This window comes from Oncorhynchus keta, chromosome 29 (assembly GCF_023373465.1).
Source record: "Oncorhynchus keta strain PuntledgeMale-10-30-2019 chromosome 29, Oket_V2, whole genome shotgun sequence".
In the NCBI taxonomy this organism is placed as follows: Eukaryota; Metazoa; Chordata; class Actinopteri; order Salmoniformes; family Salmonidae; genus Oncorhynchus; species Oncorhynchus keta.
In genome coordinates, this window is record NC_068449.1 from 41,139,814 (window position 1) to 41,421,393 (window position 281,580).

At 42.4% G+C, this 281,580-nt stretch overlaps 5 protein-coding genes, 1 long non-coding RNA gene and 1 pseudogene across 18 annotated transcripts; 4 read left to right on the top strand and 3 right to left on the bottom strand.

Annotated features, from left to right (window-relative positions):
• The first annotated feature begins 10,862 nt into the window (after window positions 1–10,862).
• LOC118362908 (40S ribosomal protein S6) lies at window positions 10,863–14,394 on the top strand. The gene is made up of 6 exons (XM_035743628.1): window positions 10,863–10,992; window positions 11,736–11,867; window positions 12,335–12,545; window positions 13,082–13,228; window positions 13,837–13,994; window positions 14,264–14,394. Exons 1-6 carry the CDS (start codon window positions 10,987–10,989, stop codon window positions 14,357–14,359), a joined length of 750 nt encoding a protein of 249 aa, XP_035599521.1. The 5' UTR covers window positions 10,863–10,986; the 3' UTR covers window positions 14,360–14,394.
• Window positions 14,395–21,494: 7,100 nt separating this feature from the next.
• On the bottom strand, window positions 21,495–39,629 carry LOC118362909 (dnaJ homolog subfamily A member 1-like). Of its 5 annotated transcripts, none has more exons than XM_035743630.2 (9): window positions 39,502–39,629; window positions 36,699–36,846; window positions 35,981–36,158; window positions 35,740–35,844; window positions 35,092–35,313; window positions 31,425–31,539; window positions 30,496–30,611; window positions 24,161–24,261; window positions 21,495–22,470 (listed from the first exon to the last, which is right to left on the bottom strand). In XM_035743630.2, the coding sequence occupies exons 2-9, from the start codon at window positions 36,828–36,830 to the stop codon at window positions 22,243–22,245; spliced, it is 1,197 nt and encodes a 398-aa protein (XP_035599523.1). In that variant the 5' UTR covers window positions 36,831–36,846; window positions 39,502–39,629; the 3' UTR covers window positions 21,495–22,242. The 5 variants fall into 5 exon arrangements, with proteins under 5 accessions (XP_035599523.1, XP_035599522.1, XP_035599525.1 ...); XM_035743629.1 differs by having other exon boundaries at window positions 39,460–39,616; XM_035743632.2 differs by having other exon boundaries at window positions 39,315–39,534.
• Window positions 39,630–43,960: 4,331 nt separating this feature from the next.
• LOC118361844 (tripartite motif-containing protein 2-like) lies at window positions 43,961–59,798 on the top strand (annotated as a pseudogene).
• Window positions 59,799–68,007: 8,209 nt separating this feature from the next.
• On the top strand, window positions 68,008–96,462 carry LOC118362910 (meiotic nuclear division protein 1 homolog). Its single transcript, XM_035743633.2, has 6 exons — window positions 68,008–68,060; window positions 73,633–73,781; window positions 76,035–76,109; window positions 78,095–78,209; window positions 94,166–94,212; window positions 95,305–96,462. Exons 2-6 carry the CDS (start codon window positions 73,638–73,640, stop codon window positions 95,395–95,397), a joined length of 474 nt encoding a protein of 157 aa, XP_035599526.1. The 5' UTR covers window positions 68,008–68,060; window positions 73,633–73,637; the 3' UTR covers window positions 95,398–96,462.
• A 2,015-nt stretch (window positions 96,463–98,477) lies between these two features.
• On the top strand, window positions 98,478–198,023 carry LOC118362911 (transmembrane protein 131-like). 9 transcript variants are annotated; one of them, XM_052486581.1, is made up of 35 exons: window positions 98,478–98,783; window positions 99,683–99,753; window positions 119,193–119,233; window positions 140,774–140,845; window positions 145,611–145,734; window positions 146,554–146,670; window positions 147,406–147,510; window positions 162,878–162,955; window positions 164,457–164,637; window positions 166,385–166,443; window positions 166,564–166,669; window positions 174,691–174,796; window positions 175,029–175,173; window positions 175,534–175,707; window positions 177,723–177,792; window positions 177,889–178,030; window positions 178,238–178,307; window positions 178,574–178,683; window positions 179,236–179,305; window positions 181,111–181,161; window positions 182,082–182,191; window positions 182,689–182,831; window positions 184,547–184,733; window positions 185,372–185,557; window positions 185,798–185,947; window positions 186,239–186,860; window positions 187,028–187,143; window positions 187,595–187,767; window positions 189,028–189,234; window positions 191,755–191,824; window positions 192,324–192,439; window positions 192,776–192,845; window positions 195,997–196,073; window positions 196,218–196,357; window positions 197,467–198,023. In XM_052486581.1, the coding sequence occupies exons 1-35, from the start codon at window positions 98,660–98,662 to the stop codon at window positions 197,782–197,784; spliced, it is 4,701 nt and encodes a 1,566-aa protein (XP_052342541.1). In that variant the 5' UTR covers window positions 98,478–98,659; the 3' UTR covers window positions 197,785–198,023. The 9 variants fall into 9 exon arrangements, with proteins under 9 accessions (XP_052342541.1, XP_052342539.1, XP_052342538.1 ...); XM_052486579.1 differs by having other exon boundaries at window positions 98,479–98,783; window positions 186,239–186,848; window positions 192,776–192,902; XM_052486578.1 differs by having other exon boundaries at window positions 98,479–98,783; window positions 177,726–177,792; window positions 192,776–192,902.
• On the bottom strand, window positions 124,849–128,483 carry LOC118362913 (uncharacterized). Its single transcript, XR_004821281.1, has 4 exons — window positions 128,410–128,483; window positions 127,005–127,161; window positions 125,465–125,543; window positions 124,849–125,352 (listed from the first exon to the last, which is right to left on the bottom strand). It is a non-coding gene; the product is annotated as an uncharacterized LOC118362913 (long non-coding RNA).
• Window positions 198,024–214,203: 16,180 nt separating the features above from the next.
• LOC118362914 (secreted frizzled-related protein 2-like) lies at window positions 214,204–217,302 on the bottom strand. The gene is made up of 3 exons (XM_035743642.2): window positions 216,658–217,302; window positions 215,945–216,025; window positions 214,204–215,778 (listed from the first exon to the last, which is right to left on the bottom strand). The coding sequence occupies exons 1-3, from the start codon at window positions 217,151–217,153 to the stop codon at window positions 215,474–215,476; spliced, it is 882 nt and encodes a 293-aa protein (XP_035599535.1). The 5' UTR covers window positions 217,154–217,302; the 3' UTR covers window positions 214,204–215,473.
• Between the last annotated feature and the right edge of the window lie 64,278 nt (window positions 217,303–281,580).

Genomic DNA, 281,580 nt, shown 5'->3' on the forward strand with positions numbered 1-281,580 from the left:
ATTGCACCTCAGATGTCAGCCACACCGTTGTCAGTTGTGATTAGAATTACAATTTAGCATTAATACTGGAGTGAAATATGTGCAGATGGTGATGTGCAAGCAGAGATACTAAGTAATAATATGGGGATGAGGTAGTCAGGTGTGCTATTAACAGATTGGCTGTGTACAGGTACAGTGATCGGAAAGCCAACTTCGGCGGAAGTCGTGACAACCTGACTTGCCATCGAAGACCATTGTCACATCTGCTCTGACTACGCCCTCTGGTGTTCGTCCGGTGTCTTCTTAAGCTGCAGTTCTCCCCCTGTACACTCTCTCTCTCCCTCTCTGTTTAATTGTGTGATTGGAGACAGGTGTGCTGGAGTCAGAGCAGATCCCTATCAGCTGCAACTCGTTCCATAAATCAAGAACTCTACAAATACTCATTCCTGCCACTTCCACTCTGCCAGATAGTAATCTCTGCTCAGTCAGTTATTATCCTAGCCTTTTGGTCATTACCAAGCTCCTGTTGCTCTGCTGTGCTTGTTTACCTGCCTCACACCATTTTGTCCTCTCATTGCAGTTACTGCTTTGTCTCTGGCTCCTGGCTCCTGTACCACCCTACCACCTTGCTCTGGATTTCACTCACCACCACCTTGGATTCCCCTCAGGACAGATTTACCCTGTTCAACTCAGTCAACTCCAACCTCACTCTACACTTTGAGTTTTTCTGCAACTCATCTGAGCTACCCCTGTTCTGCACTCCATATTTCTCTGTGTACAATAAACATTTTGATTCATTCATCCCTGCTTCCCGGAGTTCACTCCGGGTAACAACCATGGCCCTGCTTGAGCTGCTGATATTTATACACCAAAGGGAGCTCTCAGAAATGTATCCACATTTTGTGGACTGCTCTCAGAATTGGTCTTAGTCTTCCAGTGACTTTAGCCGAAGTAGAGAGAAGGTTTTCAAAGCTGAAGCTCATCAAATCCTACCTGAGGTCCACCATGTCACAGGAAAGCTTTGGTGGCCTTGCAGTCATCAGTATTAACCATGCAATTGCTGGGCAGATTTCTTATGAGGATGTAATTGATGGCTTTGCATCAAAGACGGAAAGAAATGTCAGGGTTTAGATGGCAGTTGTACAATTTAGTGTTTCTTGTGTGCAATGGTGTAATAATCAAGTTCTCTTAAGTGTGTTCTATTTGTGTGATATAGGATTTGTGCAATTTTGTTGTGTTTTTTGTTCGTAATAGTGTATAATCTTTTTTGTATTTCTATACTATTTGTTTCTATTTGTCTTTGTTAGTTTTGATATTTATGAGTCTTATTTTATATATATATTTAGATTTATATAGTTTTAAATGTTATGATTATTTATTTGTGTTCCAAATGTCTGAATAAAAATTAGTTCGTGCAGAATGGTGCGTTTGGGGAGCCAAACAAGCTAGAACCGCCACTGCAAGTTCTTAAGGACTACAGCACAGAAGAGAGAAACAAGAAACAGAAACAGATTAAAAAATATAGCCTGTGCAGTTGGTTCGATAAACATTGAATTAAGGTTTTGTTATAGGCTAAGAGCAGTGAATATGTGATTAATATATTGACAAAAAAAAAATTTGAGCCCAATGACTCAGTCAACAATAGATTGTTTAATGTAGTTATTAAATGTAGGTCTCGAAATTATAGGCATCCATCCCGCGATGATAAAAAAAATGTAATGGGCTCTTCAAAACAGACTGGGTCAGTTCTGGGACGATATATACAAAATTCATAGAAACCCTGTAATTAAAAGGCCACTCCCACGAGGCAGATACAACAGATCAAAACTTTTAGTTAAAATATTGACTATTATTTATTCACATAAGTGCAGCAATCGCACACCGCAGTTGGCTGTACACGCGGATGTTCAAAAAAAATGCAACAGGCGGGAAAACACGTTCTGTTCTCCCAAAGCACACGGTCGCCTCAAATGCAAGTGGTTTCATGTGACCGGGATACAAATATTCGTGAGAGATAAGATCTAACAACTAGCATGGGTTGATAATATGATTAGGATTGTGTGTCTGTCTGGCTTCTGGGCATCGAAAATAAAGTTGATTTGAAAACCAACAGAACAAGAGAAAATGCTGGTTTCAATGGCATAATGTTAATGAGGAAACGTTTAGCCGCGGATTTTGGTTAGGCTACTTTAAAACAAGGTGAGACATGCCTCATAAAATTACATAAAACATCCAGGTACTGTATTCCCTCCGCTCAGATTGCAAGGTGGGTGATGTGCTATGTGCAATTGGCCTCTTCGGCCTCACTCCCCCCTATCTGAGAGATCTACTGCAGCGCTCACCCTCCACCGTTCTGCAAGTCACATTCTGTTAAAGGTTCCCAAAGCACACACATCCCTGGGTCGCTTCACTTTTCAGTTCGCTGCAAATAACGACTGGAACGAGCTGCAACAAACACTCCAACTTGACAGTTTTATCTCAATCTCTTCATCCAAAGACTCAATCACGGACAGTCTTACTGACAGTTGTTGCTGCTTTGCGTGATGTCTTGTTGTCTCTACCTTCTTGACTTTGTGCTGTTGTCTGTGCTCAACAATGTTTGTACCATGTTGTGTTTCTACCATATTGTTGTCATGTTGTGTTGCTGCCCTGCTATGTTGTTCCTTCTCCCCCCAACAAGATTTAGATGCAAGTGGCTGTTCCACTGGTTGTCATAAGGTGTATGCACCAATTTGTAAGTCGCTCTGGATAAGAGCGTCTGCTAAATGACTTAAATGTAAATGTAAATGTTGTCATCTTAGGCCTCTATTTAGTGTTGTCTCTCTTGTTGTGATGTGTGTTTTGTCCTATATTTTTATTTAATTTATTTGTATTTTTAATCCCAGCACCCATCACCGCAGAAGGCCTTTTGCCTTTTGGTAGGCCATCAATGTACATACAAATGTGTTTTTAACTGACTTACCTTGTTAAATAACGGTTAAATTAAATAAATGTAAAAAATACAATTGGCACTGCCCTTTCTCTCTGTTCTTGTGAACATTTGATCTTAATGGGGTGGCAGTTAGCCTAGTGGTTAGAGCAGTGGGCCCGTAACCAAAAGGTTGCATGATCAAATCCCCGAGGCAGTTAACCCACTGCTCCTAAATAATAGTAATTGTAAATAAGAATTTGTTCTTTAACTGGCTTGCCTAGTTAAATAAAGTTTTTTTTTTTATTAATAAATGAACAAACTGTGCCTTGCCTATGTTGACAGAATCAAGACGATGGTGTTGACGACATTATATTTGTCAAACATGACTGGTGTTTAGCATAGACTATATTTTTGTAATTAATTAAGGTTTAGCTACATTTCTGGCGCCTCCCTCATGTCAGCATTGCAGTCTCATCACAGTGGAGCTACATTTATACTTGTTCAAGTCACAAGTGTGTTCCGAAGTTGAAGGGTTTATTAATCCTCTTGCCACTTTCAGGAAGTCACTCTCAGTTTTGTCAGCAACATGTGAAAACGGAGGGCCCTCCAAGCAAGTTGGTAGGGCCAAGGGGTTCGTTTGGGATTCAACAAGAGTCCGCTGGCAGACTTGAAATGACAGCCTGTTTGAGAGAGGGAGACTAACAAGAACTTATTGTAGATGGGTATATAAGAAGCTACATCTCTGCTGTAGCTTGATCAGTAGGCCTACCTTTAATCACTTTCTTGTTCTGCTCTCTCTTCCACTAGTCCACTGGGCCTTATTCGTTTCATTTTTTGCTCTGTCTTGGCTCAGCATGAGCCAATTTTGAATGGGTTTCTCTACATCAGCCTCTGTCATTTCTAACAGAGCTGCATTTCTAAGAACTGACACTAGAAGGGAAAATATTAAGCAAAAAAGTATCAGTGCATTTCTATTTAACAAGAGTGGCGATGGGCTGCATGCCAATTCTCCACACTTTTCCAAAAGTATGCACTTGTACACTCCTTCTCATGGGTTTAAAGGCATTGATTTGATGTGGGTATTGGCTGGAGAGATTGATTGATTTAATTTATTTGACAATTAAAAAAGTACAAGGCTGCTCCAGCCGGAGACAAGTTATACCTTAAGAAGGTAGCTTATTCAGAAGTGCTTTATAGGCAAACACGAGAGCATGTTGTTCTTGTCTCACGGACAGCGAAGTCCAACCCACATTTTGATATAAAACACAGTGGTGAGTTCTGTAGCTAACACCCGTAATAAACCTAAGTGCGCAATGATAAGCAGCATCCAGCCATTTAAGTGTTGATGCCGTATCATGCATCTAAATAATATCCCCATAATCTATAACAGACATAAAAGTAGCTTGCACAACTTGTCTTCTATTTGTTTCTATAGAGGAATTCTAGTTAGATTTTTAGCCGTTTACAAAGTTAATTAATATGCATTTTAAAAGACAGTTTATCATCCAACCATATCCCTAAGTATTTATATGCAGAGACCTGATTAATTCGAGAACCATCTAAACTCGTAAGTGCAAGTGTATTTTCAGCCAACTTTTTGAACCTATTAAAAATCCTAAAATGTGTTTTATTTGCATTTAAAACAAGTTTCAGCTGTATAAAAGACCCTTGTAAAATCTTAAAATCTGTCTCCAATAGTGATAATGCTTGGTCAGCCGTTGAAGCGATAGAGTACATGACAGTGTCATCAGCATATAAATGAATTTGACACTTTCTTATCTCATCACTAATATTGTTTATGTAGAGAGTGAACAGTAATGGACCAAGTATAGAACCTTGTGGGACCCCTTTAACCAACTCCAATGGCTCAAACTGGATGCTGTCGACTCTAACAGCCTGACTCGTATCCTTTAGATAGTCATGAAAACAACGACAGGCATCCAATCCCAGTCCTATTGACGACAGCTTACCCAAAAGTATTGCATGGTCTACAGTGTCAAAAGCTTTAGATAAATGTATGAACAAGGCGGCACAGTACTTTCTATTATCTAGGACATTAGTAATATAATTTACAACACGTGCAGTGGCCGTAATAGTACTGTGTTTAGGTCTGAAGCCAGATTGATTACTAGAAAGAGTATTGTTAACAGTTAAAAAAGATTGTAGTTGCCTATTCACCAATGACTCTAGAATTTTAGCCAAACAGGAGAGCTTAGAGATGGGCCGATAATTATCTAATTGACTTGAGCTGAAAGGTACAGAATGTTTAGACTCCACCAGACCAGTATATGTGCAGCACGAGCTGAATACAGTACGTCACAAATGGCCAGGAACTCTCAATGAGTGAAGAAGATAAAGAAGATAAATAGTCTAGTAAGATGAAATAACAATTTCCTCTCACCACTCTGTTATTCCCCAGATGGACAGGCGATTTCAACAGAGAGACAACAAAGACATACACACGGAAATATGTGTTGCATTTCTAAATCAGAATGAACGGTTGTTAGGGTGCTAAATATCCATATTTACGATGGGCGTATTTTCCACATTGTACACTACCGTTCAAAAGTTTGGGGTCACTTAGAAATGTCCTTGTTCTTGAAAGAAAAGCACTTTTTTTTGTCCATTAAAATAACATCAAACTTATCAGAAATACAGTGTAGACATGGTTAATGTTGTAAATGACTATTGTAGCTTGAAACGTGTGATTTTTAATGGAATATCTACATAGGCGTACAGAGGCCCATTATCAGCAACCATCACACTCCTGTGTTCCATTGGCACATTGTGTTAGCTAATCTAAGTTTATAATTTTAAAAGGCTAATTGATCATTAGAAAACCCTTTTGCAATTATGATACAGGCTCAAAAAGAAAACCAGCCCCGTTGCGGACATCGATGTCTTGCTCCCAGACTAATTAAACAACTTTGCTCGCTTTGAGGACAATACTGTGCCACTGACATGGCCCGCTACCAAAGCCTGTGGGCTCTCTCTCTCCATGGCCAATGTGAGTAAAACATTCAAACGTGTTAACCCTCGCAAGGCTGCCGGCCCAGACGGCATCCCTAGCCGTGTCCCCAGAGTATGCGCAGACCAGCTGGCTGGTGTGTTTACAGATATATTCAACCAATCCCTATCCCAGTCTGTTGTCCCCACATGCTCCAAGATGACCACCATTGTTCCTGTTCCCAAGAAAGCTAAGGTAACTGAACCAAATGACTATCGCCCCATTGCACTCACTTCTGTCATCATGAAGTGCTTTGAGAGGCTAGTCAAGGATCATATCACCTCCACCCTACCTGATACCCTAGATCCACTCCAATTTGCTTACTGCCCCAATAGGTCCACTGCCAATGCAATCCCATCTGGACAAGAGGAATACCTATGTAAAAATGCTGTTCATTGACAATAGCTCAGCATTTAACACCATAGTACCCTCCAAACTCATCATTAAGCTCGAGGCCCTGGGTCTCGACCCCGCCCTCTGCAACTGGGTCCTGAACATTCTGATGGGCCGCCCCCAGGTGGTAAAGGAAGGAAACAACATCTCCACCCCGCTGATCCTCAACACTGGGGCCCCACAAGGGTCCATTCTCAGCCCTCTCCTGTACTCCCTGTTCACCCATGACTGCGTGGCCATGCACGTTTCCAACTCAATCATCAAGTTCGCAGACAACACTACTGTGATAGGCCTGATTACCAACAATGATGAGACGGCCTACAGGGAGGAGGTGAGGGCCCTCAGACTGTGGGGTCAGGAAAATAACCTCTCACTCACACTCAATGTCAACAAAACAAAGCAGACGATCGTGGACTACCACCGCTCTCAACCACAAGGCTCTCCAGGGTGTACTGCGGTCTGCACAACGCATTACCTACCGGGGGCAAACTACCTGCCCTCCAGGACACCTATAGCACCCGATGTCACAGGAAGGCCAAAAAGATCATCTAGGACAACAACCACCCGAGCTACTGACTGTTCACCCCGCTATCATCCAGAAGGCGAGGTCGGTACAGGTGCATCAAAGCTGGGACAGAGAAACTGTCAAACAGATTCAATCTCAGAATGTTAAACAGCCATCACTAACATGCTGTCAACATACAGACTCAATCTCTGGCCACTTAAATAAATTGACGTAATAAAGGTATCACTAGTCACTTTAAATAACGCCACTTTAATAATGTTTACCTATCTTACATTACTCATCTCATGTATTGTATTCTATACTATCTACTGCATCTTGCCTATGCCGCACGACATCACTCATCCATCTATTTATATGTACATAATCTATTCATCCTTTTACATATGTGTGTATTTGTGTGTATAAGGTAGTTGTTGTGAATTTGTTAGGTTACTTGTTAGATTTTACTACATAGTCGGAACTAGAAGCACAAGCATTTCGCTAAACTCGCATTAACATCTGCTAACCATGTTAGCAGATGTTTACTGGTTACTCCATGTGTAACTCTGTGTTGTCTGTTCACACTGCTATGCTTTATCTTGGCAAGGTCGCAGTTGCAAATGAGAACTTGTTCTCAACTAGCCTACCTGGTTAAATAAAGGTGAAACAAAATTTTTAAAAAATGTAAAAAATTTGTATGTGACCAATATAATTAGATTTGATTTAATTTTGATTTGATCTATAAATTATGTCTCCGTAATCTAACATGGGTAGGATGGTCATTTCAATCCGGGTTAGTTTGGCAGCTTGGGTGAATGAGGAGCGATTACGATAGAGGAAACCAAGTCTAGATTTAACTTTAGTCTGCAGCTTTGATGTGTACTGAGAGAAGGACAGTATACCACCTAGCCATACTCCCAAGTACTTGTATGAGGTGACTACCTCAAGCTCTAAACCCTCAGAGGTAGTAATCACACCTGTGGGGAGAGGGACATTCTTCTTACCAAACCACATGGCCTTTGTTTTGGAGGTGTTCAGAACAAGGTTAAGGGTAGAGAAAGCTTGTAGGACACTAAGAAAGCTTTGTTGTAGAGCATTCAACACAAAATCCGGCTAGGGGCCAGCTTAGTATAAGACTGTATCATCTGCATATAAATGGATGAAAGAGCTTCCTACTGCCTGAGCTATGTTATTGATGTAAATTGAGAAGAGCGTGGGTCTAGGATTGAGCCTTGGGGTACTCCCTTGGTGACAGGCAATGGCTGAGCCAGCATATTTTCTGACTTTATACACTGCAAAGGTAGTTAGCAAACCAGGCCAAAGACCCCTCAGAGACACCAATACTCCTTTGCCGGCCCACAAGAATAGAATGGTCTACCGTATCAAAAGCTTTGGCCAAGTCAATAGAAATAGCAGCACAACATTGCTTAGAATCAAGGGCAATGGTGGCATCATTGAGGACCTTTAAGGTTGCAGTGACACATCCATAACCTGAGCGGAAACCAGATTGCATACCAGAGAGAATACTATAGACATCAAGAAAGCCAGTCAGTTGATTATTGACAAGTTTTTCCAACACTTTTGATTAACAGGGTAAAATAGAAATAGGCCTATAACAGTTAGGATCAGCTTGATCTTCCCCTTTAAATAAAGGACGGACCGTGGCTGCCTTCCAAGCAATGGGAACCTCCCCAGAAAGGAGAAACAGATTAAAAAGGTTGGAGATAGGTGTGGCGATGATAGGGGCTGCAACCTTAAAGAAGAAAGGATCTAAAACATCTGACCTCGATGGTTTTTTGGGGTAAAGTTTCAGGAGCTCCTTTAGCACAGACTCAGTGACTGCCTTTGTAGTGGGCAAGGGAAAAAGAGGGAGAAGGGTTGGGAGATGAGGAAATGTTGGACGGGCAAGGAGGCATGGCTGAGTCAAATAGGAATCCTGACTTGATGAAGTGGTGATTAAAGAGCTCAGCCATGTGCTTCTTGTCAGTACCAACCACATCATCAACATTAAGTGACATGGGCAGCTGTGAGAATGGTTTATTCTCCAGGTCTTTAACTGTTTTCCAGAACTTATTGGGGTTAGACCCACAGAGAGAGAGAACTGCTCCTTAAAGTAATTAACTAGACCCTCCCCAATCCCCAAATCACATTAAAATCCCCCCCACCCCAGTCCAACCTCAATGACACTACACTTCGATCTTTCTCTCTCTTCAACATACTTACAACAATATAACAACTAATAACAACATGCTCCACCGTTTCATGGACCATACAGTCCAGATACAAACCATTCACATGCTTTCCAACCAAATGTAATGACGAGTTCAATGTGCAATGTCCTAAGTACAATTGAGCAAACACCACCTCTTCCTTCCTAATCTGACCTTTGAATCTCGGTCCACAACCTTTCTTTGGAGGGCATATAAATGCTGGTGCTTGGGCTCCGAGTCCCATCTTTTCTGCCACACATCTATCAAAATGGCTCTGATCTAACATTTGGCCTCACCTCTACCCAGTGGAACATTAATATCAATTATATCTTGTTTCAAAGCTCTTTTGCTAACTGGTCTACAATTGAATTTGCTGTAATTCTTCTTCTTCTTCTTCTGTGGATTTTGGCAATCAACTTCGAGGTGCATTACCGCCACCAACTGGACTGGAGTGTTGACCAGAGACAGGGAATGTCTAAATTCTACCCATTATTCTCGTCTTCCGAAGGAAATGGAATACATAATTAAATACTAAATCCCTTGAAGATTTCCTTAGCATTTCACTTAATCTTGGCTCTTCCACCCCATTACTCCATAAATCTACCTTTCCCTCCATGTTTCTGGCACTGAAGTGTGGTGTAATCTCTGGTAGGCCTACTCTTGAATACAGCAACAAATTGTAACACATGCACGATGATGCAGGAGTATACTATTCCAGACAGACAAAAAAAGTGAATTTCAGTATATTGAAAAGCCTATAGTTGACAATAAAGAAAGATGAAGACCTTGTTTCTGATGTGCTCCTGAGTGGTGCATTGGTCTAAGGCACTACATCTCAATGCAAGAGGCATCACTACAGTCCCTGGTTCAAATCCAGGCTGAATCACATCTGGCCACGATTGGGAGTCCCATAGGGTGGTGCACAATTTTGGCTGGGGAAGGCTGTCATTAAATAAGAATTTGTTCTTAACTGACTTGCCTGGTTAAAAAGTGTTATTATTAGAGACCAGGTTCATGGAGGATTTGGTTTTATATTTACATGTTTCATTTAGGGGTATTAAACTCCTCATTACATTTATGCATGCAGTTTAAAATGCTGATGAATCATCTTTTAGTCTTTGCAAGGTAAAGCTCTGTCTTATCTCAGCTCACTGGTCTCGATAACAACACCCACACGAAGCACCTGCTCTCGCAGGTATATCTCACTGGTTATCCCCAAAACCAACACCTCTTTGGATGCCTTTCCTTCCAGTTCTCTGCTGCCAATGACTGGAACGAATTGCAAAAATCACTGAAGCTGGAGACTTATTTTCCCTCACTAACTTTAAACATCATCTATCTGAGCAGCTAACTGATCGCTGCTGCTGTACATAGCCCATCTGTAAAATAGCCCATCCAATCCACTTACTTCATCCCCATATACAGGGTAGCCTAGTGGTTAGAGTGTTGGACTAGTAACCGGAAGGTTGCAAGTTCAAACCCCCGAGCTGACAAGGTACAAATCTGTCGTTCTGCCCCTGAACAGGCAGTTAACCCACTGTTCCCAGGCTGTCATTGAAAATAAGAATTTATTCTTAACTGACTTGCCTGGTTAAATAAAGGTCAAAAAAATAATAATAATAATTTGCACATCTACCACTCCAGTGTTAATTTGCTCAATTGTAATTTATTCGCTACTAAGGCCTAGTTATTGCCTGCACACACTGTATATAGACTTTATTTGTTTATTTTTGTATTATTGTAGGCTTGTTTATTCCACAGGCCAGGTCGCAGTTGTAATTGAGAACTTATTCTCAACTAGCCTACCTGGTTAAATAAAGGTGAGATAAAAGTAATAATAAAAAATGATTCGTATGAGAAAAACGCAACGTTGTAACTTCATCACGTGTTATCGCGATAGCCTATGTTGCCTATGTGAGACTGCGAAGCGAACATCCGGTCTCTTTTCGGTGGCAGGCTGTCGTCGAGTCAGTTTTAGAAAATGAAGGTAAGAGAAGTCAACTAATGTTCGAAATAACAAATCTCTCCCTGTTAATGTCCAGGCCGAATTGAAGTAGTCCATTCAAATATTATAAATCCGTATCTCGTTTAGTCAGATATTGCATCGTCTTTTAGGATTCATATGGATTTTGTTAGCTAGCTAGCTAGCTATGGCTGACAACGTTAGTACATGATCCTGAAAATATGTCCGTGTGCATGCATGTTTGCCTGGCGTCATTCATATAACGGCAACAAAGTATCTTCTGTTCATGGGTGGGGGGGATACGAATATTATCCTTGATGTGGGTTTGTTCACGTCCATATTTCGCGAATCCGTTGCTAGTTTGTTAGTTGCAACAGTCACCCTCAAGGCCACTTCCAGCCAGCTAGCTTCCAACATCACTTAAGTACGTGTCATTTGATCGTTCCAAATAGTGTAGCTGCAGAATCAATTTCTCTGTATAACTAATCTTGTTTCTAGGAAACTAGCTAACAAGAGTTAAACCAATTGCATTAACTAGCCAACATGCTAGTATCTGCCAATTGCCCGCATCCCGTTTACAGCTGCATCATGTTGAACTCAATTCTCGCCATACAGGCATGTGGTTAGGTAGTAGTTAATTATTCGACTCGTCTAAATTTGTTATGGATGGGTAGCTTAGGTGCAAGGTGATCGTCTAGGTCCTCAACTAGGAAAGCTTGCTACATCTGGTCAATCTACAAGCACTGATCTGTATGTCTGTCTCTCAGCTGAATATCTCGTTTCCTGCCACTGGCTGTCAGAAGCTCATTGAAGTTGATGATGAGCGCAAGCTGCGAACCTTCTATGAGAAGCGTATGGCAACAGAGGTGGCTGCTGATCCCCTGGGAGATGAGTGGAAGGTAAGCTGTGGACCCTAAGAAAGCTACTCAGTTTTCAGATCCTTCTGGTTATTTAAAAAAAATATATATAGTTCAATTAATTAGTCCCAAGCTAGTGATTGTGATCTTCACTTTGTCAAGTTAATTGACTAACTGGGTAATTTTGGAATAGTCAACTTAATGCCTTGGATCCTAGTGTCTTGAAACAGAATGTTGATACTGCTCATGTTCAACTCAACATGATCTTGCACACCTTAGTAGACCCTTTCTGGCTGGTCTAGCCTCAAAGGGGGGACAGTGTTGTGCCACAGAAACTGCAGAGCTGCTTTACCAGATGCAACCTGACCCTCTGACCATGGCTGGTTGAACTGCATTGCTCTCCCAAGCCTTTGCCTATTAAATTTCACTAAACAAATGTCTAACTGTTGTGCGATAAACAGGTCCTTGTACAGAACACGGTTTTCTTAATTTTGGCACATCTCTCCCAGGGCTACATGGTGCGCATCAGCGGAGGTAATGACAAGCAGGGCTTCCCCATGAAGCAGGGTGTGCTGACCCACGGCCGTGTGCGCTTGTTGCTTGCCAAGGGCCATTCCTGTTACCGCCCCCGTAGGACAGGAGAGCGCAAACGCAAGTCTGTCCGTGGCTGCATCGTTGATGCCAACCTCAGTGTGCTGAACTTGGTTATCATCAAGAAAGGTATGGAGTTATAATGATGGTAACCACTTGCTCTGGCACACCTTAGTAGACCCTTTCTGGCTGGTCTAGCCTCAAAGGTGGGACAGTGTTGTGCTACAGAAACTGCAGAGCTGCTTTACCAGATGCAACCTGACCCTCTGACCATGGCTGGTTGAACTGCAATGCTCTCCCAAGCCTTTCCCTGTTTAATATTTGGTTGTTTTGAAGATTATATATTTTTTATTAAACCTTTATTTTGACAGGGAAGTCCTACCGAGACCAGGGCCTGTATTTTTATTGATAAAAAAAACAAACATTTTTTTTTACAGATGAGTCCTGCATCACACATAAAATATACCTTATACAAAAAGACAAAACATATTAAGAAAACGACATGTGCATGTTTCACGACTATTTATCATTGAAACTTACTTGAACATCATCAGTGCTGGTCTGCTTCCACTGCCAGCGCTTTGATGTGGTTAACCATTGGGGTGGTGACTCTGTGTAGACTGTTTTGAATCTCGTGGCTATACATTTTTTCCTCCATCTCCCAGGCGAGAAGGACATCCCCGGCCTGACCGACAGCACCGTGCCCCGCCGCTTGGGACCCAAGAGGGCCAGCAAGATCCGCAAGCTCTTCAACCTGGCCAAGGAGGACGATGTCAGGCAGTACGTTGTGAGGAGACCACTGACTAAAGAAGGTGAGGCCAGCACTGCTTCTAAGTGGTTCTGTTAATGAATGGATCGGTAAACTCATTGGTGCTCATAAACTCTTGACTGTGATTTTTATTTTTAACTCCTATTATTTCTCCTTGCCAAATTGTGCGAAAGTTGTCTGGCACACCAGTAGACCCTTTCTGGCTGGTCTGTAGTCTCTAAGGGGGGACAGTGTTGTGCCACAGAAACTGCAGAGTTGCTTTGCTAGATGCAACCTTACCCTCTGACCATGGCTGGTTGTACTGCAATGCTCTCCCAATAAGTCGCTATTCAATAAGTGTATTGTCTAAAATCTGATTTTGAGTTAACTTGTAATTTTGTGTGGAACATATTAGCAATGAATGGGACGTTTTGTTTTGTCTGTCATATGTGAACGTTGGTTGGCCAAATGAGTTGACACGCACAAAATGGTCAAACATTCCCAAACTATTCAACATTTGAGAATACTGGCTAGACTGAATAACAGCTACAACTCTCAATCGCTAATCTGGACAGACATTTCATAAACATTGAAACCCATAACTATTTTTCCCTTGTTCATGCTTTGTAGTAAATTCCACTGGTAACACCTCTCCTCCCACACCTTTTGAAGGTAAGAAGCCCAGGACCAAGGCTCCCAGGATTCAGAGGTTGGTGACACCCCGTGTGCTCCAGCACAAGCGTCGCCGCATTGCCCTGAAGAAACAGCGCACCCAGAAGAACAAGGAGGAGGCTTCCGAATACGCCAAGCTGCTGGCCAAGAGGATGAAGGTATGGAAAGGGAGACCACTAAGGCATTTAGCTGTAATATTAGTCATGATCTGTTCTAATGTGTAATGAATTGCCCTGAATGTTGTGAATCCATTCATTTTGTTCCTACAATTGCAAGCGAGTTGATATGGTTGCAAGTTGATTCATAAAATGGTTAAAATATTACAATTGAAATGTCCATAAGTATAATATCACCCATGAAGTCAGCAACATTGCCATTGAATAACTTTTAGTCCGTAGGAAGACTAACACATCTCGTTTCTTTGTAGGAGGCTAAGGAGAAGCGCCAGGAACAAATCGCCAAAAGGCGCCGTCTCTCCTCCCTTAGGGCCTCCACATCTAAATCGGAGTCCAGCCAGAAGTGAAATGTGGAATTGAATTAAAAAATGTTTTGCTGAAATTCTGCTTCTGGCGTCTTTACTCAGTGTTTCATAGATCAAAAAGAATGTCCAATTCTGAAACGCATCCTGATTGTATTTCTAGTGGTCAGTCACATCCCTAAGAGGCTCCATGGCTCTCAAAACTGCTAAATAATTGGTGAACGCTAAAATCTAATCTGTAAAGGCCTGTCGAGAACAAGACTTGTGATGGTATGTTTTAATGACTGCCGCAAACCAAAAGGCAATCGTAAATAAATGTAGGTATCCACTGCTATGATCTGGAGTGGATTCTCATTCAACTGTGGCCATCTTTTGGGTGCTGTGGTAATGAACAAAGATTGCATTACTCTGTCATGTTGATTGATGTGCCTGAAGCTGGGGCCAGACTAAAAAAAAATTGGTTTGTGCATTGACATGGAACTTTTGCATATACATAACTACATTTCAGATTCTCTTGTTAAATTAAATTGTTCCCTTAGTGTGTCAATATTAGTCCTGCACTTCCACTGTGCTGAACCGGAGGATCTGAAAATGGTGATGTTTGTGGACAAGCAGTCTAATTCTGATCATTTTCAATTGGTATTTTGACCAATCTGAGCTTGGGTTGCCTGTGTAAATGCAGACAAAGTGACCCAGATATACTGACTAGGGAGGAACTACATAGTGGCTCTGGTAGAAAATTTGAGGATGTCCTGAGGCATGGATAACATCCACAAAGAAACAGGATGAATTTATTCTGTCAAATTAGGAATTGAACAGGTTGGCAACTCTGGATCATTCGTGCTGTGGGTGTCAGGTTGATGGCTGCATGCTGGTGTTGTATACCAATAGTATTTCATTTGAATGAGGTAAAGGTCAAGTAGTACACAGTGTTGTAGGAAGGATCCCATGGCTGCATTTAGTCTTTTCACGTTAGAAACAGGAATTCCTGGTTGTTTTGGAATTTCAGGAATTAGCCCTATCATTCGTTTGATCTCAATCTCATGGACAGACGCGTAACTGGTGTTGAAGCATCAGTCAAGACTGGGATGTGACTGTTAGCGTGGAGCTTTGCTCCTGTACGCAGATTTTTCGGCACGGATCATTTTGCCTGGCTTGGTTAACAGGCTTGACCTTTTGACGTAACCTCATTCCACTCCTTATCATGCAAAACAGTTTTGCATGACAGTGTATTTGCACCACTGGTGTAAAGTACATCATTCAAAATACTTTATTAAAGTACTACATAAGTAGTTTGCGGTATCTGTACCTTACTATTTATATTTTTTACAACTTCTACTTCGCTACATTCTTAAAGACTTATGAACTTTCTACTCTGATTTTCATGACACCCAAAAGTTGTTTATGCTTTCCACCGTTGAATCCAGTGCTTATCAGTCGTTCATACACCTCTGATGAGTGCATGCTCAGAGCTGTCTGTGACTGTTCAGCTGAATTCCAGGCCTGCAGTTGATAGATTGTTACATCAATGTGATTTAACTGGGAGTTACAGGTTAGTTACTGTTTGGTATAGGTCAGCGAATTTGACCAACCTTAACTTGGCAATACTATCTTCGTTCTCGATTCGGTCAAAAATGTGTCCAGTTGCAGGTGGAGCATTTGAATTTAGAAAATGCTGAGTTTATTTAAAATGGGAAATTCAACAATTGTACGCTGCCATCTTGTCTATAAAATCTTCTCTCATTGAGACGGGTGGGTCGATTTGAAATAGACAAGATGGCTGCGTACACCAGGATTTAATATTTTCTTGGTATTTTACATATGTCCCATCCTGAGGATCAATCACTTTTCTTCTGGGTAACCCGGTATGTCATTCAAAGGCATAACGCATATAAATATGTCTGGAGGGCCTCCCGAGTGGCGCAAGGCAGTGCTAGCTGTGCCACTAGAGATTCTGGTTTCGAATCCAGGCTCTGTCACAGCTGGCCATGACCGGGAGACCATGGGGTGGCGCACAATTGGCCCAGCGTCTTCCAGGTTAGGGGAGGGTTTGGCCGGCAGGGATGTCCTTGTCCCATCGCGCACTAGCGACTCCTGTGGTGGGCCGGGCGCAGTGCACGCTGACGCGGTTGCCAGGTGTACGGTGTTTCAGCCGTCACATTGGTGTAGCTGGCTCCCGGGTTAAGTGGAAAGGTGGGGCTTGGTTGAGTTGTGTTTCGGAGAACGCACGGCTCTCGACCTTTGCCTCTCCCGAGTCAGCGGTGTGAGATGCAGCGATGAGCCAAAAAAAAAGTCTGGATTTGATTAGAGCTTTGATCAACATGAAAACCTGATGCTACCTGAGCCATATATAAAATACATTAATAACATGTAACAAGCCCAAGTCCAAAAAAAGATTACATGATTGTGCATTTGGGAAGTTTTCTTGACTTTTTACACATTTAGTTACGTTGCAGCCTAATTCTAAAATAGATTAAATAAATAAAAATCCTCAAATGACAAAGCAAACAGTTAATTTCTTTATTTTTGCAAATGTATAAAAAAAACATATTTACAGAAGTATTCAGATCCTTTGCTGCGAGACTCAATTGAGCTCAGGTGCATCCTATTTCAATTGACCATCCTTGATGTTTCTACAACTTTCTTGGAGTCTACCTGTGGTAAATTCAATTGATTAGACATGATTTGGAAAGGCACACACCTGTCTATAGAAAGGTACCACAGTTGACAATGCATGTCAGAGCAAAAACCAAGCCGTGCAGTAGAAGGAATTTTCCATAGAGCCCCCGAGGCAGGATTGTGTCTAGGCACAGATCTGGGCATGGGTACCCAAAACTTTCTGCAGTACTGAAGGTCCCCAAGAACACAGTGGCCTCCATTATTCTTAAATGGAAGGCGTTTGGAACCACCAAGACTCTTCATAGAGCTGGCCCCCCGGCCAAACTGAGCAATCAGGGAGAAGGGCCTTTTTCAGTGTGGTGACCAAGAACTCGATTGGAGCTCTGTCAGAGCTCCAGAGTTCCTCTGTGGAGATGGGAGAACCTTCCAGAAGGGACAACCATCTCTGCAACTCTCCACCAATCAAGCCTTTATGGTAGTGGCCAGGCGGAAGCGACTCCTCAGTAAAAGGCACATGACAGCCCGCTTGGAGTTTGCCAAAAGGCAACTAGATTCTCTGGTCTGATGAAACCAAGATTGAACTCTTTGGCCTGATTGCCAAGCGTCACATCTAGAGGAAACCTGGCACCATCCTTACTGTGAAGCATGGTGTTGACAGAAACATGATGTGGGGATGTTTTTCAAAGGACCTCAGACTGGGGCTAAGTTTCACCTTCCAACAGGACAACCCTAAGCACACAGCCAAGACAAAGCAGGAGTGGCTTCGGGACAAGTGTCTGAATGTCCTTGAGTTGCCCCGATCAAACTCCTCTGGAGAGACCTGAAAATAGCTGTTCAGCGACGCTCCCCATCCAAACTGACTGAGCTTGAGAGGAATGGGAGAAACTCCCCAAATACAGGTGTGCCAAGGTGGTAGTGTCATACCCAACAAGACTCGAGGCTGTAATCACTGCCAAAGGTGCTTCAACAAAGTACTGAGTAAAGGGTCTGAATTAGGCCTGGGCGATGTGGACAAAATATATCATATGGTATTTTTCAAATGTTTATGTTTTTATTTGACGTATTTTATGTTTTTGATTAAAATTTCTGAATTTGCTTTATGAGTGGTGCACAACCCTTGGGTGGCAACACATATATATTCTAAATTATTTCAATGGGTCTTTCTCCATTTGGATTGGTTTATACTGTTCAATTCAACTTCAAACTAAAATAATTTCCTGCATTTCCATCTATTTCTGCATTTCCTTCACTCATTTGAGATAACTTACACTGCCACAATATGGCCAAAAATACTAGGCCTTATTTTTAACCAAGTTGCAATTGCAATTAAAATAAACACTTGGGTGAACTTTTGGAATCATGGAAATAGGATGTTTATTATAACTCTATAGTTAGAATATAAATAATAGTGGGCACTTTGAATACAGTGTTGTTTGACATGACGAATGAAAATGTCATGGATGAGTTATTAGCTTAACTTGCTAAGAAAATACAAACTAGCTGTTTGCAGATGTAAGAAACACAAAACTAACATTGTAATTATAGAATGCTTGTTGATTTATATTAAATGGAAACAACATCGTTGCATGTGCTGCATTGACCATGCAGACTGAACGAAAGTGTCACGTGGTCAATCAACAACATATGCGTTCCTTGAGTGACAGGGGATGTGACTAGGTCTTTGTGGAAAGCGGCGGAGTGAGAGAGGGAGCGGTCTATAAAAATGGACGTTACATACGGTGTATCACATTTAACCAACCAAACACTAAAATACCGTTGTAGAAGGTAAAGTAAAAACCGGTCCGTGCATAAATACAGGTATATAGTAAAATACGGTAATACCACCCAGCCCGAGTCTGAATACTTATGTAAATGTTGTTTTTAATACATTTGTAAAAAAAAAACGGTTTTTGCTTTGTCATTATGGGGTATTGTGTCTAGATTGAGAAAAAATACAATTTAATCCATTTTAGAATAAGGCTGTGGAAAAAGTCAAGGGGTCTGAATACTTTCCAAATGGGCTGTATGCAGCATTTACTGTGAATTCGATTTCCGACAATGCAGGAACATTGCCTTTGAACATTGTGCATAGGAGACAAAACGCGATCGGATTGAATCTGGCCCCAAGGCTTCACAACAAGCACACCATTTACCAGAGGTGTGGACTCGAGCCACATGACTTTAGGATTTTAGACTCGATTTGACAAAATCCAAAAAGACTTGCAACTCGACTTTGACACCAATGACTCGACTTAACTTGGACTTGAGCCTTTTGACTCGAACTGACTTGATACCCTCCCCAAGCCCAAATATTAAAAACGATGCAATTTAAAAAAGTGTGCAGCGCATCAACTCTTCATTTAACGATTACAGTTTGAATCGGACAGCAGCCAATAAAATTGTGCCAGCGGAGAAAAAGTTGTGGCAGTGCACCGAAACGTCGGTGGGTGAATTCAGACGGAGCCCTTGGAAAGATGATACCCAAAATTATTATTCTCGGATATAAAGACAACGCTGTAGTCAACAAAACACGGATTGCAACTTGCAAAACATGCGGGATGAAAATTATAGATGGAGGTGCAACAACTTCCAACTTTGTTCGACATTTGAAGCTGCGCAAAGAACTTTAAGTCGTGGCTAATATAGCCGACAGCTATATATAACTTTGCTAGTGTAGCATGTAGTCTAACGTAACGTTAAATCAATGAGCCTCCACACAGTCAGTCTGTGCGGGAACATGATCATTGCACCCAAGATTGAGCTACAACTGGCTAGGCAGTTGGTAGGCTAAATCCTGCCTGATGTTATTATTGCTGTTCCTAAAACCTACTGTAACCACACACTGAGAGGGTGCGTGTGTGTGTTAAGGTTGGGTGATTGTGTAAAAGCCTACAGCTCTTTGCCCACACTCTCTAGCTGTTGGTGGGAGATGGCTTGAAAGAAACAAAAGTGATGACGACTCTTTCAAAGTTATCAAAAATCAGCTCACTGCTGCATACAAGCACATCATTCAAAGAGGTGTTTGAGGCACCCCTGCTGCTGTCAACACAAGATGGAACTCAACACTGAGACAAGTGAAGGCAGTTATCCAATGTGACCATCTAAAGCTCAGTCATGTTCTAGAAAAGTCTGAGCACAAGGAGTTGTTGTTCACAGTACGGGAGTGGAATACGTTGAAAGAGTTGGGCATCCTGAAGCCATTTGGAGAAGCAACAGATTTGACACAGGGGGAGAAGATAGTCACAATCAGTTCCGTTGTTCCCCCTGTCCTGTCCCTGAATCACTGCCTGGAGCAGCGGAAGCCTCAAGTAAATTTCATGAGCGGCCTGCTCAGAGGTCTCCAGAACAAAACATTTAAAAACAAAACAGAACAAGACATTTCTTGGAATCTTCATCAATGTGAAAATAGCCAGGACACAAGATGGAATCACTGCTTCTTTTCAGATCCAGTCTACCTCAAAGCAGCTGCCTTGGCTTTTTCTCTGAGTGGAGCACCATGTGCTGGTCAAGGAGGTGGTGGCACAAAGAGTGAAAGGTAACTTTTTATCATAATTTAATCCAATTGACTGAAACAATAATACTTTTTCAGTTTAACCCACTGCATCACCCACTGGCCTTTTTGTTTCTGCTTTTACATGTTTTTCCAGAACTGATTCTGCAAGATGCTGCAGGGACTGAGCAAGCTGTGCCTCTTGTTGATGAGGAAGAGCGAGAGGACCATAGTCTTGGACAAGAAGGACTGTTTGCAGCATACTGTAAGAGGCAGAAGAAAGCTGTTGGGACCACCCCAGCACTACAGCTAAGTCACTACCTTGACATGTGCGAAGGACAGAATGCCCTCTTGTTCTGGGCAATGAACATGAAGGCTCTTTCTTCACTGTCCCGAGTGGCCATCAGGGTCTTGGTAGTGCTTGCCTCCAGTGAAGCGTGTCTGCAGCGATGGTGTCATTGTGCACAAATGACTGACAGACTTTTATCGATTTGGTCTTTTGCAAATGCAATGCATCATAGGGCGCGGAGATAAGAGGAAAAAATGAAACGTAGTCTCCATGTTCAGGTTTTATCTCCCATCTTTGGGATCTGTATTTCTCTCAGACATTCAGGCCAGTGTTCAAATTGTAGGCCTACTAAGTTCAGTAGCAGTTGTTTTGATGTACCTTTTAATAAATGTATGGCAGGATTGTTTTAGGTGCCTAGATGATATCTGGAGAGGGAAAGCACTACAATATTTTGTTATATTGATGTCTTTCTCATGGCTACCCATGTATTTCCATGGCAAAGCATTCATGATTTGTACATACTAACTTACTCGTTACACATCGACTTCTTTAGGACTCGAAACTTTACTTCAGACTTGACTTGGGACTTGAGTGCTAAGAATTGAGACTTACTTGACTTGTAAAACAGTCCCACATCTGCCATTTACTGAGGTAAAAGGTATGAGACTTCAAGAATGGAATACTTTCAACTTGGCAGTAGAAGACTAGCCATTAAGTTTACACCTAAGACACTTAAAATAATTGTGACAGTCACAGCACATAGATACCAATAGCAGAACGTCTTGAGGCCTATTGAAAGTTTATTTACAGTTTGACTAATTCCCATGAAGAGTGGTAGAATTAAACAGATTAGACAGCTGTAGATCGTACAAATGGGGTAAATAACTTTTTCCATCGTCAGTTGAACATAAAGAAGTATGACATACTACAGAAGATAGGATGATTCAGATGAAGAACCACAAGGCCAATGTGCATTTTATGAAATGGAGATGAACATGCATCATTACATCATTATTAAAAATGAATAAAAACAAAAGTGTAATATTTGGCAAGTATCTTTCAACTATGCTAATGTAGAATACAAAAACATTTCATTATTCTAAAATGGACCAATATGCACAAAGGCCTATATGGTTCTTCACTGCGAGGATTCAATTAGACAACATGAATTATAGCTTCCAACTATCTTATTTCGTGACCTTTGGAAGCAAAAAAAAGCCAAGACAGCGGGTATTCAAAACCTGCTAATATACAAACACTTTAAAAAAAAAGTCAGTGACAGCATCCATAGCGCTTCCAAAATCTCAATCTAAGGGATTGAACCAGAAATGTATTTCATCCACTCAGGCACACGATCCAACTAAAAGGCAGCCAAGTCGCATTGGAACGTAGATCCAGGTATCGGGCCCAAAGGACCGCTTCAGCACCACAGTTAGCATTGTAAGTTAAGAGAATAAAAAATTAAAGATGCAGATTGTGCATGTTTCCGGAGGGGCCTGGGGTTAGAGGTTGGAGTGAGGTGAGGGGGTCTTATGAGGTCTGGCACTGGACCCCACCAGCAGACGGGTAGTCATCCTCCACCATGTAGTGGTATTGACTGCGTCTTACTCTGGCCGGGTCACAGTCTTCCAGGTCGGCGTAGATGTAGAGGTCGTCGTCCATACTCTCAGGCTGCTCCGCCTCACTCTTGGAAGGAAGGTAGTGCTCTAGCTCCTTCAGCTTGTGCTTGGGGAGGAAGTTGGCTGTGGGGAATACCACCTTTGGAAAAAACAAAACAAAAAGGAAAATGGTTTTAATTTCTACACCATAACTTTTTCTTTAAATGTCATGAAATTAAGAACCAACTGAAACATTCACAAAGCAACGCAAAACACGGCCCGAGTTACACAGGTTACAAAGTGCAGACTTTATAGTGTCAATTACATGATCAAAATAAAAGTGCTATGGCAAAATGGCCACTGGCCAGTAGTTTTCCAGTGGTTTAATAAAACAACAATACTGTCTGTGGCAGATTAAAACTGAGGGAGTGAATTCATATATATAAAAACCACCATCTGGGTCTCCAATCCCAGTATTGTCCAGACCCTGTGTTCTCCCCGAATTTGGTCCCTTGGCTCATCTCTGCAAGTTCTCAATGGGCTCGGGAGATGCGAAGGTCGAGTCATGCGTCCTCCGAAACATGTCCCGCCTGGCCGCCTACTTCTTATCACACTGCTCGCTTGATCCGAATGTCATCCACACCAATGTGTTAGAGGAAACACCATTCGACTGCGACCGAGCGGAGTCAGATCGCAGGCGCCCGTCACAAGGAGTGGCTAGAGCACGATGAGCCAAGGAAAGCCCACCGGCCAAACCCTCCCCAACCCTGGACGGCGCTGGGCCAATTGTGCGCCATCCTGTGGGTGTCACAGCTTAATTAGGACACCATTTCAATAAGATAACCCAATATAAACTCAGCAAAAAAAGATACGTCCAAAGAACGTCAAAGATAACTCGTAAAAATCCAAATATCTTCACAGATTTAAACACTGTTTCCCATGCTTGTTCAATGAACCACCAGATACTGACTGTTACTGTTACTTTTGATTTTGACCGCCCGTTTGTTCAGGGACACATTATTCTATTTCTGTTAGTCACATATCTGTGGAAATTGTTCAGTTTATGTCTCAGTTGTTGAAACTTGTTATGTTCATACAAATATTTACACATGTTAAGTTTGCTGAAAATAAACGCAGTTGACAGTGAGAGGACGTTTCTTTTTTTGCTGAGTTTATATACACACACTGGTGAGGATGATGAGCATGCGGATGAGCTTCCCTGAGACAGTTTCTGACAGTTTGTGCAGAAATTCTTCAGTTGTGCAAACCCAGTTTCATCAGCTGTCTGGATGGCTGGTCTCAGACAATCCCGCATGTGAAGGTCCTGGGCTGGAGTGGTTACACCTGCGGTTGTGAAGGCCAGTTGGAAGTACTGCCACATTCTCTAATATGACTTTGGAGGTGGCTTATGGTAGAGAAATTAACATTCAATTCTCTGGCAACAGCTTTGGTGGACATTCCTGCAGTCACCATGCCAATTGCACGCTCCCTCAAAACTTGAGACATCTGTGGCATTGTGTGGTAACAACTGCATATTTTAGTGGGCTTATAATGTCCCCAGCACATGGTGCACCTGTGTAAAGATCATGCTTCTTGATATGCCACACTTGTCAGGTGGATAGATTATCATGGCAAAGGAGAAATGTTCACTAACAGGAATATAAACAAATTTGTGCACAAAATTTGTGAGAAACAAGCTGTGTGTGTATGGAACATTTCTGGGAACTTTTATTTCAGCTCATGAAACATGGGACCAACACTTTACATGTTATGTTTATATTTTGTTCAGAATAAATACTAAATAGTTCAGCATCTACAGTATCAAGTCCTGAATGGTGTGTGTGTTTTACCGAAAAGAGGATAATGAGGCGTCCCTTTTCAAACGGCCGGCGGTGTATGGGCATCCCCTCATTCAGGACACACTTCTTGTCGCCAGGTTTGATCAATTCCCCTGCAAAGGTAAAAATGAGATAGTTTCTAAATAGAAACTATCAACTGGTGCAGTCACAATACCAACATTTTACTAAACCGAGTAGTATAGCGATATCTTTGGGAAAAATGTTGAGTGGCCTAGCATCCTGTTCGCCCCCCGGACACTTGTTCCCATTTTCTAAACATTATGCACTACCCAAAAACCCTGTCACTGATATTCACACTTCTAATCAATACAACACATAAGGAATTAACTTCACACTGTTCACTGCATAATAGAATGCTGCGTAGAATGTCTGATTATCTCATATTTACAAAGGCTTACATCTAATCTTTCTGGAGCAATGGGAGGAAGGAATATACTGTACATGCATAATGATGTGCATGTCAAATAAAATCTAATATTATGCAGTAATATTATGCTGTTCAAGAAATAGTAAAAAAAAAAAAGACTAAATAAAACAGAAAATAAATAAACAATAAAATTACATATCAATAATGTGCAGAGGTACAGGTTAGTCGCGGTAGTTTGTACATGTGGGTAGAGGTAAAGTGCCTATGCATAGATAATAAACAGCGAGTAGCAGTAGTGTAAAACAAGGGGTGGCCAATGTAAATGATCAAGGTTAATTGTTTAATTGTTCAGCAATCTTATAGATTGGGGGTATAAGCTGTTAAGCCTTTTGGACCTAGACTTGGTGCTCCGGTACAACTTGCCATGCGGTAGCAGAGAGAACAGTCCGACTTGGGTAACTGGAGTCTTTGATAATTCTTTGGGCATTACTCTGACCCTGCCTCGTATATAGGTCCTGGATGGCAAGAACCTTGACCCCAGTGATGTATTGGTCTGAACGCACTACCCTCTGTAGCGCCTTACGGACGCCGAGCAGTTGCCATACCAGGCGGGGATGAAACTATTTGACTTTCATACTCTAGAACATTTGTATCTCTTGACTTCTGATTTATGAACGAGACATACTGAGACAACTACTCTCCACACTCCCCATGCTGAATAAATCCACCTCCTAATTAATCGAAGTGGATGAATAGCAACAGTGGTGTTATAATTTTTTTGTTGTCTCGAACCGTTCTCTTCACTAATCAGTAAATCATAGTACAAACTTCTAGTAGGAGAAACAGATACTAAGTGATTGGATGAGCCTCTGGAGAAATTGTGAGTGGAAGAACATACTCTTTGGGGACCAACCAGGTCAACCTGCGCTAAGGTAATTAACCGCTTGTTGTAATACATATATAAAGGCATTAATAGTAGTAAGTGTTTTGATGATTGTTGATGTTATATAAATTAAGGACAAAGAATAAACTGTAATAACGTGTAGAACTGTGTGACTTGCAAACATTGAATAAAAAGTAGAAACTAGACCCAAAACCCTAGGGGAGAGAACGCCGCTGACACTGCCGTTCTAGGGGAACAAGTCTAGTTTCTACACAAAAGACAATTTAAAGGATTGGACAGCCAACTCATTTATATTGTAAAAAGCAAAGTTACTCTATATTAATATTCAAGCAGTATTAACCGACCGGTGTAGGAATTAAATCGTAAATTGTTTGTCTAGATACTAGAGTGATTGGGATTCCTATAGAGCAATGGCGAGTTGAAGAGTCTACTCTTTGAGAACTAAAGATGCCTGGTAAAGGTACCACAGGGAAGAGGTATTCTAAGTCTGATTGATATCATCTAAGATCCCGAAACACGCCTAACGGCACCACATAAGGCTAATCTCAGAATAAAAGTGCAGGATACATAAGGAGGCCAGTCCGGCGGGCCTGTGAGTCACCTGTTAGCCGGGTGACATAAGAACTTGAGTGAGACGACTTGTATCAGTATTTATGCTGCAGTAGTTTGTGTCGGGGGGCTAGGGTCAGTTTGTTATATCTGGAGTACTTCTCCTGTCCTATTCGGTGTCCTGTGTGAATCTAAGTGTGCGTTCTCTAATTCTTTCTTTCTTTCTCTCTCTCTCTCTCAGAGGACCTGAGCCCTAGGACCATGCCCCAGGACTACCTGACATGATGACTCCTTGCTGTCCCCAGTCCACCTGGCCGTGCTGCTGCTCCAGTTTCAACTGTTCTGCCTTATTATTATTGACCATGCTGGTCATTTATGAACATTTGAACATTTTGGCCATGTTCTGTTATAATCTCCACCCGGTACAGCCAGAAGGGGACTGGCCACCCCACATAGCCTGGTTCCTCTCTAGGTTTCTTCCTAGGTTTTGGCCTTTCTAGGGAGTTTTTCCTAGCCACCGTGCTTCTACACCTGCATTGCTTGCTGTTTGGGGTTTTAGGCTGGGTTTCTGTACAGCACTTTAAGATATCAGCTGCTGTACGAAGGGCTATATAAATACATTTGATTTGAAGTTCTCAATGATATTAAGGTCTGGGGAGTTTCCTGGCCATGGACCCAAAATAGCGATGTTTTGTTCCCCAAGCCACTTAGTTCTCACTTTTGCCTTAGGGCAAGGTGCGCCATCATGCTGGAAAAGGCATTGTTCATCACCAAACTGTTCCTGAATGGTTGGGAATAGTTGCTCTCGGAGGATGTGTTGGTACCATTCTTTATTCATGGCTGTGTTCTTAGGCAAAATTGTGAGTGAGCCCACTCCCTTGGCTGAGAAGCAACCCCACACATGAATGGTCTCAGGATGCTTTACTGTTGGCATGGCACAGGACTGATGGTAGCGCTCACCTGGTCTTCTCCGGACAAACTTTTTTCCGGATGCCCCAAACCATCGGAAAGGGGATTCATCAGAGAAAATGACTTTACCCCAGTCCTCAGTAGTCCAAACCCTGTACCTTTTGCAGAATATCAGTCTGTCCCTGAAGTTTTTCCTGGAGAGAAGTGGCTTCTTTGCTGCACTCACACCTGCCTGCTGCCATCACTGAGCAAGCTCTGTACTGGTAGTGCCCCGATCCCGCAGCTGAATCAACTTTAGGAGACGGTCCTGGCACTTGCTGGAACTTCCATGGGCGCCCTGAAGCCTTCTTCACAACAATTGAACGTCTCTCCTTGAAGTTCTTGATGATCTGATAAATGGTTGATTTAGGTGCAATCTTACTGGCAGCAATATCCTTGCCTGTGAAGCCCTTTTTGTGCAAAGCAATGATGACGGCACGTGTTTCCGTGCAGGTAACCATGATTGACAGAGGAAGAACAATGATTCCAAGCACCAACCTCCTTTTGAAGCTTCCAGTCTGTTATTCGAACTCAATTAGCATGACAGTGTGATCTCTAGCCTTGTCCTCGTCAACACTCACACCTGTGTTAACGAGAGAATCACTGACATGATGTCAGCTGGTCCTTTTGTGGCAGGGCTGAAATGCAGTGGAAATGTTTTTTTTTTGGATTCAGTTCATTTTCATGGCAATTAACTGCAATTCATCTGATCACTCTTCATAACATTCTGGAGTATATGCAAATTGCCATCATACAAACTGAGGTAGCAGACTTTGTGAAAATGTATATTTGTGTCATTCTCAAAACTTTTGCCCACGACTGTACATATGGTCACTGTGGGGACGACATCATCAATGCACTTATTGATGAAGCCGGTGACGGAGGTGGTATACTCCTCAATGCCATTGGATGAATCACGGAACTGTACTGCAGTCTGTGCAAGCAAAACAGTCCTATAGAGTAGCATCCACATCATCGGACCACTTCCGTATTGAGCGAGTCACTGGCAGTTCCTGCTTTAGTTTTTGCTTGTAAGCAGGAATCAGGAGGATCGAATTATGGTCAGATTTGCCATATGGAGGCCAAAGGAGAGCTTTGTATGCATCTCTGTGTGTGGAGTAAAGGTGCACGTTTCCTTCTGGTTGCACGTGAAATGCAGGTAGAAATGAGGTAAAACGGATTTAAGTTTGCCTGCAATAAAGTTCCCGGCCACTAGGAGGGCAGCTTCTGGATGAACATTTTCCTGTTTTCTTATGGCCTTATATACAGCATTGGTTTGTGGCTACGGATAATATAGATGAGAACTCTTGGTAGATAGTGTGGTCTACAGCTTATCATGAGGTACTCTACCTAAGGCGAGCAATACCTTGAGACTTCTTTAATATGAGACATTGCGCACCTGCTGTTGTTGACAAATAGACACACACCCCACCACTCGTCTTACCAGATGCCGATGCACGGAAAATCCAGCCAGCTCTATATTACCGTGTCGTCGTCCAACCTCGATATTGCAGTTAATGTCCCACTGGTAGGACAGTCTCAACCGTAGATCCTCAAGTTTTTTTTCTCCAATGATGTTGCACGTCAGCCAATAGAACCGATGGTAATAGGGATTTACTCACTCGCCTACGAATCCTAACAGGGCATCCCAACCTTCTCCCTCTGTATCTACACCTTTTCTTCATGCAAATGACTGGGATTTGGGCCTGGACTCCGGAGAGCAGTATATCCTTCACGTCAGCATCATTAAATAAAAACAACTTTGTCAGGTACAAGGTGAGTAATCGCCGTTCTGATGTCCAAAAGCTCTTTTCGGTCATGAGAGACAGTAGCAGAAACTTTGTGAAAAATAAGTTAAACAATGCGGGGGGGGGAAATAACACAGTTGTTTAGAGGCCCGTAAAACGTCAGCCATCCCCTCCGGTGCCATTATAATGTCATTGTGGCAGTAAGGGGAAAACACTGCATGAAACCTTTACTCTTCAGTTAATACTCTCCCTCCCTCCATTTCCCCTTCTCCCCCAAACACTTACGCACAGCTCTCCCTACTTTAAAAACATTAGGCACCAAACATAATTTAAGATGTAAAGTCCCCAGTTTAGGGGACCTGTGTGGTTCTGGTACCGGTTCCGACCAACATTTTCATTTAAATCGATCTGTGGACACCATAGATCGGAATGGCTTGCATTGAGCGTTCTTAAGGACACAGGAAGGAGTATGTCTCTTGCCTGTGTGAAGCAGGATGTGAAATCTGACATCACTTGAAGCTGGGATGTCCCTCCTACCATTTCATTCGCTCTTCAGACTGTCCATCAACTCCTGGCTGAACTCTATGTCACAGCCACTAACAACATTAAACACTAACACCATATGCCTGAAATCCTTACATCATAACACAGGAGAGAGTGGTTTCATCGCTGTAGCACATTCAGAGAGATTTATAGTCAGTAATCAAAAATACTTCAGATTTGAAACAAAAAACACTCAGACAAGATTAATATGAGATGAAAGGCGAGTTCAGGAAGCTAGAGCTCTGAGAGATGTTCACAGCGATGGGGGCAGACATTTTGATCAAGAGAGACCTTTAGAAAATATGCACACTAACACTAAATATACAAATACGTATTTTACAGTTGTAAGGAAGGAGAAATTTTATAGTTGGTCGTTTTATGAATTGAATATACTATATTTAGAAAAAATGTAAGTGATTCCAAGCCTTATTCATAGAGTTGTCGAAATATTTCATATTTTCATACTTTTATCATTTGTACTGTACTTGTGTTCTCAAGTGACTACACCTAAGCAATTTATAGCAATTTTCTACCTGAAAGGTTCGATTTTAATATTTTTTTGGAGTATGCAGCATTACAAGTTATTGTTTACGGCCCTTTCATGATAAATAATTACTTTTGGGGATTTACATTTACATTTGAGGTTAATGAGCACCAGAAATATATATATTTTTATGTATAGTTTAGGCTTACATTAGGCCTATATGAATCCTACCTTTGAAGCACATCTCATGAGTAGGAGAGTCTTTTCCTTTTTTCCTACACCTAGGGAATTTGCCTAGACTTACTGTAAAGTGAGCAGGTTGTTAGCTAGGTAGGTAACTTGACAGAACTTTGTTTGTTATCAAACCAATAATTAACGACCCAGGATTAGTTTGAAACATCCCGCAACACGGTTGTGAAATTCTACCCAAATGCATGACCGCAAACTTGCTATTGCATAGTATACTTAGACTGGCCTGTGCTCTTGATTATACCAGGCAATAAAATGCTCCAATGTATCAACTTTGCTCGCTCTGCTCCAATGTAACAGAAGAGTCATCAGGGTCTGCGTCCCCGCTCGCCATTAAATTATATATATTTTTAAACTGATGGAGGAATAGAGATGCGCAGGAAGAGTGGACAGATAAGTATCATGACGTTTTGGTACCGTTATATTACGATGGTACCGGTATAACGTGCAATACGATCAACCAAAAAATAAAATGCATATTTATAAAAAATAATTGCCCAGTTTCTGTTAAGTGAAATAATCTAGGAAGTGTACCTGGGTGGCAGGTGATGAGGAGGCTTCGGTTGTCCAGAGTTTGAACAGGCTTCTGGAAACCACACAGGGCCTCCACCAGCTGCAGCTCCATAGTCATGGTCAGATTTTCCCCTTGCCTAGGAGAATAGAGCACAGTCAATAGGGCTGCGATCGATTGCATTTCAATTCAGGAAGTGAAATTCAAGAACCTATTGGCTCTCAATGGGGATTTTTTTGTTGTTGAATTGGCCAAATTTTCATTTTGCTACATGCCTGGATGCATAGACCTTTTTTCCAGTACACGACACACTGACGTCACACAGATGCGTGCGACTCTTGGAGCATTAAGAAAGCCATCGCCATCTGTGCCCATTCAACAGCCTAGATTTATGTTTTTATTACTGCAAAACAAAATATATTTTTGGGGTTCAAATGCGCTTACAATGATGTTTGGATCCTTGCTTGAACAGTTGCTAAGATTATATTTGGTTGTGATTTTTGCTAAATAACTTTGATCCACAGTTGTTAGCTAGAATGCCAACCCTCATTGATATAGGCTGAAGCAAAAGCTAGCCAGAGAGCCATTTTACTGGTTGACGTGTTTAAGTAAATCCTATTATAATCCAAGAGTAGTGTGAAATGCACTCATAAGCAACATGTAAATAGAGGCTTTTTTGCTGGCATTCTATAAGAACTCCCCCTTGTTCTGCCACCAACTTCCGCGAATCGCCCTCATGCAGCAATGTTTGCAAACACAGAAAGAGTTCTATAGGCTAGTACAGAATACAGACCAATACAACACTGAAGAATATAAAAAGTATTGAGTAGAACAATGGAACTGCCAAATTTGTGCACAAACACATTTGTTGGTCCAATTAGACAATGTGATATAGACATAGGGTTGAGGCTGGTAGTGAGTAAGGACGAGCATGAGAAGTTTCATCTTTTACCTGGTGAAGACAGGATGGACTCTCTGATCCAGGACAATGATGATGTCACCAGGCTCTAGTTCTGGCTCCTGATCTCCCTCCCCATGGAAAACTAGCTTCTGTCCATCCTTCATACCTGCAACAAAAATGTATGATTTATTTAACTCAACTGGCCCATATTTAACTGCATTAAGAGAAGACGGATCAGAATTATCTGGTAAACGCCGTTGACACGCAACCATGCCTTGAAACATTTAGGGCACTTCCACATATCCCTAGATGATTTGGATCCTGGAGCGTTTGGTAACCAGATCCACGCTATAAAGCAGATGTGGAAGTGCTAACCAAACCTGGCCATGTAATGCAGTAGTGCTTGTCGCATGAAACTTAGTTTACAGAAATTATATCCGGAATCTGTAAATTTCCATTATTGTCAAAGCAAACCTTTAGTTGAATTCTCAAAAATGCTCCAGGGTACCAAATTCATATGTGAAAAAGTCCTGACTGTTGCCTTGGACAACCAGCGCCATAGAGCCAAAGAGTAGGGGGACAACCAACCACAACAGAATTCACAGTACACACTACAGTTTGCTTCAGTATAGGGATGTCACTATGGCTATCCATTGGATAAATTCACAAAAGGTTTTAGTATCACAACTCAAGGATACACTAAGTGAACTTGCTGAATGAGCTTTCTTAAAAGGGCAATTCCACCCCTTTTGATTATTTCCAGCACAATACCAGTGTCTACATGTGAAAACGGCACATTTCTACATTTTGTAGGAAAAAAAAGTTAGTTCTACCGATGACATCAAAAGTTAACATTGATTTTCAAACAGGTTCGTGGGGAGCAAGAAAATACCCTCCTTCTGGCTAGAAACTTGTTGCAGGTTTTGAAAATTAACATTTGAATTACTTTTAATCAAACCCTGCAATGTTATAGAAACATGTATTTTTACTTTTTAACTACAGATCATAGAAACACCATTTTCACATACAGGTAACTACCAAAATAAAAGAAAACGCAAACATAGTGTCTTAATAGGACGTTGGGCCACCCGAGCCGCCAGAACAGCTTCAATGTACCTTGGCCTAGCTTCTACAAGTGACTGGAACTCTATTGGAGGGACAGAGTTCCAGACCATTCTTTCATAAGATATTCCATACTTTGTTGATGGTGGTGGCAACGCCGTCTCAAGCACCGCTCCAGAATCTCCAATAGGTGTTCAATTGGATTGAGATCTGGTGACTGACACACTTTAAACCCCCTATGCTCCTTTGAGAACCGTCTTTTAAAATCACAGTTCTTTGCTAGCCATGGTAGGCAAAATAATGTGCAACCGGGCATTTTTATACATGACCCTAAGCATGATGGGATGCTTTAATTGTCTAACTCAGGAACCACACCCTGTGGAAGCACCTGCTTACACTTTCAATCCCTCATTTACTCAAGTGTTTCCTTTATTTTGGCAGTTACCTGTATGTAGACACTGATATGGTGCTGGAGAAAAATGAAAAGGGAGGTTAAAAAGTGACCCTTTAAGCTGTGTGTGAACGTACAGTGCATTCGGAAAGTATTCAGAACCCTTGACCTTTTCCACATTTTGTTACATTAGTCTTTTTCTAAAATGAATTAAATAGTTTTTTCCCCAAACACACAATTCCCCAAAGCAAAAACAGTTTACATTTTTGGGAATAGTAGAAATATCACATTTACATAAGTATTCAGACCCTTTACACAGTACTTTGTTGAAGCACCTTTAGCAGCGATTACAGACAAGTCTTTTTGGGTATGACGCTACAAGCTTGGCACATCTGCATTTGGAGAGTTTCTCCCATTCTTCTATGCAGATCCTCAAGCTCTGTCATGTTGGATGGGGAACATTGCATTACCGAGGAGCGGCTTCCGTCTGGCCTCTCTACCATAAAGGCCTGATTGGCAGTGCTGCAGAAAGGGTTGTCCTTCCAGGAAGGTTCTCCCATCTCCACAGAGAAACTCTGGAGCTTTGTCAGAGTGGGGTTCTTGGCCTGGCGGCCAGCTCTAGGAAGAGTCTTGGTGGTTCCAAACTTCTTCCATTTAAGATATGATGGAGGCCTCTGTGTTGTTGGGGACCGTCAATGCTGCAGACATTTTTTGGCACCCTTCCCCAGATCTGTGCCTCGACACAATCCTGTCTCGGAGCTCTACAGACAATTCCTTCGACCACATGGTTTGGTTTTGTCTGACATGCACTGTCAACTGTGGGACCTTATATAGACAGGTGTGTGCCTTTCCAAATCATGTCTAATCAATTGAATTTACCACAGATGGACTCCAATCAAGTTGCAGAAACATCAAGGATGATCAATGAAAACAGGATGCACCTGAGCTCAATTGAGTCACATAGAAAGGGTCTGAATACTTGTGTAAATAAAGGTTTTGTTTATTTTTTAAATACATTTACAAACCTTTCTAAAAACATGTTTTCGCTTTGTCATTATGGGGTATTATTTGTAGATTGAGGAAACATTTTAATTTAATACATTTTAGAATAAGGCTGTAATGTAACAAAATGTGAAAAAAAGTCAAGGGGTCTGAATACTTTCCAAATGTCGTCACCTGTTAAATCCACTTCAAATCAGTGTAGATGAAAGGGATGAGACAGGTTTAAGAAGGATTTTTTAAGCATTGAGACAATCGAGACATGTATTGTGTGTGTGTTTGCCATTCAAAAGGTGAATAGGCAAAACAAAAGATTTAAGTGGTTTTGGACGGGATACCCCAGGTGCACCAGTTTAAGTGCGTCAATAACTGCAATACTGCTGGGTTTTTCGTGTGTGTTTTCGTGTGTATCAATAATGATCCACCACCCCAAGGACATCCACCCAAACTGTCAACTGTGGGAAGTCAACATGGACCAGCATCCCCTTTCGACACCTCAAGGCTGTTCTGAGAGCAAAAGGGGTACAACTCAATATTAGGAAGGTGTTCCTAATGTTTTGTACCCAAGTTGATATGTAGCCAGCATTTTGTCAATTGACTGCCATTCTACACTATAGGGCTGAGCTGTACGGGGCTGGCCTGGTTAAGGATCCGCCACAGATCCTGGAAACGTTTTGGAAAGGACAATGTGAAAAGGAAATATGTGAGCCAACACACAGTATGTTTTCGTTGGCCCTGTATGCTGTAAATCAGGCACTGATATGTCACTCCCTATGTCATCTTATCACAATGCCCTTCATTCCTGGTCCTAGAAGACTGCAGTGTGTTGCATGCCTTTGTCTCTGCCCAGGGCTAGAAATACTGATCCAACTAATAATCAAGATTTTGACTTCATGAATCAGGTGTATTAGCCATGTAGCTCTCCAGGACCAGAAATGAAGAAATGTAGGTTGTATCACATAACAGACATCAAAAACTCTGGTTAAATGGACAAACATCTAAAATCTCCTACATCCTCAAAATGGAGTAAGAAAATCTTCACAATTTTACCTGGAAAATTGGCAGTCGCTCTGCTAACATTCCCATCCACAGGTAGCTTGGTCTGTCAACTAACGATGTCAACAGGGCCCAGGGCCATGGTGCATCCAGTGTCAACATGCTTAACCCCCCCATTGCTAAACAGAAAATACATTGAAATAAGTATATGTAAATTGTAAGCTGTGGAAAAGCTTCTCTTGATGGACAACAACCAATCAACCGCCTCACCTTTATCAATGTGGACCTCCAGGATCTTCTTCTGCCGCAGGATCTTGCGTCCACTGCAGGCCTTGCAGCGGTCCTTGTGGCTGATGCGCTGGCCCTGGCAGCCCCCACACACAGTGGACACCTGCTGCACCATGCCCGGGCCCAGCTGGTGGAGGCGCACCTGAATGCCCGTGCCCCGACAGGACATGCACATCTCCACCGCGCCCTTCCTTCCCCCGCGACCTACCCCAAAACACAGCCATGTCAGTCCATATCACCCTGGTTGTTTGCAGCAATGACTCTATTATTACATCACATTTTACTATGCATGCGTGTATGCGTTTTAAATGTATGCATTTTATATCAGAGCAACAAAAACAATGGAACCAAACAATACAGTTTGGGCATCGTATGACGATGATCTTGGAAATGTTTTATCCTAGCAGAGGCATTTACCTCCCTCTAACAGTCAATTGTTTATAATGTGAGCTTGTAAAAACCTTAAATCACTACAACAAAGTAGAATGACATCCAATCCATGCACGATCACACAGGGCTATTGAACCCGATGACTCTAGGGTCACTACACTGGTCATTGTCATCCTTTTAATAAGGGACTGATCAAGACCTAGGTTAACCAACAATGTAACATGTGTAGTATTGTAGCACCTTCACATCGCTCGCAAATAACATTCTTCTGGACAGCAAGTTTCCTCGTGACGCCATTGAAGAGGTCTTCCAAAGAGACAGTGAGCTGATGAACAACATTCTTTCCTAGGTTTGGAGAGCACATTGGGGCAAAGTATTAGCTTTAGAGATGTTAAGAAGAACCACAGAAAACCAAAGGCCAGAATTTGGTCTGTGGAAGCTAATATTTGTCTCTGTACTATTCTGTACTATTTTGTTTTACCTCTCCTCTCCCGGTGCATTCGGCCACCTCCTCCAAAGAACATGTCAAAGATGTCCATGGGGGATCCAAAACCCCCGCCACTGCCCCCTCCTTTTATGGCTTTCTCCCCACCCCGGTCGTACACCTCTCTCTTCTGGGAGTCCGATAGCACTTCATATGCCTGAGAGATCTGCTTAAACTGGGAAGAAAAAAATGAATTATCAATTCTCAGAGCACAAACTACTAACAGAAATCAACTAGTACTCAAAAATATTAATGTCTCACAGAACTGTAGAAACAATGTATGTATTTTCCATATTCATCTCTTAAATTAACCTTGCACAACTGGTATCAGTGTGCTGGATTAGCATATAGCGGCCTCCCTGAACTTGCCTCTGACTGGGCTTGAACCAGGGTCCTTTACCTTGCCAACACACGTGACCACCCGCTCGATAATGTGCAAACCGTTTGAGCTATACAACATTTACCAATTGGATAGCTCCGTCTGCGACATTTCAAGCTAGCTGTGGAGTGAGTTTACTGTAAGTTCTTAATACCACTACACTGGCATGCATAACGTTTCTCCACTCAACCACTGGTAATAAATCAGAACCTATTCACAGAAGCAGTCTCACATTGTTTATAACATACACAGCTCAGAAAAGTTAAAGATGGTATGGAAAAATGTATTCTGTGACTATGGTGGATGCAAAGTGGTTTTCTGAATACATCCACTCACTTTCTCCCCTTCCGTAGGGTTCTTGTCAGGGTGGTACTTCAAGGCCAGCTTACGATAAGCCTTTTTCAGCTCATCTGGAGTGGCATTGGGCTTAACACCCAACATTTCATAAAAGCCGGTTTCCTTCACCATTGTTGTTTGTTGCAGACTGCAGAGGGGGGAAAATGCTGTTCACACAAATGTCCGTTTCTCTTCCTGTATGACAAATAGTGCCGAGCCATCTACTTTTTAAGGTCGGTTCAGTTATGGCTCGATTACAAAGAAATAACGTTTTCGATAGAAGAAAAAAAATGTGTGTGGGGGGTCTTACGCAGTCTTATGAAATCACTATTTAGTAGTTCAAAGTAAATAGTAACTTTTACGACTGCTGAATACCAACTATCAATCTCTATCCCTTTCGATCGTGCATTCTTGTCTCTTCTCTCCGTCTCTTACCGGACAAGTAGGCGAGCAATTGGTTAAGTTCATTGCAGTTAATTACCACCTGTTCTGTTCTAAACTATGTAGAATATTGGCCTGTTGGAAACATTGCACAGTTTGGGCTTGATCTGATCAAGAAAAACTGCAGATTGCACTCTCACAGAAAAACAAAACAAAATGGAAATCAAATAATTGAACCGAACTTAGACAATTAGTTGCTTAAAAAAAAAAGTTGGTTAATCGCTCAGAACTAATGACATTATTTGCATTTGAAACCACTTCTTGGTATGACAACTTCCTCCCCCACCACAGCAATTTGACAATAGAAATCTTCAATCAGATAGCATTAGAAACCAAAGTTGGTGAATAGCAACATGTATTTCAACATGAGGGGTTAGCTCTTAACATCTGATCTAACCAATACCACAAGAGTTTCTGAACCCAGAAGCGCAACATGGTGAGACTTCTGAGAACCGTTGTGAAACAGGTCAGAGGGGTGTCCTACAAAGCAAACTAGATCTACTCAGGGTTTTCTAAAGCTAATCAGCTTCGGTTAGCTTCACATTCCACCTTCATCCGTCCTACAAAAGTGTTTATTGCTCGTCCACCTGCCACTACCTCTAGCAGGCTTGTATGTAAGTGCACATGGCTAGTCAAAACACTGACCTCGCCATTGAGACTATGCTGAAAAAAAACATGGGCAAGACCATGCCACATTCATTTGTGCCGAAATCAAAATGGGACAAATTATCTTGCAAATTTGGCAGGCTATGGTGTAAAATAGAAGTGCCGTCTTTATTTTTCTCCCTTACCATTAATGCTGTCTTGCGCGTTTCAAAGCACAACAAGTATATTCCCCCCTCTCCTATCAATCAAATAATTGTATTGTCAAACAAAAATATTACTGTGTGTGAAGTTTAAAATGCATTCTGTCTTTGCTAAATGTGCAATGTGATTTTAACATGACTCTTTTTTTTAACACAAACATTTGATTTTTTCCCTAGTTTTCAGTCGTCAGCTTCGCCCAGGACTTGTTCATGTGAACTACAATCCTGACGCTGTGTTTGAACATCCATAATCATCCCTTGGGAAACGGCTTTCAAAACATATGGCTTTCATCAGCAAGAAAGAACCTTTAAATAAAGAGATACACTTACTGTATCAGTTATGCACAGATCCATACAGCTATGGTAGCCCAATATTGGACTAAAGGTGCCGAGCACTACTCCTTAAATAAAGGATCTTAAATGTTCTGTTTAAAAGGGCGAATTGGCTCTTTCAGCCAAAAATGCCATTTAAACGTGAATCGATTCTCAATTGCGGTATGGTTCTAGAAATATAAATGGCCTTACTTTCATATTAACAAAATAATTTCACAAATGCTAAAAACAATTACTGTGCACCTTTAACACAATTGTAGAGGACAGTATTTTCAGTGACACATTTGGGGCCCCGAGAGGCACATCGGTCTAAGGCACTGCATCTCAGTGCAAGAGGCGTCACTACAGTCCTTGGTTCGAATCCAGGCCGTATCACACCCAGCCGTGATTGGGAGTCGCACAATTGGCCGTCATTGTAAATAAGATGTTGTTCTTAACTGACTTGCCTAGTTAAATTAAAGGTTAAATAAAGTTTTTTTTAAATGTGGCGTTTGTCTTCAGTTTACTCACAGGTAACACGTTAGGTGTTCAGAGACGAAGATAGCTAAGAAATTAGAACAGGTAGTCCACTGACTTGTGTCCGTAAACAAAAGCGCTATTATTTCTCTCGGATATCAAATACAAAATCCTCATGCTTCCAAAACCGTACCGCAAGCGATGCGTGTTAACGTTCAGAAAGGGCTTTGGGGCTTAATAAAACATCCCTGTACAGAAGACTCATTCTTCCAATTACTCTTGTATGTTTATTGGAACTATGTCATAATCAAGGGCTAGTAGTAATGTAATGGAACTGTATCGTGATCAAGGGCTAGGAGGTATTGGAGAAGCAGTTTCTGCCAATCTTCATACTGTAACGTACTGTCTTACTGTACTGTCTTTGCCAATACTCTAGAAGCGTTAACTAGCGTCAGCTACATTAACGTTAGCCAACGCTGGCAAGCTACATTATTTCACAAAACGCTTAAAGGACAAGAGACCGAGCTAGCTAGTTTCCAGTATCCAATATAACATTAAGTTAGCTAGCTAGGTAATTTACCTAGGTTTGATAGCTAGCCTAACGTTAGCTGGCTAGCAATCCCCGACCTAGCTGAGAGTGATAGTAGTAGCTTAGCTAGTAGTTTGTTACCAATTAGGAACACTACTTTTTTTGCAGAAAGAAAACACCATTATATTGCGATTACCTGTTACAATAGACGTCTGTAGAGAGAAATTATTATTTTTACTTAGATCCCCCCCTCTCGTCCTGGCGATGAACTTCCAGAACCTTCGACTTGCACCGCCTACTTTGATGCTGCTTTCAAGACAACTCGGGAAAAAACGAGGTCAAACCATGATGTCGGTAATCTTCAGGGTGGAAAGTCGGAGGTATAGAAAGATGCCCTAGTATCCGCTTGGGATTCCGAAGTTGATGGCCGTTCAAAACGATTTTTTCCAGTCGGAGCTCGTTTTTTTTCTCTCCAGAGTTCCCAGTTGCCTGTAACTCACTAAAGTCGGAGATTTCCCAGTTGTTTTGATTTTCAGGGGAAGCCAGGCCTCACAAAAAAATTGACCAAGGATTTTTAATTAAAAAAATGTAAAAAGGTGTTTCAGAATTTTCCTTAAATTCACAAGAGGCTGAATGTATATCACCAGAAAAAGCATCCGAGCGGGTGAAACAGAGCCCCGCTGTCTCTATGTGTAGGCCATCTATCTGATGCTGGCTGGACCAAAAGAGTAATAGGCTGACCACACCGGTGCAAAATTGATTTAGAAATCAATGTTATTCAATTATTGCAACCACACTGCCCGCACGCGCCAACAAGCATCTTCGTTACCAAGGGCTAAAGTAGAAATCTGGCAGTCTTTATGGGGGTGCCACAGGGTTCAGTTCTCAGGCCGACACTTTTCTCTGTATACATCAAGGATGTCGGTCATGCTGCTGGTGATTCTCTGATCAACCTCTACACAGACAACACCATTCTGTATACTCCTGGCCCTTCTTTGGACACGGTGTTAACAAACCTCCAGACAAGCTTCAATGCCATAAAACACTCCTTCCGTGGCCTCCAACTGCTCTTAAATGCAAGTAAAACTAAATGCATGGTCTTCAACCCATCGTTGCCCGCACCTGCCCCCTCGTCTAGCATCACTACTCTGGACGGTTCTGATTTAGAATATGTGGACTACAAATACCTAGATGTCTAGTTAGAATGTAAACTCTCCTTCCACACTCACATTAAGCATCTCCGAACCAAAATGAAATCTAGAATCGGCTTCCTGTTTTGCAACAAAGCATCCTTCACTCATGCTGCCAAACATACCCTCAAAAAATTGACTATCCTACCGATCTTTGACTTCGGCGATGTAATTTACAAAATAGCCTCCAACACTCTACTCAGCAAATTGGATGTAGTCTATCACAGTGCCATCCGTTTTGTCACCAAAGCCCCATATACTACCCACTACTGCGACCTGTAGGCTCTCGTTGGCTGGCCCTCGCTTCATATTTGTCGACAAACCCACTGGCTCCAGGTCATCTATAAGTATTTGCTAGGTAAAGCCCTGCCTTATGTCAGCTCACTGGTCACCATAGCAGCACCAACCCGTAGCATGCACTCCAGCAGGTATATTTCACTGGTCACCCCAAAGTCAACTCCTCCTTTGGACATCTTTCCTTCCAGTTGTCTGCTGCCAATGACTGGAACAATTTCCCTCACTAACTTTAAGCATCAGCTGTCAGAGCAGCTTACCGATCATTACACCTGTACATAGCCCATTTGTAACTAGCTCACCCAACTACCTCATCCCCATATTGTTATTTTTTTTGCTCCTTTGCACCCCAGTATCTCAACTCACATTCATCTTCTGCACATCTATCACTCCAGTGTTTAATTGCTAAATTGTAATTATTTCACCACTATGGCCTATTTATTGCTTTACCCCCCTAATCTTAAATTTGCACACACTGTATATAGACTTTGTGTTATTGACTGTACATTTGTATATCCCATGTGTAACTGTGTTGGTGTCACACTGCTTTGCTCTATCTTGGCCAGGTCGCAGTTTTAAATAAAGGTTAAATAAAAAAATATTATACAATCTCAATCGTACTCCACACTGCCCTTTCCCACGATGAGACAGCCTATAGGGAGGTGAGATACCTGGCTGTGTGGTGCCAGGACAACAACCTCTCCCTCAATGTGAGCTGATCGTGGACAACAGGAAAAGGAGGGCCGAACAGGCCTCCATTAACATTGACGGGGCTGTAGTGGAGTGGGTTGAGAGTTACGTTCCTTGTTTGACAGTTCTGCAAACAATTTTACTTAGAGTGCATCAACCATGATTTAGACCTTGTTTATGGAAAGTGTTTATGTCTGTTTTTCATGGTTTCAACTTGCTGAATGTTGTCCACAGTGTTCCTATCATCTAATATAAACAGCACTATAAAAATAATTACTTACAGTGCATCAAACATGATTTAGACCTTGTTTATGGAAAAGTGTTTATATCTGTATTTCAATGTTGCAACTTGCTGAATATTGTTCATAGTGTTCCTATCATCTAGTTTCAACAGTTTTGCAAAGAAAAATTACATCCAGAGTGCATCAAACATGATTTAGACCTTGTTTATTGAAAAGTGTTTATATCTGTATTTCAATGTTGCAACTTGCTGAATATTGTTCATAGTGTTCCTATCATCTAGTTTCAACAGTTTTGCAAAGAAAAATTACATCCAGAGTGCATCAAACATGATTTAGACCTTGTTTATGGAAAAGTGGTTATTTCTGTATTTCAATGTTGCAACATGCTGAAAATTGTCCAGTGTTCCTATCATCTAGATTCAACAGTTCTGCAAGACTGTTGTCATTTACATTGTCCATTTAATTATAGACCAATGCTATAATTTAGCGTTGTTGCCTTCCATTGAACAAGACTTGTATTCCCCAGTTAACAAAGACTAATCTCAAATCAAATGAATACTCACAGAAATGGCTGTTATTTAACCCAACACTATATCTGTGTCACAAATGACACCCAACTTCCTATGGTTGCACTCCTTTTGACCCTATGGGCCCTGGTTAAAGGTATTACACTATGTAGGGAATAGGGTGCCATTTGGGATGCACAATATCGTGGGAGGACTTTATTGTCAGTCATTAAGTCCATAATGTCCTTTGACATTATGGATCATCCAAATGCTCTCTAGCAAACTTCAGACGGGCCTGGACATGTACTGGCATAAGCAGGGGGACACGTCTGGCACTGCAGGATTTGAGTCACTGGCGGCGTAGTGTGTTACTGATGGTAGGCTTTGTTACTTTGGTCCCAGCTCTCTGCAGGTCATTCACTAGGTCCCCCCGTGTGGTTCTGGGATTTTTGCTTACCGTTCTTGTGATCATTTTGACCCCACGGGGTGAGATCTTGCGTGGAGCCCCAGATCGAGGGAGATTATCAGTGGTCTTGTATGTCTTCCATTTCCTAATAATTGCTCCCACAGTTGATTTCTTCAAACCAAGCTGCTTACCTATTGCAGATTAAGTCTTCCCAGCCTGGTGCAGGTCTACAATTTTGTTTCTGGTGTCCTTTGACAGCTCTTTGGTCTTGGCCATAGTGGAGTTTGGAGTGTGACTGTTTGAGGTTGTGGACAGGTGTCTTTTATACCGATAACAAGTTCAAACAGGTGCCATTAATACAGGTAACGAGTGGAGGACAGAGGAGCCTCTTAAAGAAGAAGTTACAGGTCTGTGAGAGCCAGAAATCTTGCTTGTTTGTAGGTGACCAAATACTTATTTTCCACCATAATTTGCAAATAAATTCATTAAAAATCCTACAATGTGATTTTCTGGATTATTTTTCCTCATTTTGTCTGTCATAGTTGAAGTGTACCTATGATGAAAATTACAGTCTGCGAGTCACAGTCTGTGTGCGTGTTTATCTATGCATGTGTGTCTATTTGTGTGTGCATGCATTGTGCCATTGAGGCTGCCTTTTTGATCTAGGCCGAATGGCAGCACACTTCTTCTCCATCTCTCTCTCTCGTCCAGTATTTCCCAAACTCGGTCCTCAGGACCCCAAGGGGTGACAGTTTTGGTTTTTGCCCTAGCATTACTCTCATTAGTCAGCAATATGTGTATACACACACACACTGCTGCCCCCTTTGATCATGTTAGTTTCTGCCTCATTGGTTGCCGAGCTGACCCACGCCGGCTACTCCCTGTCTCATTGGTCGCTCTTCAAGATGCCAGCCAATCCGCACCCTGCGGCTTACTGACGCTGCTGCATCCCTTTCCCAGGATCCCTTACTTGCTCTTCTGCAGTGAGCCAGCATTAACTTGAGAGAGAGAGAGAGGAGGGATGAGGAGAGGGGGAGTGTGAGGGGGAAAAAGAGGGGTAGAGGGTGAGTGGGAAACAGGGGAGGGATACAGAAAGAGGGTGAGGGGAAAAAGGAAAAGCGACAGTAAGAGGGAGGAAGAGGGGAAGAGATGTAAGAAATTGATTGGCTACGAGTCCAGACATAGGTCCACACTGTTGGCTCTTGCAATTAATCCTGCTCTCTCACTCTCTCTCCTCTTGATATGTGCCGTCATCTCTTTTCAAGTTTAGCAGCTCTTTAAGCAGCTCATAATGTCTCTGCTTCCTGGACAGGAGCGTCTTTAGGGGGCAGAAGCATGCGCTGTGTTTTACTCAGAGGATGACTCAGCGATGGTAGGGCTCCTACAGAACGTGGTGGGTAAATGGCATGGTGGCACAGGTAGCACTGGGTGGGTGACAGTGTCACTGACTATATCAGCTTGGTGGTGACGCCTGTTGATCGTTTCACAGATGCTGTGACCGTGTTTGGGATAGGGATTTTAGAGTGATTCATATAGTGTCTTTGCAATGTCGTCATATAGTCGGGGGATGCACTGTATATGCTTGAGTAATGGATTTGTGGTTTTGTTTATTGACTTGATTGATTAATATTGGGCATTTTCAAATAGGGTCATTGTTAATGCTGATATCTACAGAACTTAAGAACATTTAACAAATATGTTTGTTCATGTAAGTTGCACTCGGCGTCTCTGATTGGTCAAGATAATTTGACATCTTCAACAGAAATGTACCTTTGTCATCTGTCATCAGTCATCTTTTGCCCATGAGACGCTGCTCGTGGTATGTTGATGGATTAATCAAGCAAGATTTATTTAGTTGCATTTCAAGCTGCCTTACATAAAGATTATGTAACAGCGAGACCTCCCTTTTCTGAGACGACGGGAGTTTTGTACGTGTTCTGTATGTTGTTTGGTGTTGTTTTCGTTGTGTCCTTTGTCTGTTGTGTCTGACTTATTGTGCCCTTGTTGTGTCTGTGTGTCTCTGTTATGGCTGTGCTGTATCTGTGTCTGAGAGAAGGATTTGTGGAATAGTTTCATAGACACATTCATGCGCTGCAAATCCACCTAGATATGCAGCTACATTTCATGGGAATTGATAAATCAGGGAAGGAGCTGGATTTTGATGAATCAAATCATCTTTTTGATTGACGAGGTAATTGATGATAAAAAGCATGAGCTGACGCACACCCAAACATATTCCATATTCCTACATAACCTGGTTCAAGCATTCATTATGCAACCCTGAAGAAGGCACTGCGTTGCCAAAACATTGGTTATTAGGTTTACCCATTCAATTGTTGGGAGCATATAAGAGTGTGCAACTTTCTTTCTTTATGTTTGAGTGTTATGGTGTCATAAATATTCGGTGGTATCTCAATACACCATGAACCAGATTGTCATTCTCTGAAAGGACCCCAGTCCCCACATGTGGAGCGTTAACCCTTAGTTGACTCAGGAAGTGAAAAGGATTGTGTAATGATGTCTTTCCAGATAAAGCTTTCCAGATAAATATAGCTTGATGTGACCGCAAATCACTTAAAAAATATATATTTTATTTTTATTTTTACATCAATCCACCAATTTGGCTGAAACCCACAAAGCTTCAAGGGCCGCACAACCAAAGTTATGTAAATATTGTAGGTTAGATAAACTAGCGACAAACACTATGAATGACTTGACTTCTGCTGTGTACTGTCGAGTAGTCAGCATTTAAGATTTAAACAAACTATACGTAAAGGGTTAAACCAAGGGTCTCCATCCTGGTAGCTATGGCAATGGTATTTTTCCTGTCAAGCTATTTTCTGGCCAAGTGGTTAGAGCATTGGGTCAGTAACCAAAAGGTTAATGGATCAAATCCCCGAACTAGCAAGGTAAAAGTCTGTCGTTCTGCCCCTGAGCAAGGCAGTTAACCCACTGTTCCCTGGGCACTGTGGATGTTGATTATGGCAGCCCCCCGCACCTCTCTGATTCAGAGGGGTTGGATTAAATGTGGAAGTCACATTTCAGTTGAATATATTTCCTATGACCTAACTGAACGTGTCTTTCCTTTTGTCATGGAACTCAGCTGAATATAGAAAGTAAATACTGTATCTTCACAAAATGTCTGTCTTTTCTGTGACTACGTTTGGTCTGTCCGTGTCACCCACCTAGACTAGCTGTCTTTGTTCCTGAGAGAAGGGAGAGCTCAGTGCCTGTCTCATTGTTCTGTATAGCATCTAGAGCGTGACAATACTCATTTAGATTGGATGACTCTGTTGTACCAAGATGTTCTCGCTCTTTCTCTATCTTTCGCTTGTTCTCTCTCTCTCGTTCTCTCCCTATTGTTCGGTTTCTTTCTCCTTCTCTTTGTCTCTTATTGTCTCTCTCCCTTCTCTCCATCTTCTCTGTCTCTCAACTACCCTTCCTCTGTTTGTCTTCTCTCTCCCATCCTCAGTCTAGTCTCTCTCTGTTCATGTCTGACTCAGTGTGGTGCAGGCAACTGTGTGCTGAATATAAAAATTCAGTTTGTTTTTGATGGGCGGAAAACTTGAACTTGATTGACATGTCAGGTTTTTCTTCCATTTTAATTCTGTGTTGACTTTGATAACCATCGGACAACTTAATTAATCAGTGAATTAAACAGGGATTTAATTCATCAGCGTCTCTGAGTAAATTGTGTATGACTAAATGATATCAAACTAGCAATTCAGTAGACCATTTAAAGTGTTTATATATATATATATATTTATATTTTGTGGGACCTTTTTCTGGGCTTTTGTTCTTTTGCCATGTATCAAGTACCCAAAAGTATTGCAGGATGCTATCTAAGACTGTGAATCCCACCCCTTCATAAAATGTGTTAAAGAGTCAATCACTGGTATTATAAGTCAGTGTTGTTGCTGTATGGTGGAAATGACCCCATGTCTGCAGCATTTTAGGATTTGATCTTGTAAAGCCATTGAATCTAATGAAAGCTAGTTTTTTCCTGACTCAAGTAGGATATACTAGACGAGAGTCATAATAACATATGTATGATACAATGTCTGTTGTTTGCATCCCAAATGTCAACCTCTTCCTTAGTTAGGGCACTACTTTTGACCAGTTCCCATTGGTGCCAGTTGGGATGCAGGCATGTAGCCTGTATTTTCTGTCATGACAGGTATTAGGGCTGTGGCGGTAGAAAAAAAGTCGAGAAACACTAGTAAGTATATCCACATCTCAGACATTTGAGTCCACCCCACCCTTCTACCCTCCCTCTCCCCTATCCAGGTGCCTGCAGAACTACATCCCCGCACACAGCCTGACGCTGTCGTGCCCCGTGTGCCGTCAGACATATATCCTGCCGGAGGAAGGCGTGGCTGCGCTGCAGAGCAACTTCTTCACAACCAACCTAATGGATGTGCTGCTCCGGCCCCCCAGCGACAGCTGCAGCCAGGAGAGCGCAGTGTTGGAGACCATCAACTCTATGGCCACGGGACAACCACTCTCTTGCCCCAACCACGTAGGATATAATGACAGACAGACTCTGTCTCTCTCACACACACACACACACACACACACACACACACACACACACACACACACACACACACACACACACACACACACACCTAATAATTTCCATCCATCAGTGTCCATATAACGTTATTGCAGGAGTAAATTATTCTACCGATCGGTCACCTTGTTGAGATTACATGATGGTGTATTGATGGCAGGAGGTTCCATGACATTCAACTTTCTTGCTTATCGCTCTAGCTCATCACCATAGCAACGGGTTTATTTTTATGGGATACTGGCACGGGGCAATACCACATTGGCACTGAACTCCTAAGTGGTGATAATGACTTGCTTCAAAGCTTGACACAGAGTTTTAGTACAGGGAGTGATGTTTTGGGGAAAAATTTATTTGAGATTAATTGTGGTGTTTTTTTCGTATATTTAATAGGAAATACATTTTAGGGTTAGTAGATATCTACAGTATTTTGTACCCTCATATATTCTGGGAATATTTGGGTAGTGCTTTCGCACACCAGCACAGTACGCATTTGTTAATCATGTCAGAGGAAAGGAAAAGGAGAGGAGAAAATGGATTCTCATACCGTTTCTTCACCTTGACCTTTAAACTCTTGCTTTGCTCTTGCCTAGGTGGTGGAGTTCTACTGTCCACCGTGTGAGACAGCCATGTGCCAGGAGTGTACGAGTGCCGAGCTCTCCACTGTGCCCCTCAAAGATGTGGTCGAGCAGCACAAGGCCTTGCTGCAGGACCAGCTTGATGCCGTCAAATACCGGTAGGGGCCAATACATACCCCTGGGGGACACCAAGACGTTATAAAACATATTTACAACAATAAAAACAAATTCCAACCCCAAAAAATAAACATGTAATAATAATTATGACATCCAATTGCATTGGACAAAGTAAAAAAAAAGGTAATGGCCCAACACACACCCCTGGGAAAAGTGGGTTAATAGACTCAAAGTTCTTCATCTACCCAAGTATTCAGACCCCTTGACTTTTTACACATGTTCTTACGTTACAGCCTTATTCTCAAATGGATTAAATAAAACAAATTCCTCAGCAATCTACACACAATACCCCATAATGACAAAGCGAAAACCGTTTTGGGGAAATCTTTGCAAATGTATTAAAAATAAGTAAACCTTATTTACATAAGTATTCAGACCCTTTGCTATGAGCCCAAAATTGAGATCAGATGCATCCTGTTTCCATTGATCCTCCTTGAGATTTTTCCAGAACTTGGAGTCCACCTGTGGTAAATTAAATTGATTGGACATGATTTGGAAAGGCACACACCTGTCTATATAAGGTCCCACAGTTGACAATGCATGTCAGAGAAAAAAACAAGCCATGAGATTGAAGGAATTATCCGGAGAGTGCCGAGACAGGATTGTGTCGAGGCAAAGATCTGGGGAAGAGTACCAAAACATTTCTGCAGCATTGAAGGTCCCCAAGAACACAATGACCTCCATCATTCTTAAATGGAAGAAGCTTGGAACCACCAAGATTCTTCCTAAAGCTGGCTGCCTGGCCAAACTAAGCAATCGGGGGAGAAGGGCCTTGGTCAGGGAGGTGAGTTCCTCTGTGGAGATGGGAGAACCTTCCAGAAAGACAATCATCTCTGCAGCACTCCACCAGACGGAAGCCACTCCCCAGTAAAAGACATGAAATCCCATTTGGAGTTTGCCAAAAGGCACCTAAAGACTCTCAGACCATGATAAATATAATCTCTGGTCTGATGAAACCAATATTTAAGTATTTGACCTGAATGCCAAGTGTCACATCTGGAGGAAACCTGGATTGAGGTAAAGATGAACAGATCAAAGTACAGAGAGATCCTTAATGAAAACCTGATTCAGAGCACTCAGGACAATGACCCTAAGCACACAGCCAAGACAACTTAGGAGTGGCTTCGGGACAAGTCTCCGAATGTCCTTGAATGGTCCAGCTAGAGCCCGGATTTGAAACTGATCGAACATCTCTGGAGAGACCTGAAAATAGCTGTGTAGTGACGCTCCCCCATCCAACCTGACAGAGCTTGAGAAGATCTGCAGAGAAGAATGGGAGAATCTCCCCAAATAGAGGTGTGCCAAGCTTGAAGTGTCATACCAAGAAGACTCAAGGCTGTAATTGCTGCCAAAGGTGCTTCAACAAAGTACTGAGTAAAGGGTCTGAATACTTATGTAAATGTGATATGTTTTTTATTTTTAATAAATTTAGCAAACATTTCTAAAAAAAAATGTATTAGATGCTTTTCTTGTGGGTTTCTGTTTCGTCAATCTGTTTGGTGCACACAGACAATATGATACGAAATTAGAGGCAGGTGGTCCATGAAAATAAATAGATATATGATTAGGAGATAAAGGAAATGCATTTCTAAACATGGGCATAGTTTTTAAACCAAGAATGAACGGCATTATAATCATCATGTGAACAAGAAAAATACTGAAAATAGATGCTTCCCAATTTGAAAATGTAGTATATATTGAAAGTAATAGGTGGTCATTTTACAACAACTGAAACATTTTCTGATTCCAATGTGCCTTCCTAAAAGAGATTGTTTAATCTCAATTAAATTAAACCTGTACTAATAAAGGATAAATAACATAGAAATAAAGTTCTCAGTTAGTTCTACTATCCCACACAGCTGCAAAGGCTCTGTTTACACTGTTTCTACTTTGCATTCCCGTGGTTCAGCTGTCGATCAGGCAGTTCTCTGATAAATTATTAAATAAAACATGGATTGGGGAGGGCTGGAGAAACGGACTGCCAGGGCAGAAAAGCTGATGCCTCGCCCAGCCCAGAGAACCAATCATCATCAAGCCTAGCGCCCTCTCCCTTAGGGAGGAGAGCACCATCACATAAGAATGATTCACAAGTAGGACCGGCTGGCTAGAGCAGGCAGTGCTGCATAAAGGAAGGGAGGACTTTATCTGTCTGCCCTTTCCTATAGGGTGTAGACACTTTCTACTTTTCTTTGGTGTTGTCATTATGTCTATGTAGTTGGTAATTTAGGCTTTGAAAGTGCTGTATCTTCGATCTAGCTAGCTGAGCTGTTCTTGTTTAAAGAGAGGGTGAGTCTTGGAAGCAGAGAGGGGTTATTCTGCCCTTGAGTTGCGTTCCCATGCAAAACTAGACAGATAGCTAACAACTAAGTCTTCAATAAAACTCCCAAGGCGTGACTTTTCTTGAATGGATATATTGAAAACTGCAAAATACAGAAAATAATGTACTTTAGACATATTGTAGCTGTACATTATACATTTGAAGTTGCATAAATACAAAGCACGTGCTAAGGTACCAAAGCATCTGGCATGATGCCAAACCATATAGCTAATTGTTACTCATATGGTAATTGGCTAACTCCTTTCATTACTCTAATGTACAACCATCTATGTAGAATAACAAAGCATGTTACACTAGAAACAGTAACAAAACTACAGTATTGTATATTTCACAATTCGTTTGCATGACGCACGAGCAAAGTAATACAGCTAACGACATACATGAAAGGCATTGCAATTTGTGTGAGTAAATGCAACCAACCAACATTGATATGTAAGCAACTCTATCAATAACAAGATTATCATCATCAGCTAAATGCTTGAATCGAATTTACAAACAAATATTTTCCAAGGCTGAAGTGTGACAAGAAATAACTACACTGAAAGACCTGCACCGTAGCGTTGTTCTTAGCTGCTTCTATGCGTGCAGAACAAATTCTCTACTTCCTGTTTGCGTAGTCTTTCTAAGTACCAGAAAGCTCCACTAGGGGGGCGAATAACACCATGGAACACAATGGAAATACATTTGAACCATTGTGATAAAATAATCTGTTACCTTCTAACAGGATGGCAGCATAGGGGTTGTTAAAGTGAGTAGGTACAGTGGTGTAGGTTTCCACAGTCCACTGCATTAAGTAAGTGTGCACTGTATCTCCCTGCCTTTATGGCGTCCTCTTTCTCTATCTGGAATATATTTGTGTTAGTCTTTCAGAGTGTGAGTCTTATACAGTATGAAGCTAGGGTTGATATAGATAGTGGTGGAGAAAGTAGTTTTGGCTGGGGGCTTTATTAGCTCAATGGCTGCTCGTGTTGTCGAAGAGGATGAGTGTGGTAGCCAGATGCAGGTGAGTGTGTGTGTGAGGGAGACAGTGAGACTGTGTGCATGTGTGCGATGCTCAGTGTTTTGACCCAACCCTGTAGCATTTTTGTGCTGTGGTGTTATGTTAACAAGTGATAACTATGATAGTTAGGCAACACTCTACCATATGCCTATACCAGTGGATGTGTCAAAAGTCCACTTAGCATATTCTGCACTTCTATGTTTATTCTTGTTAATGGAAAACGTAGCTTTATTCTCAATACAGCAAATATGGTATTCATGTGGCATGTGGACAGCTGTCTAAAAGAAGATGTGTGTTTTAATTTGTTGTGTATGTTTCCAGTGCCCTGCTTACAGTATATATTTGCATGTCTGTGTCCGCACATTTGTTAGGTGAATGTGTTTGTTGAGCAGATGTTTGTGTGTTTACATTGACAGATTGTGTGTGTACATTGACAGATTGTATACAATGTTTGCGTGTGTGTGTGTGTGTGTGTGTGTGTGTGTGTGTGTGTGTGTGTTGTCAGCCCCTCACACTGACAGATGTTTGCATGTCCACATGTGCATCTCCATTCACATCCACCTGACACCCTTCTACGCCCTCATCCTCTCAACTATCCCACCCCCTCACTCTTTTTTCCTCTACATCGTGTTTCTCTCAGGTGCTCCAAGCCCAGCTGGACTCGTTATTCCAGGGCCAGGATGGCATTAACAGCAGCTGCAACTTCACCGAGCAGGCCCTGAGCCACGGCACCGAGGCCGAGCTCCTGCTCGTCAAGAAGCAGATGAGCGAGCGGCTCAGTGAGCTGGCCAGCCAAGGGCTCCCCCTCCAGCCAAGGGCTCCCCCTCCAGCCCGGTGAGAATGACCAGCTGGACTTCCCTGGTGGAGACAGAGGGCCTCAAGAAGTCCATCCACAACCTGGGTACTATAGTTACCACAAATGCCGTGGCGTCCGAGACGGTGAATCTGTCGTAGATAATTGTTTCAGAAATATAATACTGTCTATAGAAATATAATACTCTCAGAAGAACTTTTGAATTCAATGTAGACTTTAATACAAGTTATTAAAAGCCGTGCTGGTCCGCGGAATAGCCGCCGCTTCTTAGCACTGGCTCTGCTTTTATACATACATAGTATTTGTGTACATCACATATGTAAATAAAGTTACTCCCCCTTAGTATCTGCTTTTGGTTACAACGATGGCAGAACTCTTTCCATGTTCTAAAAATATTGTATGTACTGCATGCCTATGTTTTACGTGTTAGTCATCAGTTATCTTGCCTACATCTTTCTTCCTGTATCCTGCTGACCACAGCACGTTCAGCTGTCATGAATGCACGTATGGTCTTGGTTAATGTTTTCTTTCAAAAATAGAGTATGGTCTGGGTGTAATATGGCCTGGATATCATCTTCTCTTAATGTGCATGTCCTTGCTACTTCAGCCTAGCAGCCAAACCTACCTACATGCAATGCTGAGCTTTTCTCAATGGTTCGCTCCAACAGCCACAGGCGAGGGCCTGAGGCAGTGTGTGCCTGCCCACCTCTGTCACCATCATGACCAGGGACAAGGACCACATTTTCAGGATCGGTAATGGTTGCCTTATCATTGGTGTTTAACACATTTAAAAGGAACAGTTCACCTAAAACATTTAAAAGGATAGTTCACCTATGGTCTGGCAGACTCACTAAACACAAATGCATCTTTTGTAAATAATGTGTGAGTGATGGAGTGTGCCCCTGGCTATCCGTACATTTTTAAAACAAGAAAATGGTGCCGTCTGCTTTGCTTATTATAAGGAATTCTAAGTTATTTATACTTTTACTTCTACTTTCAACACTTAAGAATATTTTAGCAACTTTTAATACTTTTAAACTTTTACTCAAGTAGTATTTCTCTGGTTGACTAACACTTTGACTTGAGTAACTTTCTATGAAGATATCGTCACTTTTACTCAAGTATGACTATTGGGTACTTTTTACACCACTGCGATATACCAAAACATCAGTACTTTTTCGATACTAGAACATGAGAATTGGTTTGGTACTTGAATTTTCTTTATGTTCAGTACTTCTGTCAAAATGTATCTCACGGATCAACTCTATCAGCTCAGCGATGTCCCGTTATAGTGTGAGGCGCGCACCGTGCCCTCATTGCTAGCCTGCACTGGGAGTCTGGACTGCATCATGTTAGCTCCCCACTGTGCACAGAAGTTAACACACTTGAATAATGCGAAACGGCATGTTGAAATGTTGAAACTGTTAATTACTGTTCTCAAAACAATGTCCATACAGGCTGAACACTTTAAAATGCAAGAAGATACGGGTAGCATCAAGCTTTGTAGGCTAACTATGCTAGTTTACAATTACATTTACATTTAAGTCATTTAGCAGACGCTCTTATCCAGAGCGACTTACAAATTGGTGCATACACCTTACAATGGAAGCAAACATCAATTTACTACCGTAGGACTTTGTTTGTGATTTAATATGGAAACTATATAATGCAAAATGTACTGATTTTAAAGCGGATTGCCACCAAAACTATATTCATTCACTTTATTGGTCTCCTATTTATTATGCATTCACCTGTATTGTGAATAGGCCTAGGCTACATTTACATTTGAGTAATTTAGCAGATGCTCTTGTCCAGAGCGACTTACAGAATGAGTACATACATTTTGGAACCAAACCCACAACCCTGGCATTGTAAGCTCCATGCTCTACCAACTGAGCTACACGGGGCCTAATTTTATCAATAGAGATTTACCATTTAAATGAATTATTAACATTTGTGTTATGTAGTTTAGATTGGTAAAAACAAAGTCAAATTGATTTTATGATTGTATAATTGATTCAAACATTTTGATGTAAAAAAAGCTCAAAAGATGCCAAATGATTGAACAGAGCAGTAGCTGAGTTTCTCTGTCTGGATCAAGTGCCATTCAGTGGCTTCGGCTAATATACCTTTTTTTGTTGCTGTGGTATAATTTTGGTGTCGATTATTGTGATAGTATTGGATATCATGATACTAAACCTGGTATTGGTATCGAAGTCACAATTCTAGTATCATGACAACACGAATATGTTATGAGTTACTTGTCAAAGTTATACATGGGTGGAATTGGAAAAAAGTTTCTCCGGGAACTGACCAATGTAAGAAAAATACAGTTCACCTTAAAAAAAATCATATGTCAAAATGTTTTCACTTTGGAAACTTAATCTACACTCATATGATGAATAAGCATTACGGGGGAATTTGACACTTGTTTATTTCATACCTTCCAGATACAAAGGGGAATTTACCAATCTACAGGGTGTGGCTGCCTCCTGGGTAGGCAAGGAGTTGATAGCAGACAGCAATAACCAGTGTGTTCAGGTAAGGGAACTGGCTGGAGAATGCCAACTCTAGCTCCATTTCATAGATCATTTATTAAACCCATGGTATTGACCCGACTCAAGACCATGACTGAATCCCAAATAGCACCCTATTCCTTAGTGCACTGCTTTTGACCAAGGCCTGTTAAGCTAATGCTTTACTGTTAGAGCTAACAGAGGTCTCAAGGCAAGGTTACTTGTCACACAAATGTTGTTCAGCCAACTACCTCACTAAAATAATTTGGCTTCAAAAGATAACTAGCAGTCATATAATGGATTGCAATAATAGATTGAGTTTACATCTCAAAGTGGTTAACAATGTACAGTAGAATGTCTTATATTCGGATGATACCAGTTGTTCAGGGTAGGATCAACAAACACATTATGCTTATTCTCTTGGCCTGAGGGAAATATCTGAAGGAATTGTGGGATGCTGGTAGGCTGAGCACAATGACTCATCATCGCAAGGGGAACTACTACTTCAAGGTCTCAGAGCAAGTGACGTCACTGATTGAAACGCTATTTAGCGCGCACCGCTAACTAAGCTAGCCGTTTCACATCTGTTACATGAACATACAGGCACTTTTGTCTTGAGTTTTTTGTTGTTGTAGATTTGCGATGTTGATCTATGGATTAGCATGGCTTGAATACCAGATGAATAATAGAAAATGACAAAGGTTTTAATTTATTTATTTACTACAGCACACATTCATTTTGAGTGAGCACAATTTCTTATTTCATGTAATACAAGTTAGACATGGTAAAATACTTTTCTACTGTAGTTACTCTTTCATTCTAATATTTTATCCCATTTACAGTACCAATCAAAAGTTGGGACACACCTTCTCATTGCAGGGTTTTTCTTTATTTTTGACTATTTTTAACATTGTAGAATAATAGTGAAGACATCAAAACTATGAAATAACACATGGAATTATGTAGTAAGCAAAACAAATGTTAAACAAATTCTTCAAAGTAGCCACCCTTTGCCTTAATGACAGCTTTGCACACACTTGGCATTCTCTCAACCAGCTTCTTGAGGTAGTCACCTGGAAATCATTTCAATTAACAGGTGTGCCTTGTTAAAGTTAATTTGTGAAATTTCTTTCCTTCTTAATGCGTTTGAGCCAATCAGTTTTGTTGTACGGATGGTATACAGAAGATAGCCCTATTCAGCAGGAATCGAGAGGATAGAATTATGGGCAAATTTGCCAAATGGAGGGTGAGGGAGAGCTTTGTACGCATCTCTGTGTGTGGAGTAATGGTAGTCTCGAGTTTTTTCTCCTCTGGTTGCACATTTAAAATGCTGATAGAAATTAGGTAAATGGATTTAAGTTTCTCTGCATTAAAGTCTCCGGCTACTAGGAGCGCCACCTCTGGATGAGCATTTTCCTTTTTGCTTATGGCGGTATACAGCTCATTGAGTGCAGTTTTAGTGCCAGCATCGGTCTGTGGTGGTATGTAGACAGCTATGAAAAATGCAGATAAAAACTCATGGTAGATAGTGTGGTCTACAACTTATCATGAGATACTCTACCTCAGGCGAGCAAACCTAGAGACTTCCTTAGCACCGGCTGTTGTTTACAAATATGCATAGGCCCCTGCCCCTGGTCTTAACAGAGGCTGCTGTTCTATCCTGTCGATACAGTGTATAACCCACCAGCTGTATTTTATTAATGTCGTCATTCAGCCACGACTCGGTGAAACCTAAGATATTCATTTTTAATGTCCCGTTGGTAGGATATACGTGCTTTCAGTTTGTACCGTTTATTTTCCAGCGATTGAACGTTAGCTAACAGTACGGATGGCAAAGGCAGATTAGCCAATCGTCGTCTGATCCTATTTCCCAGAAATCTCAGTTTCTTTCTCCAGCGAATGACGGGGATGAGGGCCTGTACGGGTGTTGAGTATATCCTTCCCGTCCGACTTATTAAAGAAAAATGATTTGTTCAATTCGAAGTGAGTAATCGCTGTTCTGATGTCCAGAAGCTCTTTTTGGGCATAAGAGATCAACATTATGTACAAAATAGGTTACAAACAATGTGAAAAAACAAACACAATAGCTTGGTTGGTTAAGAGCCAATAAAATAGCAGCCATCCCCTTCGGCGCCATCACAACCTATGAGTGGTAGTTAGAATCTAGCTCAGGGCTGTTCAATTCCAGACCTGGAGGGCCAAAACATTTTTTTTATATACCTGGTAGTTAATTGCACTCATCTGGTGTCCCAGGTTTGAATTAGTCCCAAATGAGAGGCTGAAAAACATAAGTGTTTTGGCCCTCCAGGAACGGAATTGAACAGCCCTGCATCTAGCTCATCTCTTTGAAGTCGTTCTGCCTTGACTTAGTCACAGTGGTATCTTTTGACTGTGAGTTCTCACCAGAGCTCTTTGAGGTGTGTCTGAAGAATAGTCTTCTGATATAGACTGGATGATAACAAGACTTGGTTAGGAGCTCTGACTGCTCAGATGGTTTGTATTGATTTGCTGTATATCATGGTACTTTTGCAAATTTGCAAGTATGGCAAATATACCAACTCTAAATTGGTATTAGGGCAATAACAATTCCAGTTCATAATAATTGAAAAGTGTCATTTATCATATCAAATAGGATTTTTGAATTATTTCCTTAAAGGACCATTCAGCATGATGGCACTGACAGAGACGGTCGCCTCGCTTCGAGTTCTAAGGAAACTATGCAGTATTTTGTTTTTCTATGTATTGTTTATTTCATTGTTACCCCAGGACATCTTAAGTCTTATTACATACAGCTGGGAAGAACTATTGGATTTAAGAGCAACGTCAACTTACCAACATTATGACCAGGAATACGACTTTCCCGAAGCGGACCCTCTGTTCGGACCACCACCCAGGACAATGGATCTAATTCCAGTAGTCGACCCAAAACAGCGGAAGGGGCAGACGAAGCGACCACCTGGTCAGGCTCCGTAGACGTGCACATCGCCCAACTGTCCTGAGTATACTACTAGCCAATGTCCAGTCTTGACAACAAGTTAGACGAAATTCGAGCAAGGGTTGCCTTCCAGAGAGACATCTGAGATTGTAACATTCTCTGTTTCACGGAAAGTGATGACAAACATCCAAAGCTGGTCCAACCAATCGGAAGCCACGCTTCAAGATTGTTTTGATCACACGGACTGGAATATGTTCCGGACAGCCTCAGAGAACAACATCGACCTGTATGCTGACTCTGTGTGTTTATAAAGAAGTGCATTGGAGATGTTGTACCCACTGTGACTATTAAAACCTACTCTAACCAGAAACCGTGGATGGATGGCGGCATTTGCCAAAACTGAAAGCGCGATCCACCGCATTTAACCATGGAAAAAGGTCTGTGAATATGACTGAATATAAACAGTGTAGTTATTCCCTACGCAAAGCAATCAAACAAGGGAAATGCTACTATAGGGACAAGGTGGAGCCGCAATTCAACGGCTCAGACACGAGACGTATGTGGCAGGGTCTACAGGAAATCACGGACTACAAAAAGAAATCCAGCCACATCACGGACACCAACATCACGCTTCCAGACAAACTAAACACCTTCTTTGCCCGTTTTAAGGATAACACCGTTGCAGCCCGCTAACAAGGACTGCGGAAGGCCAAAAATATCATCAAGGACATCAACCACCCAAGCCACTGCCTGTTCACAATGCTACCATCCAGAAGGCGAGGTCAGTACAGGTGCATCAAAGCTGGGACTGAGAGGCTGAAAAACAGCTTCTATCTCAAGGCCATCAGACTGCTAAACAGCAACCACTAACTCAGAGAGTCCGCTGCCTACATTGGGTCTCAATCACTGCCGCTTGAATAAATGGATCACTAGTCACTTTATACAATGCACTCTAAATAATGCCACTTTCATAATGTTTACATATCTTACATTATTCATATCACATGTATATACTGTATTTTATATCATCTATTGCACCTTGCCTATGCCGCTCGGCCATCGCTCATCCATATACTTACATGTACATATTCTCATTCACCCTTTTATATTTGTGTGTATTAGGTAGTTGTTGAGGAATTGCGAGATTACTTGTTAGATATTACTGCACTGTCGGAAACAAGAAGCACAAGCATTTCACTACACTCGCATTAACATTTGCTAACCATGTGTATGTGACAAATGAAATTTGATTTGAATAAAAAAGAGCCATGACTATCCATTGATTTAAGTTTTATATTTCAAAGCATTTTGACAATCAGATCATCTTCAGTCATGTGATTCGGCCCCGTGTTTCATTCGCAGATTTTCTCTAACGACGGTCTGTTCAAGAGCCGCTTTGGGGTGCGTGGACGGTCTCCAGGGCAACTGCAGCGGCCCACAGGAGTGGCGGTCCACCCCAGCCGACTACAACAACAAGTGGGTTAGCATCTTCTCCAGTGATGGGAAGTTCAAGGTGAGTTCAAAGTTTATACAATGCTGTCATTTATCCTGGAATCCACACTAGATATCACTCTGTTCCACCGTACTGATTCAGTCTGGACCTGCCTTCATTGAAATCCGTTATGCTGCTTTCTAGCTGCCCCAATTGTCGGTCCGAGTGCCTCTCTGTTGGAGCAGGTCCAGACTTCATCATTGACGTGAAAATATATTGAAATGGAGGGCTATTCAGTTTGGATTCCAGTCTTTTCTGTCATATCAACTAATAGCTGCTGTCAGAATTGCTTTATCCTAAGTGATGCTTTGGATGGCTGATGCTTACTGATAATGGATAGTTCAATGTGGGTATGCTTTCTGACTTGATTAGTCTTTTTCTACCCAGCAGCACCTGAAAAAGATGTTCCCATGCCACTATGAGACTTTGACGTTAGCCTGAAACATTAACTTGCGAGAACCTGTTTGTTATTTCTTCATATAAAATAACCAACAGCAATACTGGGGTATTATCCACTGTCCCTCTATCTCAGAATAAGATTGGCTCGGGCAAGCTGATGGGCCCCAAAGGCGTGTCGGTGGACAGCAACGGCCACGTCATCATCGTGGACAACAAGGCGTGTTGCGTCTTCATCTTCCAGCCCAATGGAAAGCTGGTCACCAAGTTTGGTAAGCGTGGAAATGGCGATTGGCAGTTGGCAGGTATACTCAGTGGTAATGGTGTTGCACTTCCCTCTCTTATGCTCTCACCAACTGCATGCGGAATGAGGACTCCCCCAGGCGAGTGACTTTTAGAACGTGACCGTGACCTTTTATTTGATCAAGGGGATCAAGGGGATCAAAATATAGCTTGTTTAACTCCAATGTTTGTAACTACAGTAAATGTTATCAAATCAAATGTATTTATATAGCCCTTCGTACAGCAGCTTATATCTCAAAGTGCTGTACAGAAACCCAGCCTAAAACCCCAAACAGCAAGCAATGCAGGTGTAGAAGCACGGTGGCTAGGAAAAACTCCCTAGAAAGGCCAAAACCTAGGAAAAAACCTAGAGAGGAACCAGGCTATGTGGGGTGGCCAGTCCTCTTCTGGCTGTGTCGGGTGGAGATTATAACAGAACATGGCCAAGATGTTCAAATGTTCATAAATGACCAGCATGGTCGAATAATAATAAGGCAAAACAGTTGAAACTGGAGCAGCAGCACGGCCAGGTGGACTGGGGACAGCAAGGAGTCATCATGTCAGGTTGTCCTGGGGCATGGTCCTAGGGCTCAGGTCCTCCGAGAGAGAGAGAAAGAAAAGGAGAAGGAGAGAATTAGAGAACGCACACTTAGATTCACACAGGACACCGAATAGGACAGGAGAAGTACTCCAGATATAACAAACTGACCCTAGCCCCCCGACACAAACTACTGGAGGCTGAGACAGGAGGGGTCAGGTGACACTGTGGCCCCATCCGAGGACACCCAGGGCCAAACAGGAAGGATAAACCCCACCCACTTTGCCAAAGCACAGCCCCCACACCACTAGAGGGATATCTTCAACCACCAACTTACCATCCTGAGACAAGGCTGAGTATAGCCCACAAAGATCTCCGCCATGGCACAACCCAAGGGGGGGGGGGCTCCAACCCAGACAGGATGACCACATCAGTGAATCAACCCACTCAGGTGACGCACCCCTTCCAGGGACAGCATGAGAGAGCCCCAGTAAGCCAGTGACTCAGCCCCTGTAATAGGGTTAGAGGCAGAGAATCCCAGTGGAAAGAGGGGAACCGGCCAGGCAGAGACAGCAAGGGCGGTTCGTTGCTCCAGAGCCTTTCCGTTCACCCTCCCACTCCTGGGCCAGAATACACTCAATCATATGACCCACTGAAGAGATGAGTCTTCAGTAAAGACTTAAAGGTTGAGACCGAGTTTGCGTCTCTGACATGGGTAGGCAGACCGTTCCATAAAAATGGAGCTCTATAGGAGAAAGCCCTGCCTCCAGCTGTTTGCTTAGAAATTTTAGGGACAATTAGTAGGCCTGCGACGGCAGGACCAAATCAGAGATAGGTAGGAGCAAGCCCATGTAATGCTTTGTAGGTTAGCAGTAAAACCTTGAAATCAGCTCTTGCTTTGACAGGAAGCCAGTGGAGGGAGGCTAGCACTGGAGTAATATGATCAAATGTTTTGGTTCTAGTCAGGATTCTAGCAGCCGTATTTAGCACTAACTGAAGTTTATTTAGTGCTTTATCCGGGTAGCCGGAAAGTAGAGCATTGCAGTAGTCTAACCTAGAAGTGACAAAAGCATGGATTAATTTTTCTGCATCATTTTTGGACAGAAAGTTTCTGATTTTTGCAATGTTACGTAGATGGAAAAAAGCTGTCCTTGAAATGGTCTTGATATGTTTTTCAAAAGAGAGATCAGGGTCCAGAGTAACGCCGAGGTCCTTCACAGTTTTATTTGAGACGACTGTACAACCATTAAGATTAATTGTCAGATTCAACAGAAGATCTCTTCGTTTCTTGGGACCTAGAACAAGCATCTCTGTTTTGTCCGAATTTAAAAGTAGAAAGTAGAAACAAACACCGTGTAGCCTCAAAACATGATTAAAACTATACATATTGAATTTGAGTGGTTACATTTGTTCTGCTGCATCCCCCCTGTTTTTACAGAAACAGTGGTGGGGAGTACGCTTTGTCATTGTTTCAACTGCTGATTGCTGCTTTAAAGGGTATGGGTTAACCTTACCTAGACGTGAAAGAGTCCACTGGATCACTTGTCACTTTATACAATGCACTCTAAATAATGCCACTTTCATAATGTTTACCTATCTTAAATTACTCATATAACATGAATATACTGTATTTTATACCATCTATTGCACATTGCCTATGTAGGGTTGCACATTTTGGGGAATATTCAGAGGTGGAATCTTTCAGTGGGAATTAACGGGAATATATGGGAATTAACGGAAATATATGCAAATGAATATAAATACCATTTAAATATAGATGTTTTTGCATTGGATATATTTACCATATCATATGGAGAAACAGAAAGGGAATATTGAATGATCCCAAATGATCCATCGCGTCTCCACACATCAGATGGTGCCTGTGGCATTTTCCTGTAAAGATTAGAAACAAATGAGTAAAAAAATAACCAAATACAATTCCATGTACAGATAAATAGTTAAGCAGTTAGATTAAACAACTCCTTTATAAGATAAATGTTTTCAAATTAAACATGTATGGAAACAGGTGAATTAACACTCCTCAGTTAGCAGGCTCCAGCAAGCTAAAACCCACATGGTAGCAAAAACTAACTTGCAGAAATTGTTACGTTACAAATGATTTAAACACACTTTGCCGTAGGCTACTATTTACTAGTTAACAAAAAATCATGTATGTCATAAAATATATTCACCCCTCCCAGTATTGTAATCAAAACATACCAGAAAGCATGTAGTCCTTGGCTCATACAGTGTAGTAGTGTGGGTTCAATAGCATCTCATTAGTGTGCAAGATCTTGAGAATCAGCTGTACATGTGTACTGTGCATGCAGAGGGTTGCAATTCCATTGAATAGTTTAACCAAAATATGCCACAAGACCTAGAATTGCCTGCCTTGTGTATCCCACAAAAAAGCTAACCTTTTAAAAATGAACTTAAGCAAAATTCCCAAAAGTTTACCAGAAAGTTTCCAACCCTACTTACATGTACATATTCTGATTCACCCCTTTAGATTTGTATGTATTAGGTAGTTGTTGGGGAATTGTTAGATGACTTGTTAGATATTAGAAGCTCAAGCATTTCGCTACACATTAACATCTGCTAACCATGTGTATGTGACAAATAAAATGTGATTAGATTTTTTTTTATTTTTAAAGAAATGCTTTATTGAAGATGCTTCATTTGTTTTCTTCTCATTAAGTAATTGTCCTATATAATGTACTATTCTTAATTCACATGACACAAATTTAAATGTTGAAATATTGTCGACATGAAATCCAATCATTTGGATTTACCTTAGTGACAGCCATGAAATACCCAGCTGGAGCACCAATGGAAAGGGGAGGCCCTGGGGTTTCTGGGCCCATTGGGAGCCATGTATGACAGAGCATACATTCTTGTGTTGTCCACATTGGTTTGCTGGCAAATCCTGCTGCTGATGATGTAAAGAAAAAAAAAGATATTGAAAAGTTAACACTCAAGATAACAATGACTGGAAAATGAAAGAATCTCAGGTTTTGGAAACCCCAGAATGTCCTCATTTGTTATGTCATAACGTAAGTCATGTTTGATACTCCAAATCGATATTTGCGCCATAAGGAATTCCCCTCAACCACGCCCACAAACTGGAGAAAATAAAAATGATTTCCCATTGACCCCTATTGTAAAAGAGCCAACTTCATAGATTTTTTTTGTTATACTGAAATAACAAAACATGCCGAAAAGCTGCAATGTTTTTCAATGTACCCAGGTAAAAAATCCCAACCCACGTGAGTTTAATATCCCGCTCCCCCTTCCCTTGTTGACAACCCTTGAACTACCGCGGGAAACTCATTGCTTGCACTGTATCACTGAAGCCGGAGAAACTCAGTCCGTGAAAGTTATTTACATTGCAAAATGGTAAGTTAGTTAGACCTTTTTACAGTCAACACCCTTGCTCCCAGTCAACTGCACACTGGCTAAATGGCATAGCTAGATAGCCCGTTGAAGAAGCTTTGGTTGAACTCTAGCTAATGTCAACCCCACCTCTGTTTTGGTAAATGGCTGAGGGATGGGGATGGAGAGATAATTTATGTTTGATCCGAAATTGTGGTCGGATGCTTCGTATGGAAGGTATGACGCAATTTGTGGAGGCTTGAAGAGGGCAAATCAAGCTCTATACCACATCGCCGTGTACCTCTACATTTTTGTTATATTGTGTAGGGCTCAGAATTGACATGATTGGTTAACTGTAGGTGGAGACCGGAGGTCCAGTATAAACCAAACTCACTTCCTTAACAACTTCCTGTGCAATAGCTCGGCTCCGCTAAGCGCAAGAAGTATGAAAATCCTGAAGTCTGCATAGGTAGCATCTCACTAAATGCTGAATGGCCGCTTCAGACGTCGGATGCAAGGACTGACCATTCATGAGATAAACATCGTTTTATCCATGTTTTAAGGCTAGACATTCTTTTTACAGTTATATTTGTGGTTATGATGGGGTATGACAGTTGAACTTAGATTATCAATTTTGAATGTCAATGTATGTATCAATTACAGATTGCCACATTATAATTGACTTGTTTTGTTTCTTCTGTATTTTTGTCTTGCAGTCAAAAAAAAAGGTCTCAGTCTTGAGGAGAAGAGGACTCGCATGAGTGAGTTAGTTAAAAGGGTAGTTCACCAAAATTACATATTGGTGTCTTTGCTAATTGGTTCCATAACGTGAATGGGATTTGTGCCACAAATTCTTAAACTTTAGCATGTGGAAACAGTACCAGGGAAACTAAACCAATGCATTAATTGCTAGGGACCCCAAGGGGTGCACGTTTCTGTTTTGCCCTAGCGCTACACAGCTGATTAAAATAATCAACCAATCATCAATCTTTGATTATTTGAATTAGTTGTGTAGTGTTACGGCAAAATTGCTGGCCTGCAGGGTAAGGAAACCAATGTAACTTTGGTGAACTCTCCCTTTAATAATTTGACACTTACGTGTATTTCATAACACAAATGCCGTTTCACGTCAAGCTGTGTATGGAGGTCCAAGAGTGTCCATGGAGAGTAGCAAGATTGTGGGAGTTTTGAGTCAGTTGTTGAAACCGAGGACTGGTTCCGTGTCGCAGTTAGAAAGCTGCCGCGGATGCCAGAATTGGCCATGACACCTGAGTTAAAGTAAACAGACCAAACATAGCACCTTGAGCGTGCCTCCATCTCTCTCACACACACACACACACATTGGCTCTCCCTCTCGTGTGAAACAACCTCGGACATGTTGGGGCAGGGAACCTTTGATCATGAGTTATAGGCCTATACCGGTTTTTGATACCCTTTAACGTTTTCCATGCCCTCTTTGATTTGAAGCAAAACCAATAAATGTCGGTTTTCACTGTCTTTCCAAAAAAACAACAAACTACAACCTAAGCTAGATGCCCTCAATCTCACACAAATTATCAAGGAACCTACCAGGTACAACCCCAAATCCGTAAACATGGGCACCCTGATAGATATCATCCTGACCAAATTGCCCTCTAAATACACCTCTGCTGTTTTCAACCAGGATCTCAGCAATCACTGCCTCATTGCCTGCATCCGTTATGGGTCCGCTGTCAAACGACCACCCCTCATCACTGTCAAACGCTCCCTAAAACACTTCAGCGAGCAGGCCTTCCTAATCGACTTGGCCCAGGTATCCTGGAAGGATATTGACCTCATCCCGTCAGTAGAGGATGCCTGGTTGTACTTTTAAAAGTGCCTTCCTCACCATCTTAAATAAGCATGCCCCTTTTCAAAAAATGTTGAACTAAGAACAGATACAGCCCTTGGTTCACTCCAGACCTGACTGCCCTGACCAGCACAAAACATCCTGTGGCACAATCTACTAGCTTCCAATAGTCCCTGCGATATGAAACTTTTCAGGGAAGTCAGGAATAAATATACACAGTATTCAGGAAAGCAAAGGCTAGCTTTTCCAAACAGAAATTTGCATCCTGCAGCACTAATTCCAAAACGTTTTGGGACACTAAAGTCCATGGCGAATAAGAGCACCTCCTCTCAGCTGCTCACTGCACTGAGGCTAGGAAACACTGTCACCACCGATAAATCCACTATAATCAAGAATTTCAATAAGTGCATCTCCACGGCTGGCCACGCTTTCCACCTGGCTACCCCAAACCCGGCCAACAGCTCTGCACCCCCCGCAGCAACTGGCCCAAGTCCCTCCCCCGCTTCTCCTTCACCCAAATCCAGACAGCTGATGTTCTGAAAGAACTTCAAAATCTGGATCCCTACAAATCAGTTGGGCTAGACAATCTGGACCTTCTCTTCCTAAAAGTATCCCTATTACTAGTCTGTTCAACCTCTTTTTCGTATTGTCTGAGATTCCTAAAGATTGGAAAGCGGCCGCGGTCAACCCCATCTTCAAATGGGGAGACATTCTAGACTCAAACTGTTAGACCTATATCCATCCTGCCCTGCCTTTCTAAAGTCTTCGAAAGCCAAGTGAACAAATAGATCACCGACCATTTCGAAACCCACCAAACCTTCTCCGGTTTCTGAGCTGGTTACGGGTGCACCTCAGCCACGCTCAAGGTCCTAAACGATATCATAACCACCATCGATAAAAAAAAAAAAACAGTACTGTGAAGCCTTCTTCATCGACCTGGCCAAGGCTTTCGACTCTGTCAATCACCGTATTCTTATCGACAGACTCAACAGCCATGGTTTCTCTAATGAATGCCTCGCCTGGTTCACTAACTACTTCCCTGACAGAGTCCAGTGTGTCAAATCGGATTGCCTGTTTACGGACTTCTGGCAGTCTCTATGGGGGTGCCACAGGGTTCAATTCTCGGGCCGACTTTTCTCTGTATATATCAATGCTATCGCTCTTGCTGCGGGTGATTCTTTGATCCACCTCTACGCAGACGACACCATTCTGTATACATCTGGCCTTTGTTTGGACACTGGGTTAACAAACCTCCAAACGAGCTTCAATGCCATACAACACTCCTTCCGTGGCCTCCAACTGCTCTTAAGCGCTAGGAAAACTAAATGCATGCTCTTCAACCGAACGCTACCCGTACCCACCCACCCGCCTAGCATCACTGCTCTGGACGGTTCTGACTTAGAATATGTGAACAACTACAAATACCTAGGTGTCTGGCCAGACTGTAAACCCTCCTTCCAGACTCATATTAAGCATCTCCAATCCAAAGTTTGTTCCTATTTCGGAACAAAGCCTCCTTCACTCATGCTGCTAAACATACCCTTGTAAAACTGACTATCCTACCGATCCTTGACTTCTTCGGCGATGTCATTTACAAAATAGCCTCCAACACTCTACTCAGCAAATTGGATGCAGTCTATCACAGTGCCATGTGTTTTGTCACCAAAGCCCCATATACTACCCACCATTGTGACCTGTATGCTCTTATTGGCTGGTCCTCGCTACATGTTTGTTGCCAAACCCACTGGCTCCAGGTCATCTATAAGTCTTTGCTTGGTAAAGCCCCACCTTATCTCAACACACTGGTCACCATAGGAGCACCCACCCGTAGCACGTGCTTCAACAGGTATATTTCACTGGTTATCCCCAAAGTCAACACCTACTTTGGCCGCATTTCCTTCCAGTTCTCTGCTGCCAATGACTGGAACGAATTGCAAATATCACTGAAGTTGGAGACTTATATCTCCCTCACTATCTTCAAGCATTGGCTGTCAGAGCAGCTTACCGATCGCTGCAGCTGTACACAGTCTGTAAATAGCCCATCCAACCAATTACCTGCCTCATCCCCATATTTGTTTTTGTTTTTTTCCTACTCTTTTGCACACCAGTATTTCTACTTGCACATCCTCATCTGCACATCTATCACTCCAGTGTTAATTTCTAAATTGTAATTACTTTGCCTCTATGGCCTATTTATTGCCTTACTACATTTGCACACACTGTATACAGACTTTCTATTGTGTTTTTGACTAGTTTAAAAAAAATCCAATGTGTAACTGTTGTTTTTGTCGCACTGCTTTGCTTTATCTTGGCCAGGTCGCAGTTGTAAATGAGAACTTGTTCTCAACTGGCCTACCTCTTTAAATAAAGGTGAAATAAATAAAACATGATTTAAAAAAACAAAGAATGTTGACTCACTGAATGCATGTATTTGGCCTGTAGGGGTTATTTTCTCTTATGGCCCAGTTTCTAGAGTATTAGTTTAGGACAGGTTGGCACCCTGTCTAACTTGCTCATACATTAAAAAAAATATATATATATTACTATGGAGTTGTTTTTTTGTCTCTCTCGCCAGAAAGAAGTGTTTCAGCTGAAGGACATAGAGAAAATCGCCCCGAAGACTAAAGGAATAAGTGAGTAATGATTAATTGAGATGAACCAGATGGATCATTTTACAAGTGAAACCTGGGACTCGCAATTTATTTTCTATATAAAATAAAACTCAGGATTCAATTAAAAAATGTCCCTGTGGTGGCAAGGTGCATTTTCTATTCAGTGAAGGCATATGGATCCCAAATCTAAGACCAGCGTACTAAAATTTCCAGAGGTCTTTATTTCACCTCGTGAAGTTAAGTGTGTCCATGTTTTTGGGGCGAGCATTTTGCGTATGCCTGAAGTAGTTCCGTGTCATTTTCTGTATCAACACTGAAAGTTGCCCTCATGCACCCATAACAACATAATGGTAAAATAGTCCCAACATCATCGTCTTGGAAACCGAGTCTAGCCCAAACCACTTTGATTCATCCCATATTTAGCCTGTAGTATGGAGTGGGACGACACTACTGCCAAAAGGCACTAACGTGTGTGTGTGTGTGTGTGTGTGTGTGTGTGTGTGTGTGTGTGTGTGTGTGTGTGTGTGTGTGTGTGTGTGTGTGTGTGTGTGTGTGTGTGTGTGTGTGTGTGTGTGTGTGTGTGTGTGTGTGCGCAGGGAGAAAAACAATAGGGAAAAGCACATGTTTTAAGTGCTGGCCCCAATAGAGAAACAGAGCTGTGCTGTTTTGGTACGTACCCAAACGGGACTTTATTTTCCTTTTCTTTTTTTTACAGTGGACGTTACATTCATTTGGGGAAACTTGATCGGGCTGGCCGCAAATGATTAGAATCACATGTTTTTTAAAGGCCCTGCTCTGGCATCGTGATGTAGTTACGGGGGGGGGTCTGTAAACTGCTGTGTATAACAGTCACTTATCACACACAGCAGAGAGGGAAGGAGAGGAGAGAATGAGAGGGGGACAGAGTGAGATCAGGAGCCCTCTTTGAATACGTTGAATATGCATCCATTCTTTTCCTTGATGTAGCCTGATCACTGATTTCAAATCATTGGATAAGCAAAACCAATGATTCAACTACATCGCTTTACACCAGTACAGCTATGTTATATCAGTGATTACTTGAGGGACAGGAGGGAATTATATACTTTCAAAAGGTCTCAGGAGAGAAATAGTGAGTGAGCGATGGAAGAGAGAAAGGCGGTGAGGCAAACGAGCAAGACCGAGACTAACAAGTCCAGATGGGCCAGACTATCGAGAAATTTAAGCATGTTTGAAAAATGAGGCCCCTGAAATACTTGTTCCAGAGTTTGCTTAAACAGGGCCCATTAGCTTGATTCTCCCTGCTGCCCAACATCCTCCCAGTACAGGGGAAGTTCAGTGTTTTACATATACTGTACACAGTATATTGCTAAAGTTTGTAGTGGCTGTTTAGAGAAAACAAAACAATGGATTACAGTTTCTCCTGGCCATATACTACTTTCAGTATGTGGTGCCATCTACATTTTAAGTTGTAAAATACTGAATTTATTCTATAACGCAGCTCGTTCCAAAACACACCAGATCAACTTTATTAGTGCTACGGCAGATGAACAGAACAGTGCATGATGTGGGACTATCACATTTCACCAGCCGTCCTCGTTCCAGATGTTAGAACGTTCTATTACGCTTGGTGGTAAAGTTTCCCCTAGGACCAGCTTGCCTTCCCCAATCTATCCTTAACCATTGTGGGAAAAATGCTAAACTGACACAGAATCAGTTTCTAGGGGTAACTTCGTAAGCCCTCTATTACTCTCAGCTGATTTGGGATCAATTAAGAGAGGGAAGGAATACACAGGAGAGCCCTGGACTCTGTAAATTTAAATCAATGTTTTCCCTAATCGCTGTAAGAAATGTAAAGCGATTACGTGGCAGATGAGTGGGCTAGGGCTGGTTTCTAAATGGCACCCTGTTCCTTATATAGTGTACTACTTTTAACCAGGGCCCATTAGCGCTTTGGTCTAAAGTAGTGCACTATATAGGGAATAGGATGCCAAATGGGATGCAGATTGATTCTGTTCTCGGTACATCTGGACCACAGAGTTGGAAGATTGAAGCTATATGAGCCTGGATAGTATAATGGGCTTTACTCGGTAATATGATGACTTGAAACAAATCCAGTTGTTTTGCTATGGAGTGTGAATGTACAGAGGCTTGCGAAAGTATTCACCCCATTGGAATTTTTCCTATTTTGTTGCCTTACAACCTGGAATTAAAATATATTTTTGGGGGGTTTGTGTCATTTGATTTACACAACATGCCTACCACTTTCAAGATGCAAAACATATTTTTTGTGAAACAAACAAATAAGACAAAAAAACAGAACTTGAGCGTGCATAACTATTCACCCCCAAAGTCAATACTTTGTAGAGCCACCTTTTGCAGCAATTACAGCTGCAAGTCTCTTGGGGTATGTCTCTATAAGCTTGGCACATCTAGCCACTGGGATCTTTGCCCAAAACTGCTTCAACTTCTTCAAGTTGGATGGGTTCCGCTGGTGTACAGCAATCTTTAAGTCATACCACAGATGATCAATTGAATTGAGGTCTGGGCTTTGACTAGGCCATTCCAAGACATTTAAATGTTTCCCCTTAAACCACTCGAGTGTTGATTTAGCAGTATACTTAGGATCATTGTTCTGCTGGAAGGTGAACCTCTGTCCCAGTCTCAAATTTCTGGAAGACTGTAACAAGTTTCCTTCAAGAATTTCCCTGTTTTTAACCCATCCATCATTCCTTCAATTCTGACCAGTTTCCCAGTCCCTACTGGTAAAAAAACATCCCCAGAGCATGATGCTGCCACCACCATGCTTCACTGTGGGGATGGTATTTTCAGGGTGAGGGGAGGTTTTGGGTTTGCGCCAGACATAGCGTTTTCCTTCATGGGCAAAACACTCCATTTTAGTCTCATCTGACCCGAGTACCTTCTTCCATATGTTTGGGGAGTCTCCCACATGCCTTTTTGTGAACACCAAACGTGTTTGCTTATTTTTTTTCTTTAAGAAATGGCTTTTTCTGGCCACTCTTCCATAAAGCCCAGCTCTGTGGAGTGTGGTCCTTTGGGCAGATACTCCAATCTCCGCTGTGGAGCTTTGCAGCTCCTTCAGGGTTATTTTTGGTCTCTTTGTTGCTTCTCTGATTAATGTCCTCCTTGCCTGGTCTGTCAGTTTTGGTGGGCGGCCCTCTCTTGGCAGGTTTGTGGTGTCATATTCTTTAAACATTTTAATAATGGATTTAATGGTGCTCTGTAGGATGTTCAAAGTTTCTAATATTTTTTTATAACCCAACCCTGATCTGTACTTTTCCACAACTTTATCCCTGACCTGTTTGGAGAGCTCCTTGATCTTCATGGTGCCGCTTGCTTGGTGAACCCCTTACTTAGTGGTGTTGCAGACACTTTGGCCTTTCAGAACAGGTGTATACAGTTTAAGTCAGAAGTTCACATACACCTTAGCCAAATACATTTAAACTCAGTTTTTCACAATTCCTGACATCTTAGGTCAGTTAGGATCCCTACTTTATTTTAAGAATGTGAAATGTCAGAATAATAGAGTGATTTATTTCAGCTTTTATTTCTTTCATCACAGTCCCAGTGGGTCAGAAGTTTACACTCAATTAGTATTTGATAGCGATGCCTTTAAATTGTTTAACTTATGTGTAACGTTTCGGGTAACTTTCCACAAGCTTCCCACAATAGGTTGGGTGAATTTTGGCCATTCCCCCTGACAGAGCTGGTGTAACTGAGTCAGGTTTGTAGTCCTCCTTGCTCGCACACGCTTTTTCAGTTCTGCCCATACATACATATAGAATTGAGGTCAGGGCTTTGTGATGGACAACAAAGCCAAGGTACCGGAATGGCCTTAAGCCATTTTGCCACCAGTTTGGAAGTATGCTTGGGGTCCATTTGGAAGACCCATTTGTGACCAAGCTTTAACTTCCATTTCTTGAAATGTTGCTTCAATATATCCACAATTGTTCTACCTCATGATGCCATCTATTTTGTGAAGTGCCCCAGACCCTCCTGCAGCAAAGCACCCCCACAACCTGATGCTGCCACCCCCGTGCTTCACGGTTGGGATGGTGTTCATCAGTTTGCAAGCTTCCCCCCTTTTCCTCCAAACATAACAATGGTCATTATGGCCAAACAGTTCTATTTTTATTTCATCAGACCAGAGGACTTTTCTCCAAAAAGTACGATATTTGTCCCCATGTGCAGTTGCAAACTGTAGTCTGGCTTTTTTATGGCGATTTTTGAGCAGTGGCTTCTTCCTTGCTGAGTGGCCTTTCAGGTTATGTCGATATAGGACTCGTTTTTACTGTGGATATAGATACTTTTGTATATTCACAAGGTCCTTTGCTATTGTTCTGGGATTGATTTGCACTTTTCGCACCAAAGTACGTTCATCTCTAGGAGACAGAGCGCGTCTCCTTCCTGAGCGGTATGACGGCTGCGTGGTCCCATGGTGTTTATACTTGCGTGCTATTGTTTGTACAGATGAATGTGGTACCTTCAGGCATTTGGAAATTGCTCCCAAGGATGAACCAGACTTGTGGAGGTCAACAATTTGACCTGATTTGGCTGATTTCTTTTAATTCTCCCATGATGTCACGCAAAGAGGCACTGAGCTTGAAGGTAGGCCTTGAAATAGATCCACAGGTACACCTCCAATCAGAAGCTTCTAAAGCCATGACATCATTTCCTAGAATTTTCCAAGCTGTTTAAAGGCACAGTCAACTTAGTGTATGTAAACTTCTGACCAACTGGAATTGTGATATAGTGTATAAGTGAAATAATCTGTCTGTAAACAATTGTTTGAACAATGACTTGTGTGATGCACAAAGTAGATGTCCTAACCGACTTGCCAAAACTATAGTTTGTTAAGAAGAAATTTGTGGTTGAAAAATGAGTGTATGTAAACTTCCGACTTCAACTGTGTATATTGAGATCATGTGACACTTAAATTACACACAGGTGGACTTTATTTGTCTAATTATGTGACTTCTGATGGTAATTGGTTGCACCAGATCTTGTTTACGGGCTTCATAGCAAAGGGGGTGAGTACATATGCACGCACCACTTTAGAATTTTTTGAAACAAGTTATTTTTTTCACTTCACCAATTTGGACTATTTTGTGTATGTCCATTACATGAAATCCAAATAAAAATCAATTTAAATTACAGGTTGTAATGCAACAAAATAGGAAAAACACCAAGGGGATGAATACTTTTGCAAAGCACTATCATTAGAATGTGTGAAATTGAGTCCCAGATGGTGCACTTGACACTAGCAATGACAATGCGGTTACAAGAACCACATGTTTTGTTGTCCACTAATGACCAGGTTGAGAGAGGGGTACTGAGGTACAGTAACACATCCCCACTAAGTACACTTTCCTGCCACCCCAATCTCAATTCAGACATAAAGTGTATTTCCTAGGGAACAATTCACCTTTTTTGTGATTCCTCACATCCTTTTCAATCATATTGGAGGAGAAAGTCCAAGGTCCCTCCACTCTGACCTTTTTTCTAATGGGTTTTGAGAAGGTGAAGAGAGAGGATGCGACAAACCCAGGAAAGGTTAACTGAGAATGATCCCTTGCCTCTCTCCTGTCTGCAGCACCCATGTCAGTGAAGGAGGTTCTCCAGAGTCTGGTGGATGACAACATGGTGGACTGTGACAGAGTGGGCACCTCAGACTACTATTGGGCTTTCCCCAGCAAGGCCCTGCACGCCCGCACGCGCAGGTTGGAGGAGCTGGACAAGCAGGTGATTTAATGGGTGTATTGTGGCCTATGGCGGTCTAAGCCAATGCCTACAAAGCATACTGCTGCAGCAGGCGTTAGAATCTGACCCACTGCTACAGAAATTCTCTGTCTTCTATTTATCCTATCCAATAAACACAAAATATGTGTCTGGGACACCCCCCTCAATTGTGTGAGCTTCTCTGACACTGCAGGGGGGGGGGGATTTTGGTTTTCAAAAGGGCAAAGTACACTGTCAACCCCCCCCATCTGACCTCTAACCTTAAGCTAATGCTGGGGGTCTACTGGCCTCTCCGCCCCTCCACTTTTAACAGCTTGCTAGACTCTTTATCGAGTTCACGCTGGCGATTAACGTCGTTCTTATTACAGAACATCACAGGCCTATAGACCTCACCACCTAGGTTGTCCCAAATGGCCCCCGATTCTTGATGTAGTGCAATACTTTTTACCAGGGCACGTAGGGTAATTTAGTTATGTGCCCTGGTAAAAAGTATTGCACTACATAGAGAATAGGGGGGGGCACCCTTATCTGCATAGTCTCAAGCCCACAGACAGACCGGCGCATTTCCTGTCCCAAATGCGATATCTGTTCTTAACTGTACTCTGATTTCTGTAGCTAGCACACCAAGCAGGCACACTTGTTTGCAATAAAGCGTATGCTTTCACTGTAAGTAGGAGGTAAAGGAATTACTACAACACTCAAATGTGAATAATTGAATAATTTAATGTTTGCAGAAAACTCAAACTGTTCATGTTGTGTGATCAGTATTTAATTTTGTTAATCAAATGGCACTTTACATATCTTCAAAATAAAGACTGAAGACAAAATTAAAATGTACCTAGACTGGCTTCGGCGGTCCAGAGTTGAGTTTGAGGGGAGCGGTTAAGACCGCTGTCTTCATAGCACACAGAGCCTACCATGTCGGCATGTGTTGGAAATCCAGCCCACACCCTACTGGCACAATCTTCTCTCCCATCTTCCCTGTCTTTCTCTCACCATCTCTATCCCCAACAAAAATAATATACGTAAGGAGTACATTGTCAACTCAGTGTCTCATTTGATCATGATCACGAGGAAGCTCAAGGTTCAGAACCAAAGTAGCCGACGTCTAAGACCTAATAATCTCATTGCAGAGTTGTGGGTAGGGACTCGTTATCAGTAGCAGCGCTGAAGGTGGTGGCGGTGTCACTTAAACAGTTGGTGGTCCTCTCGTTAGCATTTCATCCTCGTGATTACCAAGTTCCCCACGCCACAGACCAGACAGTATGAAGGCGTGTACTGGGCGGTGAATAAACTGCTTCTAGTCGCCAGTGGTGCAACTAATGCGGCGGCCGCCGAGTTGGATATTAAACACAGTGGTGTGAATATGTGGTCTGTTATCGGTGACATATTTATATGGGAACCCTCCCGTCTCTCATTCTATAAACAGTGTACAAGGAAGGGGATTGTTTCTTTGTTTTACAGTCAAAGTTTTATTAAAATGGTATTTGAGTTATTGGTTTGTCACTGTCTGAACTTTTGAATACAAACTGTTTAATGTGAGTAATGATGTATAGAGAGATGTAAATTAAATGACACCCTATTCCCTGTGTAGTGCACTATTTTTGACCAGGACCCATAGGGAGACAGGGCCAATGTGTAAGAATACTAACCAGTGCCATGACTTTTGATTGAGTGAGAAATATTATAGCTGCCTGCCTCTTGCCTTCTGTTACCATGGGGATGACCGAGTTGAGGAGTATCTAGATTTTCATACCGGCAACAGGTAGTTTGATCCAGGAGGGGATTTAATGTCACTGCTGTAACCAAGAAGCTTGATCTTGACATCTGGCCTCTTAGTTAACAAACCAAATGCAAGCTGGAGCACTGAGCTCGATATAACTTATTTGACATATCTTAGCTTTCTTATAGTTCTACTTAACTGAGTAGTACGCATCCCTGCAGTTATTGAACATCATACCGTTGGTATTTCAAAATACTTTGATATACATTATTAAACGGTATACCGCCTAATGGCAGCTGTTTCATGCACACACGATTAAGAATTTGATCGTGTGCTGTGTATGATTTAGTTATTTGTGCACGATTATTTAGTTCATATTTGTGTGTGTGTGTGTGTGTGTGTGTGTGTGTGTGTGTGTGTGTGTGTGTGTGTGATGCATAGTTAAATGTGTGAAATTGAAGTTCAAGCCCACAAAACACAACATTGATGTGAAAATGAAATGTGTTCATTCTAAATATATTTTCTCGCCATAGCATACCGAGGAGAAACAAAGGAAGATGTCTCTGCAGCAGGCTGTCGACAAATCAAAAGTAGGACGTGAAGAAACCGTAAGTACATTTACGCACGCATGCCAGCCTTAAAGGCCGGCCATTTTATTGTCCTTCATTTTATCACTGAATTTATCACTGTCTCACAGCAAGACTTAATGATGAGGGATTTGTTTATCTGCATTAATTTAGAGATTTTTTTTCTATTGTAAGATATAAGGACTAGAATCCACACCTCTAAGGGGGGTAGGGGGGTGTATTTTGTTGCATATACAGTGCATTTGGAAAGTATTCAGACCCCTTGACTTTTTCCACATTTACATGGCAGCCTTATTCTAAAATTGATCAAATTGTTGTTCCCCCTCATAAATCTACACTCAATACCAATAAGGACAAAGCAAAAACAGGTTTTTAGAAATGTTTGCTGATTTATTAAGAATAAAAAATGGATAGGGAGCGTTGCTGCACAGCTATTTTCAGGTCTCTTTTCAGCTCTGGCTGGGCCACTCAAGGACATTCTGAGACTTGTCCCGAAGCCACTCCTGCGTTGTCTTGGCTGTGTGCTTAGGGTCTTTGTCCTGTTGGAAGGTGAACCTTCGCCCCAGTATGAGGTCCTGAGCGACTGGAGCAGGTTTTCATCAAGGATCTCTCTGTACTTTGCTCCGTTCATCTTTCCCTCGATCCTGACTAGTCTCCCAGTCCCCGCCGCTGAAAAACATCCCCACAGCATGATGCTGACACCACCAGGTTTCACAGTAGGGATGGTTTCCTCCAGACGTGACGCTTGGCATTCAGAACAAAGAGTTCATTCTTTGTTTCATATCAGACCAGAGAATCTTGTTTCTCATGCTCTGAGAGTCTTTAGGTGCCTTTTGGAAAACTCCAAGCGGGCTATCCTGTGCCTTTTTTTACTGGTGGAGTGCTGCAGAGACGGTTGTCCTTCTGGAAGGTTCTCCCATCTCCACAGAGGAATTCTGGAGCTCTGTCAGTGACCATCGGGTTCTTGGTCACCTCCCTGACCAAGACCCTTCTCCCCCGATTGCTCAGTTTGGCCGGGCGGCCAGCTCTAGGAAGAGTCTTGGTGGTTCTAAACTTCTTCCATTTAAGAATGATTGAGGCCGCTGTGTTCTTCGGGACCTTCAATGCTGTATAAATGTTTTGGTACCCTTCCCCAGATCTGTGCCTAGACACAATCCTGTCTCGGAGCTCTACGAAAAAGTAATCTCTCCTCCTTCCAGGCTTTTTCTTCTTTGAACTTATATGGTGATTGGCATCTAAACATTCATAGTATTACCACGACGACTGACAACACAGTTCGTCTTTCAATCACCCACGTGGGTATAACCAATGAGGAGATGGCACGTGGGTACATGCTTCTATAAACCATTGAGGAGGCAAGACGCACCGCGATCTTTGTCAGAAATAGAAAGGATTTTTATTTCTTTTTTTTTAGCCCTTGACAACGCAGACGCTTGTTGACGCACACGAGCAGTGTGGGTGCAATAAATGAATAATATAGATTTCCACATTTATTTTACGACGCGAGCGCACCCAACGCGAGCGGTGTAGGCAGAGTATTAGTGATGTGGGGGATCAATAGTTACATTTTGGGATATTATTTTTGCCAATGTATTATTTTTGACAATGTATTGTTTTGACTATCGCAATATTATTTTTGCGGTAGTTGGCTGTACTTGCACAAACTCCTTCCTTCATAGCTTGTTCTCAATCTTTTTAAATGGGGAGCCAATTTTGTTTTCAACACATTTCCCTGACTGATCAAATGTACTTTTCTCTTGTCTCTCTGTAGCAGACATGGTGAGCAATATGTTTGGAACATCGAATCGCAATAAAATCAGTATCGAATCGCAAGACATATTGAATTGTGAGAATTGCAATCCGTATCATATCGGCATCTAAGTATGGTGATAATATCGTATCGGGAGATCCCTGGCAATTCCCTGCCCTAATTTGTTTGCACACTTAGTGTGTGTGTCTGTCTTTTGGGTTTTCACCTCTGTGTGTGTGTGTGTCCACCTATAAAGGAGGAGCGGGCCACTCTTCTAAAGGAACTGCAGGCTCTGAGGGAGAAGAGGAGTCATCTGAAGGCAAAGCTGGAGAAGTACAGGGAGTGTGACCCAGAAGTGATCGAGGAGATGAGTGAGTACCCTGTAACCAGCCTCTGAAAAACATGGAGGCTGCGTCTCAATAATCTGACCTTTTTCCTGAAGTGTGCACTCGTTCACTACTCACCACAAATTTACAAGCATTGGATTGGTGTAGGGATGAGCTAGAGGGAGTTAACACCATTTTCTTCTACCAGTCATTTCCATGAAGGGAAGTGAACAAGTGCACACTTCAGGAACAAGGATTAGGAGAATCATTGGGATACACCTGGAAATACACCCAGATGTCCCTCCAAATGTCAGGCGCTAACTTTTTTTAAATCCATACTCCTTCTGGTTCTCGAGAAAGAGGCTATTTAGTATTTTATATGTCATATCAACAATGAATCCTGCTTCAACCACAAGCTCATTTGACTGGATTTTGAACCTTGCCCTCATTTTGTCTATCTTCAAACTTTTGCCATTGTTGAAAGGCTTCCCCATTCAAATTCAGTTTGGATCTAATTAATAAAAGGAGGGAATCCAATTAAACACCAGGTGTCTAGTCTGGACAGATGGCTCAATCCACAGCTGTCCATCAGGCATGTGGAAGCCTGGACAGCATCCAAGAGAGAAAGCAATCAAGCAGCCTCATTCATACTTGCTTACATTTCTAAAATCTGGATCTGCTCAAGTGGGTAGAAATAGAATGGATAGATTGGACATGGACCCAGTCTAGCACAATGAAATAGGATCCATAGAACAGACACTCCTCATGATTAGTTATGGCTCATCCAAAATGGTGACGCCATCAGATTTGTGCAACTTGCAGTTGCGTGAAGCATGTAAAAAAGGCAAAGAAATGATGCACTGAGAATCTAGTCATCGAGCATTCCAAATATAGCAATTTTAAACAACTGCCGGTCCACCGCTACTGAACATGGCTTTAAATCGGAATGCCCGTTCTATCCCTCTACAAAACTAAGCTTCCCAGCTGTTCTAGTTCAGTGCCTTCCCCTCCTCGACTTCTCTGGTTTCACAACTTGCTCAGTTTAACCCATCTATTAAATCAGGAACTCCAACTAAGCCCATAGTTGTTATTGCATACACAACATGGCTGACCTCTTGGGCCTGCACAAAACTTAACCGGTCGGGATTGACAGCTTGTAACGGTCTCCCTGTCTCCTGATTTTATAGACTGTTTATTTTTACACACCTCTCAACTGGTATAGGCATTACAAACGATTGGCCATTTGGACCCTAAAAAGGAATCGTTGTTGTGTGTGTGTGTGTGTGTGTGTGTGTGTGTGTGTGTGTGTGTGTGTGTGTGTGTGTGTGACAAATCACATTTTATTTGTCACATACACATGGTTAGCAGATGTTAATGCGAGTGTAGCGAAATGCTTGTGCTTCTAGTTCTGACAGTGATGTAATATCTAACAATTCCCGAACAACTACCTAATACACACAAATCTAAAGGGGTGAATGAGAATATGTACATATAAATATATGGATGAGCGAAGGTGCAATAGATGGTATAAAATACAGTACATGTGATATGAATAATGTAAGATATGTAAACATATGTGGCATTATTTAGAGTGCATTGCATAAAGTGACGAGTGATTCATTTATTAGTGGCCTGTAATTGGGTCTCAATGTAGGCAGCAGCCTCTCAGAGTTAATGATTGCTGTTAACAGTCTGATGGCCTTGAGATTGAAAAACAGCTTCTGTCTCTCGGTCCCAGCTTTGATGCACCTGTACTGAACTCGAGTTCTGGGTGGTAGCTGTGTGAACAGGCAGTGGCTCGGGTGGTTGTTGTCCTTGATGATCTTTTTGGCCTTCCTGTGACATCGGGTGCTGTAGGTGTCATGGAGGGCAGGTAGTTTGCCCCCGATGATGCGTTGTGCAGACCTCACTACCCTCTGGAGGGCCTTGCGGTTGAGGGTGGTGCAGTTGCCATACCAGGCTGTGATACAGCCTGACAGGATGCTCTCGATTGTGCATCTGTAAAAGTTTGTTAGGGTTTTGGGTGACAAGCCACATTTATTCAGCCTCCTGAGGTTGAAGAGGCGCTGTTGCGCCTTCTTCACCACACTGTCTCTGTGGGTGGACCATTTGTCTGATGTGTACGCCGAGGAACTTAACTTTTCACCTTTTCCACTGCTGTCCCATCGACGTGGATAGGGGGGGTGCTCCCTCTGCTGTTTCCTGAAGTCCATTATCATCTCCTTTGTTTTGTTGCCATTGAGTGAGAGGTTGTTTTCTTAACACCATACTCCGAGTGCCCTCACCACCTCCCTGTAGGCTGTCTCGTTGTTGTTGGTAATCAAGCCCACTACTGTCGTGTCGTCTGCAAACTTGATGATTGAGCTGTAGCCCCACCCGTAACCCTTGCGAGGGTTAACTCGGAGAAGGGGAGAAAGAGGGGGGGGGGCGCAAGTCCTTGTTAGCGGGCCGTGACGGTGTCACAGGGTGGGTTTGAGACCCAGGGCCTCCAGTTTGATGATGAGCTTGGAGGGTACTATGGTGTTGAATGCTGAGTTGTATTCAATGAACAGCATTTTTACATAGGTATTCCTTTTGTCCAGATGGGATTGTGCCGTGTGACGGCGATTGTGGACCTGTTGTGGTGGTATGTGAACTGACGTGGGTCTTGGGTGGACGTTAAAGGTGGAGGTGATATATTCCTTGACTAGTCTCTCGAAGCACTTCATGATGATAGAAGTGAGTGCTACGGGACGGTACTCAGTTCAGTTATCTTTGCCTTCTTGAAGCATGTGGGGACAACAGATCGGGATAGGGAGCGATTGAATCTGTCTGTAAACACACCAGCCAGCTGGGGTGCGCACGCTTGGAGGACTCGGCTTGGGATGCCGTCTGGGCCAGCAGCCTTGCGAGGGTTAACACGTTTAAATGTTTTACTCATGTCAGCCATGGAGAGGGAGAGAGTCCTTGTTAGCAGGCTGCGACGGTGGCACTGTATTATCCTCAACTCAATTGCGAGGCCTGTCATTTTTATAGCCCCAACACTGCGCTCCGCTAGTGTCACTGAAGAAGCCATTACAGTCCAGAGTGGCTTAAAACACGGACTGTGCTCAGAATTTTGGGGAAACATCTTGCCTCATGTCCATTACGAAGTCCCCTTGAAAAAACAGCCCATTTCCCAATGCTGTACTCACACGGCTAAACCACTACAACAGCTGTGTGGCTCCCGCGACAGGGAACTCTTTTAGTCTGTTCTTTTATGGGTTGAACGGGTTCAATTCATTTTGCCTGTGCAATTGCTCTGCACATCAAAATAATAGGCGCAAGCGCACCAGTGAAGGCCCTTGCAGGTGTGTGTTTTAAGTTTCTATTAGTGGTATGTACGGGATACATACTGTCCAACGAAATGCTTACATGCAGGTTCCTTCTTGACAATGCAACGACAATAACAAAGAATACGGACAAGGTAAAAGGCTCACTAGAATAGAATAAACATTTTAGCATGAGTGCCTTCTGAAAGTATTCACCCCCCTTAACGATCTGGCATTAATGGCTGTGCTCCTAGGTTCCCTTTCTAGGGAGTTTTTCTTAGCCACATTGCTTCTACATCTGGATTGCTTGTTTGCTCTTTGGGGTTTTTGGCTGGGTTTCTGTATAAGCACTTTGTGACATCTGATGTAAAAAGGGCTTTATAAATACTTTTGATTGACCCCTTGATTTTTTCCCCCACATTTTGTTACAAAGTGGGATTCAAATGGTTGTGTTGAAATGTTTTGTCAACGATCTACACACGACACAAAGAACTATTAACATTTGTAAAAAGAAATATGAAAAATAAAATGCATTATGTCTTGATTTTAGATAAGTATTTAAACCCCTGAGTCAATACATGTTATAATCACCTTTTGGCAGCGATTACAGCTATGAGTCTTTCTGGGTAAGTCTCTACCCAGGATTGTGCACCATATGCCCATTTATTTATTCAACCATTTTCAGGTTTTGCCATAGATTTTCACTTAAATCTGCTTAAAAACCTAACTTGGCCACTCGGGAACAGTCACCATCTTCTGGGTAAGTAACTCCAGTGTAGATTTGGCCTTGTGTTTTAGGTTATTGTCCTGCTGAAAGGTGAACTTATCTCCCAGTGTCTGGTGGAAACCAAATTTTGCTCTAGGATTTTGCCTGTGCTTAACTCCCTTCCATTTTTTTCTTTTATATCCTGAAAAACTCCCCAGTCCTTAAAAATTACAAGCATACCCATAACAAGATGCAGCCACCACTATGCTTGAAATGTGTTGTATTGGATTTGCCCGAAAGATAACACTTTGTATTCATAATTTCTTTGCCACATTTTTTGCATTATTACTTGTTGCAAACAGGATATATTTTTTATTCTGTAAAGTCTTCCTCCTTTTCACTCTGTCAATTAGGTTAGTATTGTGGAGTAACTACAATGTTGATCCATCCTAAGTTCCTTATCACAGCCATTAAACTCTAACTGTTTTAAAGTCACCATTGGCCTCACTGTGAAATCCCTGAGTGGTTTCCTTCCTCTCCGGCAACTGAGTTAGGAAGGACACCTGCATCTTTGTCGTGACTGCGTGTACCTGATGATCTTCTTGGCCTTCCTGCGACACCTGGTGTTGTCTGTGTCCTGTAGGGCAGGCAGTGTACACCCAATGGTGCATTCAGCTGCACGTATCACCCTCTGAAGAGCCTTGCGGTCCGTGAAGAGCCTTGCTCTACATGGTGCTCCTGTCGAACACTGAGGGCCCTCGGGGACAGCATCCTGAGGTTGAAGAGTTGCTGTCGTGCCTTCACTATGGTGTCTGTGGGGTTAGACCATTTCAGCTTCTCTGACATGTGTACGCAGAGGAATTTGAAATTATTGACCGCCTCAACGATGGCCCCGTTCATGAGGATGGGAGCGTGTCCAACATGGTTCTTCTTGAAGTCCACAATCAGCTCCTTTGTTTTGCTAACGTTGATGGAGACGTTTACCTGGCACCATGCCGTCCGAGTGCCTACCTCCTCCCTGTAGGTTGGCTCTTCGTTGTTGGTGATGTTGATCTTCGTTGTTGTCTTCAGCGAACTTGATGATGGAGTTGGAACTACCCATGCAGTCGTGGGTATGCAGAGAATGCAGGAGGGGACTGAGGATGCACCCTTGTGGGGCCCTCGTGTTGAGGATCAGTGTCGAGGTAATGTTGCCTCCCTTCACCACCTGGGCTCGGCATGTCAGGAAGTCCAGGACTCCGTTGCATAGGGAGGAGTTCAGAGCTGTGAGCTATGTCGTCGATGAACAGCATCCTTCCATATACATCACACACATATTCCTTTTGTCCAGGTGGGTAAGGGCAGTGAAAAGGTGAATGCGTCGTCCATGGATCTGTCAGGGCGGTAGGCAAATTGGAGAGAGTCGGGGAGGGAGGAGGTGATATGGTCTTTGACTAGCCTTGAAGCATTTCATGAAGACTGAAGTGAGTGCTACTGGTCTTTAGTCTTTCAGTTCAGTTACTTTCACTTTCTTGGGCAACAGGGATGATGGTATAAATCTTGAAGCAGGTGGGTATAGAGGCCTGAGCTAGGTAGAGATTGAAAATGTCAGAGAACACAACAGCCAGCTGGTCTGCACATGACAATTCTGTGGAGTTGATGAGGGGATGATGGCTCATAATAATGTCTGGAATGGAGTAAATGGAATGGTATCAACCATCTGGTTCCACATTTCAGCTTTTCTTATGAGCCGTCTTTCCCTCAGCAGCCTCCACTGACACAATACTTGTTGGCAAAGGTGTCAGCTAAAGGTGACCTGCTTGCAGGGCTTTGTAGTCTTGCATGATGGTCTACATTGAGGCTAATTAGCATTTTTGAATCAGAGTGAATAGAGCTGAATATATTAACAAGTCACCTTGTCCGAGAGATTTACATGGTTATCAAAACATCACGACAGGTTAAACCTACACAAAACTTATTTGAAGTGTTCCTAAAATCCCCTATGGGAAAAATGAATGGTGGAGAAATTGTTGGAACCATTTCCCTGTTTTGACCACTAGGTTTTATGGGTATTATGACACCTCCACTATGGGGCTCTATAACAAAGGGGTTGAATACTTATTGACTCAAGATATTTCAGCTTTTCATTTTTCATTTGTAAAAATGTCAAAACATAATTCCACTTTGACATGGAGTATTGTGTGTAGACCAGTACCCCAAAATCTCAATTTTATCAATTTAAAATTTGGGCTGCAACGCAACACCATGTGTAAAAAGTCCAGGGGTGTGAATAAATTTCTGAAGGCATTGTAATACAGGAAGGCACAATTTAATATTTACACTTGTTTTTGGTAAGGGGGGATTGGGGAACTGTTAAAATTGTGCAGTATTTCACAATCATAGTAAGAGTGTGTGTGTGGCATGAATGTATGTGTGAGCAAGTGCATGTTCGTGTGCATTGCAACCACTGAAGGCATCCCCCATCACTCACTTATCTTGACTGGTATCTGAACCCCCAAAATATGTTTTCTAATTGTGGCCCATCTACTGTGGCTCCCTGGTGAAAGTGGTTACACACCGCTCCTCCTCACCCTAGCCCCCACAGCCCGTCCCCTGAGCTCTGAAAGACAAGGACACGGCAAACTGTCAAACCCTCACCCGTGTGTGTGTTATGCTTAAGCCTGAATGATGAGGAGTGAAAGTCGAATAATGTGATCCATATCCTACAGACGCATGGCACTCCCAGATGGATGGCTGGAGGGAGGGAGGGGGGGGGGGGCCTCCCCTATTCTGGTTCACCCTGCTAGTGGGTTTACCCACATGTCCTTCAGGAACTGATTGATTCTGGTGACACCGTTGTCGGCAGTGTGGATGCCAAGGATGTCTCTGCCCCTACCGCTTCGCCCTTCTCTCTTTTTCACCACCATCTACAGTGAGGGAAAAAATTATTTGATCCCCTGCTGATTTTGTACGTTTGCCGACTGACAAAGAAATTATCAGTCTATAATTTTAATGGTAGGTTTATTTATCTGGATAAGAGCGTCTGCTAAATGACTTAAATGTAAATGTAAATTTGAACAGTGAGAGACAGAATAACAACAAAATAATCCAGAAAAACATGTCAAAAATGTTATAAATTGATTTGCATTTTAATGAGGGAAATAAGTATTTGACCCCCTCTCAATCAGAAAGATTTCTGGCTCCCAGGTGTCTTTTATGCACACTCTTAAAGGGAGTGCTCCTAATCTTAGCTTGTTACCTGTATAAAAGACACCTGTCCACAGAAGCAATCAATCAATCAGATTCCAAACTCTCCACCATGGCCAAGACCAAAGAGCTCTCCAAGGATGTCAGGGACAAGATTGTAGACCTACACAAGGCTGGAATGGGCTACAAGACCAACGCCAAGCAGCTTGGTGAGAAGGTGACAACAGTTGGTGCGATTATTCGCAAATGGAAGAAACACAAAAGAACTGAGTTACCCCCAAAAGTTACCCCCAAAAAACAAATGTCTGCACTATACTCTTGCATGGATCTCTACTCAAATCAAATAGAATTTTATTGCTCACGTACACATTTTGCAGATGTTATCGCGGGTGTACCAAAATGCTTATGTTCTTATCTCCAACAGTGCAGTAATACCTTAAAATACAGAAGTTCTGTGACAATACTGGCCAGTTACATGCTGTATTACCTATCTCCCTCAGTAAACAGGATGCTATGATAGGAAGACAGTCTTGCAAAAAAGAGCTTTGACCTTTGAAAACAATGGCAAAAAAAACTTGCTCTTTTGAAAAAGGTCATCAGTGTGTCGTCGGCTAAGTGAAACACTTCTTTCTCTGCAATGGCATTTTGACTTTCGATACAAACTCGGGCTTGAGCAGAGTTTTTTAAGTTTTTCCACATTGATCAAAATAACACTCATTCTTAAAAGCTCATTCTATGCAATCATATTCCAATATGCCTGTCACTTCCTAATAGAATGTGAGCTCACTTTCAGAGCTGTACAGTGCAATCATTTTACTCACACATGTGCCTAAATATTTGAATTAAAGTAGTTTTACCTTTAAGTGTTGAGGCAACTTGGGAGTGTAGCTTGCTAGCTGACTAACTTGACTGCTGACATTGATTGAGAAACCACTAATGTAATGGAAAGTAACAGTTTCCAGTTTTTAGAAATGTTAAAAGTATTGAGAATGAAATAAATAAATAAGTATTCACACCCCTTTGCTATGACACTCCGAATTGAGCTCAGGTGCATCCAATTTCCTTTGATCATCTTTGAGATGTCACTACAACTTGATTGGATTACACCTGTGGCCAATTAATTTGTTGGACATGATTTAGAAAGAAAACACACCTGTCTATAGAAAGTCCCACAGTTGACCAAGCATGTCAGAGCAGAAACCGTACCATGAAGTCCAAGGAACTGTCTGTAAGTCCCCCAACAGAATTGTAATGAGGCATATCTGAGGAAGGGTATACAACTATTTTTATAGTGTTCAAAGTTTCCAAGAGCACACTAGTCTCCATCATTGGGAAATATGGAACTACCCAGACTCTGCCTACAGCTGGCCCTCTGACCAAACTGAGCAACTGGGTAAGAAGGATCTTGGTCATGGAGGTGAAGAACCCAATGACCACTCTGACAGAACTACAGAGTTCCTTGGCTGAGATGGGAGAACCTGCCAGAAGGACAACAGTCTCTACAGCACTTCACCAATCTGGGTTTTCTGGGAGAGTGGCCAGACGGAAGGCACGACGGCATGCTTGGAGTTTGCAAAATGACAAGAGAAAAGAGAGATCGATCAAAAGGCAAAAGATTCTGTGGTCTGAGACACAAATGTAGCTCTTTGGCCTGAATGAAAAGCGCTATGTCTGGAGAAGGCACAGCTCATGACCCATCTAACACCATCCCTACTGTGAAGCATGGTGGTGGCAGCATCATGCTATGGGGATGCTTTTCAGCGGAAGGGACTGGGAGACTGGTAAGGATAGAGGGAACAATGAATGCTTCCAAATGCAAGCAAATCCTTGATGAGAACCTGCTTCAAAAAGCGAAACAACCTTAGAATGGGACAAAGATTTACGTTCTAACAGGACAATGACCCCCAAGCATACAGCCAAAGCAACGCTGGAATGGCTTCAGAACAAGAATGTGAAAGTCCTTGAGCGGCCCATGCAAAGCCCAGACTTGAATGCCATTGAAAATCTGTGCAAAGACTTGATTGCTGTTCATCGCCGCTCCCCGTCTAACTTAAGAGCTTGAGAAAATTTGCAAGGAAGAATGGGAGAAAATCACCAAATCCAGATGTGCAGAGCTGATAGACATACCCAAGACGACTCAAAGCTGTAATCGCCGCCAAATGTGCTTCTACAAAATGTATTTAATCTATTTTTGAATTCGGGCTGTAACACAACAAAATGTGCAGTAAGTCAAGTGGTATTAATACTTTCTGCACTAAGTACCCCAGCAGTTAGGTCATTTTATCTTTGAAAACTCAAACATTGAACTGATACTTTAAATTCAGCAATACAGTGTCTCCAATGGATGTGGGACAAGTAAATGGAGGTACATCAAACCTAAATTTACATTTTATAAGAAATATTGACTCCATGTGAGCCTGCTTTGACTTAGCAGTTAGCCCGTTAGCACTGATGGGTTTGGAGTTTCAGTTATTGATATGCTACTTTCTCACAGATCCAGAGGAGCAATTCACTGCATTGTGTATTATGCTAGCTCTCCTCTGTCTATCACGCCACACGGTTCTTTTTTTCTTGCCCTGATAGCTGTTAGGCTCCCCTTGCACCCAGTACCCTGTGGTCAATGGGGTACCGTCCACCCATTGAGGGGTCCCTTCTTCATCTCGGTCAGTGAGACCAATCCAGAATCCCCTGTCGACGTATTAATGGATGGACCTATTGCTCTCTGCTGTTTTGTGATCACCGGGTCTGTTCCTCTTCAAATCAAATTTTATTTGTCACATACACATGGTTAGCAGATGTTAATGCGAGTGTAGCGAAATGCTTGTGCTTCTAGTTCCGACAATGCAGTAATAACCAACAAGTAATCTAACTAACAATTCCAAAACTACTGTCTTATACACAGTGTAAGGGGATAAAGAATATGTACATAAAGATATATGAATGAGTGATGGTACAGAGCAGCATAGGCAAGATACAGTAGATGGTATCGAGTACAGTATATACATATGAGATGAGTATGTAAACAAAGTGGCATAGTTAGTGATACATGTATTACATAAGGATGCAGTAGATGATAGAGTACAGTATATACGTATGCATATGAGATGAATAATGTAGGGTATGTAACAAAATTATTATTATTATTATTATGTTCTCAACTAACATCAAGGCGGTGGCCCGTTCCTGTAGGTTCATGCTCTACAACATCCGCAGAGTACGACCCTGCCTCACACAGGAAGCGGCGCAGGTCCTAATCCAGGCACTTGTCATCTCCCGTTTGGATTACTGCAACTCGCTGTTGGCTGGGCTCCCTGCCTGTGCCATTAAACCCCTACAACTCATCCAGAACGCCGCAGCCCGTCTGGTGTTCAACCTTCCCAAGTTCTCTCACGTCACCCCGCTCCTCCGCTCTCTCCACTGGCTTCCAGTTGAAGCTCGCATCCGCTACAAGACCATGGTGCTTGCCCACGGAGCTGTGAGGGGAACGGCACCTCAGTACCTCCAGGCTCTGATCAGGCCCTACACCCAAACAAGGGCACTGCGTTCATCCACCTCTGGCCTGCTCGCCTCCCTACCACTGAGGAAGTACAGTTCCCGCTCAGCCCAGTCAAAACTGTTCGCTGCTCTGGCCCCCAATGGTGGAACAAACTCCCCACGACGCCAGGACAGCGGAGTCAATCACCACCTTCCGGAGACACCTGAAACCCCACCTCTTTAAGGAATACCTAGGATAGGATAAAGTAATCCTTCTCACCCCCCTTAAAAGATTTAGATGCACTATTGTAAAGTGGCTGTTCCACTGGATGTCATAAGGTGAATGCACCAATTTGTAAGTCGCTCTGGATAAGAGCGTCTGCTAAATTACTTAAATGTAAATGTAAATGTAAATTATATTAGGTAGCATTGTTTAAAGTGGCTAGTGATATATTTTACATAATTTCCCATCAATTCCCATTATTAAAGTGGCTGGAGTTGTGTCAGTGTGTTGGCAGCAGCCACTCAATGTTAGTGGTGGCTGTTTAACAGTCTGATGGCCTTGAGATAGAAGCTGTTTTTCAGTCTCTCGGTCCCAGCTTTGATGCACCTGTACTGACCTCGCCTTCTGGAAGATAGCGGGGTGAACAGGCAGTGGCTCGGGTGGTTGTTGTCCTTGATGATCTTTATGGCCTTCCTGTAACATCGGGTGGTGTAGGTGTCCTGGAGGGCAGGTAGTTTGCCCCCGGTGATGCGTTGTGCAGACCTCACTACCCTCTGGAGAGCCTTACGGTTGTGGGCGGAGCAGTTGCCGTACCAGGCGGTGATACAGCCTGCCAGGATGCTCTCGATTGTGCATCTGTAGAAGTTTGTGTAAGTCGCTCTGGATAAGAGCGTCTGCTAAATGACTTAAATGTAAATGTAAATGTGTGCTTTTGGTGACAAGCCGAATTTCTTCAGGCTCCTGAGGTTGCAGCTGCGCCTTCTTCACGATGCTGTCTGTGTGACTGGACCAATTCAGTTTGTCTGTGATGTGTATGCTGAGGAACATAAAAATTAATGGTCCTGTTTGCACTCCTCCCAGGATTTAGTATAAACACTACACTCACTGTCATGAGAGGAAGTAGAAACTGGAGCTTAAATATCTCCATCCCTGTTGAGAGGTTTACTCTCATTAACGGCACTCAACAGTTAAGAAGTGCAGCTGAGCCAGACATTGCTGGCATGGTTCCTACAGGTAAGTCTGCTTTGAGTTAGCCAATAGCATGGATTCCCTCATATTTTGAGAAGCCAACCTGGAACTTTTTTGTATGGGTTGGCTACCATCTCACAGATCCAAAAGTGCAGTTCACTGCATTCTCCTCTCGGGTAGAAAAATGGGTCCATCACTCTGCAGTCTGCCATGAGAACTCAGGTTCTCCTCCTCTCTCCTCCCTGCAGACAGAGGTGTGTCATCCGCCCATGTTTATGATCACCAGGTCTGCTTTCCTGCCAGGATTTAGTCTCAGTAGAGATGAAGTACAAACTGGAGCTAAAATGTCTCCATCCCAGTTTCTCTAGCCCAGAGAGCTTTTCTTGTAGACTGACAATCACTTTATTAGTGTACACTCAGGCCTATGATCTCAGCCAGCATGACAACAGCCCCAGACACACTGCAGCAACTTTGTACGGTCTGGACTGCTGATCTTTCGCTCGGCACTTTGGGGTGTTGACCTTTTGTCTCATTGCTGGGATCATGAAACCTGAGGGTGCCTGCACTGTTGTAGACATTGACAAGATGCTTCTGTATGTATTCATATTTACTCTTCTCTGCTTCACCCCTGTCAATGCTGTCTTTGTTGTCATAGATACTCTCAGACCTTTCCATCTCCATGTACTACCTATGGCCTTCCGATTAAACCAGAATGTCTTTACTGCTGTCATAATTACATGTCTCTTTGTCTGTGACAGTTCTGTCTAGTTAGGGACTTCCTGTCAAACCAGGAAGAGAAAGGCTTCTATATGTGAATGGCTGCAGTGCGGTTATATTAAGTTCAAGCGGACAGATTGCTCCGCCAAAAAAAGCATGAGGCGTGTCCCTTTGGTTGAGGAGTGGGCCTAGCATATTCATAATTGAAAATGATGGCAAAAAATATACTAGTTCAGTAACTTCCAGAGTGAGACCAACTTATTTTATTCAAATGTTTTATTTAACCTTTTATTTAACTAGGCAAGTCAGTTAAGAACAAATTCTTATGTAAAGTGTTGTTCCCATGTTTCATGAGCTTAAATAAAAAATCCCAGACATTTTCCATAAGCACAAAAAGCTGATTTTTCTCTCAAATTTTGTGCACAAATGTGTTTACATCCCTGTTAGTGAGCATTTCTCCTATGCCAAGATATTCCATCCACAACAGCATGTTCACTACACAGGTGCACCTTGTGCTGGGGACAATAAAAGGCCACTCTAAAATGTGCATCTTTGTCACACAACACAATGCCACAGATACTTAAAGTTGAGGGAGCATGCAATTGGCATGCTGACTGCAGGAATGTCCACCAGAGCTGTTGCCAGAATTGTTAATTTATCTACCGTAAGCCTCCTCCAACGTTGTTTTAGAGGATTTGGCAGTACGTCCAACCAGCCTCACACCACATGTAACCACGCCAGCCCAGGACCTTCACGTGCGGCTTCTTCACCTGGGGGATTGTCTGAGACCAGCCACCCAGACAGCTGATGAAGCTGTGGGTTTGCACAACCAAATAATTTCTGGAATAAAGTGTCAGAAATCGTCTTGGGAAGCTCACCTGCGTGCTTGTCGTCCTTACCAGAGTCTTGACCTGACTGCAATTTGGTGTAGTAACAAACTTGAGTGGGCAAATGCTCACTGTGTGTATGTGTGGGCAAATGCTCACTGGCATGCTGAAGAAGTGTTCTCTTCAGCGTTTCAACTTTACCGGGCAGACCGAGATCCTGAGGCCCATTGTTGTGCTATTCATCGGCCACCATCACCGCATGTTTCAGCATGATAATGCCCCATTTTAAAAAGATCTGTACACAGTTCCTGGAAGCTGAAAATGTCCCAGTACTTCCATGGCCTGCATACTCACCAGACATGTCACCCATGTGAGCATGTTTGGGATGCTCTGGATTGCAGTGTACGACAGCGTGTTCCAGTTCCCGCCAATATCCAGCAACTTCGCACAGTCATTGAAGAGCAGTGGCACAACATTCCACAGACCACAATCAACAGCCTGCTCAACTCTATGCGAAGGAGATGTCGTGCTGCATGAGGCAAATGGTGGTCACACCAGATACTGACTGGTTTTCTGATCCACACCCCTATATTTCAGTCAGTTTTTTAAAAAGGTGTCTGTGACCAACAGATGCATATCTGTATTCCCAGTAATGTGAAATCCATAGGTTAGAGACCATTTATTTTAATTGTCTGATATGAACTGTAAGTCTGTAATATCTTTGATTGTTGCGTTTTATCGTTTTGTTCAGTGTAGGTGAAACTCCGAGCAGATTTACCTTTAAAAGCCTGTGTCAGTCAACACTCGTCCATTTTTAACCTGAATTTCAGTTTTTTTTAAGCTCAACTAGCTTCAGCAGTTTTAAATGGATCTACACTGCTGCTTGTCTTAACTTGCCATCCTTTTAGCAGCATCGGAGACATCAAGGATCGGTAAACAACTCCATTCTAAAGCACAGCAACTCTTGTCATTATTGCCAGGGACAACATTTGCACACAGGCGCTATGGATATACTGTAAGTCCGCAATGGATGTTTAATCTTGGTTATAAATTCAGGGTTTAGTGTTAAGACTGACATGAGTGCTTTGTTTGGTGTCTAAGAGCTATGATAGCATGGTGCTTTGTAAAGAATAGAGTTCAGTTAAAGTTGGCCCTTGTCTTTCAGCTTCAATCGGATTGCTTAAGTAAAATGTTTAAACGAAAATCCTAGACCAGCATTAAAACTGTGTGGACATAAACCTTGACTTATGCTTACTTATATTATACATTTTATGCTTACTTAAACACTTGATCATTTCAAGCTTTTATTTCTTTGCACATAACTTTTTCTTGTAAATTTGAGTTGCCAGTGAAATCCAGTTGAGCAAGCAAGAGGGGAAGTGGAATTTGCAATTCAAAGCACGGCCTCTGAAATGTCAAGTTTGTTCCCCAAAACCAGTTTTTATTTTTGTATCCTCTCTCTCTTACACGAGAATCACTTATTGTTACTCATTTGACCATTTCCCACACAGCCTTTGTGATTAAACCTGTGTAAGTACGTTGACTTGGACATAGTTACTGTTATGTATTCTTTGGTCTCAATGGGTTTGGTTAATTAGTTGTAGTTTTAAGAGAGCGAAACGGTATAGCTCTATCATTTTTCCTGTATTGAGTTCTTCTTTGTGGACATAGGCCTGTGCGTGACAAAACAAAAAAGGCCACAAATGACATTTTATTTAATTCCGATGACTCTGTTGCGTTTTGTTTCTACAACAATAGCTACAAATCAAGTTACCCTCTGCCTCTACTTTCTGATCCGAAGCAAGATTTCCTTTCATCTAATATCTTCAGTGGTGTCGAAAATCTGATCCAGGAACCGCTCCTTCGACGGCATCTTTTCCCTGGAGACGGAGGTGTTCCTTGGCTTCCAGCAACGAATGCGGCTTTGGCCAAGCTTATGCGGCCCACCTCCCCCTTGGCTGGTGCTCCCGTGCCCCTCTGCCAAGAAATTAGGGCCCCAGCGCTGCACTCTCTCCTCAACGCTAGGTAGCATGTTACACTGACATAGCAGATTGACCTGCCATCTCCGCCGCGGCTATTCATAAAAGGCTGTAATGGATGGCGCACACAGGGTAACTCTCACTTTGGAATTGAAAGTGGTTGGTGTGCGCTCAACGTGATGGTTTGGGCTTGTAAAGCGGTGTCGGGGCTGGGGTGTCGGACTGTGATTTCTCTGGTCAGAGCATTGAAAAAGAAACTCACTCCAAAGCATAATGTACTGTCGAGGTAAAGGACTCGACGTAAAACTGGCACTGTAGTGGTTATGTAGTAGTGTATAAACGTACCTTTTTTGTTTCCTGTAGTCAAGTGATATGTACAAATGTTCTACTAAATTCATCAACTATTTCTGATGAAATACTGAGGCTTGTTCTCAGACCCAGATTACTCCAGGACTAAAATGCATGCTCAAAGCCCTTTCCAGATACATTTGCCATTAAGGCCAGGACTAGGCACTGGGTCAGGGATACCAGCCATCAATGTCTGATTTTGTTTTTGGTCTTTGTCTAACATTTGCAGACAGTTGCATAAGTACAGTAACTATGTGTTGATGGTAGGTTTGTGTCTTGCAGGACCAAGTCCAATGTCACAGCTAAAGAGGCGGTGTCCAGACGGACAGGTAAGTCAACTGAAAGACAAACCTGACTAACAGACACACGAACAGGCCGCCAGACTGTATGGACATTACACTGGGTTGGATGATTCAACATGGTGTAGGCATTACTGGCCATTTTCACACACACGCACGCACGCACGCACGCACGCACGCACGCACGTACGTACGTATGTACGTACGTTTCCTTCCCCTGACCTTTTTTTTTGAGTCGTGTAGGAAAACACATCCATTACAAAGTGGTATTTCTCTGGGAATCCCATTCTGTGATGACAAAGCTTTTTTTTTTTGCCTTCACTGAAAACGCAGTACCTACTAACTAACTAACTAACTAACTAACTGCAGCCCTAAGCACTCCTCATTGTGGCCCGTGTAAACTCCCAGCACACCCTGCAAAGGCTCCCTGTGCACTGCGTGACCCCCGGCAGTAACCTGGGGTGACCTCAGGGTGATTATGGTCTTTGGGAGGGACTACAGGGAGTTAGGGGCTACTAGGTGGAGTTTAGTGAGGAGCAGGGTTAGTATTTACATACCAATTATCGTGTTGCAGTGGATAACTCGCCTTTAATTTACGGCCTTTCACACTGGGTGAACACACAGGCTTTCCCTTTCACTATCACACACAGCCTTGCATGCGCACACACACACCCCAGGGATCACACCACCACCCACTCTGTAAATAGTGTCATTGCATGACGTTAGCGAGTGAATGTTATCCAGCCTGGGTTTATTGTTAAGCCTGACAAGTCACTTAAAGGTGCAATTAGACCTATCCATTGATCCCATGGAGTGAAAGTGCTCTGCTAACCTTCTCATAAAGGATCAACTTTTACTCACAACAAATCTCTATTTGGCAACATTGACATCAGAATTGTTTAAATGTGACTTAAATTATTTTTGTTCTGTTTGATGAAAAATGTGACGCATCGGCGTGAGAACACAACAATATGCGGTGATCCAATTGTTCTAATTTGACTTTTGTGAGTCATATTAATTTAATTTCAGTCAGTTTTGAACGAATGAGAAACTAAGAAAGTAAGAAAGAAACATGAGTTGTTCAATAAAGTAGTTTTCTAATCATTGAATTTTTGTCTCCAGATAACGTCTTTGCCATCAAGTCGTGGGCGAAGAGGAACTTTGGTTTCGATGATGGACGCATCGATAAAGCCTTCGGGATACCTGAAGACTTAGATTACATGGACTGACTGCATGATCTGTCATTTCTATGAATTGTTTTTGTTAATTGAGTGACAGCCATTGCACACATTGCAACGCAAGTCAGACATGTTACTTAAATCCACTCAAGCAAGCCCCTCAAAAAAACAGCCTTGTGCTTTTCGTAGTTGACTTGGAGCAGCTGCCATTTTGACGCTCGCTCATGGCCTTCGCTGGTGCAAATGCTGCTTCTGTGGCACTTGAGAAGGCGCTGTGCTAACCTTTTGGCTGTTCCGTCCGTGGTTGGGGGGGGGCCTACATTTGGGACACCTTTTTGCATGAAAATCAAGAGCCCAGAGTCGTTGACGGAAATTTGTTTTGTCCAGCACCCCCCCACCACACACAGAAAAGGAGGGAGAGGGTCATTGTGGACATAACGTGCTTGGTGATTGACAATGCAGTGGAGAGCAAGGAGCACCGAATCACAAATAGGAGTGCCACTGAAATATTGTTGAGGAGGCTTTACAGTGGGGATATGTTTAGAATTCACCATTTAGAAGAGCCATAAATTATAACTCCCTGTAAATGTGCTTTCTAGTTCTGTGGCTCTGTAGACTCGAGACAGGATTTCAGGTTTTGTTGTTGAAAACATGATGGATGATTTGTTTGAATGGAGAGGTGAATGACCGGTAACATTTCAAAGTCTTTGTGTTATATTTTCATAACTGTTGTCTTTCCACAGGCCTACGTGTACCTTAATTGATTTCATATGCCTTGAATTTCCAAGCAACAGGGTGAATGCATCACCTTTCATTTTCTGTCAACTGGAATGTGGCGAAAACCTCTCAAACATAAAGGGCAGCACTTTTCTATTGTACTCTGGGATTTATTCCAACGTGGTAAGAGCAGAAGGGGTATTGTAGTTGTGATCGGTTCAGAATTATTTTTGTGCTTTTGCTGACTTGAAGTTGTGACTGTTTTTGTCAAACTGCACAAACAATGGGTAGAATTGCTGTGCTCATGGCGTTGACTCCAGATGCCATTATACTATTAGGGGTGAAATGTCAACCCATTTGTTCAAAATTAAAGTATCCTACCCACCTTCACGTTGTTCAAACTGTACATGGATTGTCACTGCAATTATTTACTGCTGTAACCTTGTGCATGTTCTTCAAAATGTTCAATTTATTCCTAATTCCATGCTCCCATTACAGCAGATTCAGCATTATTGTACATAGGGAAAGGGGGCCATCTGGTCAGTTGTAAAACTTGAATGCATTCTTCTGAAAACTGTCTTCCGCTTTTAACCAAATACCTCTGAATCAGAGGCGTGTAGGGGGTGGCTTTATTGACATCCATGTAATCAGTGCCTGGGGAGCAGTTGTTGTGGGAGGTTCATTGCCGTGCTCAGGGGCAGAACGGTAGATTGTTACCATGGCGGCTCTTGAGATTTGATCCAGCAACCTTTCGATTACAAATATACTAATACTTTAATGAACAAAAATATAAAACGCAACATGTAAAGTGTTACTTACATGAGCTGAAATAAAAGATCCCAGAAATGTTCCATACACATAAAAAGCTTATTTCCCTCCAATTTTGTGCATAAATTTGTTGACATCCCTCTGTGTGCATTTCTCCTTTGCTAAAATAATCCATCCACCTGACAGGTGTGGCATGTCAAGAAGCTGATTAAACAGCATGATCATTGCAAAAGTACACCTTGTGCTGGGGACAATAAAATGGCACTCTAAAATGTGTAGTTTTGTCACACAACACAATGCCACATGTCTCGTGTTTTGAGGGAGTGTGCAATTGGCATGCTGACTGCGAGAATGTCCACCAGAGCTGTTGCTAGTGAATTTAATGTTCATATCTCTACCATAAGCTGCCTCCAATGTCGCTTTAGATAATTTGGCAGTACGTCCAACCGACCTCACAACCGCAGACCATGTGTAAGTAACTACGCCAGCCCAGGACCTCCACCCGGGGGATCGTCTGAGACCAGCCAACTGGACAACTGATGAAACAGGAGTATTTCTGTATGTAATAAAGCCCTTTTGTGGAGAAAAAAATCATTCAGATTGGGTGGGCCTATGCGCGCCTACACCCATCCATTGCTGCACACCTGCCCAAGTCATGTGAAATCCATAGATTAGGTGCCTAATGACTATTTCAATTGACTGTTTCCTTAAATGAACTGACTCAGTAAAATTATTGCATGTTCCATTTACTTTTGTTCAGTATACTTTACCTGAATCCAGTGGGCAGATATTATTTCAAGCATAACATACCTAGTCTAAACATGTTAAGCCTAAACGTTTGAACAATGACACCCACCACGGAGAGTATGTGTGATATTTGTGTGTGAACCTGCTTAGCCTGTCCATTCTGATTCATGAGGTTGACCTGAATGTGCCAACTTTGAAGTCTGCACCAAAAAAAAAACTGTTCACCCTTGGAGCAGTTGTGTCCCACGTGTACTTAATTTAGATATAGGTTATTGACTTTTATGTATGCAACTAATTGTCTACCAACCATTGTTGCTAACCTAACACTGGCCTACAGCACATGGCCTGTTTCAATGTTGAACTTGAATACCAATGTCCTTTATAACTCTTGTTATAAAGCTAGTATTAGATAAAGGGCAAGAAGTGTGAAAGGGTTTTCATGGCATAATTTGAGTTTGCAGGAACTTCAGATGTTCTAGCACTATGGATATGGCAGTTTGATTATTCTATATGGGAACCACATGATGGAATCTCCAAAAACCTTTGGAGTGATGACGTTATTGACTTTGTTCGTGATCCTTTGATTGGCACAATGTTTTTCAACCTCAGTAGTAGTTGGGTAGTATAGGTCATTTAAAAACATTGGGTCCACAAGCACATCAGAACCTAGATTTGCTTTGGGTTGACCGCATGACAGTTGTTTGCCAGCGCGGAGAAGCAAAACAAAAAAACGAAATAGAATGTTTCCCACAAACTTTGTTCTCTGCAAGATTTACTTGCGCATAGGACTGGCCATGCGATATTCCCATGAGTTTTTATAATTTGTTGCGTTTTAGTTCGTCATGTTCTGGTCAAGCCTCATTGTGCCAAAATCAGCCAACGGAGGCAGGCAGATGAATGCAACCGCTTGGCTGTAGTCGGCGCATACTTTCCACACACACAGCGAGAAAGAGGGCGAGGGTTGAGGAACAGAACAGAACAGAACAGGGTGGGAGGGTTTGCGAGACGGGAGAGAAAGAGAAAAGCCAAGCGTAGCACAAGGCAGGCTGTTAGATGAACAGGGCAGCATGGCGGGGGTACGGGAGTTCCAACAAGGCAGCCGCTGTCACAGAACAACGTGGATTAATGTTATACTCGGAATTCTACCGCTACTTTTGCCCTGTGTACAGCATGGAGGGGCTCAATTACAAGGTCTGGAGAAGTACATTTTTCCCCCTTCAATAATTAAAACACCCATTGCGAAAATGTCGGCGAGAACTGCCCGTAACGTAACAGCTAACGTTACTGAGTTGACAGTGAAGACAAGTCGCTGTGCGAAAACGGGAACGCTATTGCAACCATCGTATTGTGGATTAAAAACGATAGTCGAATATGTTGGATGTATGCAGACATGTAGCTAACGTTATTCACTTATAAGGGCTAAGAGTTATTTTATTTAGTATTTTAAAAAAAATGTATATATCAGTGGCCAGTTTCCTGTGCTGGTTCATGCAAGCGATAACGTTGTTTCAGTGAAGTGTCGCGTTTACAGTAGCTAGCTAACTTAGCTACAATGGAACTTCGTTTAATTATTGTTAGTTAGCCGAATGCCATTGCTTTTGACTTTGTGTTTTAAATGTTTCCATTTATTGATTGTTATACATGTATAGCTCGGCTTTTATAAACGTTAAAGCTATGTGTTTACAAGCTAACCTAAAACCAAGCTAGCCAGTTAATAATAATAATAATAATAATAATAATAATTTGGCGGGTGCTTATTGGCCTATTTAACACATGTGCAGGTGTGTATTAATAATGTGAATTGACAATGTGATTTCTTGCATATCCCAACTCTCCCTGAGACACCCTCGGGGAATGGGATCACGGACAGTTGAATACACACCTTTGTCAGTCATGCTTGCCCAAGTTTATGCTAAACGTTGACAAACAACCGTTTGCGCTGTCCGCGCTCCACGGTAATACACTGGGGTAACGCATTTTTATCGAGACAGTATTTCTTTAACCGCCATCAGATGTGTTTGACAGCGAGTTTCTTGTTCTTGTAAGCTTTTCGTTGTTTACCTATTTCCCCCTCTCTTCCTCCCACCAAGCCCTGAGTCAAATGTCCAGCGTGGTCGAGGTTTGGCAAGCTGAGGATGCTGACCCAGTAGTCCCAACTCAGGTAAATTCAGTACCCAATTTATCGAGCTGGCATAAACCTTAGTTGCAGATTACATACAGACAGCCAGCCATTTACAGTACAGTTCAAAAGTTTGGGGTCACATAGAAATGTCTTTGTTTTTGAAAGAAAAGCACATTTTTGTCCATTAAAATAACATCAAATGAATAAGAAATACAGTGTAGACATTGTTAATGTTGTAAATGACTATTGTTGCTGGAAACAGCTGATTTTTAATGGAATATCTGCATAGGTGTACAGAGGCCCATTATCAGCAACCATCACTCCTGTGCAAAACACCAGTCTCAACTTCAACAGTGAAGAGGTGACTCTGGAATGCTGGCCTTCTTGGCAGGGTTCCTCTGTCCAGTGTCTGTGTTCTTTTGCCCATCTTATTTTTTTATTGGTCAGTCTGAGATATTTATTTTTCTTTGCAACTCTGCCAAGAAGGTCAGCATCCCAGAGTCACCTCTTCACTGTTGACATTGAGACTGGTGTTTTGTGGGTACTATTTAATGAACCTGCCAGTTGAGGACTTGTTTCTCAAACTAGACACTAATGTACTTGTCCTCTTGCTCAGTTGTGCACCGGGGCCTCTCACTCTTCCTATTCCGGTTAGATTCAGTTTGCGCTGTTCTGTGAAGGGAGTAGTACACAACGTTGTATGAGATCTTCAGTTTGTCATGTTCTCACATGGAATAGCCTTCATTTCTCAGAACAAGAATAGACTGATGAATTTCCCCCCCAAAATGTTTTGTTTCTGGACATTTTGAGCCTGTAATCAAACCCACAAATGCTGATGCTCCAGATACTCAACTGGTCTAAAGAAGGCCAGTTTTGTTTCTTTAATCAGGACAATTGTTTTCAGCTGTGCTAACATAATTGCAAAAGGGTTTTCTAATGATCAATTCACCTTTTAAAATGATAAACTTGGATAAGCTAACACAACGTGCCATTGGAACACAGTGATGGTTGCTGATAATTGGCATCTGAACGCCTATGTAGATATTCAATTTTTTTTTTATCAGCCGTTTCCAGCTACAATAGTCACTTACTACATTCAAAGTCTACACTTTATTTCTGATCAATTTAATGTTATTTAAATGGACAAAAAATGTGCTTTTCTTTAAAAAAACAAGGACATTTCTTAGTGACAACTTTTGAACGGTAGTGAAAATTTCTTCACACAAAGCCCACCACCTGCATGGGTATATCACCCTGTTTGGCTCCCGTTTGGACCTGCCTTGGAGCGCAATCATATCAAGGAGATTAGTTTGCTGCTGCTACATTGTATCACATTTGTGTATTCTCTAATTCGTCAAACTGTTCATTGTTGTTATATTTTGTGAAGTCAGCTAAACGTGTTTCTGTTTGAAACGTGAGGATTTATGGTTGAAGCGAGGAGTCCAAATGGAGGTGGGAAGAACTTGCCAAGGATACCTGGCATGTGGCCTGCCCTGTTACTTGTCTGAAGTGTGCAATAAGTGTGTCCGTGAATAGCAGAGCAAAGCCCTGTCTGAAATATCTACATTTCATACATATCTAACACATTTTATTTAGCGGAATAGAAGCCTGTGAAATGCTTGGTTAAGGGCGTGTCTGACAAATATGATTTAATTTGAACTCCATCTCATACATATCTAGCATTACTATGCTACAGAGAAAATAACCTAGCTATTCAAATCAAAGTTGGCTAAATAGATTCAAATATGATTTAATTCGCCTGTATTACTGGCACTATGATGCAAGAGTTTCATGATGACACCTCACAAACTTCCCACATTTCAAGTAATGAGTTGTCAGTGCTGCGATGTGCTTTGCATTTTGGCCAAGTCTGCATTGTATGCTGCCGCTGTTATGTTTGACTAGTTATGTAATCCAGGAACACACTACAGTTTTTGTTTTACTGATTGTCAGTGAAGCTACGACGGACTGTCACATTAATACCTGCAGACAACAGAGGCTTCTTTTAATTGAAACTAGGATAAAATATATTTGAAAAGCTTTTAAATACCTGGTCGTTTAGGTTGTTTACACCTCTTGACAGTTGGTGCAGAACTGAAACATTATGCTTTCAATTGTTTGATTTGAAGTAGAATTTGACTAGTTCCATTTTTATGTAGAAATTGTGTCCATTTCAGAGCCTTACCCTGGCATATAATATCACTTAATTGAGGGGGGGGGGGTGTATTCCCACCAAGAAAAGGAGGTGTACTCCCACCAAGAAAAGGAGGTGTACTGGGCATCACAATTTACTTAGGTGTACATCTGCTCAGTGCAAAGGGGAACCAAGTTCATTCTGCCAGGGTTGCAAATTATTGGGACCTGTTGATAGCAAGTTAGTTACTGACCGAATGCTGAAATTGTTTACATTCCTCAGTATTTGTCAGGCTCAGGTAGGCAGGGCTGTGCTGTGAATGGACTAGCTGTGTCTCAGGTTTATGGGAAATGTTTGCAGTGATTTCTTACGTAATCTGCCTGCACTTGGCTGTGTTCACCGAAGCAAAACGTTTCTTATTAAATAAGTCCAGGTAGTCCTTCCCTATTTCAGTTTATTTTCTTCCGTTTGGTGCCTAATGTACACAGTCCAGGTTTAAGTTTGTTGTTGTTGTTGGGTGGAAGATGTTAGCAGCTCACTGAGGTGATTCGGTGCAAAGATATTACGGCTTGTTTTAGCCACACCATAAAAGAACACTCCCTCTGTTAACCATAACTGGTTGATCTTGGTGTCGACAATTACAATGGAATAGTCAAATAGATTTTTAAAATCAGGATGGTTGTTCAACCAATTCTGTGCATTTTGAGGAGTGCAACTTGGTCCCAAAAAATAGATTTCACATAATTGTAACATTGTCATAAAGAGCACGTGTTTAACTTCATTTACACGTTTTCCCATCTCAAGAGGTTAAATAAATGACTATAGTCAGTGCCTATTATGTGCCAAATAAAGTTACATGGTTGACTGTAACAGGGTTGATGATTTCATCTTAAATCAGCCAGAAATCCCCTTGTGATGGGGAATGGAAGCGTGTTGTGTGCAACAAGGAGTGGCAATTGAATGCAAGCTTCAAACATTTTTAATTGTTAAAACAATTCCAGCCTCTATGGGTATCAGGGTTGACGTGTTATGCTCGACACGGTCAGTTTTCAACCAGAAAATGGCCAAAAAGAGTAGAAACAGCTTAACTGTTAAACATTATACTTTTTAATTATTTTACATTTTTTTCCAATAAAATACATTGACATTCATTGTACTGTTGAATGGATGGCACATTTGAGGACAAAACAAAACTTAACTCACACAAAAAATAAAACGTAGGTGCTGCACTCGAATCAAAAATAAATATTGAGTGGAGTGCAGCACAGAGAACCAGCAGATTATCAACACAGTTATGAAGCGGGACGAGACTATTTATCCAGTATCGGCTGACATATTTTGTGAAACATTGGACTTCTATTGGAGGTATTGTATCGAATCTTTTCCATATGTATTACATTCCCTAAATCCCGTAACCACATTTTAAAGGTAGGTGCCGTCTCCAATTTCCAAAATTGCAATATGAGCCTTTTGGCTAATAGAGCACAAAGACAGACAGCCTTCCCTTCCTGGTTATTCCCATCAACTGAGCGATCAATGGGTCTGGGGCTATAATTCTATCAAAGGCTTTAGATAAGTAATCAAAAATGAGAGCCCAGTAGGCAGGTAACTTAGGACATGTCCAAATTAAGTTTGTCAATGTCCCCTCATCCTGCTTGCACCTCTCACACAGTGGTGAGGTGTCCGGGAATATTGTATGCAGTTTCACTTTTGAGTAACGTATCCTGTGTATCACCTTAAACGGTACAAGGTTGTGTGTGGCATTCACTGAACTGTGGTTTATATTCCTGAGAGCTTCTACCCAGTCCTCATCTGAGATTTCTGAACCAATTTCCTGCTCCCAAGCCCTTTTAACGGTGTCTGTAGATACCTCTATGTGGGCCTATAGCACATCATAAAGTCTAGAGACCGACCCTTTTGAATGAGGTTTGACAAGGATAAGGCTATCTAATGTAGGATTATTTGGCTTAATGCCATACTGTGGGATATGTGTCCTTAAGAAATTGTTGATTTAGAGGTATCTGAAAAAAATGTTGGCATGTCAAACTTATTACACTGTAATAGTTGATGAAGCTAACTGACCATCAATGTATAATTGTTGTGAGCCCCTTCTCCCTCCACTGTGAAAACACACCAGGTCTACTCTGTGCCCGGTCAATATGTGGCATTTCTTATTTTTGAGCAAATTGTTGCTGTCATACCAAACTCAAAAGAAAAACATCCCTCCGTACAGGAGCTTGTCATGCCACCTGTATGAAAAGTGATCATAAAACAGACCCCACACACCCCCCCCCGTCCCATTACGGAGTGACTTGCCCAAACAAAGCACTCCTTGACTAACGCAAGGAGTGCTTTATGTCTCGGCACCCTAACTAGTCATCTATAGATGCTCTGCATATAAACTAATATTATATAACACTTAACTCTCACGTTATGGGGTGAGTGGTGCTAAAACATGATAGGCTAAACAATGCTATATAAGCAATAACATCTCACCCATCATTATAAGTCCCAATTTCTAATCGAAAAGACATAGGCAGGAAATTCAAACACATTCCTGGCCTGTATTTGGCCACTTAGCCGGTTGACACAGCAGTTCTGTATCCTCAGCCAGGGAGCATGCTTGACAAGAACAGGTCAGCCTCTTTTGGGTTGTTAAATGTACGTGTTGATCCCATCAACTGTCACCTTAGACTGGGCTGGGAAGAGGAATCCATATCGGATGTTGGCCACCCTCGACCCTGCATTTCTTGCGCAACTCATCATACTCTTTCTGTTGGTTCCTCACCTCCAAAGTAAGATCTGGGTAGAAAGACAACCTGGTAGTTGTAGTTAAGGGGGAACCTTTGACTAGCCAGCTTGAGGATGAGATCCCTGGTCTGGGGATAGTTCAGCCGAACGAAGAATGGCCTTGGCGCGCCCTTGGCTGGTTTCGTTGCCAGTGATCTAGTCATTTTTGAATGTTGTGCACTGTTACTTTATGTCCTGTAGCCTGGCCTCGTGATCAACTGTCGTCTGCTCGATCTCATGCACCCTGCCCTTAGTTGCCTTCACAGTTAAATTCCAAGTCCAAATACTCTTTGAGATATCAGTCAACCTTGTGTCCACCTTCTTGCTTAGTAAGTTTATAGCAGCCAGTAGGTTTGAGTAGGTTCTTTGGGGAGCTCTTGGGAGCTAGCATCTTCAGCTAACACCTCATGGGTCGGCGATGTTGAAATTGGTTCGTTGTCTATCTCATCCAAATTATTTTGTTTAGCGCCCCCTTTTTTTGGTGCCTTTTCGCTTTGTCATATTGCCAGACAATGTTTGAAGTTATAGGTGGCGAGAGGCTAAGATAAGTATAGCACGCTCTCTCGCGCCCCCCCGCTCAGTTTCTGTTTTTACTCATTGATTTGACTATTAATGTTTTAAAACAATTTTAAGGAATAGTTCACCATATTTAAACGAGTTAATTTCACGTAAGAGGGTTGAGCTTAAAATGAGGGACAAATGTAAATGAATCATTAATCAAATTAAGTAAATAATAATCTTCAGAAAGGACCTTGTCAAAGCAACAAAATAACTAAGGCTTTACAATGATGGTAAAAACTTGGTGAAATGTTGGGGTTAAGTGGGTTAAACTCTTCTTAGAAGCCAGCATGTATTTATTAAGGATCCCCATCTACTGCTGCCTAGGGGTCCAGCAATATTAAGGCAGTTATATACAATTAAGTGATAATGCCAGAGAAGCCGGTGTTTGGAGGATATATTGGCACGGGTGTTAGGCCCGTAACGGATGTATTCAGAACCCTTAACTTTTTCCAAATGTTGTTACGTTACAGCAGTATTCTAAAATAGATTAAGTTATTTTCCCTCATCAATCTAAAAAAATTGAAATATCTAATTTACATAAGTATTCAGACCCTTTTCAGTACATTGTTGAAGTACACTACCATTCAAAAGTTTGGGGTCACTTAGAAATGTTTTTTTCTTTTTTTAAGCCATTTTTTTTTTGTCCATTTTTAAATAACATCAAATTGATCAGAAATACAGTGTAGACATTGTTAATGTTGTAAATTACTATTGTAGCTGGAAACGGCAGATTTTTTATGGAATATCTTCGTAGGCGTACAGAGGCCCATTATCAGCAACCATCACTCCTGTGTTCCAATGGCACATAGTGTTAGCTAATCCAAGTTTATAATTTTAAAAGGCTAACTGATCATTAGAAAACCCTTTTGCAATTATGTTAGCACAGCTGAAAACGGTTGTGCTGATTTAAATTAGCAATAGTTGAGTATCTGGAGCATCAACATTTGGGTTTGATTACAGGCTCACATTGGCCAGAAACAAAGACCTTTCTTCTGAAAATCGTCAGTCTATTCTTGTTCTGAGAAATTAAGGCTATTCCATGCGAGAAATTGCCAAGAAACTGAAGATCTCTTACAATGCTGTGTACTACTCCCTTCACAGAACAGTGCAAACTGGCCCTAACCAGAATAGAAATGAGTGGGAGGCCCCGGTGCACAACTGAGCAAGAGGACACGTACATTAGTGTCTAGTTTGAGAAACAGACTCATAACAAGTCCTCAACTGGCAGCTTCATTAAATAGTACTCACAAAACACCCGTCTCCATGTCAACAGTGAAGAGGTGGGATGCTGGCCTTCTAGGCAGAATTGCAAAGGAAAGGCCATATCGCAGACTGGCCAATAAAAAGAAAAGATGGGCAAAAGAACAGATACTGGACAGCGGAAGATTGGAAGAAAGTGTTATGGACAGACAAATTTAAGTTTTAGGTCACAAGAAGAACATGGTTGAGATGCAGAAAAAATGAAAAGATGCTGGAGGAGTGCTTGACGCTATCTGTCAAGCATGGTGGAGGCAATGTAATGGTCTGGGGGTGTTTTGGTGGTGGTATAGTGGGATATTTGTACAGGGCAAAAGGGATCTTAAAGAAGGAAGGCTATCATTCCATTTTGCAACGCCATGCCATATCCTGTGGATGGCACTTAATTGGGGCCAATTTCCTCCTACAACAGGACAATGACCCAAAGCACAGCTCCAAAGTATGCAAGAACAATTTAGGGAAGAAGCATTCCATTATTCTGTCTATAATGGAGCGGCCAGCACAGTCACCGGATCTCAACCCTATTGCGCTGTTGTGGGAGCAGCTTGACCGTATGGTACGTAAGGAGTGCCCATCAAGCCAACACAACTTGTGGGCGGTGCTTCAGGAAGCATGGGGTGACATCTCTTCAGATTACCTCAATAAATTGACAACTAGAATGCCAAAGGTCTGCAAGGCTGTAATTGCTGCAAATGGAGGATTCTTTGAAGAACGCAATTATTTAGAACCTTGCCAACGTCTTGACTATATTTCCTATTCATTTTGCAACTCATTTCATTGAAAACAAGGACATTTCTAAGTGACCCCAAACTTTTGAATGGTAGTGTACATTTTGGCAGTGACCACAGCCTCGAGTCTTCTTGGGTATGACACTACAAGCCTGGCACACCTGTATTTGGGGAGTTTCTCCCATTCTTCTCTGCAAATCTTCTCAAGCTCTCAGGTTGGATGGGGAGCGTTACTGCACAGCTATTTTCAGGTCTCTCCAGAGATGTTAGATCGGGTTCAAATCCGGGCTCTGGCTGAGCCACTGAAGGACATTGAGACTTGTCCAGAAGCCACTCCTGCGTTGTCTTGGTTGTGTGCTTAGGGTCATTGTCCTGTTGGAAGGTGAACCTTCATCAGTCTGAGGTCCTGAGCAGGTTTTCACCAAGGATCTTTCTGTACTTTGCTCCGTTCAACTTTCCCTCTCCTGACTAGTCTCCCAGTCGGGATGGTGCAAGGTTTCCCCTTGGAGTTTCAACAGACCAGAGAACGCTTGTTTAGTCCTTTAGGTGCCTTTTAGCAAACTCCAAGTGGGCTGTCATTTGCCTTTTACTGAGGAGTGGCTTCCATCTGGCCACTCTACAATAAAGGCCTGATTGGAGTGCTGCAGAGATGTTTGTCCTTCTGGAAGATTCTCCCATCTTTACAGAGGAGCTCTGGAGCTCTGTCAGAGTGACCATCGGGTTCTTGGTCACCTCCCTGACCAAGACCCTTTTCCCCCGATTGCTCAGTTTGGCTGGATGGTCAGCTCTAGGAAGAGCTGCTGTTCCAAACCTTTTTAATTTAAGAATGATGGATGCCACTGTTCTTGGGGACCTTCAATGCTGCAGAAATGTTTCGGTACCCTTCCCCAGATCTGTGCCTCGACACAATTCTGTCTCGGAGCTCTACAGACAATTCCTTCGACTTCATTGATTGGTTTTTGCTCTGACATACATTGTGAACTTTGGGACCTTACATAGACAGGTGTGTGTCTTTCCAAATAATGTCCAATGAGTTGAATTTACCACGTGTGGACTCCCAATTTGTATAAACATCTCAAGGATGATCAATGGAAACACTCATCTAAATAAGGTTTCAAATTTTAAAAAATTTGTTAAAAATGTGCGAAGATTTCTTAACCTGTTTTCGCTTTGTCATTATGGATGGGGTATTGTGTGTAGATTGAGGGGAAAAGTATTTAATCCATTTCAGAATAAGGCTAATGTGGAAAAAGTCGAGGGGTCTTAGTAGTTTCCAAATGCACTGTATATCCTCCAAACACCGGCTTTGAGGGCATGATCACCTTCATACAATGGATTACCAACATATTCAAATAATGATTGACTTATTTGAATTAACATTATTTAGATTAATTTATACATACTTCTTCTTTCCACAACATATAGTCCCGACCCACAAATCTAAGGATGCAACACAACCCGGCTGGTTGTTCGTTCGATTGTTTCGGTTGCTAGAGACACGACCCCAGTCACTCTTTCTAAATGTTCCATTGCCATACATACATTGCCATACCTTGCTTGCTAGCTGGCTAACTTAGTCACGTCAAACAATTCAGCCAGAATAACAACAGTAGCTGGATTTGCATTTGTTTAATTAACCTCTTAGATGTAATGGTCCCATATTTGGGAGCCTATTATTCAGTTCAGTCTGGTATGAGGGGCTACCGCTCTATCTGCAAAAGCAGGGCGTCTGTGGAAAGCTGATTATCTTGGTTATTGATTGCGGCCTTCAAAATCTTTGACTTACTACCATATATGGGCATATTTATATGTAAGGGCAGGCCGAGCCAATGACATTATTTCAAGATGGCTGCTACCTACATTCTGGTTAGCGTTATGAAGCATAAATAAGGAATACGTTGAAACACACCGAAAGCCGGGACTCCACACATCATGAGGATACATTATTTGTCTGCCTGTGACCTACCGTTATTGATTACCAGCGCCAAGAGTCAAAATGTTTACAGCAAACATCTTACAAGGTAAGCTTTGATTTAGTCTGTGTTTTAGCTATAGTTACTTGGGGGCATCAAGTTAATCCTTAGGTTGGTAGGACCAAATCTAGCCTATTGCCAATGTTATCTGATTATGTATGACTTAATGGCAAAATCTAATATCCACAGAGTGACTATCTTTGCGCATCAAAAATATGTTGCCGCCTGCTTAGGCGCCGTAGGCATCCATTACCCAGGGGATTGGCTACTATGGCACCTTGGCAGTCTTGTAGCCAATGAGATAAGCTTTCCAGGGATATGCAGTTGACCTGAGTTGGACAAAGCAAGGCGTAAAACCTTTTATGTGTAATGCGAAATATTGCTACCTGGCTCAAGAGACGAGACTCCCGAGCACGCTACATTACATTATAAACACATTTCATTGCTTTATCATAAACGATGGCTTCTCAAAGGTGAAAAAACAACTAAATATCAAACAGGAACTTAAAAAGGCAGCTATGAATACGTTTTTAGTTTCTATTTTTTTTATTGAACCTTTATTTAACTAGGAAAATCAGTTAAAAACAGATTCTTATTGACAATGATTGCCTACACCGGCCAAACCCAGACAACGCTGGGCCAATTGTGCGCCGTCCTATGGGACTCCCAATCATGGCCGGTTGTGATACAGCCTGGATTCGAACCATGGTGTCTGTAGTGATGCCTTTAGCACTGAGATGCATTGCCTTAGACTCCTATATAAATAATCAAAATAACTTCACAGATCTTCATTGTAAAGGGTTTAAACACTATTTCCCATGCTTTGTCAATGAACCATAAACAATTAATGAACATGCACCTGTAGAACGGTCGTTAAGACTAACAGCTTACAGGCGGTAGGCAATTAAGGTCAGAGTTATGAACACTTAGGACACTAAAGAGGCCTTTCTACTGACTCTGAAAAACACCTGCTCATCTGCATGAACATGCAGTTGTGGCCAGGGCAATAAATTGCAATAAATAAATCAAATGCAATGTCCGTGCTAAGACAGCGTTATAGGGACACAGGACAGACAGCTTGTCATCATCGCAGTGGCAGACCAAGTGTAACAACACCTGCGCAGGATTGGTACATCCGAACATCACACCTGCGGGACAGGTATAAGATGGCAACAACAACTGCCCGAGTTACACCAGGACCGCACAATCCCTCCACCAGTGCTCAGACTGTCCGCAATAGGCTGAGAGAGGCTGGACTGAGGGCTTGTAGGCCTGATGTAAGGCAGGTCCTCACCAAACATCACCGGAAACAACGTCGCCTATGGTCACAAACCCACCGTTGCTGGACCAGACAGGACTGGAAAAAAAGTGCTCTTCACTGACAAGTCATGCTTTTGTTTCACCAGAGGTGATGGTCGGATTCACGTTTATCGTGGCCTGTACTCTGGAGTGGGATCGATTTTGGAGGTGGGGGGTCCGTCATGGTCAGAGGCGGTCTGTCACAGCATCATCGGACTGAGCTTGTTGTCATTGCAGGCAATCTAAACTCTGTGTGTTCCAGGGAAGACATCCTTCTCCCTCATGTGGTAGCCTTCCTGCAGGCTCATCCTGACATGACCCTCCAGCATGACAATGCCACCAGCCATACTGCTTGTTCTGTGTGTGATTTCCTGCAAGACAGGAATGTCAGTGTTCTGCTATGGCCAGTAAAGAGCCCGGATCTCAATCCCATTGAGCACGTCTGGGACCTGTTGAATCGGAGGATGAGGGCTAGGGCCATTCCCCCCCAGAAATGTCCTGGAACTTGCAGGTGCCTTGGTGGAAGAGTGTGGTAACATATCACAGCAAGAACTGGGAAATCTGGTGTATTCCATGAGGAGGAGAGATGATGCTTAATGCAGCTGGTGGCCACACCAGATACTGTTACTTTTGATTCATTCACTTTGTTCATTATTACACATGTTTGTGGAACCTGTTCATATCTCAGTTGTTGATTCTTGTTATGTTCATACAAATATTTAAACATGTTAAGTTTGCTGAAAATAAACTCGGGATGTCGGACTCATCTGAGGAGCGATTTGGACAAAGAATTTAAACTTTAAACTTCTAGAAGGATTAGCTCCATTTAAGATCTGTAAGTAAATTATTTTCATTACTTTATATCGCTAATTTACTATGTATTTTGTTTTATAAATTGTCTGCTTTTTGTGCTTTGGATTTAGTTTACATAGGCCTATAATTTCAATGTTATATAATTCCAAAGTAGTTATTGTCTTTCATATTAGTTTGTTTTCTTTCATCCTTGTATCTTTGGAGAGGCCACTGAACTCTCACCGCCATTGGTTATTTGTGGTTCTCACCTCTGCCTCAAGTGTTACTGTTTGCATTGTGTGTGTGCTTCACACCTATGTGCATCACTCTACAGATAAGGTTTAGGCTTGGTGTCTTTACTTTACAGTAATGTCATTTTATACATTTTAGTCAACTGTAATTCTGTGTCTTATAATAATATCTTTATTTTATTCACCACAGAATGGAGGATGCAGATAATTTGGATGATGAAGTTTGGGAGCCACCCCTCCCCAGCAAGCACCCCGCCGGTCAAGGTATTCAATCCCCCCCACTGCTACGGCCATCACCCCATCTGATGGTTCTACATCCACCACTCGACAGAGGCCCCACTCCTCTTCAACCACCCCCACTGCAGTTTCAATCACCACGCCTGATGGTTCTACATACACTTTTCATAGGCCTTTTGAAAAAGAAAATAGGGGCTTGTGGCACCATTCATCCTAACAGAATAATTTCCCCCAAAAACAAGGTAAACGACATGACAAAGACATCGGCGAGGGGGACCATACATTGGATCAGGACTAACAAGCTGCTTTTTGTGAAATGGAAGGACACTAGCTAAGTAACCATGCTCACCACACAGCATAAGGCATTCAATAATGACCATGTCTCAAGGAGGGGGGAAAATGCCAATGGGGCATGGGTGAGGAAGAATGTCCCCCTTTCTGTGAAGGACTACAATTCCAGCATGGGGGGTGTCGACCTATCTAATGCTCTGATAGGCTACGACCAGGTCCCCCCACAAGACCACGAAGTGGTCGAAGAGTATTTTTTTCACTTTGTGGACATAGCTACAGTAAATGCTTTCATTCTCTGAAAGCAGGTGGCCAAAGCAAAAGGTCAAACCCCTCTCACCCAGTTCCGAGTGCAGCTGGTGTTGGAAATTGCAGAATTGGAGGCCTAAAGCAACCTCACAACCATCACAAGTCCCCCTACTTAAAGTGAGCTCCACTATCCAACACACATTCCAAAAGGCAAAAGAACTCCAAATGTTGCATAAAACACGGGGGGAGGTTGAAATGCCACATCTTCTGTCTGAAATGCCAGTTTTCCTTTTGTTTCCTGGCAAAAAGGGACTGCTTCAAATACTATCATGACATGCACAAGCTACAGTGGAAGTGAAATCTAATCATCTACACCTGGGATGGAAAAGGAACACAAATGCCATTTTTGTAAATAGTTCAGCTTATTTTTATTTTTGCACCTCTTTTAGTGAAGGACACATGTGTATCCAAGTTTGTTTGATAAGACATTTAAAAAAACATATTTTAAAAAGTATATATTTTAATATTTTTGTAAACAGTTCATTTGTATGTGGGACCAATACATTGGATATGCGTAGGCTAAACGTTCAGGAGCTTTGGAGATGTTGAAAAAACACTTGGATATCCCTTGTATGTCCCCTGACACCACCACAACGTTTGAGAGAGGTTGGTGTTGTAGAAATTCGTTTTTTTATAGTGAACAATAGGCACTTCCAGTGAGCAAAAACAGTGCAATTAACCACATTCGGAGACTTTGGAGAGGTTGAAAGGACACTTTAATATACCCTGGATTCCCCATAACACCACCACACTGTTTGAGTGAAGTTGATATGGTAGAAATTGTTTTTATACTGAACAAATAGCATTTAGGGATTGCAAATATGTAATAGCACTGGAATTATATAATTTAGACATATGCCACTTCGGAGAGGTTTAGGGACACATGACCAAAAGTCCCGTGACCACACCTGACACCACTTACTAAAACATCTGCCCATTTCTAGTTGTTAGGTCTATCAATCCCATTTTTTCTGATATTGTTCACATGTTGTGGAAGCCATCTGATGTGTTTCCAGCTCTGGGCATCAATAATTCACTTATTGCTTGTCAATGAAAGATGAATTTCAAAATACAAAAACATAAAAAGGTTATTTTGTGTGCTTGTTCTTGTTTATTCTGAATTTACATAACTCCTATCTCCTGATCATTTCTTAATAATCTCCCAGATTATACTCCCACGTTTTGGCATGTCAGAATCATGAAATTCCACATGAATAGCAGTTACTTTTGGGTATGTCTATTTAGGTGGAAATCTACATTTTTCATTTTACATTTCAAGAAGTTAAGCTGTTTTTTTATAGTGACATTTATTTGGATACATCGATAACAATGAGCTAATGATGCACGAATTCGGCTGGCATTGAAAATGTGTTCTCTCGAAAGGACACTGATGTTCAGAGGTGCAAGCCAACAACACAGCTAACAAAATCACTTCAAAAATTATGCCAGCTGATTCATGATTTCAACTGGCTGAGAAACGCTGCCTGCCTGTCTCGTCCCGACACCTTCATTACTGGAGATCGAATGTGAATATTAAAAATGTCGGAGAGACAGACACCAAGGTTTATACGAGTCTCTGCTGTTAGAAAACCAAATGTTACACGGAACCCAAACCGGCCGCGCGTGTGCGCCATCGTGCATACATTTATTTTGTCCCCCCACACCAAACGCGATCACGACACGCAGGTTAAAATATCAAATCAAACTGAACCAATTACATTAATTTGGGGACAGGTCGAAAAGCATTAAACATGTATGGCAATTTAGCTAGATAGCTTGCACTTGCTAGCTAATTTGTCCTATATAGGTAGCTTGCTGTTGCTAGCTAATTTGTACTGGGATATAAACATTGAGTTATTTTACCTGAAATGCACAAGGTCCTCTACTCCAACAATTAATCCACACAAAACGGTCAACGTATCGTTTCTAGTCATCTCTCCTCCTTCCAGGCTTTTTTTTCTCTGGACATTATATTGCGGTGGGCAACTTTCATAAATGAGGTGCATTACCGCCACTGACCTCGTTCATCTTTCAGTCACCCACGTGGGTATAACCAATGGGGAAATGGCACGTGGGTACCTGCTTCTATAAACCAATGAGGAGATGGGAGAGGCAGGACTTGCAGCATGATCTGTGTCAGAAATAGAACTGACTTTTATTTTAGTCCTTGGTAATACAGACGCTAGCGAGCAGTGTGGGTGCAATAATTGAATAATATAGATTTATACATGTATTTTGAGTAGTCAGCCTGTTAGTCTAAATTAAATGTGAGATGTAGTGGAGATCAAGTTTATAAATTGCCTTGCTGGGCTGATGAGAGAAACAGTTGATTGTACAATCAGATGGAATAGAGAAATTAGGCATTTTAACGTCATATATTTAGCCGGTGGTAACTTGTGGAATAGACACTGTCTGGAATGCGGTTTTAACCCATCAGCATTTAGGATTAGACCCACCCATTGTAAAATGAAATATGTTTTAATTCTACGACAGGTGTGTGTGTCCTCGGGCCACTACTCTACTACCACATATCTACAACACACAATCCATATGTACTTGTGTGTAGAGTGCATGTGTTAGTATGTGTATGCGGACTGCAAGGGGTGTACGGATTGCAAGTCTGATTTATTCAATTCTCCATGTCTATAGTAAAGGGAACTTCAATTTAATAGAACAGGCTTAAATTCAACAATTTCTACTTAAAATGTCAGACGGTCGCAAAATGCACATTTCATGGACCTATCTATTATCTGTTGTAAGATCTTCTCTTAATGGGAAGGAAATACTCCTGTTTCCCTGATAGCTTTTATGCCTAAATGCGCTGATGTCCAAACTGGTTTTACAATAGTCTTCCATTGGAATTGTCGTAACATCGCAGTTCAAGATGAGTCAACTAGGTCTGTCTCTTTGGCTGTGTTTTTTTTCTTCTCTCCACAAATTGGTCTTTTGACGAATCGGCTCTGAAAAAGATCTGACTTAAAAAGATCTGATGTGATTGGTCAAAAGTCCAATTAGTGGAAAAAAGCTCAGACTTGGGTTGACTGTGTGAGCACAGCCCGAAAAAACAATCACAAGTTCCATGCTTTGTAAAATGTTTAAATTGAGTTTGATCCATGAGTGACTAGGCCTATATGCATACGATGTCATAGATAGATTAACCTACACTAAAGCATCCTGCCCTTAAACTATACTGAACAAAAATGCAACAATTTAAAAGATTTTATAAGGAATATAAGGAAATCAGTCACTTGAAATAAATTAATTAGGCCATAGTCTATGGATTTCACGTGACTGGGAATACAGATACCTTTGGAAAAAATGCCTCACAATGGGCCTCGGGATCTCGTCACGGTATCTCTGCATTCAAATTGCCATCGATAAAATGAAAATGTGTTTGGTGTCCGTAGCTTATGCTTGCCCATACCATAACTCCACTGCCACCATGTTCACAACTTTGACATCAGCAAACCGTTCGCCCACACAACGCCATACACGTTGTCTGCGGTTGTGAGGCGGGTTGGACGTACTGCCAAATTCTCTAAAATGAATTTTCAATTCTCTAGCAACAGCTCATGGGACATTCCTGCAGTCAGCATTGTGTGAAAAACCTGCACATTTTAGTGGTGGTTGATTTTAGTGGTGTCCCCAGCACAAGGTACACCTGTGTAATGATCATGCTTTTTAATCAGCTTCTTGATATGCTTGTCATGTGGATGGATTATCTTGGCAAAGAAGAAATGCTCACTAACAGGGATGTAAACAAATTTGTGTACTAAATTGGAGAGAAATACGCTTTTTGTGCATATGGAACATTTATGGGATCTTTTATTTCAGCCCACCCACTGACATTTATATTTTTGTTCAGTGTAGATTGGCACTTTATCACAGTTGTGTGTCTTGGTTGACCCCCTCCTCCCCCCTTTTTGTTTTTACACTGCTGCTACTCGCTGTTTGTTATCTAAACATAGTCATTTACCCCTACCTACATCTACCAATTACCTCGACTAAACTGTACCCCCACACATTGACTCGGCACTGGTACCCCCAGTTTATAGGATCGTTATTGTTACTATTTTATTTTCCACTTTAGTTTATTTAGGAAATATTTTATAAACTCTATTCTTGAACTGCATTGTTGGTTAAGGGTTTGTAAGTAAGCATTTCACGTTAAGGTCTACACTGGCGCATGTGTCAAATACAATTTGATTTGATTGCCTGGTCAAGGCTTTCAATTAGTGACCCCTAGGCATGCATGAAGACCCTCGTTGCAGTGAACAAAGGCCCGATCAAGAAACTGCACCTATATTAACCCACACTAATGTAGCCTAGATACAGAATAATTGCATAGGTTGGCCTATAAGCACTATGGAAGTACCTTCTCCCTTCCCTCTGATAAGCATGATGAAATTAGTTATGTTTTGTACACTCAGTGTATATGGTAAAAATAACACCTGCTCTTTCCATGGCATAGACTGACCAGGTGAATCCAGGTGAAAGCTATGATCCTTTATTGATGTCACTTTTTAAATTCACTTCAATCAGTGTAGATGAAGGGGAGAAGAAAGGTTAAAGAATAATTTAAGACTTGAGGCATGAATTGTGTATATGTGCCATTGAGGATGAATGGGCAAAACAAAATATTTTAGTGCCTTTGAACGGGGTATGGTAGTAGGTGCCAGGTTCACCAGTTTGTGTCAAGAACTGCAACGTTGCTGGGTTTTTCTCGCTTGACAGTTTCCTGTGTATCAAGAATGGTCCACCACCCCAAAAGGCATCCAGCCAACTTGACAACTGTGGGAAACATTGGAGTAAACATGGGACAAGCATCCCTGTGGAATGCTTTCGACACCTTGTAGAGTCCCTGCCCCAACAAATAAAGAGAAAAAGGTTCTGAATGACAAAAGGGGGGGCTGCAACTCAACATTCGAAAGGTGTTCCTAATGTTTGGTATACTCATTGTATATATTGCATATACCTATCCTACCCTTTTAGATTTACTCAGTGTCTAGAGATATAGGGACTATGGGTAGTGTCAGGACAGGGCCTGTCAATCAACACAATGCCCCTTGCACACACAAGATTTGCATCAGGAGGACATACAATAGTCATCTATGACCTCTTGCGCACACTTGGTCCTGCTGGTTATGGAGTGGCTACTGAAATGTTATTTCAAAATGTTAGGTATATGATCACTCTGGTAATATACTGGGGAGCCATTTCCAGCCAATCAGAATGGGTTTTTCCCTCGCAAAATATCTTTATTACAGACAGAAATACTTCTCAGCACAACCCCTAACGCCCCACCCCACCCCTCAGACAATCTCGCAGGTGAGGAAGCCAGTTGTGGAGTTCCTAGGTTGGCGTGGTTACACGTGATCTGCGATTGTGAGGCCAGTTGGACGTACTGCCAAATTCTCTAAAACATAAGCCTATATGTTAGAGAAATGAACATTCAATTCTCTGGCAACAGCTCTGGTGGACATTCCTGCAGTCAGTATGCCAATTGCACACTCTCTCAAAACTCAAGACATCTGCAGCATTGTGTTGTGACACAACTGCACATTTTAAAGTGGACTTTTATTGTCCCCAGCACAAGGTGCACCTGTGTAATGACCATGCTGTTAAATCAGCTTCTTGATATGCCACACCTGTTAGGTGGATGAATTATCTTGGCTAAGGAAAAATGCTCACTAACAGTGATGTAAACAAATTTGTGCACAACATTTGAGAGAAATAAGCTTTTTGTTGCGTATGGATCTTTTTATTTACTGGACTGATAGCCTGCATCTGAGGGGAGGGATGGAGCATCGGTGAGGCTGCCTGTCACCCGACTCACAATCTCTCTGCTGAGAAAAGGGGAAACCATCTTCCAGCTGATAGCAAAACAAACTTACGTCGCACTGCATTACTTCTGCATCATGCACCAATTCATGTTGTTACTCCTATGACCAGAGAAAGTGAAATGTTCCTCAATATTAAAAAATACAAGCCGCAAATAATAATAAACTTATCGAAAAACTTTGCTATAGTTATTCATTGCAGCTGCAGTGCTGGTTGTAGGCTAGCATTTTATGGCTTATGAAACTGTTGAACAGTGCTGAATAACAACTTAAAAACAGCAGCTCTTTGCGTTATTCGTTGAGTCTCTCTAGTCATGGTTTTGAAATCTCACATAATCAACTTTGCTGTCAGAGGCTTCTTTTTACAGTATGGTGCAAGGAAGCTCAGATCGTGTCTGCAGTTATCTGATTGGCCAGCAGTAGGTCTATAGGTGCACTTGATTTGCTCTGTGCCTGCCGGGTAGGCAGAGTTCTACCTTAAGACACATTACATGGTTCAAAATGAGAACACTTTGCCTTCCTGGTGCTAGGGCTGCTGAATCAAGTGCACCTACCGTCACCAGCACACACAAATAATAATAGGTACGCAAGGCTTTATCGTTGGGTTTTTACATTAGAACATAATGTACCCATCTACCTGCTTTGAGCGTCAGTCTTGTCATAATGGGCCACCACACTTAGGCGCATTTAGAAAGCTGGTCATTTTGATGGTTTTTTTTTCATACTGAAACAGAAATGTTTTAAATGTACAAACTTAGACGGCAGCTAATTTGTTGATAGACTTACATAAATCCAAATGTAACACACTTGATTAGTTATATTTGTCCATTGTTTATTCATGATCAAATGCTGAAATACTACTAATGCACTAAAATATAAATTTGCACTGTAATACAATGACTCAATATATAAACGATTAGGCTAAACTGTAAATACAAGACAAATATACATTCTTTAACCTTCTATGTCTTGATGTAGTTGTTTTGTAATTTAGTTGCTTTGTTTGCTTGTCTACGTAGGTGGAAGAGCGCAGCAAAGACAGTCTTCCACTGGAAGAGAGGTAAGATCTGATATCCCTTGGTGACCAGAAACCAACATCCTTGTTATGTTATTCATTTGTTTCACTCACACAACACACAACAATCATAGGTGAGAAAAATTGCAGAGAAATAATATCCCGCCATCATCAGAACGGATTTGCTACGAGTGGAGAGAACAGTCCACTTTCAGCGAGAATTAAGAACAGAATATTAAAATGTAGGTAAATTAGAACTATGGAAACAAACCACTGCAGCAGTTTAATCGAAGCTCAGACTATGACAGGTGTGCATCTTTCAGATGAGAGAACCAAAGTGGGCAGAAGACAGAAAATTGGGGGTGGTTGTGCAGAGTGGAATAAGATGTCATTAAATCATGCATCATTTGGACTTATCACACACATTCACATACACTGTAATGTGTAGCCTATAGCCTACACATTCCGATGCATTTATATTGTATCTATGTTGTGTGCATTTATTCATTGTGTACTGAAGGCTATGCCTAGCATATATGTTGTGTTGGATACTCGAGTTTCAGGGGGGGGTTCTAAGAGGCCCTTATTCGGGTCTTTTCAATATGGTGTGGCGTTTATGTTGGTATGAGTGTGGGTGCGTGAACACGAGTAGGAGAGTGGGGAGAGAGCGAAAGAGCGGCACAGTACTGCATTCCAGACACATTTTAGTACTCCTTTAAAGAAAATGCAGTAGAGGTCCATCTGACAATACTTTTTTGTTTCACTCCAGAATGGGCAGTGTCTCCTTTCTTATCGAATAGAACGTTGATATGTTATACATCTTGAAGGCAGTTAAATGTGTTCTTGTTACATGAAAGCCTGGAAGCATAGATGCCAATAGCTTATTTGAAGTGTTGACCATGGTGCTTTGTTTTAAGATAACAAAATGAACTGGCTTGGCAATGACTGAAGGAGTGAGGACATGGACTAGTCTCCTAACTAACATTCCACATTCAAGCACATTGATACTGTTAATATAGGCCTATTTTGTGTTTTCTGGTTCGCCATCGCACTAGTGACTAGAGAATGACATTACAAGAGTTGACAACAAGTCTGAACTGGGACTTCTTTTGCTATTCTTCTTCTAAAGTTCTTTCTGATCTAACATATAGCTGGGATTGTCATGGCAGCCACTGCTGGCAAGCTGCATACTGCTGGTCAGTGTTAGCTTCTTCTAAAAGCCCCCTGACAGTCAAGAAACAGAGCCCTGAGTCTCCTGTGTGTACTCAACTTGTCACTGTGGAACTGTAAGTGACTCCAGTTGCTTGCTCTCAACACCCTAAAATGAATGATTGTTTTGTATGGCATTTGATTTATTTTTATTTAAACTTTATTTAACTAGGCAAGTCAGTTAAGAACAAATTGTTTTTTACAATGACTGCCTATCCCCGCCAAACCTGAACGACGCTTGGCCAATTGTGCGCCGCCCTACGGGACTCCCAATCACGGCTGGATGTGATACAGCCTGGATTCGAACCAGTGACGCCTGTTGCACTGAGAGCAGTGCCTTAGCTGGTAAAGCTCCTGAGTGGTGCAGCAGTCTAACACGTAGCTAATCTAGCCTACAACTTAGGCAGTTGCTAAAAATGTCCCCCAGTACAAACACACTGGGAAGGTGTTGATTCCTTGGACAGGGCTAACATTCAACAACACTAAATTGAATTTGATACTAAACAGTGCCTCAGCGCATTGGTAGCAAAATGCAGTGGGGTAAAGTACTTCAGTAAAAATACTTTAAAGTACTAAAGTAGTTTTTTGGGGTATATGTACTTTACTTTTATGTCACTACATTCCTAAAGAAAATAATATACTTTTTACTCCATACATTTTCCCTGACACCCAAAAGTACTCATTACATTTTGACAGGAAAATGGTCCAATTCACACACTTATCAAGAGAACATCCCTGGTCATCCCTACTGCCTCTGATCTGAAGGACAAATTCAAATGCTTAGTTTGTAAAAAAAAAAAAAAAATATATATATATATATATATATATATATAAATTGTGCTGTCTGGTTTACTTAATGTAAGGAATTTGAAATCGTTTATATTTGTACTATTGATACTTAAGTACATGTTTAGCAATTCCATTTACTTTTTATACTGAAGTATATTTAAAACAAAATACTTTTAGACTTTTACTCAAGTAGTATTTTACTGGGTGACTTTCACTTTTACTTGAGTCATTTTCTATTAAGGTATCTTTATTTGTAATATTACAATTGAGTACTTTTTCCACCACTGGCAAAATGCCCATTAATGACTTCCTACAATCGCCCTATCAGTAGCTAATACGAGCTAACTGGATGCACCGTTGATTTCCTCAGGCACAGTCCCTCTAGACCCAGTGTGGAAGTGTGTCTGAGCCCAGAGAAGTGATAAAGTGGGGACAGGTAGGGCTGGTTGAATCCCCTCCAGGACTGAGGCTCCAGGGCCTGGATTATTGTACCTCTTGACACAAGGTGCCATCACTCTTCCCTGAAGAACAGGCTGGAGATAGGGGCAGCGTAACGGGGGCCAATGACCTTGTTGTTTGTGTGTGTGTGTCAGGGTTTGCGTTAACAAACACTTGCCGGGTTTTGCCACAAAAATTATAATGAAAAGCTCATAGACAAAACTGTTGCCGGGCCAAAATGCCTAGGAGAAAAAAAATCCCATCGCAAGATGCTTTTCATTAATTGATGAACATTTGACCGTCATGCTTATCGGTCTATAGGTACATTTGCGTAATTTAGTATTTAAATTGGCCTGTGTATATTCGTTAGTCATCATATATATATATATATATATATATATATATATATATATATATATATATATATATGCCATTTAGCAGACGCTTTTTAATTTTTTAATCATGCATCTTATTTATCCAACACAACTATCACGCGTGTCCTCTGGAAAGATTTGTAGCAGTGGGGGGGTTCCCTCCTATAATTTGTATGTAGAAGGACTGAGGAGATCAGTTCTGGTAAAGGATATTCTACTCCAAAATGAATTAAAATAAGGTATCTAAAATAGAATTTCCCCCTCCCAGAAATTAGCCCAATAACACATTGGTAAAATTATTGGGCACATTGGTAAAACATATTGGGCCATGTACAGTATATAGCCTATACATGGTCCATATTATCAGATATGCTATAAATAGGCTGAAGCATGGGGTTGCCTATCTGAATTGACCCTATTGGGCTTATCATTAGCCAAATCTCAAATGTTATCTTTTAACTAGCTATCATCTCTATGAATTGTATGTCCCATAAACACTGAATATAATGTAGACCTGTTAGGGTAACTCGCCACCTGGGGTAAAAAGCCTGTACTTCTCACAGAAACCGCTTCATATCACAACTTTTCCTGCAACACTTTCCCTGGTGTCCACTACTCTTGCTCAACCAAAATATCTGTCTCATCACAATTCAAGTCATTAAAAATACATTATTTCAAGGTAGAGGCAATTGTACCCCAAGTCACCCTACAATTGACCGGTGTTACATTTAGCCCCACTCTCCCCTATGCACTCACTGCGAATTGTGGAGCAGTGCTAAACCATGCTTCTATTAAAAAACCTGGGTTTAAAATGGCGCAGTTCACGCATATTTATGGGTTGAGAAATAAATAAAGTAGGAATGGTAGGAAGTAGGAATGGAAAGCTGGCATTCCCCTTTTTTAACAAAGCCATTTAAAACGGCTGTTTTCGCAATTGCAAGAATTGTTGTGCATTGACTGCTTGTCAGAATGCATGTTTCCCTCCCTATGGCACTTATAACATGAATATGCCACGAGGAATATTTATCTACACAGTAAATTTGAAAGTGTTACATTTAACACTGTCTTCAAGTACATATGGTCACACTCTGTGTAGAGTACAAAGTACACTGATCAAAGTGTTACATTTCTAGTGTTGATTTAACACTGAGTGCAAAAAGTTAACACTGCACTGGCCGGTGTTGATCAAATTTAACACTGAGTGCTTATAGTGACACTCACTAGTGTTGATTCAGGTTGACTCCAATTAGAGTAAAAATGTGTTTACTCTATTCAGTGTTCATTTATTTACTCTTCCCCCATGTAAATGGAAATTATATTTTGTAAAAGTACTTGGAATTTAACAAACTCAAGCAAAGCTGTTTCAACATTCAAATGTTTATTATGACCAAAAGCCTCAGCCCTGGCTTAAACTGTTATCAAGTGACAGTAGAATGTAGTCAAAAGAATCCCTTGCTCCATTTGACATGAGCAAATCAAAAGGTTTGTGGCATATGATGTCATTTACATGAAATACCTTGCATGGTGGACTTCGCTTCAAAACAACTTTTAAATGCATGCAAATTATCCTCAAAATATCAGGTTTCAAGAGCTGACCCAACCAAGAACAATATCCTTCATTTTGTAAAATACTGGCATGGTGCTTAACCCATTTAACTGACTAAACATTTGTGTGCACTGAGACATTCAACTTGGCAGCAATCTCATGACCTTCTTTCAGGTCATTGAGCCCTGACATCTTTCTTGGACCTAAAGATAGTCTATCCTGGCTGAAAGTTTCCCAATTATATGCCATGTAATTTAGGTGTTTCTTCTAAGGTTATAGTGACATTCTTAAAACTCTTCAGTTGCTTCATGAAGAAATTGTGTTTTGAAAAGTGCTTATTTCATACAAAAATTAGGAACATTTCAACCAGTTAACAAAGTCATTGGTGTTAGATTTGACAATAGAAGAAACAAAACTACTGGAACTTATAATCAAATAGTCATAACTGATCAATTCTCTTACGTTCCAATTCTCGAGACATTGCAATCATTGGTATTAGATTTAAACACACAGCCTACATATAAGCCCTCAGTCCAGCCTCTCTCGGCCTATTGCGGACAGTCTGAGCACTGATGGAGGGATTGTGCTTTCCTGGTGTAACTCAGGCAGTTGTTGTTGCCATCTTGTACCTGTTCTGCAGGTGTGATGTTCAGATGTACCGATCCTGTGCAGGTGTTGTTACACATGGTCTGCCACTGCGAGGGCGATCAGCTGTCCGTCCTGTTTCCCTGTAGCGCTGTCTTAGGCATCTCACAGTACGGACATTGCAATTTATGGCCCTGGCAACATCTGCAGTCCTCATGTCTCCTTGCAGCATGCCTAAGGCCCGTTCACACAGATGAGCAGGGACCCTGGGCATCTTTCTTTTGGTGTTTTTCCAGTCCAGTCCTAAGTTATTACTGTGACCTTAATTACCTACCGCCTGTAAGCTGTTAGTCTTAACGACCGCTCCACAGGTTCATGTTCATTAATTGTTTATGGTTCATTGAACAAGCATGGGAAACAGTGTTTAAACCATTTACAATGAAGATCTGTGAAGTTATTTGGATTTTAACTAATTATCTTTGAATGACAGGGTCCTGAAAAAGGTATTTCTTTTTTTGCTGAGTTTACATGTAAGAGGGGTTGCTTTAGCTTGACCCTGTAGCTCTTGAACTGCTTCTTCCATGGAAGATTAACTATTTACAGTCGTCTGACCTACACCTGCAGCTGTGCAATAGCAGATGCACACATCACGTGTGTTCTTGTTAGATATTGGTACATGGTTACAACTACAATTTGAAGGAAAATCACAATTACTTGGCTGATTATCAACAGCTGTATTAGCATCCAAGTTAAGTCTAGAGGAAAATTTGACAAAATACATGACAACAATCTGCTTGACCACATTTTAGTCAGTTCTATAAGGGCACATTCCATGCCTCACGAGCAAGTTGGTACTAGCATGGCAAACAAAACATATAAGTTAATCTGCATTAATGCAGGAGTCTAGCTTTGAGCTCAGCAACCGTTGGAGTCACCTTAACCTTCCCAATGTCTAGGTTGTATACAGTTGTCTGAAGGTGTATATGTTGCGCAGCATTGTATTGTAAGCAGTACCAAAAGCAAAGTGAGTCTTGAAAAGCTCATCGAAGGCACCAAGAGCGCTCGTTGACGTGCAGGGCTCGCTTGTCCAGGATGATGAAGTAAGGCTCGCTTGTCCAGGATGATGAAGTAAGCATGGATGCTGCTTTTCCTGGTCCCGACTGCAATAAGATATGTTTGGCGGCTCTGGTCAATCGCATCAAGGTGATCCTGGATACTGATTCCTGCCGGAAAACGTCAAAAACAAAATTCATTAGTTCATCATAACGGCTGCAGCATGGTCCAAGAATAACCTTTTGGAATATCACAAGATGCTTTTCAGCTTGGGATGCGGACATCTTGCCTGGTCTTTTGCGGCCTTGTGATGAAGGATGAATCAAATGGAGAAGGATGGAGGAAAGGTCACCGTCCCATTCTAAACAAAGAGTTCCTGATTTAAAATGGCAAATTCCATCATCAGTTACATTAACATTTCAGAGTTAGATGAAAATTTATATTTCAAATAACTGTCAGCGTCTAACATAGCTCTTTGCTATGAGACTTGAAATTGAGCTCAGGTGATCATCCTTGAAATGTTTCTAAAACTTAATTGTAGTCCACCTGTGGTAAATTCAATTGATTGGACATGATTTGGAAAGGCACACGCCTGTCTATATAAGGTCCCACAGTTGACAGTGCATGTCAGAGCAAAAACCAAGCCATGGGGTCGAAGGAATTGTCCGTAGAGCTCCAAGACAGGATTGTGGTCGAGGCACAGATCTGGGGAATGGTACCAAAAAATGTCTGCAGCATTGAAGGTCCCCAAGAACACAGTGGCTTCCATCATTCTTCAATGGAATAAGTTTAGATCCACCAAGACTCTTCCTAGAGCTGGCCGCCTGGCCAAACTGATCAATCGGGGAGAAGGGCCTTCGTCAGGGAGGTGACCAAGAACCCAATGGTCACTCTGACAGAGCTCTAGAGTTACCTTCCAGAAGGTCAACCATCTCTGCAGCACTCCACCAGTCAGGCCTATGGTAGAGTGGCCAGACGGAAGCCACTCCTCAGTAAAAGGCACATGACAGCCCTCGCAATGCAAGAGTGGCAAATGGCACCTAAAGAATCTGACCATGAGAAACAAGATTCTCTGGTCTGATGAAACCAAGATTGAACTCTTTGGCCTGAATGCCAAGCGTCACGTCTAGAGGAAACATGGCTTCATCCCTACAGTTAAGCATGGTGGTGGCAGCATCATGCTGTGAGCATGTTTTTCAGCGGCAGGAACTGGGACACTAGTCAAGATCGAGGCAAAGATGAACAGAGCAAAGTAGAGAGATCCTTGATGAAAACCTGCAGTAGTGGTAGCCCTCTAGTAAGACTATCTGGTAGGGGCATTGAATATGCCTGCCACCCAATTCAACGGCGTGCGGATACATTTTTGAACCGCGACAGCGACCCCTATCCAACGCAGGAGAAAGCCGTTTGTTAGAAAGTAATATTTTGCACCATTGTTCTTACATAATAACCTTATACAATTTCAGAAGCACGTCAGAGTGATCGACTGTGCCATCCCCCCACGGCTTCCACAATGGATCAGTCAACTCAGACAGGCTCGAATCAGACAGGTATCTTGTACATCAGGATTTTTTTTTTTTTTTTGCTACTGCTCAACTAAACTCTCTGTTGACCAACAGCCTATCGACCAAACAATCGACCAGTCAACTAAATGGGGTCAGCCCTAACCCACATCCATCTTTTAGGTTCTGGGTTAAAAAAAATGTTTAATGCATAGTCTCAGCTATCTTTACTGCATTGCGCATATTGCAATTGCCAGGAAGATTTGTTTGTTAGCTAGTTTGGTTATTATTAAATGGTGGTATTGACAAACTTGACCAACCTGTTGCATCTTGCCGTGTCAGCATCTGAGGGCCAGGAGTTTTCTGAACCCAAGTGATGTCTTATCAATAGGGCCTGGAGTTTTTCCCTCTTCAGTTCTTCCTGATCAGGTCATGTGATCAGGGAAACCTGTCTCTGTTATACACTCTACAGCATCTCTACACAAGGTGGGGTGTCTTATGAACAGCTGACCAATTTTCTCAGCTGGTCCTCACCTCTTTCTCTTGAAGCATGTTTGTCAGGTTAACTGGTTCAAATAAGGGCACCGCTCATGTTTGCTTTATTCATGGTAGATCCAGGGATCAAATGACAACCAAACAACTTATTTCTGCACTGTGTCTGTGGACAAAACATGGTCTGGGGCACACAGCATGCTTGCTGAGAAGGGGAATTTTGCCAGGGGCTGTGGCTTTTTATTGAAAATAAACACAGCCTTGTGCAAGGGCAGCTCTGAGTTCTCCTCCTTCAACAAACAGTAGACCTATATAAAGCCACCTGACTGTTTCTCTGAGAGTGAGGGAGCGCGTGTCGTCATCCTGAAAGGTTCGCTTTCGCTTGTCTCATATTCGACCATTGTAAACCAGTTTACACGTTCTTTAGGGAAAGTTAGATTTGCATTGCTCCTCTTTATAACTTAATAGCCTACATTCATAGCCATAAACACATTTGCTTGTAATTTGTATCAAGTAGCCTATTACATAAACAAAACCTTTTGCTTCAATGTTGACTAACCCCATCTCAATTACTAGTTTTTTGTTGACAGATGGATAGTGGATTGAGATACTGGTAGTTCAAAGAAAGAGGGGCGATTTGGCTCCCTCCTTTCAGACGAAAAAGTGTAAGGCGATCAACAATGCCCGAGTTTGATCTGTCCCTACTCCTTTTCAGAATCACATATTAGCTGTCAGCCACCATTGCAGAGTCAAGCGTCCAAACGCTGATGGCCCTGCCACAGCCTTTTCCTCAGTTGAGAACCTCGTTGACCTTTCACCAAAAATAATATTGCGATATTGTCAAAACGATACGATATGACAGGAGTCTCCAACAGATTGATCACGAGCTACCAGTAACTCGCCAAACAATTCTGAAAGTGCATGCAATTTTTATGCATTCCACCACAAACTGTCAAACAAATCTCACAAGTATCAGACACCGTAAACTCCCAGCTACCATCTAATCAACTCAACATTGACATTATCCCACGCCTGTTAGCCACTATTGGCTTAAAAGTCCAACCTTACACAAATGTCTGCCAATTACTTTTCAGCTATATTGCCCGTCTGTGTGATGCGCGCATTTGTTTAGCACTCCATAAGTAGCCAGTTGGTGTGATAAGTATTTTGGGTTGACAGAAATACTTTCGTCAAAACCTTATCAATTAAATGTTAACTGCATAATAGGTTTACCTGGCGGAAGTATATCATGAGTAAGTATATAATTTGTAACAGACCCATCACCAGTGTCACGTATACTCCCTCTCCGGAGCTCGAGGTCGTCAGGCTACTTACTCATTTTTACGCACACATGTGACCATCGTTACGCGCATCATCAGACTCACCTGGACTCAATCACCTGCCTGATTACCTTCCCTATATATGTCAATCCCTTTGGTTCTTTCCCTAGGTGTTATTGATCCTGTGTTTGTTTGTTGTTTTTATTAAACGTTTCAGCTGCTTCTCGACTAACGCCTCACCAAAGGGAAGCATCTGAGTTATTTTTGTTGTTTTGTTAGTGTATGTGACATCGGGTCCGGGTGCCACTCCCGGATTAACAGGGGATGCCTCCGCTGGCTCGTCAGGTTTACTATACCCCGTTGTCACGTCAAGCATTCGTTGCCGAGTCTACCAAGGGTGCGTCAGCGAGCTCGTCAGGCTCCCGCAGCCCCCAGTGTTTCTTTCCATGTTTTATTTATTATTACATTTTCACTCTCTGTACTTGCTTCCCAACTCCCAGCGTACACGTTACGACCGGCACATTAGACAGCACTTTCCTCACTCGCTATGTATGCCAGGGGAATCATGAAAAAAAAAATCGACATTGTTATTCTCCACCCTCCAAAGAAAATGTATATATTCTGATGGGATTTAAGCATTGACAGAACATCAAATTTTGTTTGTCTATGAACAATTGTATTTTTTAAAAGTTTTAAATACAAAACTGAGAACATGATTAAATTTAACTGACAAAAAAAATTCACAAGTTTAACTTAAAAATAAATTAAAAAAAAGCTCTCATGCTAGAAAAGTTTGGAGACACCTGCAATATGATTTCTCGTCAAAAAATAATATCCCGATATGTAACTATCGATTTTCCTCTGCACTACTTTCTACCCTTCATACCCCTGGCAAAACCATCACATTCAACATAATCTGTTTTACTCTGAAACCAGTGGAGCGTTGTGCTATAGGCCTAAACCTGTATTGATATGACTACTAACCTCAATGTCAGCTAGCCTCACCCTTGCATGTGTGGTACTTTTGAGCGTTTGGGCAGGTAGACATCGCTATTTTTGTTTTAGCATGATAATAGTCACTACGGCTCAGAAATGATCTAATGGCTTTCTCTGTATAGCAGCTGTTGCTATGAGTCCATTATGCTAAAGTGCTATCTAAACCGATAGGCCTAGATGTATTTAGAGCTGTATCAAGCCCTTTTTAGGGTATGTGTGTGTGTGTGTGGCTTTGCTTGCAAGTCTCCCTTTCTCTATGTATGCCCGCTCGTCTCTCTCGCTCCCCATCAGGGATGACCCAGTGCAAAGCTGGCAGATGAGGGGTGGGGGAGTGCTAATTTTCGCACCTCCTACGGTTCCTGCACCCACTCTCGTCTCTGCTCCTCTCCAGCGTCCCCAGAGCCAGCCAAGCCTCCAATTACTCACCATGACGCAAATAGACCCACCACCAGCAGACCGTCTGTGCGATATTTAGACCCACTAGCCAGCGGTTAACCCTTAAAATCTCAGTACAAATTGAGATTTTAAGGGTTAAAGGTAAGGGTATAAAATTATTTAATTTGTTCTGCAGGTAGTTTTACCTGCTCAATCTATGCTGAAGTGTCAACATTATTGAAATAAAAAAATCATTGCTGTTTGTTGTCAGTGGCCAATTACGGCTATTCATTGCTATTCAACCTCAATATCCACTTCACGTAGAACAATAGGGGTTACTAGGATATAATTACATCGTCCCCCACCTTTTATTCTACAACCTCTCATCTCCTACAGCGGTGGGGAAAAAAAGCTTTGTCTCACTATAATAACACATTGTATTGGTGAGAACAGGCGGGAAGCTAAAAAAAAACTTGTGCTCTAGCCAGGCTTTCATATTGTAATGCAGGGTTATGATAGCTTTGATTCGCCTGAGCTATATTTAGAAGCTCTCTTTTTCTTCTCTTTCTCACCTCTTCTTTTAATTAGCTAGCACACAGCGCTAATGCCAGAGCTCTCCTCTCCCCTACAGGCCGTGAAACAGACACCCAATCATTGCGCTCGCACAGATTAGAGAGTTGGATACAAAACGGTCGCCAACGGAATTAGCCAACTGCCACCGTGTCGAATTTTTATCTCGGAGTTTCACTCTCTTGTCTTTGTATGAGAGTTGGTTCTGCTGTACGACCACAAACATCTTCAACTCAGTTTGTTTGAAGGGGTGTATGCGAGTTTTGCTATAGCCTTTTTTCCCCTTGGCTATCATCAGACGTTACTGGATGTGTACTTGCGTAGTGTAATTTTGGCAGATATTAAATTGAGCAGGTGTTTAGGACACTGTTTTGGCCTCAGACTTTTTCTGATTCAAAATATTTTGATATGCAACCTAATGCAGTGATTGTGATTTATTTTTGGGTTGACAATTGGGCTTTTTTTTGTTATATTTTCCTGTCAAAGTGTTCAGATTTGTTTTGTTCATTCGATATTAACTTGCCTTTATCTTTATGTGCACTAATATTATATTTAGGCCTATGTATTAATCTCACAGTAAATGTAATGTCCTAAAAAAATAACTGCAATGTGGCCAAGTGCACTCGCGATGGCCGATGTGGAATTTGGCGCTCCGTATTTCAAAGCCATATCAGATATCAGGATTATAAAACAGTGTGCTTTGAGCTCAATGATCATTGAGAAATAAAATGTATATCTACAGAAAGCTGATATCTTTAATACCCGCAATTGCATTTTGAAATGTTATACAATCACGAGGGGCACATGAGATTGTGAGGCTCGCTCATTACAGCAGCCGGCCCAAGTGAAACAGGCAGGCGGCAGGGTAGACACTTTTGTTACAGGAAGGATGATTGATGCACTTTACTGTTTAACAAATCATGGTTTCATCTGCCCAAACATTAGGATGATTGAGGTGATCAGATAGAATGTGCAGCTCACACCAGTGCAACCAATAAAAATGTTAACTTGCAAAACGAAGTCCAAAGGTTGCAAAATGCAACTAAATGATCTCAATCTGGACATTTTGTGAATGTGTTTGGCTGGGTACATCTCTGGCTGTAGAGGAAACCAACTGATGCATTGTTTCAGTTTATTCTTATAATGCACCACACGGTTCGGGACATTAAACACTGAACAGGGTTCAGAGTTTATCTGAGTTCATCAGTGTCAGAACATAATTAGCATGGTCGTGTTCATTAGGCACCAAACATGAGAAACGGACTAAAACGGGGAGGTACTTCCTGGGCTTGTCCAACATGAAACGGTCAATGTCGTTTTCTGTTGCTTGCCCTAATGAATACAACCCATGTCCGAAGAGACCGTCCTTTATGTAAAGTCTGTTCCCCGTCAACAGTCTGCGCTGTGACAAAATCTGTTTGGGCCGGGAGGGCAGAGCGAAACAGTGGGCCCCGCAATATTCAAATGAACCCCAACCTGTTGAAACCATCTCTCTCTCTCAGGGAGATGCTTTTTTAGGCTCATTACTGTTTTTGTGACACAGGGAGATTTTAGTTGACTGAAGTTATTACACTAAACAAAAATATAAATGCTACATGTAAAGTGTTTAGTTACATGTTTCATGAGTTGAAATAAAATATCACAGAAATGTTCTATACACACACAAAGCGTTTTGTCAAATGTTATGCACAAACTTGTTTACATCCCTGTTAGTGAGCATTTCTCCTTTGCCGAAATGATCCATCCACCTGATGTGGCATATCAAGAAGCTGATTAAACATCATGATCATTACAAAGGTGCACCTTGTGCTGGGGTAATAAAAGGCCAGTCTAAAAAGTACAGTTTTGTCAGACAACACAATGCCACAGATGAGTCAAGTTTTAAGGGAGCGTGCAATTGTCATACTGACTCCAGAGATGTTGCCAGAGAATTTAATGTTAATTTCTTTACCATAAGCCACCTCCAACGTTGTTTTAGAGAATTTGGCAGTATGTCCAACCATGCTTCACAACCGCAGACTACATGTATGGCGTCACATCGCAGAGCGGTTTGCTGATGTCAACATTGAACAAAGTGCCCCATAGTGGCGGTGGGATTATGATATGGGCAGGCATAAGCTACGGACAATGAACACAATTGTATTTTATCGATGGCAATTTGAATACACAAAATACCGTGACGAGATCCTGAGGCCCATTTTCTTTTGAAGGTGTCTGTGACCAACAGATGCATATGTGTATTCCCAGTAATGTGAAATCCATAGATTAGGGCCAAATGAATTAATTTCAATTGACTGATTTCCTCATATGAACTGTAACTCAGTAAAATCAATGAAATTATTGAATGTTGCGTTTATATTTTATATTGAGCAACAGCTTCACACTGTCCATGTGAACGTGTAGATTAGAGGTCGACCGATATAATTGGAATGGCCGATTTTAATTAGGGACGATTTCAAGTTTTCATAACAATCGGAAATCTGTATTTTTGGACACCGATTTGGCCAATTATTATTATTTTTTTTAACATATTTAACTAGGCAAGTCAGTTAAGAACACATTTTTATTTTCATTGACGGCCTAGGAACGAACGGTGGGTTAACTGCCTTGTTCAGGGGCAGAACGACAGATTTTTACCTCTAGTCAAATAGCAGATTATGTGAAAATGGAGATGGCTGAACTTTCTTGTTACGCCGGATGACAGATTCATTGTTGTAACCTTCAACTCCATGCAAATTCTGCAACAATTTTTACTGCTTTGTAAAACATGTCTCAGCAAAGACTGTACTTGTCAGACACTACCCTATAGCAGCCATCTATCTATAAGCCTATATCACAAGGGTTGGAAGCCACAAGCCACTCTCTGTTTCCTCTTTCATACATGTAGCCTAGGTACATCTGTGTCATGTCGATTGCACATTATGTTCTCAATTCTCATAAAGCTTCAACATGAGATCCTGATTAGATCACACTCTGGACATGTTAAAGACCACCTTGAAGGGTTATTAACAATGTAGCCTATTTTGTCATACCAAAAACTTGCAAATCCTGGTTGTGTTGGTTGTTAGTTGTCCTGGTTGTGTTGTTTTCGAGCATTGGCTTGTACCTTGTTGTACATCCATAGTCTACATGTGGCTTGATGTCAATGTAGCCGTTAATGCCGCAAGCTAGTTGTGAGTAGGTTAACTTTAGGGCAGTATGTAGATTTCATCATTTTGATTTCATCTCCAGGATCAGGCTGGCAAAGTGAATGGCCTTGGGCTGTGCTAGGCTATATATTTTTGACACTGGCTGTGGCAAGCCTCCTAACTCACTGGGTACTCATCAGTCAGTGTTTTTTTTTGGAGGAATGTAGCTCGCATAAGACATCGCCTGTCTCACCTTGGAGCAGGGCTTTGTTTAGGGAAATGTGGCGCCAGACATTTGACCGCCAACATTTTAATTTACAGGACATTTCAGAAATGTGCCGGCCTTGCGCTATTGCGCAATCTGACAGATTTTCCACTCAAAGGCTCTGTATCTATGCGTGTGATAAGACAGCTTACATAATGAATATACTGTACACACGCACCAATTTAATTCCAATAAATGATACTAATTCATCTATAGACCGATAAGAATGACCAGTCAAATATATTTCCGTAGACTGATATTTCCATTCATTAATTGGCTATAAAGCATTATTTCGTAATGGATTTTTTTATTCTTCTCCTGGACAATTGGCCAGTGGCAGTTTTATTTATTGGCCTTTCAACAAAAATGTACAGACAAAAGCCCGCTATTGGCTAATAGTAATTATCTACCTCAGATCAGCCATCTTGTTTGTGTTTATAAATCAGTGGTGTTTGTGTGTGAACTGATTCGGCCTGTGTATTTCATAGGCTTGTCCTTCCAAATGCTTTTAGACAATTGTCACAAGGCACATGCCAGCAGTGTCCGACATCCACTGCAAACAGCCTCTCTTTTTCCAAGCCCTTCATGTACTTAATGCCCTGTGACCACAGCATGCACTTTCTCCCCTTCACCTCTCCCTCCTCCCTTCCTTTCCCGTTGTCCTTTTATACCTCTACACAGCACACCGCATTGCAGGCCAGCGATGCAGATCCCTAGGATGCTATAAGCGGCGGCAGCAGTTGGCTGGCGGTGACTGGTATGAGAAGCTGTTAATAATGTGAATAACCACCCCTAGCCTGAATATATTCATGGCCTATTTTATTCTCTCCGTTAATGACTGGGGGAAGCTGCCAGTGTACAATGCCTCTCAACTCGTAACCACCCGCAAAGAGTCTGTTTGAACTAAATTCAGAACCTGTGCAGGTGGGATAGCGTGCTTCAGGGATGGTATATGTTCAGTGTCCTTTTTTTTTCTTGGAAAATGGTGTGTGTGTTAGCGTGTGTGTCAGACCATTGAAGAATAAGACATTTTAACATATGCAAGTCTTTTTGAACATGAGTCTGGAGTAGGACAAGGGTTTTATGGCAGAAGATGCATATTATAATAATTCAAATGTTTATCATGATAATGATATGAAGTGCGATAGATTGGATTCTATTGGACACGTTGAGTTTATATAGCTTCCACTCGAATCCATTATATCTCATTAGGAGCCTATACTGTTGGCTTCCATCATTAGCAGGGTTGGGGTCAGTACCATTTCAATTCCAGTCAATTCAGAAAGTAAACAAAATACCTATTCCAAATATGACACATGACACCACACGATATATTGCTCATCCCTACAGGAAGTTGGGCCCAGTGTAGCCTGTTACTCAGTGAGGGACAGTGTAGGACACCAGAACTGAAAGGACAGCAAGCAGTGTTTCGAGTCTGCTTTATGATATGAGTCACCTCAACAGGCACCACCAAAAAAGACATACAAACATTCTGCAGTCCATAACATTCGCTACATCTGTACACACTGTACAATCCAGTAAGTCCCCAGTAGTAGCCATCCACTGTGCCTCTTTCAACTCTCTCTCCCACACCTCCCTGAGTATGTGAGGCGGGATCCCAGCTGTTGAAAGCTTGGACAGGAAACTGACAATCTGGAACTGATGGAGAGACCTCGCCAGCTTCCAGCTTACCCTCGCCAGCCAGCATGTTATCCGTCAAGAAGTGTGAAAACGTGGCTTCTTCAATGTGTTGATTTGATTCTTATCACCCAGGGAGGGGTATGTGTGTAGGGTAGTCTTTCAGCCCATGTGTTGCGTTTGAGTTTCCATGTGTGTTCTGGTGATGTTAGTGGGAGTTGATGTATACTTGGGTCTGTTTTTATTGGATGATGATTGGCGTTGATGTTGATGACACACTTAAAACCCAGAGCTCCCTTTTCTGACTTCAGCATACTTGAGCATGCCAACTTCATGTATCATTGTGAACCCCTCAATCTACACCTATATTGTTAAAGCTAGTTAGGGTTCCATCTCTGTCTCTGCTGTCAACTCACTGAACAGCTGTGTCGGCCCTCTGTCAACGGGGCCAGATCAGGTTCTCCTCCTCACACACTACAGCTGCCGGCTCCCTGCTGTGCAGCCCTCCTTCATAGTGCTCATTAGGATTGGACGTGACACACACACACGGCCACCACAAACAACACACTGGTCGCAGCAGGGTGGCAGAAATGACCTCATACTAGCTGTCATATAGTGTGTCATTGAGAGAGAAAGCACATGTTCACTTGTTGATTTTTGGTGAGAGTGGATGTGAGAGAGTAAGGGATAGGGTGTGTGTGCATGTTTACTAAACAAGTTCCCATTACAATATGTTGTAGGCTGTGTGTGGGTTTCTTTTTTAAAATGCTACCTCTATCTCATATCGGCTTCTTTTTAACCATAACCACTCGTCTCTATTTGTGCAACAAATCCGCTTTTAGAGCGCAAATCTGACCGTCTGACGCAGGTGACAAGACAATGTAACCCACTCACAGTCTCAGGTAGAAGGAGTAGGGTGAATGTGCCCTAAACTCTGATCTTGGGTCAGTTAAGCATTTTCCCCACAAATGGTTAAGGCTAGGATTAGGGGATGGAAAGCTGATCCTAGATCTGGTGGATGTTGCCATGGTCTCAGACAGACTACCCTAACTGATGTACATGGAATTGTCAGTGTTCCAGCCCACTCACTTATAGCCCAGGGCCCAGTGTTTCTCAATACTGGTCCTGGTGACCCAACTGGGTGCGCAATGCACAGTTTTGGTTTTGCCCTGGCAATAGCACACCACACTAACCTACCTGATCCCACTTATCAACTCATCATCAAGCCATGTGATTAGTGGAATCAGGTGTGTGCACCCATTAGGTTTCCCAGTAGGGCTGGGAATTGCCAGGGACCTGTATTGCGATGCTCGTGTTTCTCATGATTCTGTATGTATTGCAAGTTGATATTTAGATTGTATTGTGATTCAATGTTCCAAACAATATTGATCACTGCTTCAGAGAAACGAGAGCACGTAAGAAAACAAGTTTTGATCAGATAAAATTGCTGAAAACAAATGAGCTCCCTATTTAACCTTTTCACACGTACCAAAAAAAAGGGTTTGATCATTCTACAGCATATGCTTAAACCAGTGTGATTAGAATGTTTATTTAGAACGTAACAGTCAGCATTTGATTTAGCCACAGTTTTTTTCACGGAAACATTTTGCACACAACTTTGTAAGGACTATGTCCTGAATGTGACCAGTTTATTTTTGGATGCAATGTTCAGACACTCACAGAAATAGCACAGTATACACAATCATCCAAACCGGAAAATGTAGGCTACATTAGTCCTAGCGTTTACTAAGAAAAGATTGACGTAATACAAGCGGTCATATTTGGAGAACTTTTGGCTGACAGAAACCACAATATGAATTAGCTAATAGCAATTACTATTTATAGTTCATCACATCACAGGTGAGCTCAACGTTGATCGAAATAATTGAGTAAAACACTTTCAAAAAATCAAAAGTAATCCGGCGATGGGTAGTTTGTGCGCGCCGCCATTTTTGTTTTTTTCGCGTCAACCAAAGATAATAAAAGGAGACTATGAATTTGGTCCGTTTGTTGTATGCATGTTCAAGGGGAGGGGGGGGTCAATGATCATTCACTTCTGGAAGTTTACTCGAAGATTAGTGAATGATTCCTTCACCTCATTATAACATCTTTGCTCTGACAGATGTTTACGTGACACCCAGAATGCATTCTATAATGGAAACAAACATGGCGCCACACATAGCTGACAAATAGCTTAGCATTAGCTCATTATAATCAGTACAACAAAATACCCCAAAACTATTATAACTACTATTATACTATTATCCTAGGTTTCCATTACAATCTATGCAATAATCGGAATGCATTACTTGTCACCAGTACTTGAAAATGTGAATAAAACTACATACATTATGCTCCATACTAGGGTTGCACATTTTGGGGAATATTCAGAGGTGGAAACTTTCCGTGGGAATATATGGGAATTAACAGCAATATATGCAAGTTAATATTAATACCATTTAAATGTAGATGTCTTTTGCAATGGATATATTTACCACATCATATGGAGACCGAAACATACACCTTTTACCTTATAAGTAGACATAATTGCAAATGATTAAATCCTAATGAATAAATAAAACAATTTAGTTACGAATTTAACTTAAATTAAATGAGTTGACTCTTCACATGGGATGATTTCACTGAACAACAAATGAGAATATCGAATGATCCATTGCATCTCCCAAAAACGTTTTCAACATAAAATGATAACTAAAGCTTTAGTTTCTAGACTGTCTTCCTCTCAGGCTTCCATGTCTTCTCCCTGGACCTCCTCAATGTCCACGTCCTGAACATCAGACTCTGAGGCCTCATCTTCACTGTCACTTTCCAACCTGGTTGAGGATGGCTCGTTGTCAGGCTCAAAAAGCCTCAAATATGCCCAGATGGCCACCAATTTTTCAACCCTTCTATTGGTCAGCCAGTTGCGTGCTTTGGTGTGTGTGTTCCCAAACAAAGAGCAGTTGTGCTCTGAGGCGGCTGATGTTGGTGGGATTTGGAGGATGATGGAGGCAACAGGGGAAAGAGCCTCAGATCCACAAAGTCCCTTCCACCAGGTGGCTGATGAGATATGTTGGCACGACTGCCATATTGCATCTCCATCCCAAAGCCCTTGCTTGGAAGTGTACTTCGCCAGACTGCCAAGAACCTTGTCCTCATCCAGGCCAAGGTGGCGAGACACGGTAGTGATGACACCATGTGCCTTGTTGATCTCTGCACCAGACAGGATGCTCTTGCCAGCATATGCTGCGGCGTGTATGGGTTTCAGGCAGAAGTCTTCACGCTTTTTGATGTATTTCAGAACTGCAGTTTCCTCTGCTTGGAGCAACAGTGAAGTGGGCAGGACAGTACGGATTTCTTCTCTTACATCTGCAAGCAGCGTCTGAACATCCGAGTGGATGGCATTGTCTCCCTCAATCCGTGTGATGGCTACTGCTATAGGTTTCAGGAGTTTCAGGCTGCTTTACCGCTCTCTCCCAAAATACATCATCCAGGAGGATCCTCTTGATGGGGCTGTCCATATCGGCAGACTGTGATATGGCCATTTTTTGGAGAGACTCCTTCACCTCCAGGAGACTATCAAACTTGATGACAACACCTCCCCAACTGGTGTTGCTGGGCAGCTTCAATGTGGTGCTCTTATTCTTCTCACTTTGCTTGGTGAGATCGATTGCTGCTATAACTTGATGACCTTTCACATACCTAACCATTTCCTTGGCTCTCTTGTAGAGTGCATCCATTGTTTTCAGTGCCATGATGTCCTGGAGGAGCAGATTCAATGCACAAGCAGCACAAACAATGGGTGTGATGTGAGGGTAGGACTCCTCCACTTTAGACCAAGCAGCCTTCATGTTCACAGCATTGTCTGTCACCAGTGCAAATACCTTCTGTGGTCCAAGGTTAGGTTTAGGGTTAGGATCTTGAGAATCTGCTGTGTGTGTGATGGAAGAGTGCACTGCACACATGATGGTAGAATGCACTGTGTATGCAGAGGGTTGCATTTCCATTGAATTGAGGATAGTTTAACCAAAATATTCCACAAGACCTAGAATTGCCTTGTGTATCCCACAAAAAGGTTCACTGTTATAAAGCTAACTTTTTAGATGAGTTTAAGCAAAATTCCCAAAATGTATGGACAAATTCCAGAAATGTATCAGAAATTTTCAGACTTTTGCAACCCTACTCCATACATACATACATACATACATACATACATACATACATACATACATACATACATACATACATACATACATACTGTATGCTACAGTAGAAACAACAACACGGCATACAGAAAATAAGGCACTTACTTTGATAGCAACGTACACATGTCCAAAGTTATTATTTGTAATGAATACAACAATGCGAGCGCCAGTCAGAAAATGTGCCAGTTCTTTCAAGACTGCTCAAATGTCCTCATACTTGATGTGCGGAAGAAATGGAGTAGGGCTGTCCTCGAAGAGGTTAGTTTGTCCAGCTAAGGAAAGTCTTAAACATAAATAGTCCGAAACACTGAAATGGACTACTTCTGTGTGAATGAATGAGAAGGCAGAATACACTTCAATTCAAACTGTTAGAAAATCATTGGAAATTGACAAGTTGAAACAGCCTATAGATAATTAGCAGGTAGCGCGTGTTAACTGTCCTGTTGCGTAACAATCACATGAAAGATATTTGGAACAAGCTATGAAGGAAAAATAATGGTGTTTTTGTGCAGGGACAGCAAACCAGCGGAAAAATAATATTCCGACATCAATACGATATCATCAAATATGATATATGTAACAATCGATTTACGTTTGATAAATAAGATGCATAACGAATATACTATACACCCGCCAATTTTACAACATTGAAGTCTCCTTCACAACATTTGATTCAGAACTCTGATAGTTTAGAGTTTCAGATATGAAACTGAAGTAGATGTGTGTGATGTCTGATGTCCGAGAGCTATTCTTATTGAGCTCAGAATTAGAAACTACCACTTTCTGTTGTAACGGTGCCACTGGCGATTGTCTTCGTTGTTTTTGCCGCGTGCACCGACGCTCACCTGTAGTGCAATGCAGGGGCATGTTCATTACGGCATCGGAAAACTTTCTTAAACGTTATGCACTTTTTTATTCGTTGCAAATCTTTTTTTTTATGAGTAGCACGCTCAAGTGTCTCACAGATTAGTCTACATTTCGCCACCACTCTGGCTGCATTTTTATGCAGGAGAGTCAACATTTGCCAAGTCGCCCAAGCGCTCACTTGTTTCGAATGATAAGGTCCCATTGGAACTCATTGAGGTGATAGGCGTACGTGTATATAAATGTGTTCTTCTCTTTTTGTCTTTCTTTCGCCAGCTCCTCGTTCTACGTGCCGGAGAATGGAAGGCCGCTGCGCTTCCAGCCGCCATCGCTGGAGTTTGGGACACAGTGAGTTTTTCTCTCACTTCCTGGTTTCGAAGAAAAGGATTCATAAACATAAGCCAATGTAAAGACAATTGATAAATCTCGTGTTTGGAGCTGCTATAACCAACCACCTCGTTTTCGAGTACACATGGGTGCAAAAGACACCGACTCCAAATCACAATCCGACAGTTATAAGAGTAATGTGGAAAAAGCATTTGGAAAAGCATCGTATGACAAAATCAACAAAATATCTGTAATCTTTACCTAACATTGTCTGGATTATGTCACCGGAAGCCCCCAAGAAGAAGCAAAGCCATATAAAGTTATGATAAAAAGCCGTACAAGTGTAAAAGCTCTCTGTACAAAGCGGAGAGGGGCCTTTTAAATGCAGAGGAAGCCAAAGGAACAGACAGGCGACGACCATGAGCAGCTCTCTTCCCATCAGCCGAGCCGAGACTGAATAAGAGAGAGGGTCAGACCCAAGGGGAAATGTTTAGAACTCTGCTGTTTGGCTCCTTGCTCCCACCAGATTAGCGAGACTCTTTGTTGTGCTTGGACAGCCGTCCCCACTGCTACTATTTGCAGCTGAAAAAATGTATCCTATGACGTATATTTATTCATTCTTTTGAGCCACATTCAACACCCCCCAAGGTCTACGTTTATTTCCCATTTCATTTTCTTTATCTATTGCTCCAAGTGTCCAAGATATCTATTCGTTAATTAGTTCTGTTGCTAAATCTGAGAAATACCCCATTCCCATACTTTCGGTGTAGATTATAATGAACAAACTAGGAAACACTAGGTCCGACCTAGGATGTATCCTCATCCATACCTTATTGCTACAGACAACGGTTGCTATATGACTGAATTGTTTAAACATTAAAATCCCAAGCCCTTGTTTTGCCACAGTGGCATCAAGCGAAGCAGGCATAACATAACAAAAGCACACCAGCGCAAGGTGTTAAACTCAACCTCATCCCTGCCCACTAGCCTTGCTAGCCTCTCGCTAACTAGGCTAACCCAACGACCCAGTCATTTCAGCACTGGCAATATACAGTGTTGATTTGCAACATTAGCACACCCTCCTCTCTCTGTTTGCCTGGCAGTGCAGAGGGACCCAGGCATGCCCAAAGAGACCCGTATTGACTGAAGTTTTGTCCCAAATGTCACCCTCTTTCCTATATAGTGCACTACTTTGACCAGAGCCCAATGGCATCCTATTCCCTATATAATGCACTACTTTTACCAGAGCCATATGGACACACTATTCACGATGTGTAGTGCAGTACAATACTTTCGCAGTATTTACTGTCATCCCGTTGTTTAAACACACAACAAACCCCCTGTCCCCACTACAATGCAGGTCCCCAGTCATGTGTTATGAGTGGATAGGACAGGCAGTAGCTTCGCACAAAGTGGATGGAATTCTTGTCATTGCCATCAGCATTGATTTGAGGAAACATAGATTATATAAAATGTATGTAATTATAAAATAGGCTAAAACACATCTACAGTTGAAGTCAGAAGTTTACAACTTGGCCAAATACATTTCAACTCAGTTTTTCCACAATTCCTGACATTTAATCCTAGTAAAAATCCCAGGTCAGTCAGGATCACCACTTTATTTTAGAATGTGAAATGTCAGAATAATAGTAGAGAGAATGATTTATTTCAGCTTTTATTTCTTTCATCACATTCCCAGTGGGTCAGAAGTTTATATACACTTAACTAGTATTTTGTAGCATTGCCTTTAGATAGTTTAACTTGGGTCAAATGTTTCGGGTAGCCTTCCACAAGCTTCCCACAATAAGTTGGGTGAATTTTGGCCCATTCCTCCTGACAGAGCTGGTGTAGGCCTCGTTGCCCGCACACGCTTTTTCAGTTCTGCCCACAAATTTTCGATAGGATGGAGGTCAGGGCTTTGTGATGGCCACTCCACTACCTTGACTTTGTTGTCCTTAAGCCATTTTGCCACAACTTTGGAAGTATGCTTGGGGTCATTGTCCATTTGGAAGACCCATTTGCGACCAAGCTTTAACTTCCTGACTGATGTCTTGAGATGTTGCTTCAATATATCCACATAATTTTCCATCCACATAATTTCCCTCCTCATAATGCCATCTATTTTTTGAAGTGCACCAGTCCCTCCTGCGCAAAGCACCCCCACAACATGATGCTGCCATCCCCGTGCTTCACGGTTGGGATGGTGTGCAATTCTCCCCCTTTTTCCTCCAAACATAACAATGGTCATTTTGGCCAAACAGTAATATGTTTGTTTCATCAGACCAGAGGACATTTCTCCAAAAAGTATGATCTTTGTCCCCATGTGCACTTGCAAACCGTAGTCTGGCTTTTTTATGGCGGTTTTGGAGCAGTGGCTTCTTCCTTGTTGAGAGGACTTTCAGGTTATGTCGATATAGGACTTGTTTTACTGTGAATATAGATACTTGTGTACCTGTTTCCTCCAGCATCTTCACAAGGTCCTTTGCTGTTCTGGGTTTAATTTGCACTTTTCGCACCAAAGTACGTTCATCTCTAGGAGACAGAACGCGTCTCCTTCCTGAGCGGTATGACGGCTGCGTGGTCCCATGGTGTTTATAGTGGCATACTATTGTTTGTACAGATGAACGTGGTACCTTCAGGCGTTTGGAAATTGCTCCAAAGGATGAACCAGACTTGCGGAGGTCTTGGCTGATTTCTTTTGATTTTCCTATGATGTCAAGCAAATAGGCACTGAGTTTGAAGGTAGGCCTTGAAATACATCCACAGGTACACCTCCAATTGACTCAAATTATGTCAATTAGCCTATCAGAAGCTTCTAAATCCATGACATAATCTTCTGGAATTTTCCAAGCTGTTTAAAGGCATAGTCAACTTAGTGTATGTAAACTTCTGACCCACTGGACTTGTGATACAGTGATTTATAAGTGAAATAATCTGTCTGTAAACAATTGTTGGAAAGATTACATGTATCGTGCACAAAGTAGATGTCCTAACCAACTTGCCAAAACTATAGTTTGTTAACAAGAAATTAGTGGAGTGGTTGAAAAATCAGTTTTAATCACTCCAACCTGAGTGTATGTAAACTTCCGACTTCAACTGTATCTGTTTAACTTAATCACGTTAGGAAATTGAGTTTGACCTATCCAATGACTTCACATTGTACAGTAGCTCTAAAGGTTACTATCACGTGTATATATGTTTTGCTTGTGGTTATGATGACACTAGAATGAGGAAAGCTTGCACCTGCAGCTATTTACTTTTTTATCTGCAAACCTAGCCTTTAAGAGTGACATTTACAGAACTGTGGTGACACTGTGGTGACTATGTTGCTGGTCCCCCTTTTTATTACAAACACATCAAAATATTAAAAGGCTAAACAGAGAGCGCTAAGCGTAGCTCCAAAGGTCACCATAGACCTTTTTAATACCAGCCTGCGCTCAGTTTGTTGTTGTTTTTGGTTGATTTGAACTCCTTTGATGTCGGCCCCAGAGAAGTGTCAGATGAGCAAAAGTGCCTTCCTCGTTTCCAGGAAGTGTTAACTTGTCATCAGCAAAATGTTATAGGGTGAAGTTGCCCCCAGACACAGATCTTGAGTCAATTTTGAATTTCTCCCACAAATGTTTACGGTTAGAATTGGAGGAGGGGAAGCTGATCCTACCTAGAGGAAACATTACTATTAAGGGACAGTTCTACCTCATGCGTTGATGCTATGTCAATGTTGACACAACCGGAAACACTTTGCATTGAGTCGCACAGTTATGCCCTGAAATTACTCTGTAACTACAGTGGTAACTAGAATGTAATCATGGTAAAACTGCAAATGGGGTAGCAATGTCTAAATTGTACTTAAACTAAAGTTAGTTGTATAGTAGTTTACAAATGTCGATGTCTGAATGCTAGAAAGTATTTTACACAGATTAAACAGTATGATCATTAAACAGGTGCACCTTGTGCTTGGGACAATAAAATATACTAAAAAATGTGCAGCTTTGTCACACAACACAATGCCACAGATGTCTCAAGTTTTGAGGGAAGCGTGCAATTGGCATGCCGACTGCAGGAATGTCCGCCAAAGCTTTTGCCAGATAATTGAATGTTAAGTTCTCTACCATAAGCCGCCTCCAATGTCGTTTTAGAGAATTTGGCAGTACGTCCAACCGTACTCACAACCGTAAACCACGTGTGGGCGAGCGGCTAGCTGATGTCGACGTTGGTGACGGGGAGGTTATGGTATGGGCAGGCATAAGCTACAGACAATGAACACAATTTGCATTTTATCGATAGCAATTTAAATGCACAGAGATGCCACGACGAGGTCCATTGTCGTGCCATTCATCCACCGCCATCCCCTCATGTTTCAGCATGATAACGCACAGCTCCATGTCGCAAGAATCTGTACACAATTCTTGGAAGCTAAAATTGTCCCAGTTTTTCCATGGCATTGAGTTCATTCATGTTTGGAATGCTCTGGTTCAACGTCTACGAGGCTCTGGATCGATATGTTCTAGTTCCCGCCAACATCCAGTAACTTCACAGAAGAGGATTGGGACAACATTGCACAGGCCACCATCAACCGCCTGATCAGCTCTATGCAAGGGAGATGTCTCACTGCATGAGGCAAATGGTGGTCACACCAGATACTGACTGGTTTTCTGATCCATACCCCTTCAAATTGTTGCATGTTGCTTTTATATTTTTGTTCAGTATAGCTTGATGTTTACAATGCCTGGATAGAACAATGAGTGGTGCCTGTTATGTCCATCTCTCTCCATCTCTATCTCTCTAGGCCACTGGGGCTGCCAAGAGCTGAAACCATATACATACACAACCCCAGCCAGGAACTCCCAGTGACATTGCTGTCAATGTTTACATCCAGCAGACATTTTCACATGCCTTCGTTCCACAGAAGGGTGAGTGTGTGTGTGTGTGTGCCCTTCCTTCACTCAGACACCCTCTCCCTCTCTCACTCAACCACACCCATGTTCATCCAACTTCTCCCTACAATCTCTATTTTGCTTCCCTCTCCTCTTTCTCTCAGTTTGTTTATCTCCCTCGTGCTCTCTCTCTCTCTTTTTTCTCTCACTCACACTGTTTTTCTCTGCTCTCTCTTCTCTCTACTCCCCCCTCTTTCTCATGTCAGTCCCTTGGGCCACCAGTACAGCTATTTAAACATTCAAACTGCCATTGAAACCCACAGAATTTCCCTGCTCTGCTTAGAAAGTATACCAAGCACAACAGCATTGCATCACACTCTGACAACAGTGCATGTTACAACATTGCATATCAAATTTTCTCCTATCGATTTCACGTTGAAATTAGCTCACGATTAATTCACACAAGGCCTCATTCTCAGCATGATTCTTCAATATGCTGAGCTCTGCGCTCCCAAGTGGGGCAGCGGTCTAAGGCACTGCATCTCAGTGCAAGAGGTGTCACTACAGTCTCTGGTTCGAATCCAGGCTGTATCACATCCGGCTGTGATTGGCAGTCCCATAGGGCGGCACACAATATGCCCAGCGTCGTCCGGGTTTGGCCGGGGTAGGCCGTCATTGTAGATAAGAATTTGTTCTTAACTGACTTAAGAACAAATATATATAAAGTGTTGGAAGTTGTGTGCTCACCAGCATACTACTGAGAGTGAAGTCATGTATGAAGTCATGCTAGTATGGACATTGTAACATAGTCGTTGCCTTCGGTGAACCCTGACCCTGTGTCTTGTCTGCTTTCAGGTAATCCCACCCCGAGGGAAGGCCTCATTTAAACTCGTCTTCCTTCCGACAGAGGAGGGATTCATAGAAAACTCATTATTTATAAACACATCGGCCCATGGGGTGCTCTCTTACCAGGTCAGTAGTCATACGAGCATATGATACTAACACTACCCGTTCTGCTTCACAAACGGCTCTCTATTTAGTGCACTACTTTTCACCAGTGCACACATGACTCTGGTCAAAAGTAGTGCACAAAAGACTAGGGTTCTATTTGGGACATATGCCCTGACCCACAACCAGTTTTTTTTTTATACGGTCTAAAAAAGAACATTGTGTGCCCGGTGGAAGTTAGTTTTGCAACAGTTTTGCAACACAGGAAGTAACTGCTATGATGTGATATTTGGCACCCTTGACCCCTGACCTTTTAAAGACGCATCAAAGCAGATGGGTGTTAAGAGTGACATAAGCACTATTAATAGTTAATTAAGCATTAGTTCATGGTTCTTGGTAGGGAGATAAGGGTGCCTATGCCTAAATATATAGTGTTTATCAGTGAAAAGGGACAATTTACCCAATCATTAAATTACTTATGTTTCCATTAAATAAGCTATGGGTATTGTGATATTAAGATGATCCACCTCATGGCCTCTATTAGCATAAGCAATATTAGCATGCTACCTTGGATTCATTCACACTCTTTGTTTTGTGATTGAATATTCTATGGTCTAATCAGTCCCTTTAAAATGGCCAAGTAAACAAAACTTTTGAATTGCTCTCTCTTCTGACACATTAAATATCTCTCAAGGTAAAATAAGTAATTTTAGTCATTTATATGAACGGTCCCTTTAATAGTGATGTCCTTTCATTCAGGTTTTGGGGTTGGGTGTCCACCAGGGCTCTTTAAAGGGGGTCTATAGGAAGGACAGCATCCTCATATTCCCCCACATCCAGAGCATCAAGCTGAGCCAAACTCAGGTACGTCCATTCCATTCAACTTGATACACTTTATTTATTTCCCAACAGGCAATTGTTCCTGGACAAGAAAGTCAACAGACAACATGTGGTAACAGGATAGATATGTTTACCTCAACATGTACCATATTGCCACACACATATCAATCAAATGTATTTACAAAGCCCTTTTTACATCAGCCGATGTCACCAAGTGCTCTACAGAAACCCAGTCTAAAACTCCAAACAGCAAGCAATGCAGATGTAGAAGCACGGTTGCTAGGAAAAACTCCCTAGAAAGGCAGGAACCTAGGAAGAAACCTAGAGAGGAACCAGGCTCTGAGGGGTGGCCAGTCCTCTTCTGGCTGTGCCGGGTGGAGATTATAACAGTACATGGCCAAGATGTTCAAACGTCCATAGATGACCAGCAGGGTCAAATAACAATACTTACAGTGGTTGTAGAGGGTGCAACAGGTCAGCACCTCTGGAGTAAATGTCAGTTGGCTTTTCATAGCCGATCATTCAGAGTTAGAGACAGCAGATGCGGTAGCACTTCCGGTGAAGAGGTTACGGTTCCATAGCCGCAGGCAGAAGAGTTGAAACTGGAGCAGCAGCATGACCAGGTGGACTGGGGACAACAAGGAGTCATCAGGTCAGGTAGTTCTGAGGCATGGTCCTAGGGCTCAGGTCCATCGAGAGAAGAGAGAAAAGAGAGAGAGAACAATTACATTCGCACAGGACACCGGATAAGACAGGAGAAATACTCCAGATATAACAGACTAACCCTAGCCCCCCGACACAAACTATTGCAGCATAATTACTAGAGGCTGAGACAGGAGGGGTTGGGAGACACTGTGGCCCTGTCCAACCAGGCAGGATATAACCCCACCCACATTGCCAAAGCACAGCCCTCACACCACTAGAGAGATATCGTCAAAGATATGGCGGAGTATAGCCTACGGCGGAGTATAGCCTACGAAGATAATCCCCACGGCACGTACCCAAGGGGGGCTCCAAATCAGTGAAGACCAAATCAGTGAATCAACCCACTCAAGTGACGCACCCCTGCTAGGGACGGCATGGAAGAGCACCCGTAAGCCAGTGACTCAGCTCCCGTAATAGGGTTAGAGGCAGAGAATCCCAGTGGAGAGAGGGGAACCGGCCAGACAGAGACATCAAGGGCAGTTCGTCGCTGCAGTGCCTTTCCGTTCACCTTCACACCCCTGGGCCAGACTACACTCAATCATAGGACCTACTGAAGAGATGAGTCTTCAATAAAGACTCAAAGGTCGAGACCGAGTCTGCGTCTCTCACATGGATAGGCAGACCATTCCATGAAAATGGAGAAGAGGAGAAAGCCCTGCCTCCATCTGTTTGCTTAGAAATTCTAGGGACAGTAAGGAGGCCTGCAATGTTACGTAGATGGAAAAAAGCTGTCCTTGAAACAGTCTTAATATGTTTCTCAAAAATTAGATCAGGGTCTAGAGTAACGCCGAGGTGCTTCCCAGTTTTATTTGAGACGACTGTACAACCATCAAGATTAATTGTCAGATTCAACAGAAGATCTCTTTGTTTCTTGGGACCTAGATCAAGCATCTCTGTTTTGTCCGAGTTTAAAAGTAGAACGTTTGCAGCCATCCATTTCCTTATGTCTGAAACACAGGCTTCTAGCGAGGGCAATTTTGGGGCTTCACCATGTTTCATTGAAATGTATAGCTGTGTGTCATCCGCATAGCAGTGAAAGTTAACATTACGTTTTTGAATGACATTCCCAAGAGGTAAAATATATTGTGAAAACAATAGTGGTCTTAAAACAGAACCTTGAGGAACACCGAAATTTACAGTTGATTTCTCAGAGGACAAACCATCCACAGAGACAAACTGATATCTTTCCGACAGATAAGATCTTAACCAGGCCAGAGCTTGTCCGTGTAGACCAATTTGGGTTTCCAATCCCTCCAAAATGATGTGGTGATCGATGGTATCAAAAGCAGGACTAAGGTCTAGGAGCACGAGGACAGATGCAGAGCCTTGGTCTGACGCCATTAAAAGGTCATTTACCACCTTCATGAGTGCAGTCTCAGTGCTATGATGGGGTCATAAATCAGACTGAATTGTTTGTCTTCAGTAAGGCAGTGAGTTGCTTTTAACAAAAATGTTTTGACAGGAATGGGAGATTCGATATAGGCCAATTAATTTTTTTATTTTTCCTGGGTCAAGGTTTGGCTTTTTCAAGATAGGCTTTGGTACACATCTGGTGGATAGGGAGCCATTTATTATGTTCAACATAGGAGGGCCAAGCACAGGAAGCAGCTCTTTCAGTAGTTTAGTTGGAAGAGGGTCCAGTATGCAGCCATAAGGTTTCATCAGTGTGTCGAGAGATATAGGATTAAAGAATGATAGTGTCTCCCTTAATCCTAGGTCCTGGCAGTGTTGTGCAGACTCAGGACAACTGAGCTTTGGAGAAATTACGCAGATTTAAAGAGGAGTTTGTCATTTGCTTTCTAATGATCATGCTCTTTTCGTCAAAGAAGTTCATGAATTTATCACTGCTGAAGTGAAAGCCATCCTCTCTTGGGGAATGCTGCTTTTTAGTTAGCTTTACAACAGTATCAAAAATACATTTTGGATTGTTCTTATTCTCCTCAATGAAGTTGTAAAAATAGGATGATTGCTCAAGAAATGTGGGGTCTTCGTTACTGCATGGTACTGTCTTTCAAAGCTAGTCAGAAGACTTCCAGTTTGGTGTAGCGCCATTTCTGTTCCAATTTTCTGGAAGCTTGCTACAGGGCTCGGGTATTTTCTGTATACCAGGAAGCTAGTTTCTTAGGGTTGCGACTAGAGGTCGACCAATTATGATTTTTCAACGCCGATACCGATTATTGGAGGACCAGTTAAAGCAGATATCGATTAATCGGCCGTTTTTTAAAAATTTTAAATTTATTTTTTACATTTATTTGTAATAATGACAATTACAACAAAACTGAATGAACACTTATGTTAACTTAATATAATACATAAATTAAATCAATTTAGCCTCAAATAAATAATGAAACATGTTCAATTTGGTTTAACCTCTCTAGGGTGTCCCACCTGGCCAACATCCAGTGAGATTGCAGAGCGCCAAATTCAGAAATACTCATTATAAAAAATTCAGAAAAGATACAACTATTAAACATAGGTTTAAAGATGAACTTCTTGTGAATCCAACCACGGTGTCAGATTTTTTTTTTTTTTACGGCGAAAGCATACCTTACAATTATTTGAGAACATAGCCCAGCAGACAAATCATTACAAACAGTAACCAGCCAAGTAGAAGAGTTACACAAGTCAGAAATATACATAAAATTAATCCCTTACCTTTGATGATCTTCATATGTTTGCACTCAGAAGACATTTGTTTATTCAATAAATGTTCCTTTTGTTCGATAGTCTCTCTTTATATCCGAAAACCTCAGTATTGTTCGCGTTTTCTTCAGTAATCCACAGGCTCAAACGCAGTCACAACAGGCAGAAAAAAATCCAAATTGTATCCGTAAAGTTCATAGAAACATGTCAAACGATGTTTATATCCACCCCCAGGTTGTTTTTAGCCTAAATGATCTATAATATTTCAACCGGACAATAACGTCGTCAATATAAAAGGTTAACAAGAAAGGCACTCTCTCTGGTTGTGCGCATGAAAAAGCTCTGTGACACGGCAGGGTCCATTCATTCAGACTGCTCTTACCTCCTCATTTTTCAGAATACAAGCCTGAAACAATTTCTAAAGACTGTTGACATCTAGTGGAAGGCATAGGAACTGCAATTTGAGTCCTAAGTCAATGGATACTGTAAATGGCATTGAATAGAAAACAACAACAAAAGAATCCCACTTCTTGAATGGATTTTTCTCAGGTTTTCACCTGCCAAATAAGTTCTGTTATACTCACAAACATTATGTTAACAGTTTTGGAAACTTTAGAGTATTTTCTATCCAAATCTAATTATCTGCATTTCCTATCTTCTGGGCCCGAGTAAGAAGGCCGTTTAATTTGGGCATGCTTTTCATCCAAAATTCCAAATGCTGCCCCCTACCCTAGAGAAGTTAAATAATGCAAAAACAAAGTGTTGGAGAAGAAAGTAAAAGTGCAATATGTGCCATGTAAGAAAGCTAACATTTAAGTTCTTTGCTCAGAACATGAGAACATATGAAATCTGGTGGTTCCTTTTAACATGAGTCTTCAATATTCCCAGGTAAGGAGTTTTAGGTTGTAGTTATTATAGGAATTCTAGGACTATTTCTCTCTATACGATTTGTATTTCATATACCTTTGACTATTGGATGTTCTTATAGGCACTTTAGTATTGCCAGTGTAACAGTATAGCTTTCGTCCCTCTCCTCGCTCCTACCTGGGCTCGAACCAGGAATACATCGACAACAGCCACCCTCGAAACAGCGTTACCCATTGCTCCACAAAAGCTGCGGCCCTTGCAGAGCAAGGGGAACAACACCTCCAAGTCTGAGAGTGAGTGACGTTTGAAACAATATTAGCGCGCACCCCACTAACTAGCTAGCCATTTCACATCGGTTACACCAGCCTAATCTCGGGAGTTGATAGGCTTGAAGTCATAATCATGCTTTAAGCATTGCGAAGAGCTGCTGGCAAAATGCATGAAAGTGCTGTTTGAATGAATGCTTACGAGCCTGCTGCTGCCTACCACCTCAGTTAGACTGCTCCATCAAATATCAAATCATAGACTTAATTATAACATAATAACACACAGAAATACAAGCCTTAGGTCATTAATATGGTCGAATACGGAAACTATCATCTCGAAAACAAAACGTTTATTCTTTCAGTGAAATACGGAACTGTTCCGTATTTTATCTAACGGGTGGCATCTGTAAGTCTAAATCCTTCCTGTTACATTGCATGATCTTCAATGTTATGTCATAATTACATAAAATTCTGGCAAATTAGTTCGCAACGAGCCAGGCGTCCCAAACTGTTGCATATACCCTGACTCTGCGTGCAATGAACGCAAGAGAAGTGACACAATTTCAACTGGTTAATATTGCCTGCTAACCTGGATTTCTTTTAGGTAAATATGCAGGTTTAAAAATATATACTTCTGTGTATTGATTTTAAGAGAGGCATTGATGTTTATGGTTAGGTACACGTTGGAGCAACGACAGTCCTTTTTCGCAAATGCGCACCACATCGATTATATGCAACGCAGGACACGCTAGATAAACTAGTAATATCATCAACCATGTGTAGTTATTATTAGTGATTATGATTGATTGATTGATTGTTTTTTATAAGATAAGTTTAATGCTAGCTAGCAACTTACCTTGGCTTCTTTCTGCATTCGCGTAACAGGCAGGCTCCTCGTGGAGTGCAATGTAAAGCAGATGGTTAGAGCGTTGGTCTAGTTAACCGTAAGGTTGCAAGATTGAATCCCTGAGCTGACAAGGTAAAAATCTGTCGTTCTGCCCCTGAACAAGGCAGTTAACCCACCGCTCCTAGGCCGTAATTAAAAATAAGAATGTGTTCTTAACTGACATGCCTAATTAAATAAAGTTGTAAAAAATAATAATAATACTAATAATAAATCGGCCAAATCGGAGTCCAAAAATACCGATTTCCGATTGTTATGAAAACTTGAAATCGGCCCTAATTAATTGGCCATTCCGATTAATCGGTCAACCTCTAGTTGCGACTGCATCTAGGGTATTACGCAAGGTTAAATTTAGTTCCTCAGTTAGGTGGTTAAACGACTGTTGTACTCTGACGTCTTTGGGTAGGTAGAGGGAGTCTATAAGGGCATCTAGGAATCGTTGGGTTGTCCAAGAATATATAGCACAGCTTTTGATGAACCTCGGTTGGGGTCTGAGCAGATCATTTGTTGTGATTGCAAACATAATAAAATGGTGGTCCGATAGTCCAGGATTATGAGGAAAAACATTAAGATACACAATATTTATTCCATGTGACAAAACTAGGTCCAGGGTATGACTGTTGCAGTGAGTAGGTCCGGAGACATGTTGGACAAAACCCACTGAGTCGATGATGTCTTCGAAAGCCTTTTGGAGTGGGTCTGTGGACTTTTCCATGTCAATATTAAAGTCACCAAAAATTAGAATCTGCCATGACTACAAGGTCCGATAGGAATTCAGGGAACTCAGTGAAGACCGCTATAAAAAGCTATAAAAAGTGATTGAGTAGGCTGCATTGATTTCATGACTAGAAGCTCAAAAGACAAAAACGCAGTCATTTTTTTTGTAAATTAAAATTTGGTATTGTAAATGTTAGCAACACCTCCGCCTTTGCGGGATGTGCGGGGGATATAGTCACTAGTGTAACCAGAAGGAGAGGCCTCATTTAACAGAGTAAATTCATCAGGCTTAAGCCGTGTTTCAGTCAGGCAAATCACATCAAGATTATGATTAGTGATTAGTTCATTGACTATAACTGCCTTGAAAGTGAGAGATCTAACATTAACGTGGCTTGCGAAAGTACTCACCCCCCTTGGTATTTTTCCTATTTTGTTGCCTTACAATCTGGAGTTAAAATTGATTTTTTGGGGGGGTTAACTCAACACTTTGAAGATGCAACATTTTTTATTGTGAAACGAACAAGAAATAACACAAAAAAACAGAACTTGAACGTGCATAACTATTCACCCCCCAAGTCAATACTTTGTAAAGCCACCTTTTGCAGTAATTACAGCTTGGGGAATGTCTCTATAAGTGTTGCACATCTAGCCACTGGAATTTTTGTCCATTCTTCAAGGCAAAACTGCTCCAGCTCCTTCAAGTTGGATGGGTTCCGCTGGTGTACAGCCATCTTTAAGTCATACCACAGATTCTCAATTGGATTGAGGTTTGACTAGGCCATTCCAAGACATTTAAATGTTTCCCCTTAACTTCTTGGTGACAGGGGGGCAGTATTGAGTAGCTTGGATGAATAAGGTGTCCAGAGTAAACTGCCTGCTACTCTGTCCCAGATGCTAATATATGCATATTATTAGTAGTATTGTAGTATCGTAAAACTGTTTGAATGATGTCTGTGAGTATAACAGAACTCATATGGCAGGCGAAAACCTGAGAAAAATCCAACCAGTAAGTGTAAATCTGTGGTTTGTAGTTTTTACAACTCTTTGCCATTCCAATATACAGTATAAATGGGGTCATATTGCACTTCCTAAGGCTTCCATTAGATGTCAACAGTCTTTAGAACTTTGTTTGAGGCTTCTACTATGAAGGGGGGCTGAATGAGAGTGGATTGAGCCAGGTGTCTGGCAGAGTGCCACAGGCTCGTGACGCGCGGTCACGAGAGAGTTAGCTCTCGTTCCATTGCTTTTCTACAGACATAGAAATTCTCCTTTTGGAACATTATTGAAGATTTATGATAAAAACATCCTAAAGATTGATTCTATACTTAGTTTGATATGTTCCTACGACCTGTGATATAACTTTTTGAACTTTTCGTCCGAAGTTCGACTGGACCTGCACGCGCGTTTGGATTTGTTTACCAAACGCCCTAACAATAGAAGCTATTTGGACATAAATTATGAACTTTATCGAACAAATCAAACATTTACTGGGATTCCTGGGAGTACATTCTGATGAAGATCATCAAAGGTAAGTGAATATTTATAATGCTATTTCTGGCTAATGTTGACTACACAATATGGCGGATATCTTTTTGGCTGCTTTGTTGTCTGAACGCTGTACTCAGATTATTGCATGTTTTGCTTTTTCCGTAAAGTTCTTTTGAAATCTGACACATGGGTTGCATTAAGGAGAAGTACATCTCTAATTCCATGTATAACACTTGTATTTTCATCAACATTTATGATGAGTATTTCCGTAAATTGATGTGGCTCTCTGCAAAATCACTGCATGTTTTAGAACTACTGAACGTAACGTGAAATTAGATTTTTAAAATATAAATATGCACTTTATAGAACAAAACATGCATGTATTGTGTAACATGAAGTCCTATGAGTGTCATCTGATGAAGATCATCAAAGGTTAGTGATTAATTGTATCTCTTTGTGCTTTTTGTGACTCCTCTCTTTGGCTGGAAAAATGGCTGTGTTTTTCTGTGAGTTGGTGGTGACCTAACAAAATTGCTGTACAGCCTTTTTGAAATCAGACACTATGGCCGGATTAACGAGAATTTTATCTTTAAAATAGTGTAAAATACTTGTATGCTTGAGGAGATTTTTGTTGTTTTGAATTTGGCGCCCTGCACTTTCACTGGCTGTTGGCGAGGTGGGACGCTACATTTCCACATATCCCAGAGAGGTTAAACCAATTGAGTGTTGATTTAGCAGTATGCTTAGGGTCATTGTCCTGCTGGAAGGTGAACCTCCGTCCCAGTCTCAAACCTCTGGAAGACTGAAACAGGTTTCCCTCAAGAATTTCCCTGTATTTAGCCCCATCCATCATTCCTTCAATTCTGACCAGTTTCCCAGTCCCTGCCGATAAAAAAACATCTCCATAGCATGATGCTGCTGCCACCACCATGCTTCACCGTGGATGGTGTTCTCGGGGTGATGAGAGGTGTTGGTTTGCGCCAGACATAGTGTTTCCCTTAATGGGCAAAAAGCTCAATTTTAGTCTCATCTGACCAGAGTACCTTCTTCCATATGTTTGGGGAGACTTCCACATCCCTTTTGGTGAACACAAAATGTGTGTTGCTTATTTCTTTCTTTAAGCAATGACTTTTTTCTGGACACTCTTCCGTAAAGCCCAGCTCTGTGAAGTGTACGGCTTAAAGTGTTCTTATGGACAGATACTCCAATCTCCGCTGTGGAGCTTTGGTCTCTTTTTTGCCTCTGATTAATGCCCTCCTTGCCTGGTCTGTGAGTTTTGGTGGGCGGCCCTCTCTTGGCAGGTTTGTTGTGGTGCCATATTCTTTACATTTTTTAATAATGGATTTTATTTTTTTATAACCCAACCCTGATCTGTACTTCTCCACAACTTTGTCCCTGACCTGTTTGGAGAGCTCCTTGGTCTTCATGGTGCCGCTTGCTTGGTGGTGCCCCTTGCTTAGTGGTGTTGCAGACATTTTTGCCTTTCAGAACAGTTGTTTATATACTGAGATCATGTGACTCTTAGATTACACACAAGTGGACTTTATTTAACTAATTATGTGACTTCTGAAGGTAATTGGTTGCACCAGATCTTCTTTAGGGGCTTCATAGCATAGGGGGTGAATACATATGCACTCACCACTTTTTTTCCCCGTTCGCTTTAAAAAATATATTTTTTAACAAGTTATTTTTTAAAACTTTTTTGTGTATGTCCATTACATGTCCATAATCCCCCCCAAAATCAATTTAATTTACAGGTTGTAATGCAACAAAATAGGAAAAACGCCAAGAGGGATGAATACTTTTGTAAGGCACTGTAAGTAGCCCTATTTTGAGATGTGAGATATCACAATCTCTTTCAATAATGACAGGAATGGAGGTCTTTTTTCCAGTGAGATTGTTAAGGCGAACACCGCCATGTTTAGGTTTGCCCAACCTAGATCGAGGCACAGACACGGTCTCAATGGAGATAGCTGAGCTGACTACACAGACTGTGCTATGCTAGTGGCAGACTCCACGAAACTGGCAGGCTGGCTAACAGCCTGCTGCCGGGCCTGCACCCTATCTCATTGAGGAGCTAGAGGAGTTAGAGCCCTGTCTATGTTCATGGATAAGATCGACAGGGCTCTAACTCCTCTAGCTCCACAATGAGCATTCCAGGCTCACATCATACCTACAAACACATTTACCACAACATACACCGGTTGTTGTATTGTGTCTGACATCTGATAGCCATCAGCAGCTGACTTCCCCTATTTGCCAGTCCTGACACAGAGATAACCCAACACATAAAGACCCCCCCCCCCACACACACACACACACAAACAAACCAGAGGCATAAACACACATTTACATGAGAGGCGTACGTACGTACACGAGGTATATACACATTCATGCACTGTCGATGCATGCGCACACATGATCAATCACTTTTATATTTGTGTATACAGAATCACACACTTGTGTCTAAACAAACACACACACACACACACACAAGGAGCATGCAAATAGTCACATCACACACGTACTCTCACAAACTTTTAAAAACATCAAGGGAAGGAGTGAAAGCGGCACGAGGCTTCTTCGGAGGAACGTTACCCACGACAACAGGAAGCGGGTGGCAGTTTCAAAATTTCAGCCTGGCTGCGTTCCCACCATCACTCAGACTGGCTTCTAGTTGTTTTTGGGGGGGAGATGGTCGTTGTTATTTCACAGTGTGGTTTACTTATATACTCAACCACTTATTTTGAACACACTTCTTCTGTTACAGCAATGAAAGCACTATATGGCGTGCGAAACTAAAGTTTTACAAGACAACATATGGGCTGCGTTTTAAATAAATGGCACCCTATTGCCTATATAGTGCACAACTTTTGACCAGTGCACTATATAGAAAATAGGGTTTTGGTGAAGAAATGCACTATAAATGGAATAGGGTGCCATGTGGGACACAACCATTGTTTCTTCACTGATCTGGATATACTTTTATGAGAGGTTTCGTTATTATTAGACAGGTGTTGTGAGAGTAAAGTCGTTCCTGTATGGTGTTTGTGGTTTGTGTCTCTGTAACATGGCCTGTTGAGCTGCTGAACACATAAACAGGTTTAGATATAGACCGAGCTTGAGCAGACAGATTCAAATTTAGTTCCCCCTTCTCTTTATTTCTTTACTCTCTGTCACTTTATTTCTCTCTCTTTATTTATCTTTCTTTCTCTCTGTGGCTCTCTTTAGTGGAGAGGTTGAAATTGTCTCTCTCACTCTCTTTTTGTCTCCACCCCCCCTCTCTCTTACCAAGTCATTGGATGAGGCAACTGTTATTTCTACTGTGTGTAGCTTTGAGCTCACCACCACTTTTGATATTAAATAATGCACTATGCACCAATCCAAATACACTGTCATGTATAAATACTGTTACCGAAGGCTAAGGTCTTGACTGGTGAATACTTGTGTTATAATAGTGTAAAAGAGATCTGCCTTGTAGTTGGGATAACCTACAGGTCATGTTAATAAATCAATTAATCAGTTTTGAATTTATAAAACCCTTTTTACATCAACAGTTCACAAAGAACAACCCTGTCCAGAACCACAAAAGTCATAGGGTTCAATGACTGAGATGGCAAATATGCTGTTCATGTACAGTTGAAGTCGGAAGTTTACATACACTTTGGTTGTAGTCATTAAAACTTGTTTTTCAACCACTCCACAAATTTCTTCTTAACAAACTATAGTTTTGGCAAGTCGGTTAGGACATCTACTTTGTGCATGACACACGTCATTTTTCCAACAATGGTTTACAGACAGATTATTTCACTTATAATTCACTGTATCACAATTCCAGTGGGTCAGAAGTTTACATACACTAAGTTGACTGTACCTTTAAACAGCTTGGAAAATTCCAGAAAATGATGTCATGACTTTAGAAGTTTCTGATAGGCTAATTGACATAATTTGAGTCAATTGGAGGTGTACCTGTGGATGTATTTCAAACTCAGTGCCTCTTTGCTTGACATCATGGGAAAATCAAAAGAAATTAGCCAAGACCTCAGAAATGTTTTTGTAGAACTCCACAAGTCTGGTTCACCCTTGGGAGCAATTTCCAAACACCTGAAGGTACCACGTTCATCTGTAGAAACAATAGTACGCAAGTACAAACACCATGGGAACACGCAGATGTCATACCGCTCAGGAAGGAGACGCGTCTCCTAGAGATGAACGTACTTTGTTGCAAAAAGTGCAAATCATTCCCAGAACAACAGCAGCGACCTTGTGAAGATGCTGGAGGAAAAAGATTATGGTTTGCAAGTGCACATGGGGACAAATATCGTACTTTTTGGAGAAATGTCCTCTGGTCTGATGAAATAAAAATGTTACTGTTTGGCCATAATGACCATCGTTATGTTTGGAGGGAAAATGGGGAGGCTTGCAAGCTGAAGAACACCATCCCAACCATGAAGCACAGGGTGGCAGCATCATGTTGTGGGGGTGCTTTGCTGCAAGAGGGACTCATGCACTTCACAAAATAAATGGCATCATGAGGTTGGAAAATTACATGGATATATTGAAGCAACATCTCAAGACATCAGTCAGGAAGTTAAAGCTTTGCCGCAAATGGATTTTCCAAATGGACAATGACCCCAAGCATACTTCCAAAGTTGTAGCAAAATGGTTTAAGGACAACATCGTCAAGGTATTGGAGTGGCCATCATTATGCCCTGACCTCAATCTATTTGAGGGCAGACCTGAAAATGCGTGTGCGAGCAAGGAGGCCTACAAACCTGACTTAGTTACAGGAATGGGCCAAAATGCACCCAACTTATTGTGGGAAGCTTGTGGAAGGCTACCTGAAACGTTTGACCCAACATGTAATGTAATGTAAATGTAAATAAACAATTTAATGGCAATGCTACTAAAAACGAATTGAATGTTTGTAAACTTCTGATCCACTGAGAATGTGAAAAAATAAATAAAAGCTGAAATAAGTCATTCTCTCTACTATTCCCCTGACATTTCACATTCTTAAAATAAAGTGGTGATTCTAACTGACCTAAGACGGTGAACTTTTACTAGGATTAAATGTCAGGAATTGTGTAAAAACTGAGATTAAATGAATTTGGCTGAGGTGTATGTAAACTTCTGACTTCAATTGTATGTTACCAATGTTTTGCTTAATATAACCTCACATAATTAGTTTGTTATTTATGCTACACATGCCTGTATTTATTTCTTCACTAGTCAAATCAAATCAAATTTATTTATATAGCCCTTCGTACATCAGCTGATATATCTCAAAGTGCTGTACAGAAACCCAGCCCAAAACCCCAAACAGCAAGTAATGCAGGTGTAGAAGCGCGGTGGATAGGAAAAACTCCCTAGAAAGACCAAAACCTACGAAGAAACCTAGAGAGGAACCAGGCTATGAGGGGTGGCCAGTCCTCTTCTGGCTCTGCCGGGTGGAGATTATAACAGATCATGGCCAAGATGTTATATTATTATTATATATATAAGATGTTCAAATGTTCATAAATGACCAGCATGGTCAAATAATAATAATCACAGTAGTTGTTGAGGAGCAACAAGTCAGCACCTCAGGAGAAAATGTCAGTTGGCTTTTTATACCGCTCCTGCTGTCTCTAGAGAGTTGAAAACAGCAGGTCTGGGACAGGTAGCACGTCCGGTGAACAGGTCAGGGTTCCATAGCCGCAGGCAGAACAGTTGAAACTGGAGCAGCAGCACGGCCAGGTGGACTGCAAGGAGTCATCACGGAGTCATCATGCCAGGTAGTCCTGAGGCATGGTCCTAGGGCTCAGGTCCTCAGAGAGAGAGAGGGGGGAATACTTACATTCACACAGGACACCGGATAAGACAGGAGAAGTACTCCAGATATAAGACTGACCCTAGCCCCCCCGACACAAACCACTGCAGCATAAATACTGGAGGCTGAGACAGGAGGGGTCAGGAGTCACTGTTGCCACATCCGATGATACCCCTGGACAGGGCCAAACAGGCAGGATATACCCCACCCACTTTGCCATAGCACAGCCCCCACACCACTAGAGGAATATCTTCAACCACCAATTTAGCATCCTGAGACAAGGCCGAGTATAGCCCACAAAGATCTCCGCCACGGCACAACCCAAGGGGGGGTGCCAACCCAGACAGGAAGATCACGTCAGTAACTCAACCCACTCATGTGACGCACCCCTCCTAGGGACGGCATGGAAGAGCACCAGTAAGCCAGTGACTCAGCCCCTGTAATAGGTTTAGAGGCAGAGAATCCCAGTGGAGAGAGGGGAACAGGCCAGGCAGAGATAGCAAGGGCGGTTCGTTGCTCCAGAGCCTTTCCGTTCACCTTCACACTCCTGGGCCAGACTACACTCAATTATATGACCCACTGAAGAGATGAGTCTTCAGTAAAGACTTAAAGGTTGAGACCGAGTCTGCGTCTCTCACATGGGTAGGCAGACCATTCCATAAAAATGGAGCTCTATAGGAGAAAGCCCTGTCTCTATTTTTTTGTTTAGAAATTCTAGGGACAATTAGGCGGCCTGCGTCTTGTGACTGTAGCGCACTTGTAGGTATGTACGGCAGGACCAAATCGGAAAGATGGGTAGGAGCAAGCCCATGTAATGCTTTGTAGGTTAGAAGTAAAACCTTGAAATCAGCCATTGCCTTGACAAGAAGCCAGTGTAGGGAGGCTAGCACTGGAGTAATATGATCAAATGTTTTGGTTCTAGTCAGGATTCAAGCAGCCATATTTAGAACAAACTGAAGTTTATTTAGTGCCTTATCCGGGTAGCCGGAAAGTAGAGAATTGCAGTAGTCTAACCTAGAAGTAACAAAAGCATGGATTAATTTTTCTGCATAATTTTTGGACAGAAAGTTTCTGATTTTTGCAATGTTACGTAGATGGAAAAAAGCCGTCCTTGAAACAGTCTTAATATGTTTGTCAAAAATGAGATCAGCGTCCAGAGTAACGCCGAGGTCCTTCCCAGTTTTATTTGAGACGACTGTACAACCATCAAGATACATTTTTCAGATTCAACAGAAGATCTCTTTGTTTCTTGGGACCTAGATCAAGCATCTCTGTTTTGTCCGAGTTTAAAAGTAGAACGTTTGCAGCCATCCTTTTCCTTATGTCTGAAACACAGGCTTCTAGCGAGGGCAATTTTTGGGCTTCACCGTGTTTCATTGAAATGTATAGCTGTGTGTTATCCGCATAGCAGTGAAAGTTAACATTACGTTTTCGAATGACATGCCCAAGAGGTAAAATATATAGTGAAAACTATAGTGGTCCTAAAATGGAACCTTGAGGAACACTGACATTTACAGTTGATTTGTCGGAGGGCAAACCATTCACATAGACAAACTTATAGCTTTCTGACAGATAATATCTAAACCAGGCCAGAACTTGTCCTTGTAGAGCAATTTGGATTTCCAATCTCTTCAAAAGATTGTGGTGATCGATGGTATCAAAAGCAGCACTAAGGTCTAGGAGCACGAGGACAGATGCAGAGCCTCGGTCTGACGCCATTAAAAGGTCATTTACCACCTTCACAAGTGCAGTCTCAGTGCTATAATGGTATTTATAAATCCTGTTAGACTTTCATCTAAAAGAGTGGTGGATGTAATTTTGTTATTTTATCTGGATTAATTCAACTGTTTTTAATTTGTTTAGTCTAATCAACATGACTTTTCAAGCTATTTGTCTCATCAAAGAGCATTGGGATGAAGGCTGATTTATCAACCTCTGGATTGTATGTTTCTGCCATTGGATCTTTGTTCTCTATTTTTGCTCTTCCAGGAAGATTCTTCCAACATCACTATCCTGGGGCTACTGCTGGAGTGCAGTTTACCCAAGAGCATATACAGCCATCCGCAGGTACTGGGCATCTCATCACTTTTTTTAAACCGCCCCCTTTTCACTGCAATTTCATCAATATGTACATTGTTTATCATTTTTAACAGACCAAAATATACTTTACATTAGTTTTAAAAAATGTACACGAGATAAAAATATAAACAATGCTCAACTAAACAGATATGCATGTGTATGACCACTTTATATTTTCAAGACAACCTATTTGCGTTTTAAAGGGCAAAACATTTAAATGACAAAGTCCTTATTCCATGCGAACTGTAAGACTAACTTTTCATAGCACTTATGGCCATATACTATTTATTTAAAAAAAAATTCAACTATTGTCAACATGAGTGCTGAATACTCCTTAACTGTGTGTACTCACTATCGTGTTGGCTTCACGGTAATCACAAGGGTTATTCTCCTGTAGTCAGTTATAAGACCTATGTTACGTGAATTGTGGCTGTAAAGTTTACTGCAGAATCATTGCTCGTGATGCAATTGTTTGGAAGGTTGTGTACGGGACGTCTATTGAGTGAGCTGCAGTGTTGTGATATCTGACTGCAGTCTGGTTCCTCAAGAAGCCCCAAGGACAGTGAGACCACTTTCTAGGTGCATAATTGCTTTCTCACGAGACCGTTAATTGGCCGGGAGCTTCCCTAAACACAGGTGGCGCAATCACCGCCATGGTGCAAGCCCCACCCACCACTCTATCTCCCAAACCTAACCCAACTTTGTTTTGTTTGTTTGTTCATAATGACTTGTGAATACTACTAGTATGGTATAGCCTGGTCCCAGATCTGTTTGTGAAGTATAGCCAACTTCTATGGTCAGGGGGGATAAGTACTAATATGGCTTCTTCAGGAAGTGTGTGTATCTGTTGTATCCACAGGAGCTTGGTGTTTGTTATTTTAGGCCGAGGCCCTGTGGGGTCTAGCCAGGGATAGCGAGCTGTCTGTTTCTTAAGTCCAGGCCTGAGTCACTCCTTCTCCTAAGATGACAAGGCCTGGTTTGTGCTGAGCTTTGCACACCTCAGATGCTGATCTTGTCAGCTTAAGGCAGGGTTTGTGGGTTAGGTACAGTACAGAGGGACTGGAGAGAAGCAGGTTGATGCCCATAGTTTTACCTCTAGCTGGCTGTGTGTGTGTGTGTGTGTGTGTGTGTGTGTGTGTGTGTGTGTGTGTGTGTGTGTGTGTGTGTGTGTGTGTGTGTGTGTGTGTGTGTGTGTGTGTGTGTGTGTGTGTGTGTGTGTGTGTGTGTGTGTGTGTGTGTGTGTGTGTACAAGCATGCACCCACACTCTTAGTATTCTCCCACTCTTCATCGCTTCCTCTTTTCCTTTTCTTACACAATTTGACTCATTTGTCTCCCTTTCTCGCCCCCCAATCTCTCTCCACATTCCACTGATCGCTCTTTCTACATGCCTCTTCATTCTCTCTTTGCTCTATTCAACCAACCCCCTCCCCCTTTCTCCCTCCTTGCTCCCTCTGCATAACTGGTATGCCTTTCCTGCCGTATCCCCAGGGGTCGTGCTTCCAGAGTGTTGAGGACAACGCGGCCAGGGTGGAGCAGGGACTCAACCTCCAGATCAGGCTGTCGGAGCACACAGAACGTCCTGCTGACCTGGACAAGCTCAAGCCCTACGTCATCGAGCACATCCTGGTCCTGTTGGTTGCCCCAGCGACGGGCTGCTGCTCCGCCAACGGTGGGTGTCGGGGGCTAGGGGACTAGTCTTTGGGGGTGGAGGTGGGGTAAGGCATGAGAGCTATAGGAATAACTTCAAATATTTTTGGATGTTGGTAGGTTTCAATAGAGAATGTTGGCGTTCTGCTGGTTTAGGGACCTCTGCACCCCGCCTAAAGAAAAATCGGAGAGAAACACTGATTAGGATTTGGGAGCCTTACCACTTACCATTGAGCATATTTTTTGTATTGTATTGAACCTTTATTTAACTAGGCAAGTCAGTTAAAAACAAATTAGTATTTATAATGATGGCCTACACTGACCAAACCCGGACGTCGCTGGGCCAATTGTGAGCCGCCCTATGGGACTCCCAATCACGGCCGGTTGTGATACAGCCTGGATTCGAACCATAGTGTCTATAGTGACGCCTCAAGCACTGAGATGCAGTGTCACCTAGTCAGCTGTACAACTGAATGCATTCAACTGAAATGTGTTTTCCGCATTTAACCCAACCCCTCTGAATTCTAGAGGTGCGTGCGGGGGGCTGCCATAATCGATATCCACGTTTTTGGCGCCCAGGGAACAGTGGGTTAACTGCCTTGCTCAGGTGCAAAACGACTGATTTTTACCATGTCAGCTTGGGGATTCGGTCCAGCAACCTTTCGGTTACTGGCCCAACACTCTAACCATTAGGCTACCTGCGCTATTCGGGAGCCAAGCTAGTTGTAGAAGAGTGTTGAGAGCTAGTTAAGAACAAATTCTTATGTTCAATGACAGCCTCGGAACAGTGGGTTAACTGCCTGTTCAGGGGCAGAACGACAGATTTGTACCTTGTCAGCTCGGGGGCTTGAACTTGCAACCTTTCAATTACTAGTCCAACACTCTAACCACAAGGCTACCCTGCCGCCCCAGATTAAGTGGCACTATGGCTGTAAAGTCAACCTTTTCATGTGTAAAAGAAAACATACAATTATTGGACATTAAATAGAACATAGATAGAACATTTTATTTCTGTGAAACCGTGCTAAAACAGTGAACTTAGTGACACCTAGTGAACGGGTTGGTCATGATGCGTGAACCGTAGCACAGGCACTGTTCATCCACAGTCTCACTTGCAGAGAAACCTGAGGTTGAAAGGAATTGCCAGAGCCAAGGAAATCAGCCCCGAAGTGTCAACTCAGCACTTTCATCCACCAAACTGCTGCAATGCTGCTGTAGGCTAGGGCACTCAGTTTTTATGATCGAGGGCATATTGTAAATGTAATCACCTCCTTTCACTTAATGCTACTGTGCAGGTCATACCAAAGTAGCACCGCTTTTACCTAGTGAGTAACATTAGATCTAATTTTAAGTTAATTGTCACAGTCATCTGACCTTATATGAGGAGTTATATCAGTCAATTTTTGTCTTCTGTACAACTGATGGGATTGGCATGCATGAATGGGATAGATGGGGCATTTACCTTCTACCTTGAAATGGGCATCATAGAGCATCAGCATTACGCTCTTAGATTATGTGCATGGAATATACTCACAGTACCTAAAAGGATGAGCTCTCAATCATGTCAAGTAGCCCTGAAGATTGCTTTGTTATTGACTGTCTGTCTAAAGGTGGATGTATCCATTTTATGTGCATAGTGACACCTACTGGCGGCAGAGAGAAGTGCAATTTTCAGTGTTTTGTTGGGCAGCAATACAGTATTTATTCGATCCTGTCATTTATGTTGATAACATTTCATTAACCTATTGTGTTTTAATTGTATCCTACAGGGGAGTTAAACATTGGAATTTGTATGTTGAATTCAGGAGGAAAGAAACTTTATGTGAAGGTAAGTTTCTGTGCAAACTCATGCATAGTACTCAAATGGAGTCCATTTAATATGTCTTCAGTATTACCCATGCAGGAGTTTATATTGTATCTAACAGCAGTGTCGTTCTTTTTTTCTTAGGAAATGCAGTTGTTATCCAAAGTGGACAGCGCTCTGGAGTTCAGCCCAGTCCTGCTGAGAACATCAGCGACAAACTTCACACAAGTGGCTACTCTAGCCTGCAGAGGTACATTTACATGGCAAAGTAGAGGAATACTGGGTCTGTTTGCCATTGGTGGTAATAATGTTGATGTCTTAAAAGTAAAGGAACTTGCGAACTGCTCTTAATATGTCATCATCAAATTATTCCCAAGCACCTGCAACAACCAAACTCAGCTGCGCGAGATATTTTGCTAATGAGTTGATAGCATGTGTGTATATTTAAGCAATAAGGCCAAAGGAGTTGTAGTACAGTGCCTTCAGAAAGTATTCATACCCCTTGACTTATTCGAAATGTTGTTTCTACAGCCTGAATTCAAAATGGATTACTTATTTTTTCCCACACCCATCTATGCACAATATATCATAATGAAAAAGTGAAAACATGTTTCTAGACAATTTTGAAAGGTTGTTGAAAATGAAATGCAGAAATCTAATTTACATAAGTATGCACACCCGAGTCAATACTTTGTAGAAACACCTTTCACAGTGATTACAGCTGTCAGTCTTTCTGGGTAAGTCTCTAAAAGGTTTCCACACCTGCCCATTATTCTTTTCAAAATTCTAGACCATTTTCAGATCTTGCCATAGATTTTCAAGTAGATTTAAGTCAAAACAGTAACTCAGACACTAAGGAACATTCACTGTCTTCTCCATTGTAGATGTTGCCTTGTGTTTTAGGTTATTATCCTGCTGAAAAGTGAATTAAGCTCCCATGGTTTGGTGGAAAGCTGAACCAGGTTTTCCTCTAGGGTTTCGCCTGTGCTTGGCTCCCATTACATTTATTTTTTATCCTAAAAAACTCTCCAGTCTTTAGCGATTACAAGCATACCCATAACATGATGCAGCCAACACTATGCTTGAAGATCTGGAGTGTGATACACAGTACTACTATATTGGATTTGCCCCAAACATAACACTTTGTATTCAGGACAAAAAAATGATTGCTTTGCCATATTATTTTGCAGTATTACATTAGTGCCTTGTTTCAAACAGGATGCATGTTTGAATATTTGTATTCTTTACAGGCTTCCTTCTTTTCACTTTGTCAATTAGGTTAGTATTGTGGAGTAACTGCAATGTTGATCCATCCTTAGTTTTCTCCTATTACAACCATTAAACTCTCTTTTAAAGTCACCATAGAGTACGAGTCATAATACCCATAAATATCCATAATACCCCATTATGAATCATAATACCCATAAAACCTAGTGGTCAAACAAGGAAATGGTTCCAATCGTTTTTCCACAAAACATTTTTCCCATAGGGGATTTTAGAAACACTTAAAATAAGGGCTGAGTTTCATGTAGGCCTACCCTGAGAGAGATATACATGGTTATGAAAACATCTCACCAGGGTAAGCCTACATGAAACACAGCCCTTATTTTAAGTATTTCTAAAATCTCCTATGGGAAATATGAATGGCGGAAGAAACGATTGGAACCATTTCCCATATTGACCGCTAGGTTTTATTGGTGTTATGACACCTCCACTGTGCCGGAGTGGTTTCCTTTCTCTCCTGCAAATGAGTTAGGAAGGACGCCTGTATCTTTGTAGTGACTGGGTGTATTGATACACCATCCAAAGTGTAATGAATAATTTAGCCATGGTCAAAGGGATATTCAATGTCTGCTTAAAAATATATATATGTTTTACCCCTTTACCAATAGGTTATCTTCTTTGAGAGACATTGGAAAACATCCCTGGTCTTTGTGGTTGAATCTGTGTTTGAAATTTACTGCTCGACTGAGGGATAATTGTAGGTGGGGGGTACAGAGATGAGGTAGTCATTCAAAAATCATGTTAAACTATTATTGCACACAGATTGAGTCCATGCAACTTATTATGTGACTTGTTAAGCAAATATTTACTCCGGAACTTGATTTGGGCATGCCATAACAAAGGTATTGAATACTTATTGAGTCAAGACAATATCATGTTTTATTAATGTGTAAAAATGGCAAAAAACATAATTCCACTTTGACGTTATGGGGTATTGTGTGTTGGTCAGTGTCAACAAATCTCCATTTAATCCATTTTAAATTGTGGCTGTAATACAACAAAATGTGGAAAAGGGTGAGGGGTGTGAATACTTTCTGAAGACGCTGTCCTGTATATGGCCAAAATGCCATGGCTATAAGGGCTGTTCTTATGTACGACGCAACGTGGAGTGCCTGGACACAGCCCTTAGCAGTGGTATATTGGCCATGTACCACAAACCCAGAGGTGCCTTACTGCTATTATAAACTGGTTACTAACATAATTAGAACAGTAAACAAGTTATTTTGCATCACACAGGCAATCAGTATCCAAGACCAAAACTGTGTGTGTGTGTGTGTCTACAGTTCCTTCAGAAAGTATTCATACCCCTTGACTTATTCCACATTTTGTTGTTACAGCCTAAATTCAAAATGGATTAAATAGATTTTTCCCTTACCCATCTACACCAAATTCCCCATAATGAGAAAGTGAAAACAGGTTTTTATAAATGTACAAAAAAAATAAAAAAGAATACTGAAAAATCTAATTTACATAAATGTTCACACAAATGTGCTATGACGCTCCAAATTGAGCTCAGGTGCATCCAATTTTATTTTATCATACTTGAGATGTCACTTCAACATGATTGGAGCACCTGTGGCCAATTCAATTGTTTGGAAATGATTTAGAAAGAAACGCTCCTGTCTATATAAGATCTCACAGTTGACAGTAGTTTTGTATACCATATAGCTGGGTATTTGGAAATGGCCACAGAATGATTTTTCAATATTGTTAAATAGTTCTTTCAAGTTTTTTTATTCATTTGAATATTTGTAGCTACTTTTTATGTAAATACCTGCAGTCAACTTGTGCAATATGTTAGGAGATCGCATTTTCCATTTCACCTGTCACAAGATCTTTTATTATGAAGCTTACCGATAGTCCTCAGTCACTCACTGTTGTGCAGCACACACCAGGTCATCTAGTTACAGTATGGAATTCACAACTAAATGTTTGCCAGCTAGATATCATGTATAAAATGTTCGCTATGCACTCATTAGCATTTAGTTAGCATTCTCTATGGGATTTTACATATACTTGTTAGCATTGCTAACCTTTGGGTTTACAAATAGCCACCTTGTGTTCAGTGCCGGTATTACTGAATATCCAGGTATGGCACAAGGTTGGTATGACAATCTGGATATCACACAAACCTAGTTGACAGTGCATGCCAGAGCAGAAACTATACAATGAAGTCCAAGGAACTGTCCTTAGATCTCAGAGAGAATTGTGATTAGATGTATATCTGGAGAAGGACATCAAATAATTTCTAGAGTGTGTCCTCCATCAATGGGAAACTGAAAAAATATGGAACTACCCAGACTCTGCCTACAGTTGGCCGTGTGAGCAACCGGGCAAGAAGGACCTTGGTGACCAAGAACCGAATGAACTACAGAGTTCCTTGGCTGAGATGGGAGAATATGCCAGAAGGATAACAGTCTTTACAGCACTTCACTAATCTAGGCTTTCTGGAAGAGTTGCCGGACGGAAACCACTCCTGAGAAAACTGCACATGACAGCATGCCTGGAGTTTGCAAAAAGTCACGTGAAATACTGAAAAGAAGGCAAAAGATTCTGTGGTCTGATGACAAAAAGGGAACTGTTTGGCCTGGATGCAAAGCGCTATGTCTGGATAAAACCAGGCACAGCTCATCACTACCGTGATTCATGGTGGTGGCAGCATCATGCTAAGGGGATGCTTATCAGCGGCAGGGAATGGGAGACTGGTAAGGATAGGGGGAACAATGAATGTAGCCAAATACAGGCAAATCCTGAATGAGAACCTGCTTCATAGTGCAAATTACCTTGGACTGGGGGCGAAGATGTACGTTCTAACAGGACAATGACCCCAAGCATACAGCCAAAGCAACACTGGAATGGCTTCAGAACAAGAATGTGAAAGTCCTTCAGTGACCCAGACAAAGCCCAGACTTGAATCCCATTGCATATCTGTGGAAAGCCTTGAAGATTGCTGTTCACCTCCATTCCCAATCTTCAGAAAATCTGCATGGAAGAATGGGAGAAGATCCCAGAATCCAGATATGTAAAGCTGATACAGACATACCCAAGACGACTCAAAGCTGTAATCAAATGAAATTGTATTATTCACATGCGCCGAAAACAACAGATGTAGTAGACCTTACAGTGAAATGCTTACTTAAGAGCCCTTATCCAACAATGCAGTTTAAAAAAATATGGATAAGAATAAGAAATAAAAGTAACAAGTAATTAGAGAGCAGCAGTAAAATAACAATAGCGAGACTATATACAAGCAGGTACCGGTACAGAGTCAATGTGCGGGGGCACCGGTTAGTTGAGGTAATATGTACATGTAGGTAGAGTTATTAAAGTAACTATGCATAGATGATAACAACAGAGAGTAGCAGAGGCGTAAAGGGGGGGATGCAAATAGTCTGGGTAGCCATTTGATTAGGTGTTCAGGAGTCTTATAGCTTGGGGGTAGAAGCTGTTTTGAAGCCTCTTGGACCTAGACTTGGTGCTCCGGTACCACTTGTCGTGCGGTAGCAGAGAGAACAGTCTATGACTAGGGTGGCTGGAGTCTTTGACAATTTTTAGGGCCTTCCTCTGACACCGCCTGGTATAAAGGTCCTGGGTGGCAGGAAGCTTGGCCACAGTGATGTACTAGGCTGTTCGCACTACCCTCTGTAGTGCCTTGCGGTCAGAGGCGGAGGAGTTGCCATACCAGGCAGTGATGCAACCAGTCAGGATGGTCTCGATGGTGCAGCTGATTTTGGTCCTCTATTGACGCTTTGCCTGAATGATGGTTCATCAGAGGGCATAGCGGGATTTCTTATAAGCTTCCAGGTTAGAATCCTGCTCCTTGAAAGCGCAAGCTCTAGTATTTAGCTCAGTGCGGATGTTGCCTGTAATCCATGGCTTCCGTTTGGGGTATGTACATATAATCACTGTGGGGCCGACATCATCAATGCACTTATTGATGAGGCCAATGACTGATGTGGTGTACTCCTCAATGCCATGAGAAGAAACCCAGAACATGTTCCAGTCTGTGCTGGCCAAACAGTCCTGTAGCTTAGCATCTGCTTCATCTGACCACTTTTTTATTGATCTTGTCACTGGTCAGATTTGCCATGGAGGGCGAGGGAGAGCTTTGTATGAGTCTCTGTGTGTGGAGTAAAGGTAGTCCAGAGTATTTTTCCCTCTGGTTGCACGTTTAACAAGCTGATAGAAATTTGGTAAAACTGATCTAAGTTTCCCTGCGTTAAAGTTTCCCGGCTACTAAGAGCGCTGCCTCTGGGTGAGCTTTTTCTTGTTTGCTTATGGCGGAATACAGAATACAGCATTCAATGCTGTCTCTTAGTGACAGCCTCAGTCTGTGGTGTTATGTAAAACAGCTACAGAAAAGGTAGATAGTGTGGTCAACAGCTTATCATGAGATACAGTGCCTTGCAAAAGTATTCGGCCCCCTTGAACTTTGCGACCTTTTGCCACATTTCAGGCTTCAAACATAAAGATATAAAACTGTATTTTTTTGTGAAGAATCAACAACAAGTGGGACACAATCATGAAGTGCAACAACATTTATTGGATATTTCAAACTTTTTTAACAAATCAAAAACTGAAAAATTGGGCGTGCAAAATTATTCAGCCCCTTTACTTTAAGTGCAGCAAACTCTCTCCAGAAGTTCAGTGAGGATCTCTGAATGATCCAATGTTGACCTAAATGACTAATGATGATAAATACAATCCACCTGTGTGTAATCAAGTCTCCGTATAAATGCACCTGCACTGTGATAGTCTCAGAGGTCCGTTAAAAGCGCGGAGAGCATCATGAAGAACAAGGAACACACCAGGCAGGTCCGAGATACTGTTGTGAAGAATTTTAAAGCCGGATTTGGATACAAAAAGATTTCCCAAGCTCTAAACATACCAAGGAGCACTGTGCAAGCGATAATATTGAAATGGAAGGAGTATCAGACCACTGCAAATCTACCAAGACCTGGCCGTCCCTCTAAACTTTCAGCTCATACAAGGAGAAGACTGATCAGAGATGCAGCCAAGAGGCCCATGATCACTCTGGATGAACTGCAGAGATCTACAGCTGAGGTGGGAGACTCTGTCCATAGGACAACAATCAGTCGTATATTGCACAAATCTGGCCTTTATGGAAGTGGCAAGAAGAAAGCCATTTCTTAAAGATATCCATAAAAAGTGTTGTTTAAAGTTTGCCACAAGCCATCTGGGAGACACAACAAACATGTGGAAGAAGGTGCTCTGGTCAGATGAAACCAAAATTGAACTTTTTGGCAACAATGCAAAATGGTATGTTTGGCGTAAAAGCAACAAAGCGCATCACCCTGCACACACCATCCCCACTGTCAAACATGGTGGTGGCAGCATCATGGTTTGGGCCTGCTTTTCTTCAGCAGGGACAGGGAAGATGGTTAAAATTGATGGGAAGATGGATGGAGCCAAATACAGGACCATTCTGGAAGAAAACCTGATGGAGTCTGCAAAAGACCTGAGACTGGGACGGAGATTTGTCTTCCAACAAGACAATGATCCAAAACATAAAGCAAAATCTACAATGGAATGGTTCAAAAATAAACATATCCAGGTGTTAGAATGGCCAAGTCAAAGTCCAGACCTGAATCCAATCGAGAATCTGTGGAAAGAACTGAAAACTGCTGTTCACAAATGCTCTCCATCCAACCTCGCTGAGCTCGAGCTGTTTTGCAAGGAGGAATGGGAAAAAATTTCAGTCTCTCGATGTGCAAAACTGATAGAGACATACCCCAAGCGACTTACAGCTGTAATCGCAGCAAAAGGTGGAGCTACAAAGTATTAACTTAAGGGGGCTGAATAATTTTGCACGCCCAATTTTTCAGTTTCTGATTTGTTAAAAAAGTTTGAAATATCCAATAAATGTCGTTCCACTTCATGATTGTGTCCCACTTGTTGTTGATTCTTCACAAAAAAATACAGTTTTATATCTTTATGTTTGAAGCCTGAAATGTGGCAAAAGGTCGCAAAGTTCAAGGGGGCCGAATACTTTCGCAAAGGCACTGTACTCTACCTCAGGTGAGCAATAGGTCGAGACTTCCTTAGATATCGTGCACCAGCTGTTATTTACAAAAATACACAGTCCACCACCTCTTGTCTTACCAGATGCCGCTGTTCTATCCTGCCGGTACAGCGTATAACCAGTATGTTGATAGTGTTGATGTTCAGCCACGACTCCGTGACATGTAAGATTATACAGTTTTGAATGTCCTGTTGGTAATGTAATCTGCATAGTTCATCAATTTTATTCTCCAAAGATTGCACATTTGCTAGCAGAATATAAGGAAGTGAGGGTTTATTCAATCGTCAACCAATTCTCAGAAGGCAGCCCGCCCTCTGGCCCTTTTTCTCTGCCTCCTCTTCACGCAAATCACAACGACCTGGGCCTGTTCCCGAGAAAGCAGTATATCATTTGCGTTGGGCTCGTCAGACTCGCTAAAGGGAAGAAAAGGATTCTGCCTGCCTGAGTAATCTCAGTCCTAATATCCACAAGTTATTTTCGGTCATAAAAGAGGATAGCAGCAAAATAACTACAAAATAAGTTTTTTAAAAACTATAATAAAAAGTTACAAACAACGCAAATAAACAAACAAAAAACACGATCGGTTGGGAACACGTAGAATGTCAGCCTTCTTCTCCGGCTCCATTTTACATTTTGTTCGTGCGTATACGAAGTATTGACTCGTGGGTATGAATACTTATGTAAAAGAGATTACTGTATTTCATTTTCAGTACATTTGCAATGATCTCTAAAAACAAAAAAACATATTTAATACATTTTGGCCGTAACACTATGTAATAAGTCAAGAGGTATGAATACTTTCTGAAGGCACATGTTATATTTATGCCACTCTAGATATGTTGTTAGCTGCTATCACTATGAAAAATACAACTGTCCCGGAACGTAACTGCTATCTACTGAGAGGAACCTCCTCCTTTAAAATCCAATGTTATGACTGTGTTCAGCAGGGTCTCTGCCAGGTCAGGGTAGAAGATGCTCCAGTCATATTAGCCTACTGGTCCTGGGGAATCACACAGTGAACACTTTCCCTGGCTTCCACAGCACACACAGGTAAGACCATACAGATACTCTGCTCAAATGGAGATTTCAATTGTATTTTCTGCCCTCAAGGTGTGTTAGACGATTTTTATGTTCTGTTTTCAGTTTGTATTTACAAAGTATCAAATCCAGATAACAAAAAATCACTAGAAAATGTAGTGAATGTGTATCAACACAATTTAAGAGACAGAGTGCCTCTCACTCTTATAGGCCACATGTAAATGGTTGTCCCTCCTCTCTCTAGGGGGTTGGAGCTGTCTAATCTCTTCCAGGTGAGACAGAGGCAGAAAGGTGCAGACCACGTGGACCTGTGGCTGACCAACATCCTCCACTTCCCCCTCACCGTCCAGGATGCCATCCTCTCCCCGGAGTCCCAGGGCTTACTCAAGGTAGGGGGGGAGGGGTGGTCTTTTTCTGTAGTTGCACTGAGCATCTCAGAAGATAGCTACATCATACAAATGTGGTTCCATGAATTCCGTTGAGATTGCAATGAAGTCGACCAGAAGGTCAACTCGATAGAAATGTCAAAGTTCAGCCCGAAAACTATGTGCAAAAGTAGTTTGCCTTGTTTTAAAAAAATACAGATTGGTACAGGCGCACAACTCGGCCTCTCAACATTTCACAGGCCTGGTTTCCCAGGTTGAAATCAGTCTCTAGTTAAAATATGAGAGAATGAGATCTACGTAGTTACAGTTGAATATCCTACTATCGGTATGTCCGTGCTGACCGTCTGTCCCCTGTGTGTCAAGGTGGTCAACTTCAGCGGGGCAGTGTCAGTGCCCCAGGGTGGCTGCTGGCGGATCCTCTCCCTGCAGCTCCTCAACAGGAGCCTGCCCCTAAACCTACTCTCCACCCTCTCTCTGACCACTGGTTTGTGTCTGGCCCTGAAACTACCCCTCCACTTTCACTCCACCCTAGCCAAGGTAATACTACCAATGATGCCAGTCTGCATAGACATTATGTACACTCCACACTGGCCAAGGTAACACTCCAAATGACTGTGCATACACACTCCTCCATACTCGATAGACCAGCATTTCTTAAGAAAGGAGTGCATGTTTTTGCCCTAGCACTGCATGCCTGATTCCATTAATCAAACGATTGATGATGAGTTCATTCGTGTAATCAGGTAGTGCTTGGCCAAAAACAAAGATGTGCACCTCTTTGGGACTTCAGGACCAGGGCCGTGCCCACAAAGAGTAAGATCGAGGATCAGTTTGGCCCTTTAGGTCATAATGAACAAGATTATATGGACAGATCCTAGATCAGCACTCATAACCACACTTTACACTGTTACTGTACATTGTTCTGATCTCTATACTAATGTTTAACATCTGCTCACTTACACCTTTGTTCTGATATAGTACAGTACAGTGTGTGTTTATATATATGTGTATACATACAGTGGGGCAAAAAAGTATTTAGTCAGCCACCAATTGTGCAAGTTCTCCCATTTAAAAAGATGAGAGGCCTGTAATTTTCATCATAGGTACACTTCAACTATGACAGACAAAATGAGGGAAAAAAATCCAGAAAATCACATTGTAGGATTTATAATGAATTTATTTGCAAATGATGGTGGAAAATAAGTATTTGGTCAATAACAAAAGTTTATCTCAATACTTTGTTATATACCCTTTGTTGGCAATGACAGACAAGCTTCAATTCCATACAACACTCCTTCCGTGCTCTTAAACGCTAGTAAAACCAAATGCATGCTTTTCAACCGTTCGCTGCCTGCACCCGCACGCCCGACTAGCATCACCACCCTGGATGGTTCCGACCTAGAATATGTGGACATCTATAAGTACCTAGGTGTCTGGCTAGACTGTAAACTCTCCTTCCAGACTCATATCAAACATCTCCAATCTAAAATCAAATCTAGAGTCGGATTTCTATTCCGCAACAAAGCCTCCTTCACTCACGCCGCCAAACTTACCCTAGTAAAACTGACTATCCTACCGATCCTCGACTTTGGCGACGTCATCTACAAAATAGCTTCCAATACTCTACTCAGCAAACTGGATGCAGTTTATCACAGTGCCATCCGTTTTGTTACTAAAGCACCTTATACCACCCACCACTGCGACCTGTATGCTCTAGTCGGCTGGCCCTCGCTACATATTCGTTGCCAGAAATGGTGGTGGCAGCATCATGCTGTGGGTATGTTTTTCAGCGGCAGGGACTGGGAGACTAGTCAGGATTGAGGGGAAGATGAACGGAACAAAGTACAGAGAGTTCCTTGATGAAAACCTGCTCCAGAGTACTCAGGACCTCAGACTGGGGTGAAGGTTCACCTTCCAACAGGACAACGACCCTAAGCACACAGCCAAGACGACGCAGGATAATTTTCGGGACAAGTCTCTAAATGTCCTTGAGTGGCCCAGCCAGAGCCCGGTCTTGAACCCGATCTAACATCTTTGACCTGAAAATAGCTGTGCAGGGACGCTTCTGCTTGTAGCGTCATACCCAAGAAAATTCAAGGCTGTAATCGCTGCCAAAGGTGCTTCAACAAAGTACTGAGTAAAGGGTCTGAATACTTATGTAAATGTGATATTTCATTATTGAAACAATTATACATTTGCAAAAATGTCTAAAAACCTGTTTTTCTTTGTTATTATGCAGTATTATGTGTAGTTTGAGGGGAAAAAAACAATTAAATACATTTTAGAGTAAGGCTCCGTAACAAAATGTCGAAAAAGTCAAGGGGTCTTTCCAAAAGCTGTGTGTGTGTGTGTGTGTGTGTGTGTGTGTGTGTGTGTGTGTGTGTGTCTTGATAGATAAATAGCCTTTTATTAGAATACTCTTCCTGCACAACCACTCCACTCTGTAGAGGGAAACTCTCTCTTCAAGCTGACACAGTCAAACAACATTATATTGATATGACATTCTTCCAGCCAAAAATAACTGGGAGTGTGTTTGTGTGTTCCCTCTCCAGCAGGGTAATGTTGTGTTTGAAGCAGAGGGGGAGTATGCCCGACCATGTCCTCTCAGACTGTCAGAATCAGGTGAGACGTGCGCCCTCGCTTGTGGCGTGCATATGCATGAGTCATTGGTCTCTGCTGTGTTTGACTGATATGTGTGCGGGTGTGTGGTCCACTCAGGCTGTGTTGTATGGGTGTTTCCAGGTCGTGTCCAGTGGCAGCGCTCTCTCCTCCCAGACTCCTCCTCCTGGATGCTGGACAGCAGACTGGTCTCGGAGCTCTGCGCTCACTGGCAAATCCGCAAAGACCAATTGCCCTGCAGGTGAGACACACAATTGTTCACTTCACTCCTTTACTCTGTCTAGTCACTCCTACACATACACACACGTATTAGGGTGGGTGGGCCACACACACACACCATTTTTCACTTCACTCAGTATTATCTAAACACTCTAACACATATCACTTATAATGACATTGGGCCACACACAACACACTTACAGTTCCTATTGTCTTCTGTTCGCTGAAGGTGGCCCAGACTACCAGCGGAGACCTCGTCCCCTCTAGACTTTGGTGCTGTCCCTGTCAATGAAAGCAAGGTAACCCAAACATGTTTTTATCAAACACTAATAGTTGAATAGCTCTGTGGTACACAAAGTCAACAATTCACCTTCAGCAGTTTGAAGACTTCTGATTTTTGTAATAAAATACAAAAAATGTAGCTCTACAATCTGCGTTTTTAACATCAGTATGCTTTTCCATTACGCTGTCTGTGTAATGCAATGTCTTGTTATGTTATATGTCAGCTGTGAGCCATGGAAACCAAATGTCAATGCACAATACATATTTTGAACTTTTCCCCCAGGTTAAGCTGCTGACTCTGAAAAGCCCCTCCTCCTCTGTGGTCTATGTGGAAATCCGAGCCCTCTCCCTGTACCCGGCCCCCCTGGAAGCCCTTGACCTCCTCACCAAATGGTACGAACCCAAGAACACCTTCCCTCACCATTAGTGGTCCTTCTGTGGCTCAGTTGGTAGAGCATGGCGCTTGTAACGCCAGGGTAGTGGGTTCGATTCCCGGGACCACCCATACGTAGAATGTATGCACACATGACTGTAAGTCGCTTTGGATAAAAGCGTCAGCTAAATGGCATATATTATTAGTTGCACACGAGATGCATTCCCTTGGGTAGGTTTCAATAGTTTATTGTGGCTTCCTGTCCTCGTCTCATTTCCTTCATCTGCACTGAAGTGAAACAACTGGACAATATTGCTTTCACCCATCCTACGCGTTTTGAGATCAGCGCAGATGAAAGGAGTGGAAAGTCACTTCAGACTATTATAACAAATTCCTTCGCTTTAGTTTCCCACTCCTTAAAGGGACAGTTCACACAAACATTAGTTGATTTTAGATAGAACTGCCCCTTTAACATTGCAGTTTCGTACCAGTTAGTTCTGAGCGTCCCTTGTAGGTGTTATTGATGAGGCGTCTCACTGTTTGGCCACTTACTCTCTCACCTGTTTCTCCAGGTTCAACATCAGCTCCCTCTCTGTCAATATCAGCACTACGGAGTTCACTCTGCTGCCTGCAGAGCACAAGGTAAGGATGCTGTGCATTCTGGGAAATGTAGTTTGTTGTCTGTTCTACTGTCTGACTATGGGACTTGGGCTGCTCTAATGTATTAGGTGTAGGGTAGGGATGGGGGGGGGGATCAATACAGTTGAGTATAGAGATATTATTTTTGCTGATTTTATATATAAATTTCTAGGTACTGCAGTTCTTCCTTTAAAAGTTGCATCATACTGCAGCACACCTGGCAGGCTGCTGCATAATTCTATGGCACTTTATTTAAGTTTCAGCCATTGTTGCCATTAATGCTAGTTAGTCCTAGTTTGACCACCAGGGGGCATTAAATAGTACCCGCAAAACACCAGTCTCAACGTCAACAGTGAAGAGGTGACTCCAGGATGCTGGCTTTCTCAGCAGAGTTGCCAAGAAAAAGCTGTATCTCAGACTGGCCAATAAAAATAAAAGATTTGGTTGGGAAAAAGAACAGACACTGGACAGAGGAACTCTGCCTAGAAGGCCAGCATCCCAGAGTCGCCTCTTCACTGTTGACGTTGAGACTGGTGTTATGCGGGTACTATTTAATGAAACTGCCAGATGAAGACTTGTGAGGCGTCTGTTTTTCAAACTAGACACTCTAATGTACTTGTTCTCTTGCTCAGTTGTGCACCGGGGCCTCTGGGTGCAACCGGTCAGCACCTTAGGTGTAAATGCCAGTTGGCTTTTTATAGTCAAGCATTCAGAGGTCAAGACAGCGTGTATGTGTTTGTGAGAGAGAGAGAATCGAAACACGCACAGTAACGTGGAATATAGCAATAAGAATGTCCGTTTAATATATATTTTTTCATTTAAACTTTATTTAATCAGGAAAATATGCAGATCACCTCCTATTACCCTTCTCAGAGTTTTAAGAATTGTGTGTGTTCCATTATTTGTGGCATTTAAAGCATATTGAAGAAAGAAGCAAAATCTGAATCTCCATTTGGGTATTGGTTAGACTACAATTAGGGTGTGGGAATATTAGGATTATTTTGCTCTTAGTACTGTAGCCTACTCCTGACTGGTCACGTTGTACAGCACCATTTTTCCTAACGGAAACACTGAGGATTTAGTTTTTCTTGGAATAGAAACACCATAATATTAAGCAAATTAAATAAGCAAATTTCTTAAAATCAGTCTCATATACTATGTTATTACTTCAATTCTCTAGTACAGCCAAACTAGCATTAATGGCAACAATTGCTGATACTTAAAATAACGTGCCCTAGAATTCCAAGGTGTGCTGCAGTACGGCGCAACTTTTACAGGAAGAACCTCTGTAGGCATGGTGCCAGGTTTCCCCCAGATGTGATTCTTGGCAGTCAGTTTCATCAGACCAGAGAAACTCCAAGTGAGCTATAATGTGCCTTTTCCTGAAGAGTGGCTTCCGCCTGGCCACTCTACCATAAAGGCCTGATTTGGTGGATTGCTGCAGAGATGGTTGTCCTTCTGGAAGGTTCTTCCATCGCCACTGGAGCTCTTTCAGAGTGACCATCGGGCCCTTCTCCCCCAATTGCTCAGTTTGGCTGGGCGGCCAGCTCTAGGAAGGGTCTTGGTGGTTCCATACCTCCATTTAAGAATGATGGAGGCCACTGTGTTATCGGGGACTTTCAATGCTGCAGAAATGTTTTGATACCCTTCCCCAGACCTGTGCCTCAACGAAATCCTGTCTCGGAGCTCTACGGACAATTCCCTTCAACCTCTGCTTGGTTTTTGCTCTGACATGCACTGTCAACTGTGGGACCTTAGACAGGTGTGTGCCTTTCCAAATCATGTCCAATCAATTGAATTTACCACAGGTGACCTCCAATCAAGTTGTAGAAACATCTCAAGGGATTATCAATGGAAATGTATGTAAATGTTTAAAAAAAGGATATTTGCAAACATTTCTAAAACCTGTTTTTGCGTTATGGGGTATTGTGTGTAGATTGATGAGAAAAAAATAATTTTGATCCATTTTAGAATAAGGCTGTGACGTAACAAAATGTGGAGAAAGGGGTCTGAATACTTTCCGAATGCACTGTACTGTGTATCCTGATAATATCGTATCGTGAGGTCCCTGGCAATTCCAAGCCTTAGTGTAGGGTGTTGTTGCCCCTAGATGCAGATCTTGGGTCAGTTTCACATTTCCCCCATTAATGGTTAAGGTTAGGACTGGCGGAGGGGAAGCTGATCCTAGATTTGTACCTAGGGGAAACTTCACCCCACCCCATTACAATGAAATGACAGGAAATGTTTGCTGCTCCCAAGTGTGGTATTTTATTGACCTATGGTGGATCGCTAGCTAAGTCACCAGCCTTGTGGCAAACATTGAGCGGACATTTCCTGCCTTTTTTTTTTGCATTATTCTTTGGTCCTATTGCATTTTGATGCATGTGTTTTAGTAATTCCTTTCTTTTGACACTCCAGCTCAGATTTGTTCAATCCACTCCTAGGGAATGAGATACCCTGCTCTAGTTATGGGAAACCAATGCGGTCGTCAATCATTAGCCTCTCACCTGGTGTCCCAGGTCTGAATCGGTCCATGATTAGTGGAGAATGAAAGCCAAGCGTCTCAGCCCTTTTAGATCAAAATGAATAAGGTTTCATGGACAGGCAAGACCTGATCCTAAATCAGCACTCCTACTCTTGATATGCCTGATACAGACAAACCCAGACGTTTTTCAGCTGTCCAGGAGACTGCAGTTGAAAAATACTTGCTATATAAAGTGTGCTATGCAGTGATATATGAACCATTTCCACTAACCCTCGCCCTCTGTGTTGTCTGCAGGGGGGTGAGGGAGTCCTGCGTTTTCTCCTCCAGCCGTGGGAGAGCAGGGAGGTGGCCGTGGTGTTCACCCCCTCCGAACACAAACCCACCACCACCATCCTACTCATCAGGTACACTATAATTGTCACCTCTACATTATGACACGTTTTTAGAAATAGTCTTCTGATATTCATATTTCATATGAACTAACAAAGACAAAATGGCCACATAAACAGTACTGTGAATAATTCCCCCCAATTGTTGCGCACTGGTAGCAGTAGTTGATATTACAGTAGTTATTTGCAGTACTATGCCAACATAGATTTGTACGTGATGTTTTTCCACATTTGTGGTTGTTTTGGTCAATAATGTAGCCAAACTAGATGGCACCGGGTATTTGAATGACATTTGACAGATTTGAGTATGGTGCCATGTGCTGTGTGTCTGGTTTTGGTGAATCACAGCATTGGTGACTGTCTAGTGTTGAGTTTCCATTCTGTTCAAGTCTTGTCTGTCACTCTGCTGTTGGAGCGTGAGGAACAGGAAGTCGGGGAGCTGAGTCTTGAGCCCGTCTGACTCTCTTTGTCCTTTTTTTCTTTCTCTCTTCCTTGGTGTCTCTTTGTCTCAGGAACAACCTGACAGTGTTTGACATGGTGACGGTGCGGGGCCATGGGTCCAAGGAGCTGCTGAGAGTGGGGGGCAAGCTGCCGGGCCCCGGGGCCTCATTACGCTTCAATGTCCCTCAGTCCACCCTCATGGAATGCCGAGACGGTGAGCCAACCACTCGGTTCATTTTATATTTGTAATTTATCCACCTTTCTCTCATTGAGAGAAAATCTAGTTTGTGCTCCTAGTGGCAATAACAACAACCAGTGTGTTACTCCACAAAAATCATCAATGATAGGGTTTGATTATATTTAATTTAAGTGCGGTATAATGTAGGGCTGGGTGATATGGCCAAAATATCATATCACAATATAAAAAAAGGATGGTATTTTATATTTTTGAATACTAAAAGTTCTACATTTGCTGTATGAGTAATATGTGACCCTAGGCTGGCAACACAAACATTCTAAGTGATTCCAATGGGTCTTTCTCCATTTTGATTTGTTTTATGCTGTTCAATTCAACCAAACATTTTCATACATTTCTGTGTTTCCTGCACTTATTTGAGATCATTTCCACACTGCCACGTAGGGCTGCACGATATGGGCAAACAATCTAGGCCTTATTTTTTTAACCAAATGTTGCAATTGTGATTTGACTTGTGATTTAGAGTACAACACTTGGGTGAACTAATTGATTATTTTAATTATATAGTTAGAATATAATAGTGGGCACTTTGAATACAGTGTTGTTTGACATGACAACAAGTTCAAATGCCAGGGAGGAGTTATTGTGACAGGGTAGGAACCAAAGTGTTAATAAGTGTTTCCTAGGAGACCCTATAATATTTGGCTACATTTAATATTTTCTCTTAGCTACTTCATGTATCTAACATATTCATGCTTTGCATATTCCTCTTTGATTTAGAAGAGACTGTTGCACAAACAACATGCTGATTTAGGTCAACACCATCACTGCTATGTTGGTATGCTAGCCAGCTAACTATCGATTAGCATTAGTGGCTAACAAGATTAAGACCCAACTTGCTAAGAAAAGACAAACTAGCTGTTTGCAGATGTAAGAAACACAAACTAAGTGTAATTATAGAATGCTAGTGGATTTATATTAAGAGGCAAAGTGAAAACAGCATCGTTGTCATCAACGTTGTTGCTGTTGCGGTGCTGCATGCAGACTAAACGCAAGTGTCTCGTGGTCGAGGAACAGCAAATGCGCTCCATGAGGGAAAGGGAGAGGGGCTAGGTGTGGAATACCGTTATATCGTAAAACACGGTATACCGCCCAACCCTAAGTGTATGCACTGTATGTAGCTAGATCTTATTAGATGTTTATCAATATTTGAATGCATTACTAATACAATTCATTCGTCAAGGCAAATGACGATGCTTTGTGGTATTGGAAAATCGAATGCAATGCCTTTCAGGTTAATTGGTAGGATATCAAATTTGGAATTCAAACTCAATTTATAAGGCCCTTGAATTTGAAACTAGGCTGCTTAATCATTGTCTTAGTGTGGTAGTTCTGCTGTACAACCTGTATTAAACTCCTTTTAATGGCAAAAAGCAGATTTATTGTAATTAAATGGACAATAAAGCGTGTCTTATCTGTGTGTTCTCCTACCTAGGCTAGTTAATCCTTGTTGGCATACCGAATGTCACCCTATTCCCTTTATAGTGGCATACTTGGTCAAAAGTAGGGACCCTGGTCAAAAGTAGTGCATTATAGAAGGAATAAGGTGCCATTTGGGACTCAGCCCTTGTCTTGCTCTACTGTTCTTAAGAGTGTGTGGCTGGCTACATTCATCTATTTCCTAAGTTCTTTATGCATCAAACAAAAAATGCTTCCTCCCATCTACCTCCCAGGCCTGCGCGCCAACAAGCCTCTGTTTGCCATCCGGAAGAGCTTCAAGGTGGAGAACGCCGGGGAGCTGCCCCTTACGGTCACGTCCATGAACATCAACGGCTACAAGTGCCAGGGCTTCGGCTTCGAGGTGCTGCAGTGCAGGTCATTCAGCCTGGACCACAACTCCTCGTCCGAGATCACCATTGCGTAAGTCAAATGTCGGAAGAATGGACGCAGATTGTTGTTGAACCTTTCTTTATGTGAACATATTTTGTATTAACTCAGCAGTAGTGTACATGCTTCAGGTTACTTTCAAGTGAAGGGTACATAAAGTAATGAAAGAAAAATGGATGTATCATTTTTGTATTCAGTCCGAACGTATCAAGACGTTTGTGTTGTTCAGTCGATCATTTGTTGTTATACGAGACATATCAAGAAATTGTTTTTGGACATTTGTATCACTCATTGACCTCTCATCTCCTTCTCTCCTTTTCCCCCCACTGTCCCAACTTATATTTTCTCTATCTCCACTTCCCCCTCTTTCTTCCCTCTTTGGTTGTCTACCCTCTCACCCCTTCTCGTAATCTCCCCCACTTCCTTTTCACCTTCCTCTTTTCCCCCTTCATCGCTCGCTTGCTCTCTCTCCTCTTACTCCACCTTCTCCCTCCCCTTCTCTTACTCCACCTTCTACCTCCCCTTCTCCTGCTCCACCTTCTCCCTCCCCTTCTCTTGCTCCACCTTCTCCCTCCCCTTCTCTTGCTCCAACTTCTCCCTCCCCTTCTCTTGCTCCACCTTCTCCCCCCTTCCTCCCTCTCTTTCTCCACCCCCCTCTCTCCCTCCGCCAGGTTCACTCCAGACTTCACGTCGTCCTGGGTGATCCGGGACCTGACCCTGGTGACGTCGCGCGGCTCATTGTTCCCCTTCACCCTCAACGTGACGCTGCCCCACCACATGCTGCCCCTCTGTGCTCAAGTGGTGCCCAGACCCAGCTGGGAGGAGACATTCTGGGTGGTCACCCTCATCTTCACCTGGTCAGTGCCACCCCGAGACGCATAGACCAGTACTAACTTAGTGCCAATGCTGGGTGAAGAAAAGCCAATGTCGTACATATCGTCAGGATTTTTTGGTTGTTGCATTAAAGAGGTTTAATGTTGAAAGACAATGGACTTTGACTCCCCAAGCAGATTACCGGTGTCTACTTCTTTCTGTCAATTTGTTGGCACTGGTATCACCAATGAATAACCAGCCATATCCTCTCTCACTCCTCTCAGCTTCTCCCTGGCAGGTGTTTGTCTGATGGCTTTCCACCAGGCCCAGTACATCCTGTCTCAGTTTTCCAGCCCCACCACAAGGAGCATCTACAATTCTGCCCTGTCCCGGGACAACGGCCCTGTCAACAACATCACCCCCAACGGAGTCAAGTAAGACCCGTTTCCAATCAAATATTTGTACCCTACATCAACAGTTTTACATGGTTAATTACCAATATAAAACATGATTCAAGTTAGATGTTTTGGTGGTACTTGATATAACACTCCAGTAAAAGTGTTCCATCAACCATGTTGTAAAAGTAGTTGCATGTTATCTACATAAACCGTGCACTAATAATATTGTTCTTTAAATGAAGCTTATCACCCATTTGATTAGCTGGTGATAATGCACTGGTATGGGTTTACACATACAGTCTCTAACTGGTTGTTGTCCGTGTCCAGTAAAATGAAGGGCAGCTGCAAGACGTACGTGGAGACCTGCCACAACTCCGACAAAGGAAAGGGGCGTGGCTCCCCGGCAGTGGCCAACGGCTCCACCCCCCGACCACAGCCCTTCTCCTCTTCCTCCTCCTCCAAGAAGGGTGCCTCCACCACCACCTCCCAGCCACAGAAGAAACATAAGGTGTCCGTTTACTACGGCAAGTACAAAACCAGCTCCTCCGCCACAGTGGCGACGGCGCCCGAGGAAGAGCGGGAACTAGACCTAACTCCCGACCTGGGAACCCTGGAACCTTACTTGAGCACGGACGCCTGCAACAACAACGAGCCCACGTTCCTCTGTGAAATCGACGTTAAGAAAACGACACAGCACTTTAAGGAAGTTCCCCCACAGAGCGCCGCCCAGGGGGAGGACAGCAAGAGGCCAGCGGTGGTTATGTTTCCCGTGGAAACACAAGCCGGCTTCCCCGACAATGTCACTGTGGGCCCGGGCCCCCGACCTGGTCTCCTGCTGTGCAGCCCCGTGACAGAGAAAGGGTACGACCTCGGTACACATTCGCAGTTTGCAGAGAAGAGGGACACAACAGAGAAAAGGGACAACTCTGAGCTGGAGGTGATACACAGGGTGATCAATTGGTTATTACTTGGTTTTATTTGATAGCTCGCTCTGATTGATGCTTGTAGCCTGGTTTCTCCTACAGCTCTGTCGAGATTTTTTTGTGTGCAATCTAAGTACTTCAGTACAGCGTGGAAATGTGAATGTAATCTTTCTCTCGTTCTCTCTCCCTCCAGACCAAAGAGGATGGTAAAATCCAGAGGAAGAAGGCAGAGAAGACGGAGGCTGGTGTCCCAGCCGGGAACAACAAGGCAAAAAAGAGTCGCAAGAGGAACACAGAGGGGATTTCTGGGTACCTGGCATCTTCAAATCGATAGACGGCGTTAGACAGCGTGCTCACTTACAAATTAATTTTGACAAATGGTTTGGTGCAGAATTCCATTTTGAATGGAATTGACAGCACTCAAAGGACAATCTTCAATAAGTCATTGCTTGGGATGAACCTATTCATCCCACACAGATGTGATGCACCTAATTCACACCGCGGCTATTGTTTATTGACCAAAAGTAAAACATTTCACGTTAATATTTTCTAACTGGGTAGAAAGTGAAATGGTGAATTTGATTATTTCGATTTGGGATTGATTTAAATTTAAGAAACAACCGTTAATTAGCTACCCTCAGCAGGCGTTTATAGTAGAACATTCAGCTGTGTTGAAGGTTTGTAACCCTGTTGATTGTAGAATCACTGCAGGAAATGTGAAGACATTGAAAAGGGACATTGGTCTTTGCTGTTCCCACAGGCTACCTGAACACAGCGTGGTTGTGATGTCAGTGCAGGAGAGGGAACCGGAGTGGAGAACGGGAGAACAACAACAGAATATGAACGGAACCCGCACTCGGAACCGCTGCTTCACAGGAAAAACAGACGCACCAAAGCCCAGCCCCAACCCCGGCAGCCCCCTCAAACAGAACGGTGGGTACATATACATCCACACACCAGGGTTTCCGTTAGGAAAATGTGGCGGCGGAAATTTGACCAGCAACCTTTTAATTGACCGGACATTTAAGAGATCTGCCGGACTCATGCATTGGGTGCGTAACTGATTAGGGCGTCCACCCATGGTTCGCAGAATGACAGAAATCACATTTTAGATGGTGGTAATTCATATTAACAGAACATGCATGTCGAGAATGCAACGTGCAGAATACCGAATTCTGATGTGCACTTTGAAGATGTTAGAAGAACTGTCCATGTGTACTTTTCCTCAGCCAAGAAGAAGAATAACGAACAGCAAAATCACTAGCCTATGTCAATTACTATCCCCCATGGTATAAACGTTTACCTATTCTATTGGTCAGCTTATCGAGAAAGAAATGGCCTATTCCAAACATACTCTGGGACAGTTGTGAGACGATGGATCCCAAATTCATACAACCAGTAGGCCTAGGCTACATTTAAAAAAAAAAAAGGAGTTTGACTCAACAGATCACAACGTTTAGCTTAAAATGGTGATCAACTATTATTTCTTCACATTATACACGCAGCGATGCGCACAACTCAGTAGGCTACGCACCAATGTTCGTTCCATAACGCAACTGTCAGCACACATGCGAGCAGTTTCATATTTTATAGGCCAAGAGCAGGCTATTACCGGATAACGGAAACCCTGACAAACTCAAACACACACACATACACTCAAAACGCTGGGACATCTATGGTTTAACTTCACCAAAGTTAAACCCTACCCCTCACCTAAACCACCGTCCTGTTAAAAGCATTCTGCTGTGTCTGTGATGATGATATGGACATCTCTAAGTGTCTTTACACCCGACTGACCACAAAAAGGTGCCAAAGTGCCTTTTTTCTTTTTCAACACATTGACATGGTAGATGTTACAGTACATGTCCAGTTTTGCCACATTATCAGAAACATTGGGAATTCCCAATTAAATGCGATGGCTAAAGACGAGAGTGAATGAGTTAAAGTTAGTAGATTGACATTTTATATTGAATATTGGACAGTCCTCAGCATCTCTTTCTTTCTTTACATTTGACATTTTCATTTAAACAGTTGGAAACAGAATGGAAGATATGCAAGTGGGAGAACCTTAGGAAGGTTGGCCATGGGGATTGAAGGGATTGAGCGGTATATTTGACTGGCCTTGGAGTGTTACTGCATCGGCCACAGGCTTTACACAGTCCTCAACATCTCTTGCCCTCCTTCCTGTTCTAGGTGTGTGTCTGGTGCGGCCACGGCGGAAGTGTGTGGAGCGGCGCGTGGCTTGCGAATCGGGCTCAGACTCGGGCAGCTCATCAGGTAGCGCGCGGGCGAGCCGCGGCAGCTGGGGCAGCTGGAGTTCTGCCAGCAGCGTTGAGGGAGACAAGGACCCCGACGCCCCGCACCACCGCACACACCACTGCACTACCTCAGCCAGGAAAAGTATGAACGCACTACCGCAGTATGCACGCTCACACACACATACACACACGGCACTATATACAACACACACACACACACAAGCACACATCTATACACCGAGTATACAGTACATGATGCTCTTTCCATGACATAGAGGGACCAGGTGAATCCAGGTGAAAGCTATGAACCCTTATTGATGTCACTTGTTAAATCCACTTCAATCAGTGTAGATGAAGGGGAGGAGACAGGTTAAAGATTAATTTTTTAAGCCTTGAAACAATTATGGATTATGTGTGTATGTGTGCATTCAGAGGGAATGGGCAAGACAAAAGATTGAAGTGCCTTTGAACAGGGTATGGTGGTAGGTGCCAGGCGCACCAGTTTTGTGTGTCAAGAACTGCAACACTGCTGGGTTTTTCACATGTGTGCATCAAGAATGGTCCATCACCCAAAGGACATCCAACTGTGGGAAGCATTGGAGTGAACATGACCTCGTATCTCTGTGGAACGCTTTCAACACCTTGCAGAGTCCATGCCCCGACGAATTGAGGTTGTTCTTAGGGCAAAAGGGGGTTGCAACTCAATATTAGGAAGGTGTTCCCAATGTTTTGTACACTCAGTGTATACACATTCTCCCCACTCGCTACTGCAGCACCTTGGACAGGGAAACACTGTCACAACGACTGCGCTGCTCTTATCAGGAAACGTGCCCCTAGAGCAGGGCTCTTCAACCCTGTTCCAGGAGAGCTACCGTCCTGTAGGTCTTCACTTTAACCCTAATCTAGCGCCACGGTTAGTTAATAACAATAGTTTTTCACATAGTTGGCTTGGGGATTTGAACCAACGACCTTTCGGTTACTGGCCCAACCGCTAGGCTACCTGCAGGAAAACCCAGCCATAGAGTCGCAGATTAACTTTAGGGAATGTGTTTTTTCCCCCTGGTCCCTACATATTGCACCTTTACTATTCCCAACTCTCTCTCCTTCTCATCTGTTGCTCTGTCTTTCATCAGCATAGCCACGTGTCTCCATTCCATCCCGCACATGTGCTTCTCATCAAAATGCCCTCCTTTCACTCCAGAATAGTAGGTCCGGACCTATGCTCTGGAGCTCCGAGGCCTGGGGGGAAGGGGGGGTGGGGTTGGAAGTGGGACTGGAGACTCTACAGAGCACCGTGGTGCTGGGTTAGGTTAGGCCAGGTGTTTTCTTGTCCTTTGGCTCTGAGTGACTTCGTCTGTCTTGGTTAGGGCTGAGATTCTCAAATTCGGCATCTCTGAATCCACGTCAGTGTACACCTCATCAGACATGGAAATGTTGCATCAATCTTTCACCTCGCCTGTTCTCCATCTCTCTTTTTCTCTGCCCATTTTCCTCTCTCCCTCTTCCTCTGTCTACAGCACTCTCTCTCTCAGCCATCTATTTCCTGTGTTTTGAGGGGTGCAAAATCCACTTGTCACTTAAAAATCTTACTCTGATGACTCTTTCTCACACTTGCTAGTGCCATTGGTTTTTTTTCTCGTTGACGTAAGGACCCCAGAAATGTTTCTAATGACCTGCCAAACCCACTCTGGTAATGGCTGAAATGGGCTCAATGGAATACATTGGTTTTCCTGTGCATCTATAAGAACGCTAACACAACGTCTGGGATTTAAACGCACCGTCTCTCGACAGTTACATCACAAGAAAGATATCTTATTTTGATCGGTTTAGATTTGTGTGCAATCGAAAAAGAAAAAAAAGTAATGATTTAGTTCAAATGTTTGCAAACTAGTGGCACTGAAGTCAAAGCAACTTCTGAAAATGAAAGCTTCAATTATAGTGATATTATGTCTGATCTCGCAAACAATGGAAAGCAGGTATAATTAGGTGTAATCCAGAGCTAGTGTTTTGATTTTAAAAACGCATGGTTATCCTTCTCTTGACACACTTGTTGAATTATGCAAGAGAACATGACAACAATAATGAATCATTCATGAGGCTGTCTAGACAGTGCAGGTAAGTGCAGGTAGGCCCTTTATATAAATGTATTCATGAATGCAAATACACCCAGGCAAATGAGGCACATAATATTGTTAATTCTATCACAAAGTATTAAAAAAATACCTGGGAATAGAAAAAAATGTAATACCTGAATTCCCAGCAAAATGCCTGAACTCCATTCGTTATTTGTCCGTGCCAGTACAATGTTTTATGTGCAAAAATTCAGTCAATATCTGATTGATTAAAATAAAAATCTAAAAAGTTTGTAATATTTTTACTGTTGCATTTATTACAATTGTTATTTAAACGTTTTAACAATTTCGATTAACATTACTACCCACGCTCTCTCTCCCTCTCTGACGCTGATATAGTAGAAAAAGCACTATTGTAAAGTGGCTGTTCCACTGGATGGCATAAGGTGTATGCACCAATTTGTAAGTCGCTCTGGATAAGAGCGTCTGCTAAATGACTTAAATGTAAATGTAAATGTAATGAACTAACATGTTTTCATTAGAAAGCAGGGTCAGAGTTGTGATTTGTAGCTGTGTGTCTGTGTCCACAGGGGACTCCATGCAGTACGGCGTCTACCCAGCTGAGAGGGACTGCTACCAGACCATGAACTCCACCCAGAGGTACACACACACACACACACACACACACACACACACACACACACACACACACACACACACACACACACACACACACACACACACACACACACACACACACACACACACACACACACACACACACACATTAACTGATTTAATTGCACAAACACAGACAGATAAATACACACATGTAAACACACACAGGAACCACATAGATTGGAAGACATACTCTTATGGTCATTTAGCAGACTATTTTATATTAAGCTACTTACAGTTCAACCCACAACTGTAGTGTGGCAGGCCCGGCCATTCTCTAACCAACTGAACCACTCTTCTAGTGTTTCAAGAAGTGTACTATCATTCTAAAAGTCCTTACTGACAAAGACACTTTGATCCTATCAACCCTAATGGAGAAGTCAAAGTTCCAATAATAATGATCATTATTTATGTACATTTTTTAAGTGCTTTTCATTACACACATAATCTCAAAGTGCTATATATGTCCCCTGGTGTGCAGCATGAATAACCTGTACAGGAAGGAGCCTTGCCAAAGCCCAACAGAGCCCGCCCCAGTGCCCACCAGCTTTGCCCCCTGCTTCGCTTCTGTAGAAGCCCGCATGGACAGCACCATGGGTGAGTGAAGTGCTCAGTCAATAAATGTTGACATACCTGGACATCAGAATCTGTGTGTAAAATGTATTGTCTGTTATAAATAGAAAGTTGATCTCAAAAAGGGAAGTGCTATAAAATTAGCATGCAAAGGGTATTGTTTTGTTTGTCATTGCATAAATGCGTTTCACGAATGAGTGCGATTGCTGTAAATGTTTGGTGTCATAAATCGGGGATGACCAACCCTCTTTCTGGACAGCCAAGTATGCAGGCTTTTTCTCCAACCCTACTATAAAGCCTGTGTTACTGCTTACCTTGTTATAAATGCTCTATGTTAATTGTTTCCCTCTTCTCTCTCAGATGTGGCGGGCCAGTATTTTCCTGAGGAGACTTGGTCGGCTCCCTCTGTGCCCCTCACCAATGAGTTCAGGTACAACGCCTCAGAGGCCGTGCCCTACGTACCTCAAGCCTCAGCCCCCTTCAATGGGTATGTCACTAAGCCGAGAGGGAATTTACAAATTGTGTCTTTTCTACAATCATGTTGTAGCTTAGGAAGCCATTTTGATTGTCAGGCCATGTCGATCATACAGCTATTGTATACAGTAAGCATTTGCCTATGAACCAGAGTTTATAGTCCTGAGGTGGTGTGCCCTAGTAGGAAGTCGACTGTGTGCAACTCACCCTGCACTATTACCTCAAAGATTTAAAAAAACATTCTCATGTCTACCTACTTCTCATAAGCTTCCCAGTAAAGCAATTAAAACAATCAAGAATGCCAGGAGAGTGCTAAAAATAGCTCACATTAACATATGCATCCTAAGAAACAAGGTTCATGAAATAACTTGCTAATAATAGATGACATTCATATTCTAAAACTCACTTAGATAAAGGTGGTAGCGATACATAGTTACAACATCTACAGAAAAGACAGAAATGCCAGTGGTGGAGGTGTTGCTGTCTATATTCAGAGCCACATTCCTGTAAAGATTAGAGAGGATCTCATGTTAAATACTGTTGAAGTAATATGGCTTCAGGTTCACCAGCGTCACCTAAAGCCCATTCGGGTGGGAAGCTGCTATAGACCACAAACTGCTAACAGTCAGTAACTGGATAATATGTGTGAAATGCTTGATAATGTATGTGATATCAATAGAGGTATATTTTTCTGGGTGACCTTAATATTGACTGGCTTTCATCAAGCTTCCCACTCAAGAAAAAGCTTCAAACTGTAACCAGTGACTGCAACCTTTATTTAACTAGGCAAGTCAGTTTAAGAACAAATTCTTATTTACAATGACGGCCTACCCAGGACAAACCTGGACGATGCTGGGCCAATTGTGCATCGCCCTATGGGACTCCCAATCACGGCCGTATGGGATACAGCCTGGACTCGAACTGTAGTGACGCCTCTTGCACTGAGATGCAGTGCCTTAGACCGCTGCACCACCCCTACTCTGGGTTCACGTTATCAGTCAACCTACCAGGGTATTTACAAACAGCATAGGAATGAATTCATCAACATGTGTTGATCACATCTTTACTAATGCTGCAGACATTTGCTTTAAAGCAGTATCCAAATCCATCGAATGTAGTGATCACAATATAGTAGCCATATGTAGGAAAAGCAAAGTTCCAAAGGCTGGACCTAATATAGTGTATAAGAGGTCATACAATACGTTTTGTAGTGATTCCTATGTTGATGATGTAAAGAATATTTGCTGGTGTGTGGTGTGTAATGAAGAGCAACCAGACGCTGCACATGACACGTTTATGAAATTGCTTTTCCCAGTGACTAATAAGCATGCACCCATTAAGAAAATAACGGTAAAAATGGATAAATCCCCGTGGATTGATGAGGAATTGAAACATATTATGGTTGAGAGGGATGCGGCAAATGGAATGGCTGGCTGCACAACCTATTGGCAAATGTACAGTACTGCAAACTGAGACATCATGTGACTAAGCTGAATGAAAAGAATAAACTATCCGATGAAACAAAGATACATGAAGGATGGTAATACGCTTTGCAGCACTTTGCCAGCTACTTTAATGATTTGTTTTCATCGGCAAGATTAGCAGACTTAAGCATGACATGCCAGCAACAAACGCTGACACCACACGTCCAAGTATATCTGACCAAATTATGAAAGACAAGCATTGTCATTTTGAATTCTGAAAGGTGAGTGTGGAAGAGGTGAAAAAATCAACCTGGGTCTGACAACTTGGATGGAAAATTGCTGAGGATAATAGCGTACAATATTGTGACTCCTATTTACCATATTTTCATTCTAAGCCTATAAGAAAGTGTGTATCTCAGGCCTAGAGGGAAGCAAAAGTCATTCCGCTACCCAAGAATTGTAAAGCCCCTTAACTGGCTCAAATAGCCGACCAATCAGACTGTTACCAAATTGTGTTCGACCATATTTATTTGTATTTACGCTACAATGCTATTTTACAGTAAACATATTGACAACAGACTTTCAACACTTTATAGGGAAGGACATTCAACATGCACGGCACTTACACAAATGACTGATTGGCTGAGAGAAATTGATAATAAAAAGATTGTAGTAGTTGTTTTGTTAGACTTCTGTGCGGCTTTTGACATTATCGATCATAGTCTGCTGCTGGAAGAGCGTATGTGTTATGGCTTGACACCCCCTGCTATATATTGTTGATAAAGAGTTACCTGTCTAACAGAACACAACAGGTTGTTCTTTAATGGAAGCCTCCAACAAAATCCAGATAGATACAGAGAATTCCTGATTCCATGTATGCGGATGACTCAACACTTTACCCGTCAGCTACTACAGCGAGTGAAATTACTGAAACGCTTAACAAAAAGCTGCCGTCAGTTTCAGAATGGGTTGCAAGAAATACGTTTTCCCTAAATATTTCTAAAACTAAAAGCATTGTATTTGGGAAAAATGATTCACTAAGCCCTAAACCTCAACTACATATTCTATTGAATAATGTGGAAATTGAGCAAGTTGAGGTGACTAAACTGCTTGGAGGTGTTGATGCAACAGTAGCTAAGATGGGGAGAAGTCTGTCCATAATAAAGCGCTGCTCTGCCTTCTTAAAACCACTAAGTCAAGAACAGACTATGGGAGGCGCGAACAGACTATGAGAGGCGCACAGTGCTACATAGAGCCAAGGCTACATGGAACTCTATTCCACGTCAGGTAACTGATGCAAGCAGTGGAATCATATATATATATATGCATTTTTAAAAAGAAAAACACACCTTATGGAACAGCGGGGACTGTGAAGAGACACAGGCACACACATAACACACACACACTCTACACACGCGTATGGCTTTTGTATTGTTGATATGTGGTACTGGAGTAGTGGCCTGAGTGCACAGACTTAATGTGTTGTGAAATGTAATGTCATGTAATTATATGTAACTGCCTTTAATGTTGCTGGACTCCAGGGATCCTTAATAAATGCAAATGTGTTTACCCCTGTGATGTGGTTACCTGTCAAATCATATAGTTTTTTTATTGTGAAATTATGTGTGTTAGCTCATTTACGATTTTGTGTTTTCGTTAATGTATATTTGTGTTCTTGAACAGCTTCCCTTGGAACAGTGCCAACAGCCAATGTAACAGCCCGTATGCATACTGTGGCCAGGGCAACTACATGTCAGCAGGTAGGCGTCAAATCTACTGTGTTATTGTGTGTAAAATGTCTTATGCAGGTCTCCCTTGAAAAGGGCGTTTGAGCTCAATGGTACAACCTGGTGAAATATCATGGGAAAAACACTTACCATTGTATCTGTACCATCGGTCCACAGGCAACACCAACTTCCACAACAGTTTCCCGTGCCAGCCAGAGAGCCAGGCGGTAGCCTACAGCCACCGGCCCAGCTGGAGCGAGGAGTGTTCCCAGGAGGCTCCCTCATCCTGGGATACAGCCGGCTGTGTGGGCAGCAAGGTAAACCCCCGGGACCCGCTACTGGCTCCATTCAACCTAATCCCCCTAATATCTATCATTACTGTCCCCGTCTGCCTCAGTCAATGACCTAGTCCTAACCACGACTTCGTGCAGGTTTACTAAGTGTCTGCACCAAAGAAAAAGCTAAAACAGGAAACTGCCTTCATTTACACTTAAGATTCATGTTTTTTTCTTCAAACCTTTATTTTGCCCTTTTGATCCGTCCGCAATGTTTAACTCCTTGTTGAAAAAGGCATGTGCAAACATTTGTAAATCTCTCTCAGTTAAGCTTATTAGTTAATATTATATATTTATGATTCTAATATAAAGTATAAAGGATTATTTGGAATTATTTAAGTGGAAAATGAATGTAAGTGTTATTGTAACTCATCTGAATCTGTGGAGCTACCGTTTTGTTGACTGTCTGTTTTCTGAAACGCCCTTGGCCTCTGTAACCTCTGTTTTTCCCTTTTGGTGTGCTGTCTGTGGTTACCAAATTTAACATCACAATCTAACTGTGTCATTTATAACAAAGCAAATAGAGCTTATAAAATAGGAACTGCAATCTCTGCGGTTTGATGGGAATCTAAGGAGTGAGGCTTTGTCTTTTTCTCTTGAGTGGAAAACTTCCACTTTTTACAAACTACCCACCGTGGTTCTGGCCTCAGAATGGGTCAATACAATGTTGATCATAGTCGTTTTGGCTGTACTCATTGACAGTCTCTCTAGTCATTTTTGAAATCTCATTTTGAAATCTCACAGTATCAACTTTACTGTAGCTTTCTTTTATGCCTGCTACGGTCGTCTGTGCCATCCGATTGGTCAGCGGTAGACCTATAGAGCACTTGATTTTCTCTTTGGGCCCGCTGTGATCGCAGAGTTTGTACCTTCAGACACATGAAGTGGTTGAAAATGGCAACAGTTCTAGAGGGAACATTGTGTGTATAGGAATTCAAACATAGCTTCTCATAAACTTTACTTTTAGATTTTTGCCATCAACGAAGTGTCCAGCAACATTTAATACGATCATTTCTTTGTAAAATAAATGGTGCCATATCTTTTCTAAACCATATTTTGTTTCTCTCTCTCTCGCTCTGTTTCCCCTGTAGCCATATTTCCCTGGCACCAGGAGCCTGTCCCCCATGTCCAGTCTGTTCGGTTCCATCTGGACCCCCCAGAGTGAGCCATACCAAAGCCACTTCCAGCCCGAGCGCTCAGTCCCCATGTCCCCAGTGTGCCCCGTCTGCCCCATCACCCCACCTCACGCCCCCTTCAACCGGGAGCCCGGGGGCATGTGCCGCCCCAAGCAGTACTCCAGCTTCAACCCTTTCGGCCCCCACATGAACCTGGACATTTGGAACTCCTCATCCAACCGCAGCTCAAACTCGCAGCTGTCCAACGACTCGGGCTACAGCGGCGACGTTTAATAAAAACCTGGCATTACCGACGACAACAAACAAAAACGATGCTATAAAATAAAGGAACAAGAAATGAATGTGCTTTTATCGATAATGGGGGAAAAATGTGAATATTCCTTTACTTTTATGTTCCTTTTTTTTCAAACGTTCAATGTTGTGAAAAGTTAAGCATTTGTTGTATATTTTTCTAGATGTTTTGCAGTTTTGATCATAGAAAATAAAATAAATAAAAAAAGTTTTGTACTTGATGTCTTGTTTGCTTTGTCCCCCACGCTACAACTATTTAGAATATGGCAGTAACCGAAGGACCGCATAAGCCTGTTATCTTTGCCATCCATCTAAATCACTTTCATACAGCAGTTTAAATTGCTTTTTAAAAACAAGTATAACCAGAAAATGTCACAGAATTCAAATGTACAGTCGTGGCCAAAAGTTTTGAGAATGACACAAATATTAATTTCCACAAAGTTTGCTGCTTCAGTGTCTTTAGATATTTTTGTCAGATGTTACTATGGAATACTGAAGTATAATTACAAACATTTCATAAGTGTCAAAGGCTTTTATTGACAATTACATGAAGTTTATGCAAAGAGTCAATATTTGCAGTGTTGACCCTTCTTTTTCAAGACCTCTGCAATCTGCCCTGGCATGCTGTTAATTAACTTCTGGGCCACATCCTGACTGATGGCAGCCCATTCTTGCATAATCAATGCTTGGAGTTTGTCATAATTTGTGGGTTTTTGTTTGTCCACCCGCCTCTTGAGGATTGACCACAAGTTTCCTGGCCATGGACCCAAAATATATTTTGTTCCTCAAGCCACTTAGTTATCACTTTTGCCTTATGGCAAGGTGCTCCATCATGCTGGAAAAGGCATTGTTCGTCACCAAACTGTTCCTGGATGGTTGGGAGAAGTTGCTCTCGGAGGATGTGTTGGTACCATTCTTTATTCATGGCTGTGTTCTTAGGCAAAATTGTGAGTGAGCCCACTCCCTTGGCTGAGAAGCAACCCCACACATGAATGGTCTCAGGATGCTTTACTGTTGGCATGACACAGGACTGATGGTAAGCTCTCACCTTGTCTTCTCTGGACAAGCTTTTTTCCGGATGCCCCAAACAATCGGAAAGGGGATTCATCAGAGAAAATGACTGTACCCCAGTCCTCAGCAGTCCAATCCCTGTACCTTTTGCTGAATATCAGTCTGTTCCTGATGTTTTTCCTGAAGAGAAGTAGCTTCTTTGCTGCCCTTCTTGACACCAGGCCATCCTCCAAAGTCTTCGCCTCACTGTGCATGCAGATGCACTCACACCTGCCTGCTGCCATTCCTGAGCAAGCTCTGTACTGGTGGTGCCCCGATCCCGCAGCTGAATCAACTTTAGGAGATGATCCTGGTGCTTGCTGTACTGACACCTTCTTCACAACAATTGAACCGCTCTCCTTAAAGTTCTTGATGACCCGATAAATGGTTGATTTAGGTGCAATCTTATTGGCAGCAATATCCTTGCCTGTGAAGCCCTTTTTGTGCAAAGCATTGAGGGCACGTGTTTCCTTGCAGGTAACCATGGTTGACAGAGGAAGAACAATGATTCCAAGCACCACCCTCCTTTTGAAGCTTCCAGTCTGTTATTCGAACCTAATCAGCATGACAGAGTGATCTCTAGCCTTGTCCTCATCAACACTCACACCTGTGTTAACGAGAGAATCACTGACATGATGTCAGCTGGTCCTTTTGTGGCAGGGCTGAAATGCAGTGGAAATGTTTTTTGGGGATTCAGTTCATTTACAGGGCAAAGAGGGACTTTGCAATTAATTGCAATTCATCTGATCACTCTTCATAACATTCTTGAGTATATGCAAATTGCCATCATACAAACTGAGTCAGCAGACTTTGTGAAAATGTATATTTGTGTCATTCTCAAAACTTTTGGCCACGACTGTACAACAGGTGATGCCCTAATAATATACAGTGAAACTAAGTGAAATAGAGACCAAACCAAGTAATCAATTGATTCAAATCACTGTGCACAATTGATATCAATCAATTAAAAGTATGTTTATAAAAGTCCAATTTTTAAGATTCTAGGATGAGGATATTCATTGTTGATCTTCGACCATGAATTGAACTATACTGAACAAAAATAAAAGCAACGTGACAATTTCTAGTTCATATAATGAAATCAGTCAATTTAAATACATTCATTAGGCCCTAATCTAGGGGCTGGGAGGGCATAAGCCCACCCACTTGGGAGGCAGGCCCAGACAATCTGAATGAGTTTTTCCCCACAAAAGGGCTTTATTACAGACAGAAATACTCCTCAGTTTCATCAGCTGTCTGGGTGGCTGGTCTTAGACCATGTGGAGGTCTGTTATTGTCCCCACCACAAGGTGCACCTGTGTAATGATCATGCTTTTTAATCAGCTTCTTGATATGCCACACCTGTCAGGTGACTGGGTTATCTTAGCAAATGACAAAATGCTCACTGACAGGGATGTAAACACATTTATGCAAAACATTTTATAAAAAAGCTTTTTGTGCCGGATGGAACATTTCTGGGATCTTTTATTTCAGCTCATGAAACATGGGACAAACAATAATACTTGATAAAACCAGTCCCCATGTTTCACTCTGGCTTCACTTCCTCTTTTGACTCAATGTCCTGTTCCATATGTATTGTTGGACAGAGAAAAGGGAAATACTACATTATGCTCACTATTTGGCATCATTTCCCTGGCTACCCAAACTCCTTGCTACGGCCAAACGCTACGCTATGCCACGCCATTCCAATGGACAGTATATTGCTTGCAAGAACAGGCGCCAAGGGTATTTGGGACAGTCAAATTGTCACTGACCGGTGAGGGAGACTCAGAACACATTTTAGAAGACGGACCACTCTTATGTTTGTTTGAATCAAGGAACCTAGTGGTTTATTTTGCTCTACATTTCTCAAGTTCTAATAATTAAAAAATAATTGTCATAGCTGTATAAACACTGTGGCCAGTTAATTAGGTACACCACCCCGTTCAGGAAAATGGTTCGCTCCTACAGACAGTGAGTCACGTGGCAGTGGCTTGCTACATAAAGCAGGCTGAAAGACATTGAGGCATTCAGTTACTGTTCGATTGGGGAAAAGGACTGACCTAATCGACTTAGTGCCAGGCACGCCGGGTCCAATATCTCAGAAACGTCCGGCCTCCTGGACTTTTCACGAATGACAGTGCAAGGCTTTACCGGGAATGGTAAGAAAACAAAAAACATAGTCAGTGGCAGAGTCCTGTGGACGAAAAAACAGCTCGTTGATGAGCTGTCGAAGGAGAATGGAAAGAATCGTGCAAGCTAACAGGCGGACAACAAACAGGTAAATAATGGCGCAGTATAACAGTGGTGTGTAGAACGGCATCTTGGAGCGTAGAACTCATCAGTCCTTGTCACGGATGGGCTATTGCAGCAGAAGACCACACCGGGTTCCACTCCTATCAGCTAAAAACAACCAGAAGCGGCTCCAGTTGGCACGCAATCACCAACTGGGCAATTGAGGAGTGGAAAAACATTGCCTGGTCTGATGAATCTCGCTTCCTATTGCGTCATGCTGATGGCAGAGTCAGGACTTGGAGTAAACAGGATGAGTCCATGACCACATTCTGCCTGGTGTCAACGGTACAGGCGGGTGGTGTAATGGTGTGTGGAATGTTTTTTCCTGGCACATGTTAGGTCCTTTGATAACAATTGAGCAACATGTACATGCCCTGAAGAATTCAGGCTGTTCTGGAGGCAAAGGGGGTCTGACCCGGTACTAGATGGGTGTACCTAATGAACTGTGTATAACTAGCTGTATGTTGTATCTTACAACCTAGTTATTATAATCTGAATAATTGGGCACACTTGTATGAAGAAACATTTTAAATGCTTATTTTCATGTCTATGAATTTGAGGGGTTACATTTCTCCAGCCCGATCCATCAGCAGACACAGGGATGGGAAGAAAGATTTCTTGAGCAATCTTGAGGAGCTTGTGTTCCATGTCAGTGCTCTAGAAGTCTATGAAAATGGACTTTTAGAGTACATTGGACCTGTTGGCAGTGTAACACTTCGCCTAAACAATCAATTTTAGAGAAAAATGTTCTTGGTTTACAACAGGGTTCCCCAAATTTGGCCTGTGGATGGTTTTATTTGGCCCCCCAAGTTTTTTGAGCACTTGGAAGACTGGAAAAACACCAGTTGGCTCCAAGTGATTTTCATTTAAGATATCTGTTCCCAAGTATTCCCACGCATAATAGAGACACGTGATCGTGTACAAATGTAACCAAAGGTTTAAAATGAATATTTTTAGTCAAACATATGTTTGGGCTTCTTGCGGTCAATTTGCAGTCTACAAATTATTTGTAATTATATTCCTGCCCCCTTACCGTCCATTAAAGATAAAATAGGCCTGCGGCTGAATCTAGTATATTTCATATCCCAACACAATATTAATTTTCACAGAGACAGAATCACAAAGCAATGACAATGGGGGGGATTTTGGGCAGTAAAATACAAAGGTGTGAGAAACATTGTTCGTAGAGATGTCAGTGTTTTCGACATAGCTTTTTATTGAATTACGAACTCAATGCTGTCCTATATTGAGGTAGAGGTTTCCACATTTATTCTGACTGGCCATTGGGGCAGTGGAGACAAGCCTCACCTAGGCATGCCAGTCTCTCTTGGCTAAGAGTTAGGAGAGACCGACTGCATCACTTCTTTTTATAAGAAACAATGTGTTGAAAATCCCAAATGGTTTGCATAGTCAATTTACACACAGCTTTGACACACACACTTATGCCACCAGGGGTCTTTTCACAGTCACCAAATCCAGAACAAATTCAAGAAAGCGTACAGTATTATATAGAGCCCTTATTGCATGGAACTTCCTTCTATCTCAAATTGCTCAAATAAACAGAACATCTGGTTTTAAAAAAACAGAAAAAGCAACATCTCACTGCACAACGTCACTCCCCTATTTGACCTAGATAGTGTAATGGTTTTCTTCCGTTGAAGGAGAGGACCAAAGCGCAGCGTGGTTAGTGTTAAACATCTTTAATATAGACGATAACCGAGAACACTACAAAAATACAAAACAATAAATGTGAAAACCGAAACAGTCCTGTGTGGTGAAACAAACACAGACACGAAAACAATCACCCACAAAAACACAGTGACACAGGCTCTGGACAGGCGGGAGACTCTAGCAGCTCTGGGCAGGCGGGAGACTCTAACAGCTCTGGGCACGCGGGAGACTCTAGCAGCTCTGGGCAGGCGGGAGACTCTAGCGGCTCTGGGCAGGCGGGAGACTCTAGCAGCTCTGGGTAGGCGGGAGACTCTAGCAGCTCTGGGCAGCTCAGGCGGCGCTGGGCAGACGGGCAGCTCAGGCGGCGCTGGGCAGACGGGCAGCTCAGACGGCGCTGGGCAGGCTGGAACGCTGGAGAAGAGGAAGGCTCTGGCAGCGCTGGACAGAGGAGCTCTGGCGCCTCTGGACTGAGGGGCTCTGGCGCCTCTGGACAGAGGGGCTCTGGCGGCTCTGGACAGGCGGGACAGAGGGGCTCTGGCGCCTCTGAACTGAGGGGCTCTGGCGCCTCTGGACTGAGTGGGGGAAGCTCTGGCAGCGCCGGACAGTCGGGAGACTCCGGCAGCACTGGAGAGTATGAAGGCTCTAGCAGCGTTGGACAGGCGGGAGCACCTGTAGCCAAAGAACGGAGAGACAGCCTGGTGCGGGGTGCCAGCACTGGTGGTACCAGGCTGGGGACACGCACCTCAGGGTGAGTGCAAGGAACAGGACACACCGGGTTGTGAAGGTGTACTGGAGACCTGGTGTGTATAGCCGGCATCAAATCTTCCGGAACTCCAACACAAGTTTCAGGCTGAGTACAAGGAACTGACACAGGTGGCATCGGACAGCTAACACGCTCCTCAGGGCAAATGCCATGCATACTACGCCAAACCAACACCTCTCTCTTTACTCTGTCCAATATTTCCTCAACATTCTCAGACGCACACCTCAACTTCGCCGACTGCTCTGATTCCATACATGGCTCCTTACGGTAAACAGGGGGAGTTGGCTCAGGTCTGACTCCTGACTCTGCCACACTCTCCCTGTGCCTCCCCCAATACATTCTTGGGGCTGTCTCTCGGGCTTCCAGCCGCTCTGCCGTGCTTGCTCCTCATAATGCTGCCACTCTGCTTTCGCTGCCTTCAGCTCTGCTTTGGGGCGGCAATATTCCCCTGGCTCTGCCCAAGGTCCTTTCCCGTCTAGGATCTCCTCCCAAGTCCATTTCTCCAAATAGTGCTGCCTCTCCCACTGCTGCTGCTGCCTCTACTGCTGCTGCTGCCTCTCCCACTGTTGCTGCTGCTGCCTCTCCTGCTGCTGTTGCTGCTACTGCTGCCTCTCCTGCTGCTGCTGCTTACCACGCCGCCTGGTCCTTTTGTGGTGGGTGATTCTGTAACGGTTTTCTCCCGTTGAAGGAGAGGACCAAAGCGCAGCGTGGTTAGTGATAAACATCTTTAATATAGACGATAACCGAGAACACTACAAAAATACAAAACAATAAATGTGAAAACCGAAACAGTCCTGTGTGGTGAAACAAACAAACACAGACACGGAAACAATCACCCACAAAACACAGTGAAACCCAGGCTACCTAAGTATGATTCTCAATCAGTGTTCCAAGATGGAGTAGCAGTCGAACGTCTTGTCGTGTCCCTTGTATATATCGTTTTTTATATTTTTTAAACATATTTTTCTTTGCATATCTTTTAAAACATTTTGTTAAACCTCAACTTCTAAATATTCTCCTGCAACCCGCCTCACCCAATGTAGCTATTTTCTTCTAAAGTACTTATATCTACTTTGGATCCGGAACCCCTCAACTGAAGCTAGCCAGCTAACTACCAGCTATCAGTCAGCAAACCATTGCTAGCGGTCTTCAGCTAACCGGTCATCAGCTAACCTTTAGCTCGGAAAGCTCTCGCCAGTTCGAACAACGCAACTCTAACCAGAGCATAACGGACCTATTATTTTTTTATCCCCGCATTCCCACCGGATTCCCACCGCAAACGGAACATTTTCAGCTGGATTCTTCACAACCAGCTATCTAGCTAACCGCAACCCCGGATGATTACTCCTGGCTAGCGTTTCCACCCACTTAGCTTGAAGCTAGCCCGGCCAGAGCTCCTGTGCTACCACCGAAGCATACTCCTGGGCTACAATATCCGGACCCTCGACCGGTCTATCGATGTCACCGCATGAAGAGGAATAAACAGACTCACCCCATCGCGACGTCCTTGCTTGCTAATTCGGCCTGCTAACTACTAGCTTGTTTAGCCCTGGTCCTCTAACTACTACCTTGTTTAGCCCTGGCCTACTAACTGTTAGCTTGTTAGCACAGGCCTGCTAACCGTCTGAATCGCCGCGTCCCAAACACTCACTGGACCCATATTTACTTTCTCTTTTCGATTTTTAATTTGTTTATACCTTCCGGTAACCTGCCTCACCCAATGTGATACGGAATCACCATTATTTTTAATTTTTAGAACACACTCAAGAACCTCCAGAAGCTAACAAGCTAACTAGCTACAAGCTATTTAGTCATTGTTAGCCACTGCTAACTATTTTTTTTACCTGGATAACACTTGCCAGTCCAGCTTCCCTGCCCCATCCACCACTGCCCCCCTGGACACTGATCACTTGGCTACATAGCTGATGCATGCTAGACTGTCCATTAATCACGGTACTCCATTCTGCTTGTTTATGTTTTATCTGTCGGCCCCAGCCGCACTCAGGCTCTGCGTGTAGTTAATCTGACCCTCCTTATCTGTCGGCCCCAGCTGCCCACTGCACTGAGGCTAGGTAACACGGTCACCACTGATAAATCCATGATTATCGAAAACTTCAACAAGCATTTCTCAACGGCTGGCCATGCCTTCCGCCTGGCTACTCCAACCTCAGCCAACAGCTCCGCCCCCTGGCAGCTACTCGCCCAAGCCTCTCCAGGTTCTCCTTTACCCAAATCCAGATAGCAGATGTTCTGAAAGAGCTGCAAAACCTGGACCCGTACAAATCAGCTGGGCTTGACAATCTGGACCCTTTATTTCTGAAACTATCCGCCGCCATTGTCGCAACCCCTATTACCAGCCTGTTCAACCTCTCTTTCATATCGTCTGAGATCCCCAAGGACTGGAAAGCTGCCGCGGTCACCCCCCTCTTCAAAGGGGGAGACACCCTGGACCCAAACTGTTACAGACCTATATCCATCCTGCCTATCTAAGGTCTTCGAAAGCCAAGTCAACAAACAGGTCACTGACCATCTCGAATCCCACCGTACCTTCTCCGCTGTGCAATCTGGTTTCCGAGCCGGTCACGGGTGCACCTCAGCCACGCTCAAGGTACTAAACGATATCATAACCGCCATCGATAAAAGACAGTACTGTGCAGCCGTCTTCATCAACCTTGCCAAGGCTTTTGACTCGGTCAATCACCATATTCTTATCGGCAGACTCAGTAGCCTCGGTTTTTCGGATGACTGCCTTGCCTGGTTCACCAATTACTTTGCAGACAGAGTTCAGTGTGTCAAATCGGAGGGCATGCTGTCCAGTCCTCTGGAAGTCTCTATGGGGGTGCCACAGGGTTCAATCCTCGGGCCGACTCTTTTATCTGTATATATCAACGATGTTGCTCTTGCTGCGGGCGATTCCCTGATCCACCTCTATGCAGACGACACCATTCTATGGAGGCTGGTACCAACACATTCGTATGTTCGTGTGACTTTGTGGCTTTCATCTACCCACCTTAGTAGATGGATCTGGGGCCTATGAATGCGAGTCACCTGATGCGGTGAGAGGGATGCCCATCGAGCTGGACTATTCCCACTTCAGACTGTTAGATTTAAAAAACGACAGGGCCGCGTTGAAACTGCTGGAGCCCATTGCCAAGGAAACCGTCCCCAAAAGGCTCTGTAAGCTGTGAAAGGACATGAACTCTAGGACCTACCTGCAATGGCCAGAAGATGACAACCAGTGAACTGTGTTTTGGCAAAGTCTAAAAGTGTCAATACAAAGACCTGAGCAGAAAGCTTGAAAAATACATTCATTTGGAGTGAAAATGTAGGTATGCTATTGCTGTGCTGCTGTTATTTGAAACAATGGAATTTCCTTAATGTGAAATGTTTTGTTTATTAAAAGGTGCATCAATGCAATTCAGGGTAGTGTTCTGTAGGCAAAAAATGGGAGATAATGTTTTGAACCCTACCAGAGATACTGGATATAATGAGCAAATGCTTGTGTCTCCATCCAAACCATGGGATTTGTTGTCCACAGAGTGGAACGTTGGGCTGTCAAGTTCACACTTATTCCTCTCTTTGGATTTGTGGATACATCTTGTTATTTGAATATTAGATGAGGGGTGTTGACATCATCCATTGAAATGACTTGGAAACAACGTTGATTCATTGGCTGTCTCGAATTTCAACAACGACAACTCCAACATAAAGTGTTTTTTCTCAAAGGTGCCAGGATGTCACTTGCATCATACTTTTAAATCAGTACACCCGTGACAACCTAAGCATTACGGAACCTCTATGAGATCAAATAAGCCATCAAAATAGCAATTCATTTTTATCTTGACTAAATTTGTCAATCTCTCATTGCCCCCCATACAAAAACGTGTAACTTGCTAATGAATGATCTTCGCAATGTGGACAGATTTTGGGTCTTTTCGTTTCCTATCTTCCTCTCTGACCTTACAACCTAGGCAGGCTCAATCCCAATCAATCACTCTTCACCCCTATCAACTCTTTATTGACCTCAATTCTGAATACGTTTATGTCAAGTAAGAAATGTAGGTGCTAAGCCTAGTTTCCATAATCCTGGTCGCACTGTCCTCAGCACCTGCATTTTAGAGCAAACCTGCTTACCTTGATCTCAGTTGCAGTGTGTTAAAATCTCTTATCTACCACTAGTGGTCATGCAAGACCTACCAAGGGTTAGATTTAAATCCCTGACATGTTACTATGATGATCAGTTTTCTGACATATTGTTTCACATTAGTCTACAGTGATCATAAGGAGACAAAATTCAATTGGTATGCTTGGTCAGTATTTTTTGTATATATATATACAAAGAATACTGACCAAGCATACCAATTGCAATGTGTATATATATATATATACCCCAAGCGACTTACAGCTGTAATCGCAGCAAAAGGTGGCGCTACAAAGTATTAATTTAAGGGGGCTGAATAATTTTGAACGCCAAATTTTTCAGTTTTTGATTTGTTAAAAAAGTTTGAAATATCCAATAAATGTCGTTCCACTTCATGATTGTGTCCCACTTGTTGTTGATTCTTCACAAAAAAATACAGTTTTATATCTTCATTTTTGAAGCCTGAAATGTGGCAAAAGGTCGCAAAGTTCAAGGGGGCCGAATACTTTCGCAAGGCACTGTATATATATATATATATATATATATATATATATATATATATATATATATATATATATATACACATTTTAGGGGGTACATCAGCTTTAATATTGCAGATAGATTGTGGATTCTATCAATGTAATTAGCTGTATCATATCTAATCTCCCACATATTTTTTGGTAAATATATATTTTTATGTATTATGTCTTTATTATTTTCCCTTAACCCTACCATCCCTCCCCTAATTTGAGTAAACTAATGGACAACAATACTTAGGCTTTTACTTCCTGCGGATACACACTATATACATTTTACGGACACATTTGACTTTAATTATCTTTTTTATTTTTTTATTTTTTTAGTCCCACCCTTCAGCGCTCCCCTCAACCCCTCCCAGCTATCTCTGAACACCATCCAGTCCCACCCTTCAGCTCCCGTCAACCCCTCCCAGCTATCTCTGAACACCATCCAGTCCCACCCTTCAGCTCCCGTCAACCCCTCCCAGCTATCTCTGAACACCATCCAGTCCCACCCTTCAGCTCCCGTCAAACCCTCCCAGATATCTCTGAACACCATCCAGTTTTGATTTATATTTGCCATATATTTCTAAACTGTGCTGTGATGTTTCACAAAAGTTCTGAACCTTTCTATTCTCATAGTTTCTACAGATTGTATATTAAAGCAAACGTTTTTGGCTGAGAGTATTATTATATTATTGACTGACTATGACTTTTTAATCACCCAGCAGTGTTATTTGCAGAGTTAGCTTCAGATAAATGTTGCAATTCTTCAACCATTCCTGAACATGCTTCATATGGGCAGTACCAAAACAAGTGATCTAATGATTCTGTGTCTTTGCAGCAAAATCTGCAGAACTGGTTTGGTTGTATCCCCTCATACAGTGGGGCAAAAAAGTATTTAGTCAGCCACCAATTGTGCAAGTTCTCCCACTTAAAAAGATGAGAGAGGCCTGTAATTTTCATCATAGGCACACTTCAACTATGACAGACAAAATGAGAGAATAAAAATCCAGAAAATCACATTGTAAGATTTTTTATAATATAATAATAATATATGCCATTTTGCAGACTCTTTTATCCAAAGTGACTTACTAAGTGACTTAGTCATGTGTGCATACATTCTACGTATGGGTGGTCCCGGAATCGAACCCACTACCCTGGCGTTACAAGCGCCATGCTCTACCAACTGAGCTACAGAAGGACCACATAAGGTGTGTGTTTACCAGAGATGGTAATGTGAAGAACAACATGACTTTCACCAAAGTTAAATTATGATAAAACGGATATCATTTGGATATGACGTAAAAGAGACCGTGTCCAAGTACTAAAGTTATCCGGTAAAATGCCTTTTATTTCGTGACAACCCTCCGTTATTTTCTGTAATTAGCTTACCATTAACTTGTAAATAATGATCTTGTTTTTATTTTCCTGCAAATATTTAATACAAATGATCTGAATTTATAATTTATAATTTATGAATTTATTTGCAAATTATGGTGGAAAATATGTATATGGTCAATAACAAAAGTTTATCTCAATACGTTGTTATATACCCTTTGTTGGCAATGACAGAGGTCAAATGTTTTTGTAAGTCTTCACAAGGTTTTCACACACTGTTGCTGGTATTTTGGCCCATTCCTCCATGCAGATCTCCTCTAGAGCAGTGATGTTTTGGGGCTGTTGCTGGGCAACACGGACTTTCAACTCCCTCCAAAGATGTTCTATGGGGTTGAGATCTGGAGACTGGCTAGGCCACTCCAGGACCTTGAAATGCTTCTTACAAAGCCACTCCTTCGTTGCCCGGGGGGTGTTTGGGATCATTGTCATGCTGAAAGACCCAGCCACGTTTCATCTTCAATGCCCTTGCTGATGGAAGGAGGTTTTCACTCAAAATCTCACGATACATGCCCCCATTCATTCTTTCCTTTAACGGATCAGTCGTCCTGGTCCCTTTGCAGAAAAACAGCCCCAAAGCATGATGTTTCCACCCCATGCTTCACAGTAGGTGTGGTGTTCTTTGGATGCAACTCAGCATTCTTTGTCCTCCAAACACGACGAGTTGTGTTTTTACCAAAAACTGGAAAAGTAAAGTTTTTACACCTAATGGTGCTACGATGCTCTGAGATACGTACTTTTAATTAGCGAGAATTTAAAGTACGTATCTCAGAGCATCGTAGCACCATTAGGTGTAAAAACTTTACTTATCCAGTTGCGGCCCACTTCTTGGAGGCAGGCCACTCGATTTCGTCTCTACGTTATATTGGCATCGAACATGTCACCCTCCCTAGTAGAGGGGGTGACCTTGATCATTTATTGTTAAAACGAGAGGCTGCCTGGATCTTTAATTTAAAGACCCTTGCGCCGTTCGGTCTCAACGTAGACTTTGATCTGAAGCCATTCTTGTGATTATTGTGACTTTGCCATTGTAATTGTTTGTAAACTTGTGTAGTCAAATTAATCTATGATTGTATGCTATCCATTTTTTGTTTATATGCTGTTCTTTGTATGACATTTTAATATTTGATTATTAACCAATGGTATTAGGCCACTCTTGGCCATGATTACAGACACCTGTGTCTTTTGAAACTATATAAACGAGTCATCCCGCAGTGTTTGTGATTATATACTGATGAAGACAGCTTGGCTGTCGAAATGTTGGTATTACATTTTTGCATCTGAGCTCCTAGAGTGTTTATTTTCAAGTCTTTTATACTGATAACAAGTTCAAACAGGTGCCATTAATACAGGTAACGAGTGGAGGACAGAGGAGCCTCTTAAAGAAGAAGTTACAGGTCCGTGAGAGCCAGAAATCTTGCTTGTTTGTAGGTGACCAAATAATTATTTTCCACCATCATTTGCAAATAAATTCATTAAAAATCATACAACGTGATTTTCTGGATTTTTTTTTTCTCATTTTGTCTGTCATAGTTGAAGTGCTATGATGAAATGAAATTACAGGCCTCTCTCATCTTTTTAAGTGGGAGAACTTGCACAATTGGTGGCTGACTAAATACTTTTTGACCCACTGTATATTAGTCTATATACATTCTACTGGTTGCAAGAATTGGGTATGGTTTAAATTGAAAAACAATACGTTTTGAATCCGGCGTAGTATTGTGTATCAGTTCATAAACCATGTACCATGGAATCGGTACATCGACAATCTCTTCCCAACTACAATATTTTGCAGCCTGTATGGCACAGCTTATCATTTTCTTTAACCAGTTTTGGTCTTTAATGCAGGACTGACAGACAAGTTCCTTACCTTCTCCCTCATCCACTTGCCTCTTCCATTTTTACTAAAATACTGTAATTAGTTGGTTGTAATTTTGGATAGAGCAGACATTTCAATAGTTTTGTTGGCATAACTCTACCAGTCCTATGTATGACATAAGATTATACTGTTTTTTTTTCTCCAATAATATCATTTTTAAAAAATCAATTAGTATATTTGAGTTATTTATTGTAATATTTGTTCTGTCTTTTCTGGTGGATTAAACTGAAATTGCAACCAACTTTCTATGGCTTGTTTTAGACATAGCAATATTTTGGAGAATTCGTTTTCAAATAACCGAAGGTGAAAGGTTGTAATCTGAATAAAGGGAAAAAGGCCATTCTTGAACACTGGGTGAGCCATTATTACTAATCTGCTAGAGAACCAGTTTGCATTCAAGCCTTTATCGAGAGGTCTAATACTTTAATATTGAATATTTCTTGCCCTCTGAATTCATATTCATTACCGTGCATTCAGAAAGTATTCAGACCCCTTGAATTGTTCCACAACTTGTTACATTACAGCCTTATTTTAAAATTGATTAAATAGTTTTTCCCCCTCATAAATCTACACACAATACCCCCATAATGACAAAGCAAAAACAGGTTTTTAGAAAAAAACGATCACATTTACATAAGTATTCATACCCTTTACTGAGTACTTTGTTGAAGCACCTTTGGCAGTGATTACAGCCTCGAGTCTTCTTGGGTATGACGCAACAAGTGTGGCATACCTTTATTTGGCTAGTTTCTCCCATTCTTCTCTGCAGATCCTCTCAAGCTGTCAGATTGGATGGGGAGTGTCGCTGCACAGCTATTTTCAGGTCTCTCCAGAGATGTTTGATCGGGTTCAAGTCCGGGTCACGCTGGGCCACTCAAGGATATTCAGAGACTTGTCCCGAAGCCACTACTGCGTTGTCTTGGCTGTGTGCTTAGGGTCGTTATCCTGTTGGAAGTTGAACCTTTGGCCCAGTCTGAGGTCCTGAGCACTCTGGAGCAGGTTTTACTTTGATCCGTTCGTCTTTCCCTCAATCCTGACTAGTCTCCCAGTCCCTGCCGCTGAAAAACGTCCCCACAGCATGGTCCTGGGAGTCTTTAAGTGGCTTTTGGAAAACTCCAAGCGGACTGTCGTGCCAAAGAGTGGCTACTGTCTGGCCACTCCACCATAAAGGCCTGATTAGTGGACTGCTGCAGAGATGGTTGTCCTTCTAGAAGGTTATCCAATCTCCACAGAGAAACTCTGGAGCCTTTTCAGAGTGACCATTGGGTTCTTGGTCACCTCCCTGACCATTGCCCTTCTCCCCCGATTGATCAGGTTGGCCGGGTGGCCAGTTCTAGGAAGAGTCTTGGTGGTACCAAACTTCTTCCGTTTAAGAATGATGGAAGCCACTGTGTTCTTGGGACCCTTCAATGCTACAGAAATGGTGTGGTACCCTTCCCCAGATCTGTGCCTCGATACAATCCCGACTCCGAGCTCTACGGACAATTCCTTCGACCTCATGGCTTGGTTTTTGCTCTGAAATGCACTATCAACTGTGGGATCTTATATAGACAGGTGTGTGCTTTTCCAAATCATGGCCAATCAATTGAAATTATATGAATGCTTGGTCAGTATTTGTATTAAACCATTCCCTTATCTAAACTGTTTTGATCCCCCCATGGGTTACATATTCTGAAAATATGTTTATCTGTAAATTGATAGTGATAAAACAAAAATCCCCAAACTATCACATTTGTCCTGTTCGTTACAATTTTAAAAAATAAATAAATATAGGTATGTACAAGCTGTATTCTTTTGAAATATATCCAGCAGATAGCTCTTCATTATTGTATACATTTTACCCTAAGATATATTTTGTTCAGGGCCTCAGTGCCCAAAGTATTGGTTTGGTCTGGGTCTTGGCTAGTCTTTGTGGTCTCAACTCATGTGGTCAAGATACACAACATCACTAGCCCAGTTTATACCTGGTGCTCACATGTGGTTGTCGTCATCCGATCAAGACTATCCAATCACAATTTGACACATCTATACTAAAATGTATATTTTATCAATCCACTTTCTCTGCATTGTGACCAGATTTTGTGATCCCTCTGTATGCAAATTATTTGACAGATATTGTTTCAAATGAATATCAATGTATTCATTTTAAGACAATGGTGCCACCTGTTAACTTTACAGGGCTAGATAATGATGATTTAGATGTTTTTACAGTCCAGATCTGTCTACATTTGTGAGATATCCAGACACAATGAGTGCTCTGCTACCTCTGCAGGTGGTCAGGAAGATCAGATCACAATGTGTTTTTTGATCATCTACACCTGTCTACAAATGTGGGCACAATCAGTATGTTGACAAAATCAGGACAAAGGACGTGTGTTAGCACCAGGTATAAACGAGGCTGCGGAGTACCATCTCTTGTCCTGGCACCTTGCTTTAAATGTGGATGTTGTATTGGCATGATAATGTTTAGGGAGATGGATACTTTAAGAGGGTTGGTCTGCGTCTTGTTTTTCCACATTTCAACAGATATTGTCATAGTCTCAATACGCTAAATTTAGCTCTGGTTGTCAAGAAGTTAGATCTGGAATGGTTCTGAAGAGGTTGTGTCTGGTTTTCCGGTCTTCACTTTATATCTGTTCCCAACATATTAATAAACATGCCATTGATTAGTCAAAGACTTGTATTTTAAGGTTCCTTGAATTGTTTCCTTTAATTAAGAGGGACCAAAAGATGCATATCATTTATAAGAATTACACTTCTCAGATTAAGATTATACAAACATATGTTTAGTGTTGTAATTTACAAAAATATATATCACCATCTGAATACACACGTGTCAAATGCTGCTGTCTCCCGAAACTATGTACATGAATACAAGGTTTCTGATATTTACAGAGTACTATATAAAGCAATATTTTACACACACACACACACACACACACACACACACACACACACACACACACACACACACACACACACACACACACACACCCCTAAAAATGAAAACACAAATCGACCACTAATATACAATCCTGATATACTTAGTTAACATACCTAAGACACGCTGCCATAGTGAGAAGAAATGCCATTTTAAAAAGTTGAGAGAAACAGAAATGGCACGGTAGACGGGCACTCCACAATTTGATCACCAATGTCAAAGGAATTTACTTGAAAAAGCTTGAAACAGAAAAAGATTTCATAATCAATAATTGTGGTAGAAAAATAAACAGTGCAGTATTGAGGCTCATGTACAAAAAGGTGACATAGTCCATTGACTGCAGAGGGTCAAAAAATTGATTGTCGTCACTGCAATGATATGGGGCTGCTGAACTTGCAATGCCAGGGGCACATTGGAAGTACTATCTAAAAGGCAGAGAATATAGCCAGCTATCTCTCATTGCTTGAGAAAAATAATAAGTAAAAAAGCACATTACATTGGGTTTCTTTACATACCATATCATCATCTTAACGAATACATCTGAAACAATATCACACCATGCACACAGAAACCACACACTCTCCCTCTCACCTAATGACAGGCCAATTCACTAAATGTATCCAGCCTCATCATCAAGTCTGGATAAGTGTAGCCTAACAGACTGCATTGCATCATGAAAAAATTAAAAGAATGATTTTGAATCTTTTCAGAAACACTGAAATATGCATACAACATTACATACAGGTAGTATGTAGTAGACCTGCAATATTCACCTGTTTGTCTTTGATTTGAATGTAATGTGTATGTGATTTGTGTTATCTTATAAGGACTATTGATGGATCAAATGAAATCCTAATAAACAATAAACGTGTTGAAAAGTAGCCTGTGGCAGCGCTAAACATGGTACTAAAAACAGGATGTTTAACAATACTGACTGAGAACTAGTTGCATTCGGATCGGACCAGATCAGAGTCTTAGAGTTTAGATAAGACTCATCGGGTCTTGAGTCTGGCTTCGCTCAGCACTGCAGCTTGCGGATGCTGCGCGAGATCCTCTTGAACACACGCTGGCCCCGCTGCCACCGCTTGAGCGAGGTGATCACCAGGTGGCCACCCATCTTCTGGCCCATGACCAGGTAGGAGGCGTTGATGTCGTTCATCTCGTCGCACACACACTGCAGGCCATCCTTGAGCCAGAGCACCGTCTTGCGCAGGTCTCGTTCCGTCACACCGCTCATCTTGTAGATGGTCTTGCTCTTGGTCTCGGGCACGATCTTGGTGTCGCCGTTCATGTAGGAGATCTCCTTTACCTTGATCTTCAGGGCTGCGCAAAGCAGGCAGGGTTGAAAGGAAGAGGTTGAGGTTAAGGTTTCGATTTTTTGGATTTGAAACTGGGTGCTAACAGGCCTGCAGTAGGTAAGCCGACATTTGTATATCTATAAAAGCAAAGACAAGACTGTATCTACTTAGAATTCAGGAGTAGGACTTACCGAAGTCGTTTTTGCACAGGTTGTCAACTATTTCATTGTCATTTTCCTCCTTTTCCTTGCAGGCGTCACACACTCTGGGCACTACAGGAGAAACGAGAGCAGATGTTTTATACTCCCACTGTAAATTCAACAGGTGTTCTATCAACTATAACACAATGCAGCCTATGACAGTGTAAAGAGTAAAGCTATGCAATGCATTCTTTCTCACATTCCACTGTTGAGTGATCCTTCAGGAGTAACCCGTGGAGATCGTGCTGTTTAAACATCCCCTAATTAAGGGAACAACCCAGTAAACACAGGCCCTGCCCAAAGGAAGGGATTCCACAAGACTCCCCACTAATTAACCTGATGTTCACCCTTATGAAAATCCACGAGGGAATGGAGCTCCAGGAACATGTTTTTTAGGCTATTACGTTTTATTTAATTACTCCATTACATTACTCCATTAGCTCTCAATAGGCTACTGTATAAAATATACCATCGGCTGTTTGCTGTAGTCATGTTATTGTAGGCTAAGACATCTTTTGCCTTGACTTTATTTATTTTAACAGTATTCTGTATCTGAAAATCTTACTCAAAATGTTACACTTACACTACCATACCTGTATTTTTTCAGAACTGGTTAAACAGGTGTACACACATATATAATCGATTTGAGGTTTATTTTTTGAATAACTGAAGTGTAGTCTAGCCGAATTATGCCAATACTTTACCTTCTTTGGTAACTGGCATGAAATAATCGATGCCCGCTGGAGGGATACACAGGTCATTGTCTTGGGGGAAGCGCTCGCAGTTAAGCATATCTGGCCACGGGAACCCGAACGCGGACATCACCGGTGCGCAACCGTGTTTGACGCTCACGCACAACGACCTGCACGGCTGGATAGGCTCGTCCAAATCGTGCAGACACACCGGTGCAAAGAGAGAGCAAAGAAACTTCCTCGTGTCGGGGTGACACTGCTTCTGGACCAGTGGAATCCACGAAGAGGCTTGCTGCAAAACCTCGTTCATGGTCTCGTGCCCGAGAAGATTCGGGAGGCGCATCTCAGTGTATTCGATGTCATGGCACAAGAGAAGATTGGCCGGGATGGGCTTGCAGTTATTCTTTTTGAAGAATAACTCGGGTTGACCGAAATTGTATAATCCCTGGATGGCCATGCACGCAGGTAATGTTATCGCCCATATTAAGGACATAATGTAGTAATTCATAGTTGTTGCCTAAATAAAATACAAATGATCTAAGATTTTTTAAAAATTAAATAGAAAAGTTGAGCTGCAATTCCTTCATCCAGGTGTTCTTCATGAGTAGAGGACCACTGACAATGTTCTGAATATGTAGTAGCCAACATGGTGTTTTCTTGTGGGCATGTTTGGGAGGAGTCAGTGTCGTCAAGTGATCTCATCTATTGGTCCAGTTTCACTCCTCGGTTTCAGGTGAACATTCGACTGGCATAGTTACATTCTCAATTATTTTGAGTCTGGGTGGAATTAAAGTCAATTACTACTATTGAATATAAACAATTCAACAATAGAGCTCACCAGAGAAAGATGCGTGAAAGTGTGCACTGGGATATTTTCTAGTGTACAATGTTCTTCATTTCTCATTTCGAGTGTACATTTCTAGTGTACAATATTCTTCATTTCTTATTGTAGCAAAAACATATGTATACAAACCAAGGTTTATTTGAAAAAATGGCGCTGGAGAAGAAGGCAGACGCTTTACATGTCCCCAACTGATTGTGTTTTTTTGTTCTTTATTTGCGTTTTTTTTATAACTTGTATTTTGTGCAGAATGTTGCCACTACCGTCTCTTATGACAGATAATAACCTCTGAACATCAGGACTGCTATTACTCACCACGGACTGGCAGAAACAAGCCCGACACAAACAATATACTGCTTTCTCGGAAACAGGCCCATATCGCCATGATTTGTGTGAAGAGGCAGAGAATTCGAGGCAATTGAATAAACCCCCACTTCCTTCCATTCTGCTAGCAAATGTGCAATCTTTGGAGAATAAAATAGATGACCTACGGGCAAGATTAAACTACCAACGGGACATTCAAAACTGTAATATTTTATTCTTCCCGGAGTCGTGGCGGCAGGATAGAACAGCAGCGGCGTCTGGTAAGACAAGGGGTGGCGGGCTTTGCATTTTTGTAAATAACAGCTGGTGTACAATATGTAAGGAAGTCTCAAGCTTTTGCTCAGCTGATGTATCTCATGATAAGCTGTAGACCACACTACCTACCTATAGAGAGTTTTCATCTGTATTTTTCGTAGCTGTTTACATACCACCACAGTCAGAGGCTGGCACTAAGACAGCAATGAATGAGCTATATTCCGCCATAAGCAAACAAGAAAATGCTCACTCAGAGGCGGCGCTCCGAGTAGCCGGGGACTTTAATGCAGGGAAACTTAAATCCATTTGACCAAATTTCTATCAGCATACAAAGCTCTCCCTCACCCTCCATTTGGCAAATTTGACCATAACTATATCCCCCTGATTCCTGCTTACATGTGAAAATTAAAGCAGGAAGCACCAGTGACTAGATCAATAAAAAAAGTGGTCAAATGAAGCAGATGCTAAGCTACATGACTGTTTTGCTAGCACAGACTGGAACATGTTCTGGGATTCCTCTGATGGCATTGAGGAGTACACCACATCAGTCATTGGCTTCATCAATAAGTGCATCAATGACATCGTCCCCACAGTGAATGTACGTACATACCCCAACCAGAAGCCATGGATTACAGGCAACATCCGCTAATCTAGCTAAAAGGCTAGAGCTGCCACTTTCAAGGAACAGGACTCTAACCCGGAGTTTATAAGAAATCCCGCTATGCCCTCCGAGGAACCATCAAATAAGCAAAGCTTCAATACAGGACTAAGATCGAATCGTACTACACCGGCTGTGACGCTCATCGGATGTGGCAGGGCTTGCAAACCATTAGACTACAAAGGGAAGCACAACCAAGAGCTGCCCAATGACACAAGCCTACTGGACGAGCTAAACTACTTCTATGCTTGCTTCAAGGCAAATGGCACTGAAAAAGTGCATGAGAGCACCAGCTGTTGCAGAAAACTGTGTGATCACACTCTCCGCAGCCGATGTGAGTAAGACCTTTAAACAGGTCAACATTCACAAGGTCGACTACCACATGATGGGGCCAGACTGATTACCAGGACGTCATTTTGAACATTTGAACATCTTGGTCATGTTCATGCCGCTGACCAACTGACAGGGAGTGTCTTCACTGTTTGGGGTATCTTCAACGTCTCCCTGTCCGAGTCTGTAATACCAACATGTTTTAAGCATGTTCTTGTGCCCAAGAACACTAAGGTAACCTGCCTAAATGACTACTGACCCGTAGCACTCACGTCTGTAGCCATGAAGTGCTTTGAAAGGCTGGTCATGGCTCACATCAACACCATTTTCCCAGAAACCCTAGACCCACTTCAATTTGCATACCGCCCCAACAGATCCACAGATGATGCAATCTCTATTGCACTCCACACTGCCCTTTCCCACCTGGACAAAAGGAACACCTATGTGAGAATGCTGTTCATTGACTACAGCACACCATAGTTCCCTCAAAGCTCATCAATAAGCTAAGGATCCTGGGACCTAACACCTCCCTCTGCAACTTGATCCTGGACTTCCTGACGGGCCACCCCCAGGTATTTCTATTTATTATGGATCCCCATTCCCACTCTTCCTGGGGTCCAGCAAAATGATGGCAGTTAATACAATTTTAAAACATTACAATACATTCACAGATTTCACAACACACTGTGTGCCCTCAGGCCCCTACTCCACCACTACCACATATCTACAGTACTAAATCCATGTGTGTGTGTGCATGCGTCTGTGCCAATGTTTGTGTTGCTTCTCAGGCCCCGTTGTTCCAAAAGTTTTTTTTTAAATCTAATTTTACTGATTGCGCGTCAGTAACTTGATGTGGAATAGATGGTAAGGGTAGGTAACAACATATCCGTCACGCTGATCCTCAACACAGGACTCGCTCAGGGGTGCGTGCTCAGCCCCCTCATGTACTCCCAGTTCAGTCATGACTGCACGGCCAGGCATGACTCCAACACCATCATTAAGTTTGGTAGGCCTGATCACCGACAACGACGAGACAGCCTATAGGGAGGAGGTCAGAGACCTGGCCGTGTGGTGCCAGGACAACAACCTCTCCCTCAACATGATCTTGACAAAGGAGATGACTGTGGACACCAGGAAAAAGAGGACCGAGCACGCCCCCATTCACAAGGACGGAGCTGCAGTGGAGCAGATTGACGGCTTCAAGTTCCTTGGTGTCCACATCACCAACAAACTAACATGGTCCAAGTACACCAAGACAGTCGTGAAGAGGGCACGACAAAACCTATTCCCCCTCAGGAAAAGATTTGGCATGGGTCCTTAGATCCTCAAAAGATTTTACAGCTGCACCCTTGCATCACTACAAGGTATGGCAACTGCTCGGCCTCCAATTGCAATGCACTACAGAGGGTAGTGCAAACGGCCCAGTACATCACTGGGGCCAAGCTCTCTGCCATCCAGGACCTCTATACCAGGCGGTGTCAGAGGAAGGCACTAAAAATTGTCAAAGACTCCACCCTAGTCATAGACTGTTCTCTCTGCTACCGCATGGCAAGCAGTACCGGAGCGCCAAGTCTAGGTCCAAGTCTAGGTCCCCCAAGTCACAAGACTCCTGAACACCTAATCAAATGGCTACCCAGACTATTTGCAATGCCCACCCCTTCCCCCTCTTTACACCGCTGCTACTCTCTGTTATTATCATGTTTGCAGTCAATTTAATAACTCTATCTACATGTACATATTACCTCAACTAACCGGTGCCCCCGCACATTGATCCTGTACCCGTACCCCCCTGTATATAGTCTCGCTATTGTTATTTTACTGCTGCTATTAGACCCAATGAGATCCTCTGGACTTAGTCCCCTTCCCCTCACCCTCATTCTTTTTAAATGGCTGAAAAGTCAAACTAGTACTTTATTTGTCATTTTTACTTGTTACTTTTATTTCTTATCCGTATTTTTTAAAACTGCATTGTTGGTTAAGGGCTCGTAAGTAAGCATTTCACTGTAAGTTCTACACCTGGCGCACGTGACAAATAATATTTTATTTCATTTCAGTTATTTCACTACCAAGCATACCTCTTTGCAATTGGAGCCAGCAGAATGGGAGAAATACCTCACACATGCTACAAAACTATCAGTCTTGCACTTTTTTTTACTAGCTAGAGCTATGTCACTTAATTTAGGCTTTTCAGTCTCCTATGCTTTTTGAGTCAGCTGCCCAAAACAATAGTAATACATGAACTAATCAAAACCCATAAGCGACACCTTGTCTTTAGGAAGTATGGACTTAGGAAAGCTATGTTGAAAGTGGCACTCGACTCAAATTAACGCATGGATAAATTATCATCATCGCCAGAGGTTAAACCTCCTGGCCCACTCCTCAGATTTATACACCATATGGTGAAATATAGTCCAGTGTGAGAACCAGAGCTTGGCACATTGGACCCAGGGGTGAAACTCTATCTTCCCCCATCGGCTGCAGCCCTAGCCTGACTCCCATCCCACTCAACACCACCTGGGCTGGAGTCTCGTCTACAGACAGCCAAATGGTTCTTCTCAGCCTTGACATCCTGCCCTATTTTCTTCTTGGGGGGGAAAAAAAGAGAAAGAATGAATGGTGAAAGCTTTATTTTAAAGGTTGATGTTGTTCATGCTCGCGAGAGTCTTTGCTCTGACAAGTATAACTAGATCAATGTGTAAAAGGGAGAGCTGGAGTTGACATGGTCAGCAACCTAAGTCATGGCCTCCATTTCCTTACTAGAAAGTCAGTACTCTGAGAAGAATGTTGATTGTCAGCCACACACAATAACATAAGGAAGCATGTACATTGCATTGTTCTAGTGAATTTTAAATTTGATAAAAGCAACACAAATGTGTTCTTGCTCGTTAAAGATGCACTCTCGAATAATTTCAGCCGGTAGTTTTGAAAAAGATGCTCACGATCAAAAAAGGTTCCCCGTTTTTTGTGTACCACGTCATCCAATTGTGTACTGCGTCATCCATTTCCTGTGATACCTTATGGATTTGACAATTCGTATGATATCATACCAATTTTGCAATTCGGGTGTATGTTAAAGGTGCACCCAGGGATCTTAAGCACAAGAAATTGTAACATATTGCACAAATTGCATTTGTAACTTCCCTTCTACTCTACTCTGTCCCACAATAAGATGTTATTGCCTTGTAGTTGACATGTTACCTACCTTGACAATAATGCACTATGTATGCTATAATAGGCCTAAGAGTACACAACCTATGTGCATGTACAATTCTTTAAAAAACACTTTATTTAAGAACAAATTCTTATTTAGAATGACGGCCTACTGGGGAACATTGGGTTAACTGCCTTGTTCAGGGGCAGAATGACAGATTCGATCTTGCAACCACTAGGCTACCTGCCGCCCCTATATGGGTTTTTACGATAGAAAAACCACATTGAAAAAAGAAATGAGGAAAGAATGTGTTATTGTAATGGTGTGATTTATGGCATCACCCAAAATGGTTATAATGAAATACGTTTTTCAAAAATTCAATGAGAAATCTATCAAATGTCATAAAGCTGTTTTTCTTTTAAAATTGTGAACATTTTACGAGGCCCATAAAGCTTTTAGCCGTGTGCCATCCATGTCAAACAAGCCAAGAATTGACAACCCCCACCTTTTGGATGGAAAAACCAATGAACATGATTCCTCGCTAAAGCTTTCTTCTGGGACAGGAAGAGCAGTATGTATATGTGGTCTCGCCATCTCTTCTTCACTTCTCGAGATCCCTTTCCAGCACCACACAACAAGCAGATCTGTTCAAATAACATTAGTTGTCTTTCAAATACTTTAGCTGTGATTAATTGCCCTGCCTGTCGAAATTGTACCAATGGAATAGTCCCAAAAGAGCAAATCCCACCCACCTGGCACAGTGGCACTCCAGGCAGGCTCAAGCAAATGTTTATAGTATTTGAAGGAAAATCAGGTCTGCATAGCAGTCACTTTGTTCGCTCTAGAAGTCGATATAAGTAAATGGCAAAAGAGGGAGGAGAATGGAAGTCAATTGAAAACAAGAGAGTCGTTTACAATGTCTGAATTAAACCTATCATTAAAGTTTATAGCTTTAAGTCCGTACATTTTTCAGTTGGGAGGGATAAAGAGGATGGATACGTTGGGAAAATGCTTAAAGTTTGGGGACTTTTATTCTGCGGTAAAACAAGACAGAACTTCCACAATATAAACAACTAGGAGTGTTTTGCATGAGTAAACTGTCTTTCAGTCCAAATGAATAGCTGACTATTTACCCATTCCCTTAAATGAGGTGTTTTATTGTTCGCTAACCATGATAAAATACTTCTAAAATTCTCCTGGAATGAGTCATCATAGAATCATGAGTAGATGGCATACCTTCTACTGAGTCACACATTTCATCTCTTTATAGAGGCTTGTATGGATTTGTTACGAATAATAGTACCTATTACGCCCACATTTCAGGAAGGCAGATCACCTAGAGCGCATTTAGAATGTATAAACATATGTATTTGCTGTCAAAGCAAGGCCCATGTGTGTTGGGACAATGTGAATCTGACTACAGGACACTTCCATTTTAACCATCCTCCAATAACATTTAGACTGCTGCTCGCTCAGTGTCAAGTGTGCACGTACCGGAGTGTAACTTATCTACAACTGCTTTTTATTTACATAGGGAAAATGTGCCCCCCCAGTGGTCTAAGGATCAACTGAGTCCAGTGGTACGTTTGTGGTGCCCCCAGTGCCTTGGAGTCAAAGGTTTACCCTGCTTTTATGGGGCAACGCTTCTCCCTTCATGCTTGCTCCTCTTCGTAGTGTGCAAATTCCACAAACACTTCTGCGAAGACAACCTTGAGGTCGTATTTACTCACTAAAGCCCCTATTAACCCGCTACTGGGCCGCCTTTGACCCTCAGGGTCCAGAGGCTAAGCCACGCAGCGAGCCCAGCTATTTAAACCCAAGGTTTGATAGTTCAAGTGACAATCCCTTCTGTTAGGCTACCGAGGTGACATAAAGGTTACAAACGGGAGCACGGCTTATACTGGGGAGTCTTAACGTCAAGCTACACCAGGGCCTGTATTCACAAAGCATCTCAGAGTAGGGGCGGTGCCCTAGGATTAGGTCCCCCCCCCCTGTCCATTATGATCTGAAAGGGAAAAATGATTCTAGATCGGTGTACTCCTACTCTAAAAAGCTTTGTGAATACGGGCCCAGAGAATGGTTGTGGATCCATTCAATGGGAAAGTTAAGGGGCGTAGAATGTGTGGTTTCACAGGTCCACGGGGCATGGGTAAAATCACTGGGGAAGCCAAGCCAGAAAAGAAACCACATCACAACCTGTATGTGTTGTGATAATTGTGTTGTTTTCTCTATAACCTATTAGGTCATATGCCTTGCCACTGTGATATATAGGTCTAAGGCCGAGACAATAAGAAGATACAGTGGCAGAATAAATTCAAACACACCTTTGTTTCATCACAAAACTGGAGAGCTGCATCTGTCCAGTGAAGTCCACAAAGCGTATTTCATTTAACAAACAGTTACACGACCTACAGCATGGTCAAGCCAGTTAATGTTTCCGTCACTTTCATACTATTGATTTCGAACCACGGAGAGTTCCCGCAAGTCGCTAAGAAAACAGGAGCTGCCATCTGCTAGAGATTGCTACATATTGAACTTCCATCCTTTCAGGCCAGGGGCACAATGTATGAATTTATGGTTGGTTGGATCAGAATCACAGTTATATAATCACTAGCCAGTACGGAGAATGAATTAAAAACAAATTGCTATCTCCATCCATGGCTAATTTAGGAAAGGGACAATTTTATCTAACTAGCTAGCCACCAGAGGACAACAACACAATGAGATGCAATAATGCACATTTTTTTCTGTCAATGACTATTTGTTTTTGATGTGATTGGTGTGAAGCCAAATCCAAACTGTCTTCCCATGACACTTCTATTCACAGTTGAGGTCGTTCAGTTTAGCTCAACGCTGATGGGATATTATTATTATTTTTTAAATTATTATAAAGGGAGGCCAAATGCTCACTGGCTTCCCTTGTATTCAATGCTACAGGCAGCAACAAGGTCATACTCTCTTTGACCAGACAGCATCAGATACAGTTGAAGTCGGAAGTTTACATACACCTTACACCTTAGCCACGTTTTTCACAATTCCTGACATTTAATCCAAGTAAAAATTCCCTGTCTTCGGTCAGTTATGATAACCACTTTATTTTAAGAATGTGAAATGTCAGAATAATAGTAGAGAGAATTATTTATTTCAGATTTGATTTCTTTGATCACATTCCCGAGTGGGTCAGAAGTTTACATACACTCAATTAGTATTTGGTAGCATTGCCTTTAAATTGTTTAACTCAGGTCAAACATTTTGGGTAGCCTTCCACAAGCTTCCCACAATAAGTTGGGTGAATTTTGTCCCATTCCTCCTGACAGAGCTGGTGTAACTGAGTCAGGTTTGAAGGCCTCCTTGCTCGCACACACTTTTTCATTTCTGCCCACAAACTTTCTATAGGATTGAGGTCAGGGCTTTGTGATGACCACTCCAATACCCTGACTTTGTTGTCCTTAAGCCATTTTGCTACAACTTTGGAAGTATGCTTGGGGTCATTGTCCATTTGGAAAATCCATTTGCGGCAAAGCTTTAACTTCCTGACTGATGTCTTGAGATGTTGCTTCAATATATCCACCTAATTTTCCTCCTCATGATGCCATCTATTTTGTGTTGTTCACCAGCCCCTCCTGCAGCAAAGTACCCCAACAACATGATGCTGCCACCCACGTGCTTCACGGTTGCAATGGTGTTCTTCGGCTTACAAGCCTTCCCCTTTTTCCTCCAAACATAACGATGGTCATTATGGCCAAACAGTTCTATTTTTGTTCCATCAGACCAGAGGACATTTCTCCAAAAAGTATGATCTTTGTCCCCATCTGCAGTTGCAAACTGTAGTCTGTCTTGTTTATGGCGGTTTTGGAGCAGTGGCTTCTTCCTTGCTGAGCAGCCTTTCAGGTTATGTCGATATAGGACTCGTTTTACTTTGGATACTTTTGTACCTGTTTCCTTCAGCATCTTCACAAGGTCCTTTGGTGTTGTTCTGGGATTGATTTGCACTTTTCGCACCAAAGTAGTTTTATCTCTAGGAGACAGAACATGTCTCCTTCTTGAGCAGTATGACGGCTGCGTGGTCCCATGGTGTTTATACTTGCGTACTGTTGTTTGTACAGATGAACGTGGTACCTTCAGGAGATTGGAAATTGCTCCTAAGGATGAACCAGACTTGTGGAGGTCTACAATTTTTTTTTCTGATGTCTTGGCTTTCCCATGATGTCAAGCAAAGAGGCACTGAGTTTGAAGGTAGGCCTTGAAATACACCCACAGGTACACCTCCAATTGACTCAAAGGATGTCAATTAGCCTATCAGAAGCTTCTAAAGCCATGACATAATTCAACTGTAGATGGGCTAGACATACAGAGACAGAGGTGTGCTGTTTCGCTCGCTCGGATGCTTTCTCCGGTGAGAGAATTCTCTTCGAATTGAAGGAAAATTATGAAACACAGAGACACGAAATATACATTATTGTATAAGTATTTTTCTTGGTAATTGTTTTGGGGAAGCCTGGCTTCCCTTGGCACCCATGAATACACTCCACTGTGAACAGAACACTGCACACTGTCTGTACATCATCCTAAACCTCTTCCTAAACCTCTTTCAGAGACAAAGCCCTTGTCAGAGTGAAATAAACCAGGCGAAAGAAAAGCACATTGTGGTTGGGTTTTAATAATTTAGCCTAGCGGTTAAGAGTGTTGGTTCAGTCACCGAAATGTCACTGGTTCAAATCCCCGAGCCGACTAGGTCAATAAAACTGTGGCTGTCCCCTTGAGCAAGGCACTTAACCCTAACTGCTCCTGTAAGTTGCTCTGGATAAGAGCGTCTGCTAAATGACTCAAATGTAAAAAGCCTCAAGTAAAAGAGAGTTCCTTTTCAAGAAAGCCTTTCCAAATATTCTTACAGTGTGATCCCCACACCTCTAACCACAACTGTCGGGCTCCCCTGTGCCAAGTACAGTGTGTCACCAACACTGCAATGTTCCACAAAACCACATAATTGCTATTCGTACCACAAGGGTGATGTAAAGCAGTGTACCCTGCAACCAAGAACCCCAAACAGCACAATCTGTGTTGGCCCATATTTGTCCTCCAAAGCCAAGGGAGATGCTCCCTAACGAAGCATAGATCTCAGGTCAATCTGGAGTTTGACAACTTTATGGGTAGAGGTTAGAGTCAGGAATCGGGAAGCTGATCCTAGACCTGTGCTTAAAGGGGCCACGTCTCCCCAGAAAGACTACCAGGAGGTTCTCATTACAACTGTGTCAAATGAGACGCAGCTTTGTTGGAGCGACCCGCTCATCTGTAGGCTGGTAATCCTTCCTTCCTCTCCCCCCCCTCCATCCCTCCCACCCTCTCTTTTTACATGTTTGATTGAGAATCGCAGGCTGGACTACTGTCACAAGCCATTAGTGAAGGAATGTTTCCTCAGGTTCAGGAGAAACCCAAACCCCACTGGAAGCCTTTGAGGAATCAATTCATCGAGCGTCAATAAAGTCTCTTGCGGTGTGAAGGGGGTTTGGACCATCGGGCCCGCTCGAATGTAAAACTAGAGTTCTCTTTCATGTTTTCACATCAAAGTCGCTCTTCCTTGATCAGAAAGCTATTTTTTTCCCATCTGCACTTTACAACATTTTTTTTTAACGCTTGCTATTTGGGAAGGAGTTCGCTAGTCAGGTCTCTGAATATGTTTACTGTAATTTGGTTGTTAGCGACATATTTCTAATTACAGTAGCTGGGATTAGTGTCAGTGAAACAATGTAAGCCAAATCTTTCATCACTATGATACGACATTCTGTTCCAATCATGGTACCAGAAGAATTGTTGTTGGCTTTCGAGAAGGGCTTTTATGAAATCAAAATGTCAACTATGTTTTGAGGTTATACAGTGTTTACAAACAATCTTATATTGATGGAGTAAGTAAGACTCATGAGGCATTTCTTAAAATCAATGGGTACATATCATATATTTAAAAAGCTAAATAAAATATCAACCCTTTAAGCACTTTCTAAGCTTCTCAGGCTGCGTTTAGACAGGGAGCCCAATTCTGATATTTTTTTTTCACTAATTGGTCTTTTGACCAATCAGATCAGCTATAAAAAAAGATTGTGTGAATGCAGCCATAGTGGTCTCCAATCTATCATAGATCTTAGTTCTGCAGTGTATGAATCTATTATATATGATTTATGGTCTGAGTGACAGACCGATGCTTCGTGAGATCAACAAGGCTGTTCCACTTCTACTCTGTACTTATCACGTAGTGAATCAACAGAGAATCAACTTATAGTCCAGGATATGTACTGAAGTCCACATGGACCACATGTACTAATGACCTTGTTAGCCGTAATCCCTCTGCATACATTGACATAAGAGGGGAAGGAATTCATCCTATCTAAAATGTATTAAAATCTTTAAATCTCAATAAAGTTCCAGACAGTCATATAGATAATGGTGTAATTTATGAAATGCCCCCCATTACAGAGGTAAAATTGTTTCAGTATGGAGGTTCAGGCAGCTGTGACACAATCAACTCTCATGCTAAGGGGGATAATAATCAGATGCACACTAGCCAAGAGCTGTGGCCCTGTCCAGCTTCTACGTCAACTAGATCTACACATCTGTACAATGCTCAAATTCTATTTCAACTATATCTACATATATACACTGAGTACACCAACCATTAGGAACACCTTCCTAATATTGAGTTCCACAGGGAGGCTGGCCCATGTTCAAGTTCGCTGGATGTCCTTTGGGTGGTGGACCATTCTTGATACACACGGGAAACTGTTGAGCGTGAAAAGCCCAGCAGCGTTGCAGTTCTTGACACAAACTGGTGAGCATGGCACCTACAACCATACCTCGTTCAAAGGCACTTACATTTTGTGTCTTGCCCATTCACCCTCTGAATGGCACACGCACAATCCATGTCTGAATGGTCTCAAGGCGTAAAAATCCTTCTTTAACTTGTCTCCTCCCCTCCATCTACGCTGATTTGAAGTGGATGTAACAAGTGACATCAATAAGGGATCATAGCTTTACCCTGGATTCACCTGTCATGGACATGTTTTAATGTTTAAACATTAGGTTAATGTTTTGTATACTGTGCACCGTGTGAGTCAAAGTCAACAGCATGGTACAAAAAAAGCTTCTTCAGGCTCGTCTCTGTAGAACAACCCGTTATGATTCTAGGTAGAACCATTTTCTCCCACAAAGAACCCTTTTAAAGGTGTTTTTTTTCCTCATGAAGACTGTTTTGGAGAACCCCTCCCAGATGAAAAGGATTCCATTTTCCTTACAGAGAAAATGCTTCCAAAATGGTTCGTTGTGGGTGAGAAGGTTTTTACCTAGAACCATAAAGGGTTCAACTACTACAGGGACATGAACTGAACAGACACAATGTCTATATGATTGACTGTTAGTTAACATGAGGTCTTCCCCTTTCAGACAAGCTGGAAAAGTGTTTTTTTGGGTTGGGATCAAATAAAAACTTAGGTAGTGTTGGGCGCTACACATTTTTGGCAGATGAGTAACTCGCCAGCGAGGCACGTTGGGCCACACGGATGAAAGTCAACCATTATGACTACAATTGAAATGGTCATAAATGCTCTGCGTTGGTAAATTTAACAAACACATTTTGTGGTTTCGAAATTCAAACCACGTTGCTTTTGCTGACTAGCCTTACGCTCATGCGATGATTATATTTCTGGGAACGACCTTGGCACGCTTTAATGTTCGACTGAAAGGGAGGGGTACCTTTTTTAAATAAAAAAGTCAACAGCTTGCCGTTTGAAAAGGTCAGAAAAGCGTTAGAACATAAAGTGCAGCACGTAAAACATTGGGCCGAGCAGTTTTACGCTATACAGGATGTCCGCGACACACGACAAGCGGATGCTTCGGAATGGCCTTGCCCTTTGACCTCTGACCGACACTGGAGCTGGAAGTCTCACACTGAGGGACTTAGAGGGTCTTTTTACGACGCACACCAAAGCAACGAGCAGCCCTGGGTTTACTGCACTGTCTATGGATGACCCAGACCTAATCTCCATCTCATACGGAAGGGCACCACCATCCCATTCTCGCCACCCCCACCCCCTTCCCTGACAGATGCATTCCTTCCCAATAGGAACCTCGTGTTTACCTAAATCAGTCCTTGTGGAAAAAGAGAGGGGGCTACCGACCTACCTACCGCTCTAAATCGTTATTAGCAAGGCTTGGAAAACATACAGATGAGACGTTAACCAATTAAACAAAATGGAGCAGCTGCCAGATATCCAGTATGGCCAAATGTAAAAGGTGGGATCATTTCCTGACATTTCGCTCACGTTTATGCCCTCGGAAACTTTCAGTTGATGTACATAGTTGATGTAGCATAGTTTTGAGAAAAATGTGTACGAGACTAGCTATATAAGTCAGAGGCCTATCAGTTGCTATATTTATAGTCTGTGTACTGTATTTTGGACAGTCTTGATGAAACCATGGAGTCTGTATAAGAGCTCCATAACCAATAAGGGAGAGGGTCTAGGTTTAGCTCCATCTGTAAAATACTGGAACAAAAAGAAAGGTGGCTTAACAGGTTCATAAACCGATTGTATTTCGTATCTAATTAACTGAGCCAAAAGTTTGAATCGTGCACAGGTCGGCAAGGAGCGCCACATTTATCAAACTTCAACTTGAGCCTTTAAGACCTCAGTCTTACGTGTACAGTGTACCTTTTTGGTCTGAAGCTGTTAGACGCGATATCACTCTGTTACTTAGACTTGTTTTAGAGTGTCCAGTGCTGTTTTTCTGCTACATTTTTTTGATATCAATGATCCAGGCTCTATCAACGATTAAGCGTTACTCTACCTGGGCATTCTAGAGGAATGGGACTAAATCCAAAATGCCCCCACTTCTTACCTCATAAAACAAGTCAAGATGTTTTCCAGATAACGTAAATATGGCCAATAATGTATTTATCTAAATGCAAGTGCTTCAAGACAAGCACCAGTAGTCTCAGTGACATGAACAAATGACTGCTCTTGCACCAGTCATGGATCATTTGCCAGTGTGTGTTGTGAAATACAGTCTCCACAAACCCTCCTCTTAATTTTAGCCAACATGACTGTGGGTGTACTAAGTGACCCGCAGTGACCCCGGGAATACCAGACGCAGACTCATGTATAAATAAAGCACCGGCATTCCCACTCAGAGTCGCAGCCACTGCGACAAGGCCGGAATTCGTTCACAGGGATCGGCCGAGACCCATTAGGTTTCACTTGAGCAGAAACAGACGTGAGCGCAACCATCTCCTTCATCGTATCACAAACAAACCCCTGCCAGCCCGTAAATGTGAAATGTGACCTGTGGTCCGTCTCTGAAGTCACTATCAAAATAGAATTATCCAAAAGGCACACTACAGTAGGCCTACAAACTAACATTTATTTTCGCTAGGTAATTATTTCAATTTTTAATGGTCTTGTTTCCATTTCTGCCTGTTTGAAATGGTTTTGTATTTTCCAGATTTTGTTGCATTAGTCAATGTGATACAACTGGAATAATCTTAAGGTAATTACTTTGAAATGCCAGTGATTGATATGAAGCAGATTGTGTTGAGGTATGTGGTATGTAAACAGAGCGTACAGTATAACACAGATTTCTTGGAAATGTGGAAATAGTATGAAAGCAAATCACTCAATAATAATCTGAGAAACAAGCAAAAATGTGGTCGCAGCAAATCAAATGAGTCATTTCTGTATATTGACATCAAACATGGATTCAGTTACATACAGGACGAGGGAATTGTTTAAAAAAAATATACACCAATCGCTTTTGCAAGATGAGTTTACAAAAGCTGCAAGAATATCAAAAAGGTAAAAAGTTGAGAAGCCTTTGCACTGTAGGAAGACGACAAGCTACAGTAAAGATAAAATGAAACATTGCTTAGAGGCAGAGGACTTGGCATATGTTACGGTGTAAAAGTATTATATAAAAAGACTGATCCTGTGTTAGTGTGTGTGTGTGTGTGTGTGTGTGTGTGTGTGTGTGTGTGTGTGTGTGTGTGTGTGTGTGTGTGTGTGTGTGTGTGTGTGTGTGTGTTAGTGTATCCACGAATACTATCACTACGTGTTCAAATAGTCACAACAAGAGATCAAGGACTCTCAAAAAAAACAGGGCTCGGGTGGCGGGTGGGGGGTTAAAAAAAAGGGAAGGGGTCGATTTCCATTTAGAATCCATGTTTCAAATGGGACAATTGGGTATTGACATGACAAAGGTTGCACCAGAATGTTCATATGTCGAAATGTCCATAATGTTGAAACATCCTTTAATTATACAAATGTTAGCTTCTAACCGTACTCTTATGCAACTGCATTTAGTGGAATTGAATTATGACAGTAATATCCACTTTTGTTGCCCATTTGCTAACTGAACCTCACTGTGCAGTTAGTGTGCTTTCATCACCGGTACCGCCATGCTCTGGCATGTTGACGTTTTTCGCCAAGAAGTCAAATTATTTTGACAAGGCTTGATGGATGACCGTGTGCAGCCACTTCCAATAAGTCCTACTGCATGTAGAAGCCAATGCCATAATTCCCTTGGCGAGTTGGATTCTCTCATTTGAGGAATGTCCTTCCCTCTTCCCTGACAGAGCCAGACAATTGTGACCACAAGAATGAATTAGCCAAACATTTTGGAAGGATGCATTTTCATGGGATCGCATGTACTGTATTAATCAATATGACAACTGTGTATGCCAAAATATCTTCTTTTTTTAAATATTTTTTTTTAGCAAGAGGCATTGTTTCTGTAAAGGTTCGTCACATAGGTGTTCCTAATGTCAGAATACAGTCTATATTGAAAGGGAGTTTTGCTTTATATTGAAAATAACTTTCCGTAGCGCAGCTTGCGCAGGCTTTTTAACCATAGCAGGAAGTGTTTCCCCCTGACATTTTGACTGTTTTTAAAATAATACACTGACAAACACTGTCATTATACCCTGGTGAAGACAGCTTGTCTGTCCAAACGTTGGACATAAATATTTTTGCATCTGAGCTCCTATAGAGCGCGTCTCACCTTTATTTTATAATACACTTTACCATCCAAGTTGACACTTTTTAATTACAGTATGTACCTTTATCCAAATAGAAATAGATTTAAAAGACCCTGTGTCTTCATGTCTGCAAGACATACTTGTAATTATTTAGCATCTATGGACCAAAGCAAGGCACTACATTAAAGGATAAAGAAGGTCTTTCCCCGGCATGGGATACATTGACATTTGAAACATTGATATTGTTCCCAAGGAGATTACCTTCCTCCTGGTCCACAGTACAATAACAACTTTGATATAGAGTTGTAGTATATAATTGACTACATGAAGACAGTTTTGTACCTCTCAAAGTAAGTGGAGAACATCATCTCCAGATCAACCACAAAAGTTAATTCCACTTGCCTTCTAGTGTAAAGATAGCATAGACCTTTTGGTGGATAGCCCAAATTCCTACCCTTTCTTAAATACATTGCACAGTTTATTTGCGTTGACTTACAGTACAGAACATTTTCGATTTACCTTCATGCACCGTGCCAAGAGTTTTTGCTAACTTGGAAGTGTGCTTGGATGGAACAAGCCCAAGGCACGGCACATGATACCTGGAGAGTCCTGCTGCGAGCAGCAGAAAGAGACCAGGCATTAGCCTTAACCTATTTGGGAGACACGCCCCTGCACACACACTTAAAAACCTCCTGCACGTTTACTAAATGATGGCGTCCTGTAAACGCTGAAGGCATTTCCAAAACCTTGACGAGACGACCTCCTTCAAAGTCCCCACGTGCTAATTATTTGACATGTTGGGCCTCGTTTTAAAGGAGAGGTAGGATGGTAGCTCGACTTCTCTAAATTGCAACTAAGTACTGTCTGTTTGCATTTACCACTTTCTTTTCGACAATAAATGAAATCCAATTCAGTTGATTTTGTTTGTAGATTTAGTCTAATCACGTAGTCTGGTCAGTTGGTCATCAATCCTGATTCTGTAGTTCTGCAGGGTGTGCAGGCTTTTGTTCCAACCAAGCACGACACACCTAAAATAGCACAGAGCAAATCAAGGTTAGTGTTAAGATCAAGGTTAGTGTTAGGCCCACAAAAAAGCGTGCACCAGGATTGGTAATCGCTAGTCAAGGTAAGGAGCACCAATGTGATCGGTGTTCGCTAAGCTGTGGTAGACCCACTTCTCTCCAACTGGTCTTCAAACATACCTTATGACTATGATCAGAACATCGAACTTGCATTCAAATCCAAAGAATTACTATACAATAAATGACATCATAATAATGTTTAGATTACAATTGCCCCAACCAAACACTTTCCCTTCAGTAGACCTTAGTTACCCTCTCAAGATGACATAACCCTTTTTACAAAATTCTCTGACGCATGTTGTTATCTTAATCCATTCCATGTTCACGACTGTCTGAAATTTAGCGCTGCTCAAAATTGAAAATAACAAGTGACAGACTTACTCAGTCTCAAGACGATGGGGCTTTCTTCCATTCACCTTATTCTCAAAGGGAGAATTAGGATCTGTTGCGCAAAGCACGCCTCAGTCGCACTCCAATGGAAAGTATCGCTGTTTTGAAGAACGAGTGGACATAGTTCAGCAGAAATCTTGAGGAATCTTGAGAACAGTTATGGCCATTTACTGATTCCAGACTCTCTCCTAATCCCATTGTCATCTCAACCACTCATTGTCAATTTAGTGGAAGTGATACAGTATTGTGAACATGTGAAAAAGGTGAGTAACAGCCTTATTTGTGAACTCTCCAATGTCAGTACTGTACAAATCAATACTTTATAGGAGTAAGTTCACGTCAGGGGAAGTAGACGAGAGAATACTTTCCTCTGGTCCTTTTGAAAACCTTTTGTTTACAGTCAACTTATTAGCAGCTACAATCCCTCTGTAGCTAACACTGAAATATTAGTAAAAAGGCATCTCAGTTGTAAATCAAATGCTAATTACATACGTTCTCTGTTTGTTACAGAGTCATTGTCACAAGAGGCATCCCAAACAACTCGCAACTGGTTCTATCAAATCACGATTAGCGCCCACAAACATTGTAGCAAGCTCTTGGTAATAATAGCACATTCAGTAGCACACACTTTCCCGCTCTTTAACAGCCTTATCTGAGGGCCAAACTGGTGCCTCAAAGAAAGGATATGCCACATTTGCATTGGTAATGCACCCAAGTCTTGTGCATTTGATGCCTGCAGATATCTAAGAAAGAGAGAGAGAAAGAAACAGCGAAAGAGTAAAATGAGTGCCACAGGAAGCTAGAGCTAGCTACACTCTCAGCCGCATTATAGGCCAATCTTCAGGCCTGTGAAGCACCAATGTCCTCTCCCTCTTGACCCATATCTGGGTTGGCGGCCCTAATTGTTTGATACCGCTCTCCCTCCAAACTCCCAGTGCAGCCAAAGCACTTCAAAGGCTGCAGAGGCCTCAGAGTCTGGTTAACCAATGGGAAATTTCATTGGTCAGTGGTTCTGAACTCGTGCCGCCCGCCACCTGCTTTTTTCTCTCCCATTGCTGGCATGGGGGTGTGGTGTGTGTCAAGTAGGGGTGGTTCAGGAAAGGCAAAGCAAGCTGTCAAATGTATGAGAACGGTTCTGGGAATAGTCACTCACCATACAACTCCGTAAGGGTCCTATGCTCATATATGTGTGTGTGTGTGTGTGTGTGTGTGTGTGTGTGTGTGTGTGTGTGTGTGTGTGTGTGTGTGTGTGTGTGTGTGTGTGTGTGTGTGTGTGTGTGTGTGTGTGTGTGTGTAGGGGGGTTGCGAAAGTTTATTGATAGGTCTCTCTACTATATAATGTCAAAGTGGGAGAACATTTATAACATTTGAATTGTATTAATGGTAAATAAAACACTAATGTGCCTTGATTAGATAAGTATTCAACCCAATGGGTCAATAAATGTTAGAATTGCACTAGCTGTATAACTGAATTGTACAATATTTGCCCATTATTCATAAAATTATTCAAGCTCTGTCAAGTTTTTGATCATTGCTAGATAGCCATTTTCAAGTATTGCCATAGATTTAAGTCAAACTGTAACTAGGCTACTCAGGAACATTCAACATCTTCTTGGTATGCAACTCCAGTGTATTTTTGTCTTTGTATTTTACATGAATTTGGTGAATTTGTCTCCCAGTGTCTGTTGGAAAGCAGACTGAACCAAGTTTCCTCTAGGATTTTGCCTGTGCTTAGCTCTATTCCGTTTCTTTTTATCCTACACAACTCCCTAGTCCTTGCTGATGACAAGCATATCCATAACATGATGCAGCCACCACCATGCTTGAAAATATGAAGAGTGGTACTCAGCGATGCGTTGTGTTGAATTTGCCCCAAACATTTTTTGTTGTTGTACACGCTTCCTTTTCATTCTGTCATTTATGTTAGTATTGTGGAATAACTCAAATGTTGTTGATCCATCCTCAGTTATCGCTCATCACCAGATCCATCCGTCACTGGGGGTCTGCTGTAAGAAGACAGCCAGGAAAGAACACCTGCCTCTGGGGACCTCACCTCTCAGCTAGCCCCCGCTCCTGGCCTCAGCCCCCTCTAGTAAAGACTGGGAGTCAGGCAATTCAAGAGGTTGGGAGGCAAAGTCAGGCAAACTTGGCATGTCCAACGTCACGTTGTTAAGACACATTCACTTGGTGCTGTGTGGTTAATCCATTAGGCCGGCGCTACGAGACGGACCGAGGTTGTGGTATAATGTTACCGCAAAGCCACACATGCTGCAGACCCAAAGCAAAAGAGATCAATAGGAATCTTCAGATTTCACCTATTTTGATCTTGAAACGATCCAATATCATCAAAGACTTGGGACTGAGAAGAGCGTAAATGATTGAAAAAGATGACCTGTATTCCACAGTGTGAAAAAATTAAACCACCCTACGGAATATTCAGATACAGAAAAGCAATATATTATCTGAATCAGTTGAAAGAGACCAGGGTGTTCAATACATCTAACTACTTTGTGCTCTAAAAAGAGACTACACACTGAAGAACAGTACCCCCTCCTTCTAAACTCAGCAAAAAAAGAAACGTCCCCTTTTCAGGACCCTGTCTTTCAAAGATACAGTTGAAGTCGAAAGTCATTAAAACTCCACAAATGTCTTGTTAACAAACTATAGTTTTGGCAAGTCGTTTAGGACATCTACTTCGTGCATAACACAAGTCATTTTTCCAAAACTGTTTACAGACAGATTTTCAATTCAAATTCACTATCACAATTCCAGTGGGTCAGAAGTTTACAAACAATAAGTTGACTATGCCTTCAAACAGCTTGGAAAATTCCAGAAAATTATGTCATGGCTTTAGAAGCTTCTGATATGCTTAATTTACATAATGTGAGTCAATTGGAGGTGTACTTGTGGTTGTATTTCAAGGCCTACCTTCAAACTCAGTGCCTCTTTGCTTGACATCATGGTAAAATCAAAAGAAATCAGCCAATTTCCAAACACCTGAAGGTACCACATTAATCTGTAAAAACAATAGTACGCAAGTATAAACACCATGGGACCACGCAGCCATCATACCGCTCAGGAAGGAGACACGTTCCGTCTCCTAGAGATGAAAGTACTTTGGTGCGAAAAGTGCAAATCAATCCCAGAACAACAGCAAAGGACCTTGTGAAGATGTTGGAGGAAACGGGTAGAAAAATATCTATGTCCACAGTAAAACAAGTCCTATATCGACATAACCTGAAAGGCCGCTCAGCAAGGAAGAAGCCACTGCTACAAAATCGCCATAAAAAAGCCAGACTACGGTTTGCAACTGCACATGGGGACAAAGATCGTACTATTAGGAGAAATGTCCTCTGGTCTGATGAAACAAAAATAGAACTGTTTGGCCATAATGACCATCATTATGTTTGGAGGAAAAAGGGGGAGGCTTGCAAGCCGAAGAACACCATTTCAAACGTGAAGCACGGGGGTGGCAGCATCATGTTGTGGGGGTGCTTTGCTGGTGCACTTCACAAAATAGATGGCATCATGAGGTTGGAAAATGATGTGGATATATTTTCAAGACATCAGTCAGGAAGTTAAAGCTTGGTGGCAAATGGTTCTTCCAAAGGTTGTGGCAAAATGGCTTAAGGACAACAAAGTCAAGTTATTGGAGAGTCCATCACAAAGCCCTGACCTCAACCTACAGAAAATTTGTGGGCAGAACTGAAAAAGCATGTGCAAGGAGGCCTACAAACCTGACTCCATTACACCAACTCCGTTAGGAGGAATGGGCCAAAATTGCCCCAACTTATTGTGGGAAGCTTGTGGAAGGCTACCCGAAACGTTTGACCCAAGTTAAACAATTTAAAGGCAATGCTACCAAATACTAATTGAGTGCATGTAAACTTCTGACCCACTGGGAATGTGATGAAAGAAATAAAAGCTGAAATAAATAATTCTCTCTACTATTATTCTGACATTTCACATTCTTAAAATAAAGTGGTGATCCTAACTGACCGAAGACAGGAAATGTTTACTAGGATTAAATGTCAGGAATTGTGAAAAACTGAGTTTAAATGTATTTGGCTAAGGTGTATGTAAACTTCCGACTTCAACTGTAATTCGTAAAAATCCAAATAACATCACAGATCTTCATTGTAAAGGGAAACACTGTTTCACATGCTTGTTCGATGAACTTAAACAATTAATGAACATGCACATGTGGAACGATCGTTAAGACACTAACAGCTTACAGACAGTAGGCAATTAAGGTCACAGTTATGAAAACTTAGGACACTAAAGAGGCCGTTCTACTGACTCTGAAAAACACCAAAAGAAGGATGCCCAGAGTCCCTGTCATCTGCGTGAACGTGCCTTAGGCATGCTGTAAGGAGGCATGAGGACTGCAAATGTGGCCAGGGCAATAAATTACATTGTCAGTACTGTGAGACGTGTAAGACAGCGCTACAGGGAGACAGGGCGGACAGCTGATCGTTCTCACAGTGGCAGACCACGTGTAACAACATCTGCCCAGGATCGGTGCATCCAAACATCACACCTGTGGGACAGGTACTGGATGGCAACAACAACTGCCCGAGTTACACCAAGAACGCACAATCCATCCATCAGTGCTCAGACTGTCCGCAATAGGCTGAGAGAGGCTGGCCTGAGGGCTTGTAGGCCTGTTGTAAGGCAGGTCCTCACCAAACAACGTCACCTATGGGCACAAACCCACTGTTGCTGGACCAAACAGGACTGGCAAAAAGTGCTCTTCACTGACGAGTCGCAGTTTTGTGTTTCACCAAGGTTTATGGTCTGATTCGCGTTTATAATCGAAGGAATGAGCGTTACACCAAGGCCTGTACCCTGGAGCGGGATCGATTTGGAGGTGGAGGGTCCGACATGGTTTGGGGCGGTGTGTCACAGCATCATTGGACTGAACTTGTTGTCATTGCAGGCAATCTCAACACTGTGCGTTACAGGGAAGACATCCTCCTCCCTCATGTGGTACCCTTCCTGCATGCTCATCCTGACATGACCCTCCAGCATGACAATGCCACCAGCCATACTGCTTGTTCTGTGTGTGATTTCCTGCAAGACAGGAATGGCAGTGTTCTGCCATGGCCAGTGAAGAGCCTGTATCTCAATCCCATTGAGCACGTCTGGGACCTGTTGGATCGGCTAATGAGGGCTAGGTCCATTCCCCCCAGAAATGTCCTGGAACTTGCCGGTGCATTGGTGGAAGAGTGTGGTAACATCTCACAGCAAGAACTGGCAAATCTGGTGCAGTCCATGAGGAGGAGATGCACTGCAGTACTTAATGCAGCTGGTGGCCACACCAGATACTAACTTACTTTTGATTTTGACCCCCCTTTGTTCAGGGACACATTATTCAATTTCTGTTAGTCTCATGTCTGTGGAACTTGTTCAGTTTATGTCTCAGTTGTTGATTCTTCTGTTCATACAAATATTTACACAAGTTAAGTTTGCTGAAAATAAACGCAGTTGACAGTGAGAGGACGTTTCCTTTTTTGCTGAGTTTATTTGTTCATCTGTTTTACATACGGTGTCCAACAAAAACAACACTAGGGTGATTAGACTCAAATGTGATGCTTCGGGCTGCTTCTCTCTCACACACACACACACACACACACACACACACACACACACACACACACACACACACACACACACACACACACACACACACACACACACACACACACACACACACACACACACACACACACACAAACGGTCTTGATCGAGAGTCCCTTTAGCAGCATCTTCCATTCGGTCACAGCCGTATTTGCTGGCCTCATTGAACAAGTTGCCTCTAAGCATGTTTTTTTTCAGTGCCCCATACAACCTAATAAATGATTAGCATCATGGTAAACCAGCAAAACTGACCTCAGATCAGTGCTTAAGGGAAACTGCACCCCATGCGAGCAGTACACGTGAGGCGTATAGTAACAAACTGTCTGGGCCCCCACACGTATTCATGTTGGAATATCCATCTTGCTTTGGTCAGTAGATAAAAAAAAAATGTAAAAGCCATGACTGCCCCGTGAAACACACTGAACTCCAACTCGTATCCTGTCTGTGTTCATTTTCCTCAAGACTTCCAGGTATGGGCACTGCCACGCACTCTGGCATCCATCTCCCCACACACTTGTCAAACATCTGAAAGCCATAGAGGAGATGTTCCACAGTTTGGTTAAGTACTGAAGGTGAGCTATGGTCACCGAGTGACACACTCTCTACTGTTCTAAAGAGTCCTCCATGAAGCCCTTCCTGTACAGGTTTCATGTAACCTGTTTTACTGATAACGTATACTGTGTGGTTCGAAAAGCTGGGAATGAGAGCACTTTTGGGGTCAGTACTTGTAGGTGAAATTAGAAACTGCCGGACGGTACATTTAAATCATGCACAACAATGAGGTGTCATTCCAAGATGGTATGAGAGCACTACATCTTACTTTTACTCCACGCTCAGAGTAAACATTTTCTTCTCTAGCTGTTTGTCAACCATGTTGCCTTTATTTGGTAGTTGGGGGAAGAGGGGAGAGAAAATGAAAGAAAACATTCAACCTTGACTGTGACCAGCTCGCAAATAAAGCACAAAGCTAGCCCCGAATATCAGTTTATTTATATACGTCTTCAAAGGGCAAAAGGTCTGAGGGAAGGCCAACTTACAGATTTAAAGCATCGATGTTGACTCTTTGCCCATATGCTGAGTGTCTGGAGTTAAAAGGGCCTAGCGGTGATTTATGGCCGAGCAGACATTTTCCTAGCTACAGTAGTGCTGAAAGACAGTAAACAGATTACAGGGTTCGCTGTAAATCTAGACTGTCATTTATCTGTGTTTAATGTGTTTTGCCATTCTATATTCAATCCACTGCAGATGTGTACACTTTCAACGGTTTACTCAGGTTGTATTTTCTTAAGTATATAACAAAAAAGCTTATCAAATTGCACAGGGAAGTATTTCTACAGTATTAGGCGACCATGTTGAATTAAATGTCATGTCAATGTTTTCCCACAGGTAATGGAATTATTACATTTATGGAATTATGATTTAATACATATGACTAAAGTTGTGCATTTTAATAACTAAGGGGGAAAAAAGCTTGTTTTTCGAGTGATTAAATGCAAGAGCTGAGGTGGCCATTTTGAGTTACATTTTCTATACGTCTATCCCCCAAACTTCCCTCCAGTTGCCTGTGTTTGAAACAAAGACATTAAGAGCCCTCAGTGTATCGTGTTTATTTTAGAATAACCAGTAAAGTTAGAGTCTGGGGATATTTAGTTTAGAAAATCGTGACATAAGAAATGTAGCCCTAGTCTCCAATTGATCTCTTTATGAAGCTAGCCAGATGCTTAGATGGCTGCAAAATAAACAGAGCCAGACCCTGTTGAACTGGCAGTCTGGAATGTGTGCTTTGGAGGCATGCAAGGTGATGTGCATTATGGAGCAAATTTGGATTCAAGTAGTATTTTGGGGTGGGCGAGGGGGGTTCAAGTAGTATTTGTAATCTTTCAAAAGCTGCCAATGCATTTTGCCTGAGCCTGTCTATAGTGCCAGATGGGTGTGGTTTACACATGGGACTATTCTGTTGGTTCCATTGTGCCAGGCAAAATCATGAGCACAGATAAAGTATTTCAGTGATTTTAAATAGTATCTCAACCCAGGTCTGGTACAAAGTGTGGATGGCACAAAATAAAAATGATACAATTCCCACATGCATCTACAGTACATATTTCACCTTTTGGATGCGGCCCCACAGAACATTTTATTTTTGTGTTTCACATATTGGAACATTTCTCTGCTCTTAAAGTCACACATTAAAGCCGGTTGGCTTCCAAAATTCGAATACACATTTCTTTAAGTTGAGAGCAGTCAACCGTTACTTTAAAAACATTGAAAACAGGCTCGGCCTGCTCAAATGTAGAGCTGTTTGAACATTCTATCAGATTTAGCGTTGGATCAAATCTTTTAGCACTGCCTTCTGATCGAACTCCAGGAACATAATCATTATAAAACAACTTGTCACCCAGCCTGTACACCCCCACCCCCCGTCAGTGAGTGTTGCTCTGCCAAGTCCCAACGCAATCTCGATTTTGCAGCGGATGACTCAGCCCCACGAACCTTGAGGTGTTTCAGAGCTCAGCCACTGAGAAAACAGACAACAATGGAGGACTTGTTTAGAAGCCAATGCATATTTCAATATCAAGTGATGGGTGTAATATGAAATCCACGCCAGGTTAGAGTGCAGCTGTCTTGAAATGACCACCACGCATCCCTGCCCAACTGAACATCGGACCCGCGTAATCATGAGCATGAAGTGCTCGTCTGAGGCAAGGAGATTGTTTTACTGCTCTGAACAGAGCATATTGTCAGCTGACTGACAGGCGTTGAAGAAGCGTTGATGGAACATCTCAGAGGAGCTCCATATCCCTGCCCGGGTCCCCTGACTCTCCCAGCTATGTGCCAAGACATGCATATGCTTGTTTTACCAGATCACATGACACAGGAAAGATCTCTCCATCGCCTGTGCTTCCCAAGGCCAAAGACAGAGCAGAGCTGTAGTCCAAACCAACCCGTCAGGAAGGAGTGACCCAGAACTGAGTCAATAAATAAAGATGCCTATCAGGCCCTATACATAGAATGCATGAAGCCTGCACGGTTAACTGACTAGCCACTCAAATGTTTATTATCCTTAATTAAGATACCTGATAAGGGCTCCGAGTCTTAGACCTCTCCTGGCACATGTTCCTAAAGATAGCCTTTTTTGGATTAGCACCAGACCAAGTGGAGCCGTGTCAAATCGGCCTGCATTTTATTGCTTTTGGAGCAAAGGAATACGTGGGCGTTTAGATGGCCCATTATGGACAGTAAGGGACGCTTGGGTGGGTGCAAGGGAAAAAAATGTCTGAAAGTCAGAGCTTATTATTGTCAGGGACTATTACTTCTCCATGAGTCTTCCACCAGCAGTTTCGGAGGCCATTTTATAGTCTCGACGTGCAGACTCATTTGAGTTGAAAATGAGTAAAAAGACACATTGACGAGGCTAATTCAAATACCTTACACTTTTTGAAAATAGACCACCTCCCAAAATGGGTTTCACAGCCAAAGGCCATTCCATATTTTCACATCACGGTGGCCAAATGTATGGATGGTATGTCCATCTGTTGATCTTGAGACAGAGGCTCTAATGAAGTGTTTGGATGCTTCAAGGACCTCTGGCGTAGTAAAGAGAAGTGTGACTCCTGATTGCCACACTAGCTTTCATACCAGACCAAAGGTATGAATAGATTATAAAATAGATTCTTGCTCTCCAACCAAGAACAATCGATGTATCCTCTCCGTCGCGGTGACCCGAACGTAAGGAAACAGGTCATCAATATTAAGGATGCTCTCCAGCCGAGCCAAGCAGAGGAGTGTTAGGTCCCCCGAGCTCAGACACTGTTTACGCTGCCACGGCCTAAACCCTTGGAAAGAGAGAAGCATACTGTATCTTCATCTTTCCTTCAGCACTTTCCTTATAGCTGTGAGGTGGAAAATGCACAAAGACCTCAAAGACAGTGCGAGGAATGAGATGAAGTGTCATGGCAAACATGTTCTACTGTATAACCTCAGAGCAACAATACCAGCCTCTGAAAGCTTGGGATTCTCACCTTGGCCCTTAGAGAGCCACAAGCGAAAGTCATTTTTATTCCACCCTTTAAAACGCAACTATTCTATTAGTCAGGGAATGGTTACACTCTTTAATTCGGTCTAGATTCCATTAGAAACGGATTCAAACAATTGTTTCGCGTCAGGCCTCCTTCAACACTGGGTTAACTCAGTGTGGCCATGTGGAATAATGTTGGATGGAATCAAAATGCTGTTTGATCGTGATTCCAAGACACATTTCTTAATAAGAGTGAGACGTTCAGTTTCGAAACAAGCATGTTCCACAATAGGAAGAACAACAAAAGGGTTATGGGTTTTTTGTTCTCTATGTGGTATCAATACGTTTCTGAAATTTGATAGTTCAGTCTAATTTAGAATTTCTTAATGGCAGAGGGAGTCTGGAAACATTATTGCTCCGTAAGCAACACACATTTTCCATTGGAATTGTTTAATTTATGAACCACATTAACAGTCAGTTCAACGATGAAAAGGAATGGAGAGACAAAGTCACAAACCATTGCGGAATTTAATCGTACACTAATTGTTGTTCAAGTCAGCTAGAAGTGCCCCCCCCCCCACATATCAGAGCTAAAAGATAGCAGGACACTGTTTAACATACTTAATCTAACCTTTGTTTATATGCATATTATGATTGAGCAATAACATCAAATACATTATGTTACACACTGTACAATAAAGTGGTTTTAGTATCTATAGTATACAAATCAGCGCACACAGCAATATCAAAAGACACCACCTGCCCTGGCTCTTTGTTCAGACTATTACATATATTACTTTTTTATTTTATTACAAAAGCAAGTTATGAAAATATTAAATGCACCACAATGCAAATCATTCATTGTACAAATACATTTAATAAATGTCTGATTTCACCCATGCATCTGCATTGTATAATGTCCTTACCAATAGATGTGCCAGATGACAGGATATTGTTCAACATGAGCAAATGTTGATTTGTAGATGCTTTAAGTTGAGAAACGAATTGAATAGTTATGTGATGTTAAAATCAGATTTAAAATAAGCTTGAGAACCGGATGATTTAATACTAGTATTTGGCATCTATCATACAAAACAATATATTTCAAAGTCAATATAATCAAGCTGCCGTCGTCTAGCCTGAAGACCCCCAGCCCAGTCTCTAAGACCATCGGGCAGGCGTTGGGGGTCCGCAGTGTGAGAACCGAGGGCGAGGGAGAGAAACTGGGCATCATGGCAGACGGGGTGAGCACCATGTTCCTGGCCAGGGGCGCGTAAGCATATTTTGGGTAGGAGGGCCTCCGGGTCAGGGTGTGTTTGGGGCATCCAGGGGGCACAGCCCTGAGGCCTGGCTGCGCCACGCCTGTGATGAGGGGTGGCGGATGCATGAGGCAGCAGGCTTCAGACGCCAGGCCCCCGTGGCCCCCTTGGAGGTCCTTGACGGGCAGCAGGCTGATGTCGGCTCCAAGTCCAGCAGGTAGTCCCAACCGTAGCTGCCCTGGAGCTGCTCCTCCAGACAACAGCGAGCTGAAGGAGCCGTCCACAGAGGGACGTAGCCCCTCTTGCTCTCACCTTGACCCGCGGCAGCATCCCCCCTTCCTCTTTGAAAGTGTGGAGGCTCTCAGAGCTCTGCATCCCTGTGGCCAGACATGTGTTGGAGACAGTGGTTACGACCGTCCTTGTGTTTCCATCCTCTGAACAGCAGGAAGCTGGTCCGAGTCCCTGGGCACAGGGGACCCTCTCGCTCTGAGCAGAGTCGGCCCTCTTGCGGCACTGATACTCGTTGATCATCTTGCAACCCGAGGCCGCTTGAGTCAGAGTTTCATATAGGGAGGAATATCTCCCTCTTCACTCGGATGGTGATGGGCGCCCTCAGCTCTCGCAAGCCGATGCCGATGCTATTGGCCACCGCCAGTCCGCCAGTCCTGCCGAACGTGCCAGTGTTGAGATTGGTCTTGTATCTCAGGACAAGTGACACGAAGTTGACGAGTAGAAGAAGGAAGATGGCCAGCGACACGCCCATAGTGACTGTCTGGACACCGAGGGCCACCCCAATCGAGCTGGAGATATTGACTGTTACCAGGCTGGTGGTGGACCTGGAGTCCATTCTGAATGCCGGCCGTCACCAAGAGCTCCACCATATCTTCGTTGGAGAAACCTCCTCTCTTGCGGTACACTGGGCCCGAGACGAACACTGCGTCTGTTGTTTTGTTGATGGAGAACAACTGAGGGGTTGAGAAGGGAGTACTCCAACACGCCATCCAGGCCTCTGTCATGATCCATGGCCATAACGTGGCCGACCGTCTGCCCCGCCTTGGCGTTCTCCGGGAGGATGAAATGGTACTGGCTCTGGGTGAAGACGGGACTGAATTCGTCCGCCCCTTCGATGGCCACCTGGACCCGCACGATGGCCATTGTCCCTGGCCTCCACCATGAAGCAGTAGTCGCTCTCCCACTCAAAGTCAAAGGATGTCCCCGAAGAGGCTGTCGATGGCAAAGGCCTCCTTCCTGTCAGGGCTGCCACTGCCGTAGTCCATGAAGCAGGAGGACAGGATGGAGTAGGTGAGCTGGACATATGGCCCGGCGTCTTAGTTGACGGCATGGACTGAATAGGTGGGTGTGGAAGGTTCTCCTGCACTGAGCAGTTGACTGCGGGGAAGATGAAGTAGGGCGAGTTGTCATTCTCGTCCAACACCATGACAAAGACCACTGTGAAAGCTACTTTACGGTTTCCAGGTTCATCCCCCATCGGAAGCCTGGAATGGTCAGTGTGTACTTGGAGTCTTCCTCGTAGTCGAGACTGTGGTTGACCTCAAGGGCGCCGGTGTGATGGTCTAGCCTGAGGTGACCCTTGCTGTTGCCGGAGATGCCATACCGGACCGGACCATTGGTTCCGCGGTCAGTGTCCTGGGCAGTCATCCGAACCAACCTGGTGCCCGCTGGGCTGCTCTCGCTGGCCCGAGAGTGATACTCTGCGCTGACAAAAGGTGGCACGTTGTTGTCCGCCAGGGTCACCGCCACGACCGCCGAGCTGTTAAGCAGAGGTGAGCCGTGGTCAAACTGTCACTGTCAAGATGTAGCCCTCAGTAGCTTCGTGGTCCAGCGGTTGGCACAGAACCAGACTCCCAGCGGTTCTCTGCTGGCTCTCCATTTGGACTGCACCTACAGTACCTCGCTACAGAACCTCCTGTCCTTGTTGCCACTAGCAATAACATAGTCCCGTTGGGTGTTTTCGTATGCCCAGAGGGACAGCAGGGTGGTGCCCTGCCCAGAGGGTCAGCAAGGTGGTGCCGACGGGGGTATCCTCAGGGGGGCTGACCATGTAGGTGTCATGCTGGAAGAGCGGGGTGCGGCCATTGGCATCCAGGACCACAATGTCCACGGAGGTGACTGTAGAGTGGACTGGGTCACCCCAGTCTCTGGCCTCAACCAGGAGCTGGATCACGTTACCATAGGTGACGTACTTCAGGAGCTTGTTGGTGAACACCGACCCTACAAATGGGTTTGGAGTTAGCCATCGCCTCCGATTTGAAAACAGTGAAAAACATCTTACGAGTGTTTTTAATCAACTGAAAGTGCTGCAAGTCTTTTAGATATTGCTTTATTCATATACATAATTTAAAAGCGCTTAAAAATAAAAATGTTATCGTCATTATTAGACAACACTCAAAATGATCTATTTTAGCATTGTCTAATGTAGGGGCATGTTTCAGGTGTCCACTCAGTCTACAGCTGCTGAGGGAGGCTTTACCATGCTGACTGTCAACACAACTCACAGCTCTCTAGCTGTTATTATGGTAAAGAACAGCCTATCAAAGAGCAACGTTGGTGGAATGCCCCTTTAACCAGGAAAGTCCCTACAGGTTTTGGCAACCGCAAAACCTGTAGAATAAGATCACTCATTACCTCATGGGTTTCACCCATAGCTCAGTCTATGAATCTGAGAGTGATTACATTTCTCCAGCCCCATTCCTTAGCTTTATAGCAAACCGAGTGGTGGGGCTGCCTTTTGACTGTAACCCAAATTCAGGATTTGTGGCTTTAATGCTCTCTGTAGAAGTGCATTCTGTGGGCTTTTGGCTGAAGTTTCTTTTGAGAATGTTGAACTATCGAATGAGTTTACTGATGTGAGCACAGAAAATGGAGACTGAAAACCCAAGCAAGATTGGTCCTTTTCAGTACATGGAATTGACTATGATTGTATAGCCAAATCAATTTGGGATATTACCCAGCCTCCTATAATATTTCAACTCATCTTGAAACACATTCACATAAGTTTAAACATATTTCAGTGCTGGAAATAAGAGGAAACACAAAAGAACAAGCCAGTATCTGTTTCTGGTTCCAGTTAGGATTAAGACACGATTCCAAGAGGCTCAATTCTAATATTGATGCCAATGTAAATTTCACTTCCCATAAGTTACTCGCACCACAAAACATGGAGAACACATTTCTCAGATGTTACTTTCGAGGGCCAGCGACTTTAATAAGGAGGCGGCTACAAATATTTTTTTCAAGGAAGAAAAAAGTTTTTCTGACTTCATTTCTGCCATCTATTCAATATTTTTTTTGCTAACGTGGAAAGGCTCACCACAAGGTAGATGTGTGTGTGTGTGTGTGTGTATGGTGAGGGATTTGTGTTCCATAACTATAACTATCTTGTAATCCATCATTAAAAGACAGATTGTAGCTCTAGCTACCTGGTAGGAGTCCTGGGAGAAGACAGGCACGTTATCGTTGACATCCAGCACTTGAACCTGGACCTCGGCTGTAGTCAGGTGGAGGGAGTCAGAGGCCGAGGTCCTGGTTCAAGTGCCGGATGTCAACGATAATGTCCCCGCCTTCTCCCAGGACTCCTACCAGGTGGTCAGGTGGAGGGAGTCCGAGGCCCACACCGCCAGCCTGTGTGCCGCCTGCTCCTCACGGTCCAGCATCTGCGTCAGGGTCACCACGCCCGTGTAGCGGTTGATGGCGAAGCTCCCAGCGGCATTGGCCGAAAAAACTGTAGATCACAGTGGCGTTAGCCTCTTGTCAGCTTCAATTAGTCTTCACTCGTTGGGTTGGGGAGGGCGATGACTTAACTGGGCTTCTCGACGCGGGAGATAACAGACCCGGCTCTTAAGCAGACCTGTATATCACTGACCTCTCATCAGCAATCTCTCCCACTCACCCTTTCTTTTTTCCTCTCTCTCCCCTCCACTGCACTCGTTCGCACATCCAAGCCCGTAAAAAGAGAAAGGATGGAGAAACGGAGGCTACTGACAGTGTGAATACTCTGGATAACCCTTGATGTGTAGAACTGGGCATATACTTACTGTTGGCACAAACCCCCATTTCTTGGCACTGAGTGAAAATATGCTCGCCGTGCTAGGAAAAATGTGATTTTAAACAAAGGGAATATAAAAGATGAATATGAAAACCGGGCTTGCCAGACAGCCTTAAGACGTGGACCTTGGAAAGCATGTGGCGGTAACTTTTCTTTCACAGCTACATTTTGACAGGCTGAATCGTAGGAATTAAGAGAAGCACATTTTGTGGCATCGCGGGAGTATTAGGCCTATTTCTTCAAGACCTAGCGGCAGCTATATAGATTCAGCCTTGGAATTTCTGACAGACTCGTCCTTTGCACTCTGGGTATGATTGGGAGAATGGTCCCGGTCCAATATTAAAAACATTTTCACGTGGGCTCTGCTAAGAGTTCACACTTTACAGACTTTGTGCCTAAATAAGTTCCATTGTTACCCTTCAATTTGACTAAAATTGATTTAGAAGGGACTGGATGGGACAGCAATTAGGGCCGTAGCCTCTGGTGCACATATGTGCACTTCGGCATAGGGTGGTATGCGACCTACACATTTTTCACAGTGACACATTCTCTCTCTATCCCTCCAATCTCTTCAATTAAAAGAACACTAAATACTAAAGTATGAATATTTTATCATTAGAACAGGTGAGTTGACTATCTGATCAGCCTAATTCTGATGAAAGCTATTCATGTAGCGTTTTACGGCATTTAACTTTAATCTAATTGGTAAATCTAATCGTGCTTACCGTTGTCTGGGTGTATGTAGAAGCCGTATAGAGGAGAAGAGAGGAGTTTGTAGCCGAGTTTGCTGTTAAGCCCAGAGTCTCGGTCCATTGCAGCCACAGTTAGGCTCAACACGTTGGCAGGAGATAGTTCTGGAAACTTCACCTGGGGGTGCAAACAAACAAACATCTTATGTCAAATCCCAGGAAAAAAATACATACATTTATAAACATCTCAAGGAGGACTTTGAGTCACAAGACATCACTGAAGACTGAGGGAGTACAATGGTGTCACATGGATAGAGATCAGACATTGTCCAACTTGACATACAAATCCCCTCATTCTCTCAGTGAGACGGTCATGTTTACATTTTAAAAGGACTTCATTTCTGCCATCTATAAAATATTTTTTTTGCTAACGTGGAAAGGCTCACCACAAGGTGTGTGTGTGTGTGTGTATGGTGAGGGATTTGTGTTCCATAACTATAACTATCTTGTAATCCATCATTAAAAGACAGATTGTAGCTCTAGCTACCTGGTAGGAGTCCTGGGAGAAGACGGGCACGTTATCGTTGACATCCAGCACTTGAACCTGGACCTCGGCTGTGGTCAGGTGGGGGGAGTCAGAGGCCGAGGTCCTGGTTCAAGTGCTGGATGTCAACGATAGCATGCGCGTCTTCTCCCAGGACTCATACCAGGTGGTTAGGTGGAGGGAGTCCGAGGCCCACACCGCCAGCCTGTGCGCCGCCTGCTCCTCACGGTCCAGCACCTGCGTCGGGGTCACCACGCCTGTGTAGCGGTGGATGGCGAAGCTCCCAGTGGCATTGGCTGAAAAACTGTAGGTCACAGTGGCGCTGAGGTCCACGTCGCTGGTGCTCACCATGTAGCGCGCTGGGAGGTCTAGTGACCAACAAGATAACAGTGTAAGAGGTATTTAGTACCAAATAGTCTATATAGTCAAATGCACACCACTTGAGAGGGGGTACTGGCCTGAGCCGAAGAGCAGTTGTATGTGCGGGTCCTATTTAATCTCTACAGGTATTTAGTACTACAAATTAAACTGAAACATTCTCTAAAGTTAACAATACTCTTGGATATCCCCCTCAATCAATGAAAATGGCTTTTGTCCCGACTTCTGCTGTAACACCTGATTCAACTAATCATACAAACCTTGGTTAGCTGAATCAGTGAGTCGGTGCTGAGCTGGGAACTGCCCTATGAGCAAAATACATTGGAAAGACATTGAAAATATGTATTTTTGGTTGGAAATACCAATTTCAACATTTTTTACTCACTGGGTGGGCTTGATTTGTCTCAGGAAGTGATCTTCACACCTTCAGAACGGTGGCATAAGGACAGAGCTTTGCCTCAGGCACAACAGCCCGCGGGACTGTTACAGAGGGACTTCATCCTTTCACCAGCTACCAAATCTTGGCCTACTGTGAAGATGCTTTTATATGCACACACACACACACACACACACACACACACACACACACACACACACACACACACACACACACACACACACACACACACACACACACACACACACACACACACACACACACACACACACACACACACACAGGAAAAAGTACCCAGTTGTCATACTTGAGTAAATGCCATGATATCTTAATAGAAAATGACTCAAGAAAAGTGAGTCACCCAGTAAAATACTACTTGAGTAAAAGTCAAAAAGTATTTGGTTTTAAGTATACTTAAGTAAGAAAAGAAAATGTAAATGCAAAAATATACTAAAGTATCAAAAGTAAAAAGTATAAATAATTTTAAATGACTTCTATTAGGCAATCCAAGCAGCACAATTTTCCAATTTACAAATAAAGCATATGTTTGATGAGTCTGCCACATCAGAGGCAGTAGGGATGACCAGGATGTCCTCTGTGAATTGAACCATTTTCCTGTCAGAGGCAGTACGAATGACCAGGGATGTTCTCAGTGAATGTTCCTGTCCCGTTAAGCATTCCAAATGTAACGAGTACTTTTGGGAGTCAGGGAAAATGTATGGAGTAAAAAAGTTGTCAAAAATATAAATAGTAAAGTACAGATACCCCCCAAAATTACTTCAGAAGTACTTTAAAGTATTTTTACACCACTGCATTTATACACAGACAGACACACAGTACCAGTCAAAAGTTTGGACAACTACTCATCCTAGGGTTTTTCATTATTTTTATTATTTTCTATATTGTAGAATAATAGTGAAGACATCAAAACAATGAAATAACACATATGGAATCATGTAGTAACCATGATGGGTGGAAGTTCTGGCTTTGGTGTGTCCCTGGCCTCGAAAAACGACCATGGAAGAAAAGACAAGACTGTTGGAAGTTCTTACTGCAGGCAACTAATGAAAGAATCCTAGCTGGCTTATGCCAACCAGCACACTGGAGCCTAAGCAATGTCTTTGATTCCAGCTTCAGAGAAGTATTCTGGAGAGGAGAACAAGTTCTTTTGGGGTTTTACGGTACTTATTGAAGACGAGGACAGTGAAGAGGAGACAGAAAAGGTGGGAGAGATTGTGAATCAAAAAGGTACTGAGCTGGATTTAAACACATGCTGACTCTGGTATACATGTGTGCCGGGGATGTTGGCACTAACCACTGGACCACACAATAAATATTGTTTTTTAGTATTGGAAAGGTTCAGTTCATACCTGTGTGTCGGTTAATGGTGAAGGCGCTGTTCTCGTTGCCGTTGAAAATGCTGTATTCGATTCGCCGTCCATCGGTCATGGGCCACCACGTTTCCCATCCACAAGCCTGGAGGGGAAAGGAGAAGAGATGGAAGATTGGAAGATAAGTCTCAATGGCTTTTAGCACTCACCTGAACTGAAAGGGTTTGAGACCCTCGTAATAGAGTGACGCCAGTAAAGAGTTTGGATAAGGTATTGAACATACACAGCAGACTTAAGTGTTTGATTGAGCCTGACTGGAGCGCCAGATGGGCTGGGTTGAAACTTTTAGGATTATTCTATTGGTTCCATTGAAGCAGCCAAGTTCAATCAAGGACGTTTTGGATAGAAAACAAATACTTGTTGATACCAGGTCTGGTACATATCAATGCACTTGTCTTGAATAGTTGAACTGATGTTAGAGCAGTTCTTACGTACCAGTTTTGCTGTTTTCCATCACGACTGCTTTGTAGAGCATCTCAGTGAAGTGCAGTGGCTCGTCCTCTCCCTTCAAGTGAATAAGGACCAGGCAGGTAGAAGTGAGAGCTGGCTTCCCCAGGTCTGCAGCCAACACCTGCAGCTTAGCACCCAAGAGACTCTGATGAATGGATGGGTTGTTTTCCACCAAGCTAAACCACACAGTCCCGCTCTCACCACTGTCGCCGTTCTCTGCAGTCACCATGGCAACAATATTGTTTGGGATCATCTCCACGGTGACCCAGCCGAACAACGTGGTTCTCCGCGCAGACAGGCGCGTCGGTGTCCTCCACATGCACGGTAACCACGGTGGCGGACCTCCGTGGACCTCTGGCGCAGCCGTCGGTAGCCACGGCCCTGAAAGTATACTGAGCGCGGCTCTCTCTGTGATTTGGCTGGGTCGTCCAAATCACGCCCGTGGCGTTCTCTACCGAGAAGGCCCCCAGGGTGTCCTCGGCCAGAGAGAATGTCACTTCGCAGTTGGGGCCCTGGTCCGGGTCCCGGGCCTCCAGACGCAGCACCTCCTCAGCCAAGGAAGCGCGGTAACTCTTGCGGTGAAACGATGGACTGTTGTCGTTCGGGTCCAGCAGGAGCACCAGGAGCTGGGTGGAGGAGTTGACGGGGGAGGGTTGGCCTGCCATCGCTGGCCTGGATGCAGAGGGTGTAGCTGGGCCGCTCCTCTTGGTGGAGGGCCCATGTGGTGCTGACGGCGCCCGTGGTGGCATGGATGGTGAAACGCCCGCCATAGTCCTGGCCTGGAGGGACTCCGGTTACACTCCGGTTAAACTTAACGAAATAGACTGTCCTTTGAAAGTCATAACTGAAGACGTACTTCTTTCACAGCTTCTCTACATTGTACCAACATCTTATACTGCCCCCATCCCCTCCCCCAAATATGATATGAAACAGATTTTTTGTTTCTGGGTTCATTTTCCCCCTTTGTTTTCATCTGACCGTACCAGTGGAAAATTGGCCCGACGTCTCTTGGTATTTCACAATCACCGGGTCCATTCTGGCACAGCTTCAAGACATTGGGGCTTTCCCGTGATTACATTTCCTTAGTAGATTTAAATTGTTCAAACTCAGTCCCGACTGACATCTGCTGATGTAAAAAGGGCTTTTTATAAATACATTTGAAATATCGTCATGTGCACATCTGAAAGCAGTTGTATCACAACATATTATTGCATATTTTGGATGTAATTGTGTTCGCACGAGGCGGGGGAGAAAGCACGCGAGAAAGGCCCTAGGCCAAGAAAGCAAAACAGTCTGTGGAACATGCGTCTACCCACAAAGCTGAGAGTCGGAAATGACACCCTATTCCCTATAAGCAGTGCACTATGCAGGGAATCAGGTGCCATTTTGGACGTCCAGCCAAATCTGGTGAATAATGTTGCTCTCATATAGTGGGTAGACCGAGTTCTTTATGACTCTGGCTGTGAACCATACAAGAAGAAAGAGAGCGATTGAAAGAGGGAGAGAGAGTGGTGGTGAGAGAGAGCGGAGAAGAGAGTGAGGAAGAGGGACACGAGAGGGAGAGAGGTAGACAGAGGGAGCGACGAAGGAGTGAGCACAAGAAAGAGGGAGAATGAGAGAGGGAGCGATAAAGTTAGAGAACCCAACAAAGAGAGGGAGAGAGAAGGAGCAAGAGAAAGAGTGTTAAATATATTCAAGACATTTTATTAAGCCCGATGGTGGAAACAGATGTGAAAGCCAAGAGGCCTAAATGACCTAAATGAGAGAGGACTGCCGTACAGGATAACGGTCTCTACGTATCACATGATGGGACTTTGAATAAAGAATGGTACCAACACATCCTTCGAGAGCAACTTCTCACAATCATCCAGGAACAGTTTGGTGACGAGCAATGCCTTTTCAAGCATGATGGAGCACCTTGCCATAAGGCATATTTTGGGTCCATGGCCAGGAAACTCCCCAGACCTTAACCCCATTGAGAACTTGTGGTCAATCCTCAAGAGGCGGGTGGACAAACAAAAACCCACAAATTCTGACAAACTCCAAGCATTGATTATGCAAGAATGAATTTTTATTTTACCTTTATTTAACCAGGTAAGTCAGTTAAGAACAAATTCTTATTTTCAATGAAGGCCTTGGAACAGTGGGTTAACTGCCTGTTCAGGGGCAGAATGACAGATTTGTACCTTGTCAGCTCAGGTTTGAACTTGCAACCTTCCGGTTACTAGTCCAACGCTCTAACCACTGGGATGCCAACAGTCAGTATGTGGCCCAGAAGTTAATTGACAGCATACCAGAGCAGATTGCAGAGGTCTTGAAAAATAATAATAATAATAATAATATATGCCATTTAGCAGACGCTTTTATCCAAAGCAACGTACAGTCATGTGTGCATACATTCTACGTATGGGTGGTCCCGGGAATCGAACCCACTACCCTGGCGTTACAAGCGCCATGCTCTACCAACTGTGCTACAGAAGGACAAAGAAGGGTCAACATTGCAAATATTGACTCTTTGCATCAACTTCATGTAATTGTCAATAAAAGCCTTTGACACTTATGAAATGCTTGTAATTATACTTCAGTATTCCATAGTAACATCTGACAAAAATATCTAAAGACACTGAAGCAGCAAACTTTGCGGGAATTAATATTTGTGTCATTCTCAAATCTTTTGGCCACGACTGTACACTGAGTGTGTGTGTGTGTGTGTGTGTGTGTGTGTGTGTGTGTGTGTGTGTGTGTGTGTGTGTGTGTGTGTGTGTGTGTGTGTGTGTGTGTGTGTGTGTGTGTGTGTGTGTGTGCGTGTGCGTGTGTGTGTTTAATTGAGGTGAGCATTGGTTGACTTACAAAATACACCATGACTGTTAGTTACAATATTTCTGTGGTTCTTTCAAGGTAATTCAAAGGTTGTTGAAAGGTGCAGTGCAACTTGAACTTTCCCAGAGACTCAAATAACCAACACACATATAAAAAAGAGCACCTCTTCAACCTCAGGAGGCTGAACAAATTCGGCTTGTCACCAAAAGCACTCACAGACTTCTACAGATGCACAATCGAGAGCATCCTGTCGGGCTGTATCACCGCCTGGTACGGCAATTGCTCCGCCCACAACTGTAAGGCTCTCCAGAGGGTAGTGAGGTCTGCACAACGCATCACCGGGGGCAAACTACCTGCCCTCCAGGACAGCTACACCACCCGATGTCACAGGAAGGCCATAAAGATCATCAAGGACAACAACCACCCGAGCCACTGCCTGTTCACCCCGCTATCATCCAGAAGGCGAGGTCAGTACAGGTGCATCAAAGCTGGGACCGAGAGACTGAAAAACAGCTTCTATCTCAAGGCCATCAGACTGTTAAACAGCCACCACTAACATTGAGTGGCTGCTGCCAACACACTGACTCAACTCCAGCCACTTTAATAATGGGAATTGATGTAAATTATATCACTAGCCACTTTAAACAATGCTATTTAATATAATGTTTACATACCCTACATTATTTATCTCATATGTATACGTATATACTGTACTCTATATCATCTACTGCATCTTTATGTAATACATGTATCACGAGCCACTTTAAACTATGCCACTTTGTTTAAAAGTAATCCTTCTCACCCCCCCTTCTCACCCCCCAACAAGATTTAGATGCAAGTGGCTGTTCCACTGGTTGTCATAAGGTGTATAAAGTCGCTCTGGATAAGAGCGTCCTAAATGACTTAAATGTAAATGTAAATGTACATACTCATCTCATATGTATATACTGTACTCGATACCATCTACTGCATCTTGCCTATACCATCACTCATTCATATATCTTTATGTACATATTCTTTATCCCCTTACACTGTGTCTATAAGGTAGTAGTTTTGGAATTGTTAGCTAGATTACTCGTTGGTTATTACTGCATTGTCGGAACTAGAAGCACAAGCATTTCGCTACACTCGCATTAACATCTGCTAACCATGTGTATGTGACAAATAAAATTTGATTTGATTTCATGTGTATAACCTCTGAGGGTGAAGTACAGCTCCCCGTCCAGGTGGGAGATGGTGCAGATCTCTCCAGAGTGGAGGTCGATGGAGAAAAAGTCGTAGCCCGGGCCGGGCAAAAGGCTGTACCGTACCGCAGCATTCTCTCGTGGTAGAGAGATAGAGGGACAGTTAGTTCCCGGTTACTGTTCACATCCGGCCGATATCAGATGCACGGTACACAAAATAACAGACAGTTCTTTCAAATACTTGAAGCGTTTGCTTTTTCCTGCCAGATAGACAGGGTTTGGAAATATATATTTGGTTCCATTGTGCCACACAAGCTAAATCATGGAGAAATTAAGTATTTTAGAAAACAACACAGAAACACGAAAACAGTATCAAGGTTGCGGGCACGCAGCCATGGCACCATCAGTCCAGCTCATGAAGCAAAGGCATTCAAAACAAGGACCATGTAATAAATAGGACATTGTTCAATAAATGGCAGGCATGCATGCACATGAAAACGAACCATTTCAATATTAACAACCCTTGTCTACGGCTCCAGCATTTCCCACCAAAACTCACTCACGCTTTCCATTAAAACCAATGCACTGCTTTTTTCTTCTCGCAATATGATTGATAACCCAGCAAATTCCACAAGGCTCCTTTTAGACATATTGGGCTGTGTCCAAAATGGCATCCTATTCTCTTTATAGTGCACTACTTTTGACCAGACCAAAATAAGTGCATTATACAAAAATCGGGAACAGGGTGCCATTTCAGGTCAAATGAAGGGCACTGCACCATAGGGAATAGGGTGCCATTTGGGAGACACACGCTTGAAGTTTAGGGGCACATTAATAACAATTCCGCTCCGACGTCGCCGTTTAGCATGTCGTTAGGTCAGCCCAACTACATGTCCCAAATGACAGGGAATAAGGTGCCATTTGAGACACAGAACATTTTTAGGGGCCTGTCTGGAGAGAAAGAGTCGTTTGGGACAGGGGCCTTTTCTGATTCCCAGATTGAAACCTGTGCTAAGGGGGTAAATCACCTCAAGATATGATCTGTCACTTAAATAAAGGAAATAAAGAAAAAGGAAAATATTTGGCTAACCTCTACATGAGCCCCACCAAGTGCTGCAGTCTGATTGAATGCTGGTGGATCACCCATGTACGCATGCTCACACACACACACACGCACACACACACAACCACCTTGAAACCCCCCCCACCCCCGCCTAGTACAATGTTTGTCTCAGGCACAAAACAGATGAAAATGCTCCGAAACGGATAGCTATCTGAACGTGTCCAATAGGAAACACTTGTTAACCGTTGGGAAACGTTTTTGCTACGGTGTGCCCTAACGAAACACTACCCAGGTCGGTGGTTTGAAGGAAGAACGGGGAGAGGCGACAGTAGGGAAAGAGCCACGAGTACTAGAGACACACAAATTGATGTCCCTGACCTAGTCATAAACCCCCCCCGCCCCTTTCACCCCTAGCCCTACCCGACAGGCAGGTCAACTGGTAGAGCAGCCCTCATCAGGCACCAGCCAGCGCAGGTCTCCGCATGTGGTTCACATTACCACACACTTTCACGGGAGAAATGTAAGTCCACCACTAATTATCAGGGGTGAAGGTGGGGTATATTCTCTTCCCTGTCTAGTGGCTATGGTGACTATAGTGGACGGTGTTGTACTGTTTTATTTATTTAAAAAAATAAAAAAGGTACATTTCATTTTGCTCATTTAGCAGAACCTCCATATAATTTGATTCATCATGATCTAAAAGGCCACGTTAATCCTCTATCAGCACTCGTACTCTGATAATCTTTGTAAATACAGGCATTGAACCATTAGGACAATAAATAAAACATTTGACCCTGGACCAGTGGTTCAGGGTAACTTCGAGAGGGGGATATGTTGGTGACATCCAAGGTCAAGTGAGATAAGCAATCACCATGGCAATAATTACACAGCAATTGGACAGTCAGAAGCTGTGCATGTTGGGTCGTAGAACAAAAATCCCTAAGGGTCCAAATTATTATTATTATTATTTTTTTAAATTAATGATATGACTGGAACTACCATGTACATAAGCAACTCTAAACACAAATGTCTGATGCACACTATAGGGCCAATTTGAACAGTAGTGTGCTGCCTCCGCTATTTTATTTTCTCATAGTTTCAGCAACTATGGTGAATACATAACCAGGCCAGCTCCAGACAGTTTGGCTCAGTATTGGGAAAAGGGTATATGAATGATGAATGTATGTTGGACATTGTTGGCATGGGACTTGTCAAAAACACGAGCTGGACAGAACAATTCACAAACATGTCAATAACCCACCATGAATTAAAGCTCTACTATGACTAATACCTTTTATTTCTTGTATAAAATAATATTTTTCCTTGTGGGAACACATATTAAAAAACATCCCCCCCCAAAAAATCCAAACTATAAAGTGAAGGGTATTATGGTATATATATATAGCCACTCTTTGCCTTCATGACAGATTTGCACACACTAGGCATTCTCACAACCAGCTTCATGAGGTAGTCACCTGGAATGCATTTCAATTAAGAGGTGTGTCTTCTTAAAAAAGTTCATTTGTGGAATTTCTTTACTTCTTACTGCATTTGAGACAATCAGTTGTGTTGTGACAAGGTAGGGGTATACAGAAGATAGCCCTATTTTGTAAAAGACTTAGTCCATATTATGGCAAGAACAGCTCAAATAAGCAAAGAGAAACGACAGTCCATCATTACTTTAAGACATGAAGGCCAGTCAATCCGGAAAATGTCAAGAACTTTGAACATTTCTTCAAGTGCTGTCGCAAAACCCATCAAGTACTATGATGAAACTGGATCTCATGAGGAACGCCACAGGAATGGAAGACCCAGAGTTACCTCTGCTGCAGAGGACAAGTTCATTAGAGTTACCAGCCTCAGAAATTGCAGCCCAAATAAATGCTTGACTCAGTTCAAGTAACAGACACATCTCAACATCAACTGTTCAGAGGAGACTGTGTGAATCAGGCCTTCGTGGTCGAATTGCTGCAAAGAAACCACAACTAAAGCACAGTAATAAGAAGAAGAGACTTGCTTGGGCTAAGAAACACGAGCGATGGACATTAGACTGGTGGAAATGTGTCCTTTGGTCTGGAGTCCATATTGGAGATTTTTGGTTCCAACCGCTGTGTCTTTGTGAGACACGTTGTGGGTGAACGGATGATCTCTGTATGTGTATTTCCCACCGTAAACCATGGAGGAGGAGGTGTTATGCTGTGGGGGTGCTTTGCTGGTGACACTGTCTGTGATTTATTTAGAATTCAAGGCATACTTAACCAGCATGGCTACCACAGCATTCTGCAGCGATACGCCATCCCATCTGGTTTGGGCTTTGTGGGACCATCATTTGTTTTTCAATAGGACAATGACCCAACACAATTCCAGGCTGTGTAAGGGCTATTTAACTAAGAAGGAGACTGATGGAGTGCTGCATCCGATGACCTGACCTCCACAATCCCCCGACCTCAAACAAATTGAGATGGTTGGGATGAGTTGAACCGCAGAGTGAGGGAAAAGCAGCCAACAAGTCCTCAGCATATTTGGGAACTCCTTCAAGACTGTTGGAAAAGCATTCCAGGTGAAGCCGGTTGAGAGAATGCCAGGAGTGTTCTTCCTGATCTTCCTGTCTGGGTTGGTGTCCCCCTTGGGTTGTGCCGTGGCGGAGATCTTTGTGGGCTATACTCGGCCTTGTCTCAGGATGGTAAGTTGGTGGTTGAAGATATCCATCTAGTGGTGTGGGGGCTGTGCTTTGGCAAAGTGGGTGGGGTTATATCCTTCCTGTTTGGCCCTGTCTGGGGGTATCATCTGATGGGGCCACAGTGTCTCCTGACCCCTCCTGTCTCAGCCTCCAGTATTTATGCTGCAGTAGTTTATGTGTCGGGAGGCTAGGGTCAGTTTGTTATATCTGGAGTACTTCTCCTTTCTTTCTCTCTCTTGGAGGACCTGAGCCCTAGGACCATGCCTCAGGACTACCTGGCATGATGACTCCTTGCTGTCCCCAGTCCACCTGGCCGTGCTGCTGCTCCAGTTTCAACTGTTCTGTCTGTGATTATTATTATTTGACCATGCTGGTAATTTATGAACATTTGAACATCTTGGCCATGTTCTGTTATAATCTCCACCCGGCACAGCCAGAAGAGGACTGGACACCCCTCATAGCCTGGTTCCTCTCTAGGTTTCTTCGTAGGTTTTGGCCTTTCTAGGGAGTTTTTCCTAGCCACCGTGCTTCTACACCTGCATTGCTTGCTGTTTGGGGTTTTAGGCTGGGTTTCTGTACAGCACTTTGAGATATCAGCTGATGTACAAAGAGCTATATAAATAAATTGGATTTGATTTGATTCAAAGCTGTCATCAAGGCAAAGGGTGGCTATTTGAAGAATCTCAAATATAAAATATATATTTTTTGTTGAACACTTTCTGGTTACTACATGATTCCATGTGTTATTTCATAGTTTTGATGTCTTCACTATTATTCTACAATGTAGAAAATAAAAACCCTTGAATGAGTAGGTGTTCTAAAACTTTTGACCGGTAGTGTATGTAAACATGCATTATTTAGTATTTTCCATAAATACATTTTTTGTTTGTTTTTATTTTTAAAAAAAAGTAATCTGGACACATCCCCCAAAGCAAAGTTTGTACTGAGCAACCAGTCTCTCCTCAAGATCTTTCCACACCAGAGTGGGAGACAAAAATCAACCACCAGCGAAAAAACAAAAACCTTCTTCAACTTTCCACCCGGTGTCAGTCGAATAATAATTTGCTAATGATAATCAAATAAATGATTGTGGGAGAGATGGAGAGAGAGTGGCCATCAAGACACGCCACAGATTCTGGCCACTCCGGAGACAGGTGATTAGAGGATGAAAACATGACGCCTATTAGCACAGATGGTTGGGATTATGGACTCATCAGTGGAACCTTTCACATCTCCTGGAGGAGCGAGGGGTTTTGCTCTGCTTGTTGTTCTTGGACACTGTTCTCACCCCCAAGAATGTCTCACGCGCACGGAGACACACGCTGAGACAGACATACACTCACACACACACCTCCTTGGTGTTTAAAACACCGCCCCCTCCCTCGCGCCACCTTCTTCCTCAACTTTCAATATTTGGGTGAGAAATGAAGAAACTTGATTTGGGTGCCGGTGGGCTACGGTGGGGCAAAGTGTTACAATAAACAGGGCCAACGTGTGGATGTGCGAACACGATTCATTTGGGGCTTGAGTTTAATGTGTGCTTGAACTAGCCTGCGTAGAGAAAACAAACAGTATAAGAGGAGATCAGGGGAGCTGCCTCCCTTTCAATCAAACCCAAAGGCTGCGTACCAAATAGCACCATGTTCCCTATATACTGCACTACTTTTGACCAGAGCCCAATGGATCTATATGTTTGGGAATAGTGTCCCATGGGCCCATAGTGCTCTGGTCAAAAGTAGTGCACAATGTAGAGAATAGAGTGCCATATGGGACAAATGGAGAAGTTGAAATTCTTGAGCTGTCAGGCCTCTAGGGCTCTACTGAAAACTCACGGATTGAGCTGGATTGTCGGTTAATGGTGCCCCCCATCAGTGTGAAATACTGGTGATTGACATGAACCACATATGGATAGGGGGGGATGGGGGGATGATAGACCTGTGTGTGGCTTTTCAGGACACAAGGTTACCCAATAGTTGCACTTTCAAAATACTTTTTGCGATAGCAGAAAAGACACAGGAATCCCAAAATGTTTCCATAAACTATAGATATTTCATATAAAAATGATTTCCCTTAATATTCTACCATTGGACAGTGAACAGTTTGAGAGAGCAACATATGGATCAAATGTAAGTATAAAAAAAGTGTCCCAAACCACAATCCAAACCATAGCCAACTTGGTTATTTTACTAAAAGCAATTTTATGGTCAGGATATTGGGTTAGAATGGATAACCAACAGTCTTTGCTGACCACTATATCATGGGACAGATAGGACTCAGCTCAACCACAGTAAGATAGGCTACCTCAAAAGAATAATTAATATGCTGATGCTGCCACCTAGAGGACAGACTGATCTACTGTAAGGTGACCACTGTGTACATCTAAACTGTGGATGGGTTTGTCTACAACGAGTGATGTGGGCTCTAGGTTATCTAGAGTATTATTCTGCCCATGGTTCTCTTTGTCCTGATCGCCCTGCGGTTGGGGGTTTGATCAAGGGGGTAAGACCCTGTGATCTCCAGGGAGTGTACTTTTACAAACTGCCTTATGCTACAGAAACAGGAGAGGCTCTTTCCCTATGGACCATTTTGGCTCGGACAAGGCTTACTTCGAGATGAGGTGCAAGCTAGCGCTGCGGCGCAGAACAATATCTTCAACAAATAGTTGAAGCACTGCAAATGGAGAGAAAACGGCGACTTTATGTTTTTCTGCATCCGAACTGAACAATTAAACAATTTGAAAAAAGAACCGTGTCCAGAGTGGTACGTACCGGAGTCCTTGTCTGTGGAGGACACAGTGGCCACGCTCTCCCCAGGCTCTCTGTTCTCGGCAACGCTGGCTGTGTAGACGTCCTGCTGGAACAGGGGAGGCTGGTCGTTCACGTCCCCCACCTCTAGCCTCAGGGTCTGGGTAGAAGAAAGAGGGGACCCCTGGTCTGAGACCTGGATGGTCAGGGAGTGGGAGGACTGGAGCTCGTAGTCCAGAGGGGATGCTAGGTACAGCAGACCAACGAGGGGAGAAGAGGAGAGTTGAGACTGATGTACTGTGGCAGTGTTTCCCTGCCATTGTATTGACAGAGTGGGCCCCTAACTTGCTCTGTTACCCTCCACCTAAAGAGACTCAGTTTGTCTGAAGGGATCAGTTTGAGCAAGGAAAGGCGCAGAATCGCTAATCATGATCACATAATGAGTAGTTATTTGGGATGCAAAGTGATTCGAAGATCAGTGATTCATTTGACAATTTTGATGCCAGAGGATCTGGACATTTGCCTGGCGACTAAGAGGTCAACCGATTATGATTTTTCAGCGCCGAAACCGATTGTTGGAGGACCAAAAAAAGCCGATAATGATTAATCTGATTATTTTTATTTATATATTTGTAATAATGACAATTACAACAATACTGAAAGAACACTTATTTTAACTTAATATAATACATCAATAAAAATCCATTTAGCCTCAAATAAATAATGAAACATGTTCAATTTGTTTTAAATAATGCAAAAACAAAGTGTTGGAGAAGTAAAAGTGCAATATGTGCCATGCTGCAGTTGTGCCATGTTGCTCAGAACATGAGAACATATGAAAGTTGGTGGTTCCTTTTAACATGAGACTTCAATATTCCCAGGTAAGAAGTTTTAGGTTGTAGTTATAGGAATTATAGGGCTATTTCTCTCTTATACCATTTGTATTTAATATACCTTTGACTATTGGATGTTCTTATAGGCACTATAGTATTACCAGTGTAACAGTATAGCTTCAGGACCCCCTGCTCGCCCCTACCTGGGCTCGAACCAGGAACACATCGACAACAGCCACACTCGAAGCAGCGTTACCCATCGCTCCACAATTGCCGCGGCCCTTGCAGAGCAAGGGGAATAACTACTCCATGTCTCAGAGCGAGTGACGTTTGAAACGCTATTAGCGCGCACCCCGCTAACTAGCTAGTCATTTCACATCGGTTACACCAGCCATTAGGCTGATACGCTTGAAGTCATAAACAGGGATGTGCTTGCGAAGAGCTGCTGGCAAAATGCACGAAAGTGAAGTGTGAAGTGCAACGATTACCGAAAAATACAGATTTCCGATTGTTATGAAAACTTGAAATCGGCCCTAATTAATCGTCCATTCCGATTAATCGGTCGACCTCTACTAGCTACCCAGACTCCTTGCTCCGGCCAAACACTCTGCCACGCCCAAAGACTTTAGTTTTATTGACCGGAGTACCTCCATGACCCTTCATCGAATGTAAACACATTCGGGGCCGTCTGATAAAGCAACGGGTTGGAAACTTATCATTGGCTTTGATACTTTAAATCGGTTAGAGACAATCCAATCGCTGAGGACTTTTTGTACAACACCCCGTGTCACCACAAACAACTTCATTGATGGCAGTCTCAGACTAAAGTATGCAGCGAACGACAGAGCAGCGGAGGAATTTAGTGTGATTCATCAGGCTACCTGGATGCTCTGCTTTGGGGGCCTTGTGCTTCGCCTGGAATTAAACTATGGAAAGACTGTAATTGAGGTAAATGATTCCTCATACATTTTCCAGAATCATATTTTCGTCATTCATTAAAATACTACCAAGAGCATACCTGTTTTCTCCTCCAAAGTAAAGAACCCTTCCTTGTTCCCAGAGAAAAGACAACAGGTGACCTGGCAGCTTTCACCCATGTCATCATCCATGCCCACCACACGATGCACCAGGCTCCCCACCTCTGTGTCATCCATTATGAGGGCTGTGTCCTGGGAGACAAAAGCCAGACAGTTGTCATTCACGTCCAGCAGGAACACCTGAGCAGCCACAGTCGCAAAATTGTGGTCAGCCGCCCTTGCTGACGGGTCGGTGGTGGTGACCATGAACGTGAAGCTCACAGTCCTCTCGCGGTCCAGGGGAGTGGTCGTGGTGAAGGTGCCGGGTGGATAAGGAAGCAGGTGGGGAGCGGGTGGATACGGAAAGCAAATGATGTTGAGGACAACAACGATGACCCTCCTGACCTGCCCAGGGTCAAAGGTCAATGAGTAACGCAGGCCGCTGTTGGCCAGGCTCCCGTCGCCGTCTTTGGCGATGAAGGTGGACACACACGTTCCAACTTCTACGTCCTCCAGAAACCCCAACGTGACCACCTTGCAGGGGTACCAGGGTACGTGGTCGTTACGTTTGTCCTGGGTCCCGTGGCGTCCTCACCATGTACAACCAGAAAGTAGCATGATGTAGACTCATAGTCCAGCGGCTGGTTGAGGTACAGGTCGCCGGACGAGCTGTCCAGGCCAAATTGAAGGACCCCTTCGTCCTCGGCGATGGAGTAACGCAGCCTGCCATTGGTTGTTAGGGATGGGGAGAGGTGGACGGAGCCGAGACAGTGCCGGGTTTGGTGTCCTCCCTCACGGAGAAGGCTCGTACACTTTGGGGGTGGGTGCCATCGTGCTGTTTCTCTGCAGCCTGAACATGGGTTGAATTCAACTTCAATTCAAACCATTACATTTCTAATTGCCCATGCAGACTTAAGTAGTGCAAATCAATTATTGTAATTACACTACAATTCCAAACCATCTACAGTAATCATCAGTTGTCTCTATTACACATCATGAGATTATGTATCTTAATTGCATGATACCCTGGATAAGAGCAACTGGTAAAGGTAAACATGTATGGGCATGTCATAGTAGTACTCAGTGAGAACTGGGCCGATATCAATCCCATTATGCAAAAGACGTCAGGTTACCTAGAGGTGAATGGCGGCTGTCTCCTCTAAGGGGACAGCTCCATTGTCGGTGGCAACCACTCTCAGGGTGTATTATTTCTTGGAGTTCTGGGTGAATAGCTCCGTATGTCTCCGCTCTGACTGTCTATCTCAAAGTGGCCCTGTTCCTCATCAGGGAGTGAGTGACAGAGAGAGACAAGAACACTACATGAAGCGAGAACAACACGTCATACAGAGATAGATAAAGATGATATGGTGCTCATCTTCATTATTTTGGATTGATGGGTATAGCTGGATCTACACAATGGCCTGGAATGAGGGCAACAGAGAAAACCTGACTGTTGCAGTTTCTCCTGCATCGAGGTCTTTGGCAAACATCACGGTCACCAATGAGCCTGTGGGGACCCCTATACATTTCTGGCTCAGATGATAGCCTCATTTACACTGCCTTCAGAAAGTAATCACGCCCCTTGAATATTTCCACTTTTTTGTTGTGTTTACAACCCGAATTTAAAATGGATTAAATTTACATTTGTCAGCCCTGCCTACACACAATATCCCATAATGTAACATTTGAGTTTTTTTGCTACATTTTAGCAAATTAATAAAAAATGTCAAGCTGAAATGTCTTGAGTAAATAAGTATTCAACATCTTATGGCAAGCCTACAGTTCAGGAGCAAAAATGTGCTTAACAAGTGACATAAGTTGTATGGACTCACTCAGTGTGAAATAGTGTTAAACATGATTTTTGAATGACTACCTCATCTCTGTACCCCCACACATACAGATAATTGTAAGATCCAGCAGTCTAGCAGTGAATTTCAAACACAGATTCAACCACAAAGTCCAGGGAGCTTTTCCAATGCCTTTCAATGAAGGTCAACTCTTGGTAGATGGGTTAAAAATAAAATTTAAAAACACATTGAATATCCCTTTGAGCATGGTGAAGTTTTGTTTGACAGAATTTTTCTAAAATAACACTTGATAAATGTTTGTTTTAGATGACATTATTTACATGTCTAATGATGTTTTGATAAGAATTAAGTTGATAATTTTGCTATTATTTTTTCTTTTCCAGTATTTTCTTCTTGGTATTCCATGTTTGTAAAATATGTTGGTGGTATGTTAGTTAAAGTCAGGAGCTTACATCAGTAGCCTATTATGTTTAATATTTCAGAATTCAGCCTGAATATCCACTCTAAACTGCGCAAATTTCAACCATGTACACTAATTGTATCAGTGTCTCACAACACTTTCCTCTTTCTATCAGTGTGGAATTACACAAAAATGCTATTTTCAATCTGATTTTAATCTCAACCCCTCCCATGGATTCCTCTTATAATTGAGAACTGGGCTGATGTTATTGCATTTAATATACAGTGCCTTCGGAAAGTATTCAGACCCCTTGACTTTATCCACATTTTGTTATGTTACAGGCTTATTCTAAAATGGATTACATTTTTTTTTCCCACCTCATCAATCTACACAAAATACCCCATAAAATGTTTGGCTTATTTATTACAAATAAAAAAAAACAGATATCACATTTACATAAGCATTCAGACCCTTTAACTCAGTACTTTATTGAAGTGCCTTTGGCAGCATGAAGTCTTCTTGGGTGTGACGCTACAAGTTTGGCACACCTGTATTTGGGGAGTTTTACCAGCGTTCTCACCAGGTCTTACCAGCGTTCTTTCCCATCTTCCAGTTCTCAAGTTTCTGTTTCCTAGTTTCCACAGTTCTGATTATTCTGCCTGCCCTGACCCAGAGCCTACCTGCCGTTCTGTACCTTTCTGACTTTTGCCTGCCCCCTGTTTGGGTCAATAAACATCTGTGATTCTAGCTGTCTGCATCTGGGTCTTATCCTGAGTTCTGATAGTCCAATCAATTGAATTAACCACAGGTGGAATTCAATCAAGTTGTAGAAACATCTCAAGGATGATCAATGGACACAGAATGCCCCTGAGTTCAATTGAGGCTCATAGCAAAGGGTCTGAATTCTTATGTAAATAAGGAATTTCTGTTTATTTTTTAAATACATTTGGTAACATTTCAAAAATGGGGTATTTTGTGTAGATTGCTGAGGATTTTATTTAATCAATTTTAGAATAAGGATGTAATGTAACCCAAATGTGGAAAAAGTCAAGGGGTCTGAATACAGAAGGCACTGTATATGCTGCTCAAATAGCCTCCAATCTTTCTAGCCAAGATATAACAGAGCGTTACTTTAAATCACATAGTATAATGACCTCTACCTTATGATACTGCTTCCTGGTAATGCTTCCATTTTTAGTGTAACTGTGTTCAGCTATATATATATATAAATATATATGCCATTTAGCAGACGCTTTTATCCAAAGCGACTTACAGTCAGTCATGTGTGCATACATTCTACGTATGGGTGGTCCCGGGAATCGAACCCACTACCCTGGCGTTACAAGCGCCATGCTCTACCAACTGAGCTACAGAAGGACCACAGCTCCCCTCCCTTCTACTGTCATGCTTGTATTTGGCCAATAACTTTAATGTGTTTAGAGGCAAGAACTGATAGGTGGGAGAGAAGAGAGGAGGAATACTAAAAACAATTACCCATGACGACAGACGTGACACAGGGCATTAGGTGATGTCTCGCATCTCACGGGAAGCCAAAATATGAATCTCATTAATTAACCTAGATTCTACCTCAATTGCCTTGTCATTATTCATAGAAACCAGAGAAAGCCCTTTGGTTCAATGAATTGTCTTATTAAAGTGTACATAGTAATGAAGAAAGTCAAAAGACTGGTGTGTGCACGTGTCTGTATATGTTTATTCTTTTGCACTTCACATGAACGTTTACAACAACAAAAAATTCCCCAGCAAAAAAACATGTACAAGTACATTGCTTTACATAGTGACACCCTGGCTGCATGCTTTCCTGTTTAAGGAAACATTAGATTTTTTATTCTAGCCTGGCGGTAGGCCAAATGTGTGTGTGTGTTTTTATTTCGGTGTGTGTGTATGTTGTCTGTGAAGATGTGGGCAGGTGTGTCCATTGCTTTTGTCATTAGACAAGAGTAGGAAAATACATTTTCAACACTGAGTGTGTTACAGGCAACTTTAGGACAAAGACTATGAAAGAAAACAGCAAGAAAGAGTGATTACCTCTCCCACCACCACTGAAATAAAACGCAATTCATCAGTGATGGTATCGCAACTCTGCTGCACTGCCAGGGGGTCCACGCCATGGGACCAAAAAACGAATGGCGACAAAACTGATAGCAAAGGTTCTTACTTTCAGATCTACACTAAACAAAAATATAAACTCAACATGTAAGGTGTTGGTCCCATGTTTCATGAGCTGAAATAAAAGATACCAAAATTGATCCATACAAAAAGTTTATTTCTCAAAAATGTTGTGCACATTGTTCACATTTTAGTGAGATTTCTCCTTTGCCACCTGGCAGGTGTGGCATATCAAGAAGCTGATTATTTTTAAACAGCATGATCATTACACAGGTGCACCTTGTCCTGGGGACAATAAAAGGTCACTCTAAAATGTGAAGTTTTGTCACAAAACATAACGCCAGAGTTTCAAGCTTTGAGAAAGCGTGCATGCTAACTGCGGGAATGTCCACCAGAGCTGTTGCCAGAGAATTGAATGTCCATTTCTCTACCATAAGCTGCCTCCAATGTCGTTTTAGAGAATTTGGCAGTACGTGATGTCAACGTTGTGCCCCATGGTGGCGGTGTTGTTATGGTATGAGCAGGCATAAGCTACGGACAACAAACACAATTGCATTTTATCTATGGTCCTTTGAATGCACAAAGTAACCGTGACGAGATCCTGAGGCCTATTGTCATGCCATTCATCCAACGCCATCATCTCATGTTTCAGCATGATAATGCATGTTGCAAGGATATGTACACAATTCCTGGAAGCTAAAAATGGCCCAGTTCTTCCATGGCCTGCATACTCATCGGACAGGTCACTCATATTTGGGATGCTCTGGATCGAAGTGTACAACAGCGTGTTCCAGTTCCTGCCAATATCCAGCATCTTCACATAGCCATTGAAGATGAGTGGGACAACATTCCGCAGGCCACAATCAACAGGCTGATCAACTCTATGTGAACGAGATGCATCGGGCAAATAGTGGTCACACCAGATACTGACTGGTTTCCTGATGCCCTACATTTTTTTTAAAGGTATCTGTGAAATCCATAGATTAGGGCCTAATTAATGTATTTCAATTGACTGATTTCCTTGTATGAACTGTAACTCAGTAAAATCTTTGAAATTGTTGCATGTTGCATTCATCATTTTGTTCAGTATAGATAACGGTAGCCTACGTGAGTGCAGCTGAGCATCGACTATGAGAGAAAGAACAGCCTATTTGGACAGTCATCCCTGATTTCTCGGCAAATCCAAGTGAGACTCCACCAACAGAGTCCCTCTTCATCAATCAGACTGGTGATAGCAGCGCCAAACAGATATGAGCTCTTGCCAAGAAATATCTCATACCCTGTAATGATACAGACAGGAGACGGACTCTAAGGGAGCATACACAATTTCCACTCACCAATGTAGCATTTTAGCTTCCTAACTGAGCCACAGTAAGCCTAATAACTAACCACAATGTCACATAATGAGAAGTAGGCTAGTCTCGGCTAAAGGTGAGATAATGAAACAGACAGGCGAAGGAGCCCACACAGGGACACTCATTTCATTCCACAAATGTATCATTTTGGGGCCGTTTGAGACACAGTAATAACCACAGCAGCACAAAATGACAAGCAGCCTAGAAGGGAGTCTTACAATCAGTAGCAGGTTTCAGTTGGGGCCAAGTGCGGTTCATATAGTTCTCTGAGGTGCCATACCCATGTGGATTACAGTAGCTTGTCATTTGTATTAACTGTATTTTGAAAGAAGAGTTGTTATCTCGGACCAGGCTAATACTTCATCTGTCTTTTCTTTTGTGTCCAAATTATATTTTTGTTAACAGGAAAAGACATTTAAACAAACGCTTCAACCTTATCTGCATGGATTGGATTCCTGTGTCGTTATCCTTCATTTAAAAAAAAACCTCAACGCTGCATTAAGACCTGACCTGCTCTGATCTCTGTAAAGTTGACATATGCATTATGCAGACCTTTGTCTTTTTCCCTTTCAGGCTCAACATTAACATTCATATGATCCCTTGAAAAAGAGTTCATTTGGAGGCCGCCCTTAGATTGAGTGTATGTGGTTCCTGGAAGACCCATATGCCTCCACTGGGAAAAGGGTGGTGTTCAGTAATGCATACCGTAGTAAAACCTTTTAAGAACAAAAGCTATTTCTTAGTCCAGGTAGTCCCTCCCTATTTCAGTCCGCTTTCTTCTGTTTGATGCCTGATGAACACAACCCTTATGCTTGACTACCTATTTAATAAGACCAAGGCTATCATAGATACTGTATGTAGTCCTACAACAGGGCTATACAGTATACATGCTCACATACAGTACACACAATATAGAAAGAGGTAATTAGTTGGCTCTGTTCTAGCCTATTTTCCGGCCCTTATTCTCATCACACCAAACAACATTTTTTTTCATCCATATAATCCTGCCTTGATGCAAAGGACCCAAACCATTTAAATCATTTTGTGTGTTGGTTAGTTAGCTAACAATGTTTCATTCACACATTGCTTGTGGAAAGGAACAGTAGCCTTTGTGTTGTTAATAGAGAAATGTCCCTGTAGACCAGAATCGATTTAAACCATGGTGAGTGAATCATGGCTTCTCTAGAGTGTGGATAGGATACAATGGGTATATACAAGGTGATTTCCCAAAGGAGACCAAATTGCGTTCTCCTACAGTATGGATATGATTTGGTTTTGAGAGGGTGTTGGGTCTAGAGAAGTACCACACTATTTGCAATTCTCTTTGAGGTAATACAGTATTTAACACCATGTATCCAATATCCATTGAGGAATATCTGTGAGAAAACCATAGTTAACACACACCGCTGCACAATATGGCCTTGGGATTGTCATCGGTCTTAAATGTATTGAATGAATATAACATGACCGTAGCATTTGGGAAGTGAACTGAAAATCGGATCTTTGTAGTGGGGTGCAAGACCTGTAGTTTTGATGGCATCTCAAGACCAGTTAAGCCTTGTTCACACTGCAGGCCTTAATGCTCAAATCAGTTTTGTTTTTCAAATCCGTTTTGGAATACTGACTGTCCAAACAGCAAGTTACAAGTCACCAAATCGGACTTGTGTGTTCAGACAGCAGGCATTTGTTGACCTGGCTAAACTAGTTGTCATAGTAACAACGGGTGTGGGCAGTGGTGTAGGCTGATTGGTGGTGGTACTCATGCTTCCTATCATACAGAAGTTAGGTGACAACAATGCCTGCCATGGACGTTTCCCAGTAGCTTTGTATGTTCAAAATCTTAGTGTAAAAACACTTTTAATAAAGCCTCAAAGGATAAGATGATCCAACTTTTTCTAAAAAGTCATTTTTGGCTAGCCACAGCAGTCACCTAGCTATCTGGATAGCTGTTTTCGCTTTCTAGCACATTCACTTATTTGTTTGTAAACAATTAACAAGCTAGTTTAGCTACCATATGTTCTTGTCAAAACTGTCAACAGAGTAAATAGGAAACAACAAGATATGCTAAAAACCACTTGAGAGCAAGTCACATGGCCAGGAATCAGATTTGTATCTGATTTCAAACCACCTACTAAGGTGGTTTGAAATGTGGCTTGAATTATCTGATTCCATGTGCTTTTTGGCTGTTCAGACTGCAGATAAAATAACAGATTCTTATTAGATTATTGTATTGTCCCTGCTATATGCAAGTACAGCATGGCTTCTTCCATGCCACCTGGTCCTTTACGTTGACCGTGAAGGTATGTGTTTAAACCCGACTGCGCCACTGCAGCAAAATAAGTGGATATTAGATCAGGGGGTTTTAAGCAATTATCCTCCTAACTCCCCTCCACTTTGGCGATATCCATTTTAGGTAGTCAGTGCGTAACGAACGAGACAGGGAGGGCAAAAACTCTTGGCCTATTCAGAACCCCAAGTGACAGCCATGAAATCTCTGCCAATGCTGCTGTCACTTGTATTTACCACAGTGTTTCTGAAAGGAGAGGAAGCTCCCGCCACGCGCTGCTCCGCATAAAGCCCTTGCTCACAGGTCGTCATGGCAATAAACCTTCCACCCAACGAGTCCCGGGCCACCGCAAGTGCGCTGCTTTACTAAAGTGCTTGATTGGTTTTCCTCTTACAAATCGTGTAGTTTATGGTTCAAATCATTCCCATCGAACTGTTCCTCAGCAATTACTTTGGATACTGTTCGAAAAGGCATTTGAGCCAGTGAAACATTAATCCCTCTTGTGTAATCATTCAATGAATGTGAGCATCACTCCAGTTATACTGAATGTGCGATTGTAATTAGGGTAGGCTACTCAGTAATTGTATTTGAAAACAGCTGATGCATTTTTTAATGAATCAATTAAGTCTGAGTTAGGTGAAGTGAGTAGACCCTATTCTGTTCATCAATGTATTGGTTCTGACTTGTTGCATCCTCTATTACCACTGTGATTATTATTTGACCATGCTGGTCATCAATGAATGTGTTGAACATCTAGAAGAGAGATCTACCCTTAGTGACCATGACCTCTTAGAATCTCCAACAGGCACAGCCAGAAGAGGATTGGCCACCCCTCAGAGCCTGGTTCCTCTCTAGGTTTCTTCCTGCCTTCTTGGCCAGGTCTCTCTCTTGGCCAGGTATTTGCCCGCTTACACTTAATAACTGGTTCAATTTTTTTTTTGTTTTTACCATTTTCATGTAGACTTGATTGTTTGTTTTGAGTCATTGTCTTGCTGCATGACAGCTCACAGACAGGTGGCCTGAAATTCTCCTATTGGATTCTCTGATATAGAGTAGATTTCCTGGTTCTTTCTATTAAGGAAAGTTGTCCAGGTCATGAGGTAGTAAAGCACTTAATTTTGAAAATTGTACCTTTATTTAACCAGGCAAGTCAGTTAAGAACACATTCTTATTTTCAATGAACAGTGGGTTAACTGCCTGTTCAGGGGCAGAACGACAGATTTGTACCTTGTCAGCTCAGGGGGTTGAACTCGCAACCTTCCGGTTACTAGTCCAACGCTCTAACCACTAGGCTACCGTGCCAAGCAACCCCAAACTACCACCAACATGCTTGACTGTTGGTATGAGGTTTTTTATTTATTTAATTTAACTAGGCAAGTCAGTTAATAACAAATTCTTATTTTCAATGATGGCCTAAGACCAGTGGGTTAACTGCCTGTTCAGGGGCAGAACAACAGATTTGTACCTTGTCAGCTCAGGGGTTTGAACTTGTAACCTTCCGGTTACTAGTCCACAGCTCTAACCACTAGGCTACCCTGCTACCCTGGAAATCACTGTTAGGTTTTAGCCAGGCATAATGGGACCAATTTCACCCAAAGTGTTGACTCAAGTTTTACAAAAAGCACCTAGAGGATCATCAAGACTCTTGGAAGAATGTTCAATGGACAGATGAGTAAAAAGTATAACTTTTTGGACATCATGGGTCCCATTATGCCTGGGCGAAAACCAAACACTGCATTCCACAGTAAGAACCCTATACAAGGCCTCCCGAGTGGCGCAGCGGTCTAAGGCACACCATCGCAGTGCAAGAGGCGTTACTACAGATCCTGGCCCGATCCTGGCCTGTGTCACAGCTGATGGTGAGGGTTTGGCCGGCTGGGATGTCCTTGCCCCATCGTGCTGTAGCAACTCGATGTGGCGGCTGGGCGCATGCACGCTGTCTTTCGCTTGCCAGCTGTACCGTGTTTCCTCTGACACATTGGTGCAGCTAGCTTCAGGGTTAAGCGATCAGTGTGGCTCGGCGATGGGACAAGACCATAACTACCAATTGGGGAGAAAAAGGGGTAAAAAATACAAAGAAAAAAAAAACATATACCAACGACCAAGCATGCTGGCTATAGTTTGGGGATGCCTGCACTTGTCCTTGCATCCTCTGTCTTGCAAACACATGTGACTGCCCTCTTAACCACTTGCCAGCTGCGCCACCAAAAAATGAACAATTCCATAGCACAGGTGGAGTCATTTCAAGCAGGGGAGTGAGGTTGCGAATGCTGACTACTAAAAATGCTCTGTTCCAATGCTAAAAAATAATTGGTAGCACTTTACCAGATACTCTACATGAGACTTTGTGAGTCCATAATATTCAAACCTACCCAGAATTCAGGCCTGAGTAACACATTTCAAATCTTAAAATCGCAGCCCTAATCATTGCCTTGACTATCATATTAATAAATAATCTCCCCGATTATTTCCATTATTTTAATAATTCTATTCATACATTTTTCAAACCATTGTGACAACCTGAACCAAACTGTGTTGGCTTGCATAATTTCTTTCCACAGTATCCTTTTGCTGTATTTTGTGTTGTGTTTGTAATACTGTATGTCTTACAGGAAGACAAGCTGCAGCATATTACCTTCTCCTAATTAAATCAGCTAATTGAAGCACCTGTTGTTCACTAGTAAATGTGCTGTTTTTAATCAAACTACTACTGAACCTACGCACTGAAGAAGACTTGTTAGCCGAAATGTCTGTGTATGTTATCCCCCTGCAGTAAAACATTATTTTACAAATCGAAAAGGAACAGAGAGCTTTTTAAATATATACTCACTGGTTTTACTAACACTTGGGGAGATTGTGATGGTTTACTTTTGATCACAGGCTACATAATGTTTTTCAGTACAGTTTCAGCAACTATAGTGGATGCATATCCAGACCAACTCATAAGCCAATTATTACCTTACTTTTACACTACAAACTGTAGTGGTGTGCCGAGTAGTCGGACAAAATGAGTATCGTAACAGATGTGGGCAATTTTCTGGATATGATTGTGATCTGTGTATTTTTTGTAATTATCCATGATGGGGAAAAACATTTATTTCCGGGTGCCAGCACGCATCTTTCTCATGTCAGTCAGTCATGTGCGAGGTTCTACGTGGTCTAAATAACTAAACTGCTAGTTTGCCTGTCTGTAAAGAGAAGGGCTGGCTGTACATTGATCCTGCTGCTCTGATAGGAAAGGAAAGGAAAGGGAAAGGGGGATAGCTTTTTTGCAGTGAGAACATGCAGGGAGGTATTTTGCCCAAATCTATTTCAGGCATATTAAAACACTTTCGCTTCTTCTGATCCCGTGTATCATCAGATCCGATCCGATTATAATATATGCCATTTAGCGACTTACAGTCATGTGTGCATACATTCTACGTATGGGTGGTCCCGAGGATCGAACCCACTACCCTGGCGTTACAAGCGCCATGCTCTACCAACTGAGCTACAGAAGGACCATTATCAACTGTCAATTTACGTATACGATTACGAACATGAGTATGGCCATGTCGGCACACCACGAAAGTTGGAGCTGTCAGAATTCTTACTCTCTCGGAGAGGTGCAGTACGATAGCCTGGCTTCCATCCTGAATATCGCCGCTCTGTTTCACCAATTGATTTGTCATTCACTGATTCAGTCTGGAGTCAGGTTGTAGAGGGTAAAGCTGGCAAGAGGTGGAAGAGGATACGTACTCTCTCTGGGAGTTGCAATACTATAGACTTGTTTCCAGCCTGAATATTGCGCTGTTTCACTATTGTTTTGGGTCCATTCACTGACTCAGTCTGAAGTCATTTAAGCTCGCCCAGGTCACTTCACAGAATCAATGAAATGTTCTGAAATGTGAAAACTCTGCTCATCAAGTGGACCGGTTTCAGTAGAGAGGGTCTGGGGACTGATAAGAAAAATAACTACCAAATCATTTTCCCTTTGAAAAGTAGTGGCTGGTTTAGGTATATGACAGCTCCAGGCTGAATCAGTGAATGAATGGAAACTTCAGGGTGGATTCCAGGCTAGTGCTGCCGCAGTGCAATTTCTGTTGCATAAGGTTAGAGATGATGGTTCGTGAACAAAAACAACATATGAAATGGCTGTTTTCACACGTTGAGCTTAAATTTCAAGTTAAACCATATTTTTCAGATGTATTACATTTAGAATTTACATGAATTCACATGTGAAATTGCGAGTTCAACAAAACAATCAATCACGTGAAAATCACATTTGCAGTTTCACATGTAAGAAAACGCCACATGTAAAAATATCACTTCCACGTGTTATCCTTATTTTTTTATCCTGTTTTCTGGTTTGTGCGCATGTTTACATTTTAAAAAATCTAGCGATAGCATGTTTAACTACAACTGTTGAGTTTCCTGGTCATTTTGATGTATATCTTTTTTTCTGATTATCCCATTTACAGTGCATTCAGAAATGATTCAGACCCCTTGACTTTCCACATTTTGTTAAAGCCTTATTCTAAAATGGATTCAATTGTATTTTTTCCTCATCAATCTACACATAATAACCCACAATGACAAAGCAAAAACATTAAATGAATGTCAAATTGAAATATCATATTTACATAAGTATTCAGACCCCTTACTCACTACTTTGTTGACGCAACTGTGGTAGTGATTACTGCCTCGTGTCATCTTGGGTATGAAGCTACAAGCTTGGCACACCTGTATTTGGGGAGTTTCTCCCATTCTCTGCAGATCCTCTCAAGATCTGTCAGGTTGGATGGGGAGTGTTGCTGCACAGCTATTTCAGGTCTCTCCACAAATGTTTCAAGTTCAAGTTCAAGTCCGGGCTCTGGCTAAGCCACTCAAGGACATTCAGAGTCTTGTTCCGAAGCCACTCCTGCGTTGTCTTGGCTGTGTGCTTAGATTTGCTGTCCTGTTGGAAGGTCCTGAGTGCTCTGGAGCAGATTTTCATCAAGGATCTCTCTGTACTTTGCTCTGTTAATCTTTCCCTCGATCCTGACTAGTCTCCACCACTGAAAAACATCCCCATGATGTTACCACCACCATACTTCATTGTAAGGATGGTGCCAGGTTTCCTCCAGACGTGACGCTTGGCATTCAGGCCAAAGAGTTCAATCTTGGTTTCACCAGACCAGAGAATCTTGTTTCTCATGGTCTGTCCTTTAGGTGCTTCTTGGCAACCTCCAAGCGGGCTGTCATGTCTGGATTCTGTCTGGCCACTCTACCATAAAGGCCTGGTTGGTGGAGTGCTGTAGAGATGGTTGTCCTTCCCGGAAATAACGCACAGAACGAGCAGTATGGCTGGTGGCATTGTCATGCTGGAGGGTCATGTCAGGATGAGCCTGCAGGAAGGGTACCACATGAGGCAGGAGGATGTCTTCCTGTAATGCACAGGGCTGAAATTGCCTGCAATGACAACAAGCTCAGTCCGATGATGCTGTGACACATCACCCCCTGACCATGACTGACCCTCCACCTCCAAATCGATCCCATTCCAGAATACAGGCCTCGGTGTAACGCTCATTCCTTCGACGATAAACTTGAATCCGACCATCACCCCTGGTGAGACAAAACCGTGACTTGTCAGTGAAGAGCACTTTTTGCCAGTCCTGTCTGGTCCAGCAATGGTGGGTTTGTGCCCATAGGCGACGTTGTTGCCAGTGATGTCTGGTGAGGACCTGCCTTACGACAGGCCTATAAGCCCTCAGTCCAGCCTCTCTCAGCCTATTGCGGACAGTCTGAGCACTGATGGAGGGATTGCTGCTGCCTATGCTCCTATTTTTAGTAGTTATTTAAAGTAAATAAGGCATACTTTTATGATTTCTGAATACCAACTATCAATGTTAGGTCATGTAATTTCAGGTAGAGATATCTCACGAAGCAACTATTCTATCCTCCTCGATTGAGTATTCTTCGGCTTCTCCTCTCTGTGTCAGACTGGACAAGTAGGGGCACAATAGATTATTTTAGATGCCATTCCCTCAGGTGTTGCTCTGTTATTCAGGAACATGTCAATACCTGACTCTCAGAGCCAACCTTCTATTGACCCTGTTGACTCATCAGTAGGAAAGATGTGTTTCTCTTTTTGTCCATTCAACAACAGAGCGATACGAACCTTGTTTCAGCAGGAGCTTCCAACACTCTACTCAGCAAACTGGATGCAGTCTATCACAGTGCCATCCGTTTTGTCACTAAAAGCACCTTATACCACACACCAACTTGTATGCTCTAGTCGGCTGGCCCTCACTACATATTCGTCGCCAGACCCACAGCTCCAGGTTGTATCTGCAGCTGTAATAGTCTATAGGTAAATGCTAGTCATTCCCATACTGTTTTTGTACTGTTTTATTTATTTACTTTTCTGCTCTTTTGCACACCAATATGTCACTTGCTAATTGTTTACTCCATGTGTAACTCTGTGTTGTCTGTTGCGGGTGCAAATGAGCTTGTTCATGGGAATGGATTTATTGATAATATCTGTTGGAAAAAAGTTTGGATGTTGCCACAAACATACCTACTTGTTAACAAAATGAAGGAAGTTTCCTTTAAAATTATTCATAAATATTATCCTGTCAACCACTATATGAAGAAGTTTAAGAAAAACATCAACTCAAATGGCTCCTTTTGTAATGACCACCCAGAAACAGTGTTGCATCTTTTTTGACGTTGTAGTCATGTAAGAAAACTGTGGCAAGACATCAGTAGATTTCTAATTGAACACATTTATAAAGATTTTGCACTATTGTGGAGAGATGTACTGCTTGGATACTTTACATACGATATAGATAAGCTGAAACATTTTTATGTAATTAATTTCATTATTCTTTTGGCCAAATTTCATATACACAAATGTAAATTTACAAACAAAAAAAACACATTTTCTTACCTAACAAAAATAAATTGAACTATATTTTAAGACAATTAAATACTCTACTCACAAAAAAAACTGTTAGAATTATAAGTATATGTATGTCCCTTAAGGTCCTTGTGTAATTGTAATGTGATATTGTACCCCCTAGCTCGATTGTCCATTGTATATCATCTATATATACTTGTCTTCCCTCGTGTACTTTCTGTATTGATTTGTTGTTAATAAAAAATAAAAATAAAAGAAGAGGGAAGAAGTAATTATTTATTAAATGTACCACCCTTGGCCGGAAACTCACCACTCCTTCATCCTGCGATGATTGTGTTTTCTGCCAGCGGTGGCTTTATATGCGCCAGAGTCAATTGTGAGTATATGTCTACTTATATTAAATATATAATTATTAATATACGCCTACTGTATGATAACTAGCAAATGAATTAGCTCACTAAAGTTAGGCTGCCTAGCTGGAACTTCTGAAGAAAGAAAATGTTTTATTTCTACAATTTCCAAAAGATAACCAAACAAAAACATATTTACTTTTTACGAGAGGTGTTTCGGAATTATTTGCATTCGTTTTTACTTACACTTGTGTGTTGACTTCTCTATTGATGTTGTTTTGAAGTTTTCGCGGACTTTTCTTTGCGGATGTACAATCGTCGCGAATTGAATTATGGGGAGTTTCAGGCCCAGAGTAAACATAATGGTACACTCGCAAAACCGACTAAAAACGAGGGCTGAGGGGTTTACTTGCAAACTTCCCTTGCTTGGCTTATCATTTAGACCGGCCCCTAACAATGGCGAGGGTGTCTTAAATGTTTGGACCTTAACCATATGCATTTAGGTGTCAAG

Excerpts from the sequence above, each read along its gene's own strand:
- LOC118362909 (XM_035743630.2), bottom strand. The coding sequence starts at position 36,830 with ATGGTGAAGGAAACCGGCTTTTATGAAATGTTGGGTGTTAAGCCCAAT. Across the intron at positions 36,159-36,698 it reads ACCCTACGGAAGGGGAGAAA|TTTAAGCAGATCTCTCAGGC; the intron begins GTGAGTGGATGT and ends TTTTCTTCCCAG. Across the intron at positions 31,540-35,091 it reads GGAGGTCCACATTGATAAAG|GTATGAAGGATGGACAGAAG; the intron begins GTGAGGCGGTTG and ends TTTTTGTTGCAG.
- LOC118362908 (XM_035743628.1), top strand. Across the intron at positions 12,546-13,081 it reads CTTGGTTATCATCAAGAAAG|GCGAGAAGGACATCCCCGGC; the intron begins GTATGGAGTTAT and ends TCCATCTCCCAG. Across the intron at positions 13,229-13,836 it reads GAGACCACTGACTAAAGAAG|GTAAGAAGCCCAGGACCAAG; the intron begins GTGAGGCCAGCA and ends CACCTTTTGAAG.
- LOC118362910 (XM_035743633.2), top strand. The coding sequence starts at position 73,638 with ATGTCAGTGAAGGAGGTTCTCCAGAGTCTGGTGGATGACAACATGGTG. Across the intron at positions 76,110-78,094 it reads AAGTAGGACGTGAAGAAACC|GAGGAGCGGGCCACTCTTCT; the intron begins GTAAGTACATTT and ends CCACCTATAAAG. Across the intron at positions 94,213-95,304 it reads GGCGGTGTCCAGACGGACAG|ATAACGTCTTTGCCATCAAG; the intron begins GTAAGTCAACTG and ends TTTTGTCTCCAG.
- LOC118362911 (XM_052486576.1), top strand. The coding sequence starts at position 98,660 with ATGGCGGGGGTACGGGAGTTCCAACAAGGCAGCCGCTGTCACAGAACA. Across the intron at positions 179,306-181,110 it reads TGCTGCCTGCAGAGCACAAG|GTGACCTCCAATCAAGTTGT; the intron begins GTAAGGATGCTG and ends AATTTACCACAG. Across the intron at positions 196,074-196,217 it reads GGGCAACTACATGTCAGCAG|GCAACACCAACTTCCACAAC; the intron begins GTAGGCGTCAAA and ends ATCGGTCCACAG.
- LOC118362914 (XM_035743642.2), bottom strand. The coding sequence starts at position 217,153 with ATGAATTACTACATTATGTCCTTAATATGGGCGATAACATTACCTGCG. Across the intron at positions 216,026-216,657 it reads CATGCCAGTTACCAAAGAAG|TGCCCAGAGTGTGTGACGCC; the intron begins GTAAAGTATTGG and ends TTTCTCCTGTAG. Across the intron at positions 215,779-215,944 it reads CCTGTGCAAAAACGACTTCG|CCCTGAAGATCAAGGTAAAG; the intron begins GTAAGTCCTACT and ends TGCTTTGCGCAG.